The 278,522-nt window shown below is 39.4% G+C and overlaps 6 protein-coding genes across 6 annotated transcripts; 1 reads left to right on the top strand and 5 right to left on the bottom strand.

Annotated features, from left to right (window-relative positions):
* Positions 1-26,294: 26,294 nt before the first annotated feature.
* On the bottom strand, positions 26,295-60,597 carry SDAD1 (SDA1 domain containing 1). Its single transcript, XM_049885956.1, has 22 exons — positions 60,438-60,597; positions 53,695-53,799; positions 53,214-53,312; positions 50,397-50,507; positions 48,589-48,660; positions 48,417-48,517; positions 47,359-47,416; positions 46,526-46,600; positions 45,296-45,397; positions 44,623-44,692; positions 43,567-43,670; positions 41,703-41,760; positions 40,519-40,577; positions 39,818-39,894; positions 38,915-39,012; positions 38,731-38,807; positions 36,893-37,022; positions 35,361-35,455; positions 35,009-35,199; positions 34,817-34,901; positions 33,386-33,547; positions 26,295-29,622 (listed from the first exon to the last, which is right to left on the bottom strand). The coding sequence occupies exons 1-22, from the start codon at positions 60,525-60,527 to the stop codon at positions 29,575-29,577; spliced, it is 2,067 nt and encodes a 688-aa protein (XP_049741913.1). The 5' UTR covers positions 60,528-60,597; the 3' UTR covers positions 26,295-29,574.
* Positions 60,598-76,324: 15,727 nt separating this feature from the next.
* CXCL9 (C-X-C motif chemokine ligand 9) lies at positions 76,325-83,799 on the bottom strand. The gene is made up of 4 exons (XM_049885982.1): positions 83,692-83,799; positions 82,041-82,167; positions 80,740-80,824; positions 76,325-78,748 (listed from the first exon to the last, which is right to left on the bottom strand). Exons 1-4 carry the CDS (start codon positions 83,753-83,755, stop codon positions 78,644-78,646), a joined length of 381 nt encoding a protein of 126 aa, XP_049741939.1. The 5' UTR covers positions 83,756-83,799; the 3' UTR covers positions 76,325-78,643.
* Positions 83,800-106,815: 23,016 nt separating this feature from the next.
* On the bottom strand, positions 106,816-109,211 carry CXCL10 (C-X-C motif chemokine ligand 10). The gene is made up of 4 exons (XM_049885981.1): positions 109,074-109,211; positions 108,381-108,507; positions 108,058-108,147; positions 106,816-107,616 (listed from the first exon to the last, which is right to left on the bottom strand). The coding sequence occupies exons 1-4, from the start codon at positions 109,132-109,134 to the stop codon at positions 107,580-107,582; spliced, it is 315 nt and encodes a 104-aa protein (XP_049741938.1). The 5' UTR covers positions 109,135-109,211; the 3' UTR covers positions 106,816-107,579.
* Positions 109,212-133,788: 24,577 nt separating this feature from the next.
* CXCL11 (C-X-C motif chemokine ligand 11) lies at positions 133,789-136,012 on the bottom strand. The gene is made up of 4 exons (XM_049885985.1): positions 135,842-136,012; positions 134,917-135,043; positions 134,747-134,819; positions 133,789-134,507 (listed from the first exon to the last, which is right to left on the bottom strand). The coding sequence occupies exons 1-4, from the start codon at positions 135,900-135,902 to the stop codon at positions 134,487-134,489; spliced, it is 282 nt and encodes a 93-aa protein (XP_049741942.1). The 5' UTR covers positions 135,903-136,012; the 3' UTR covers positions 133,789-134,486.
* Positions 136,013-143,712: 7,700 nt separating this feature from the next.
* On the top strand, positions 143,713-234,194 carry ART3 (ADP-ribosyltransferase 3 (inactive)). Its single transcript, XM_049885979.1, has 6 exons — positions 143,713-143,831; positions 181,804-181,881; positions 202,574-203,285; positions 222,623-222,655; positions 223,641-223,673; positions 234,061-234,194. The coding sequence occupies exons 2-6, from the start codon at positions 181,813-181,815 to the stop codon at positions 234,192-234,194; spliced, it is 981 nt and encodes a 326-aa protein (XP_049741936.1). The 5' UTR covers positions 143,713-143,831; positions 181,804-181,812.
* Positions 234,195-236,934: 2,740 nt separating this feature from the next.
* On the bottom strand, positions 236,935-275,901 carry NUP54 (nucleoporin 54). The gene is made up of 12 exons (XM_049885960.1): positions 275,773-275,901; positions 271,599-271,682; positions 271,354-271,500; positions 264,404-264,630; positions 262,624-262,811; positions 261,598-261,794; positions 259,665-259,719; positions 259,153-259,246; positions 247,207-247,314; positions 239,674-239,793; positions 239,259-239,369; positions 236,935-237,692 (listed from the first exon to the last, which is right to left on the bottom strand). Exons 1-12 carry the CDS (start codon positions 275,837-275,839, stop codon positions 237,564-237,566), a joined length of 1,527 nt encoding a protein of 508 aa, XP_049741917.1. The 5' UTR covers positions 275,840-275,901; the 3' UTR covers positions 236,935-237,563.
* Between the last annotated feature and the right edge of the window lie 2,621 nt (positions 275,902-278,522).

Here is a 278,522-nt window from a genome sequence, read left to right as displayed (position 1 = left end):
TCCTGTCCCCTCCTCCCTTCTCATCCTTGCCCTTGGGCTGGTGTGCCCATTCAGTCCTGTTTTGTTTGTGGGCCTGTCTAATCTTTGGTTTAAGGGTGAACCTCAGGAGTGACTTCATTACTGAGCTTTAATGATGTCTCCATACTCTTGGAGTTTCTCCAGTCTCTGTCAGACCAGCAAGTCTGGTCTTTTGTGTGAGTGTGTGTGGGTTAGAATTTTGTTCTACATTTTTCTCCAGCTCAGTCCATGACCCTCTATTGTGATCCCTGTCAGAGCAGTCAGTGGTGGCAACTGGGCACCATCTAATTGTGCTGGACTCAGTCTGGTGGAGGCTGAGGTAGTTGTGGTCCATTAGTCCTTTGGACTAATCTTTCCCTTGTGTCTTTGGTTTTCTTCATTCTGCCTTACTCCAGACACTGTGAGACCAGTGGAATCTTAGATGGCTGCTCACCAGCTTTTGAGACAGCAGATGCTACTCGCCATTCATTTCATTTTTGACGATTTCACGTGTTAGGTTGTTATACTGTTGGGGCTTGCATGTTACTGTGATACTGGAAGCTATGCCACCAGTATTCAAACACCAGCAAGGTCACCCACGGCGGACAGATTTTAGCTGAGCTTTTAGACTAAGACACACTAGGAAGGACCTGGTGTCCTACTTTTGAAAAGAATTAGCCAGTGAAAACCTTATGAATAGCAGTAGAACATTGTCTGATATAGGGCCAGAAGATGAGTCCCTCATGTTGGAATGCACTCAGAAGATGACTGGGGAAGAGCTGCCTCCTCAAAGTAGAGTCAACCTTAATGATGTGGATGGAGTCAAGCTTTGGGACCTTCATTTGCTGATGTGGCACGACTCAAAACGAGAAAAAATTGCTGCAAACATCCATTAATAATTGGAACACGGAATGTACACAGTATGAATCTAGGAAAATTGGAAATTCTTCCTTCCGTACTTAAAAAAAAAAGAGGCTATTTTAAGAATCAACTCTACATCCCCTATACAAATACCTTAGGCCAAGCTACATTTGTTTCTTATCTGTTTTACTACAATGTCACCTTAACTGATTTTCACCTTTCCATTACTGGCTCCCTCCAAGGCACTCTCCATACCATACACAGAGTGAACACTGAAACTACAAATCACCTCACCAACTCTTTCATTTCTGGATACTTTGGAGGGATACATATCCTGAAAGAAAATTTTCTACTACAAAACTGCTGAAAATGGTAGATAAACATTTCTCTTAAATGAATAATATTTAGCTGAACTTGCAAGAAGAAAAATCAGAGAGACAAAAGCAAAGAGAATAGGAAACCAGAAAGGTAAGCAGGCACTGAAGTCATGGTTGCTGTACAGGCGTTTGCTGGTGCCAATAACTTAGAACCTTGGGTTTTTAACAACTGGCACTTGGGAAAGTACATTGAGGTGGGAGATACAGGGACAAGAACTTGAGTTCATGTAAGATGAGGAGTTAAAATATATAAAGCTGGGATCCTCAAGGATAGACTAGGAAAAAAAAAAATCTGCTTGCCAGCAAAAGGAGACAAACGATAATAAAACACGTCTGTCTCAGCCTGTGTAGGGGTGAGAAGGAGGATTTTCTTTATGAATTTATAACTGCAGGCCTTCCCTTATAGAGGCTTGAGGCATCAATTTACACTATGTGTGTATGGTCTAACTTGTAGTCTAAGAAACCACAAACTAAGAAATTAATAAACATACATTCTCTCTGGAGAATATAACAACAGGTCAGGCCTTCGGGGTTTCTAGAGATAAAGCCCAGTAGAACAAGAGTTCACAATCCAAAGTTACAAAACACTACTGGAAACCACTATAAGCCAGGGCCAGCACAAACAGCAAAATCTGGATTCGATAATGAAATTAGAAGCAAATTATAAAATAAGTATGGTTAAAAGGATTAAAAAAACAAAAGAGGAAATCAAAGCATGGAACAAGATACTATCAAACAAGATCCTCGGAGATTTGAAAAAGTACCAAATAAAACATTAAAAAGTATTATACATTTAGTATTAAAAACCCAATAAATCCACTGAGGAAATAATTCTGAACTGAGAGAAAGCTAAAGAAATTATCTAAAATGCAGCACTGAGAGAAAAATCCATCCCTCTCTCTCCCTCCCCCTCAAAAAAAAAAAAAAATACCAGAGGGGCTAAGAGACACAGAGGATAGAAAGTATAACATACGTACACTTAGAGTTCAGAAGAAAAGACACAAGACAATGTAGGGAAGTGTCATGGATTGAACTGTGTCCCCTAAAAAATATCTGGCAGCTTGGTTAGGCCATGATTCCCAGCATTGTGTGGTTGCCCTCTATTCTGTGATTGTAATTTTATGTTAAAAACGGTTAGGGTGAGATTGTAACACCACCCTCATTCAGGTTACCTCCCTGATCCAAGGTAAAGGGAGTTTCCCTGGAGTGTGGCCTGTGCCACTTTTGATCTCACAAGAGATAAAAGGAAAGGGAAGCAAGCACAGGGTTGGGGACCTCATACCACCAAGAAAGCAGCACCAGGAGCAGGGCGCATCCTTTGGACACAGGGTCCCTGCGCCTGAGAAGCTCCTCGACCAGGGGAAGATTGAGGACAAGGACCTTCCTCCAGAGCCAACAGAGACAGAAAGCCTTCCCCTGGAGTCAACACACTGAATTTGGACTTGCAACCTACTACACTGTAAGAAAATAAATTTCTCTTTGTTAAAGACATCCATTTGTGGTACTTCTGTTATGGCAACACTAGATGACTAAGACAGAGAGCAATTCTTAAATGATAACTGAGGATTTTCAAAATTGAAATAAAGATATAAATTTAGAGAGCATTTGAGATTGGGGAGCAGAACAAGCCCCAAGCAGGCTAAAAAAAAAAAAAAAAGAAAGAAATCTACATGTGGATATATTGCAGCCAAACCACACCGCATAAAGGACAAAGAACAACAATCAGAGATTTAGATTATTTAAATCACTTTTCTGCTCAAAAACCCTTGGCTTCCTTTTGCCTTGTTAAAACGACAGTATTTTCCAAATTTCCATCCAAAGATCATGGTGTATTTTCAAGGAAAATAGAATGGGATGTAATTAATGAATAGAAATTTCTCAATTGTAGTGCCGTATGTCTGGCATGAGTAAGCTACTTTTGACACTTGATTTTAAAAGGACATTGGGTGATGGGAATTTATCATTGTTTATCCAACACGATCCAAGAAGAAGCCTGAATAACCTGGGCTCCAAGGTGGTATATAGTATGGTGTGTAAGAGATGAGCTGTACCTCCATAACATTTCACTGTAGACAGCGCAGTTTCCTTTGTTCTGCTGGTACACTAAACAAGAACATCCAATCAAAACTCCTTTGTTCATGCTTTTAACCTTTTCTGACTTCATCCTCAAAGAAGTTTCTTTCACGTACAGGTGAAAAAAAGGAAATCCTACAAAGCAGCTGTGCACTCACTGGAATTCTAGTCCTTAACATCTAAGAAAGCTGCTTTCTCACACAGCTGTTCAGATCTACAAGGCTGTAGGTATAAGAAAGTAGGGAGAACACACCTCTAACTATCTTAGAAAAAGGTCTTTATTCTCTTTGCCAGCATCTCTTCCAACATTTCACTAACCAATGATGTATGACAACTAAAAATACTTTGCTTTCCAAAACCGGTAAGAAAAACAGCTACTTAGAAAAAAGGCAGTCCATTATTTTTTAAGAAAACATTAGCAACATTATAAAAAATGAAAATTCCATACATGATCAAAGGTCAGACTAACAAGCATTGAAACAAGGCTCTATTCAAGCTAGAAATCTTTTTTAAAAAGTCTTTTTTCTTTGGCTCTTCCAGAAGGACTTCACAATCAAAAAAGACGTCTTGCCAGCTCACTTCCTCAGCTGGTAAACTGAAGTCTGATAACATACTACGTTACTGGGAGAAAAAAAAAAAAAAAAACAAACCCAATGCCGTCGAGTCGATTCTCATAGTGACCCCATAAAACAGAGTAGAACTGCCCCATAGAGTTTCCAAGGAGCGCCTGGCAGATACAAACTGCTGACCCTTTGGTTAGCAACTGTAGCTACGCCACCAGGGTTTCCATTGGGAGAAAAGCTGGGAATAAAGTCTAAGGGTGACCTCTAAGACCACTTAACTTTGATTGTTCAAGCTAGCACGGAAGAAGCTTGTTACTGTGTTGTTAGGTATCATCGGGTTGATTCCCACTCATAGCAACCCTTCAGGACAGAGTAGAACCGCCCCACAGGGTTTCCAAGGAGCGGCTGGTGGATTTGAATTGCCGACCTTTTGGTTAACAGACGAGCTCTTAATCACTATGCTAGCAGGGCTCCAGAAGAAGCTTAGGGAGGGCCAAGGCAAATGAGAATGCAAGACAACGCTTATTACCCACTTTACTAAAACGGACTCCAAAGTGATCTCCCACTCCCACTGAAAAGTTTAATGGGGAAGGAGCCGGTACTTCTCATAAAATAATACAAGACTTTGCTTTTTTTATTTTTTAAAGTGCAGCTCTTCAAGAATCTCATTTAAAAAAAAAAAAAAATCTGTAAGGGGGAAAAAAACATTTAATGCAAACACTGATTTTTAACCCTCCACTAGTAAGTGAGCCAAAACATCAGGTCAAGTTTATAAACCCCAGAATATGCTTGCAACAGGGATGCGTGGCTGCCCATAAGATTTGATTTCACAGACAGCAGAAAGGACTCCTGCTTTCCCCGTACGTCCTTCCTCTCTCCTGTGGGCTCACTGGTATCTGAAATAAATTCTGTAAGTGTCCTTTGCTGAAAGAATCTGTCTTCCCCTGCTGCAAAGGTTCTGGATTTCACTGTTAACTCTGGGAACACAGGAAACCCTGGTGGTGCAGTGGTTAAGAGCTACAGCTGCTTACCAAAAGGTTGGCAGTTTGAATTCACCGGGCGCTCCTTGGAAACCCTATGGAGCAGTTCTACTGTCTTATAGGGTCGCTATGAGTCGGAATCAACTACAAAGCAACAGGTTTTTTGAGAGCCTCCGGAAAAGGGAGTCCTATTGCAGGTGAGTGTAATTTTGTAGCACAGCACAAGGGGGCAGCATAGAGCTGTTAATGTTCAAATTCCTTTCTACTAACCTCACGGTCTGAACTGCCTTAAAACCAAAAAACCAAACACATCCTCGTTTTCTAGCTGATTCCAACTCACAGAGACCCTATAGGACAAAGTAGAACTGCCCCAAAGGGTTTCCAAGGAGCGCCTGGTGGATTCGAACTGCTGACATTTTGGTTAGCAGCCATAAACATAGACAGCTCTTAACCACTAAGTCACCAGGGCTTCCTGAACTGACTTAGTGGATATTAATCATTATATGTAAAGGGCCTGAGGCGGGAGGCGGGGGGCGGGGGGGGGGGGAGGTGGGAGATCTGTGTTAATCCTGGCTCAGTGATGACTGTTATTTAAATGCAGTTCCTCTTGGGTTTTCAATTATAAACTAGAGATAAACGCTACTCAGTAAGCTGTTTATAATGTTATAACAACTTTAGCCTTGATTTTGAAAAAAACATTTCAGGAGTTGTTTAAACTCTCATACCCTTTAACTCAGTAAGCCTATTTCTAGGAATTCATCCAAGGGAAATAATCTAAAAGCAGGAAAAAATGTACAAATACATTTATTTCAGAGTTTTAATAGAGGAAAAACTAACAGTTGGAGAATTGTTAAGTCGGTATAACCCACTGCTATCGCATTGATTCTGACTCATAGTGAACCTATAGGACAAAGTAGAACTGCCCCCTAGGGTTTCCAGGGAGCAGCTGGTGGATTCAAACTGCCGACCTTTTGGTTGCCAGCTAAATACTTAACCACTGCACCATCAGGGTTCCACTAACTCAATATAATACATCCTGCTGGCCATCGTGCTTGGTAGAGGGTCAGCAAAAAAGAGGAAGGCCCTCACTCAATAAGATGGGTTGACACAGTGACTTCAAGAATGGGCTCAAACAAAGCAACAATTGTGAGGATGGCACTGGACTGGGCAGTGTTTTCATTCTGTTGTACACAGAGTCACTATGAGTTGGAACCAACTTGACGGCACCTAACAACAACATTGGCCACTATATAGTTATTTTAAAATATACTTACAAGGGCTGATCAATAACATGGAAAAAAGGTATAATTATTTTATTACGATACTAATTTCTAAAAGACATCATATAATCATAAAAAAAGATAAGACAAATACAGGTTTTTAACCCTAATTTGAAATGAATACTGAAAGGACTAAATTGCTCCTCCGCTGTGCTATGTAAGAGTCTGCTTCTTGCTGGGAAAAGCGCCATCAGCGGTGTGCTGAAGCTGACGCCTCAGGCTGGCGAGCATCAACTGTTAACTACGCAGGAATTTAAGAGCCAACTGTGCTTGAAATTGACCATGGTGAAAGTATTTACACCATGAAAATTGGCAAATGCTATAAATCAGGGTTTGTGAGTGTGTGTTTTTTGGCTTTGGTGTTTGTGTTTTGAGTTAGGACAAACACATCACTGCCCTCCTCCTTCCTGTTACTCTAGTCTTCTTACCTTTGTTTTTCTTCACAGAACTTCTCACTTGACTTGTATCTGTTTACCTGCTGCCCCATCTCACTAGAATGTTAGTGCCATGAGAGCAGGGACTTAGTTTTGTTCAGTTGTATACACAGTACCTCGAAAGCCTGGTCCATGGGAGCCCTCGTATCATTGCTGAGCAGAAGAGTGTGTGTGTGAATGAATTCACCATCCTCAGGGACTTATGAACAGGTATGTGTAACATGTCACTTACTTGTTATAAACTGGAACTACTGACAAAATCTGCATGGAAAAAAATTACAAAGAATATTAAAGGCTAGAAGAAAAAAAAAATTTTTTTTTTTTTAGAAGAAATATATGGAGAATATCTATAGAAAGAATATACCCCCTTAGCGCAACAGTGAATCTTGGGGTAGTAGAAGTTTTTGCTTTCAAACAATGAACATACATTACAATTATGCCAGTTTTTTAAAAATATGAACAAAAACTTAGGTGAGATGGATTCTTTAACCCAATATATAAACAGGTTCGGAAAATGTTATCTGACTTTTTTTTTAATATTTGCAGCTGGCTAAACATTCACCAGCTTGGCTGCTAACCAAAAGGTCAGCAGTCTGAATTCATCGGCCGCTTCCTTGGAAGCCTTATGGGGCAGTTCTACCCTGTCCTATAGGGTTGCTATGAGTCAGAATCAACTTGATGAGAACAGGTTTGGTTTTTTGGTTTTAAACATTCACTCTAACATTTCCATCTATCACACTTGTTTTTTTAACGCATGTGATTTCAGAGGAGAATTTTATTATTATTGTTATTACTATTAACGAAGACACCCAGCACCCTGGGTAAAAGCCAGACATGACAACATAAGTTACCTGGAAAAGTATCTCCAGGCTGAGGTTTGCCTGGCTAGGTGCATTAAGGGCTTTGATGGCAGGTGTTCTGTAAAAACAGAGGTCAAATGTCACTTAGCAACTCAGAAAACCCTGAATCCCAACAGATCTTTTGGGAGGCACAACACAAGGCATACCCTCATTATCGGCCTTTCCCCAAAACGGGTTCTGGCCCCCAAGCATCGTTCCTGTCTAGGCTCAGCCCTCCATGGTAGAATCAATTCAACAGCTGGGCCACTGATTCCATCTGCTCAAGAGAGTCAAGAGGGTGAAAATGTGTTGCTGCAGAATTGAACAGCTGCCACAACACTCCCGGGGCAGTGAAGATAAAACTACCTGCTATATGGGGATGTACTGACTTATGTTGTTGCTGTTGTTGTTTTGCCACTGAGTCGATTCCAACTCATGGCGGCCCTATGTGTTACAGAGCAGAACTGCTCCATAGGGCTTTCTTGGCTTTAGCTTTATGGAAGCAGTTCAACCGGACTTTCTTCCAAGGAGTCACTAAAAAAACCAAAAGCCACCCATTGCGGTTGAGTTGATTCCAACTCATAGTGACCCTATAGAACAGAGTAGAACTGCCCCATATGGTTTCCAAGGTGTACCTGGTGGATTTGAACTGCTGACCTTTTTGGTTAGCAGCCATAGCTCTTAACCACCATGCCAGGAGTCACTAGGTAGGTTCAAAACACCAACATTTAGGTTAGCAGCTGATCATAAACTGCTTGTGCCACCTAGGCTCCTTGTTTTATAATTACAGAATTTTCAAAATTAGAAGGGACAATGAAAACCCCTGGACTGGTTTATTTATTGAAGTAAGGGAAACGTTATCCCTCCAAACAAAGTCCTATACAGAAGACCATGAATCTGGTCCTATCTCTTTGGTGAAGAGAGGCCCACAGATGTCAGCCAGTGAGTCACTAGCAGGGCTGGTGGTAGAATCTATGGTTCCTGACTCTGAGACCAGGGCCAACCTCACTCTGCCAACACCAAACAACTGCTAAAGAGGCTTCCCCCAGTGCACTCCACCATGTACTACTCTCTCCCAGTGTGGCCAAAGCACTGGCGAGGGAGCCCAGTTACATTTTCTGGGAAGGAATAGCACCTGCAGTCCTCTTCAGTTCCTGTAATAGGAGGGGCACCTCCTCCTGACCACAAGAAAGCACTTTAAACTAGTAAGTGTAGAGAGGTCTACCTTCAGTCATCATCCTCAGGCACTGGCTTCCAGTGGTCATAATTCGTCTCAATTTGAAACCACCTACAAAAGAGCACACCTTGCCTTATCCAAAGTCATTTAGCACATAGATTAAAAAAAGAGACATATAAAATTACCTCTAGTTTCACCAATTAGAAAAATATTCTATTTGAAACAGAATGACCATGCAAAGGATCTAGTTTCCAAACTTCTACTGGGCCACTTCTGTTCCTTGTGATGACAGCACCCTCCAGAGGGAACACGCCACCAACGATGTAATAAACATCAGCAATCAGGGGAGTCTTCGCCAATTTGGAAACAGCTGCTAAAAAGCTTTTTGACTCATTCAGGGTCTGAACAAAAGGATAAATGTGCATTAGTGGTCCACACCAATAGATGGATAAATGGTCCAAAGAACATTCTCCTGACACATTAATCCATGACTACACCTCAAAATTGCTCTGACCTCATCCTTTTGACATTAGGGCTCCTGAGATGGAAGAAATTTCAACTTCAGAGGGGCTCCCACAGAAGCAGAATTTTTCTCACAAAAGTAGAGAACTGGAAGTTGATAAGTTCTAGGTCTGGCTCATCAAACACAGATTGTGTGCTTTCTAGGCAGGTCATCCTCACAAAAGACCCCCCACATTTCTTCAATAATCTGTTCTTTCAGTAAGTTTTTTTCCCCCACCTCCAATACTTTATTGTTTTTATTATGCATAAGCACTACGTACTAAACATAAGCAAAGCTTTGGAATAACCACGGTATTCTCAACAGGTATTTCTTGAACACCTGCTATGTGCTGGGCATTGTGCTGGTACAGGGATAGAGCAGCGACTACAACAGAACCAGAGCTTATTCTTCCAGAACTTTCAAGGAAGACAGAAAAGTTAACAGGCAATGGTGGCACAGTTACAATGAGTGTTAGCAAAGGAAAAAGAGCTGCAGTGGAAGTCATAGCAGTCACCCTCGTCTAGGACATCAGAGAAGGCATCCCAGGGAAGTATCACATGAGCTGAAGCCAACTGGATGAACAGAAGTTAGTCTGCTGAAAATGGTGGCTAGGGGGTTGGGGTGGAAGTGGGGAAGGAAGTTCTAGCTCTATGGAATAACCTCATAAAGGCTTGCAGATAAAAGTGAGTATGCTACATTAGAACGGTGACCTTAAACTGGTATTTAGACAACTCTCAGCTGCTAACCAAAAGGTCGGCAGATGGAATTCACCAGCCACTCCTTGGAAACGCTTTCAGGCAGTTCTACTCTGTTCTATAGGTTTGCTATGAGTCAGAATTAACTCAAAGGGAATGGGTTTGGTTCTTTTGTTTGTTTGTTTTTGGAGGTTCATGAAGACTTTCCAGAGATCTGTGGGCAGGGATAGTTAAGGGGTCCCTTTCCAAATCTTCATCTTCCCTATGTGCTCCTTCCTAAAACCGATCGGCTCAAAAACATCCTGGGAAGACGTCCTGCTCTTTCCACATCCACCTTCACAGTCACTCTTATACTTTTTTTTTTTTATTGTGCTTTAAGTGAAAGTTCACAAACCAAGTCAGTCTCTCATACAAAAATTTGTATAACCTTGCTATATACTCCTATGAAACCCCTGGTGGAGTACTGGTTAAGTGCTACGGCTACTAACCAAGAGGTCGACAGTTCAAATCTGCCAGGCACTCCTTGGGAACTCTATGGGCAGTTCTACCCTGTTCTATAGAGTCGCTATGAGTTGGAATTGACTCAACAGTGGTGGATTTGGTTTTTGGTTTTATGTACTCCTAATTGCTCTCCCTCTAATGAGACAGCACACTCCTTCCCTCTACTCTCTCTATGTGTGTCCATTCGGCCAGCTTCTGACCCCCTCTGCCCTCCCATCTCCCCTCCAGACAGGAGAGGCCAACATAGTCTTATGTGTCTACTTGATCCAAGAAGCTCACTCTTCACCAGTATCATTTTCTATCCCATTGTCCAGTCCAATCCCTGTCTCAACAGTTGCCTTTGGAAATGGTTCCTGTCTTGGGCTGTTAGCCCTTTATTATGTTGGGGAATTTTAAATAAAATTTTAAATAAAATGCCCTTTATTATGTTGGGGAATTTTCCTTCTATTCCTATTTTGCTGAGAGTTTTTATCACGAATGGGTGTTGGACTTTGTCAAATGCCTTTTCTGCATCAATTGATAAAATCATGTGATTCTTATCTTTTGTTTTATTTATGTGATGGATTACATTAATTGTTTTTCTAATGTTGAACCATCCCCGCACACCTGGTATGAATCCACTTGATATGTTGTTGAATTCTATTGGCTAGAATTTTGTTGAGGAGTTTTGCATCTAAGTTCATGGGGGATGTAGGTGTGTAATTTTCTTTTTTTGTGGTGTCTTTACCTGGTTTTGGTATCAGGAATACGCTGGGTTCATAGAATGATGAGTTTGGGAGTATTCCATCCTTTTCTGTGCTCTGAAATACCATTAGTAGTAGTGGTGTTAAGTCTTCTCTGAAAGTTTGGTAGAACTCTCCAGTGAAGCTGTCAGGGCCAGGGATTTTTTTTGTTGGTAGTTTAATTTCTTTTTCAATTTTTTCTTTTTTATGAGTCTACCTAGTTGTTCTACCTCTGTTTGTGTTAGTTTAGGTAGGTAGTATGTTTCTAGGAAATCATCCATTTCCTCTAGGTTTTCACATTTGTTAAAGTACAATTTTTCATACTAATCTGATATGATTCTTTTAATTTAGGTTGGGTCTGTTGTAATATCACCCATCTCATTTCTTATTTGGGTTATTTGCTTCCTCTCCTGTTATTTCTTTTGTCAGTTTGGCCAATGATTTATCAATTTTGTTAAATTTTTCAAAGAACCAACTTTTGGTCTTGTTAATTCTTTCATTTATTGATATAAATTGACCTCTGAGCACTGCTTTCACTGTGTCCCAAAGGTTCTGATAGGAAGTGTTTTCATTCTCATTGGATTCTATGAATTTCTTTATTCCATCCTTAATGTCTTCTACAACCCAGTCTTCTTTGAGCAGGGCATTGTTCAGTTTCCAAGTGTTTGATTTCTTTTCCCTGCTTTTTCTGTTATTGACTTCTACTTTTATGGCCTTATGGTCAGAGAAGATGCTTTGTAATGTTTCAATGTTTTGGATTCTGCTAAGGCTTACTTTATGACCTAATATGTTGTCTATTCTCGAGAATGTTCCATGTGCACTAGAAAAGAAAGTATAATTGGCTGCTGTTGGGTGGAGTGTTCTGTATATGTCTATAAGGTCAAGTTGGTTGAAAGTGGCATTTAGATTTTCTGTGTCTTTATTGAGCTTCTTCCTGGATGTCCTGTCCTTCACTGAAAACGCTGTGTTGAAGTCTCCTACTATTATTGTGGAGCTGTTTATCTCACTTTTCAATGCTGATAGAGTTTGTTTTATGTATCTTGCAGCCCTGTCATTGGGTGCATAAATATTTAATATGGTTATATCCTCCTGGTATATTGTCCCTTTAATCATTATACAGTGTTCTTCCTTATCCTTTGTGGTGGATTTAACTTTAAAGTCTGTTTCATCAGAAATTAATATTGCCACTCCTGCAGTTTTTTGATTGTTGTTTGTTTGGCATATTTTTTTCCATCCTTTGAGCTTTAGTTTGTGTCTCTAAGTCTAAGGTGTGTCTCTTGTAGGCAGCATATAGATGGATCGTGTTTTTTAATCCATTCTGCCACTCTGTGTCTCTTTATTGGTGCATTTAGTCCATTTATATTCAGTGTAATTATGGATAGGTATGAGGTTAATGCTGTCATTTTGATGTCTTTTTTTGTGTGTTTTTGAAGTTTCTTTTTCCCACTTATTTTCTGTGCTGAGTAGTTCATCTTTATATATTGTCTTTTCCTCTTATTCGTTGTTTTTTACCTGTGTTTTATTTTGATGAGTAGGATAGTTAGTCTCCTTTGTGGTTACCTTAATATGTACCCCTATTGTTCTCAGTTTAAACCTAACTTTTATTTCTTCGTATTGCCTTGTCTTCCTCTCCATTTGCAAGATATATGACTACATTTTTTAGTACTTCTTTCTTGTTTTAATGCTGTCTTCTTTTACATAATAACATCACTGTTTCCCTGTTTTGAGCATTTTTTTATCTTGATTTATTTTTGTGTTTTCCCTGTCTGGGTTGACCTCTGATTGCTCTATCCAGTGTTCTAGTCTTGGGTTGACACCTGATATTATTGATTATCTAACCAAACAATCCCTTTTGTATTTCTTGTAGTTTTGGTTTGGTTTTTACAAATTCCCTAAACTTCTGTTTATCTGGAAATGTCTTAATTTCACCTTCATATTTGAGAGACAGTTTTGCTGAATATATGATTCTCGGCTGCCAATTTTTTTCCTTCAATGCTTTATGTAAGTCATCCCATTTCCTTCTTGCCTGCATGGTTTCTGCCAAGTAATCCGAGCTTATTCTTATTGGCTCTCCTTTGGAGGTGAGTTTTCATTTATTCCTAGCTGCTCTTAAAATTCTCTGTTTATCTTTGGTTTTGGCAAGTTTGATTATAATATGTCTCGGTGACTTTCTTTTCAAATCTACCTTATGTGGAGTTTGATGAGCATCTTGGATAGATATCATCTCATCTTTCACTTTATCAGGGAAATTTCCTGCCAAAAAATCTGCAACAACTCTCTCTGTATTTTCTGTTATCCCTCCCTGTTCTGGTACTGCAATTGCTTGTAGTTTATTTCTCTTGTTAGAGTCCCACATGATTCTTAAGGTTTCTTCATTTTTTTTTTTTAATTCTTTTATCTGATTTTTCTTTAAATATATTGGTGCCAAGTGCTTTATCTTCAAGCTTACCAATTCTGTCTTCCACTTGCTCAATTCTGCTCCTCTGACTTTCTACTGAGTTGTCTAATTCTGTAATTTTATTGTTAATCTTCTGAATTTCTGATTGCTGTCTCTCTATGGATTCTTGCAGCTTATTAAATTTTTCATTATGTTCTTGAAGAACCTTTTTAATTTCTTCAACTGCATTATCTGTGTGTTTCTTGGCTTGTTCTGCATATTTCATGATCTCTTTCCTGATGTCTTGAAGGGTTCTGTATATTAGTCTTCTGTATTCTGCATCCAGTAATTCCAGGAAGGTGCTTTCATCTAGAAGATCCCTTGGTTCTTTGTTTTGAGAGCTTGTTGAAGCCATCATGGTCTTTTTCTTTATGTGATTTGATATTGACTGTTGTCTCCAAGCCATCTACAAGTTATTGTATTTTTTTATGTTATGTTTGTTTACTGTATCCTAGTTTCTTGCTTTGTTTTGTTTTGATATGCCCAAATGGGTTGCTTGAGTGAGCTAGCTTTATTATTTTTGCCTTTGAAGCTCTGATGTCCTGTCACCAGAGCTGTTATCAGGTATATCAGTCTAGGAGTCCATTCACTTTTCTTGTATGGATTCAGCTCAGGTGTCCAGGTAGCTGGTCATCAAGTGTGTGCTACAGGTTCTGTCCTACAGTCTTAGGGAGGAAGGGGTGATTGGTGTAGGTACCGGTATCTGATTACAGCAGAGGGTCACACTCTGAACAAGGTGGGGGGCTGAGAATCATCCCCCAAGTGACTCTGAGGAAAGCACATCCCTCTTCCCTAGATCATACAGATGGGTGGGTCCTGCAGATGGACCATGAGCACCCAATGCTTTTGGTTTTTAGGACCGGGAGGTACCAGTTATCCTTGGACTCCTGTCATGGTTGACTGGGTAACCTGAGGGGAGCTACCAGTCTTTAGGCCCCTGATGTGGGTAGGTGAGGACCCTGTTTAATAGGCAAAGTGGTGTCAATCACCACCCACCCACCTCTCCATCGCACAGCTGAAACAGTTGCAGTCTGCCAACAAGGGCCTATTCTCATGAAATAAGTCCACACAGGTCCATGTAGGGTAGAAAGGCACTCAAAGTCCACGGACTTTTTATGCCTGAACAGGAGACACTTCTTTCTGGAGCTCCCTAGGTTAGTGGAGCTGGCAAGTTCTTTTCCCCCAATTGCAAGTTTATTCTTTCTCCAAGGCCAGGAGAATGGCTCCAGGCACTCAACAGGGCCTATCTTAGGCCCAGGGAAATCAACAACCTCTGAAGCCAGCTTTGGGGTGGGAGGCGTGGTAAAATATACACAAATACTTAGCTTTTGCCAAGCGTGCTGTTCTTCTCTGGTTCTGGAGGTGTGAGTAGGCTGTGTGGCTGGCTGCTTCTCCCTGAGGAAACTGCAGCTGAACACTACTACCAGCCTGCCGAAGCCACTCCTGGGAATGGTGCTTGAGGGATCTTGGCAATTCAGGTCCGGCAATTCCTCTCTGCTTCTGAACCATCTCTTCCTCCCCTCGCCACTCAGTCCATTTTCTAACTTTGCCTTTGATGTGCAGGGCCCATAGGTTGTCATAAGTATAATTGTTTGACTTGTTTTTTTGGTCTTTGTTATAAGAGGGATTGCCGGAAGCATCTGGCTATTCCACCATCTTGGCCCCGCCTCTCCTCTACCATGTTTTGAAAGAAGGACGTTTTATGCTCTTCTATTTTTTATCTTGAATATTGCCAAGGTACATTGTCAAGTGTAGGGATGGGGATAGGGTCAATCAAAGGAACAATTCCAATATCAGTGTTTACAAAGGCTCCAGCATTCAAGGCACTGTTAACTATAAATCCATGGCAGAGCTTCCTATGCTTTTTCTTGCCTTATCCATATTGCTGCTAGGGTAAGGAATTTTGGTGAGTTGATTTGTTTTGGGAAATTATAAAGAGAGGAAGTAGGAGTTCTGGAATATTTGTTTGATCATATCACCTATACTATTCCCCAACTACTGTCAAAGAATTCATCACCCCTAACAGAGATTTCTATGAGAACACATAAAAAAAAAATCAGTTGAACCTTGTGTCTTAGTTATCTAGCACTGCTGTAACAAAAATACCACAAGTGGACAGCTTTAACTAACAGAAGTTTATTCTCTCACAGTCTAGGAGGCTAGAAGTCCAAATTCAGGGTGTCAGCTCCAGGGGAAGTCTTTCTCTTTGTTAGTTTTGGGAGAAGTTCTTTGGCATCAATCTTTCCCCAGTCTAGGAGTTTCTTAGCAAAGGGACCCCAAGTCCAGAGGACACGTTCTGCTCCTGGCAGTTCTTACTCAGTAGAATGAGGTCCTTCTCTACTTTCTTCTCTCTTTTATATCTCAAAAGAAATTGACTCAAGATACAACCTAATCCTGTAGTTTGAGTCCTGCCTCATTAAATAACTGCCTCTAATCCTGCCTCATTAACATCATAGAGGTAGAATTTACAACACATAGGATAATCACATCAAATCACAAAATGGAGGATGACCACACAATAATGGGAATCATGGCCTAGCCAAGTTGACACATTTTTGGGGGACACACAATTCAATCCATAACACTGAGGTAAATATAATTTTATATAATTTAGTCCCCCACTATTAAAAGATTATGCTTGTTATAGGGCAATTTAAAACAAAGATTAAAAAAGAGATCTGAAATTACAAAAGTACAACCCTTCTTTTTCTCTGCTGCTTCTATGCTACAGAGCTGGGATTCTCAAGTTTTTTGTATTGCTAAAACTCCTTGTGTAGGTACATTTTACATTGCAGCCCAGCACGTATGCACATGTGAACGCATGCACACGCACACAGACACATGCAAATTGAAACAATTATTTCACTAAAGATTACTTGGCCTTACTGTGGTGCAATGCCCCTGTTTTTTTTTTTTTTTTTTTTAATTGTTGGTCACAGCCCTCTGAACTGATTTCATGGCCTACCTACAGATTAGAACCCACAGTTTAAAAAACATTTCCATGCCGAATGAAAGAAGGTACATAATGGAATGAAAAACGTGGGGTGGAATGTTTCCATACCTGGCATCTTATTTTGTTCAGCTTAAACGGCAGTGTGATGTTTTTACAATCTATCCACAGTCTTCAATAGACCTCTCTTCAAAAGGCGGAGCCTACTTCCCCCAACCCCAGCCCCTTCACTGAGGGCTGTACTTAGTGAATTGCTTTCTAACAAATAGACTATGGCTGAAATGATGGTGTGTGCCTTCCAAGGCTAAACGGAAAAAGACATTGCATTCTATTCCTCTTCCTTGGAATGCTTGCTTTGGAGGAAGCCAGCTGTCATGTCCTGAGGATACTCAACAAGCTCTAAGAAGAGGTCCATGTGTTGAGAAATTGAGACCTTCTACCAGCAGCCAGAGAGGAACTGAGGCCTCTTGCCAACAGGCATGTGAATGAGCCATCTTTGAAGTGGATTCTCCAGCCCCAGCTAGAACCAAAAAACCTCGTTGTTATCAATTCGATTTTGACTCACAGTGACCCTATAGGACACAGAAGAACTGCCCCTATAGTGTTTTCAAGGAGCAACTGGTAGATTTGAACTGCCAACATTTTGGTAGCAGCGGAGCTCTTAACCACTGTGCCACCAGGGCTAAGCCACCCCCAAAATCATGACTCACACAAAGTGTAAAATAATCCTTATTGCTTTATGCTGCTAAGTTTTGGGGTAACTTGTTATGGAGCAATAGATAACTCATACAGATTTGGGCAACAAGCATAGAGCGTTACCTTGTTGCTGTTACTAAGTGCTATCGAGTCGGTTCTGATTCAGTAACCCTATGCACAACAGAACGAAACACTGCCCCATCTTGCACCATCCGCACAATCTTTGCTATGCTTGAGTCCATTGTTGCAGCCGCTGTGTCAGTCCATCTCGTTGAGGGTTTTCCTCTACTTTACCAAGCATAACGTCCTTCTCCAGTAACTGATCCCTCCTGATAACATGTCCAAAGTATGTGAGGCGTAGTTCGCCATCCTTGCTTCTAAGAGCATTCTGGTTGTACTTCTTCCAAAACAGATTTGTTCATTGTTTTAGCAGTCCATGGTATATTCAATATTCTTCACCAACATTCCAATTCAAAAACGCCACTTGTGTGTTGCTGTGATGCTGGAAGCTATGCCACCAGTATTCACAGGGTCACGCATAGTGGAAAGGTTTCAGCTGAGCTTCCTGACTAAGACAGACTAGGAAGAAGGACCCAGAAGTCTACTTCTGAAAAGAATCATCCAGTGAAAACCTTATGAATAGCAGGGTGTTACCTTAAATACCTAAAAATGTGGACGTGGCTTTGGAACAAGACAATGGATAGAAGATGGAAGGATTTTGAGCAGAGTGTTAGTGAAAGCCTAAAGTTCCTTGAACAGACTGTTAGCAGAAGCCCGATGGTCTTTAAGAAGACTACCAATAGTAGCTTCAAGGGAAGTGAGAAAAACGTTATTGGAAACTGCAAGAAAGGAGATTCCTGTATGTTGTGGCAGAGGTTTAATGACACTGTTGCCTACAGTAATGTGGAAAGTAAAAGATGTAACTAAGGAACTGGATAATGTAGCCAGATTTCCAGACAGAATGTTGGAGGTGCCACCTGACTTCTTGTTGCTTTTTGTAAAATGCAAGAGGAGAAATATCAGCTAAAGCTGTTAAATGAAAAGGATGCCGGACTAACTGATTTTGAAAATTTCCAGACTCCAAGGTATATATGGGAACTTAGTTTATCACAGAGATGGCATTTACCTATCTGCAGAGATAACTGCAACATAGGTAATGGACAAATAATTAGTATCCAGAATATCTAAAGGCCTCTCCAAATCAGTAAGAAAAAAAAGAAACACAAAAGGCTGTAAATAGGCAATTTGCAAAAGAAGAAATCGTTTGAATTTCCAAAAGCCATATGAAGCAACTTCAACCTCACTAGTAATCAATGAAATGCAAACTAAAAGAATGATCCCATTTCATAAACAATAGATTATCTAAAATTTTAAAGTCTAATTTAAACACCGAGTGTTGATATAAAAAAAAAAAAAGTTGATATGGATATGGTAAAATAGAAACTCATGGGCATTGTTGGTGGGAATACAGTAGATTGGTGTGACTATTCTAGAGAGCAATTCAACAATGCCTAGTACAGTGGAAGAATCACAGACCCCACAACCCAGCAATTCCATTTCTAAATTTCTATCTAAACTTTGAATAAAAACATTCTAAGACATGTGCTCAAGGATGTTTATTGCAGCAAGGTTTTTAATGTTTCCCAATAGGGAAATGATAAATAAATTGTGGATTTATGAATAAGGAATGGATAACTCTAAAATCATTAAAATGAAAGAATCTTCATTTATCAGAAATCTAATGTTGAGTGACATACTCAGCAAAAGAATATATACAATATCATTTACTAAAACTTAAAAATATACTAAACAATACTGTGTACTACATACACACATAACCAACAACTACAAAAAACCCATTGCCATCAAATCAATTTCAACTCATAGAGATCCTACAGGAGAGAGCAGAACTGCTCCATAGGGTTTCCAAGGCTGTAAATCTTTCTGGAAGCAGATTGCCACATCTTTCTCCTGCAGAGCAGCTAGTAGGTTCCAACTGCCAAACTTTTGGTTTAGCAGCCGAGTACTTAACCACTGCACCACTAGGGCTCCTCACATACACACATAGTAAAAGAAAAAATAACTACATTAATAATAGGCATCAATGTCAAGGTAGTGGTTATCCCTGAGGGTGGAGGAATGAGTAGGGCTTTAGTTACATTCTCAATGTTCTATTTTAAAAAAAAGAAAAAGAAAGTAATGTGGTGTTATGCATTATGTCCCCCCAAAATATGTGTTTAAATGAAAGGGATGGGGCCATAGTCCAAAGCTGACGGGGCAGGGCTGCCATATCCAAGAAGCAGCACAGGGCCTGCCAGGACCAAGAGGGTGGGGTCTCCACTCAGAATGGACAGGGAGAACGAAGCCATAAAAAGCAGAGGGAGCAGAGTTGCCATCCCAGTGGGGCTGGTAGACGGAGCTGATGCCCAGGGCCAAGGGGTTTCCCTCAGAATCCTAAGGACATGGAGAGCAGCGTCTGGAGCACAGGGCCATTGCCCAGATGGTCTCAGAGAAGAGAGGATTATTTTCAAGTCTTGAGAGCTCATTTTTTCTGCTGGATTTTGGACTTGCTTGGTGCCTGATATCCCTTCTTTCCTTCCAATTTCTCCCGTTTGCAATGGAAATGTCTACCTTGTGCCTGTTCCTCCATTGTCCTTTGAAACAGATAACTTGTAGTCTATATTTCACAGGTTCACAGATGAAGAGGAATTTTGTCCCAGGATGGGATATGCCTAAAGTCTCACCCACATTTGATTTAGATGGTTCAGAAGATGAGATTTTGGACTTGGAGTTGGTTTAAGACTTTTACGATGATGGGACAGGGTGAATGTGTTTTGGATGCGGCAAGGACATGATTTTCTGGGGGCCAAAGGGTGGAGTATTGTGGATTGAACTGTGTCCCCTTAAAATATGTGCTGTAAATCCCAACTGCTATACCCGTGATTGGAAACCCTGGTGGCGTAATGGTTAAGAGCTATGGCTGCTAACCAAAAGGTTGGCAGTTTGAATTCACATGCTGCTCCTTGGAAGCCCTATGGGGCAATTCTACTCTGTCCTATAGGGTTGCTATGAGTTGGAATGGAGTTGGTTTGGTTTTTATAACTGTGGTTATAACCCCATTTGGAAATGGGTTGTCTTTGTTATGTTGATGAGGAAGGATTAGTGTAGGAGGTTTACTGAATCAATCTCTTGAGATATAAAAGTGATTAAATAAGCAAGCAGAGCAGATATGGGGGAAGAGAGATGCCACGTTAAAGGAAGATTGCCCAGGAGTAGAAGCTCAGAAGAGACAAGGACTTTCCTCCAGAGCCGACAGAGAAAGCCTTCTCCTACAGCTGGCACACAGAATTTGGACTTCCACCCTCTTAAACTGTGAGAAGAAGAAAGGAACGGGGCATCAGGATTAGAGGAAGACTAATTAACAACGTGTGTTATGCAGATGATACAACCTTACTTGCTGAAAGTGAAAAGGACTTGAAGCACTTACTATGAAGATCAAAGACCACACTCTTCAGTATGGATTGCACCTCAACATAAAGAAAACAAAAATCCTCACAACTGGACCAATAAGCAACATCATGATAATCGGAGAAAAGATTGAAGTTGTCAAGGATTTCATTTTACTTGGATCCACAATCAACAGCCATGGAAGCAGCAGTCAAGAAATCAAATGATGCATTGCATTGGGTAAATCTGCTGCAAAGGACCTCTTTAAAGCGTTGAAAAGCAAAGAAGACTAAACTTGAAAGACTAAGGCATGCCTGACCCAAGTCATGGTATTTTCCAACACATCATATGCATGTGAAAGCTGGACAATGAACAAGGAAGAAGAATTGACGCCTTTGAACTGTGGTGTTGGCGAAGAATATTGAATATATCATGGACTGCCAAAAGAGCGAACAAATCTGTCTTGGAAGAAGTACAACCAGAATGCTCCTGAGTAGCAAGGATGGCGAGACTGCATCAACATTCTTTGGACATGTTGTCAGGAGGGATCAGTCACTGGAGAAGGACATCACGCTTGGCAAAGTACAGGGCCAGCAGAAAAGAGGAAGATCCTCAACGAGGTGGATTGACACAGTGGCAGCAACAATGAGCTCAGGCATAACAATGACTGTAAGGATGGTGCAGGACCAGGGAGTGTTTCATTCTGTTGTGCATAGGGTTGCTATGAGTCGGAACTGACTTGACGGCACCTAACAACAATAAAAACTGTGAGAAAATAAATTTCTGTTTTGTTAAAGTCCTCCACTTGTAGTATTTCTGTTACAGCAGCACTAGATAACTAAGATAACTAAGACGTGGCAAAATATTAAAAAAAAAAAATTTTTTTTTACACTGAATAAATCTGGGATATAGATATGTTTTATTATTTTGTATATTTTGTCTACTGCTATTCATAAAAGCTTTCACTGGCCAATTTTTTCAGAAGTAAACAGCCAGGTCCTTCTCCCTAGTCTGTCTTAGTGTGGAAGCTCAGATGAAACCTGTCCACCAAGGTTGACCCTGCTGGTATTTGAAATACCAGTGGCAGAGCTTCCAATATCACAGCAACACACAAGCCACCACAGTATGGCAAACTGACAGACACATGGTGGATTGGTAGTTAGAAAATATGGCCTTGGTGAAAGAAACGATGACAGAGATCACGTGATAGAATTTTACAAGACCAATGACCTCTTCATCGCAAATACCTTTTTTTCAACAACATAAATGGTGACTATACACGTTGATATTGCCAGATTGAATACACAAGAATCTAATCAACTACATCTGTGGAAAGAGATGATGGAAAAGCTCAACACCATCAGTCAGAACAAAGCCAGTGGCTGACTGTGAAACAGACCATCAATTGCTCATATACAAATTCAAGCTGAAGCTGAAGAAAAGTAGAACAAGTCCACAAGAGCCAAAGTAACAACCTTCAGTAAAACCCACCTGTATTTAGAGACCATTTCAATAGATTTGATACACTGAGCACTAATAACTGAAGACTAGACGAGTTGTGGAATGACATGAAAGACATCGTCCACGAAGAAAGCAAGAGGTCACTAAACAGACAGGAAAGACCAAAATGGATGTCAGAAGAGACTCTGAAACTTGCTCTTGAATGTAGAGTAGCTAAAGCAAAAAGAAGAAATGAAGTAAAATAGCTGAACAGAAGATTTCAAAGGGTGCCTCAGAAGACACAGTAAAGTATTATAATGACATGCAAAGAGCTGGAGATAGAAAAACCAAAAGGGGAGAACACGCTTGGCATTTCTCAAGCTGAAAGAACTGAAGAAAAATTTCAAGTCTCAAATTGCAATTCTGAAAGATTCTATGGGGGAAATATTAAAGGGTGCAGGAAGCATCAAAAGAAGATGGAAGGAATACACAGTCACTGTACAAAAAAGAATTGGTCGACATTCAACCATTTCTGGAGGTAGCAGATGATCAAGAACCGATGGTGCTGAAGGAAGAAATCCAAGCTACGTTGAAGCATTGGTGAAAATTAAGACTCTAGGAATTAATGGAATACCAATTGAGATGTGTCAGCAAATGGATGCATTACTGCAAGTGCTCACTCATCTATGCCAAGAAATTTGGAAGGCAGTTACCTGGCCGACCTACTGGAAGACACCCATATTTATGCCATTCCAAAGAAAAGTGATCCAACTGAATGGGGAAATTATAGAACAATGTCATTAATATCACACCCAAGTAAAATTTTGCCCAAGATCATTTCTAAGGGGTTGTGGCAGTATATCGACAGGGGACTGCCAGAAATTCAAGCTGGATTCAGAAAATGGAGTGGAACAAGGGATATCATTGCTGATGTCAGGTGGATCTTGGCTGAAAGCAGAGAATACCAGAAAGATATTTACCTATGTTTTACTGACTATGCAAAGGCATTAGACTGTGTGGATCATAACAAATTATGGATAACATTTCGAGAATGGGAATTCCATAACGCTTAATTGTGCTCATGAGGAACCTGTACATAGATCAAGAGACAGTTGTTTGAACAGAGCATGAGGATACTGCATGGTTTAAAACCAAGAAAGGTGTGTCTCATGGTTGCATCCTTTCCCCATACTTATTCAACCTGTACACTGAGCAAGTAATCTGAGAAACTGGACTATAAGAAGAAGAATGTAGCATCAGGATTGGTGGAAAACTCATCAGCAACCTTGAATATGCAGATGACACAACCTTGCTTGCTGAAAGTGAAGAGGACTTGAAGCACTTGCTGGTGAAGATCAAAGACTATAGTTTTCTGTGTGAATTACACCTCAACATAAAGACAATAAAAATTCTCACAACTGGACCAATAAACAACATTAAAATACATGGAAAAAAGATTGATGCTATCAAGGATTTTATTTTTCTTGGATCCACAATCAACACCCATGGAAGCAGCAGTCAAATCAAACTATTTCATTGGGCAGATCTGCTGTAAGCTCTTTAAAGTGTTAAAGAGCAAAGATGTCACCTTGAGGACTAAAGTGGGCCTAATCAAGACCATGATATTTTCAATCACCTCACTGCATGTGAAAGCTGGACAATGAAGAATGAAGACTGAAGAATTGACAACTTCGAATTTTAGTGTTGGCAAATACTATTAAATACACCATGGACTGCAGAAGGAACAAGTCTGTCTTGGAAGAAATCACCCAGGGTGCTCCTTGGAAGCCAGGATGGGGAGACTCCATCTCACGTACTTTGGACATTTTATCAGAAGGGATCAGTTCCTGGAGATCATGCTTGGTAGACAGAGGGTCAGTGAAAAAGAGGAAGACCCTCAATGAGATGGATTGACACAGCTGCTGCAACAATGGGCTCAAACATAACGATTGTGAGGATGGCACAGGACTGGGCGATGTTTCGTTCTGTTGTACACTGGGTCGCTGAGTTGGAACCAACTCGGAAGCACCTAACAACATATTTTGTCTGTGTGTTTCAAAAGTATCAGAATTTAAATGATGTTTAAATTTTTTTAAAAAAGAGAAAGGTTTGACATCAAAATTGAGTTGTCAAATATATTCTTACTATAGCTTCCATGTAATTCTTTTAAACTATCCCTTTTGTAGTATTTCCCAGAAAGAAGGTTCCATTTTGTCTTTAATTTTCCTTTCCCTCTTGCCCAAATTTCCTTTAAAGGACTCCTAGTTCTGTTGTTAATTTAGATATTAAGAATACTGGGTATACCAAAATTAGATCTTTCTAAGAATGGAACTTGTAGTGTTTTAGATTAAAAAAAGTTTAGTATATTTTGTTAACAATATAACAAAATGTAGAGAAAAAGAACACCTATTTTCCCACTACCCAAAACCAGCAACTGTTCTCATTTGCATATTTTTTAAATAAAATTTTACATTATAAACACCATTATTTTATATGCCTCAAAGAATCACTGTCATTTAAACTCTAATATGATGCTCTTACTAGAATTTTTAAATGTGTTTAAAGAATTCTTTTAGTCTTTTGTAATAGGTTTTTTTTTTTTTTAATCACGTCTACTGTGTATATACATTTTAAAAAGTGGAATAAATTGTATACGGTATTGCTCAAACTTCTTTGCAAAGTTAGACACTCCTGAATCCCTTTTCGATTCAGTATCACAGGTGACCGTATTGTTCCAAATTATCACTCTTTGTGCCATCAAAATGTGGCATTTTTAAGAGCTTTTAACTAAGAGGTAGAGGTTATTCTAAGGTGTTAGTTTTCTGTTTCTTGATCTTGGTGCTGGTTATAGGATGTGTACAGCTCACAGTACTTGTACTTTTCTTTATGCATACATTAGTAAAAAGTTAAAAAAAAATTTTAACGTTCTACTATTTTTTTTCTGGATTTTTTTAATGAGCGCTGACTCCCATTCTGCATGTTTTGATGATGGCCCTCGCCTCACCTGAGCAGATGCCAACTGAGATTTTTGCACCAACTTCATGAGTGTACAGGTCACGGCAATGTCAAGACTGCTGTCTGGCTGCAACAATTTTAAGGCACATTCCAACTTCAGAGGCAAAAATACGAAAAATGTATCTTAAAAATCAATGAAAAAATCTCATTTTAGGCTTTGCTTTTTAAAAAGATAGCATAACATTTTTTCATACTATACAGTTTATATCTTGTTTGAATAATTTTTCTTATCGGTGATTGTCTAATGGTTGCATATTCCACCTAATACCTATATTCCAAATTGCTTAACTACTGCCATATTTTAGGCACTTCCTTGCATGTTTTTGCCATTATATATTAAATTGCAATGGATATTTCCCTACAGATACCTTGTGGTAGACATTGCTATTTGCCTACCCCAAATCCAGTTCCTCCTTCTTCCTTGCTAACAGAAGCCCTGATTTGTTGGGATGGTTATAGTTCATCTGATAGATCAACAATCCTGTTTCCTGCTTTTCCAGCTTCCCGTGTTGGTAGGGTGGTCTCAGTAACCCAGTCTGGCTAACCAGACCTAAGGGAAGGCTGCTGCAGGAATTCTGGGAAAGCTTTTGCTTTCCTAGTAAAAGGGATGGATGTGACGCCACCACTTGCATCCCTTCTTTCTGCCTTAAACACAGAGAGATGTTTATGAAGGTAAGGTATCATCATTGCCCATTTTACACACAAGGAAACCAAGGCAGAGAAATATTAACTTACCCATGGTGATACAGCATGTCAGTCAGCATTGTGAATCAAGAGAATCTACCTCCAACAAACTAAGGATGACAAGGCAGGAAAGGACCCAAGATCCTGATGGCCATCACTGAACAGCTGAACCTAGGTCAGCAACTGCCCATCTCCAGATTTCTTATTACAGACAAATTCCAATTGGGTTAGGATATTTTTGGATGGACATTTAGCCAAACACAGCTCTGGATTGTCTTCTTTGACTAGACTCTCAGAAGTGGTTTTGAATCAAAGGATATGATTACTTTATAGGTTCTTGGTATATATTACAAATTTCTTTCTCAAAGAATTGTTCTAATTTACCACTTTCGCTAATATTTGGTATTGCTCGTTAGAGTCAAAGAGAATCCCAAACTAAGGATGACTCTAGCACCCAATCAGTAAGCTGGTGGAAGAGAGTAATTAAGAAGGCAAGACTGTAACTCCTCTTCTGGGTTATTTTCAAAGTAATCCTTGCCTTGGTTAAAGGTACATTCCTCTTCTGATTTTAGAGAAAATTCACAAGATGAGTTTCAAGGTATCTTTATTCTCTATCTCAAATGAGGTTATTTTTTCTTTCACAATGACTTAAAACATACACACTGTAAAAGATCCAGAAAGCAAAGTAGAAAGAACAACAAAAAACTCACACATGATCCCAACACCCAAAGAAAACCATATTTAATATTTTGGCATATCTCCTCTTGGAATTTTACTATTCTCCATTTTCTTACACGTGTGGTCGGATTATACTATCAATACCTTTGTATTTTATTCTTTTCATTTATAATAAACACTCCCATTGTAAACATTTTAATGGCTATATAATATTCTATCACTGGATAGGTTACAGTTTATTGAACTACTTCCATATTGAGATTGGATTGAAAAAACAATGAGAAAGAATCTGCAAAAGGAAATAATTACCCTGTAAGAAATGCCCTCTGTAAAATATGAGTATGCTGTTTAAATAGCATACAATTAGCTGTGCTCACTGCTTCTACTTGCATTTTTAAGTTATTAGGAGAGAAAAGGTTATTTCCAGAGCTTTGAACTTGTAAAAAAAAAACCTTGTGTTCACAACCCACATAGCATCTAGCAGAGGGCTTCGCACATGAGGACATTCAATACAGATTTTTATATTTTGAGCTTAAAAAAAAAATGGATTTGAGGTACAAAACATTTGTAGCAACCGTAGTTGCTACAAATGTTTTTTGTACAACATTTTAATTTGCTACAAATTAAGGAATAAAAGCTTAATAGGTACCTAACCTTTGATGAGAAACTTACTGAATGCTCACTTTGCGGCACATACCATGCTAAGTGTTTGTAACCATTAGCTCTCACAACTCTTAAAACAATCAGTGAGGTAGCTGGTATTATATTTACAGAGAGAAAGTCGAGATTAAATCATGTATTCAAATATTTATCAGGCACTGAACCAGGCATTGGCAATATAGCAGTAAACATACAAAACTCTCTGCCTTGAGTGGAGTTTATTTTATAGGCGAACTTGCATTATACATAAGCTTGGACAATGTGAGTGCATCCCTAAATCGATCCATTCTCTGTGTTGATAAAATTTGAGACTGAAAAGCTGAAGCTCAGATCCTGTTGACTTCTTCAAGGTAAAGGTCACCCTGCTGGCAACATCCAACCCTGTGAGGATGTAATCTTCAAATTTATATAGTAAACTGAAAATATTACCAAGAAATTGATAATATAATAAAATGGATCAAATAGAGATAAGATATTATGGAATTACAGAAATAAAATAAAGTCAAGAATTTACCTTCTTAAACTGGGTGGTTATCTTTCTATCTTGCATATAAACCTCAGACTAGTTAAACACTAGTTAAACGGGGTGAGGCCTTCATAGAACAGAAGTCAGAGCACAGACTGGACTTTGGCCTCTTGGTATCTAAGTGGGAGGTGGAAATCTAGGAGAAGGACAAAACTTTCAAGCACTATCACAATTCATACAGCAAAGCTATGGACTCTAGCTACTATGCCATTTTGAATTTTATTCACCCACCTCTGGATTAGAAGCATGAGGAGACGCTCAGTTCAAACATGCAAAAAGAAAAGGCAGCAGTTTTAGGTCTGAAATAATCAAATTTGCACTGGACACTTCCTCTAAAGCACTGAAATTGCTGGAGGCTGACAGTTCTTCCCACTAAAAAAAAAAGCCAAACCAGATTCTGACTCATAGCAACCCTACAGGACAGAGTAGAACTGCTCCACAGGGTTTCCAAGGCTATAATCTATACGGAAGCAGACTGCCACATCTTTCTCCCTCAGAACTTATGGTGGTTCAAAGTGCTGACCTTCCAAGTTAGCAGCTGAGTGCTTAACCACTGCACCACAGGAGTAGTGCAATTTAATCACTAAATTTCAAGGTCTTCACAGTTATTCCTCAAACAGTGATCTGGGGCATCTCAGGCAAAGTCACAAAGTTTCATTCAAACGAAGCTGAAGCTGAACTCAAAAAGTGGACAAAGAAACTGGAAAAGGAATAAGAATTAATTTCATAAACACATGGCAGAGATAAAACCACTATTACAAAACTTCTGAAAAAAAAATTGGCAAAGAAGCTGCTGTCTAATTCTGATTGGGCAAAAAACTGCCTTTTAATCTAATGTGAAGTAACATACAAGCAATTTCCTCTTCTCCAGTCCCTGGAGAAGGACATCATGCTTGGTAGAGAGTCTGTGAAAAAGAGGAAGACCCTCAGCAAGATGGACTGACACAGCGGTTGCAACAATGGGCTCAAGTGTAACAATAGTCATGAGGATGGTGCAGGACCGGGCACTGTTTTGTTCTGTTGTACATAGGGTTGCTATGAGTCAGCACTGACTTGACGGCATCTAACAACCACCGCCACAATGTTACCTAGGAAATCAGAGGCAAAAGACACCGAACTATTTCCAAATGCAACAACTTGCATGCAGGGAGAGACTGAAAATGGCCCCCAGGTCCCCTAAAATCCATTCAAGAATGTCTACAGAAGGAAGAACAACACACAAAGTACCCATCTGACATTAGAAACCATTTTATTGAAACAAGGCTAGTTGTGGACTAAAAATATTTTAGGGTAAAAGGAGGCTGTGGAAACCAATCAGATTTTTTTGTCCTCTTTATGAAAGAGGGGGTAGTGCAAATGATGAAGTAAAGACGTTCCAAGGTTACTATTTATAGTTAAGGCAATTCAAAAAGCAAGGGCTTAACCAAAAAGTCTCTACGTGGCATTGAAAAATATTTAGATCTTTGAGATGGACTAAAAGAGCTAAAATTGTTCACCCAAAGTCTGTACAGCAGGGACCTGTTTTCAGCAGGTAAGCCTATTTACAAGTAAGAACCTCTTACTCTTGTAACGTTGTCCGTTTTTGTTTTAAGAGAATATACAACCCCATTCCTTGCAGAATTAGTCCATAAGGCGTCTGTGACCCCACAGAAACATGTCCCTATCTCTACCAGAAAACTCCTTACACTGCACTATAAACACACACACACACCTGCCTCCCCATCAGGCTGAGAGTGCCTTGCGTAAAGGGGTTATGGCTCATTCATTTTGTGTCTACAGAGATGCTCGGTAGGCACTCAGTAATGTTTTTACATGAATGCTAAATGGAAACGATTTTACACCAACACTACTGTTTACGTCTCAAACATTCCTGCCCTTACTGATCTTCAAAATAGCAACACCAAGCTGCTACCAAGTGTACTGTGGTTTTCAAAACACAGTGCTTCTGGACTTTTTAATATAAACAAACATTCCTGATTTACTAATTTTTAGAGTAATGACCCACAGCATTCTCCTTGAAATGGAAAACTTGCTTGGAAGTTACTTCATTCTTTTTCTCTTTTTCAAAAGGGCATCTCGTAGCGCCAGCTGGAAGAAAAAAAAAATTAAACATGATAACCTTTAGCTATACCCTATTATGCTATTTTGGTTACCAGAAGTTTATCAAAATGGAACCATTACGTCGATAAATCATCCTGAAAAATTACAAATAGTGATATTTGCCGTGACAGACCAAATCTGTATCCAGGCTGGGAACCTCCTCATTGGTTGGAAATACGCGAAAAGCTCTTCACGGCTTTTCCCACCCCTTGCGGACAACAGCTCAAAACAGCAGCAGCTACGGAGTGCACGAACTGAACATCACCTGTCTCCGGGGATAATGTTTGGTACTTCTCCAGCTTATACAACTCTTGATATTCGGGGACTGTGGGTAGGACGCACTGTCTAAATCAATCCAAGAGGAAAACAGATTTTCCTTCATGAATAACTTCTCCAAATCACATATATTCTACTAAGTATGGGCACATACGGACCATTTGAAGATGTTTTTAAGCATTCAGCATTTGTGCATATTTGCGGTAACTCTAATCCTAATAATCATACATAATCTGGAACAAAGAAAAATGCTCCCCTATTTGTAGATTTTCAAATGTTTGTTTAATACAGTTAATGAACTCAGAAAATCTTACAATAAGTGCTAACACTCACCTTCTATAACGCCTCAAATATGAAGAAATTAACTTAAATACTGAAATCCTGACAAGTGTTGCTTAACACAAAAATATTTATTCTAGTTAATATGAGCTCTAGATTGTAACTTGTTTAGTTATTTTGTGTTGGAAATATGTACGAGAAAACGAAATCTAATTCAACTGGATCCAACCTTTAATCCCCTGTAGTCTTTTCTTTCTAACCACAGGAGCCGGGATTCCCAGGGTACAATTAGAAGGTGAGGATAACCTAGAGAAAAAGAAACTGAGGATCCAATGTTCAGAGTGAACCTATGAAAGCCGTTATAAAGTTTTACATTTCCCAAAAGAAAATAAATAGAATATTAAAGATTATAAAGAATAAACTCAAATTAAAAAAAAAAATAACCAAAATCAAAGTATACATCTTACATGAGTGATGGATATTATCCCATTAATTAGCAAACATCACTGTTTAATTCCTGGAAACATGTTAAGATTTCTAGCTTTTGTAGTTTAATAAAATGTGTAAAAATAATTTTTTTCTTTTTTGTTATAATTAGAGGCATTTTGGAGTGAAAGCTGTATAGATCTAGATCTAAATGTTCAACCTTTTTGGGTTTTATGACTTCAAGTTATTGACTTCTTACTTTTGGCTCACACCTAATCTTGGTATGTCTTTGTAGTTATGTGGAATAGCTGGGATACTTAAGGTAAGGGGGAAAAAAAAACACGAAGCTCATTCTATCCTAATTTGCATGGCTAACGAGGTATCTCTCAAACCCATCTGTCTCAGTTTTCTCATCTGTAAAATGAGTTTAAACCAGTACCTACTCATATTGTTGTGTATCAATTAAACAAATAAATGGAAAGTTCTGGAATAGTCAAGACACATAGTAAGAACTACATAAATGTTAGCTAATATTGTTATGGAGTCCCTGGGTGGTGCAAATGGTTAACACGGTTCATTGCTAACTGAAAGGCTGAAGGTTCCAGTCCATCCCTCAAAAGTATGTATTGTCTAACCCCATATATGGGAAACCCTGGTGGTATAGTGGTTAAAAGCTACAGCTGCTAACCAAAAGGTCAGCAGTTCAAATCTACCAGGCACTCGCTGGAAACCCTAAGAGGCAGTTCTACTCTGTCCTATAGGGTCACTATGAGCCAGAATTGACTTGACCACGAGTTTTTTAAACCCCATACACATTGCTGAGATTCGTAGAGACCCTAAACCCATACCTGTGGTTATAATCCCATTTGGGAATAGGTTTCCTTTGTCATGTTAATGAGACAGTACCAGTATAGGGTGTGTCTTGAGTCAATTTCTTTTGAGATATAAAAGGAGCAGATTAAGCAAGGAAGAGAGGAAGCAGAAATGGGGGAAGACAGATGCCATGCCACATGAAGATCACCAGAGAACCAAGGAATAAGCTGAGGGAGCTGAGCTCCCCCAGAGCTTAGAGAAAGACTACCCCAAGAGCTGGCGCCCTGACTTACAGCCTCCTATACTGTGACAAGATAAATTTGTTAAAGCCACCCACTTGTGGTATTTCTGGTATAGCAGCACTAGATAATACAGGTATCTTGAAAGAAAGGTCTGGCAATGTACTTCTAAAAAATCAGTTGCTAGAACCTCTACAGAGCACAGTTCTACTCTGACATACACGGGGTCAGCTTGAGTAGGAATCATTAAAAGGCAACTGGTGATGTTGCTGTAACCCAAGGTTACGTGGATTAAATTTTGCTCATTAAACTTTGTAACAAAGCATAGGCTACTCTCACACCTATCTCAGTTCCCCTCCCCCTTAAATGCCACTATGCCAACATACTTTCTCCCTTTCCTTTATCTTTCTAAAAGCTTCACTGTAATAAGAGCCTTATGTATGTACACTTCCACAGCAGTTAAAACTCTTTTATTTAAGACAGTAAAACATCACTGAAGATTACAGAAAGTATGAAATGTTATATTCCTTTCCCACAGGGTGCTTGGGATCACACCTGCCCAGACTGCCTCTGGAATTACAGTTAGTTTTAGGGATGCTCTATAGTTGTGTTGTCCAATATGGTAGCCACTAGCCACATGTAGCTTTTGGGTGTCTGAAATGTGGCTACCTGAATTGAGATGCACTGTAAGTATATACACACTGGATTTCAAAGAATTACTTAAAGAAAAAAAATGTAAAATATCTAATAATTTTTTATACTGATTACATGTGAAATGATACTATCTTGGATGTATTGGGTTAAATAAAACATATTATTAAGATTAATTTCATTTGTTTCTTTTTACTTTTTAAAATATGGCTACTAGAAATTTTACCATTACAAACGTGGTGCATATTACATTTCTACTGGACAGTGTTGGTCTAGAGTGAAAGAGAAAACAGGAAAAAATCAGGAACCTAGAGTTAAGTTTTATGATGCAAAGATCTTGAAGAAAACCCAGGGCAAGGAAATATACATAGAAATTCTGATTAATTTCAGATTCCAAATGGCAAGAAAACTGGAGAACAAGGAAAAAGCATTTCTGAACCACTGAGTATATATGTCCAATGAACTGTTAATTTACTGGAATGAAAAATTCCTTAATCTTTAAGGAGACCGATGTTTTATGACTCAAGAGTTGCCGACAATGAACAAAGCAGGGCTTTGTCCAAAAATTGTTATTCCATTAATTTTTATATTTCGCAAATCAAACATCAGAGAATTTTAGCATGGGAAGGAACCTTCTAGATCATCCAGCTTGATTCCCTTCCCTCTACAAGATGGACTTCCCTTTGGTCATACAGCCGGGTCTCAACTAAGTCAGATCTGGAATTTACATGCTGACTACTTCCTCCTCTCCATGCTCTCCAGAAAATACTCCCCATGGATCCCAAGGTGAGGAGCTCTGGTAGCGCAGTGGTTAAGTGTTTGGCTGCTGAAAGGTAAGTGGTTTGAACCTACCGGCTGCTCTGCAGGAGAAAGATGTGTACAGCCTTGGAACTCCTATGGGCCACTTCTATTCTGTCCTGTTGGGTGGCTATGAGTCTCAATCGACTGAACAGCAATAGGGAATCCTAAGACACCCACATAATACAAGGTCTTCAGAAGCCATGACTCCATCTCAAATGTAAAGCAGTTTTAGAATTCTAGCCATTCACGCTTCAAACTGAACTCACCTGCTTGTCTCTAAAGGAACGTTTATTTTTTGACCGCACATTCTGGCTATACCGCATCATCATAAAGTTCTTCTGTTTTTTCTTCTCTTTATTTGTGGAGCTTGAAAATGGATTTATTTTGGTCTTCTTCCTCACAAATTCTTTTCGGTCTGTCTTTCCAGCCTATCAACACAAAAAGAAAAAAGACTGGTATCTCTTCTAAAACAACACACCTTAGAAAGCTGTCTAATCAGTGTATCGGTCTACTCTGTGCCAGACACTCTACTGGATGCCAAGGACACAAAGATGGATAGAATACAGTCCTTGTTCCCCAGTAACTCAGTACTATACTGGGCAGAAATGACTATGATGTATTACAGTGGAGCCAGAGGAGATCAACAGAAGATCAGATCATAACTCAGCCTGGTGAGGCAAGTCAGATGATGTTCCCAGAGGGGGACAGGTGAGCTGTGTTTTCACAGGATGAAGGTGACCGTGGTGGGGGAAAACAAGGGGAAAGGTAGAACATTCCAGGAAGTAGGGACAGTATATGCAAAGATGTGGAAAAGAAAAAGCACAGGGTTTTAAACATATCTAAACAGTATCAGTATAAATGGAATGCAAAGGGTGTTGTGAAGCCAGTATGGGGTGGTGCCTAAAACAAGTAAAGATATAGAAAATGAAGTTGGAAAAGCAAGCGGGGCGTGATTAGGAACAGCCACAGCACTTGCCAGAGGTAGATTCCAACTGTCTGTCTGGCTTTTCATTAATGAAGGTAAACGTTCTCGGTTTTCTACTAGCTTTGATAAATATACACCTACTCCTCACTTAATGACTATCTCTTTATCTGACATTTCACACTTACAACAACGGTAAAAAATCTACTATCCACTGTGCACACTAATGACATATGTCTGTCAGTAACAAACTCTGAGGTTCGAGGTGACAGTAACGCTGGCAGCGATGGTTAAGGTTGTGTGCACTTGGCGGGGCCGAGATTCTCAGTCAGTTGTCACTTATGTAATGATACAGTCATCCTTCCTTTTGTAATCTAATGCAGTCATCCTCCATTTTCACAAAACGACCTGGTCTTTGGAACCTAACCAAGTTCATAAGCGAGGAATGGGTATACAAGGCCGCCCTGATACCATGAACACTTAACACTGCCCTTTTGTGCTCCGTACCTTGTTTGGGTGGTGATTACATGGGTATATACAGTTGTCAAAACTCACCTAAGTGAACACTTAATATCTGTGTGTTATAAGGATCTTATAATTGTGATTACATTATTATAATATTCATAATATAATTATATTATATACAAATACAATTACACATTGATTAAAAGATTTTGTTTTAAATAATGCCAGTCTGTGCTGTACAAATTCTATGTCATTTTTCATCTTATTTGCTTTCTTCTTAAAAAACTAGGGACCGATATGCCTAACTCACCATTGCAGTTGCTAGCCTTGTCTCCTTGTCGGACTTTGGCTTTTTATGAAGGCGTTCAATGTCTCGGAGTGAAAGTAACTCGCCTCTGGGGTTGAGGAAAAAAATATAATATGACACAACTGTGGAATTTCTTTCCCCAATACTTTCATTACCACGAGAGCAGAGGGAAGACCTGATGTATGTGCCACTTACCTGGGCTCCTCATCACTGTCTATTTCAATATATTTCCTCTTTTCTGCTTTCCCAGGGGCAGCACTGAGTTCTTTCCTCAGTTGGGCCATGCGGATTTTCTGGAAATCTTCCTGAGTTAAAACCCGACTTGTGCTGATGGCTGCAGCTTTGGCTTTCCGCTCCTCCATGGGCATGCTGTTTAGCTTCTTGGACTTGAAAGCAAAAAAAAAGAAAAAGAAAAAAAGGCTTAAGTGGCTACTAGCTCAAGTGAGAGCTTAGCCATTCAAATTCTACCCCCTACAAGGCCCAGCAAAAACGAAGACCTAGTAAACATGTGAGTGGCGCATATATCAAAGGAGATATTGAAACCTACAATTTCTTGCTGCTCTTCATCTGAAGAGTGGGACACGTCAACCCATTCGCCATCAGCATCCTCCTCCTCACTGAGACTGGCACTTTCCCAACCATCTGTGTGAAAAAGAGCATCTTGTTACTGCTACCACTTTCTGTTGGGTACTCACAGTATGTTGAGAAAAATCAAGCCAAAGAAAATTAAGTCAATGAACCCTGAATAACTTTCTACTGATCAAGAACTAAGCAACATCAACTTAATTAATTTAAGGGATGGGAAATATGCACAGACCAAGTACCTACCACATGCCCAAACCTTTAAATCAGTTTCTCTGACTCTCACAACTCAACAGAAGAGGAAAACAGGCTCTCAGAATTAAGCAACTCGTCCTGAGTCACACTGCTAGGAAATACAGCCTACATCAAAATCACGAAGATCACTTCTGACTCCAGAGCCACTGTTCTTCCCAGCGAATCAACAAGATCTATCGGATCTGCACTTGGACATTTAATGGTCGCATAGCAAGTATTTAACTCCTCCAATCATGCCTATGCATTTTCTGTATGAGAAGCCAGTTGGAAATAGTCATTCTGAGCCGAATATTTTTTTATAAGAACCCTACAGAAGTCTCAATAAAAAGGTACTAGTGTTCTTAATGGAGTCACCAAAGTAAGCTTTCTAAATCACAGATACTTATAATCCCTCAGTGGTTTTCCATGATCTACAAGATATTTTCCAATTACATACACAACCCCTCATGGTAAGGCCTCCAACTCTGTCTCTAGTCTCATACCTCGTTATATCCCACCTTGAACCTATATTCTAATAGCTCCCTGAACACTTCAAGACTTTGCTTACATTTTGTCCGGAAAGTCTCCACTAGTCTACCATTCTTTCCCAAATGTCTGCCTCATCATTCAAGATATAGCTTATGGCTCACCAACTCTTTGAAGTTTTTGAAACTGATTTCTCTCCTGAGCTTATGCCATGAATCCAGTCATACAACCTGCTAGCATTCTGTCACTCAGTTGTTTATGGAATGGCCCCAAGGCCCGGGACCATATCATTAATTTTTGTATTGAGTGTGGCTCGCACACAGCTAATGCTTAAGAAAGTTATGTTGAAATAATGAATGCATGACCAGGAATAACAAAGGACTCTGACAAATGCTGCTAAACCTGAAAATCAGAATGGAGTTCCTCAAGCATTCTTCAACAGGAAGAATTTGGGATGACTGCTCCTAGAACTAACTCTCCTCACTTTTCAGGCAACAAACACAAAACCATTATCTTTCCCAAGTACCAAAGAGCATGCCTTTGGTTAGATGCATCAACACCGAAGGACATAAAAGGCATCGCCTACACTTGAAGGTAAGCACCGTTAAAAGTAGAAATCACGACCATTTGATCCCCAATTTACAATGCTGCTAGGCATGTGGTCATTGTTCAATAAATATCTACTGAGTGAATGATTTTTCAAACAGCATTAAGATTTAAAGGTCAACAGAAATACAGGAGTGACTTTGCCTGGAGTAATAGGAAATATAAATGAACCTTCATCATTTTCAGCATTCTCTTCCTCTTTCTCAACCTCTAGAACTTCTGCTCCTGGAATGTAATCTTTAGCATCTAATTCTCCATATTCTTGTACTCTTGCTTCTATTGAGGCTTCAGTAGGCTTACCCTAAAGGAAAGAAAATTGTTTATAACAAGGTGCTTATATTGCAAAACAATCATGAAAAGGAATTCTCTAGGATTATGAGTTGAGAAGGGAGAATCATAAAAAAATGGAGAAAATTAACTGACAAAAACAATTCGCTTATCTCTTAGATCAAAGTAAATTCCCATAGCCACAACTCTCCTCCCTAATTTCCAGTTCTGTTCTGATCCAGATCAAGAAATTGGCCATTGTCAGAGAATAAATGCTCCATTTTTGTGTGTATGTGTGTTTTAGGTGAAAGTTTACAGTGCAAATTAGTTTCTCATTTAAAAATCCGTAAACTGTTCTGTGACATTGGCTGCAATCCCTGCAATGTGTTAGCACTCTTCCCCTTTCCACCCTGGGTTCCCCGTGTCCATTTGTCCAGTTTTCCTGTTCCTTTCTGTCTTCTTGTCTTTGCTTTTGGGCAGGTGTTGTCCATTTGGTCTTGTATACTGAGAAGCACATTCCTCACGTGTATCAGTGTTTGTTTTATAGGCCTGCCTAATCTCTAGCTGAAAGGTGGACTTCAGGAGTGGCTTCAGTTCTGAATTAACAGGGTGTCCGGGTGCCACAGTCTTGGAGGTTCCTTTAGTCTCTTTAAGACCAGTAAGTCTGTTCTTTTTGTGTGTGTGTATGAATTTGACTTTTGTTCTACTTTTGTCTCCCACTCTGTCCAGGACCCTTTATTGTGATCCCTGTCAGTGTGGTTGGTGTTGGTAGCCAAGCACCATCTAGTTGTTCTGGGCTCAGGCTGATGGAGGCTATGGTTCACGTGGTCCATTAGTCCTTTGGATTATTATTTTCCTTGCATTTTTTCATTATCCTTTGCTCCAGATGGGATGGGACCAATAGGTCTATCTTAGTTGGCTGCTCACAAGCTTTTAAGACCCCAGACGCTACTTACCAAAGTAGGATGCAGAAGATTTTCTCTATGAACTATGTTATGCCAATTGACCTAGATGTCTCCCAAGACTATAGTCCCCAGACCTCAGCCCTAACAACTCGGCCCTTCAAGGTGTTTGGGTGTGTCTAGGAAGCTTCTATGACTTTGCCTTGGTCAAGCTGTGCTGACTTGCCCTACATTGTGCTTTGTCTTTCCCTTCATCTAGTTAACACTTTGTTAGTCTACTACCTAGTTCCTGATTTTCCCTCATTGCTTGGATTTTTACATCTCTCTATTATCATCTCTCTATTGTATATACACATTGCTTCTTCCTCCCAATTAGACCTGTTCAACACTGTCATCAGCTACTGACTGATTCCAATCTGTTAATAGTAACAAAGGCTTTCAATAGGACAAGTCTCAGTCATCATTAAAGGGCACATGCCAACTACAACTGGAGCAGTGGTTAAGAGCTTGGCTGTTAACCAAAATATCAGGAGTTCGAATCTACCAGCCACTCCTTGAAAACCCTGTGGAGCAGTTCTACTCTGTTCTCTAGGGTCACTATGAGTCAGAATCGACTCGATGCCAACAGGTTTTTTTTTTTTTTTTTCGCCAAATACAAAACATTTAAAGCAGAGGCATTATACCAATCAGTTGTCTCTTGAGCTTAAAGAATAAAACTGTGTGCGTCACTGGCACTCATAATGGAAGCACCACAAATACTCTGGTAATTCAAATCATAGGAAATTACTCTTACCTCCTGAGACCACAACCTGTAGATCCACATAAACATACTTCGCTTACCCGGAATTTCTTGTGCAACATCTGAGGATTCAGTGTCCGGAAGAGCTGAATCAAAGTTCTGGCAGACATCATCACATCTGTAAAATTAACGCCATAAATTAGAAACTCCAGAGCAAAGAGTATACCAAAGCAAAAATGGGCCACTCTGAACTCTGTGGAATACAGAGAGTAACATGCAACTTACTTTTATCTTTGTGTGTTTTATACTGGGCCAGGTCTTGGAGAAGTTCTTCGGTCATGGCCAGAGGACATCGAGCGGTAATCTCTTTTATAGCATTGATACTGAAAATGGAAAATGAATTAAAAAAAAAAACCAGCAATTTCATGTGGCTCAACCTAAAAAGGTTTCCTAAAAAGACTAAATCAAAAGGAACATGAGTTGGGTTTAATATGGCTTACATTTCTAGAATTGCAATGTGGTAGAGAATGTGTGTGGGGGGGGGGGGGGTGGGGAGCCTTAGAGGGCTTTTATTCCAGTCAGTTCACTGTCATTTAGTGCCCAGGACACTAAATTGTGGCACCATTTAGTCTCTATTTCTAAGAGAGAAGGGACCAGGCCAAATAAGAAAGGTTAAAGGGCTGTTTGGCTCTTTAGGGCTGTCATGTCAACAATATTTCCCAAGGGAGGAAAAAAAACACAACTGTTCAGCATATTACTTAGTTATCAGGACAGCCGAGACAAATCTTAAACCAGTGAACTAATAAAAAGGACTGCTGAACCACCCTGATATTAAAAAGAGATTCAACAACAAATCACTTGTTCGGTGGAAGATATGAATTCAGGGTAGCAAACAGGAGAAAAACATCTAGATTGCCAAATAATCATTCACTTGAAAGAGTAAAGCTAGTAAAAAGACCAAGTATCGTTTCTCCTGCTCCTTTCTTCAAAATTCTGACCAATAAAACAAAAATACCAAGCCTCCTGAGAAGACAGCAGCATATTTTAAATTACTGTTTTTCTAGAGGCCACACTGCCAGGTGAAAATCTCACATCTTGGTAAGTGAGCTCCACTTAAAGCAAATCTAGTACATTAAAAAAAAAAAAAAAAACCACACACACCCAAACTTCCAACCACGTTCTACATACCCTACTGTCATAACTTCACCAGAGTTCTTGTCAGTAACAAAATTATTGGCCACAGTCATGAGCAATGACTGAATGATCTGAATTGGGGATAAAAGCAATGAGTGCTGATAAAATGTCTGTAGCTATTCAAACATCTGAGTACATATTATTTGACAAAATACTTGAATACATATTATTTGACAAAATACTTGACATTACTCACTGCAGATAAACAGCCCCCAACCTTCAGTTTGGGAGTTGGAAGGAATCAACTGAGAAAGACAGACGAAAAATACTCCACTGAAGACTCAGCCTTCTTCTTAGCTATCCTCAGACTAAATTTTATTCCCATTTAACATTATTTTTCAATATGGATGAAAAAAGAAAAAAAGCTTTGACCTAGGATAATCCAACACTACATTAATCAAAGAAATCAATCCCTGGCTTTGAGAAATAATTACTATAAACTACTATTCTTCACTTCCCCTAGTCATAAAATTTGCTTATTAAAATCAGAACTCTCAACAAGCTGCCGAAAACAAACTTTACTTTCTATGGGCTACAGAAATGAACTTCTATATACATCCCCTTAAGTTAGTTCACTTCCATTCACATAAGAAAAAAGTGAGGAGTAATCTCTGTAGGGAAGGTCACCTCGCTCTATCTCATAGTGGCACCATTATTCAGGTACTAGATCCAGAAAAAAGTTTAAGGATGCTTACCTCTGGGGGGACCAGATGATGAGATGCTTGTGCAGCAAACAGGAGAATCTTTGTCACTTCTGAAAGTGTAAGAGATCAGAAAGGTCAAAGTCAGTTTATCACTTTGCCTATTAGGACTATAGCAAGCACGGCGAGCATGTTCTGCCTCAATGCTATTTCTCCTTGCTCCGCCTCCAACACTTAACCCTCAGATATCTGCGTGGCTCACCCCCTCACTTCCTTCAGGCCTCTTCTCAATTGTTGCCCTATCGGAAAGGTCTTTCCTGACCACACAATCTGAAACAGAACCTGCCCCAGCACTCCTTGTTATACTCCCTATTATTCCCTTACCCTGCTGCCTTTTTCTTCAAAATGTTTCTTTTACCTGGATATATATATATATATATATATATATATATATATATAGCTAGCACTGTCTGTATTCTCCTTCTAGAATGTAAGCTCCATGAGGGCTAAGGACATTTAGGCTCACTGTGGAATTTCTAGTGTCTAAACCAATGATCAACACAGAAAGCACTACGTATTTGTCAAATGAATAAATACAAATGTATATACACCCATACACCCACTCTCCCATCAAAGAGGCAGCATAGTATATATAACAAACAAGGCCTTTGGCAACAGAAAGAAATGAGGGCTTGCCACTTATTTGTTGAGTGACTCTGGTCTTTTTCTTTTTACATCTCACGGGACTGATGTGAGGAATAGATGAGATGATGTATGTAATGCACCTAGCACAATGCTTAGCTCATGTTAGGCACTCACTAAACATTAGTTTCCTTCCTACCTTGGTTCAAGTTCAAAGGCAAAAACAACCATCTCTCCTTTCCTGCTTGTGTGTTGTTTTTAGTTAAGAATAAACATGAAGGCAATGAGAGCAGTAAGATAAAATCCAGATATCTGTTACTTAGTTACAGTAAAAGGCCAAACTTTTTTAGAATTTTTTACCTGGGTATTTATGTTATTACAAAAAGACTTGATTTGAGGAACCAACTTATTTTATTGATTCTTTTAAACAACTAACATGGCAGGCACTGGAAAGAGACTATAACACTTTCTCTCCCTTTCTCTAATACAGAACACATGTCACTGTTAACTCTGTCTTTTGTGATTCCAGAACAAGAGGCATTTGATAGTTATTTTGACACCAAGACAAAAAAGGAATGTGGCAAGCAGTGGCTTACCTCTTTGGTGGGGCTGCAGAAACCTCTGAATGAAGGGATAGAAGTTAAAGAGGAAAAGCTGTGGAGAGAATAATATACTGCCTTTATTTATGTACTAGAAGCTGTGGAATTTCATTTCTCCCCAGTGTAATTATACTACCAAGCTTAACTAACTGGGAATCATTCTGTGTTTTCTCCATAAGCTATCTTGCCCAGAATGATTCAATATGCCATATTAACCAAGGAAAGGAATTCTCTCTGAGGTGAGGCCACATTGCTGTACCCATGATATAAAAAAGAAAGTATAAACAGAATAAACTAGGGGGAAGAAAGGCAACCAAAGCGTAATATTCTCCTACTTCTACAATTGGTATGGCTGCAGAACTGAGTTCTTCATGTTCAAAGACAGGGGATTACAGGATACAACAGCACTGATATTAAGGCTCGAGAGCAAGGGACAAGAGTTAATTCACATCTCAGTAGTGTGGAGTGATGCCCAGGATCATGAAAAAGCCCACAGTCCCGGTTTTATTACCACATACGAGTCCATCCAAATCAGGAGAACTACTCTGCACTCCATAATTTAGAAAAAACGCCACTGCTCTGGAGTCTACCTAGGTAAAGGTGACAGGGGTCCACCAATCAAGGAACTGGCAATGTTTAACTTCCGGAAGAGAAACTTCAGAGACGGATGGCCTTTTTCAAGAGTTGTCATGTGGGAATAAATTATTGTCTTTTAACCACAGAGCAGAACTAGGATGGACCACGGAGAAGTGACAATGAAAACTGTGGTTCAATATAAAGATGTTCCCTTGCAGTCAGTTGTGAAACTCCAGTATCACTGCCATCAAACTAGGCTTAAACTGCAAACTGCTTCTGCCTTCCTATCACGCTCAGATTCAGGTCTGAAATGAAATTACCGTACAAATGAAACAAGAACTGACCTGGTGATCCTACTTTGGGACTACAGGTATTTTTCTTAGAGAAATGGAATGAGTGCTTTCACTCGTGTGTGCTTTTACTTTTAACTTTGCATATGTCTATATCATTTGATTTTCAATAAACGAGCCTGTTTTACTTATTTTTTAAAAATTTAAAGGAGTGTGATGCACTCCATGATGTTCAAAGCTGTACCAATCACAAGGGCAAAGTGAAGGGAAACACCTTCAACGGTCATGTTTTTATGACCTAAATTTGTAGGTATCTCTCTTTTTTCTACAATAGCAGTTAGCCTAAAAGTATGTGTGATCCTCCCGTATGTGTGCACGTATACATAATACATACACACACATGCACTACCAAGGAGCTGTTGCCATCTGGTTTAATGTTAAATAAATCACAGAAAATTCAGCTCTGCAGACATGACAATGTCTAACTAGAAAGTTCTAGAAGACAGGAAAGCCATGAAAGGTTAAACAAACTGTGAAATGTAATGTTGCTGTGAAGTCGATTCCAACTCATAGTGACCCTACGACAGACTAGAACTGTCCCCATAGTTGTCTAGGCGTTCACCAGGGTTTTTCTCCACCAAAGCAGCTGGTGGGTTCAAACTGCTGACCTACTGGTTAGAAGCCAAGCACTTAACCATTGTGCTTGTGGGTTCCTTGTGAAATGTTAATAATAGTTAATAAAGATACATGGGTTATGCTGGTTCAGGAAAATGTATATATGAAACAAAGTTAAATAAAATAAAATAAAAAATACTTATTGGAAAGAAAATAAAGTGATAAAAGTTATTTTTAGGATGAGATTTTATTTTCTGTAAATTATATGGATTTAAAAGGTTGAGGGATAAAATTAAGCCATTGCTCTACCTAATGGCTTTCCTTTTACCAAGAATAACTTTATGTCTGATATTCACAAAGGAGTATAATGTAAATCACACCTGGTGAATTCCCACCAATCTGGAGGTAAGGTTCATGAGCATCATCTTCACTTCGAATCTCTCCTTAGAGCTCTCTAGTTGTTTTAGTAGTTTCTCTGCAAAATCTGGAAAGGAAAGGGTCAGAGAAGGGTACTGTGGGTCCATGGTACATACACCCTTATCTAACAGGTGTAGAGAAAGATGTAGTCAGATAGTGACTCTGGTATGGCTGTGCCTGAAATCACCATGCTGAACCAGGGTGGTAAAAACAGCAACGTGACAGGAGATGCAAAAATTCACACACCGGTAGATATACCTTCAATAGTGTCCAAAAGGTAAGTCTTATGGACTTCCGAAATTTCCAACATTAATACGTAGAGTGATTGCTGACAGGTGCTCCACTTTAGCAGTTCTCTAAAGCCTCAGGAGCTTGTTAGATATACAGAATCTCAGGCTCCATCCCAGATCTACAGTATCGGAATTTATACTTTAACATGATTTCAGGCGATCTGTATGGGTATTAAAATTTAACACTGACTTAGAGCAAGGGTCAGCAAGCTTTACTGTACATTAGAGTACAGACAGCTTTTTAAAATCCTAATAACCAGCCACATCCCATACCAACTAAGTCAGAATCTTTGGAGATAACAGAATCCAAACATCAGTATATTTTTATAAATCACTTAGGTGATTCCAGTGTGCAGCCTAGTTTGAGAGCTGGTGTTATACATCAGCGTTTCCCAGACTTTTGATTTCCACAGACCAGTTTAAAAAAAAGGACCAACAAAAGAATGTCAACTTTTTATGTGGTCAGGTAAAATGTCCTACCACTATTGTGTTGTTATAAACATGGATCTCAAATAGAGCTGTTCTACATTTTTCTTATTTTGCCGTGGACTGGGAATCACTGCCTTAGGACATAATTCTCCAGGCTGCAACCAACTACTAAAAAGTGAGCATTTATTGATTACATACTATGTGCCAGGGGTATTACACTCTTTGGCAACACTGAAGGTAGGAAACTAAACAGGCAGACATATGGCCAACAAGGAGCTTACAAAGTCATGATCATAGTACCTTGGGGATCATGAATCAAGTGAATAGCTGAAAAGTTAAACACCTCTGGTTTTTTCTTCTTCTTTTGTTTCTGAAAGAAAGGGAGAGGAAAAACATGTATACTCTAAATTAGTGATAACAGCCCTCATGGGATTACCGAAAGTGTGCTGAAGGCTGTCCTCAAGTCCACCACACTATTCAAAAAAGGAAAACAAATCTTGTGCCTAAAACCTTTCTTTCATTACAAGAACTGAAGATGGTTTTTTGTCTTTTAAGCTTAAATCTCGAGAATGTTCCAGTTATTAGTACCTGTGAGACTGAAGGGGATATGAAAATAGACATTAAAAAAAAGCATACAGGGGCCAAATTAGAGATTTTCAGAATAATCATTATAAAATACCAAATCTACCTCATTTATGCACTCTTCTGACAAAGATATACTAATACAGGCCATCCTGGTCAGAACAAGTGAAATCTAAATTCAGTCGGATTCATTTATTCAAGTCACAGATTTTGCTAGAGCTGAATAAATGTATTCATCTAAAAAATTAGTGCTTAAAAATTTATCACACATTTCTAAGCTTTCAAAAATGCTATTTCAAATTTTTAAAAGCTTTTGCTAAAAGCCACATACTCTGCATTCTAATGATCCCCACCTCATTCCCCAAGTACAAGTCTCAAGTACAAGTTTCACCTTGAGCACTTTCATAGCCTTTTCTAATTTTTTCTTGTGTTTGGAGCTTTTCTTCCCTGTGGCATATTGCACAAGAAGGTCTCTCGCTGTTGGTCCTTCATCCTGAAGAAGAAACTACTTTGTAAAATCATAAACAAATCTGTTTAGAGGCAAAGGTAATCTTTTCAACCACTTTTTAAAAATGAACATTACTTTTAAAATCAAATAAAAAACTACACACACATGTGTACAAACAGGTATATACAAAGGTTTTTACCACAGCGTAGATTTTTGTCTTTGTTTTGCTTTTTACTGAAATATACAGACAGAATGCAGCCTTGTATTTAATTAAAAAAAGAACCTGGAATCAAATATTTATTAACATGAAAATGTTTAAATTATAGCACACATTCTAAAATGTTAAAGAATAAGGTACATCTACATGTACAAACATATAAAGATCTAAATCTTTTTATAACTATATATAAATCTTTATATCTATATATAGATTGACATGAAAAAAGCAAGTTGCATAATAATACACGTATTACACAGTTTTTAAAAACCTACTCCATACATAACATTACATGTACACACACCATGTAAATACATAGGAAACAAAGTGGTTACCTCTGAGGGAAGAGGAAATTAGAGCCAAGAAAAATTTTACCTATATTATCTGAAATACTTCATAATAAGAATGTATTGTTCATACATTATTTAATACAATAATAGTAAAACAATAATAAAACTAATTTTAAAATGTTATCATATATCCCAGTATCCTTGTTATCAAAATGTTAAGATGGGGAGGAAAATTTTTTTTCCAAATTTCTACCTTTTAATACTTCTAAGAAATTATCGTATTGTAAGTTTTGATTTTTTTCTTTCTTTTAAAGTTGTCGTGGCATTATTCCCCTCCTGTCCCCCACCCTAAACTTCTATGATGTCAACAGGCTACCTCAAAAATATGTTGGCAATTTTTGTTCTAAATTTACATAGTGAGATAAAAGCATAACATTAGAACTAAGAACAAGACTGAATGAATCTATGTTTTATTAGCTATTCAACTAACCTTACTGAATACAAGTGACAAATTCTAAACGGAATAAAATCTTGCAACATGAGAGAACTCAATAAAGGATAATTGTGACATATAAGCTTCTTTTTAACTCAAGCAATCATAGATTTTACAATTTGTAATAAAATCTAATAAACTATAAAGTTCAGATGCAATAATGGTTAACCAACCTCGGATTCTGAGTCGCTGTCCTGTTTTTCCTCTTCATCCTTCCCTAGGAAGAACGTTAGAGCAGCCACTAATATCTAAAGAGCAATCAGGAAAACGTCAATTACTTAACCCAGCTTACAACAAACACTGTTGTCTATATGCACGAGTATGAACTAGGATCCGGAAAAAAAAGCAAAGTGTAGTCAAATTCTAACTCATTTTTCTTAATTAAAAGAAAATGTTTTTCTGCTATTCGTTCCATAAATATTAATTAAAAAAAAATTTAACTAGATGAAAATAATGAAGCTTTACCTAAGTATCCTTCAAGGTAGAATGTTAGGAATTTCTACATCCCTGACAAGAAAAGTGACATTATAGCCCTTCTAACAGAAAGGAAAGCATAGCCCTTAAATTTTGTCCGTTGTGTCCTATAGGGTCGCTATGAGTCAGAATCGACTCAAACACACAAGTTAGGTTTTTTGGTTGCCTGAGTTTACATTCCTAAAAGAAGAAAAGTCAAGGGTTATAGAGAAATTAATGAGAAACTAATCTGCTCTGTAAACTTTCACCTAAAGCACAATTAAAAACAAATTATGGGGAAAACACAAAATCTAAACATTAAGGGTATTATTTAATACACAGCATTTTAAAAACCCTTGAGGATAATTTTGTTTGGCTCCTGTAAAGCACAAATGAAATCAGGGAAGTGGTCTAAGCACAATACAGCATTTCTAAGCACAAACTGCACGTCCATACACCGCTTCATCACATATCCCTCTCCTTCACCTTCTATCCCTAGAAGACTGTGACACAGAAGGACCAGCACCTCTCACAGAGTCCTACATGAGCTCACCTTGGTGACCTTAGAGAAACATGCAGTTGTGATAACATTGACAGTTTTGGCATCGTTCCTGGGGAAAGACAATGATTGTTTTTAAACAAATCTCCATTTTACTGTATTTCGTAGCATATGCAATGGTATAAAATAGACAACATAATAATTATCTCTAACATTTTAGAATTCAGAGTTGTAATTTTTTAAAAGTCATGGGTTGTTAAATAGTCAACCACTGGCTGTTTTATTTAAATTTCAGCCCAGTCTTATATATGTCAGAAAATTATGCAGCCACGAAGAGAAAATTTTTTAAGAATTTTTAATGACATAGGAACTACTGAAGATAACTGGGGGAGGGAGGGAAGCAGAATAAGAAGTTCTAATGCAGTATAGCAAAATTCCAACTGTATTTTAAAATGCACATTACGAAGACCAGAAGGAAATGCTGTAAAAAAATTTACAGTGATCATCCCTATGTGGTGGGACTATCAATAATTAAAAGCAAAAACAAACAAACAAAAAAAAACCTTTTCTAGTTTCTCCAAGTTTTCTGCTGCAATGAATAAACATTATTTTACGGTAAAAAAAAAAAAATTAATTAGTTAATAAGAAAAACAAAAGACATGAGTTGGTGGTACTATACCAACAAATGAAAGTTTATAAAACATGGTATTGTACGTACATAAGACAAACGGACTTGCAAATCTTGGGAGTGACGGAGTAGAAAGAGCGCAGACTTTGGAGTCAGAGAGAACTGGGTTTGAATTTCAGACCTGTCCCTTACTAGCTACTAAACTTAAAATCTATGAACTTCATTTTGTTACTTACAAATACTTTTACATAAGCTGCAGTAAGCTGTTTTGAAGGCTGAATGAGGTAATATACAGTCCCTGGCCTCAGGAAATGGTAGCCACTGTGGTTATTAGTCACTTGGGTTACGATATTTTTATTTCCAACTTAGTCTATGACAGAGATATTACAGAGACTGAGATCAAGAAAAGTATTTTTGTATGTGTTCTGTATTAATTATAAATGAATAAAATGATCTGCTTAAGAGGCAAATACATGTACTCTACCAGATGTTTCTTCTGTAGAGTTCAATCATCACATCCAAAGACATCTTGGCTGCAATTGCATTGCTGTCTCTTAACATGGTGTACATGAAATTTTGCAATACCTGAAGAAAAAGAGAAGCTTAATACACTGATGGTGCAATGCTACAAACGTGCAAAACAAAAGGATACTTACTACATTCACTTTATTGTTCTTGTGTTTTGCATTTATGTTCTTGATATCAGTCACAATATGAGTGTATAAAGTCTGAGGAAAAGAAAAGCATATACACATTAAGTCTAACCAATATGTCTAACCTTGTTCAATTTGGAGAAATATACAAATATTCAGGATGATTTAATTTTACCTACTTTTCATTATACCACAAAAGGGACCAGAGAAATCCCAAAAAACAACAACAAAAAAGGCAGTTAAAAAGCAAAAGGAAAGCTGACCTCGAATGGTTAAACATTAGGGGCACCAAGTTCCCATTAAGGGTAATGGAAAAATTAGGAAACTGTGATGATGGTCGGATGACAGGGTGAATGTAATTAATGTCCCTGAGTTGTACACGTGAAAATGGTTTAGAGGTGGCAAATGTTTTATTATACACATTTTACAGCAACAAAAAGGTTAAGCATAAAGTTACCATCTAGCCCAGCTATTCTACTCATAGGTATATATCCAAGAGAACTGAAAATATATGTTCATCTAAAAACTTGTATGCAAATGTTCACAGCACCATCATTCATAATACCCATAAAGTGGAAACAATCCAAATGCCTACTAACTGATGAGTGGAAAAATAAAATGTAGCACATTCATACAATGAAATAATATTCAGCAACAAAAGGAATGAACTACCATACTGATGAATGCAACAACATGGACGAACCTTAAAAACATTACACTAAGTTAAAGAGGCCAATCGCAAAAGACCATATATAATTCCATTTATATGAAATATCCAGAATAGGCAAATCTACAGACACCAAAAGCAGATTCATGACTGTGCAGGGCTCGAGGAGATGGAGGGTTGGGGGCTGACTGCTAATGAACATAAGGTTTCTTTATTTTGGGTGGTGGGGGGTGGAAAGGTTCTAAAATGGATTGTCGTGATGGTTGCAAAACTCTGTGAAAATACTGAAAACCATTATACACTTTAAATGGGTGAACTGTATGTAAATTATATCTCAATAAAGCTATTAAGGAAAAAAAAGGAAAGTTGTTTCATTTACCTATCGCATGCAAGATCATTCTGTGAATACAAGTATCAGTGATGCCCAAATTATGTACCTACGGATCACTTTTATTCCACAACATGGACCAAGAAATACAACTGCTAAAATTGAATGGTGATAGTCCTCTCAATACTTTCAAAAAAAACTTTTAAGCTACTGAATGTAAAATTAAGCTTTTCTTTCTTAAGTTTCTTTTATAAACCTTCAGTTTCTGGTCTTACTTGTATAAAGAAAAACAAACCAATAGAGAAATATTAACAAAAAAGTTAGTTTTATTTGAGGGGAGGGGAGGCATAGCTACGAGTGTCCATGCTCTTGATTTAGCCAGTCAGTACAGTGCAGTGGCAAAGGGCTTCAGTTCTAGAGCCAGGCTGCCTGGGTTTACAGCCCAGTCCCACCACTTAGAAGTTGTATGACCTTGGGCAAGTAACACTATCTCTCTCTGCCTCAGCCTTTTCATCTGTAAAGTGAGAGTAATAATAGTAATAATACCACCACCTATCACCTAGGGTTTTGTGAGGAGTAAATGAGTTAATACTCGAAAGCTCTTAGAATGGTGTTCGACACAAAGTAAACACTCGGTAAATGTTAGCTATTCTTACCACATTGCATGCACAATGGTAAATTCTTTTCCTATTAAAATTATTCTTAATTATATCCAATAATATAAAGCATCAAGAAATCAAGGGACTCCCAAACTCTGCAAGTTTTAATGTCACTACAAGAATGAGACATACGAAAAAAAGTAATTTTGCTCTTTACCTTTCGCAGAAGCTTATCATGGCAACGTAGAAGTTCAAAGAAGAGCTCTAGCAAACTTGATGGATTGATGAGATTCTTATTTCTCAGCAAGATCAAAGCTTTGCAAAATGTCTCAGGAAGAAAAAGAAAATATACTATAACATAATGACAAAGTTAAGACGAGACAATGGAGTGCATGTATCCCAAAAGAGTTTTCTATTTGCTAGGCATTATTCCAGACATCGAGCAAAATACCCTGCACTCATGGAGCTTACCCTGGTGGTGGAGCAGAAGAGAGGACAGATGAGCATGTAAACACATAAACAAGACTATTTCAGATAATGATTAAGCGTCATAAAGGACGTAAAACAAGGTAATATGATCGTTAAACAGTGACTTTATACAGGCAGGACAAAGAATCCCTCTCTGGGAAGTGTCAACATAGGACAAAACCCCAGTGAGCAATGAATCCACAAAGACAAGAACGGTGGGGCACCAACCATATAATACACTAAATTGCAATAATCAGTGTGAATTTGTGACCCTAAAAGGTGTTAATTTGAAGTACTCTCAGTACTAGGAGTGGCCCAACAGGGATTGTAGCACTTTGCTTACCACCAACTTTCACATCTACACCTATTACCCAAAACACTATTTTGGCCTCTAGTAATTATTCTTCATTAAAGGGAACAAGTAATCCTTGAAGAACAGTTAACTCCATATCTTGGGGCAGAAAAAACAGTAAGAAAGTATTTTTGCCAGAGGGCAAGAATGCTTTCAAAAACATCAGGGACATTGCTAAAAGGACTAAGAAGTACCAACTGCTCAAGGTGCGACAATTTGAACACAAAAATAATAAAAATAACAATGCTCAAAAACAAGCTAACAAAAGCTACATAAATAGTTGCGTTGTCAAAGAAATATAAATACTAGTTCAATTTCTGCTGATCTTATTAAGTAGATAAGAGTTAACATGCATGGATATTTTGTTTCTTCCTCTAATAAATACAATCTGTCCCTAGCTGTGTAAGTAAGAAAGAATGAACAAAAACCTGGAATGAATCAAAAAGTCCTAGAAAAAAAAGCAACTATCCTATTGAGAAAGAAAGCCCAGCAGTTAAGGACTGGTGGTTATTGTAACAGCCAATTTTAAGGAGGGCCCATCAGTGTGTTTCAAGTGATTCCTCTAAAGGGCAATGCTAATTACACAGCCTCATTCCTTTTCTCTTAGCAAAGAAAATCTCTGTTCACTTTTTTGTTTGTTTTAAATACACTAATCATCATATTGGAGCCCTGGTGGTGTCGTGGTTAAGAGCTCGGCTGCTAACAAAAAGGTTGGCAGTTGAAATCCACCAGCCGCTCTTCGGAAACCCTGTGGGACAGTTCTACTCTGTCCTATAGGGCCTCTATGAGTTGGAACCAACTTGACGGCATCTAACAACAGCACGACAAATCATCATAAAACACTAAAAAGACAGACACACACATATTTACTTAGCCAGTTGGGTTAGGTGCTGCCAGGCAAGCAAAACTTAAAAAAAAAAAAAACAAAAAACTAATTACTCTGAAATAATTTTAAAAATTTAATTTTTCATCTGTATGGCCTAAAAGGATTTCAAGAGTTACATGACAGATAAAAGCCTTCTGACCAATGGCTCAATTTTGAATTCCCCTGGGCTGTGCAGCCCAGTCCCATGTCCCAACTGAGAGTCAATCAGATGACAGCCCAGAGCCTGCAACTTTGGCTTGTCTGAGATTGCCATTTCTTTTACTTTTGGACCTAATCAAATTAACAAAATCCTAGAGAAGTGTAAAGTGGTAGAATAATCAAAAGACTGGGAAAACATAAGTAGAAAAAACAAAGTTGAATCTATTTTACAAGTTTTGGTATAGGGTATTAACATGTTTTGTAATTATATTTGTATTAAGTTCTACCTGCTGTGAAAGTGTTTGAAAAGCAGAAGTATCAAACTTGAAAATGCCTTAGGTCAGGTTCCCTAGTACAGCCTGATTCATATACCAGTGATTTGTTACGGGTGTGCTATCAGAGAGAAGCGAAAGAAGCAGGATAGAGCAGAAAAAAGAAAAGCTCCACTGGAGATTAGCTTTAGTGAGATTCCACAGGGAAGCCATGAAGCGCAAACTGCACCAGAGAACAAGTTCCATTGGCAAAGACTGGGCTTTCATACCTCCCAGTTGGTCAGTCATTGCCCGTAGGCTGTGCAAGCAACTTCCCAGGTGGTAGGACTCTCATTTGGTTGAGAGCAATTCTTCAGAGAAGGACAGTGGGCCATTTGCAGCCAACATTCATAGCAGGAGAGGGAAATGGGTACAGGGGCCTGGTAAAGGGGAATTAGACCAGAGCCCAACATCAACCACAGACGTAATAAATATTTAAGCACTCAGACTGTTTAATGGATAAGTTTATTAAATTAGGCATTATAAAAACTATTAAGTTGTAATTATGATCTTCATGCAGATGAATCTGAATGACTACTGGAAGGAATCACCTATTCAAAAGACAGGGAACAGCCTCCCTGCAGGGTTAACATGCTGGAAGCACAGAAAGATCAGGGACAGGACAGTGTAGCGGAAAAGGGGGAGACGGAAGGAGATGAGATCAGAAACACAGGCAGGAAGCAGATCATGTAGGGACTTACAGGCCATGACAGTAAGTTTGAGTTTTATTCTAAGTATGAGAAGCCATGGGAGGATTTCAATTTACATTTTGATTTACATTTTTAAAAGTTATCTGGCTAAGAGGCTATTCTCATTTAAACACATATTGCACACACACATGAACACAGTAGAATTTACTAACTCAAATACTGGTCTTACCATTCGAAGATCAGGGTCCAAGACAGTGTGATTATAGGACAGCAGATCTTTCAGTTCCTGAGGGAAGTTACTTAGATGTTCTGGGTAGCAGTGACCGATCTGTAAAAAAACAAAGGCTCTTCTGAAGTGTCTAAGTTATTCAGATGTAACTTTTTCTTCTAAATTCTAGTTTTTCCAACTCCTCTCATATTTCCTCTACTCTTAGTCAAACACTCATGACATGATTTAGAAACTGCTTTTATGATGAATTTGAAGAAAACAAAGAGTTTAAAAGTTTTGCTCTGCCTGGCTCTGTGAACGACTCTAGTGAAATCCTCTTAACTTACCACAGGAAGAAAACAAAAGTCACAAAAAAGGAAGGTTAATAAATTTTTTCTTTACTTAAGTTTCCACTCGACTGGAATGAAGGTATTACAGAAAAAATATTCTGCAGATTGTATGCAACAAATTGGTCTTTGTTTATTCAGAAATTTCTTCTTACCTGTGCCATAAACATCACCAGCTCCGCCAGTTCTTTGCTGGGTTTATTTGGTTGTAATTTGAAAATCTCCACATTGGATTTGTAGTGATTATACTGCTGTAGAAACTGTGGAAAAATAGAATTTAAGTGTGTCACATTCTCTTATGTGACCTTCTCAATACAGAATGAAAAATTACTTATAAGTCTTTGACTGTGGGATGGAAAAAAATATGGCAAAAGAATACAGAACCACTACCTTTTCCTTATCTGCATTCTTCAAAATGAGCTTTGAAAAATCAAAGCACATCATAGATAAACTAAAGATCCTTTCCTTAGAACTATCATTAGATATTTAGGTGGTGTGATGCAAACGAAAGTGTTTAGTATATTCACAAAGTTGTCCAACTATTTCCACTAATTCCAGAACATTTCCATTACTAACCCCCACCCCCACAAAAAAAAACCCCTACCCATTAGCAGTCACTCCCTAGTCTCCTCTCCCTCCAGCCCTGGCAACCACTAATTTACTTTCTGTTTCTATGGACTTGCCTATTCTAGACATTTCATATAAATGGAGTCATACCCCAATTGCTTTTAAGCCTACTGTACCCACTTCTCTACCTAACCTACTCATATTAGGGTAACCAATAACATTCATATTGCTAAATTTAATGGTCAGTTTTCAGAATTTATTTAATATGTCTCATCAGCACTTGACATGGTCTCTTCTTCTCCCTGGAAACACCTTACTTGGCCTCCAGGACACCACCTGGTTTTCCTCATGCTTCACTAGCTACTTTCTTAGTCCCTTTGGCCAGTTACTCAGAAGATCACTAAAGTCTAAACACTGGGCTTCCCCAGAGTTTTCTCTATCTACCATATGCAGAATCTTATCATTTCTCATCACCTCCACTTTACCATCCTGGTCCAAGGTACCATCATCTCTTGCTTGGATAGTTGTAGTTGCCTCCTAACCGATGTCTCTGCTTATATCTTTGTCCTCCTACATAGTGTCTCAAAACAGCCATCTAGAGTGATCCTGTTTTCTTTTAAGATGGATCATATATTCTATTCCTTTGTTCAAAACCTTCTAAAAGCTACTCACCTCATTCGGTAAAACCCAAAGCTCTTAAAAATAGCCTGGTTCTACAAGATGGGACCCCATCTCACGTTCTATTACATTCCGCTTTCCTGATCCCCCATTTCCAGCCACACTGCCTTCTTTAATGTTTCAGAAATCTACTAGGCATATTCCTGTCCCAGGGACATTGCATCTGCTATTCCTTTGGCCTAGATTGCTCTACCCAGTTATCAGCATAGCTCTCCCTCACTTCCTTCAGGTTTTTACTCAAAGGCTGCCATCTCAAGGTCTCCACTGACTACCCCATTTAAAATTGTAAGACACTCCTTCCCTACGTACACACCAGCACTTCCTTACTCTATTTTTTTTCCATAGCACTTAATATCATTTGACATACTCTGTATTACCTTATGACTACATCTGTGGAAAGAGACAATAGAAAAGGTCAATACTGTCGGTCAGAACAAGGCCAGGGGCCAACTGCAGAACAGATCATCAATTGCTCAAATGCCAGTTCAAGTTGAAGCAGAGAAAAATTAAAACAAGTCCACAAGACCCAAAATACAACCTTCAGTATATCCCATCTGAATTTGGAGACCATCTCAAGAATAGATTTGACACACTGATCACTAATGACTGAAGACCAGACAAGTTGCGGGAAGACATCACACATGAAAAGAGTAGAAGGTCATTAAAAAGACAGGAAAGAAAGAAAAGACCAAAATAGACATCAAAAGAGACTCCGAAACTTTCTCTCAAATGTACAGCAGCTACAGCAAAAGGAAGAAATGATGAAGCAAAAGAGCTGAACGGATTTCAAACGGCAGCTTGAGAAGACAAAGTAAAATATTACAATGAAATGTGCAAAGACCTGGAGTTTGAAAACCAACAGGGAAGAACATGCTTGGCATTTCTCAAGCTGAAAGAACTAAAGAAAAAACTCAAGCCTTGTGGTGCAATTTTGAAGAATTCTACGGGCAAAATATTGAATGACACATGAACCATCAAAAAGCAGATGAAAGGAATAAACAGAGTCACTATGTGAAAAAGAATTGGTCGACTTCAACCATTTCAGGAGGTAGCATGTGATCAGGAACTGATGGTGCTAAAGGAAGAAGTCCAAGTTGCACTGAAGGCATTGATGAAAAACAAGCCTCCAGGAATTGACAAAATACCAATTGAGCTGTTCAAAAAAAATCAGATATGGCACTGGAGGTGCTCACTTGTCTACGCCAAGAAATTTGGAAGACAACTACCGGGCCAACCAACCGGAAGAGATCCATATTTATGCCTATTCCAATGAAAGGTGATCCAACCAAATGCAGAAATTATCAAACAATATCATTAATATCACACACAAGTAAAATTTTTCCATAGATCATTCAAAAGCAGTTGCAGCAGTATATCAACAGGGAACTGCCAGAAATTCAAGCCAGATTCAGAAGAGGACATGGAATGAGGGATATCACTGCTGACGTCAGGTGGATCCAGGCTGAAGGCAGAGAATACCAGAAAGACGTTTACCTGTGTTTTATTGACCATGCAAAATCATTCGACTGTGGGAATCATAACAAATTATGGACAATATCGTGAAGAATGGGAATTCCAGAACACTTAATTGTACTCATGAGAAAACTGTACATAGATCAAGAGGCAGTCATTCAAATAGAACAAGGGGATACTTTGTGGTTTAAAGTCAGAAAATGTGTGAGTCAGGGTTGTATTCTTTCACCACACTTATTCAACCTGTATGCTGAGCAAATAACCTGAGAAGCTGGACTATATGGAGAACGGACATCAGGGTTAGAGGATTAACAACTTGCGTTACGCAGATGACACAACTTTCTTGGTGAAAGTGAAGAGAACTTGAAGCTCTTACCAATTAAGGTCAAAGACTACAGCCTTCAGTATGAATTACACCTCAACATAAAGAAAACAAAAATCCTCACAACTGGACCAGTAAACAACATCATGATAAACGGAGAAAAGGTTGAAGTTGTCAAGGATTTCATTTTACTTGGATCCACAATCAATGACCATGGAAGCAGCAGTCAATAAATCAACCACATCGCATTGGGCAAATCTGCTGTACAAGACGTCTTTAAAGTGTTAAAAAACAAAGATGTCATTTTGAAGACTAAGGTGCACCTCACCCAATCCATGATGTTTTCAATCGTCTCATATGCACACAAAAGCTGGACAATGAATGAAGAAGCCGGAAAAAGAACTGACGCCTTTGAGTTATGGTGCTGGAGAAGAATACTACATATATACCGTGGACTGCCAAAATAAGGAACAAATCTGTTTTGGAAGAAGTATGGCCAGAATGCTCCTGGGCAGCAAGCATGGCGAGACATGTTATCAGGAGGCACCAATCCCTGGAGAAGGGTATCATGCTTGGTAAAGTACGGGGTCGGCGAAAAAGAGCGAGACTCTCAATGAGATGGACTGACACAGCGGCTGCAACAATGGGCTCAAGCATGACAACAATTTTGAGGATGGCACTTGATCGGGCAAGTGTTTCGTTCTGTTGTACACAGGGTTCCTATGAGTCGGCATCGACTCAGTGGCACCTAAAAACTAACAACCAATAGCACTGTCATCTACCCAGCTGCTGAAATAAAATGCCTGATTCAGTCTTCATTCCTTTTTTTCTCTCATCCCCCACATTCACTCCACCAGGAAGTCCTAGTTTTAGCTCCATGTACAGCTAGTCCCAATCTGTCCGCTTCTTTCCACTTCCACTGATTAAATTTTAGTAGTACCACCATCTGTTGCCTGGACTATTCTGACAGCCATTATTTAATTATCATGCTTCCTGTCTTGCTCCCCCACAATCCACTCTATATAGAGCCCCCAGAGTAAATTTTTAAAAAATCAGATCATATCACACCTGTATTAAAAGCTCCAATGGCTCCCCAATGCACTCAGAGTAGAATCTAAACTACTTACATGGTCTCAAAGGCTTTGAATGACCTGACCCCTACTTGTATTCTCCACATTATCTCCCACTACCCTTTTATACTCACTAAGTTTTAGTAACACTGGCTGCCTCTCTATTTCTTTTCCACCATGAGTGTCTGTGCTTCCTTATTCCCTCTATCAAAATGCTCTTGACCTGTCTGGCTCAATATTGTCATCACAGAGAAGGGTTCCCTATTCATAGGATTTAAATCAGCAGCCTCCCTGTAGGGACCATGGTCTCGGGGAACATCTAGCTCAAGTGGCATAACACAGTTTACAAAGAAAGTGTTCTATATTCTACTTTCATGAGTAGCATCTGGGGTCTTAAAAGCCTGTGAGCAGCCATCTAAGATGCTCCACTGGTCTCATCCCTTTGGGAGCAAGAGACAATGCAGAAAACTAAAGATTCAAGGGAAAGACCACAACTACCATGGCCTCCACCAGACTGAGTCCCGTACAACTAGGTAGTGCCCAACTACTACCACTGACTGCTCTGATAGGGAATACAATAGAGGGTCCCAGACAGAACCAGATAAAAATTTAGAACAGAATTCTAACTCAAAAAAATGACCAGACTTACCTAACAGAGACTGGATAAATGCTGAGAGTATGGCCCATAAACACCCTTAAGCTCAGTAATGAAGTCACTCCTGAGGTTCACCTTTCAGCCAAAGACTAGACAGGCCCATAAAACAAAATGTCTAAAGGGGCACACTAGCCCAGGGGCAAGGACGAAAAGGCAGGAGGAAACAGGAAAGCTAGTAACAGGGAACCCAAGGTTGAGAAGCAAGTGTTGACACGTCACGCGGTTGTTAACCAGTGTCTTAAAATGTGTACTAGCTTTAATGAGAAGCTACTTTATTCCATAAACCTTCATCTACAGTACAATAAACAAAAAGGCTCCCAATCTAACATATTCCCATCCAGTTTTTTTTCTTCATACTCATTAGTACTGTAAGTCTACCCCCACTAGAATGTAAGTCCAAGAGAATAAGGCTCTCATATCTGTCTTACTGTTTTATCACTGTATCCGCAGTGCCTAGAATTATATTGACACACAGTGAGTGCTATATATGTGTATTTGTATATATATTTGTTAAGTGAATAAAAGAGCAACCCTCTGAGGTAGGTATTACCTCCTTCTTTTACATATTAAAATAGACACACAGGCTCGGTGATTAACCTACCTAGGTTACACAACTGTTGAATAGAGATTCAGGATTTTAGGGTTATTCTGAAGCCAGTGCTCTTAAATACAGCACTATACGACCTCTCAACTTATTACTTTATTTGTCAACGCTTATATAATGCTTTACACATCTCAAAGACTTGCCTACATTGCTTAATTTCTTGTGTTTGTTCCTTACTCTCTATTTCCAATGCCTTGATCCTTAATAAGGCTCTCTCTACTGAGGACCTAAACCACTGCAATCCTATTTGTTAAAAAGCATTCACAGAAAATTTTCTGTGTGAAAAATCTGGGGGAGAGGGAAAGTGAGAAGACAATCAAAGGATGGGTAAGAGTGTTAGCCACTGAAGAAATCACAATCTAGTGAGGGAAAAACACAAACAAGTAATGCAGCAAAAGGTTAGTAGGGATCTCTGTCTTAAGGCTACAAATGGGTATCTGAAGAAAGCACCTGCCAGATTTATCTATCAAAACCAACACTTTCATTTTGTCACCGTCAATGACCTTTCACGATTTGTATTAGGTCAGAAGATAAAGTCTCTCACAATCTGGGACTAATCTCATTTTTAAAACTTGTTTTTTCCCCAATCAAAGTCTGGCATCCAGGCCCTGCAAGCTTCCAATGAGTTTGAATCTGGCCTAATTGGATACGCTCAGTTCCTGCGTCTGTCTCTTGTACTTGAGGATAGTCCCTCACCAGCACAGTGGGCACAGAGCAGGCTCTTGAAAACAGACGTCGAAAGCATTCTAATATGAGCTTCACGAAATATTAATAATTCAAGGTAGGAGTTTCTAATACGAAAAAGTAGAGAAACCTGCAAGAAAGTTGGAGGTGGAGGGCGGGCCATTTATCCTTCTATTTCTCCGCTTCTGTAAGGTCGGAGAGAAGCCCTAAAACAGAGTGAGGCTTTTAAAGGTGTTTTGCGGTAGCTTTGCTGGGGTCTCCAGAAATTATAATAGGAGCCCTGGAGGTGCAATAGTTAAGGGCTTGGCTGCTAACCCGAAGACTGGCGGTTGGAACCACCCAGCAGCTCCGTGAGAGAAAGACCTGGTGATCTGCTCCTGTAAAGGCTGTTATTGTTAACGCTATGTGCCCTGAAGTCGATTCCGACTCATCGCGACCCTATATGACAGTAGAGCTGCCCCACAGGGTCTCTAGGCTGTAACCTTTAAAGGAGCAGATCGCCAGGTCTTTTCTCCCAACAACGTTTCGAACCGTCGACCGCTCGGTTACAGCCTAGAAAACGGACGGGGCAGTTCTACTCTGTCACTTGGGGTCGCTGAATCGAAATGGACTCGATGGCACACAACAACGACACAGAAGCTACGAAAATTTTTGGTATAAAATCAAAAGAGGCCTCAGATTTCCAAGTGGTGGGGGAAGGTTCCCCTTCCCTCCTCCCTAAGGACCCCTGAACTGAACGGGAGGAGCCGCGGCGAGCTAGGACCCGTGCTCCACTCCACGTTTTCCCCCGCGTGTGTCTCAACCACTAACGCCAGGGCCTCTAGAATTTGCCGCTCCGCTCCCACCTCTTCAATGTACGCCGGCGGGTCCCGCTTGATCAGATTCTGTAACTGCGGGAGGTTGCTGGGCAGCTTGTTGTTGTTTCTGCTGGACATGTTGGCTTAGAAAAGCCACACGGCAGACAGCCCCTGGCGAATTCTGGCCACGGTTTAGAATCGTACTTCCGAGCGTCACCGGAAATAGTACAAGGGACACTAGACAGAAGACGCCGTCTTGATTTTTAAAGCGAGATAAACTACGGCAGCCTCAGAGTGTCAAGTTTACTGTCACTGTCGACTGCTCTGTAATGGTTTGTCAGCGATGTTTTTTTTTTTTCTTTTTTCCTTCCTAAGTCACCGCTACGACTACCTAGCGTTTCTACAACTCTCTGAAGGGCAAGGTTTTTTTTGTTGTTGTTGTTTGTTTGTTTTTTATTATTGTGCTTTAGGTGAAAGTTTACAGCTCAAGTTAATTTCTCATACAAAAATTTATACACATATTGTTTTGTGACATTAGTTGAAATCCCCACAATATGACAGCGCACTCCCCCTTTCTGCCACTGGTTCCCTATGTCTGTTTAATCAGTAAGGGCAAACTTTTTTCTTCCACGTACACTAGTTTATTTAATTGTCACAACAACCTCATGAAACAGATGAGAATTAATAGTGTATTTTAACCGCCACGACCTTAAAGATAGCACTCTCCCTTAACCGCCACGACCTTAAAGATAGAGATGGGGAAAAAAAGAGCATTGAGGAGCATAAGTTAGTTTTTCTGTATAGTTTCAAGTATTTTGGTTTGTTTTCTTCTGGGTTGGTTCGACATACTGACTCAGACAAAGGAAAACGATGTGGACTGGATAACGTGATTATATTCATCTCCTAAAAATGCAAATTAATTTGTGTTTAAAACTTAACTATTGTTATAACCTCTTGTAAGCAATGCTCAGACCGAGATTTTAATACAAATACTGGTAATTTGAAGAGAATAAATTTCTACAATCTCAACATGTCGTTGGTTTCTTTTGTCAGGTGCCATCAAGTCGGTTCGACTCACAGGGACCCTATACACAATAGAAAGAAACACTGCCCAGTCCTGTGCCATCCCCACTTTTGTTGTGCATGAGCCCGTTGTTGCAACCATTGTGTCAATCTGTCTCATTCAGGGTCTTCTTTTTCTCTGACCCTCTTTTGTACCAAGCATGATGTCCTTCTCCAGGGACTGATTCCTCCAGAGAACATATCCAAAGTATGTGAGACGGAGTATTGCCATCTTTGCTTCTAAGGAGCATTCTGGCTGTATTTCTTCCAAGACAGATTTGTTTGTTCTTCTGGCAATCCATTGTATGTTGGGTATTCTTTGCCAACACCATAGTTTAAAGGCATTGATTTTTCTTCAGTCTTCCTTGTTCATTGCCCAGCTTTCACACGCGTTATGAGGCAATTGAAAACACCGTGGCTTGGGTCAGGTTCACCTAGTTCTTAAAGTGACATCTTTGGTTTTTAAAACAAACAGATCTTTTGCAGCAAATTTGCCCAATGCAATGTGTTGTTTGATTTCTTGACTCCTGCTTCCATGGGTGTTGATTGTGGATCCAAGTAAAATAGAATCTTTGACAACTTCAATCTTTTCTCCATTTATCATGATGTTGCTTATTGGTACAGATGTGAGGATTTTTTGTTTTCTTTATGTTGAGGTGTAATCTGTACTGAAGTCTGTGGTCTTTGACCTTCATCAGTAAGTGCTTCAAGTCCTCTTCACTTTCAGCAAGCAAGGTTGTATCATCTGCATATTGCAAATTGTTAATGAGACTTCCTCTGACCCTGATGCCCCATTCTTCATATAGTCCAGCTTCTGAGATTATTTGCTCAGCATACCAATTGAGTAAGTGTGGTGAGAGGATACAACCCTGACGTGCACCTTTTCTGATTTTAAACCATTCAGTATCCCCTTGTTCTGTTCAAATGACTGCCTCTTGGTCTATGTATGGTTTCCCATGAACACAGTTAAGTGTTCTGGAATTCCTGTTCTTCACAATGTTACCCATCATTTGCTATGATCCACACAATCAAATGCCTTTGCATAGTCAAAAAAGCACAGGTAAACATCTTTCTGGTATTCTCTGCTTTCAGCCAAGATCCATCTCACGTCTATGATGATATCCCTCATTCCATGTCCTCTTCTGAATCTGGCTTGAGTTTCTGGCAGTTCCCTGTTGATGTACTGTTACAACTGCTTTTGAATGATCTTCTGCAAAATTTTTCTTGTGTGTGATATTAATGATATTGTTTGATGATTTTCCACGTTTTGTTGGATCATCTTTCTTTGGAATGGTCACAAATATGGATGTCATCCAGTCGGTTGGCTAGGTAGTTATCTTCCAAATTTCTTGGCATAAACAAGTGAGTACCTCCAGTGCTGTATCCATTTGTAGAAACATCTCAGTTGGTATTCTGTCAATTTCTGGAACCTGGGTTTTTGCTCATATGCTACCTCCTGAAATGATTGAACGTTGACCAATTCTTTTTGGTACAGTTACTCTGTGTATTCCTTCCATCTTCTGGTGCTTCCTTCATCATTTAATATTTTCTCTGTCAAATCCTTCAATATTGCAACCGGAGGCTTGATTTTTTTCTTTAGTTTTTTCATCTTGAGAAATGCTGAGCATGTTCTTCCCTTTTGGTTTTCCAACTCTAGGTCTTTGCACATTTCATTATAATACTTTACTTTGTCTTCTTGAGCCATCTTTTCAAATCCTCTGTTCAGTGCCTCTTACTTCACTATTTCTCCCTTTCACTTTAGCTATTCCATGTTCAAGAGCAAGCTTCAGAGTCTCCTCTGACATCTGTTTTGGTCTTTTCTTTCTTTCCTGGCTTTTCACTGACCTCTTGTTTTCTTCATGTATGATGTCCTTGATGTGATTCCAAAACTCATCTGGTCTTTAGTCATTAGTGTTCAATGTGTCAAGTCTATTCTCGAGATGGTCTCTAAATTCAGGTCGGGTATACTCAAGACCATACTTTGGCTCTCATAGACATGGTTTAATTTTCTTCAACTTCAACTTGGATGTGCATATGAGCAGTTGACAGTTTGTTCCTCGGTCTGCCCTGGCCTTGTTCTGACTGATGATGTTGAGCTTTTCCATCATCTCTTTCCACAGATGCAGTCGATTTGATTCCTGTGTATTCCGTCTGGCGAGGTCCACATGTATAGTTACCATTTACGTTATTGAAAAAAGTATTTGCAGTGAAGAAGTTGCTGGTTTTGCAAAATTCTATCATGCTATCTCTGGCATCATTTCTATCACCAAGACCATATTTTCCAACCACTGTTCCCTCTTCTTTGTTTCCAACTTTCACATTCCAATCACCGGTAATTATCAATGCATCTCGATTGCATGTTTAATCAATTTCAGACTGCAGAAGTTGGTAAAAGTCTTCAATTTCTTCATCTTTGGCCTTGGTGGATGGTGTGTAAATCTGAATAATAGTTGTATTAACTGGTCATTCTTGTAGGTGTATGGATATTATCCTATCACCGACAGTCTTGTACTAAAGGGTAGCTCTTGAAATATTCTTTTTCGTGATGAATGCAATGCCATTCCTCTTCAATTTGTCCTTCCTGGCGTAGTAGACCATATGATTGTCCAGTTCAAAATGGCCAATACCAGTCCATTTCAGCTCACTAATGCTATTGGTTGCTAGTGGATTCCAACTCATTGTGAACCCAGGTGTTACAGAATAGAACTGCTCCATAGGGTTTTCTTGGCTGTAATTTTAAGGAAAGCTGATCACCAGGCCCTTTCTTCCATGTTAAGGCTGGGTAGGTTCAAACCATCAACCTTTAGGTTAGCAGCCTAGCACGAACTGTTTGCGACACAGGGGAACCTTCTCAATGTGTTAAAGCCAAAAACCAGACCCACTGCCGTGGAGTCAATTTCAACTGACAGCGACCCTATAGGACAGAGTAGAACTACCCCATAGGGTTTTTAAGGCTGTCAATCTTTAGGGAAGCAGAGTGCCACATCTTTCTCCCACATAGCCTCTAGTAGATTCGGACTACCAACCTTTTAGTTAGCAACTGAGTTCTTTAACCCCTGCACTGCCAGGGCTCCTTCTCAATGTGTTAGAGTGTTGTTAATACAAAAAATACACTTACTAATCACTCGCCCTGTTTCAGGAGTTGTTTTAAGGCTTGGCTTGTATTTAACTCATTTAATCCTCAATACGACCCTCTAAAATAAGTGCTATGATTGTCTCCATTTTATTGACGAGGAAACAAGCTTGGGGAGGTTGACTGCCCAAGTTCATAGCTCATGAAGGAGTTGGGATTTGAATCCAGGCAGTCCTGGTTTTAACTATATGAGAAGGAAAAAAGTAGCTGACAGCTGTCAGCTGATATCTGGTTTGGCACTAACAGCTGGACAGTGGTGTTCTCCTGCTGAACATAATCCATTTCAAAGAATATAAACATCAGTTGAAATCATCTGTGATGGTGATAAAATGAGCCCAAAACAAGACCTCCCTGTACTCATGTCCCAACACAAAATAAAAAAACGGCATAAACCACAATTATTAGCTTTCTAGTTGCATTTGAAGAATGACTATTTTATTTATTAATTATTGAAGCAGGTACTTGTGAAGTTATTAAGAAGTCAATGTAGGCAATAAGTCCTTTTTTTTTAACCCAATCATAGATTTAAATTAAAATTTTTTTTCTTTAAGTTGTATTAATGAAGGAGAAAAGTACTCTCAAAACAAATATATTGAAATTATTTCATTTTATTCCTGTCAAAACCATAAGTTTATGCTCTGCAAATATTTATCTTCTGTCACAAAAATGTAATTTGTGAATAAAACCTTCAGGCCATGTCACAAGCTTTCATTGAGTACAATCTACGTGCCAAGCACTGGGGTGTTGTTGTTGTGTACTGTTGAGTAAACTCCAAAGCATGGAGACCCTATAGGACAGAGTAGAATTGCCCAGTAGAGTTTCTTAGGCTGAAATCTTTAAAGGAACAGATTACCAGATCTTTTCTCCCTTGAAGCTGTTGGGAGGGGTTAAAACTGCAGACCTTTCAGTTAGCAGCTGAGTGCTTAAACGTTGTGCCATCAGGGTTCCTTAAGCACTGGGGTAAGTGCTGGAAATACAAAAATAAATTAGGCATGGGCATTTGTCCTCAGGGAACTTACAATCTAATAAAGGAAGTAAGTAGATAAACACATCTAAAATGAGTAGAAGTATATTTTATTCTTAAAATGAATAAAAGTATAATAGAGCACTGAAAGCAATAGAGCAGACCTAACCCTACTCTGGGGAAACCTTGGTGGTGTAGTGGTTAAGAGCTACGGCTGCTAACCAAAAGATCAGCGGTTCGAATCCATCAGCCACTCCTTGGAAACTATATGGGGCAGTTCTACTCTGTCCTGTAGGGTCACTATGAGTCAGAATCAACTTGATGGCAACAAGTTTGGCTTTTTTGAAACACTGTCTTAGAGAATCATAAAATTTCATTGTTGTGGTTCCATCCAATGAAATTCGAAAAGATGAGTTTTTCTGGAGGAAGGAAAGGGCTTCCCCACATAAAGGAAATATCCCTTGTAAAGGCAAAAAGCCTTGGAAAAGTCTTGTAGGTTTAAGGAATGGCCAAAAGTTTGGTGTGACTAAGGTGGGAGGGGGGCATGCAGCAGGGAAGGAGCTGAGGAAAATGAGATGGAGGGGGTTATGCCGTTCTGATGGTAAAAGGCTTTACATACCAGTTCACAGAGATCATATATGGTCAGCTTGTTTTACCCCACATAACCCTGAAGGCAGAATTCTCTTTTTTTTTTTTTTGATAGATGAAAAAACTAAGGCTGAAAGTGGCTAACTGGGTATATGTTTTAAAAAATGTTAATTAATTGGCTATATTACGTGTAAGGTACATTAGCCAGATCAATACCCAAACCAGAAGAGATTGGATTATAAAATTTCATATTTATTTCTATACTCTTAGATTAGAAAAAGAAACTTTCTTTCTTTTTCTAATTCCTAAATGATTTTCAACCCGAAGTGAATTATTCTAGAGAGAAAAATTCTCCTTTATACTTTTGCAAAAAGAGACCCTATTGTAATTATAAAATGGGTCATAATATCTTGTGAGTGGTGGGGGGGCCTAGACTAGAGGGCTATTTTAAATTTGATTTGCATGAGGAACACACTCTTTTTAATTAGATCATATGTTTATTTGGGGTCCCTTTTTGGGGGAGGTGATAGTCCAAGGCAGCTGCTGGAGCACCAGCCATTAAGTCCCTATTACAAGTAGTAGGAAGGATGGAAGGCAAAAGGATGCACCTTCCAGTTGTATCAGCCCCCAAAGATTCGCAAATGATATAATAGTTCTGCATGTATCTCATTGGTCAGAACTTAGTGAGATGGCCAGTCTTACAAAGGAGGTTGAACAATAAAGTCTTTTGGCTGGTCACAGTCAAGGTTTGAATAAAGAGGTTACATTTGGTTTGAGGCATAAGGAAAGGTTTCATGAAGAAGGTTGTATTTGAGATAGGCTTTGAAGGATGTGTAGGGCTTTGACATGAAGGGCTACATAGAAGAAAATTGGAACAGTGGTAATCTCCATAAGAACTTTTCAGTATCCTTTATTTAAAAGACCTTTGTGGTATTACTTAGGAAATTACTTCCTTCTTTATAAATGAGGGTGTTGAACAAGGTCAGTTCTCACACAACCCTCATGGCATTGCTGTACATACTTGCCATATAGAGCTACCATTCTTATGTTGACCAATTGAATTTTTTCTTTAAATTGATGTTAAATTGTGGAAGGGGGCAGTCCAAGCACAGCTTGCTGCCTTTGCCTGTGAACCATGAATAAACTTAGGACCAGATGTGTCAGTGTGGCTTCTTGGCCGTGATGAGAGTGTGGGCTGATTTCCTTTCTGGGACATCTTGACCCAAAACACCTTCCAGAGCAGATAGTACCCTATCAGCACATCCTACCCTTGTTCTCTGAGCACGTCAACTTTCTCAAGAATGTATGTGCATTATACGGCACCTGGTCCGACCCCACATTTATATCTGTTCCTGGTGGGAATGGAACGGGTTTCTGCGGCGCAAGAGGGGCACGTGCAGACCATCACCCTGTATCAGTGGTGGAGCAAGATCCGCTGGCCATGGGTGACTGTCACCCACTACTGAAGCTGACCTTGTTCTGTATCTTCTCTAGGTGGGTAAAGTGTTATTCCCTCCAATGCCTGTGTGTGAGTCATGTCTTTCTTGGTGACCCTAACGTCTGCAACACATAGAGTACGTTACTATCGTCCATGTGATGGGACTCCTCCCCTGGAGGTGGTGCCACGTGTAACTTGCCCGACATAAATCTACTCTCTTTATTCATATTCATCTTCATCCTAATGATGGGTTTGTTGTGCTAATTATATCTTTTGAATTATATCTTTTGAATAAACATCAAAATAGGATGAAACATTCCTGAGCCTATCTAATACCATTTCTTCTGCCTCTGCATGAGATGCCATCCTTTATTTTTTATGATAATGTACTGTTTATTTATTTTACAGCTTTACTGAAGTATAATTGATGTATAAGAAATTGCCCATAAACTGTATAATCTAATGGGTTTTAACGTACATGCATTCACCCATGAAACCATCATTACAATCAAGACGATAAACATATCCATCCTCCTCAAACATTTCCTTGAGCCCCACCGTCCCCAGAAAAAACATTATCTGCTTTTTCTCACCATAAATGCATTTGCATAAGAAAGCAACGTATTGACTGTGTTCAGAAAAGCCAGGCAAGCGTCATCTTTTCTCAACTGAAATAATGTAAACATAGATTAGCCACTGGAGGGAGCTCATGCTTTTCTCAAAATTAGACCCTTTGACAAAATGGCCACATAAAAACTCAACAGGGAACTGGCATCAGAAGCAACTTTAGTTCTTTTCAAACCTGGTTTAATTTTGCATTGATCTTTCTTTCTTTCTTCCCACCTTTATTGTGTTTTGCTCACAAGTCCCACCCCTCTCTTCCCCTTTGTGGACTGTAAGAACCAGACAGAAACAGGCTCATAGGCCCCTTGGAAGGAGCCCTCGTGGTACAGTGGTTAAGTGCTCAGCTGCTACCTGAAAGGTTGGGGTTTGAGCCCATTAGCCACTCCATGAGAGAAAAATGCCGCAGTCTGCTTCCGTAAAGATTTACAGCCTTGGAAACCATACTGGGTAGTTCTTCTCTGTCCTATAGGGTTGCTATGAGTTGGAATCAACTTGATGGCAACAGGTTTGGTTTTTTGCTTTTGTTTTTAAAACTATGGGGTCTGCCACTGGACAAAGTTATCAACCCCAAGCTCAGTAGGTACTAGTTGCACCATCTTCCTTAGATTTTTCTCTTAAACCACCACAGCCAAATTCTTAAAGTCAAAATGTTTCTCAAGAACCATCTAATGATTTTTATTTTCTTTTTTTACACTTAAAACCTCAAAGGGTGATAGCCTTTCAGTTGTCTTTGAAGGGTCTTTAGTGATTTTGTGAACCAAACCTCATTGCCGTTGAGTTGATTCCAACTCATAGCGACCCTATAAGACAGAGTACAACTGCCCCACAGGGTTTTCAAGAGCGGCTGGTGGATTCAAACGGCCGACCTTTTGGCTAGCAACCTGAGCTCTTAACCACTGCTCTGCCAGGGCTTTGATTTTGCAAACAGAGAGGGGAAAACTAGCTTCTTTATAGGTAGACCACTGCACCTTATGCCATTATTTAACCTCAATGAGTAACAGACACAAAGGCTTGCCCTTATCTTTTTGCCAGATTTCTTGGGTGTGCCAGATGAACCTGATGCTGTCCATTGCCTTATTCTATAAGATCCACTGTCACTGCTGGATAATTTAGACCATGAAAGGACTATTCATGTGGTTGGTTTTGGATGTTCCTGATCTCCATTGTTATGAGAACCTACTAGGAAAATTCCCACCATACGATCCAAGATCCTGTCATAATTCTATAAGATTTGTCCATCTCATGAGAAATATAACAGACTGTGACTAGTTTTTTGGTAAGATATGCAAGGATCTGTGGATCTCTTTTCAGAAGACCACTTATATATCTACAATAAGTGGAGATAACGTGCAAAGTCCATAAATTCCCTGTTAAAAGTCTTGCTTTGCTTGTAATTCATACCTGCTTGCTTTTTTTCTATAAAATATTAGGAAGAAACCTGTTCCTCTGTATCTCAAATGACATGAGAGTTTAGTAAGATGTCCTCATGGATCCACAGCTTTTTCTATCAGGAAATAAATAAAAATAGTGAGAATACCTCTCTCCTGCCCTGGAATGTTCTCCTGGTTGTATCCTCAGGGACTAAACTGCAAAAGGAATAGCACCCCTTCTATTGTCTGCCCCCAATCTGAGGGACCCACAGGAATAAATGGAACATTGGAGAAACCCACCCTCAGGCAGAGGACTGGAGCAGTGTAGGAAATACCTTGACATCCCATTTGACAGGAGATTAAAAAAAATAATTAAATCCTTTTCGAATCTTCTAATTTTCATCTCATTACTATCAACATGAATCTAAAGACCAGAGAGGTAGCCTTCCCAAATTTTGGCAGTCCTAAAATTGTTCTCTATGGAAATTTATTTTAAAATATAAACATATTTAAAAGAGTACAGAAACCCTCACTGTAAAAGGTGGATATGTTAAGTTAATAGGCATTCATTAAGCAACAATTATAGTGTACTGGACAGAAAACTGAAATGGGGAAAAAGCTTTGGAAGAAACCGTAGATCTCATAGTCTCTTACTTTTCACTTTGCTGATGAGGAAACTGCTACCCAGAGAGGTATGTGACCTGCTCAAGGCTATTTAGCCAATGAGTGGCAGGACCTGGAACATCTTCTAGTCTCTTGATTTCCAGATCCTTGCTTGTACTTCCACCTCTAAGGCCCCTCCCAGTGTTAAAATTTCTGTGTTAAAGGCTATAAGCCAGTTGCTGTCAAGTTGATTCTGACTCATGGCAACCCCATGTGTGTCAGCAAAGAACTGTGCTCGATAGGATTTTCAGTGGTTATGATTGTCTGAAGTAGATCTCTAGGTCTTACTTCTGAGGTGCCTGTGGGTGAATTTGTACCACCAACCTTTCAGTTAGCAGCCAAGTGCTTAATTGTTTGTACCACCAGGGACTCTGTTAGGAGCTATAAAAGAGCTATAGGAGATGATAATAAAGATAATAGTAACTAATATTTATTGATCAAAATAAAATGAACGTTATGCGTAAACTGCATCATTTGGATCTCCTGAGAAATAAGCACTGAGACAGAATCAGTCATGCAAGGAGTTTATTGGGAATAAAACAGATAAAAATAAACACAGAAGGAAACAGGTTGGGCAGACAGATACAGTTTGACAAAGTCTCAGTCAACCAATGGGGAGTTCCTGATTAAAGATTGCCCATCAGAGGAGTCCTGCATGGGCAGAAATGGCCAGACCCTGGAAGTCCTTCTATACTCATTCATTGGCTGGAGGCTGCCCAGTAAGAGCCTGGATTCAGTTGGAAAGCTGAGGTGAATCCTGAAGGTGCTACCACGGAGACTGTCAGCTAACTTCCCTCCCCACAGCCAAACAGCAAGTTCTTCGTTGAAGGGAGATCCCAGAGCCGCCTTCATGGCTGCCACATAACCCAAGTTCTCTGGCATTCTGGAGTTACCTTCAATACCCAAATAAAGTAATTTAAACCCCTAATTTACCAATTATGAGATCTCTTAAGCTTTTCACAATTTTGAAAGAGTCCCAGGGAGCCTTATATCTTAAAACTGAACACGACACAGCATTGTTTTAAAGTTGGTCATTCCCACCACAAGAAATTTCTTACTAGTCCTCTTTACCTTGAAGCCCCAGCTTGCTGCCATTTTTATAGGCTCCCTCCTCCTCCCTGTCCTCTATCCTTGTTACTGTTCTGGAATCTCTAACACCCTCCCTATTTCCGGTTTCCTAATTATTCAGAGAAATTTAGCTCACTTCAATTTCCATACCATAAAAACTCTTGGCTAGTCTGGCCCTAATCAAAGTCCCCAAACTGAAGACACATCTGACGTGAGGTAAATTCTGCTCAGTTCAATATTGTAGGTGTGGTTGCTTACATTTCTTTGTTTAAGCAACAATTTTTTTTTCCCTCTCTGTTATATGATTCGACTCGACGGCACTGGGTTTTCTGGGGGTTATATGATTTAGTTTCACTGCTCTCTTCTCACCTTACAGGTTTTCATTCCTCCTTCTAGAGGCTTTTTGAGCGCAGCTTGCCTACTCTGATGTTTAAGGGAAGCTGACAGTAAATGGCTATATCTAAGTGGTCCTATGCACCACCCAGAAGGCAGGGGACGAGGTCAAATTCCTAGAAGATGGAGATACCAGCAATCCTTTCTTTTCTTTTTTTTTCCTTTAAGGTAAAACAAATTACCTAATAAAATATTTGACTTGAAACAGCATAATTAAATGCTAGATTTAAAGGATGAATTTTTTTTATCTGCATAGCAAACCAGTTTTGCACTCTTTGACATCTTTGCTCTAATCTGTTGTCAGTTTGCTCCAGTTCATAATCTTATTCACAGATGTAGACTAGTCTTTCTGTAATTTACTCACTTCCTTAAAGAGTAGGGTCAAACACTCTCCTGGAAACTCTAAACCAACTACCTATCAAAATGCCTCAAATTACTGTTTAGCCACTAATTAACTTGCTATCAGTATGGAAGGTTGCCTGTTTTTCCTTCTCGATGTCATCCTCTGTCTACGCAGGGCAAAAAAAGAAAATGACAGTGTTCTAAAGCATCTGTGATCGCAGGCTCTCTCTTTATTACCCTTTCCGATAAGAAAACAACTTTCTGCTTTCCCAGGAGGGATAAAGAAACCACACACAGCTTTCTCTCAGTTAACCAACTGAGAGATCATTGACATTTAAGTTCAAAAGTACAGTTTACAGATGACACACATTTTTTACTGAATCTTTTATCGATTCCTCTAATGTATAAACTTTGTTAAGGTTCAAGCTACTTTCTGGCATAAGCAAAATGTAACTGCAAGTTTTAATCTAAACAATTCTAAATATTTAAATCCCTTATGACAGACAGTCACAGGGGGAGGATTTCAGAGTGGCCAGAAGCACTCTGGAATGGAGTTATGGAGAAGTGAGACTAGAATCATGTACAGGTGGGAGTCAGAAGATGGGAGTGGGGCAGGTAAATAAGAGTATTAGCAAAGCTGAAAGCAAAAATGCGATGGGTGTAGATGACTGTGGTAAGAGTAGTTGAGATTGATTAGAAAAGGACCTGCAAGAAAAATTAGGATGAAGTATATGTCAGTCAACTAAAACATAGGTATTGAGTGCCTCCTGTGTGCCAGGTACTGCTGTGAGCACTGGGGAATGACACAGTGAACAGGACCATATTTCTGTAGTCAAGAAACTTACATTTGTGTATGTGGTGGGGTGGGGGTTGGGGGCGGGGGGGCAGGAAATAACCTCCTAAAAAGAAAGGAGATAATTTCAGATCTTGATGAAGTTTAAAAGACTATGAAACAGGTTATAGCCACCAGACTTTTAACACTGACACAGGCGGTGGCCATGAGTCAGAATCAACTTGATGGCAACTAACAACTCTTGTAGGTACCCTTTTTAAAATTGTGTCCCTAGGGCATCCTTCTTCAAGTTATGTTTTGCTATACCAGAAAGCAGTTTGTGCCTTAGCAAAGACCAGGCATCTCATATATATATATATCCTTATCTTTATTCTTATTGCTAGTTTATGTTTGCACTATCAGTCTTATCTTTCACACGAATTTCTTAGTGGGCATCTTTAAAAGCTACTTGCCCATTTTGTAAGGTCAGCTTAGTTAGCACTACATTTTATAATTTTTAAGTCCACTTAACTGTGTACACATAAATGACAGCCCACTGTTGCAATGGATAGGAAGGGAATGACTGAGTAAGGGCACGTGTCAACCCTTCCCAGTTGTGGAAGTCTCACTTTTCCTTCAGGAAATCAGCAGGTGACACATGGCTACCTGACACAGGCATTGAGTAAAGCTGCCAGTGTCAATTGTGGGTTAACATTGATAGTAAATCTTCAGCTTGCTCTTATTTTTTAGACAAAGATACGTTTTTAATATTTTCATTTCATCCACCCCATAGGGTACACACTTTCCATCCACTTTGGAAACCACTACAATAGAAAGGGTCTGAGGAGAAGACAGCTATATGACCAATAGTGATAACGGAAGGAGGCTCTGTGGGGTGACATTTAAGCTGAAACTCAAACGAGGAGGAGGGAACAGCCATGCAAAGAAGAGTGCTTTAGGTATAGCTGTATCAGTCAGGGAAGCACAGCCACTATGAATATTATGGGAATAAAAGATTTATTATAAGAATCAATCTTACACAACAAGGGAGGATCTGGGGAAGTGAAATTCCAGAAAGGAGAGTCAGAGAATCTGAGAATCACTGACCAGTCCACTAGCAGCACTGGTCACTGGTACAGTTGGAAAATTCAACAATCAGAACTCGTAAGAAAATCCAAGATGCCAAGCCTACCCACATGTCAAATTGGGACTGGTAAGGGGTCTACAGGAATCTTGGTGGTACAGTGTTTAAGTGCTCAGCTATAAACTGAAAGGTCAGCAGTTGGAGTCCACCAGCCACTCCCTGGGAGAAAGGTGTGTCAGTCCGCTTCTATAAGGATTTACACCCTTGGGAACACTATGGGGCAGTCCTATTATAGCACTGTTGCTATAGGGTCTCTAGGAGTTGGAATCAGCTCCATGGCAATCAGTTTTAGGCAGAGGTCTACGGGGAAGAGCCCTGGTGGCAAAATAGTTAAGTGCTTGGCTGCTAACTGAAAGGTTGGCAATTCAAACCTACTGAGTGGCTCCGTGGAAGAAAGACCTGACGATCTGCTCTCGTAATCATGACAGCCTGGAAAACCCTGTGGGGCAGTTCTACTCTATCACACGGGGTCGCTAGGAGTTGAAATCAATTCAAGGATGTCCAACGACAGCAACAACAGGGATCTATGGGAAGCTGTTGTTTTTGTTATGTGCTGTGAAGTCAGTTCCGACTCACAGCAACTGCATGTATAACAGAATGAAACATTGCTCAGTTCTGTGCCATTCTCACAACGGTGGGTATATTTGAGCCCATTGGTGCAGCCATTGTGGCAATCCAACTCACAGAGGGTCTTCCTTTTTTCAAACTGACCCTCTATTTTACCAAACATGATGGCAAGCTGTTGCCTCTATAACTACCTCATCTGTGGGTCCACAGCTAAGTATCTGGTGGAGGGCCTGGGACCACTGTTAGTCAGAAGGCAGCAGTTGGGAAGAGGAACTAAATGCAGAGGAGGAAGCTGGACAAGCTGGGGTCCACCGGGTACCACTGCCACCATCTGTCATTTACTCAAGAGTAATGGCCCTGCTTCCTTTCTGTTTTCCAAATCTCACACAAGTTCCACTTTTGGCTAACTCTAATCCAAAACCACATAGGGAAGGGGATTGTGGGCAAATGGTTCTCAGTTTAACTAAATTGATATAACACAAGCCAGCACAGCAGGGAATAGCATACGCAAAGATCCTGAGAAGGAAATGAGCTTGGTGTGCAAAAAGACAGAAAGAAGGCAAGGCTGAAGCTTAACAGATAAGAGGGAGGCTGAAGGAAGATACAGTTAGAGGGGTAGAAAGCGTCCAGTTCAAGTAAGACCTGGTAAGAAGGCCTGGTAGACCATCATAAATTTTGAGTTAATTCTAATTGCAGAATTTTAAGCAAGGACGTAATATTCTGTGAGTTATGCTTTATAAAGACCATCCTGGCTGTCATGTAGAGAATGGATGGTAGGGAGCAAGAGAAAAGTTGAGAAACAGGAGCAGCAGGGAAAATGGAAGGCTACTGAAATAGTTTAAGAAAGGGATGATGGTGACCTGGACTAGGATCATAAAAACATAGTTCTGAGAACTGGTTAAGGAGGCTTTTGGTCTCATTTCTCCAGAGTATTTTTTCAGTTCTGGAAACATTTTTGTGTGTATGAGATGTGGAAAACCCTCTGTTGTGAGGACGGCACGGCTGAGGTAAGTGATTGGGGAGGGTTGGGACTATCCTTGAGTACTTTCTATGTTCCAAGGTCTAGGTTGGGACTATTCCTCACAACAATCCTGAATGAGAAAACTGGTGCACAGGGAGGTTAAACAATGTACTTGAACCAAGGTCATGCAGCTAATAAGGGGTGGGCCTGTAATCCTAACGCAGATATCTCATAGTCCAGAATTTAAGCTCTTTCCACAGCACCCTCCTGCCTCTCAGGTTAAGGACTTTATTCATGTCCACCATCAGTGGCGGTTACCTGCCCAAACATCACAGCTACTGGCCTAATATCAAGTGTAGAAGGGTAATATTCTCTGTCCACGCCCAACCTCTTAGAGACTCCACGTGGGATATGATCTCTGGCCCAAATTTTATAGATTCTTAAATAACTTATATTTAGGTCTCCACAATAACTACTTGAAGCTTTTTATAATATTTAAACACATAATTTTAGGAGATGGAAAACAGTTAGGGCATTTTTGGTTTCCTGAATATATATCTCATTTCAATAGTATGACTCTTGAGGATTAGAAAATAAAGTGCATTACATATAACTCTTATAAGTCAATGTTGCTATAAAGCGGTGTTGTAATATTTTTCATAGAAAGGTCTTTCTTTCCCCAGAAAGCTCTTTACAGGGCTTCCTTGTATTTATTTCAATTAATATTGCACCTTATTTGAAAAGAAAGCTAAAAAGCAAATGAATAAGGTCACCTGAAAGTTACTGTTAAGCATGCAAGAGTTGAGGGGAATGTTAAAGGCATTAAGAAAATCAAGATTTGTTTTCTGAACAATTGTCTATTTATTGATATCACTTTTTTAACAAAGAAAATATTTCAAAGTACAAAGTATATATGTCAGTGCTGCTTTAAACACAATTATTTGCTTGGAAAATATTCATGTACATGTAAATGACCAGTGATTATAATGTTATTGTTGTTGTGTGCCACTGAGTCAATTCTGACTTATGGTGACTCTGTAGGACAGAGTAGAACTGCCCCATAGAGTTTCCAAGGCTGTAATCTTTACAGAAGCAGACTGCCACGTCTTTCTCCCTCAGAGTAGCTGGTGGGTCCAAACCGATGACTTTTTTGGTTGGCACCTGGGTGCTTAACTACTGTACCACCAGGGCTCCTTGTTATAGTGTGTATAATGTGTATATGTGTGTATAATAGCTTTTTAGTAAAACAAGACCTTTAGTTACTAGCTATATGCTGCCCACTTCACTTGTGAGTTTCATAATAATTGTGCCACAGATTCTCAAATTATGCAACATTTAGATTTTTCAGGGAAGTTACATGGGATTAGCTGGAGCCTTATAATTAGATAAGGGGCTTGGATGGGATCTCCACTGGGAAACTCAAAATCACCTGCAGCTTGAGTGAGGAGTGATAAAATTTGGGAAAGTAGGTACAGATTTAAATTCTGGCCAATAACACCCTCTTCTCAAGCAATTCACTGAAAGCCTTCTTTAAGGAGGTTTCCAAGCCCCGTAGGGGCTCACTGGGCATCCGCCATGCTTTTGAATCTTGGCATCTTACTGCCCACTGGCTTCATGAGAGTTGCTGCGGTGACTGATAATCACAATTCTTTATAAATCTTGAAACAAGTTAAATTGACAATGAAATTCATATTTGCCTAAATTGAGCTTTCAAAAGGATCTTGGTGCTTATCTTGTAAGATCACACGAAACGAAGACTTGTCAAGAATGGTATTGAAGGGAATTTTGTATTGGGTAGGGAGAGGTCAGATGCTGGATGATCTCGAAATCCCCTTCCCATTGTAAGATGCTATGATTTTAGGTGTCCTCAATATTCTATGAAAATAGCCCAGAATAGCCACATGTATTTTAAACATGTGTTTCTTATTTGGTGGAGAGGCCAAGTGAACATCCTGTCATAATAAGATGAGGATGTTACATCACCCCTGGTCCCTGCAGTGACACTGGCCTGAAGATACAAGTAAAAGAGGTCACCAGGGGCTAGAGAGTAGGAAGTAGCCAGTAAATAACCAGCCCCTGCTCTGAAGAGATGGTCTGGTTGCCCTCCTACCTGGAACAACTGCAATTAAGAAATTATTCAAAACCTAGTTACTCAATATATTTGGCATTGGGCAGATTCAGGGAAATATAGAGTGTGGCCCCTGAGCTCGAGGAGCTGACAATATGGTTGGGAAGATAGAATAAACACACAAAAATCAATTAGTTAAAAATTAAGTGCTCATCAAGTGGTACTGAACACAAGTGAAATAGAAATTTTAATATAATTCAAGAGTCCAGAAAGGTTTTATTTAAGAGTCAGGACTTGAACTGAGCCTTGAAGACTACATGAAGTGAGGATGAGTAGGGAGAAGAAGGCATTCCTATGGGGTTGTTGGGGGAAGAGCAAGAAAGAAAGGAGTAGACCCAGGTGAATGAGAGAGCATGGGGCATGTGCGGTGGACAGGACGCAGGCATTGAATTGTGGTGGGATGATGGAGAACTGGCCTTACTGAAGCAAAAGGGAACAGTAAGAAAAAGTGGTCAGCCTGGACAGGCAAGATGGAGTCACATTATGGCCCTCCATCAAAGGCCAGATAAAAGGTTCTGAAAGAGAAGTGCTGTTGATCTTCAGTGGGGGTCCTCAGAAACAGCAGCTCTCTCAGACACATTGTGTGTGAGGCCTGGAGGCTGATTCATGCACAGTTGCTGCTGGCTACAGCAGCTTGATGAGGTCCAGCTCAATCCCAAACAGTGTAGCGGCTCACTGGCATGCTGACAGGCCTGGGGCTTGCTGAGGTCTGCCTGAGGATACTCTCTGGAGGCTGCAGTTTGTGGCCCAGGAAGCCGAGGCTGCTCTCCCAGGCAGCTGTTGTGTGTGGGTGTGATTATGTGGGCATATGTTCATGTGTGGGTGTTACTAAAAGTGTGGTCGTAAGCATGATAAAAAATTTAGTTGGTTTGGGGTAAAAGAACAAAAACAAGCTATAGCTACTCACAATTCCTAACATGTGGATTTTAAAAGCAACTTTCTACCTATGTTGCAATATCACAATAATGGTTTAAGTTTTCTAGTCAAACTAACAAGCTTATGCATTAGATGCCTTCCCGTCTTGGTAAAGTGTTGTCTTATGCAGTCTTCTTTTGACGAGGACGTTGAAATTTTCCAACTGTTTTACCTTTCTTGATTTTCCAACGTTTTCCCAATTTCTTTTGCTTTTTCTTTTGGCCGGTCTGTGAGGAAAGAAAAAAAAAAAAAAAAAAGGGTAATGTTTATCTTAACATTTTGCATTCTTTATATTAGATTTGAACTCTCCTGACTGTGGTCTTTATCCTCGGAACTGGTTTAAAATTGTTTCATTCTCAGAGAGGCTCCTTTTGATTCTATTTTGATCACTTTGAGGAGGAGGTAGCAACCTCCCTGGTCTTGTGTCTATTATTATTACCCAACCTTTCTTTCTACTTCCTTGCTCCAACTACAACCCTCTGCAATTGGTACTTTTATCATTCGCTTTTTATATCTGAGGAGACTGAGGCTTAGAGACAGTGACTTTCCCAAAGTTGCATAGTTAGTATGTGGCAGAAACACTAGTCTGTCAAATTCCATAACCCAAGCTCCTAATGACATACTTCATGACCCTCTTTGTGACAGCTCCTTAGCATGTCATACAGGATTCTTTCCACTTTGGTTCCTAGTCTACTTTTCTACTTTGTTGTGGGTTGAATTGTGCCCCTCAAAAAGATATGTTGAAGTCCTAACCCCTGGTACCTGTAACTAAACTTTGTTTGGAAATAGGGTCTTGAAGACGTTATCAGTTAAGTTAATATGAGGTCATACGGAGTAGGCGAGTCCTAATCTTATCTGACTGGTGTTCTTATAAAATAAGTGAAGAGACACAGAGACAGAAACAGGGAGAAGATGGCAATATGAAGACTCATCTATAAGCCAAGGAATGCTAAGAAAACCCTGGGCCTGAGGGAGCAGAAGAGCAGTGGGATGCAGACCCCATATTCTCATAAAAAGACCAGACTTAATGGTCTGACAGACTAGAAGGACCTTGGTGGTCATGGGCCCCAGACCTTCTGTTGGCCCAGGACCTGAACCATTCCCAAAGCCAACTCTTCAGAAGGGATTGGACTGGACTACAGGATAGAAAATGATACTGGTGAGGAGTGAGCTTCTTGGCTCAAGTAGACACATGAGACTATGTAAGCAGCTCCTGTCTGGAAGGGAGATGAGAACACAGAGGGGAACAGAAGCTGGCAAAATGGACATGAAAAGAGAGAGTGGAGGGAGGGAGCGGGCTGTCTCATTAGGGGGAGAGCAATTGGGAGTGTGTAGCAAGGAGTATATAAGTTTTTGTGTTAGAGACTGACTTGATTTGTAAACTTTCACTTAAAGCACAATAAAAATTAAAACAAAAAAACACCTGGGGCGACTAGAAGCTGGAAAAGCCAAGGATGGATCTTCCCCTAGCTCAAAAAGAGAAAGCATGGCCCTGCTAAGTCCTGAATTTGGACTTCCAGCCTCCAGAACTGTAAAACAATAAATTTCTCTTCTTTAAAGCCATTTACTTTGCAGAATTTTGTTACAGCAGCCCTAGGAAACTAGTACATCCCTTCAATCCCTTTACTCCCTCCACACAAACTCCAGCCAAATTACTTGAGCCTCCCTGAACACAGCAAGCTCTTTCATGAAGCTACACTTTTATTCATGCTATCATTACCCTCCCGGTGAACTATTTATCCTTCAAGACCCAAATCAAATGTCACCAGATCTAGGAAGCCTTCCTTAATACTTTCTCCCTGCCTCCCAGGCAAATTATTCCTTCCTCAGTAATCTTCAAGATTCTCGTACATATCCTTATGCTTCTCACATAGTACCATAATTAATTGTTGGCATATTTGCTACAGAGGGAAGGGACCAGATCTCAGTCCCTTTGTATCCTCAGTGTCTACTAATCAATTCGATATGTATTAATTGTATTGAATAAGAATGACAAGCTCCCTGCCCTCACGGAACACACATTCCATTGGGGAAGATAAACAAGTGATAATATACGCAAGCATACAATTATATTACAAAGTGATGGCATCATTCCAGGAAAAAATAGGAGCACAATAATGTGAACGAAAAAATGTATCCTTAAAGGAGCTGTACAGATGCTTTGTCTTTCAAGTTAATTTCTAGAAGAAAGAAATTTTTGTGCCTCTTTTTTACCAACCTGTTTCTCCCAGGCTTTCACCAATTTTTTCACATCTTTTAAGTCTGGGTTTAGGCACGTTTGATCTCCATTCTTCAGTGTAGCACTGCCAAGGAAATTATCAATGTGATTTTTTTTCTGTTAATAATTTAAATGTTTCATGTCACCCCTAGAATTCAGCTCCCCAGTTAGAAAGTATTTGTATCAACATTCTAAGTGAAACTTCTAGTCTTCTTCCTGCCTTTTCATTTTTGAAGCAAGTGAGTGGGTTAAGATGAATTGCTAGGATAGTATATAACCCTAAAGGAAAAAAATCCAACAGGTATATAGATTGGGAGGGACTTACATATACAGGGTAACATTAATTCTATTCTGTTGGGAATAGTCATTTACATTCAAATGAAGAAGAAAAATAGATAAGTTATCGATATGTCTATGTTTTTATAGAAATAAAGAAGATCAGCATGAATTTTGTTGAACAATCCAAGGAAAACGATTAAAATTATAATCAAATATTTTCCCAAGACAAGATAAAGATACTAGTTGAATTTTAAAAGTTACTTACAGCCCACCTCCCAGGACTAATTTAAAGATTTGGAAAAAAAAAAAAAAGCTCTCTATACAATCTGAGAATAAGAGCAGCCAATCTATTGTCATCCTTGATTCAGGCATCAAAAGACTTAAAATATGCACATCCTTTAACCTAGCAATTCTGTCTCTAGAAAGGTATTAATAGGAAGGAATTAAAGATACAACATTGTAACAATAACAGGTTGATTTCAACAGCAAAAAATTGGAAATAACCTACATTTCCAACAATAATACATTTGGTCATAGAAATTATGGTACATCCGTACAATGGAATGTAAACTGGCCACTAACAATGATATTATTAAGAAAAAGTGGCATTATTAGAGAAAATGCACTGATACAAGAAAATGTTCATAACAGTGTTAGTGAAAAAGCAGACTGCAAAATGGTATACAGCATATGATTATATATATATATATATATATCAAGGGAGATTTGGAAGTTTATATACCAAAGGGTTAACAGTATTTCCCACAGGGTGTAGGATTCTAACTGATTTTTATCTTCTTTTGGTTTATCTGCATTAAACATTTTCCTTGGTTCCTGATTTCTACTGGAAAAATTCCTTGTTTTTTAAGCAAAGAAAGAGAAGACACAGACTAAATTCGTGGAGGAGCTCAGCATCTGAATTTTAAGTGTGTATATGGGCAAGCACTGTAAATTCAATATTCATACTAAATTTAACACCCCTTCCAATGTGGCCCATGCATGTTAGATGGGTTTTTACTTACATGATTTCAGCTTTCCCACAGGAAGAGCTTGGGGCAAATTGTTGGAGGTCTTTCAAGGATTGTAATTGGATCTTCTCTTGGTTAATGTTAATGCAGAAGCAGCGTCCATTCTTCATTGTAGGGATTCCTAAGGGAAAGAGAAGGATGGCTAATAACCAAAAGGTTGGTGGTTCAAACCCACCCAGCAGCACCACAGAAGGAAGACCTGGAGATCTGCTTTCATAAAGATTGCAGCCAAGAAAACCCTATGGAACAGTTCTAACTCTGTAACACATAGGTTACGGTGAGCTGGAATCAACTTGACAGCGATGGATTTTTGAAGGAAAAGGGAAAAGGTTTAGGGCAATGTCTCAATTAGGAGATCCATCAAAATGATGCACTGGACGTAATAGTGATTATGGGTATCATTTACTGAGTGTCTGTAAATCATCTCCAAGAACTTTCAAGGTAAGTATTACCTCCACTTTTTAGATAAGGAAGCTAAGGTTCAGAGAGGTTAAGTAATGAACAAAATCGTACAGCTTTGAGAGGGCAGAGTCAGGCTTTCAGTTCCAATCTCTCTGAGTGCAAGAGCCTTGCTCTTAACTACCATACTTTAAACCTTAGGAGGAAAAAAAGACTTTTATAATATTTAATAAATGCCTATCACAGGTCAGACACACAGATATCTAATGTGCAAATTCATGTGTACTGTGCAGACCATGGTGTCTTAAGCAACTCCCAAAGCCCTGAGTATTCATTTATTATCTGAATTCAATAGAATAGGCTTGATATTGGCTTGAGCAGAAATCTCTATTTATACTAACGAATCACTTCCAGTGTGCATGGGCCACCTTGGAAGGGACGTTAAATTTATTGTGAATATTACATTCAGAGTGCTTGCCCATATATACACTTAAAATTCAGATGCTGAACCCCTCCACAAATCGGATCTGTGCCTTCCTTTTCTTCTCTTAAAAAACAAGGAATTTTTCTGGTAGAGATCAGGAACCAGGAACCCTCCTCATCCTTTCTGTGTTCTACTGCCTTGCTTTTGTATAGTGCTCTAAACTTCAGAAAACCTTTGAAAATACATTACCTTCATTCCCTCACTCATTCAATGCACATTTAATATTTACTTGCGCTTGCTATATGCCATAGTTTGTAGACAGCAAACATAGTTTGGTAGACAGAAAAGGTATAACTGCAAAATCTCCATTTTAAAGATGAGAAAACTGAGGCCTAGAAAGATTAAGTAATTTTCCCAAGATAACCAAACTGTTAGTAGGCAGATTAGGGACAAACTCCCTGATTACTGGATCCTTAATCAGCTAACACAGACATACCTATCAAGAAACAATATCAGGGTGATAAAATAAATATAGGAGACAGGGTCTTTCGTCTCATTACCACCCAGTCCAACAAATACTTACTGAACACTTTCTAAATGCCAGGGATTTATACACCTGGACTGAGAAGACTTGTGTTTGATTCGGCAGGTTGAAGTTATGAACTTTAGATAATGGACCACATCACCAAGAAGCTTTTGAGAGTGACCCACATCCCTTTCCAACGCATGCAGAACATTCACCTTTATCGAGTGAACCAAGAAGCTTATACAACAATTCACATCCCTGACTTTACTCATCTAATAGACCTCAGAAGCCCTTACCTTGAACTTCAATCAGAACCAGGAAGATGATGCCCAAGACGAGAGGAACACCACTTTTCTTCATAGTGGTGGGATGGAGGTTTACTGAGTCACCCCTGTATTGGACTTCAAGCTTCAGAAATTCTTTAGAGAACATGCTTTTGGGAATCATATATATTTTGGGAACTCATTTCCCTCCTCAATTCTGATTGGCTGATATTCTTAGCTGGGGTAGCTAAACTGACCACTAACTTGTTTGTGCTGGGGGAAATCCTACTCTCAGATCCAAGGGAATTTCTGCATGCTTATTTCCATTTCACATAAATGGGTGGTTTATAGTAAGAGATGTGAAACCAACATCACTAGCAGCCTTTAGTACACTCACAGAGGCTCACCTAGGTGAAGAATAGGTTATATAACAAATAAATTAATGCCATAACACAAGGGTTGGAAATGTGGTTCTCAGACAGGAAATATTAAGGTCCAGATAAATAATACAGCTTTCAAATCCTCTAAATATTTGTTGCATATCCTTCTGTATAATAAAACCCTCGAGTTGATTCTGACTCAGAGCAACCCGATAAGACAGAGTAGAACGGCCCCATAGAGTTTCCAAGAAGTGCCTGGTAGATTCAAACTGCCGACCCTTTGGTTAGCAGCCATAGCACTTAACCACTACACCACCAGGGTCTCCTTCTATATAATACATGGCTACATTTATCCTTTCTTATGTTGCCTCCCCCCAAAAAAAAAAATTTTTTTTTTTTTTTTATGTTGCCCATTTAACAACTTAAAGCATATTAAATCTCTCATGGACCACATCATTTTCTACTTTCTAGTGCTAAAAGCTCTTTTTTTTTTTTTTTTTTTAAGTAATTGCTGCTACAGTTTATTGCTTAGTTATTTTAGTTAGAATAAGGCTCTTTTTTTTTTTTTTTTTTAAGTAATTGCTGCTACAGTTTATTGCTTAGTTATTTTAGTTAGAATAAGGGTACAGTTGCATATAACAGAGACTCAAATTGTGTTGCTGTTGTCAGGTGCCATCCGGTTGGTTCTGACTTATAGTGGCCATACAACAAAAAAACACTTTCTGGTCCTGCACCATTCTCCCAACTGTTGCTATGTTTGAGGCTTTTGTTGCAGCCACTGTGTCAATTCATCTCCTTGAGGGTCTTCTTTTTCGCTGATCCTCTATTTTACCAAGCATGATGTCCTTCTCCAGAGACTAGTCCCTCCTGCTCAGGGACAGATTACCCAATAAGTAAGGTACTCACGGGCTTACTTGTGCTTGCATACTAATCTGTAGTGCATAATTTGTGGTGCACTTCATCTTTGATGTGGTGAAAAACAGATGAAGTTAAGAACTACGGATTAGTAAGTAGACACAATTAAACCCATGCATATCTTGCTTACTAGTTACTTCGCCCCTGCTCTTGATAGCATGTCAAAAGTACCTGAGACAAAGTCTCACCATCCTTGCTTCTAAGGAAGCATTCTGGCTGTACTTCTTCCAAGATAGTTTTGTTCATTCTCCTGGCAGTCCACTGTATATTCACTATTCTTCACCAACACCATAACTCAAAGGCATCAATTTTTCTTTGCTTTTGCTTATTTACTGTCCAGCTTTCACATGCATATGAGGCGATTGAAAATACCATGGCTTGGGTCAGGCACACCTTAGCCCTTAAAGTGACATCTTTGCTTTTTAACACTTTAAAGAGGGCTTTAGCCCCTGATTTGCCCAATGCAATGTGTCTTTTGATTTCTTGACTGCTGCTTCTATGGGCGTTGATTGTGGGTCCGAGTAAAATGAAATCCTTGACAACTTCAACCTTTTCTCCGTTTATCATGATGTTGCTTATTGGTCCAGTTGTGAGGATTTTTGTTTTCTTTATGTTGAGGTGTAATCCACACTGAAGGCTGCAGTCTTTGATCTTCGTCAGTAAGTGCTTCAAGTCCTCATCACTTTCAGCTAGCAAGATCGTGTCATCTGTGTATCGTAGGTTGTTAATGAGTCTTCCCCAATCCTGATGCCCTGTTCTTCTACATATAGTCCAGTTTATCGGATTATTTGGTCAGCATACAGATTGAATAAGTATGGAGAAAGATCCAACTCTGACGTACCCCTTTCCTGATTTTAAACCTTGTGGTATCCCCTTGTTGCATTCAAACAACTGCCTCTTGATCTGCATACAAGCTCCACATGAGCAAAATTAAGTGTTCCCATTCTTTGCAAATTTGTAGTGGATAAATAAGATAGGAGCACATTTCTCCCTGATAGAGGTAGCTGGACCAGGCTTGTATGGTGGTTCTGTTCCATGAGGTCTCCCAGGTTGTTTCTAGCTTTTTTTTTTTTTTCCCCACCATCTCTAGATTGCTGCTTTCATCCGTGTAGTCCAAGGTGGCTTACCATCATGTCCATATTCCAAGCACAGAATGGTTGCACCCATCACTTTCCATCATCTCCCATTGACCAAAACATCTTCATATGGTCACACCTAGCTGTAAGAGAAATTAAGAAATACGGTCTTTATTCTAGTTGACCAGCTAAAAATTGGAGGTTCCATTACTGTAGGACAATGTTTCTCAATGTTTTTTTCATTATTGGTCCCTCTGGAGAAAAATTTAACTTAATCAATTAAATTTCTACCTATGAAAAGAAATTAAGCACGAACAAGTAAGATTTTGTTGTGTAGGGTTGAACTTTGGTGGATCACTAGTCCCCTCAAGAAGAAATTTTTGTCCCCTTGAGGGTGATATCTGCCCCCATCGAGAACACTCTCTTGGGAATCATATTTATATGTTAGCAGTTTCTGCCACCTGAAAAAAAAAAATGTTGCAATTAATTCTGACTCATAGTGACCTCATGTGTTACAGAGTATAACTGCCCCTCGGGGTGTTCTTGGCCAGAATCTTTACAGAAGCAGATGACCAGGTCTTTCTTCTGTGGCACCACTGGGCGGGTTAAAACCGCCAACCTTTAGGTTAGTAAACCAAAACCAAACCCGTTGCCTTTGAGGTGATTCTGACTCATAGTGACCCTATAGGACAGAGTAGAAGTGCCCAACAGGGTTTCCAAGGGGTGGCTGGTGAATTCAAACCGCTGACCTTTTGATTGGCAGCCAAGCTCTTAACCACTGCTAGTAATCGAGTGCAAACCATTTATACCACCCAGGGACCTGTTTCTGCCACATAGTCCACACTTTTTAACTGGTTCCTGTATGGATTATTAATGCCTAAATAAAAAATTATGGATTTGTGTGTGTGTGTATGCTTTAAGTGAAAGTTTACAGTTCAAGTTAGTTTCTCATACAAAAACTTATACACACATTGTTATGTGACCGTAGTTGCTCTCCCTATAACGTGACAGCACACTACTCCTTTCTACCCTGGATTTCCCATGTCCATTCAACCAGCTTCTGTCTCTTTTTCCCTTCTCATCTCACCTCCGGGCAGGAGCTGCCCATTTAGTTTCACGTATCTACTTGAGCTAAGAAGCACTCTCTTCACAAGTATCATTTTATTTCTTGTAGTTCAGGCTAATCTTTGTCTGAAGAGTTGACTTAGGGAATGGTTTCAGTTCTGGGCTAACAAGGCGCCGGGAGCTATGCCTTCTGGGGTGCCCCCAGTCTCAGTCAGACCATTAAGTCTGATCTTTTTACTGGAATTTCAGCTCCTCATCCCACTTTTCCCTGCTCCATCAGGGACTCTCTGTTGCGCTTCCTGTCCGGGCGTCATTGGTGGTAGCCGGGCACCATCTAGTTCTTCTGGTCTCAAGCTGATGGAGTCTCTGGTTTATGTGGCCCTTTTTATTTCTTGGGCTAGTATTTTCCCTGTGTCTTTGGTGTTCTTCATTCTCCTTTGCACCAGGTGGGTTGGGACCAATTAATGCATCTTAGATGGCCGTTTGCTAGCGTTTAATACCCCAGATGTCACTCACCACAGTGGGATGCAGAGCATTTTCTTAATAAACTGTTATGCCAATTGACCTAGATGTCCCCTGAAACCATGGTCCCCAGACCCTGGCCTCTGCTCTGTCCCTCAAAGTGTTTGGTTGTATTCAGGAAACTTCTTAGCTTTTGGTTTAGTCCGGTTGTGCTGATTTCCCCTGTATTGTGTGTCGTTCTTCCCTTCACGTGAGATACTTCTTGTCTACTATCTAGTTAGTGAATACCCCTCTCCCTCCCTCCCCACCCACGTAACCATCAAAGAATGTTTTCTTCTGTGTTTAAATCTTTTCTTGAGTTCTTATAATAGTGGTCTCATACAATAGTTGTCCTTTTGTGACTGATTAATTTCACTCAGCATAATGCCTTCCAGATTCATCTATGTTATGGGAAGTTTCTAGGATTCACTGTTGTTCTTTATTGTTGCTTAGTGTTCCATTGTGTGAATATACCATAATTTGTTTATCTATTTGTCTGTTGATAGGAACCTAGGTTGTTTCCGTCTTTTTGCTATTGTGAACAGTGCTGCAATGAACATGGGTGTGCATATATCTATTCCTGTGACAGCTCTTATTTCTCTATGGTATATTCCAAGGAGTTTTATTTCTAGCTTTTTAAGGATGCACCAAATTGATTTCCAAAGTGATTGTACCATTTTACATTCTCACCAGCAGTGTATAAGAGTTCCAGTCTCTCCACAACCTCTCCAACATTTATTATTTTGTATTTTTTGCATTAATGCCAGCCTTGTTGGGGTGAAATGGTATCTAATTCTAGTTTTGATTTGCATTTCCCTGACGGCTAATGATTGTGAGCATTTTCTCTTGTATCGGTTAGCCACCTGAATGTCTTCTTTGGTGAAGTGCCTGTTCATATCCTTTGCCCATTTTTTAATTGGGTTATTTGTCTTTTTGTTGTTGAGGTTTTGCAGTACCTTGTAGATTTTAGAGATTAGACACTAATCAGATTTGCCGTAGCTAAAAATTTTTTCCCAGTCTGTGGGTTGTCATTTTACTCTTTTGGTGAAGTCTTTGGATGAACATAAGAGTTTGATTTTTAGGAGCTTCTAGTTATCTGGTTTCTCTTCTGGTGTTTGTGCATCTTTAGTAATGTTTTGTACATTATTTATGCCACATATTAGGGCTCCTAGGGCTGGCCCTATTTTTTCTTCCATGATCTTTATCGTTTTAGATTTTATGTTTAGGCCGTTGATCCATTTTTGAGTTAGTTTTTGTGCATGGTGTGAGGTATGGATCTTGTTTCATTTTCTTGCAGATGGATATCCAGTTACAGCAGCACCATTTAAGAGACTGTCTTTTCCCCATTTAATGTACTTTTGGGCCTTTGTCAAATATCAGCTGCTCATAGGTGGATGAATTTAGGTCTTGTTCTCAATTCTGTCCCTTTGGTCTATCTATCTGTGTATCTATGTATCTGTTGTTGTACTAGTACCATGCTGTTTTGACTACCATGGTGATATAATAGGTGCTAAAATCAGGTAATGTGAGGCCTCCCACTTCGTTCTTCTTCTTCAGGAATGCTTTACTTATCCAGGGACTCCTCCCTTTTAAAAATCATGGAATTCTTTTTGACAATAAATTCCTTTGATGCAATTTATTAATTTGGCTTTCCTTAATCGTGGTAAAGACTGTGGCTATGCACATGGTGGGGATGAGCTCAGGTCATAGCTTTGCTACTGAAGAACTGACTGTGTGCAAAGTACTTCTGTGACCCTCAGTTCGCTCATCAGAGAAAACTATTACAGACCTCACAGGATGTTGTTTAGATTACTGTATGTCAGCAATGCACTGTCAACAGCAAAGCACCATAGAGCTAGTGGATATTCTTTGCAGCAAAGAAAGGAAGATAAAAACTTCTTAGCATAAAGACTAAGGCCCAGCATGGTTGGCCTCTGCCCACCTTTCCAGCCTCATCTTGAATAACTGTCTGCTTCCTATCACCCTATCTTCTCTTAGTTCCTCAAAACGACAATGCTTCTTCCCATCAGGTGGTTCTTGCTCCTGCCATTTCCCTGCCAGGAATGCTGTGCTCCCTCCTCACTCTTATCCTGTTGATTCCTAATCTCACCCACGTAAGATTTCCGCTTAAGCATCATTTCCTGAAAAGACTTGCCAGATTCCCAGGCTTGGTCAGGTCCCCCACTATATGCTCTCAAGGTACTATGGGCCTCTTTTCATTGAGCCTACATCCATGGCAATGTTCTCTTATCCGTGATCATATCGTTACCATCTCCCTACCCCACTAGACTAGGGAGGCTCATGAGGATGCTTGTCTGAGCACAGTGTTAAGCACAGTGACCGGTACACAGTAAGTGCTCAGTAAACATGTGTAGTTGAGTGAGTAACGGAGCAAGGGAATAAAAGCACTGAGCCAGACACGTTCGGTCTGACTATCAGCCAGGAGCTTGAAGTGCTGTGTGGCTCCACCAACCACAGACCGGATGCCCTCGCTCTGGGCTGAGGCCCGCACATTGCGCATGCCCAGTCGGCTGGCCTTCCGGAACATTCGGTGGAGAGGTTGAAGCCGCCGCTAGTGCCGCCCAGCAGGTGGGTGTACCTGTTGTATGGGCTGATCTGCTTCGTAGAGAGGAGAGGCCCGTCGGGGAAAGGTAGTGGTTTGCCCCTCAGGATCTCTCCTCTCTGCCCCAGAACATCCCAGAGCTTCCCTATCGTGGAGGCTGCTCTTTCTCCGGGGAGTCACGGAGGCTGGTTTTTGCAGGCTCCGCAGAGGCCGAGGTTGAGGCCGGCAGGGAACGATGGCCCCAGAAGGGCGGGGTGACCGGGGGGAAGGCCTCAAAGGAAGGCTTGGGAGAAACCGTTGATCGTGGGTTGTGGCCAGTGGGACAAAGACTCTTTGGACAAGAGAAGGACCTCATGTTGGGGTCAGTTAGCAGTCGCTCAAGGTCGGATCTTATTTATTAACTGGAAGTAGCTAATCTTCTGTGATAACAAGCAGAGTCTGAGGGGTCCGCTGGACTTGGTCCAGCTGAGTGGTACAACTGTTTCCCCATATTAAGGCACCTCCGAGCAGGCTTGGTCCGCGGGCATTGAGGCCAGGGCCATCGCCCATGGTTTAGACGTGTTCAGACACTTGTTTTCCGGGCCTCCTTTTGGCACTTGTTATGCAGACTCAGAGACAAAACACATTTCTGACTGGGCAGAAGGAAGAAAATCCCACTGATGTCCAGTTTATGGCGAGAAACAGGAACCTGGTAAGAGGGTATTGTAGACATTTCTCACAGTCCCAGGAAAAGGAGCCAAGGATTATGAAAACTGTTGAAATCAACAGATAATTCTCATTTTCCCTTTGGTCCAGAGTTTTAACCTCTTTTGCCTCAAAAAATTCCAGTTCTGTGTCCCAGAGGAACCATGTGCTGATGTAACCCTCAAGAGCTGACCTTCCCCTTGTGTCTTTTTAGTTATGGAATCAGTGTGGTCTGTTTCATTATTTACACAGCGTGACTGACTGTCACAGTGAAAATAAGATCCTTCCTTTTCACTGAGAGGAAGTTTCTGTCATAGTGAAAGCCCATGTTTGAATTTCTTATAGTGTGGACTTCCCCTCCTCTCAGCAGCTATTGCTGGTGTAAAGGATACTGAATTGAAAAAGGGTTCATTCCTTGAATGTCTTAGAAAGAAGCTCCTGCTTAAAATTCTGGTTTTTCTTTTTTCCTCTTCTCTCACTCACGCGGGGAGCCATTCCTTCCTTCCAAAGTGTTGTAATATGCAGTGAAATCTGTGAGAGCTGGAACTCAATGAGACTGCCTTGTTTCTCCAGGTCGCCAAAGGAACGTTTTCCACCTTTGGCAGACTGCAGTCTTAGCAGATCCCTATCGGCCCTGGTGGTGTAGTGGTTAGTGTTGGGGCTGCTAACCAAAAGGTCCGCAGTTTAAATCCACCAGGCGCTCCTTGGAAACTATGGGGCAGTTCTACTCTGTTACTATGAGTTGGAATAGGCTCTACGGCAATGTGTTTGGTTTTTTTTTTTAATCGATTGTTTTAGTGGAAGATATTTGAGTTTTCCTTCTCTGCCTTACACAGATTCTGTCTTACAGGTTTCTGCCTTACACAGATTCTGGCTTTCCACAGGCTTTACTATGGTAAACTGCTTGCAAGTAAATCATAGTTGTGGGAGGTTTCATGGGTGCATCTCAGATAAATAAGAGAAAGGAACAGGGTCTTCCTTTGCTGATTAGCCTATGACCTCCTGGTTTGTATTTCCTGTCTAAAGCTTAAGGTCTGTGTTAAATCTATGAATAAGCTATCATGAGGGGGAATGTCAGGACATCATTTAGAGGACAGCTGTTTGTAAGTGCTGGCAGTAACACAACATTTTTGCTCGGTGACTTTTGGCAAATTGGCTTGTAGTCGGATGACATGGAACCATAGTCATTACGAAGCTGCGGCATAGCTTAAAGAAAAATCCATAAGAGGGAGAAAAGATAAGTAGAGAGTAATTATTTTGTTTAGCACGTGCATATTTATTTAAAATTATTTACTTTAAAGTTATTTATCTAAGGTTACAAGAAAAAAAACTCATGTTTTTTCAAACCTTACTTACAATTTATTCAGTTCATTCCTCAAACTTTTTCTTATTATTCTAGATTCTAAAGAGACAAATACGAATAATAATCTCGGCCCTCAAGGAGCTCACAGTTTAATGGAAGAAAACAGCATGTCAGTTAACATTTACTGTAGGAGAAATGTTATGATAAACAATTGTACAGAGTTGTTGGAGGCACACAGAGGAGCCCACAACTCTGGCCAATTGGCTGGGAGGCAGTGAGGGCTTCCTGGAGGAGCTGTTTGAATTAGGTTTGGAAGGGTTTGGACTGTGTTAGCAGAAGAAGGTGGGGGGAAGGGGCTTTGGAAAGTATGCCACATTTGGGAAACTGGAAGTACTTTGGTCAGGGTGGAAGGTAGGGTGATAACAGGGGTGTGGTGAGAGATGAGGCTAGAAATGTAGCAGGAACTAGAGGATGAAAGGGCCTTCTAAATCCATATGTGGTGAGGAGACGTTGAAGGACTTTAATCAGTCGAGTAACAGGAGATTTATACATACATATTTATTGTGTACATGTGACTTTTGTCATTAAAAATCTCTTTTAACTAATTTTATGCCTTTCCTTGTGTTTATGTAGTTTAAAAACGGTTCTAGACATGTGTAGTCTTTTTAACTATTCTCTGAGCCCTGGCATTTGTGTTCTTTCTAATATTTCAGTAATACAGCAGTGTTATTATTTTTAAAGATTTTACTTTCTTAGGAGCCCTGGTGGCACAGTGGTTAAGTGCTTGGCGGCTAACTGAAAGGTTAGCAGTTGGAATCCACCAGCTGGTCCGACGGAGAAAGATGTAGCAGTCTGCTCCTGTAAAAATTTACAGCTTTGGAAACTCCATGGGACGGTTCTGCTTTGTCCCATAGGGTCGCTATGAGTTGGTTGATGCCAGGGGGTTTGGGTTTATTTGAGTTTTTACTTTCTTGGAATATTTTCCTTTGTTGCAAGTGTAGGTACAAAGGTTAAAAACATTTTTATATCTTCTGTAGCATTTTTTTATTGAGGTGAAATTCACATAGCATAAATTTAAACCATTTCGAAGCATAGAATTCAGTGGCATTTACTACATTCACCATCTTGTACAACCACCACCTCTTATCAAGTCCCAAAATATTTTCAGTACCCCAAAAGAGAACCCCATACCCATTAAACTGTTGCTTCTCTTTTCTCCCTCCCCCCAGCCCCTGATCGCAACCAGTCTGCTTTCTGTCTCTATGAATTTATGTATTCTAGATATTTCATACAAATGGAATCATACAATATGTGACTTTTTGTCTGGCTTCTTTCACTTAGCACAATGTTTTCAAGTTTCATCCATGCCGTAGCATGTATCAGAACTTCATTTCTCTTTTTGAATGAATAACATTCTGTTCTGTGTATATACCACATTTCATTTATCCATTCATCGATTGACGGACATTTGGGTCATTTGCACCTTTTGGATATTGTGAATAGTGCTCTTATGAACATTCTTGTACAGCTATCTGTTTGAGTACCTGTTTCTAATTCTTTTGGGTATATGCTTGAGAGTAGAATTGCTGGATAGTGTGTTAACCACATGCGTTTGCTGTTTAACTGTTTGCACCGCCCGGGGACTCCAAAAAGTATAAGAGGACACTTCAATATCTAAGGATCTGTGACTTTGGATTTTGGTATTTTGGTTATTTTCTATGGGAGTCTCTGCATCCTCTCTAAGCTAAATAATTTTTTTACTTAGCGCCAAAGATATATTGAGCTATTTGTAGAGATTTGGATATGTGTACTGTATTTTTATGTAAATAACGTGCATATTATACATTTTTTGGCAACCTTGCAACCCCTTTGTGCAGTATTTTTCTAGGTGTGCTGTGCACGTTATATGTGTGGACGTGTTATTTGTGGAAAATATTATATGTCTCTGGGTGTGTATATGTTCTGATTAACATGCTCGGAAGGTTAGAGGTTCAAGTCCACTCAGAGGCACTTCGGAAGAAAGACCTGGCAATGTACTTCCGAGAAATCAGCCACTGAAAACCTTATGGAGTACTATTTTACTCTGACACGCCATGAATTGGAATCGATTTGAAAGCAACTGTTTTTTTGTTTCCTGATATGGATGGTGTATGGCTGCAGTGCTGATTCTGTGATTTTGCTCTTTGGCCAAGGTGAACTTTGTTTTCGCATGCTCCTCAATAAGAGTTTTACTTAGAGTTAATTTACTTTGAACAGATAAAACTGTTTCAAATTCTGCTTCCTTTGTCAAATCTTCCCTGAACACATTCACCTGCCCCTTTTCCGAATAATTGTTACATTTATTATTATGAATAATTCTTACAAATGTAATTCTTATGTTTACATTATTTTTTACCTTCATTTGCATTTATAATGTTGACTCTTACCCTACTTGGTGTTCCTTCAGTGTAATGATAACATCAATAAAAATATCTGAGACACAAAATCATAGGATCTTTATAAAACTTGAATACTTTTGTTCATTGAAGGACTTTGTCAACAAAGTGAAAAGCCTACAGATTGGGAAAATATTTTCAGGCATCATCTACCCAATGAGTGTAATATCCAAAATATATGAAGAACTCCTATAGCTTAACAACAGAAAGACAAACAACCCAGTCAAAAAATGGGCAAAAGACTTGAATGGACATTTTACCAAAGATAATGTCCAGATGGCCAACAAGCACACAAAAAGATGTGCAATGTCGTTAGCCATAACTACAAAACCAGATCCATTGACAGTGATTTATTTAGGGAGACGCAATTCAAAACCACAATGAGATACCGCTCTACCACCATTAGACTGAGAAAACATCTGAAGAAAACAGATGTTGCCAAGGTTATAGAGCAACTGGAACCCTCATCCATTGCTGACAGAAATGTAAAATGGTATAACTTCTGTGGAAAACAGTTTGACAGTTCCTCAAAAAGTTGAAGCTAGAACTACTATATGACCCAGCACTCCCAATCGTAAGTACATACTATATACGCAGAAGTGAAAGCAGGGACGTAAACAAAAACTTGTACACCAATGCTCATTGCAGCACTTTTCACAATAGCCAAAAGGTGGAAACAGCGGAAACATCCATCATCAGATGAATGGACAAACAAAATGTATGTACATACAATGGAGTATTTCTCAGCCATAAAGACAAATGAAACCCTGATACGTGCGACAACATGGAAAACATTATGCTGAGTGAAATAAGTTAGGCACAAAAGGACAAATGCTGTATGATCTTACTTATGTGAAATAAACAAATATATAGAAACCAGAGATTGTTAGTAGTTACTAGGGGTGGAAGGAAGGGGGAAAAGAGTTTTTGGTTAGGATGAATTGAATTTATGTTAATGGTGATGGAATAATTCGGAAAAAGATAAGCGATAATGGTTGCACAACATGAAGAATGCAATCATGTCACTGAATTATGTAGGAATTGTTGAATTGGTGAATATTTTGTTGTGTATCTTTTCACCACACACACAACATGGAAATAAAAAAGAAAAAGAGGTGAGGAAACATGGATCCACATGCATTTCATTTGCATTGGGCTACTAACCAAAAGGTTGCAGGTTCATATTCACTCAGGGGCGTGCCTTGGAAGAAAGGCCTGGCTATCTCTGGAACAGTCACAGCCATTGAAGACCCTATTGAGCACAGTTCTATTCTGCAATACATCAGGTCTCCATAAGCCAGAATCAACTCAACAGCAACTGATTTTGGTACCAGTGATCAAGAGATATAACTGCTCTGCAAGATCTATATTCACTACCATATGTGCTTAATATAATTCCTTATGACTGTAATCTAAGATTCCTTTATGGTATTATCCTTGTTCATTGTACAGATGCCTTCCAAACTCCTGCCTAGAATTTCTCCTAGGAACAAGCTAGACCATACGTTGTTCTGTCCCCAGTTATGGTTTCCTTAATTAGTATGTGGGCTTTTCTTAGTAGAACATCATTAACAGGATGAAAGGTCCTATTATGTAGGCAATTTAGAGTGGTGCATTTATGGCTTAGTCTCAGTTTTATCCTTTATTTCAGTTAGTCAGTTCATAATGATGACCTCTGTTCATCCCTTTCTTCTTTTGTAATATTTTATTGTGTTTAGGTGAAAGTTTACAGAGCAAATTAGTTTCCCATCCAACAAATTGTACACAAAGTATTCCATGACATTGGTTGCAGTCCCCACACTGTGTCAATACTCTCCCCGTTTCTGCCCTGGGTTCCCCATTTCCTTTCATCTGGTTTTCCTACCACATCTGCCTTCTCATCTATGCTTTTGGGCAAGTGTTGCCTTTTGGTTTTGTATAATTGTTTGTTCTTTGGAGCATGTTTTTTTTTGGGTGTTATTGTTTATTTTGTAGGTCTGTTGCCTGGTTGGGGGGTGGTTTCTGGGGTTGGCTGCAGTTCCAAGTCAGAGAGGTGTCATAGAGCCATAGACTAGGGGGCTCTTCCAGTGTCATTCGGCCAGTAAGTCTGGCCTTTTTTTTTTTTTTATGGATTTGATTTTTCTTCTACATTTTTCTCTCCCTCTGTTCAGGAGCCTCTACTGTGATCCCAGAGTGGTCAGTAGGTGGTAGCCGGGCACCATCTAGTTCTTCTGGTCTTGGAGTAGTGTAGGCTGTGGTGCATGTGGTCCACTGGTCTTTCGGATTAACTGTACTCTTGAGTCTTTGGTTTTCTTCACTCTTCTTTACTCTGGACAGGAAGAAACCACTAGTTGCAGGGCCAGATTAAGGCATGTGAGGGCCCTAAGCACCAATAACCTGTGGTGCCCCCTCCTTTGCTTACTTACACATTTAAATGGGGTGTGTGAGTTATATATATATGCATGTGTGTATGTATGTATACATGTGTGTGTTAGTCTTAGCTATCCATGATGTAACTCCTTTTTAAATGTGGCTGTAATATTAGCAATTGAATGCAAAAGTGGCATATGCCATTGCATTCACATGCAGTGGAGCTTGTATCAGTTTTATTTAGAGCCCTGCCAGTCACCTTCTACTGTGGTGCCTGCTTTTCCTTGTGTCCTGTCTACTTGGCATCTGTGGGTCTTTGCTTTGGACAGCTGGTGCCCCTGTTTTGTTGATGCCCTGAGCACATGCTTACCTTGCTTACTGGGTAATCTGTCCCTGACTAATTGTATCTTAGATGGCTGCTCGCAAGCTTTTAAGATCACAGATGCTACTCACCAAAGTAGGATGTAGAATATTGTTTTTATGCACTGTTATGCCAATTGACATAGATGTCCCTGAGTCTATGGTCCTTAGGCCTCAAGCCTAGTATCTTTGTCCCAGGATGTGTTTGGTTATGCATAAGAAGTTTCCGCAACCGTGTCACTTGTGTGTTCTATTGTCTGTATTAGCATACATGCAACATCTACAAATATGTATGTAGAGGCATCCACAACCTAACCTATATCTGCAGGTGGGTGTACGTCCTTACATCCTCCCATGCTTCTTTAGCATGCAGATTGTCTTAGTTATCTAGTGCGGCTATAACAGAAATACCACAAGTGAATGGTTTCAACAAACAGAAGCTTATTCTCTTACAGTCTAGTAGGTTAGAAGTTCGAATTCAGGTTTCAGCTCCAGGGGAAGGCTTTCTTTCTGCCGGCCCTGGAGAAGGGTCCTTGTCATCAATCTTCTCCTGGAGGAGGAGCTTCTCCATGCGGAACCTTGGGTCCAAAGGATGCGCTCTGCTCCCAGCGCTGCTTTCTTGGTGGTATGAAGTCCTCCATGTCTCTCTGCTCACTTCTTTCTTTTATATCTCAAAAGAGATTGGCTTAAGACACAATCTAATCTTGTAGATCTCATCAACATAACTGCCATTAATCCATCTCGTTAATATCATAGTGATAGGATTTACAACACATAGGGAAATCATATCAGATGACAAAATGATGGACAATCACACAATACTGGGAATCGTGGGCTAGCCAAATTGATACACATATTTTTGGGTGACATGATTCAATCCATGACACCTATCTACGTGTGTATCCCTTTGTAAATTATTGTTAATACCGTTTTTGAAGAAATGTCTATATTATAGTAATTGCCATAGCTATCCTTTGTTCTTGTGTTCCTCTCAGTGTCTTCCTTTGCCTTTGTCACGTTGTGCTGACTTTCCCCATGTTATGGATTGAATTGTGCCCCCCAAAAATGTGTGTCAACTTGGCTAGGCCATGATTTCCAGTGTTGTGTGATTGTCCACCATTTTGTCATTTGATGCCATTTTCCTGTGTGTTGTAATTTATCCTATCTCTATGATGTTAATGGAAGCCCTGGTGGTGCGGTGGTTAAGAGCTCAGCTGCTAATCAAAACTTCAGCAGTATGAATCCACCAGCTGCTCCTTGGAAACCCTATGGGGCAGTTCTACTCTATCCTACAGGGTTGTTATGAGTTGGAATTGACTGGACGGCAGCGGGTTTATGTTGTTAATGAGGCAGAATTAGATGCAGTTACTTCGGTAAGGCAGGACTCAATCTACAAGATTAGATTGTATCTTTGAGTCAATCTCCTTTGAGATATAAAAGAGAAAAATGAACAGAGGGATGGGGGACCTCATAACACTGAGAATGAAGAACCAGGAGGGGAGCATGTCCTTTGGACCTGGGGTCCCTCTGCTCCTAGACCAGGGGAAGATTGATGACAAGGACCTTCCCACAGAGCCGACAGAGAGAGAAAGCCTTCCCCTGGAGCTGGCACCCTGAATTCAGAATTCTAGCCTCCTAATTTTTTTTTTTTTTAGACTGTGAGAGAATAAATTTCTCTTTGTTAAAGCCATCCACTTATAGTATTTCTGTTACAGCAGCACAAGATAACTAAGACATCCCATATGGTGCATTGCCTTTCTCTTCAACAATACTACCACCTGCCTTCTATTTATTTAGTAATTTACCCTTCCTTTCCTTCTGTTGGAAACCCTGGTGGCATAGTGGTTAAGTGCTATGGCTGCTAACCAAGAGGTCAGCAGTTTGAATCTGCCAGGTACTCCTTGGAAACTCTATCGGGCAGTTCTACTCTGTCCTATAGGGTCGCTATGAGTTGGAATCGACTTGTTGGCAGTGGGTTTTGGTTATCCCTCCCTTACCTGGTAACCATCAAAGAATGTTTTTTATCTGTGTATAAACCTTTTCTTATTTGTATAATAGCGGTCTCTTGCAATATTTGTCCTTTTGTGATTGGCTTATTTCACTCAGTGTAATGTCCTCCAAATTCATCCTTGTCATGAGGTGATCAGTGGGTTTGTTGTTATTCTTTGTTGTTGTTTAGTATTCCACTGGGTATATACCACAGTTTGTTTATCCATTCATGCATCGATGGACACTTAGGTGTTTCCATCTTTTTGCTATTGTGAATAATGCTGCAGTGAACATTGGTGTGTATATATCTTATTTATGTTATGACTTGTATCTCTCTAGGGTATATACCTAGAAGTGGAATTGCTGTCATCTCATTCTTTATTTTTATCTTATCTTGTTTTGCATCTGTGTAGTGTCTTAGTGATATTCCCATGTTCCCCTGATTTATTATATTGTATTTCTACTAACTGTGGTTAAGATATCCAGGTCTTCCAATGTAATGGATTTATTTTTTTGATCAGCAATATCTTACAAATACTACTTAACTGAAGATTAGTATGTGCTACTTTTTATTGTTGGTGACCTTTGTTTATATATACACCATATTATTACACATACAACATGCACATTCTACCTTTGTTTGCCAACATGCCCTCCCCCCTTGAGGTGTTTTCATAAGCATGCTATGCTAATTTTTTACACCAATACGTAAAAATAATTGGCATAGTGCTCTTATGACAATGCCTGGGAGTGAGCATGTGCTTCGGTTCCTCTGCTAAAAATTCCTCTGCTAGATTATAATAATTTTGAGGTTAGGTACCATATCTTGATTATCCTTGTTTAATCCAAGTGGATCTTGAATGTAGTAAACAGTAAATATTTATTAAGTTGAATTTGATTGAATTGGAATACTCAAAAAATCTTTTAAGTTCCACAATACAGTAATTTGAAAGAGGACTTTAATTTCTAGTGAAAGGTCAGGTTTATGACTCAGTGGGTCTAGTTTTTTTTTTTTTTTTAAACGACTTTGTTATCATGTTTAATAAAATAGTTCAGATAGTCTTGGAAAGTTTAGGAATACTCTGGAAATAAGAGCCATTAGTGTGTCTTCTAGGGCCTAGACCTTTGAAGTCAGACCTCGTTTCTTAAATAAATCCCCAAACCAGCCAAATTATTTATGTGTAAGATTACCTAGACGTGGGGTTTATATATAGGTGTCCCTATGGCTTGAAGTGAGTGCCCTGGAAACTATGACTGTGATAAAATTAGAACAGACTGTCATGGTTTTTAACCTCTTTGAGATTATAGAATTTGGTGAGACTCTGATAAAAAGCTATGGCTATATGTATATATATACAACATATTGCATGTAATTTTAGGAAAGTCATTGAGCCCCAAGAACCATCCATCCCAAGATAAAACTCTTCTGCTGTGGTGGTGGTGGCATTGCAAAGACTCTTCAACCCTCTGTAAGTTCAGAGAGGAGCCCTAATGGTGTAGTGGTTAAGAGTTTAGCTGCTAACCAAAAGGTCAGCGGTTTGAATTCACCAGCTGCTCCTTGAAAACTCCGTGAGGCAGTTCTAGTCTGTCCTATAGGGTTGCTATAAGTTGAAATCGACTTGATGGCAATTTTTTTTTTTTTTAAGTTCAGAGGGGAGTCTCTGGATGGTGCCAACAGGTAATGTGCTTGGCTGCCAACTAAAAGGTTGGTGATTCGAACCCACCAGCTGCTCTGCAGGAGAAACGAATTGGTGATTTGCTCCCATAAAGATTACAACCTAGGAAACCCTATGGGACAGTTCTACGCTATCACAGAGGGTCACTATGAGTCGGAATCGACTTGATGGCCCACAACAACAGAAAGTTCAGACAGGAATCCCGTGGAAGTGCCAGTGGTTCATAATGCACTCTGCTACTAACAGAAAGATTGGAGGTTCGAGTTCACTCATAGGCGCCTTGGAAGAAAGGCCTGGTGATCCACTTCCAAAAGGTCATTAAAAAAAAAAAAAGGTCATAGACATTGAAAACCCTAAGAAGCACAGTTCTACTCTGACACACTGACACACATGCAGTCATAATGAGTCAGAGTCAACTTGATGGCAACTGGTTTAAGTTCAGATAAATCTCTTTTTTTTTAACTTTTCCTTTTCTTTTCTCCCTCTTTCCCTTTGCAAAGTTAACTAAGGGAGTTTCTCTCTTGCATCTGAGCCTAAGAAATGAATTTGCCATGCTATTCCAGCTCTGATTAGATTTGAATGTCCTGGGAAAATGTTCTATAATATGTAAACAACGTGTTTGCTTCTATCAGAAGTGAAAATAAGACAAGTTATTTTTTATTTTAAAAGAAATGTGTCTTAGAGCGAAACTCTGGGGGTATGGATTTCCCCTTCTCTTAACAGCTTTTGCTGCCGTTGAAGTATAAAACTTGGTTTTGAAACATTTTTATTTTTGGAAAGTCATATAAATTTTGAAAGCCCTTGTTTAAAACCTTAATTCTCTTCCCACATAGGTGCTCACATGTTCTAATAAATGATTCGCCAGTAGGCATGTTGGATAGTGTAATGGGAGAAAGTCTTAAGTCCTTCTGTGCCTCTCTGGTGACTCAAAAAAACTAACCACCTCCTCTTATTTCTGAGTTTACTTTCTTCTAAGATTTAAAAACTAGTTAAGGTCTTTGGAAAGTTGGCCTGTAGTTGGAGGGAACATGAATTTCTAAAGGATTCTAGTGTGGCAAGTGTCAGTGATGTATTTATTCTTTTATTGAACAACTACTGTTTGCCTCGTGTTATTGTAGGTATTGGAGATATAGTGGTAAATAAGACAGCTGTAGTCCCTTCCCCCATAGAACTTTGACCTTGTTGGGATAGAGAATAAAATAAATATATAATATAGTAATTTTTTTTTTTTTATAGCTAGTGAAAAGAGCTATAAACAAAATTAAAGGGGGATACAGAGATCAGGTTTTCGGGTAAAGAGATCAGGAGTGATGGAAATGGTGCTCTTTTCAATAGAGTCATGAGGAAAGCCCTGGATGAGAAGGTGGCATTTGAGCAGAGACCTGAATAAAGTGAGGGAGCGTGGTTTGGAAATGATAATATATTTGCTGCATTTGAGAAGCAACAGGAGGCCAGTGTGGCTGGAGTACAGACATGGAGGGGAAGAATGGTAGGAATGAGGTGGGAGATTTATGTAAAACTTTATAGTCTATGGTGAAGGGTTTTTGGGTTTCAGTGTGTGATGGGATGCTATGGGAAAGATGAGAGCTGGAAGACCCAAAGTCTGTGATACGTTTTAAAAGCATCACTCTGGTAGTTGTGTAGAAAGTAGACTTTAGAAGGTAAAAAGGGAAACAGGGAGATTACTAATGACAAAGACACTATTATCTGGGGACCTGAGATATGTACAGTAATAGTTCAGCAATTTTTAAAACAAGTTGTTAAGTTTTAGCCCAACATGGACAAAGAAATTTTGGTACATGTATAACTCTGCTTTCAGTTCAGATCTTTCTCAGAGATGAATAATTTCAAGAAGGCCACTGAGAACATAAATCCAGCCATTAAAATTAGCATTTATTCCTGTCTGGAGGAGCGATGAGAAGGCAGGAGGGGGTCAGAAGCTGGCTGAATGGATACGAAATAGAGGGTGGAGAGAAGGAATGTGCTGTCTCATTAGGGGGAGAGCAACTAGCAGTATATATAGCAAGGTGTCTATAAATTTTTGTATGAGAGACTGGCTTGATTTGTAAACTTTCACTTAAAGCACAATAAAAATTAAAAATAAATAACATTTATAATCTAGGGTCTTTGAAAAATTGTTTCATTTTGCTGAAATGTTTTCTCCTTCTGATTAAAGAGTAACAAATGTTCTTTGTAGAAAACTGGATACAGTTCTATTGCAGTATGGTCATGTTATGAGGCTGTGATGGAGAACCTCTTTTTCTGGAAAAATACACTGTCTACAGTCATAAAGGTGCGCATTTTGAAAAATATAGGGTCCACAGTCATCAAAATGTGCGTTTTGATGACTGTGGACTGTATGTTTTTCCAGAAAAAGAGGTTCTGTATCAGAGACTTATAACATGACCATACACCAATAGGAGTGTGTCAGTCAGTTCACCATGCCCATCAAATTTTATTTGTATCAAACATGGTAACTCTCTCCCCACAAAAGAAATTCTCCACCTCTGATCTAACATCCCTAAGATTCTGCATGAGATTGTTTTTGGGCTTAAGTTATTTTTTAAAAAATTCTCATTCTTTAAAGTTTCTATTTGTGACAGACAAGTTCACTTTCCCTACAGTTTCTAGCTCGATTGCGATTAGATATGGCAATGTGATGTATGCTGGACGATATAATTGGACTTTGGATTGGGGCATTTAAAGTCGGTATGCCACTTCCGTCCTTGTCTTTTCCTGTCGTGGTAACTCTGGGTTGAGATAGAAGGAGACTATGTTTCTGAGTCAGCAGATAGAGGAGGGGCCCTATCAAGCTACATAGCTCTTAGTATGAGCAAGAAATAAACTTTCATTGTGTTAAGTTTATAATATTTTGGGAGTTTTGGGGATTCACTCGTTTAGGTGTGTATAGCTGTACTCCCTTTGCTTTCACTGCTTTTTAATATTCCATTGAATAACCACCATTATCACCAGTTGTGAATGAGTCAATTCTAACTCATAGTGACTCCATGTGCGTCAAGTAGAACTGTGCTCTGTAAGGTTGTCAGGGGCTGATTTTTTGGAAGTAGATTGCCAGGCCTTTCTTCAGAGGCTGTGACCTTTCTGAAGCAGATAATCAGGCCTGTCTTCTGAGTTACCTCTGGGTGGGTTCAAACCACAAACTTTGGCTAGTAGTTGAACACTTAACTACTGGCACCACCCAGGGATTCCTAGGTAGCAGCGTCACTAGAAGGGTGCGTGGATGGTGTGGACCATACCACGTGATGCTGTCAGAGGGGGCGACACCAAAATGACTGTCTATAAAATTTTCATGCAGCGTTTCTGTAGAAATTTATTATTTTTTATAAAAATATCTCTGTAGTTAGTTAAAACAACAAAAACACTTTTCATAAGCCCAGCTTACATGTGTCAACACACCTACAAGGTTAAACCCCTATGCAAGTTTACTCTTTGAACCTTCTAATGCACTCCGGTCAGAGCTGTCATTATTACCCAGTTACAATGATGCTTCGAATCATGTGATTTCGTCTACATGTGCTACAGGCATGCACCGTTGTTTTTGTTGCTGCTAGAGTTTTTATAGTTACTGATTTTATCAAATTTTCTGGTCTTCTAGCTACGATATTGTGGTAATTAGTATTTGTGAACCTATGTCAACTTTTTTGAGAATGAAGTAGTAATTAAATGAAAAGAAGGTGAAAAAAATTCATTTACTAGTACTGTTGTAGCTAATAATGTCGTGATTCAATGCAGAAAGTTTTAACAAAACAATTTTGTTAATGGTACAACCACTTTGGAAATCGATTTGGCACTTCCTTAAAAAGCTAGAAATAGAACTACCATACGATCCAGCAATCCCACTCCTTGGAATATACCGTAGAGAAATAAGAGCCATTACACGAACAGATATATGCACTCTCATGTTTATTGCAGCACTGTTTATAATAGCAAAAAGATGGAAGCAACCAAGGTGCCCATCAACGGATGAGTGGATAATTATGGTATATTCACACAATGGAATACTATGCATTGATAAAGAACAGTGAGGAATCTGTGAAACATTTTATAACATGGAGGAACCTGGAAGGCATTATGCTGAGTGAAATTAGTCAGTTGCAAAAGGACAAATATTGCATAAGACCACTATTATAAGAACTTGAGAAGTAGTTTAAACTGAGAAGAAAACATTCTTTTGTGGCTACAAGCGGGGGGAGGGAGGGAGGGTCGGAGAGGGGCATTCACTAATTAGATAGTAGATAAGAACTACTGTAGGTGAAGGGAAAGACAGCACACAATACAGGCGAGGTCAGCACAGTTGGACTAAACCAAAAGCAGTTTCCTGAATAAACTGAATGCTTCGAAGGCCAGCGTAGCAGGGGCAGGGGTCTGGGGACCATGGCTTCAGGGGACATCTAAGTCAATTGGCATAATAAAATCTATTAAGAAAACATTCTGCATCCCACTTTGAAGAGTGGTGTCTGGGGTCTTAAACGCTAGCAAGCAGCCATCTAAGATGCATCAATTGGTCTCAACCCACCTGGATCAAAGGAGAATGAAGAGAACACCAAGGACACAAGGCAATTACAAGCCCAAGAGACAGAAAGGGCCACATGAACCAGAGACTACATCATCCTGAGACCAGAAGAACTAGATGGTGCCTGGCTACAACTGATGACTGCCCTGACAGGGAACACAACAGAGAACCCCTAAGGGAGCAGGAGAGCAGTGGGATGCAGACCCCAAATTCTCGTAAGAAGACCAGACTTAATGGTCTGACTGAGACTAGAAGGACCCCGATGGTCACGGCCCCCAGACCTTCTGTTGGCCCAGGACAGGAACCATTCCCAAAGCCAACTCTTCAGACATGGATTGGACTGGACAATGGGCTGGAGAGGGATGCTGGTGAGGAGTGAGCTTCTTGGATCAGGTGGACACTTGAGACTATGTTGGCATCTCCTGCCTGGAGGGGAGATGAGAGGATGGAGGGGGTTAGAAGCTGGCGAAATGGACACGAAAAGAGAGAGTGGAGGGAGAGAGCGGGCTGTCTCATTGGGGGAGAGTAATTGGGAGTGTGTAGCAAGGTGTATGTGGGTTTTTGTGTGAGAGACTGACTTGATTTGTAAACTTTCACTTAAAGTACAATGAAAATCATAAAAAATTTTTTGTAAGTATTCTTATAATCTGAGAAATACTACATTTAAGCAACTTAAAACTGTATTTATCACACACTATTCTATGACTAAAATTGGAAATAAACATTACTAAAGATTCTGTATGGTCTGGTATGGGATGAGGTCCATGGCAGGGGTGACACCAGGGGTTACTGCAATGGGTGACACCAGCCCTAGTGATGCCGTTGCTCTTAGGATTTCTTTATGTATTCTAGATACTAATTATTTGTTAAGTAAATGTATGCAAATATATTCTTAGTGACTAATTGGATGTGGGAGGTGAGGTAGGAGTATAGAGTTACTTCCAGGTTTCTGGTCTGGGGAATTGAGGGAATGATGGTGCTATTAACTAGGATTAGAATAGAGAAGGAGAAATAGATGTGGGGGAGAGGGGAATTAATTTAAAATATTTTGGAGTTTAAAGTTCCTGTGGGATATCCATGTGGAAATGTCTCAGAGGAAGTTGACTGTAGGGATCTGAAGCTCAGGCCATGCTTTGTTAAGCCACGTTAGTTCTGTAAGACTCCTATGTGATGGTCCTTTCAGGAGACTACTGTTGGAAGATATGTGATAATTCTCAAACTCATTTGTCTTCTACCCATCCCAAATTTTACTCTAGCCCATGGATTCTCTAATCTCACCTTCTTATGAAATAAATGCCCCAGTCAGATCACCGCAAGACACTTCATCTTAGTTACAGTTACTTTATTATGGTTTTGGCCTCTCAGCAGTCAGATAATCTTTCTTAATATTCTCAGGCAAGCACATCGTTTTTATTTGAAAACCTTCCAGCACATACTTTTCCCACTATTCATTCATGTGTAGTACATAGTATACAAGTTAGTCCATAAACACTGAAAAAATATGAAAAACATATACATCTAAAAATTCTACTGTTTTGTATAGTTTTTCATTAAATAGTATTTACATATACATTTCCAGACAATTCTAGCTTCCTGTATATATTTAGAATTGTGTGTATACAACCAATGTCAAAATGTGACCCCTGAGAGAATGGCAGTAGAAGTCCATGGAGTTAAGTTTCTGAAAGAAGCAGGTTATATCATTGCTTTGATTGCATACCTCTTTGTTATTTGAGATTCTGAGAACTCTGATAAGCCAAGAGACTGAAAAATAACCCTTAGAAGATAGGAAAGTGAGAAAGTGTCGGTAGAAGAGCTAGGACTTGGTACATTCACTAAAAAATGTAGCACCTCGGCATAGCTTACAGTATAATGCCAGAGCAGAGTCATTACTGAAAGAGTTCAGGATGATGAACCATCCATCTTCATACATACATCAGTAGGAAGTAGCAGCTTATCTGGTGACTATGGTTGGTCACGTTTTCAGAGAACTGTAAACCAGGGACAATTAGGGCTTGACATACACCCTACATAGGGAAGTGATGGCAGAGGCAGCCTCTGTCTGGTCCATCCTTGTCAGCAGTACAGTTATCATGCTTCTCTCTGCTTCCGAGGAGACATTGTAGACCTGTAAGAAGAGAAAGAGGATGTGGAAGTGTCATACTCTCAACTCTGGCTTCAGCCTGAGTTCTGCTTTGGAACATACAGAGTTCATATACAACCCAAAAGGTCCCAGGTAAAGGGCATGTTGAGCTTTTCTGTTGTACACAGCCATCCTATGGATTCCAGGGACTGCTTTTTTTAGGCCAGGGAAGGCTTGGGGGGAAATATGGAAGCTCTTCTTGGATAGTTATACCTCTGTCTCAAGATTGAAGTGACCTACTGACATCTCTAGACAGGTAATCAGGACAACTTCAGATGCCACACAAGATGGCACCTCGCTATGGAGATGAGGTAGAGGAGGGCATGGTGGTAATACATTTAAACCAAGGATCCCAAAGCAAAACCCAATGCAAATATTTCTAACATCTCAAGATTGCAGTTCTTCTGCAAGCAACAGCAAACCTACCTTTCCTTTCTGATGGCTTTCAATATATTCTTGACGTTCTTAGACTCTGGATTGAGACATCTCTTCTCCCCACTTTTTTTCATTGTGACACTGTAGAAGTAAATAGGAGAGAGAAATATTTAAAACAAGATTGGGCCAATAAAACATATACAGTTGAATGGAATATACAGTTCTGAAGTCAGGAGCTTGAGTCTAGCTTTTTCCCCTTGCTATATATGTAAGTCTTTGAATCATCACAAACTCTTTACTCATGTTTTAAGATTATCACATACTTAATAATGATTACAACCAGAGAGGTGATCACAAGATGGGATTTTACTCACATGATCTCAACATGAGGGCAAGATAGACTTGCAGGAATCATTTCAAGTTTTTCTAAGAACTTCGGATTAACAGGTTGATTACTAATTTTGATGCAGGTACAGCGTGTAGTTCTAGAGAGAGGTATTCCTGTGGGAAAAGAGACAGGTACAGCAGGGCAGGTTAGCGCAGGGTTTCATTTTAGGTATTTAATCTGGGTATAGGTATTTACTGGAACCTATTTTTTTTATATCCCCATGTCATTGCATAGTCACTTAATCTGAGAAAGAATATATCCCATTATAACACAGCTCTGAATGACTAATCAATTTATTATCTGGGAGAATGAAATTGTAACTTGTTCAGTATAAAATCATATCCTTGAGCACAATTCATGTGGTTATTTAAACTGAGTTAACTAAGCAGTAACCTGTGTCTCACTCCCTCTCTTATTAACTCAAATTTTCTCTTTCTGTACTTCGTTTTCCCTTTCCCCTTCTGCTTTGCCTCTCTTCTTCCTTCTTTCTTTTATTCTACTTGCTTCTCTGACTTCAGCCATTCATATAAACTATGTGGCCAGAGGGGATCTCTGCTCATTTACCTCTCGTTTATAGGCAGACTATGAAACTTGCAAATACGCTGTTTCTGTATTTATAGAATTTATACCCAGTCCTATTTCGGACTTTACAAATTAAATATCTCTTGATGTTCCTTACCTTGAGTCCCACTCAGAGTCAGAAAGATAAGGCAGAGAAGAAGAATGGCACGTTGGTCCATGGTGCTGAGACTGGAGGTCCCTCTGTGGCAGGCTCGGAATGTGGGCACACAGCTGAGGAGTGTCTCGGAAAACGTGGGGCTGGGACAGAGCATTTATCTGCAGCGGCACTTTCCCTCCCTAACTCTGATTGGATAGTGTTACAGTTGACTCAGCAGAATCTTCTGTCTGATCCTTGGGGAAGTCCCACGTTGCATAATTGAAGGTATCGTTTATATTTATTGTGACTTCCTAGTTATGGAATTTCCCTCCACCCCCTTTTTTTCTGTGGGAGTAAATTAGGTTTCACTTTCCAAAACATGAACTATTTCTTGAAAACATCTTTATTGTATATAGAAATGATTTTTTCTTAAAAAATGGAACTATGATTCTCATCTTTCACCCCCTCCAAAATAAAAATATCAACTTAATCCTGAAGTCAGAGTCCTAAATACAGGTTTTAAATGCACAGGCCTTAACGTTGTGCTTTGCGTCTATTTTAATCTGCAGCAGTAAGGCATGAATAGAAGTATCTTCAATTTATTTACTTTTTGGATTTCAGAGGTGGCATATACTTTCCGATTTGGTCCCCACAATAACTCTGTGAAGAAGATAGGGAAGTTGTTGTTATCTTTATCTTACATACAGAATAATCTTAGATGTTAGGTTATGGTTTTAGATCACAAAAAAAGTTGCCATCCATTTATTCTCATTCTCATGCTTTTTTTCAACATTTATTTTAAATTTTTATAATTACTTTCAGAGGCTAAGTATTTTCTTCTGGATATCTTTAGTAATACCAATTTTTCATCCTTTGTCATAAGTCTAATTTTTGGAAATAGCAAGTTGTATCTGATGATTAAGACAAACTATCCAGGTGAGCAATGGTGTTATCATAAAGTAATAAGATTGGTCTTCTTAGACAAGGTCAAATATATAGAACTGGCAAGTTTAAAAAAATTCCAAAATGCTTGGATCATTCGTAATAGCATTAGAATAAGTGAGTGCCTTCCCAGGTAACTATTTTGAGGGAAAACACTACTCATGTGGCTGTCTGATTTCTGGTGTGTTAGTAAACAAGTCTCATATTTTATAGTCAGTCCCTGAATGAAAGTATAATAAGAAGATGACATCCAGAATTGGAGGAGAAAACGATTCTTAGCAATATCAGGGTTATTGCAAAAAAAATAAAGGATGCTTTTTGAGGAAATAAATTTATAAGGGGAACATGATGGAAACAGACTTTGGGAGAACAGTCTGACTTAGGAGGAAAACAAAGACTGATTTACGAAGGAGTAGACCTCCAAGGAGACTGTCAAATACAAAGCAAAGGGAAAAAAATGAATCAGCCATTGAGCTGATAACAGTGATAACTGAAATTACCACAATTTCAGCTAGGTGACAAACTTGGTTTCTTATCTTAGCATTCAGTAGTGCTTGACTGATTATCATAACAGATAGCAACAGCAGGGAGCAGATGACACCCATATAGTGGAATATGTATTGCGTCTAGCTGTGGACAATCAGTAATGTCCAAGGGATATAGTGGCTTTTGGTTGTTTCTTTGCAAGTGGTTGCTAACAGGGGATCCCTGATGAAATATTGTTCCAAATGCAGGTATCACTGCGGTGGGAAATCAGAGGCAGGTGATACGTGGAACCTGTGGAACAATCTGGGAGGTCTTTTCATAGTTAGCTAGGCCTCAACAGTCTGGAAGTAGGCCAAGGAAAGGCAGGGCTTCCATCCTAGGATCTGGCTAGTGTACTTGGCAGGTACTAGCTCAAAACTTGGCCTCAGAGGCCTATGTAAAAGCCCGTACCTGCAGACTGGGCACATATAAGACTTGAAACCTCAAATGCAGGAGCACTGTCATCAGAACAGGGAAGGACTTGTTGCATGGAACAGGCAGGAATTGCTGGAGTGCTGAATCCCAGGTCAGTCTGTTACAGTTCCTGAAGTTTAGCTTTCTAGTGGGTAGGTCAGTGACTTAGCTATGGGAAACTGGAAGCGCAAGAGGAAGCAAAAGATTCAGGGACTGACATTGGAACTTGTCATGGATTGAATTGTGTCCTCCCAAAATATGTGTCAACTTGGCTAGGCCTTGATTCCCAATATTGTGTGATTGTCCACCATTTTGTCACCTGATGTGATTTTCCTATGTGTTGTAAATCCTACCTCTATGATGTTAATGAGGTGGGACTAGTGGCAGGTATGTTAATGTGGCAGGAATTAATCTCCAAGATTAGGTTGTGTCTTAAATCAATCTCTTTTGAGATATAAAAGAGAGAAGTGAGCGTAGAGACACAGGCACCACATAGCACCAAGAAAGGAGAGCCAGAGAACAGTGTGTTCTTTGGGCTTGAGGTCTCTGTGCTGAGAACTCCTCTACCGGGGAAGATTGATGGCAAAGACCTTACCCCAGAGCCAACAGAGAGAGAAAGCCTTCCTCTGGAGCTGGCACCCTGAATTTGGACTTCTAGCCTCCTAGAGTGTGAGAGAATAAAATTTTCTTTGTTAAAGCCATCCACTTGTGTGTGGTATTTCTGTTCCAGCCACACTAGATAACTAAGACAGAATTCAAAAGAGTTTCAGCAAAGACTCTTTGCTCCTGATGAGGGAAAGGCGTATGAGAGATGGTGACATGGAAGGGCCCTCCCATTGCTATTAGTAAAGAATAAAAATTGTAATGTGAATAAAAATACCAAAAATTTCCAGAGAAACTTCTTAAATCATGGATAGAAGAGGCTCTGAACAGTTCAAATTTAAACAAACAAAATGCTGCAGAGTTTGTTGAGCTTCTTGGATGTACAGATTTTTTTCATCAAATTTTTTTTCATATATTTTTTCTCTATATTCATTATTTTTTCATATATTCTTTCTCTCCCTTTCTCTCTCTGCTCTTCTACTGGAACTCCTGTTGTGTGTATGGGCATATGTGCATATGCTCCATGGGCTCTGTTCATTTTTCTTCACTCTTTTTTCTTTCTGTTCCTCAGAGTAGATACTCTCAATTAACCTAGCTTCAAGTTTGCTAATTCTTTCTTCTCCAGTTCAAATCTGCTGTTAAACTTCTCTAGTGAATTTCTTATTTCAATTATTGTACTTTTCAGTGCCAGAGGTTCTTTTTTTAAAAAAAATTTTTAAATATAACTTCTCTCTATTGATATTCTCTATTTGTTGAGATGTCGTTCTCATACTTTAGCTCTTTAGACATGGTTTCTTTTAGTTTTTTGAATATATTTATAATAGCTGATTTAAAGCCATTGTCTAGTAAGTCCAATAAAAAGTCCCTGGGCTTCCTCAGGGACAATTTCTATTGATTGCTTTTTTATGTGTATGATCGATTCTTATGTGTATTACCTGTTTTTTTGCCTGGCTTGAAATTTTCTTTGAAAGCAGGATATGTTAAATAATATAATGTGACAACTCTGGAAATCAGGTTTCTCCCCTCCTTAGGATTTGTTGTTGTTACTGTTTATTGTTGTTGTCATTGTTTGTTTGCTTGGTGACTTTCATGAATTAATTCTTTAAAATCTCTATTATTTGTTGTGTGTAGCAAGAGCCTCTGCTTACTTAACATAGAGGTCAGCTAATTGATTGGTCAAATAAAGGCAACCTCTGAGAATGGAGCTTTCCTCACATGTCTTAAACTCTGGTAAGTCTCCTAGCCTTTACTCTGGGACTTTGGCTATATGTTTGGGTATACTTTCAGTACTCCAGCAGGGAGTTTACAACTCAACTTTAGCCTTTACTTTCTGTTTGTACAGAAAGTCAAGGTCATCTTGGGTCTTTCCAGGCTATGCACACAGCCCTGTTCACATACGTAGCCATCTAGATACCCAGAAATATGTGAGAGCTTTTCAAAGCCCCCTACAGACATCCCATTCTCCAGTTTTTTCTTTTGAATTTTTGGTCAACCTATTGTTCGACCCAACTAGTATTGCCGTCTCAGGCAGTTGCAGTGTTAAGCAATCGCCACTGATTATCTTGTACAAACATTCTAGGAATATGGCTGTTTGTACCAAGTGAGCTCTGAGTCAGGTCACAAAGACAAGGCCTGAGAGTAGAGCTTCTAAGGGAGCTTCCAGATAAGTCAAATAGTAAATAATTACCTGAGGATGGAGCTTTTGGGGAGCTCCAAATCCATTCTGCCCCTTCCATTGGCTGTGAGGCTGCTGCTTTTTAGAGCTATGTAGTTGTGAGACTTAGTTTTCAAGGCTGCCACAGTGCTGGGGAGAGAGGAATGGAGATAAGACAAGTTAAAAAAGGCCACAAAGTTATCTGTATTTACTGAGGTTCGGTTGTGTTTCTTGGAATAAGCTCTCCCCAGATTACCGCAAAATGTTTACTAATTTCCAGCTTTCTGAAAAAATTAGTTTTGATATTTTAGCCACTCTTCTTGTTGCTTTTACAGAGGAGCAAATTTTTGAAGGTGATTACTCCACTGTTCCAAAAGTGCTTTCTTTAGAGTCATTTTTGTTCGTTCATTTTTAGGTAAAATTTACATATAGTGAAATGTACAGATCTTACGTGTACCATAGGATGAACTTTCACAAATGCATACACTTATAACACCCAAACTCCTCTATCAAGCTGTAGTACATTGTTACCATTCCAGAAAGTTCCTTCATGCCGCTTGCCAGTCAGTGCTAATCCTACCTTCTCTACCCCTGATGCAACCATTGTTTGTTTTTTTTTTTTTAACCATAGATTGGTTTTCCCTGTTCTAGAATTTTGTATAAATGGAACCATTTCATTATGTACCCTTTTGTGCAAAGTCTTTTTCCGTCAGCATAATCATAATGTTTTTAGATTCATCTAGGTAGTTTCATGACTTAATAATTTGTTCTTTTTTCTTGCTGAGTAGTATTATATTTCAAGAATATACTATAGCTTGTTTATCCATTCTCTTATTGATGGGTACCTGGACTGTTTCCGGATTTTAGTTATTATGAATAAAGCTATGAAATGTTTTTTTATTAAGCTTTTTGTGGATATATGTTTTCCTTCCTTTGGGGGCATATACTATGTCACTTCTCTGCTTAGGACTCTCTCACAACTCTCAGTTTACTTAGAATAAAATCCAAAACTTGAATTAACCTGTGGTTCTAAGTCTTCTGTGATCTGACTACGTATCTCGCTAACTTTATCTCACATCATTCCCTCTCAACCACTACATCCCAGTCACAGTGGCTTTTATCCTATTTCCTCTATCTAGAATACTTTCCCCCTGTTCTTTGCATAGTTGGTTCCTTCTGCACATTTGGATTCTAGCTAAATAATACTTTCTCTTACCATGCGGTCTAAAGCAGCCAGGATCTTATTTTAATTCTCTGCATGCCATTTCTCACTATCTGATATTTTGTTTATTTTTATTTATTTATTGTCTTCTTTATTTTCAATATCTTTTGCTCTGTGCTAGAATGTAAGCCCCAAGACCTTATTAGTCTAATTCACAGCTGTATTCCAGTTCCTAGAACATCACCAGGCTCATGGTAGGTATTCAGAATATATTGGATGGATGAATGGATTGACGGATGAATCATTCCAGATTTTAAGAAACAGCCTAAATAAGAGTTGTACATCTTCAAAAAGAATTTCAGTGGCTCATCATATTTCTATATTAGGACATGGTATTATTGCTTTCCTTAGGAACCAGATTTAACTTAAGAAGACTATAATTCCCCCAGAAGTTAATATAGATTCAGGTAGGTGAAATTAATACCGTTATTTTCAGCTGACTATAGGCCAGAATCTTTGTTCCATTGTATTATGGGGTACTTACACAAAGAGTGGTGTCCTTGAAAGCTTCTTCATTATTCATTGGAGGTTCTCTGTAATTGTGTGTTGAATGAATGAAGGAATGCACATCTCGTCAGTGAATATTGTGTATATGGCCATGGATGGTGTTGGAAGAAGAATGAGGAAAACTGGACTATGGAGACTTCTCATTATTGTCCTTGTATTTACTTTTTGTAGGGCACCAGGCTTATCTTCGGATACTAGGATGGATAAGATCCAATGTCTCTCCTTGATGGGCTTGCATTGTAATTGGGAAAACCAGCAAATATAAACAATATCAATAAAAAGCTATAGAGCCCCTGAAGGAGCAGAAGAGCAGTGGGATGCAGACCCCAAATTCTCGTAAAGAGACCAGACTTAATGGTCTGATTGAGACTAGAAGGACCCTGGAGGTCATGGTCCCCAGACCTCCTGTTAGCCCAAGACAGGAGCCATTCCCAAAGCTAACTCATTAGACAGGGATTGGACTGGACTATGGGATAGAAAATGATACTGCTGAAGAATGAGCTTCTTGGATCAAGTAAACACATGAGACTATGTTGGCATCTCCTGTCTGGAGGGGAGGTGAGAGGGTAGAGAGTGTCAGAAGCTGGCTGAATGGACACGAAAATAGAGAGTGGAGGGAAGGAGTGTGCTCTGTCTCATTAGGGGGAGAGCAATTAGGAGTATATCAAATTAGGAGTATATAGCAAGGTGTATATAAATTTTTGTATGAGATACTGGCTTGATTTGCAAACTTTCACTTAAAGCACAATAAAAATTAAAAAAAAAACTATATAATCAGTGTCAAATGAGTAGTATAGACAATAAATAGTATAGGGGTTCATAGGAGAGTTTGCTCATTAAGGCCACGAGTGCCCAGAAGAGTCTTCAGAAAAAAAGGTTAGGCCTAAGCTGGGACTTGAAGTGTGCATCGTACTTAGACAAGTGGCCAGGAGGGAAAAGCATATGAAATTAGAGGAATGTCACAAAAATGGTATAGAGGGAGGCCAACCAATCAGTTAGTTAGGTTGGTCAAGTCTGCGGGAGATATAATACATTGTTTTAGATTCAGTAGGATCTGGTCCTCAGTTTTACAGGTGCAGAAACTCCCAGGTTTTCTTATCATCCATAGTGAGTATCTTCTCGGGGATTTAATTCTGCTAAGCCAATCTACAAGAGACTAAGATACAAATCAGAGTCACGTTTTACTCTTTTATAATGAGGACCTTCCCAGTGACTGGAACGATTGGGTCTGATATCCAAGTAACCTCTTTCCCAGGATCAGAGTAACTGGGGAGTTGAATTAGTAATCAGATTGTTGTCTGGTGGACATAGAATCAAAACAAAAGGCCGTTCTCTTTTTGCTTTGAGTAAGAGTCTGCTCAAGGAGAAACCTTGTAAATGTAATCAGTGTGGAAAAAATTTCAGAAAGAAATCAAACTTTGAGAGATTTTAGCAAGCCCACTATTACTTGTTTGATCCATGGCCAGTCCTGCATTTGACTAAAAATCTAAATGTTAACTCCTTTTGAATTCATATTTCTTTCAATTTTTGCAAGTTTTTTTTGACATATTCACTTTTTCAATGGCCCAAGTCTAGTTTTCAAAGAAAATGAGAGTTAAGGAAATATCCATGTTTAGTTTCTGTTTCAAGTGCCGTTGGTTTATCTTTAAGCTTCTAATTATGGCGTCAAGCCAAAAAAAAAAAAAGTCTGCCCTGAGAGATTTGTGAATACAGATGCAGAAAATAAAATGGTTTCCGAGAAACGAATAATGCTTAGAAGAAATCTGCTAAAAAGTGAACAGGAGGACTTCAGTGCTTTCTGTACACTGGGGATCCCCTTCAGTTGGTGTAGAACACTCCTTGGAAAATATGGGAAAGGAGGACAGAGCTGACCTTTCCATAGTTTTGACTCTGAGTCCTTGCAAGTTTTCCTTAGCTGACAGAGTCTGGCATACTAGTTACATACCTTCACGTACTTACGTGTCTCATCATTCACAGCCAGCCTAAGCAGAGAGCAAAGGCTGAGGCTGAGGTATGGGTGGTAGACCCTTACAATCATCATGCTTGGGAGGGTTTGGCATAGCTTCGGTCTGGGTGCATTTTAGACCTTGCAATGTTTTGCTTTCCTCACACTTGTCGGTGTGATGGGCTAGGCTGGGAATCTAGAGATACATAGTTCTGTCCCTCGCTGGCTCTCTGATCTTGGACAAATTAGATGTATCTGTGAGTCAGTTTTTGTATCTTCAAATGCAGAGTATAATACCTAATCCATCTACCTTTCAGGGTATTTTAAAGTTGACAGGATATAAAAAGGTACTGTAATAAGATATTTACCAATGAGTTTTTCACCAGCCATCTTTTCAGAAATACAGCCAGCTCTCCGGCCACGTTTCACCTTATCTCCTAGTACCATGAATAGAGCTCTCTCTCTGTATTACGCAGTTACCTTTTGGTCAGATGTATCTGTTAGTCTACAGAATTCATAAGCATGACTCTCCTGGTAGCACTGAGGGTTGGAATCATGCAACATCTAGTCATAGGAAAGAGCTTATTGGGTAACCTGGTTTACCTACAGATAAATAAAAATACATAGTATATTTACAAAACAAGAGAAGGATACCCACTTCACTGCTTCTTTTCACTGTACTCAGGATCCTATGAATAATAAAATGAAAAAAAAAAATAAAGCCATAAGGATTTGAAGAGAAGAAATAAAAATTTGCAAGTGATAAGATTGTCTGCATAGAAAATCCAAAAGAACTTACAAAGTTTTAGAAATAGTTTATCAGAGTTGTTGGATGAAAGATCAACATACATACTCAATTGCATTTTTTAATGCCAGAAACAGACAAGTTAAAATGTTATTTAAAAAGAAATAATTTATAGTAGCAACAACATGTATGAAATACATAGGAATAAAACAAAAGGCATTTAGGACTTGTTTGCAGAAAATGTAGATTTATCTTTCTAAAATAATGTTGAGTAAAATAATGCTGAGATTGCATACAGCATGATTACCCATTTGATAAAAGTTTAGAAAAATTAAAACTAAATGATATTTTGTTTAGCTATGTGTATATAAATGATAAAACTATTTTTAAAAAGCAAGTGGATAATAAAGACAGTGATTATATTGGAGTTGGAGGAGGCAAGAGAATGGGTTAGGGAAGGAGCACATAGCTATATATTTAAATTATTGTTAATGTTCTGGTTCTTAACTTGGCTGGTGTGAGTTTATGAGTTTTCATTATGTGACAAGTGAATAAATATGTGAAAAAGAGCCATGCATGGATCAGGAATGAAAGTGTGTGTATCACTAACACAAATTTGTGCACCTAAAGCTCACTAAAAATTAATTTACCACAAAGTCCTCATTTCCAGGAAATAGCTAGAGCAAGTTTTAGATCCTTGGTTCCTTAGGGAGAGGAGCCAAAGAAATGTGACATAATTATGCCGGTACTTTTCTGAGTCATTTGTATCTCAGATATTGGAAAGTTTCCAAGATTTTCTACCCTATTAAAATGTAGCAGTATTTTGGCTTAACAGACTGAGGGGTTTAAATCAGCATACTATTTAGAAAAGGTCATTGAGTTGTTAATTGAGAGATCAAAGAACTCCAGGGGGAGAGCTGGAAGAAGGACTGTGTTTAGTCAATTAAATTGAATAGATGAGATGTTAGGAGATAAAACCAGAGGGTAGACAGAGACGAGCAAGAGGTGAGAATGGGTTGGTCCTTCCTTTTTTTTTTTTTTCACAAGGCTCCAATAGGACAGGAAAACTGTAGATTAAGGTGCATTGACAAATCTCAACCCAGGGAGTCTTAAAACATGTATGGTTCTTAATATAAAGGGTCTGAAGGTTTGCTGGTTCCCATGTTAACTGTCTATGTCACCTGCTTAGTATTAGAAATTACTATATTAAAATAGCGTATTAAAATTAATGCCTTCCTTTGTGCTAAATGTTTTATTTAAATTATCTCCTTTAATCTTAATGACCACCCTATGATGTGTACCTGTTTTATAATAAGGTAAAATGGGATTTCATAGCAAGATTTGCATTCAGGTGGCCTTACTCCAGAGCCTCGTAACCACACTGCTATAGTGCCTTCGTGAGTTACTTTTATCATCAGCCTCTGTTGGTTTTGGTCACTCACAGAGCCATTCTTGATCCTTCACATAGGTCTGTTGCTTTTGAGACACTAAGAGAACCCAGAATAGAGCCTTCCAGGGTCATTTTGGGGGATACCTGTACACCCAATACAAATTATTAAAAATACGTGACATCAATCTACAAATCGAGGCAGCTGGTCATTTAAATTAGAAGTATCTGCTGTGCCATAGGAAGGAGCAGGTTCTCCATAACCATCCTTGTACCATGTGCTGGAGCCTGCCCAGAATCAAGAGGAATGTGTATCAGCTGGACCTGGAAGGAACCAGAGGGTACACGCAGATGAGATTTTAAAAAAGAATTTAAAGAAGATTCTACTTACAGAAATATGGGCAGGATTAAAGGAACCAACAAAGGATATGAAGCACTCAAGGGTCCGGCAGCAGTGGGAAGCAGTTACCACCTCTTAGTCAAAAAGAGGCAATACAAGGAAAGGGTGTTACTGAAGCTCAGTAATAAGCTCATTATGTGTTAACATACTTTTTTTTAATGAAAAATAACTAGTTCTCAAACCAAACCAAACAACAAGAAAATAGTGAAAAGAGTGGCATTGTTCACATTTTTGCAAACTCTTTAATGTCTGGCTCAATAGAAGACAGGAGTCACTGGTTGGTGCAAATGTTTAAACACTTAGCTACTATCTGAAAGGGTGGCAGTTCAAATCCACCTAGAGGCATTCCACTTCCACATGATTGCAGCCATTGAAAATCTTGTGGAGCACAGTTCTACTCTGAAACACATGGGGTTCCTTTGGAGCAGCGTTGGAGGGTGGGAGACTAAAGCAGGGAGATTAATAAGAAAGCTCTTAACAGTAGTCTGACAATAAGTAATTAGAGGCTGAACTAAAGCTATAACCATGGAGATAGGAGAGAAGGGGATGAATTGAAGAAATTTAATGTGACATAGATTGCACTTGTAGGTGATGTCACTTAGACAGATGCCGAATACAAATGGCAAGAAGTTGTTAACCCTTTCTTTCCTTCCTAGTATCATCTTTAAAGTGCTGAATGGAATGTGTGTGCATGGGTGTGTTTGTGTGTGCATGTGTGTTTGTGTGCGTGTGTATGTATTGAGATGTATATTAAAGGCAATTCAGATGATTTTGTTTTCAGTATCTTGTGACAACTTAAGGTGTAATGAAACCAGAACTTGTGATCATAGGCATATGTCCTTTGCCTTGTTGTAATGAGCTCCAGTCAAGGTCGGGGTGAAGATGGAAGTACCCTGGTCCTTTTTTTAATTGTAATATGTATATAATCTGTTGCCATCGAGTCGATTCCAACTCAGAGCGACCCTATAGGACAGTAGAAGTGCTCCATAGAGTTTCCAAGGAGCGCCTGGTGGACTTGAACTGCTGACCTTTTGGTTAGCAGCCATAGCTCTTAACGACTATGCCACCAGGGTTTCCAGATATATAGAGAACCTATAGGAAGAAGGATGTTAAAGCATGGTTTATGGGAAATTATGAAAGTATATAATCCCCTTCAGGGGATTTTCAATAGAGTAGCAGCTTATTAAGTAACACTGAACAACTGCATCTGCATTTGTGGTGCGAAGATTTCTAGGAAGTAGTTAACCTTCTTTGGTACTTAAGTGAAACTATAATTATAATGTACATGATGATCTCGAACTTGCTCAAATTCATTACCAATATTTGGTAAATGGAGTCCCTGGGTGGTGCAAAGGGTTAAGTGCTTTGCTACTAGCTGAAAGGTTGGTGGTTTAAATCTGCCCGGGGCACCTCTGAAGAAAGGCCTAGCGACCTACTTCCAGAAGATCACAGCCATTGAAAACTCTATGGTGTGCAGTTCTGCTCTGACACACGTGAGTTGGAATTGACTTAAAGGCAACTGGTTTATATTAAGTACTGTACTTAATAGAAGAAATAAATACAATCTTCACTTTTCTAGCAATATTATCCAAAACTACTCCACTTTTTGAAAGCTCCTCTTGATTAATCAGAGAAAATAGCGCTGAATTTCTAAATCACTATGGATATTTAGCATCTCAAGTTTCCTGCAATCATAACTCAATCTGCAGCCTTTTCTGCTAAACTATATCTTCCTCTTATCTCTCAATTCTTGTTAGTGGCAGTATCTTTCTTTTAAACCGGAACACTTCATCTTTTTTTTCTGAATTCCTGTCTTCTGCCTCAACCTCAGACTCAAATCCTAGCATTTTCCTTGACGTCTTTGTTCAGCTGCAGCCTTCACAGCCAATCCATCGCTAAGTCTCGTCTATTCTTTCTCTACAGTGTACTTGTCGTTGTATTTCCGTTCTCACCATTACAACTTTAGTTTAGCCCTTTTCACACCAGTATATCCCAGAGGGTGGGACAGTACCAGGTGACTCACTAATAATGATATTATAATATCAATGAATTTATCCTCTTTAACTTGTAGTTCAATCCCTCTAATTAAATCAGGAAGGATCTCAATTTGGTATTAATCTGACTTTCACATACCTCACCAACTATGCTAATCTCCGTTTTAACAGTTACAGAGCAAGTAGGAGGCTTAGAACCTTTGGCATACATTAGTATCTGGTTAGAATTTAGTATTTTTTCATTGTATTTCTATTTATTGTTAAATTTTATTTCTGTAGCAAGTGACAGTGATTTCACATACACAGTAGTGAAAGTTTGCTTTTCATGTGACTAAAATGTAAGTGTATGTTTAAAAAAGTGGTATACAGATTTTGCAAGATACAATGAGGATTGGACAGAGATAGGGTAAAAAAATTATGAAGATGATATGAGACTAACTTGAATTTTGGAAATTTGAGATACTGCAACATATTCCTAACTTATTTTTCCTTCCTCGGTCCTTACCAGTCAATCCTCTCTGCCAAAGTATAACTTGGATTGTGTCACTCTCTTGCAGACTTTATTTTTTAGAATAGTTTTTTGTTTATGGAAAAGTCGAATACAAGGTACAGTGTTTCTATATGCCCCCACCACATTTCCGCCATTATTAATATCTTGCATCAGTGTAGTACACTTGTTACAATTATTGAATCAATATTGATATTAACTAAGGTCCATAGTTTACATTAGGGTTCACTCTTTGTGTTGTACAGTTCTGCAGACTTTGACAAATGCATAATGTTATGTATCCAACATTACAGTATCGATACAGACTAGTTTCACTGTCCCAAATATCCCCTGTGCTCCACCTATTCATCGCTTCTCACTCTCTCATTCCTCTCCCAAACCCCTGACTTCCACTTATCTTTTTACTGCCTCTATAATTTTACCTTTTCTAGAATACCATATAGTTGGGATCATATAGTATGTAGCCTTTTCAGACTAGCTTCTTTGACTTAGCGGTATGCATTTTAAGATTCTTCCATGTCTTTTCATGCCTTGCTAGCTCATTTCTTTTTATCGCCAAATATTGCATAGATGTACCACAATTTGTTCATTCACCTGTTGAAGGATGTTTTGGTTGCTTCCTGTTTTTGGTAATCGTGAATAAATTACTGTAAACATTTGTGTGCAGATTTTTGTGTGGACATAAATTTTTAACTCATTTGAGTGAATCCCTAGAGGGCAATTGGTGGATCATATGGTAAAAGTATGTTTAGCTTTGCAAGAAACTGCAAAACTGCCCTCCAAAGTGGCTCTACCATTTTACATACCCATCAGCAATGAATGAGAGTTCCTGTTAATCCACATCCTCGCCAGCATTTTGTGTTGTTAAGGTTTTGGATTTTAGCCATTCTAATAGATACATGGAGCCCTGGTGGTACAGTGGTTAAGTGTTTGACTGCTAACCAAAAGCACAGCAGTTTGAATCCACCAGCTGGTCTTTGGAAACCCTATGGGACAGTTCTACTCTGTCATGTAGGGTCAGTATGAGTAAAAATCAACTTGACAGCAGTCGGTTTGGTTTTTGGTTTTACGAGGTGTGTAGTGGTGTCTCGTTTTAATTTGCAACTCACTAATGACGTGATGTTGACCATCTTTTCGTATCCTTATTTGCCATCTGTACATTTTTCTTGTTGAAGTGTCTGTTCGGATCTTTTGCCAATTTTTTAATTGGATTGTTTCTTAATGCTGAGTTTTAATATTTCTTTATATATTTTGGATACAAATCCTTCATCATATATGTGTTTTTTTTTTTTGAAGGGATGCCATCCATTATTCTGTCATTTATTATTTTTTTAATAACTTTTATTAAGCTTCAAGTGAACGTTTACAAATCCAATCAGTCTGTCACATATAAGTTTACATACATCTCACTCCCTACTCCCACTTACTCTCCCCCTCTTGAGTCAGCCCTTTCAGTCTCTCCTTTCTTGACAATTTTGCCTCCTTCCTTCTCTCTCTATCCTCCCATCTCCCCTCCAGACAAGAGTTGCCAACACAATCTCAAGTGTCCACCTGATATAATTAGCTCACTCTTCATCAGCGTCTCTCTCCCACCCGCTGACCAGTCCCTTTCATTTTTGATGAGTTGTCTTCGGGGATGGTTCCTGTTCTATGTCAACAGAAGGTCTGGGGAGCATGGCCGCCGGGATTCCTCCAGTCTCAGTCAGACCATTAAGTTTGGTCTTTTTATGAGAATTTGGGGTCTGCATCCCACTGATCTCCTGCTCCCTCAGGGGTCCTCTGCTGTGCTCCCTGTCAGGGCAGTCATCGATTGTGGCCGGGCACCAACTAGTTCTTCTGGTCTCAGGATGATGTAGGTCTCTGGTTCATGTGGCCCTTTCTGTCTCTTGGGCTCTTAGTTGTCGTGTGGCCTTGGTGTTCTTCATTTTTCTTTGCTCCAGGTGGGTTGAGACCAATTGATGCATCTTAGATGGCCGCTTGTTAGCATTTAAGACCCCAGACGCCACATTTCAAAGTGGGATGCAGAATGATTTCATAATAGAATTATTTTGCCTATTGACTTAGAAGTCCCCTCAAACCATGTTCCCCAGACCCCCGCGCTTGCTCCGCTGAGCTTTGAAGCATTCATTTTATCCCGGAAACTTATTTGCTTTTGGTCCAGTCCAATTGAGCTGACCTTCCATGTATTGAGTGTTGTCTTTCCCTTCACCTAAAGCAGTTCTTATCTACTGATTAATCAATAAAAAACCCTCTCCCACCCTCCCTCCCTCCCCCCCTCGTAACCACAAAAGTATGTGCTCTTCTCAGGTTTACTATTTCTCAAGATCTTATAATAGTGGTCTTATACAATATTTGTCCTTTTGCCTCTGACTAATTTCGCTCAGCATAATGCCTTCCAGGTTCCTCCATGTTATGAAATGTTTCGGAGATTCGTCACTGTTCTTTATCGATGCGTAGTATTCCATTGTGTGAATATACCACAATTTATTTACCCATTCATCCGTTGATGGACACCTTGGTTGCTTCCAACTTTTTGCTATTGTAAACAGAGCTGCAATAAACATGGGTGTGCATATATCTGTTTGTATGAAGGCTCTTGTATCTCTAGGGTATATTCCCAGGAGTGGGATTTCTGGGTTGTATGGTAGTTCTATTTCAAACTGTTTAAGATAACGCCAGATAGATTTCCAAAGTGGTTGTACCATTTTACAATCCCACCAGCAGTGTATGAGAGTTCCAATCTCTCCGCAGCCTCTCCAACATTTATTATTTTGTGTTTTTTGGATTAATGCCAGCCTTGCTGGTGTGAGATGGAATCTCATGGTAGTTTTAATTTGCATTTCTCTAATGACTAATGATCGGGAGCATTTTCTCATGTATCTGTTGGCTGCCTGAATATCTTCTTCAGTGAAATGTGTGTTCATATCCTTTGCCCACTTCTTGATTGGGTTGTTTGTCTTTTTGTGGTTGAGTTTTGACAGAATCATGTAGATTTTAGAGATCAGGCGCTGGTCGGAGATGTCATAGCTGAAAATTCTTTCCCAATCTGTAGGTGGTCTTTTTACTCTTTTGGTGAAGTCTTTAGATGAGCATAGGTGTTTGATTTTTAGGAGCTCCCAGTTATCGGGTTTCTCTTCATCATTTTTGGTAATGTTTTGTATTCTGTTTATACCTTGTATTAGGGCTCCTAGGGTTGTCCCAATTTTTTCTTTCATGATCTTTATCGTTTTAGTCTTTATGTTTAGGTCTTTGATCCACTTGGAGTTAGTTTTTGTGCATGGTGTGAGGTATGGGTCCTGTTTCATTTTTTTGCAAATGGATATCCAGTTATGCCAGCACCATTTGTTAAAAAGGCTATCTTTTCCCCAGTTAATTGACACTGGTCCTTTGTCAAATATCAGCTGCTCATACGTGGATGGATCTATGTCTGGGTTCTCAATTCTGTTCCATTGGTCTATGTGTCTGTTGTTGTACCAATACCAGGCTGTTTTGACTACTGTGGCTGTATAATAGGTTCTGAAGTCAGGTAAGGTGAGGCCTCCCACTTTCTTCTTCTTTTTCAGTAGTGCTTTGCTTATCCGGGGCTTCTTTCCCTTCCATATGAAATTGGTGATTTGTTTCTCTATCCCCTTAAAATACGACATCGGAATTTGGATCGGAAGTGCATTAAATGTATAGATGGCTTTTGGTAGAATAGACATTTTTACTATGTTAAGTCTTCCTATCCATGAGCAAGGTATGTTTTTCCACTTAAGTATGTCCTTTTGAATTTCTTGTAGTAGAGCTTTGTATTTTTCTTTGTATAGGTCTTTTACATCCTTGGTAAGATTTATTCCTAAGTATCTTATCTTCTTGGGGGCTACTGTGAATGGTATTGATTTGGTTATTTCCTCTTCGGTGTTCTTTTTGTTGATGTAGAGGAATCCAAGTGATTTTTGTATGTTTATTTTATAACCTGAGACTCTGCCAAACTCTTCGGTTAGTTTCAGTAGTTTTCTGGAGGATTCCTTAGGGTTTTCTGTGTATATAATCATGTCATCTGCAAATAGTGATAACTTTACTTCTTCCTTGCCAATCCGGATACCTTTTATTTCTTTGTCTAGCCTAATTGCCCTGGCTAAGACTTCCAACACGATGTTGAATAAGAGCGGTGATAAAGGGCATCCTTTTCTGGTTCCCGTTCTCAAGGGAAATGCTTTCAGGTTCTCTCCATTTAGAATGATGTTGGCTGTTGGCTTTGTATAGATGCCCTTTATTATGTTGAGGAATTTTCCTTCAATTCCTATTTTGGTAAGAGTTTTTATCATGAATGGGTGTTGGACTTTGTCAAATGCCTTTTCTGTATCAATTGATAAGATCATGTGGTTTTTGTCTTTTGTTTTATTTATGTGATGGATTACATTAATGGTTTTTCTGATATTAAACCAGCCTTGCATACCTGGTATAAATCCCACTTGATCAGGGTGAATTATTTTTTTGATGTGTTGTTGGATTCTATTGGCTAGAATTTTGTTGAGGATTTTTGCATCAATGTTCATGAGGGATATAGGTCTATAATTTTCTTTTTTTGTAATGTCTTTACCTGGTTTTGGTATCAGGGAGATGGTGGCTTCATAGAATGAGTTGGGTAGTATTCCGTCATTTTTTATGCTTTGGAATACCTTTAGTAGTAGTGGTGTTAACTCTTCTCTGAAAGTTTGGTAGAACTCTGCAGTGAAGCCGTCCGGGCCAGGGCTTTTTTTTGTTGGGAGTTTTTTGATTACCGTTTCAATCTCTTTTTTTGTTATGGGTCTATTTAGTTGTTCTACTTCTGAATGTGTTAGTTTAGGTAGGTAGTGTTTTTCCAGGAATTCATCCATTTCTTCTAGGTTTTCGAATTTGTTAGAGTACAATTTTTCATAATAATCTGAAATGATTCTTTTAATTTCATTTAGTTCTGTTGTGATGTGGTCCTTCTCATTTCTTACTCGGGTTATTTGTTTCCTTTCCTGTATTTCTTTAGTCAGTCTAGCCAATGGTTTATCAATTTTGTTAATTTTTTCAAAGAACCAGCTTTTGGCTTTGTTAATTCTTTCGATTGTTTTTCTGTTCTCTAATTCATTTAGTTCAGCTCTAATTTTTATTATTTGTTTTCTTCTGGTGCCTGATGGATTCTTTTGTTGCTCAGTTTCTATTTGTTCAAGTTGTAGGGACAGTTCTCTGATTTTGGCTCTTTCTTCTTTTTGTATGTGTGCATTTATTGATATAAATTGGCCTCTGAGCACTGCTTTTGCTGTGTCCCAGAGGTTTTGATAGGAAGTATTTTCATTCTCGTTGCTTTCTAAGAATTTCCTTATTCCCTCCTTGATGTCTTCTATAACCCAGTCTTTTTTCAGGAGGGTATTGTTCATTTTCCAAGTATTTGATTTCTTTTCCCTAGTTTTTCTGTTATTGATCTCTAGTTTTATTGCCTTGTGGTCTGAGAAGATGCTTTGTAATATTTCGATGTTTTGGACTCTGCAAAGGTTTGTTTTATGACCTAATATGTGGTCTATTCTAGAGAATCTTCCATGTGTGCTAGAAAAAAAAGTGTATTTTGCAGCAGTTGGGTGGAGAGTTCTGTATAAGTCAATGAGGTCAAGTTGGTTGATTGTTGTAATTAGATCTTCCGTGTCTCTGTTGAGCTTCTTACTGGATGTCCTGTCCTTCTCCGAAAGTGGTGTGTTGAAGTCTCCTACTATAATTGTGGAGGTATCTATCTCGCTTTTCAATTCTGTTAAAATTTGATTTATGTATCTTGCAGCCCTGTCATTGGGTGCGTAAATATTTAATATGGTTATGTCTTCCTGATCAATTGTCCCTTTTATCATTATATAGTGTCCTTCTTTATCCTTTGTGGTGGATTTAAGTCTAAAGTCTATTTTGTCAGAAATTAATATTGCTACTCCTCTTCTTTTTTGCTTATTGTTTGCTTGATATACTTTTTTCCATCCTTTGAGTTTTAGTTTGTTTGTGTCTCTAAGTCTAAGGTGTGTCTCTTGTAGGCAGCATATTGATGGATCGTGTTTCTTTATCCAGTCTGTGACTCTCTGTCTCTTTATTGGTGCATTTAGTCCATTTACATTCAGGGTAATTATAGATAAATAAGTTTTTAGTGCTGTCATTTTGATGCCTTTTTATGTGTGTTGTTGACAATTTCATTTTTCCACATACTTTTTTGTGCTGAGGCGTTTTTCTTAGTAAATTGTGAGATCCTCATTTTCATAGTGCTTGACTTTATGTTAGTTGAGTCGTTACGTTTTTCTTGGTTTTTATCTTGAGTTATAGAGTTGTTATACCTTTTTGTGGTTACCTTATTATTTACCCCTATTTTTCTAAGTAAAAACCTAACTTGTATTGTTCTATATCGCCTTGTATCACTCTCCATATGGCAGTTCAATGCCTCCTGTATTTAGTCCCTCTTTTTGATTATTGTGATCTTTTACCTATTGACTTCCATGATTCCCTGTTATGTGTATTTATTTTTTTTTAATTAATCTTAATTTGTTTGTTTTTGTGATTTGCCTATTTGAGTTGATATCAGGACGTTCTGTTTTGTGACCTTGTGTTGTGCTGATATCTGATATTATTGGTTCTCTGACCAAACAATATCCTTTAGTATTTCTTGTAGCTTTGGTTTGGTTTTTGCAAATTCTCTAAACTTGTGTTTGTAAATATCTTAATTTCGCCTTCATATTTCAGAGAGAGTTTTGCTGGATATATGATCCTTGGCTGGCAGTTTTTCTCCTTCAGTGTTCTGTATATGTCGTCCCATTCCCTTCTTGCCTGCATGGTTTCTGCTGAGTAGTCAGAACATATTCTTATTCATTCTCCCTTGAAGGAAACCTTTCTTTTCTCCCTGGCTGCTTTTAAAATTTTCTGTTTATCTTTGGTTTTGGTGAGTTTGATGATAATATGTCTTGGTGTTTTTCTTTTTGTATCAATCTTAAATGGGGTTCGATGAGCATCTTGGATAGCTATCCTTTTGTCTTTCATGATGTCAGGGAAGTTTTCTGTCAGGAGTTCTTCAACTATTTTCTCTGTGTTTTCTGTCCCCGCTCCCTGTTCTGGGACTCCAATCACCCGCAGGTTATCCTTCTTGATAGAGTCCCACATAATTCTTAGGGTTTCTTCATTTTTTTTAATTCTTTTCTCTGATTTTTTTTCAGCTATGTTGGTGTCGATTCCCTGGTCCTCCAGATGTCCCAGTCTGCATTCTAATTGCTCGAGTCTGCTCGTCTGACTTCCTAGTGCGTTGTCTAATTCTGTTATTTTATTGTTAATCTTTTGGATTTCTACATGTTGTCTCTCTATGGATTCTTGCAACTTATTAATTTTTCCAGTATGTTCTTGAATAATCTTTTTGAGTTCTTCAACAGTTTTATCAGTGTGTTCCTTGGCTTTTTCTGCAGTTATCCTAATTTCATTTGTGATATCATTAAGCATTCTGTAAATTAGTTTTTTATATTCTGTATCTGATAATTCCAAGATTGTATCTTCATTTGGGAAAGGTTTTGATTCTTTTTTTTGGGGGGTTGGAGAAGCTGTCCCGGTCTGCTTCTTTAAGTGGTTTGATATGGATTGTTGTCTCTGAGCCATCACTGGGAAACTAGTTTTTCCAGAAAATCCACTAAAAAAAAAATGCAGTCAGATCCCTATCAGAGTTCTCCCTCTGGCTCAGGCTATTCAGATGTTAATGAAGCCGCCTGGGGAGGGTGGGGGAGGGAACAGAGAGATAGGAGAGTAGCACCTCAGAATATAGCCAGAGTTGCTTGTCTTGCTTGGAATGACTATTATATCTGAGATTCCCGCGGGCGCGTCGCCTATGTGTGCTGGCTGTGTGGAGATTGCCCCCAGGGGGTATGGCCCGCTGGAGTCACGGTCAGATCCTCCGCTTCCAGCCCCACGCCCAGCGTCAAGGCTCCCCTACTGGGACGGTGCACTCTCGACTCCAAAATCAGTCGCTGCCTCCCGGGGGCTTCTCGTCCCTCCAGCTGCGTGGCCGTGCTGCCCCCGAGAACCAGTTGGGCCTCCTCCCGGGGTTGGTTCAGATGGGTGGAACAGCTCCCCGTGCTTGTGCCGTGACCGAGTGTCCCGGCTGGGACGCTGTTCTCCCCGCTCCAATACCAGTTGCTGCCTCCCGGGGACTTCTCCTACCGGCTGCGTCCCACGTCACCCGCGCGACCCGGCTGGTCCCCTTCCCGGGGTTAGTTCAGGGGGGTGGAGCAACTCTCCGTGTTTATGGCGTACCTGCGTCCAGTCCAAATCCCTGCGGGATGGTTCCCCGGCTCGGATGCTGCTCTTTCTGCTCCAAGACCAGTCACTGCCTCCCGGGGACTTCTCCTACCGGCTGTGTCCCACGCCGCCCGTGGAACTGGCTGGTCCCCCTCCCGGGGTTAGTTCAGGGGGGTGGAGCAGGTCTCTGTGCTTGTGCCGTACCTGACTGGTACGCTGGCTCCAGGCTCTGGAAACAATCGCTGCTTCCCCGTATTAGTTCGTTCTCCGTCTCTAAATCTGTGTTTGTTGTTCAGGGTTCGTAGATTGTTATGTATGTGATCGATTCACTTGTTTTTCCGTGTCTTTGTTGTAAGAGGGATCCAAGGTAGCATCTGCCTAGTCCGCCATCTTGGCTCCGCCCCCCCATATATGTGTTTTTATTATTTTTATTATTTATAAACTTTTAATAACTCCCCAGTGTAAATGTAGTAAAATTCAAGGTTGTTTAGCTAGGTGTTGGATACTCTTCCTTCTTTATTCCAACCAAACAACTCCAATTATATATGTTGTTGTTTAGTGCTGTCGAGTCAGCTCTGACCCATAGCGACCCTGTGCACCACAGAATGAAACACTGCCCGGTCCTGCGCCAGCCTCACAATTCTTGCCATGCATGAGCCCATAGTTGCAGCCACTGTGTCGTCCGTCCCATTAAGAGTCTTTCTCTTTTTTGCTGACCCTCCACTTTACCAAGCATGATGTCCTTCTCCAGGAACTGGTCCCTCCTGATAATGTGTTCAAGGTACGTGAGACAAAGTCTTGCCATCCTCACTTCTAAGGAAAATTTTGGCTGTACTTCCAAGACAGATTTTGTTCATTCTGGCAGTCCATGGTATATTCAGTTTTCTTCACCAACACCATAATTCAAATGCATCAGTTCTTTGGTCTTCCTTATTCATTGTCCAGCTTTTGCATGCGTATGAGCCAATTGAAAATACCATGGTTTGGGACAGGCACACCTTAGTCCAAAAAGTGACATCTTTGCTTTTTAACACTATATATATATATATATATATATATATATATATATATAATGTATATGTATATATATATGTATATATCTCACCTTATACTTTCCTGCCACTGTACATTTGCATGTCATTCCTCTGCCTTGAGTTTCTTTACCCTTTATTTCTATCACAAATCATTCATTTCATTCACAGGTATTTATTGAGTGTCTGATATGTGCCAGACACTGTACTGTGAGCTGGGGCTACTACAGTTAACAAAGGGAGCATGGAATTCTCATCAAGCTTACAGTCATGGAAGAGCAGACATTAAGCACAGGAATAATTTTTTAGTTACAATTGCAGTAAGTAGTGTGATGGAAAAGTACAGGGTATTATGAAAACTGATAAATAGGAAACCTTATCTGGTTGAGATTGGAGATGGTTTCAAAGATGACCTCTTGAAGGAAATGTCATTTAAGCTGAGACCTAATTAGTAAGTGTTAACTTGGCAAAGAAACGAGCAGAGGAAACAGTATGTGCAAAAGCACTGAGGTGGGAAGAACCTTGGCTGGAGTATGTTCATTCTTCAGATGTAATTTGCCATAAAGAAATTTAGGTATATGTTGTCTTCTAAATAATAACCTACTTATCTGTAACCCTTAATCTACTTTTCAAATTTATAATGCAGCTAACTCAATGAATTTTATTTTTAATAATTTTTTTTAAATCACTGTAAATAGCCAAAAATTAGATTCAGGTCTTAAAACTATCCAGGGCATTTATATAGAAATCCTATTTTTAGATAAAAATTTATACAGATTTATATAATATTGATTTACCATATACCTACATGGAAACCCTGGTGGTGTAGTGGTTAAAAGCTACAACTGCTGACCAAAAGGTAGGCAGTTTGAATCCACCAGGCGCTCCTTGGAAACCCTATGAGGCAGTTCTCCTCTGTCCTATAGGGTCGCTATGAGTCGGAATCTACTTGGCGGCAATGGGTATGTAACTATGTTATGTTTAGCATATATAATAAAGATTACGTAGATTTATATAGGATTATGTAGAAATCCTCTGGATAGCATTTTGACTTCTCATTATTGCTTGTAGGCACCAGTCAAAAAAAACAATCATTAAGAAGGCCTGTTATGCTCCAGGAACCTTCCCCTATTTACTTTCTGTCCATTTGTTGATCTGCTTTATGGTTGACTCTTTGATATCAATGGGAAGGATACACAAAAGATACATTAAAATTGTTCTTTTGTTTTCAGATAAACAGAAATACCTGATCATATTTTTGGTAATTCTGTGGCAAATATTTTCATTTTTCAAATGTATTGGTACCTATACAAAGAGTGTTGTATCAGCCAAGGTTTTTGGTTACATGCAGAGAAACCAGTTCTGGCTAATTTGAGGAGAAAGGGAGTTTAATCAGAAATATATTCGGTAATCGAAGAATTCGCAGGAAGACTGGATAATCAGGCTTGGAAAATGAGTAAGAACCTAAGAGAGCTAGGTGGTAGGAAGTCCTAGCCAATGTCACACTGCTGGAACATGTACTGGATATCCAGTGCTGTCATACTTTCACTCCTGCTGCTCTAAACAATGTTTTTCTGATAGCATCTTTGTGGTGCTAGCTGAAGGTCAGAGTCTGTGGTAGGTGCGGCTTGGCTGAGTCTTGTTCCGGCTGCTAGGGAAGACCTTCTCCCTTTGGCTTCTCCCTTTTGGCCTCCCAAGACTCATATACTAGCGGATTTGCCCCAAGTACAAAGGGGGTTTGGACCTAGAAGGATCCACTAATGAAAGACAGCTTCTTTCTACAACTACCCACTAAAATACATTTCTAAACAATACTGTGTGATGACAAATAGCTGTTTGCTTTTTTTTTATTCATGAAACATAAGGTGAAATTGTTTTAGGCATTGCAGATTTCTGGAAAGCATATGGATATTTCTATTTTAAGAAGAGTTGTGATGGCTTCTTAGAGACCAGTGATCTTTATTCTCCTTAAAGTTGTGTGCCATTGAGTTGATTCTGATTCATAAAAAAACTCAGTGCCATTGATTCATAGCGACCCTATATGACAGAGTAGACCTGCCCTGTATGGTTTCCTAGGCTGTAATCTTTACCAGAGCAGATCACCAGGTCTTTTCTCTTGTGGAGCAGCTGGTGGGTTGAAACTGCTGACCTTTCGGTTAGCAGCCCAGCACTTAACCAGGACTCCTTAAACCAATCTTAAACCAAAAAACCAAACCCAGTGCCGTCGAGTTGATCCCAACTCCTAGCGACCCTATAGGACAGAGTAGAACTGCCCCATAGAGTTGCCAAGGAGCGCCTGGCGGATTTGAACTGCCGACCCTTTGGTTAGCAGCAGTAGCACTTTAACCACTACGCCACCAGGGTTTCCAAACCAATCTTAGGTATCCCTAAATTTTATAGCATAGCCATGACTAAATAAATGAATTAGATTATGTATATAAAAAAAAAAAGAATCACAAAAGGTAAAAACAGTCCTCAGATGTGCATATATATTTATTTCCCAACATTTTTCTTTGGTAGAAAAAAAGCATTTCATACTTAAAATGTGTCCATGATGTTCGTATGTATTATTTATATGAAAAGATAAAGCGAAAATGTACAGTATACATATCCTAATTGCTTAAAAAAATCTCAATTAAAAAAAAAGCTATAGAAAAATCAAATTAAGACCAGAGCTGTTAATTCAATTATGATATATTTGGGCTCTTACCAGTTTCCCTTAGCTTATAATTTTTTATAGTAGTTTTCGTAAGAGTCTTTTTATAAGAAGAAGCAAAACTGTGTATAAGAACATTTTCCATATATGTGTGTGTTTATGCGCATGTGCTACATGATTTTTGGGAAAGGAAATGTGGATTTGCATGAAAAATTAATTTGGGAATGTTCTATACATGAATGGTTTTGACTCAGAATCTCTACTGCAGTGAAAATGTCTCCATTGTAACTGTCGACGTAACGACCTTATAAGACAGAGTAGAACTGCCCCATAGGGTTTCCAAGGAGCAGCTGGTGGATTCGAACTGCTGACCTTTTGGTTAGCAGCCCATCTCTTAACCCCTGCGCCACCAGGGCTCCAAAGATCAAAGTACAGACATGTAATTTCTAGAGAAAGAAGTGTTTTCATAGTCATAACAGAGTAGATGTAAGCATCAAATCCCCTAGAAATGCATGAGTGCGTATTGCAGCAGACAGGAGAAAGTCAGTTTCCTGTTGCGGAATGCTTATATTTTCAGTCGTCACCATAAAACTTGACAGGTTCAGGTTTTCACATCCTCTTTTCCAGGATCTCATATGTTTTGGTGTCTTAATTCATTCTTTGAACTTTCTGTAATGAAAAAAAGAATTTTATTTACCTCAACTGTTCTTGTTTCCCCAGTGGAGTGATTTGGAGTGGGTATGTAAAAACATATCGGAAAGGGAAACTGATTATAACCAAGGACCCCTTATCAAAACATTTCACACAGGATCATAGCAGAATCTTTATGCAGTTATCTACTTGATTTTCTTTTTTCAAAAGCTCTGTCTTGGATAAAACTGATATAACATGGCAGTCTGATAACCTACCTTGATTATAAGGTTTGCTTGCTTGGATCTAGGATTTAGGCATCGTTGTCCTTTATTTGCTTTCAGGATGATACTGTTAAGGAAAGACCCAAGATCCTTAAAATGTGGATGAAAAATGTAAACAAAAGATGTACCCTACTGTCATCATCTTTGGCAGATCCGTTACTTACATTACTTCAAGTTTGTCACAGTTGTAACTTGGGTAAATTATGGAGGCTTTCTCAATATCTGCCACTCTGACTGCTTTTACTCCAGGACCTATGCAAAGACACCGTCCCGCTTTGAACATGGGGAAGCCTAGAACAAATTATAACATCAGTTATTAATGCACCTGATTGCAGTGGGTGAACATGCTTTGTAATACTGGTGATGAGTGTGAGCTGAGTTCTCATTAATGATAACCCCTTGCCATTGAGTTGATTCTGACTCATAGCTACCCTATAGGACAGAGTTGAACTGCCCCATAGGGTTTCCAAGCCTGTAATCTTTACAGGAGCAGACTGTCACATTTTTCTTCTGCAGAGAGCTGATGAGTTTTGGTTAGCAGTCAAATGCTTTAACCACTGTGCCACCAGGGCTCCTTTCATTAATGATAAAAATAGTAATTTATCAAATAGCACTGGACACCTTTGTTACTGGAAAAGGAACTTAAGTGAGATGTTGATGATTTTCTCTCTAAATCTGTAAACCTTAAAGAATAGAGAGAAGCGTAAAGGAAATTTGTGCATTATTTTTTCGCTTTATGTTGAAGGTGAAGCGTATTTGCCTTCTTTATGCTCAAGAATTTTTCCAGGAAACTAATACCATCGTCCCATATAACATCTTCTTAACAAACATTTAAAACTATTGCTAAAGGCACTTGCCAGATATTGCAGCCACGTAGAAAATTCCATGAAGTTTATTATCTTTGGTCTGGATAATTATTCCTAGTGCCTTAAATATTTCCTGTGCTCTGAGAAAGCTGTAATTTCTAATGTGCAAAGTTAAAAAAATAAATAAAGCTTTATCACATTTTTTTGGATAAAAGTGGAAAAAAAGATATGTGAAACACTACAAAAGAAAATTTTAAACTGAGGATTAAAAAGTACCACATACCTTGAACAATTGTAGCACAGAATAGTACAGCCAAGGCTATAGCCATGCCCTTCACATTCATGTTTGTCTGTTGCTGCTGCTGCTGCTGCTGCTGCTTTGATATTCTAGGAGGGAGTAGAAGTACTGAACATGAAAGGAAATTCTTAATTGGTATATATAGGGCATTTTATATACCAGTGATCTTATGGCAACAGGAGTTTCCCTTCTTGAGTCATGCTCCTTTCTTGCTTCCGTGAGTTTCTGTTTTCCTCTAAATGTCACTGCCCCTTTGTGTTTGTTGCAGTATTGAAAGTGATACGATGGGAAAGTACTTTGTAAACAGTAAAGTGCTGTATAAATATAGAATAGGTTACATCCAGATGGGAACCGACCTTAAGGCTGCTTTTCCTAGAAATACATTTCATTGTTGCCCTACTCAGGGCTTTGGGATTCTGATGGCTGTTCACTCATCTATTCACAAATATTGTCTTCCTGTCTGCAGTCCTTTCATCCTCCATCCTTCACATAACTATACAAATGAACAGTCTAAACAATTTTGATCATCTCATTTTTGCTTTTAAGTCTAATCTCTTATCATATATAAGGCCTACATTATTTGATGCCTGATGGCCTTTTTTTAATCTTGTTTATATTTTTCCTACTGTAATTGCATATCTAAAAAGTCTTCCTGTACCTCTATGCTTACATCCGTTTTTGCATTTTTAACAATTCATACATACACACATATATATGTATATAGTTTTATTTAACGTGTAAAGTTGTATGAGTTATGTTGTGGATTATAAAAAAAAAGATCATCTTTTCGTGATGTTTCTATTTCTTGGATTCTAATTTTATGTAATCTATTTTGTTTTTATTTGTCTTTACCTTTTTGTGTTAAGCATTATGTTTAAGTGCATCACATGTGAACATTTAAAAAACTCATATCCAAAGGACTTTTTAATGGATGAATTTATTTACCTTATAACTGGTAATCTGTAATCCTTTATTTTTATACTTCCTTGCCCTTTCTTCTGTCTTTAACTAGGTTTTCTTTAATTTTTTAATTTTTATTTTTTGATTTGAAAGAAATACATTCTTTTACACTTTGCTAGCAATCTTAAAATTTTTTTTACCTGAATTTTTCTCATTATTTACATCAACCATAGTATCTTCTGGCTCCTCCCTTTGTAAGATGAGAAGAATCACTGTAATTTTTTTTCAAACATTTCCTCCTATTTCCTAGTTTTATAGCTAGTTTTTTTATTTTCAGATTATTTTATATTATTTTCTTTTTTGAGAGTTATTTACATTTTCTCCTGAAATTGTATATTTAATCCTACATTTAAATTCTTTTAACAACTACGGCCAGTCTTTATGACCTCTTAAAATCTTTATTTTAATTAATCTCTCATTAGCTGGAACATTTTTCTGTTTTTCTCATTTGTTCATTCATTCATCCAACATGTATAATTCAAGACTAACTTTCTCATAGGCATACAGGTAAAGTAAACAGAATGTGTTCTTGGAGTTCATAAATCCTTACCCATTATTATTATTTTTTTAATGTTGCTTTTCGTTTTCTCAGCATTAGGAATGCAGTAGAATGTGGTTGTTAACAGGGAAGCCTCTGGAGTCAGACTATGTTCAAATTCGTGTTTTATTATTATCTGTATGATCCTAAGAAAGTTACTTCAACATCTTGAGCTCAGTTTTCTCATCTATAGGATAGGAAAACTAATTCTTCATAGGGCTGTCATAAACTAAGCATTAAAAGAGATAATGCATGCAAATAATTTAGAAGAGTTCCCAGGATATAGTAAGTAACTCAAGAAGTGTAAACTGCTGTTTTTATGATCTCTAATATTTTACAGTGTTCTTTCCTAAATTGACACATGGCATCTAACTTATTTTAAGGTGTTTTTCAGCATTAGCACAAGCACAGCCACTTAATAAAAGATTGGATGACATTGTTATAGGGTATGAAAAATATTTTAAATTAAAATAACTGTGAACATTAAAATAACAGACTTATCATGAAAATCACTTGTAGAAGAAGTCCAGTGTACAAAACACAAAACACAACAGTATGGTTCATAAAATATAGATATAGATAAAGCTAAAGTTGTGCTGTTATGTAGCTTTGGTGTAAAACAATCTCTTAAATAGTGATTCTCAATATACAAAAGAGAAAGGAACACCTGGAAATTGACATTATTTAAAATTTTATGTATAAATCAGAACTTGATTAATATTTACATAGTATTTCAAATTGGCATAGTTCAAATTTACATAAATTTATGTAAAACAGGACCAAACTCTCTTCCTTTAGCCTTCATGTGCGAATTAGTCCTTAAGCGGGTAGAAAACTTGTGGGTCCCAAGTTTCCCCTTCAGGATTCTGTGGGTGTTGTTTTATTGTCTTCCATTATTGCAAAAGTAATACTATGGACAATCAAGAAGAATAATACCACCAGAGATAACCATATTTTAGCTTTTTCCCGCTTTGGACATGCACACACACACATTTTTCTACCTAACAATTTCCATATCAAACTATGGTGGATCCCTAATTCTTCTGTGTGTCAGGCTGAATTTCTAGATACTCTAGGAGGAGGAGAGAAGACAAGGAGAAAGAGAAAAAAATATCCTTCCTCTTCCTCTGTGTTGAGAGCATCTAGTAGTCTATAGGGAGGGTGCTGCTGCTGCTTACATACAATCCTGGAAGAGGGGTGTTGTCCCTAACCACTAAATACAGCCTTGCCTGCTTTTCCTCAGAGCTAAATCACATTTTGGGTAGATGAGGAAGTTTTATTTAGTTCTTCACTTCAAGTCTTCAGTTAATAGATCCAAAATTATGCAGAGCTGGGAGAAGGGATTGGTTTTGTGCTCTAACCTTGTCCCCTTATTTCCTTGAAGCATACAAAAAGTAAACCTAATTAGACCCTGGCAGGTGCTAATAGATGCTCTCTCCACTAACACCCTTGATCTCTCTCCCTCTGCCCTCCTTCCTTCCAGTGTCCCTGCCTTACAGTTTCCTGGAAAGTGCCACCTTTTCTACAGAAGTTCATTTACTCATTTATTTACTCAACAAATATTTATTTTAAGTGCCTGTCACATCCCTGAAAACCCTGGTGGCATAGTGGTTAAGAGCTACAGCTGCTAACCAAAAGATTGGCAGTTTGAATCCACCAGGCGCTCCTTGGAAACTATATGGGGCGGTTCTACTCTCCCTTGTAGGGTTGCTATGAGATGGAAATTGACTTGACAGCAACGGGTTTGGTTTTTTTAATCACACCCCTAAGGAGCCCTGGTGGTGCAGTAGTTAAGTACTTGGCTGCTAACCAAAAGGTCAGCGGTTTGAACCCACCAGCTATGCCGCTGGAGAAAGGTGTGTCAGTCAGCTTCTAAGATTACAGCCTTGGAAATGCTATGGGACAGTTCTCCGTCCTACAGAGTCACTGTGAGTTGGAATCAACTTGATGGCAATGGATATTTTGGGATTTATCATATCCCTGGCACTCTTCTGAGTACTGGATTCAGCAGTGAACAAAACCAGCCGAGTTCTTTTTTGTGTCTTGCAAATTTTGCAGTCTTCCAGATAATTGCAGAAGCCAGTCTGCCTGGTTTCTGCTGGCTTTGTAGACGTGTGGGGTCAGATGTGTCTTTCACTCAGGACTATGGCTTGTTCTGACCTAAATACTCTCCGATATCATGTCAAGAGGATTAATTTCTTTCAGAAGATCCCCTCATCTATTTATATAATGGGGTTCCTGTAATGTGGAGTGTAGTTTCCTCTTTTTTTGAATCCTTCCCTTCCTTTAAGTCTTGATATCTCATGGAGTCTTTTTCATTACACAGTGATTTCTTCCTTTACTGGCTTTGTGCACTTACTGTTTTGCCTTGCTTTGTCTGTTAGAAATACAACGTGAGCCACACATATCATTTTACATATTCTATAGCTCCATTTAAGGAGCCCCAGTGGTGCAGTAAAGTGCTCTGTTGCTAACTGAAAGGTTGGTGGTTCGAGCCCACCAGCTGCTCCTCAGAAGGCAGATGTGACAGCCTGCTTCTGGAAAAGATGTACAGCCTTGGAAACCCTGTGGGGCAATTCTACTCTGATAGGGTTGCTGTGAGTTGGAATTGACTTGATGGCAGTGGGTTTGGTTTTTTGGCTATAGCTACATAAAAGAAGCAGTAAAACTAATTTTATTTTTTAATGTATTTATTTAATCTAATATATCAAAAATATCATTTCAACATGTAATCAGTATAGAAATATTAAATGAGATTTTTTTTTTTTAGTACTAAGTCTTCAAACTGGATTAGTCATGTGGCTATTGGAACAGGTATAGTTATTCATTTGACATTTGGCATTTGTCTTGATATTATACTTCATTTTTAACTAAAGCTGAAGATGGGGAAGAGGAGAGATACGGCATTTTTTTCCTTTAGAAACTTCTCTAAATCCTCCTAGTCCTTTTCTTCTTTCTCTCTCTTCACAAAATCATTATATCTCAGAGTGCTTTCTCTTTGATGAAGCAAGAGAAAGATTAAACTGCATTCTGGCTTCTTAGTGGTGTTGGCCTTTTCTCTTGTTTGTGGAGCTGGACTATTTCCTGTTTCCAGCTTTACCCACTCAAACAAGTTTCCCCTTGAGTTTAAAGAAGTACCCCAGATCTTAAATGCTAATAAGCGGCCATCTAAGATGCATCAATTGGTCTCAACCCACCTGGATCAAAGGAGAATGAAGAACACCAAGGTCACACGATAACTATGAGCCCAAGAGACAGAAAGGGCCAGATGAACCAGAGACTTACATCATCCTGAGACCAGAAGAACTAGATGGTGCCCGGCCACAACCGATGACTGCCCTGACAGGGAGCACAACAGAGAACCCCTGAGGGAGCAGGAGAACAGTGGGATGCAGACCCCAAATTCTCATAAAAAGACCAGACTTAATGGTCTGACTGAGACTAGAAGAATCCCGGCGGTCATGGTCCCCAAACCTTCTGTTGGCCCAGGACAGGAACCATTCCCGAAGACAACTCATCAGACATGGAAGGGACTGGACAATGGGTTGGAGAGAGATGCTGATGAGGAGCGAGCTACTTGTATCAGGTGGACACTTGAGACTGTGTTGGCATCTCCTGTCTGGAGGGGAGATGGGAGGGTAGAGAAGGTTAGAAACTGGCAAAACGGTCATGAAAGTGAGACTGGAAGGAGGGAACAGCCTGGCTCATTAGGGGGAGAGTAAATGGGAGTATGTAGTAAGGTGTATGTAAGTTTATATGTGAGAGACTGACTCGATTTGTAAACTTTCACTTAAAGCACAATAAAAATTACTAAAAAAAAAAAAAAGAAGTACCCCAGAAACAAATCTAGTTTCCATAAGAAATCACCAAAGTTTCTTCTAGCTTAAAAATTCCATAATCCTTGTTTCACCTGAAGTTTAATAATACTTCTCCAACTTATGCAATTAATATAGAATTTAAAAACATTTTCAAGTCAAAAGAGATTAATGTCAGGGATTTATTGAAAGGTAATTTCCAACCTACCATTCACTAAGTCTCTGAATATTACCTGCAAAAAAAAAATAAAAAAACACAGATGCACATACGTATGTATGGTAATATCAAGGATATTTTGTTTAGTTAAATAAGTGATAAGTGGTTAGAAACGCAAACTAGCATTTCCATTTATTAGAAGTCAGCGTGGCTTAATAGAATCCTGTTAGAGTTTATAGAAGGCTGATGACTCATTCTTAGGGAAGAGGCTGCCAGGTTAATATAGAATCCTAACTCCTAAAAAGTACAGCAACTGATGCTTTTTTGTAAAAAGATTAAGACATTTAAGGAGCTGCTCTTGAATTTTTTCAGGCACGCTTAATGGAATACTAGTTTTGTGATTTCTTTATAATATTATTAAAATAATCTTTCCAGAAATGAGACAAATCCGGCAGGCTATAATCAAGGCAGAGTCCCTGGGTGGTGCAAACGGTTAACACACTTGGTTGTGAACTGAAAGGTTGGAGGTTCAAACCCACTCAGAGGTGCCTTGGGAGAAAGGCCTAGAAATCTACTTCCAAAAATCAGCCACTGAAAACCCTATGAAGCACAGTTCTACTCCCACACATAGGGGGTGACTGTGAGTCAGAATTGACTTGGTGGCAACTGGTTATTCAAGGCACCAGTTAGGCACTGGGCAAGGTTATATTCTTTCCCAAAAAGCTTAGGAAAAGTTGCATATATGGACAGGATTTCCTGGAACAGCTGGGGGGAAAAAAATCAGTAAGGCATTAAGGAGTGGTACATATTTTATTGTTATGAGAAAGAGCTCTAAAGTGACAATGAATTTAGAATAAGAATGATTCTGAGCCTGTATTTGCTCTTTCTGGTGACTTTGAAGTAAGAAAACATTTCACAATGAAATATGGTCAGCAAGTTAGTTTTAAAAGTGTTACTCTGCTAATGCAATCTGGTATCTGAGAATGAGGTATACCAGAACTCCCATTTCAGAAGGATGACTTCATCCTTGATATGGGCTACCCCACACATTGCAAACTCCAGTGCATGCACAAAGGAAGGGTGATTTTTCAGTGGCCCCTGTGTCCATACTGCCCTTTCCATGCTGGAGAGAGCCACTGCTAGCCATCTACCTTTCCTCTCCTTGTCAGCATGCCAGAAGGAATGAATCAGAACCTTGGCACACCTTCTATGAAAGATTATGAACTGTGTACGAAATTCTAATGTTAAAGGAAAGGCAGCTATTTGTACTCTGAAAGATGAGTACAGAAAGAAGAAACATGCTTTCAGCTTCCAGTGATTGAAGATTTGGAAAATAGTTACTGACAGTTCAACTACTTTGCCTTTTAATCATGCCTGTTCATGTAGCTCAAATACAGGCTATCTATCCTGTTCCTAGAGTTGGATGGTTTTCCAGTGACTTAATTAAATTTATTGTACAGGAGAGGATTTCCTGGAACAGCTAAGTTATAGGTGATTTATTAAGCTATAACACTTGCCTTTTCTTGGAAATCAGTTGATTAAGAATAGAATCTACCATTCTACTTCTGACAAAGAAAACGTGATTTTTTTTTTTTTGCCTATTTGGAAGTAGAGCTGCCAAATAAATATTATTTGCTTTTCTTAGCTTAGTAAAAGTAAGGTATATAAATGTTGATTGTTTTATCAAGGACTAGTTACTTGCCTTAGACTATTAAAAAAAAAAAAAAAAATTTCCCTAATTCAGGAAGAGGAATTTCAAGTCCACTGCCATGTTGATTTTATTAGACTATAACTAACAAGTGTCAAAGAGAAGCTACTTGATTTGTTTTCACAATAATTCAGAAGGAAAAAAGAACATGGATTTGAAAGACAATCATTTTCTCTTAGAATTTGAGGTAAAATTTTTAAAAACTTCATTTATTAAAATTTAGAACAAAGAAGAGGAAACAATCAAGTTCAGTTACCTCATTGAACAGACTGGCCCTCATTTCCATGTCTTCCATACTTCTCACAGAATGTGTGCTTCTGTGTGCATGTATTTGAGCCAGGAGCAGTGGGTTGTATAAAACATCTTCAACATCACCATAAACTTCAGAGAAACCGTTTTTCTCATAACAAAAGCAGCTCTGTGCACAGCCTTCAGTTGGCTGCCTGGAAAATGACTGTAGTCAACAACTGCCAGGTCAATATGGATGTTCATGTTAATTTTCCAAGTTGGGGAAACAACATGCCTATTGTTAGGGGAGAGAAACATGTGAGAGATTAGCAGTGAGCAGCTTCACAGACAGCTAACTCAAAGAAGCTTCGTTCAATAAGAGGGAAAACTGTAGTAGCTTCACTTACCGTTAGTTTATTGCTTCTGCTACTCAGAGAAGCTGGAGGGGAGGGGAAAATAGGTCTGGCTGATATTCTTTCAGGCTAGTTGGAAGGAGAGTATTGCACAAAAGGATCTAGCCTGGAGGGATGAGCCCAGCCTGTGAATGTTAGAGGAGCTATGTCTGCAAGGTATGGAGCTGCACTGGATTTATTTGTATTTTTTTTTTTTCAAACAAGATATAAGTAAAATAGCCATTTATAAGGAGTGTTTCGGTACACATGGCCTGCCAGTTTGAACTAAGGATTAACTAAAAATAATGCTTTAAATAGGTGATATGGTGAGGAACGTTAAGAAAAAGGACTGGAAGGCATATTCAGTTGCTCATAATAATAACGATGCTGCTGTTTTCTTAATATTTTATTTCTTATGTTATTTTGACACTTAAATGACTTTCTTTTGAATTCAAAACAAGAACATCTTTTATGTGTTTTATTTTGTGCATTATGCTAAATAGTTTTTCATAAAGAGCCAACAAAACACTTCTGTCATTTTCCTGCTTCTCAGATTTTCCTGGCTTCCTGATTATACCTTAGAAACATCCCAAAACCTAGCTTACTTTTTGTTTCTCGCTTCCCTACTCTTACTCTTCATGTGTGGGTGCACAAGCAGTCAGAGGTGTGGTCTAAGAAGTGTGGCTCTGCTCTCAGCTGTGGTTTCCCACTTTGCAGTTAAGTCATCAGCACCAGTTGGTGGCCAGGTATATGGTGTAACAGAATGGGTGCTGAGACCATAATAATGGCCATCATTTGTTGAATGTCTGCCACGTGCCAGACATTGTACTAGTGTCTCACTAGTCTTCCCAATAATCCTGTAAAAAAACAGCATCCTCTTTTTAAAGAAGAAAAGGAGGCTTAAAGAGATTATGTAACTCTCTCCAAGATCATTTAACACATTTAGTAAGTGGCAGTGTCAGGCAACAGCAGCGGTGACAAAGCGTGCTCAAGTTCTCGTCTTCTGCAGTGAAACAGGGGAGTAAAAGGTAACTTCAGAGGTCTGGCTGTGTAATTCCCAGACCCAGGCCTCCCAGGAAAACAGAAAATGCAGAAGAAAATTGGAGCAGAAGAGTAGTATGGAACAATTTAGGATAAACAGAACTGGAGGGTCCTGGTGAGGAGGCGTTTACTTGCTCGAGAAAGTCTAGAACCCCGTTTAATTTATATTTCATTGAATACTAGGGGGATGGTTATTGTGTGACTTTTTAAAACTTGCCGTTGATTAGTAATATTTTCCTATATTTCTCCATCATATCAGCAGTAATAACCTTAGAAAACCTCAGAACAGCCGATGCTTATTCCAGAGAGGGGAAAAGAGGAAGAAGTCAGTGTTCTTTTCTATAGTTGGTGGAGGTGGACAGAAACTCTGGGCCGAGGCGGTAGCTGATGTCAGTGAAATAGGCAGCTGGCAGGTCAGCCCCTGTCCTTAGAGATTTACCCCAGATGAGATCCTTGTGTCCTTGCAGGGGAAACAGGGAAGGATAGAGAAGTAGGCAGGGAAACTGCTTTAGGACTTCAGTAACGGTGCTGCTCCACATGCTGCTCCCTCAGTCTCAGCTCTCCATCCCATAACCTTTCTTCCAATGGCTTTGCTTGTATGCTTTAAAACTGAAGAACGATTGTGATATGGTTTACTGTAGATCCAGCCTTTGGGAGTGTGAATGAATTACTTCAGTCTGGTTAACAGCTAATGTAGAGACTTAGCCTGGGCTCCCTTTAAACTGCCAGAGGTAGAGTCATCCACAGGGTACATGTTGCTTTGAAGGAGGGCCCACTGTCTGAGTCAGATAGGAAGTTGCAAAATGCATATATTAACAGTTACTGCCTCAGTAAGCTTCATTATTCTAGGAATCAATCACTGCCAATTCATATGTTTAGAGAAATTCATTTCTATCTTTCTGTTTTCTAGGGGAAAAAAAAGAACTTATTATTTAAAAGGTGAGAAAAGGAACAGGAATTTTTCTGCCTATTTATACACATATACAAGCACAGCACAGCAAGCTGGTAGTCTTTGCTGCAGAAGCAAGTTATGTTTGTCTTTCTTTCTGTGGTTGGGCATTTTTTTCTGTGTATTGAGTTAAAATTTGAAAAAAGCGGTAATAATGATTTGTTTTCTGTTGCATTTGAATTCGTGGTGCAGATGGTGCAGGGAAAGAATCTAATGGATACTTGCTTTGGAAGATCCAAAGGCCAAACAAAGCTCTCAGATTTTTTTTTTAAACTGTCTTTCCTTCCCTCTTGCTTTTTTTTTTTTCTATCTTTATTCACATACCCAATCCTTTTCTCCCTCTATCTCCATTCTTACTTTTTAATTGGCTATAACATGGAATTGAAGTTTTAAAAATATCTATCAGGTTTATTTTTAAAAGGTTAATTCTTGGTCTTAAATTTAAATTTTTGTGAGTTGGGCTTTCTTATTTCTCTGACTAAAAAACTGAAATTAAGTGGGTTTTTTGCTTTCATATGAGTCCCTGGGTGGTGGAAATGGTTAACACATTTGATTGGTAACCAAAAGTTTGGTGATTCAGTTCCACCCAGAGGTGCCTCAGAAGAAAAACCTAGTAATCTACTTCCCAAAATATCAGTCATTGAAAACCCTATGGAGCACAGTTCTCTACTCTACACACATGGGGTTACGATAGTCAGAGCTGACTTGATGGCAACTGGTTTTTTTTTTGCTTGTGTGTGTTCTCAATTGATTTCTCCCCTTACAGGTACCTGAAAGGAAAATTAATTTTTTTGTAACCAGCCATTCGGTTCTCTCATTACATAGTCAGGTAATCTCAAATTGTGTGGACAGCTAATTTGTTTGTACCCTTTAAAACTGAAGAATGATAATGATATGGTTTAGTGTAGATTGGGCCTTTGGGAGTGTGAATGATTTACTTGAGTCTGTGTGGACAACTAAATTAAATTACCAGTGACTTTGGCAACTTAGAGATATGAGTTAGTGAAGTTTAGTGGCATTAAGGACAGAGGAATTTACTTAAGTGAAAAAAGCCAGCAAACTACATATACTGTATATGAGTTAGAGGACTACCAAGTTTGTACATATTTGACAAAGAGAGATGTGGGTACAGAATAAGTCATTAGTCAAATATGAATTAGATGTATAGCACTAACACAAAACTAGGAAAAGGAGTGGTGGTAGCGTGATAGTCAAGAAATCTGTTTGTAGACTCCATGAGCCTGAGACCAGAAGAACTAGATGGTACCCAGCTACCACCAGTGACCGCCCTGACAGAGAACACCACAGAGAGTCCCTTACGAAGTGGGAGAAAAGTGTGGAGCAGAACTCAAATTCACATAAAAAGACCGACTTAATGGTTTGAGACTGAAGGAACACCCAAAGCCATGGCCCGCAGACGCCCTGTTAACCTGCAACTAAAACCATCCCCAAAGCCCACTCTTCAGACAAAGATTAGACTGGACTATAAAACATAAAATAATACTCATAAAGAATGTACTTCTTAGTTCAAGCAGATACACGAGACCAAAAGGGCGGCTCCTGTCCGGAGGCAGGATGAGAAGGCTGGAAGGGACAAGAGCTGGTTGGATAGACACAGGAAACCCAGGTAGACAGGGGGAGTGTGCTGTCACATGACAGGGATTGCAACTACTGTCACATAACAATATGTGTATAAATTTTTGTATGAGAAGTTAACTTGAGCTGTAAACTTTCACCTGAAGCACAATTAAAAAAAAAATCTGTGAGTCATAGGTTAGGAGATAAGAACATACTTTTCTATAGAGATTAAAATGGTGATAGTGATTGTTAAATTTAGGGGGCCCTTTCAGGGCAGAAACTATGCTTGATTTATTTTCTATCTCCTCCTATTTGCATTGCATTAAGTCTTAATAAATATGTCGTATAGTTCTTGGCCAATAAAATCTATATAACTTACAAGGTACCTAAAGTTCAAACCCAATAGTACTATAGAACCTAACCATTACATAAGGAGGGCTTCTGATTAGTGAGAATAGAAATGGTAAAAATGACCTTTGAAGACAAGTTGGGCAAATACATAACTATTATTTCCTCCATTTCCTCACCAAAAAATGAGAATAAAATTAGTGTCTTTCGGAGTTATTGTAAGGAGTTGCCCAACTTCCCTTTCTCCTTCCTTCCTCTTTCTGGTCACCAGCCACTGCAGACTTGTTCTTGAATTTATCCTAGGGCATGGAAGAGTAGATTAGGACACGTATGATCTCAGGAAAATCTGACATTTGCAATGGAGAAGGAAAGGGAGACATGAAGAAATGGGAATTCATGCAGTGCCTCTGGACTGGAAAAGGGAGCCTCAGTGCTTGCTGAACCAGTCTGCTGAGCTGAGATCGTTTCGAAAGGCTCTATAATACTTATGCTAAATGGTACTTAAGGATTGGACTGTGAAGGAATCCTCAATTATAGAATCAAATATCTATTTCCAAATTTTATTAGCATTGTTTTATATACTGAGTCTTTCATTGATAACATGCAAGGTCTTCATTCATTCTAACCTTGGCAGAAGCTCAGGAAGGAAGGCTCTAAAATAAAAATCTTCATTAACCATCCACCCCTGAAATTAGTGTGGGTGATGTCCATAAATGTAAAAAACAGAAATGGTAGCTGTGCTAAAACAATGTGTCAGTCTGAAAAGTGATGCTGTTCATTGGGAGCATGGAGTGAGGAACAGGGGAAGGGACAGAGACCACAGAGACCTTTGCAGCTTATCTTGAGATACGTCTTGACAGAGCCGTCGTTCTTTATCTTTGAAGCATTGTGACTTCCTAGATCATCAGTCCTAAGCCAAATTCAGATTTTAAGGTTATTATCAAAGCATCCCTACCACCCCAACAATTACAAATAAGATACAGTACAGGCATACTTAAGATATACTGTGGGTTCAGTTCCAGACCACTACAATAAAACGAGCAATCCAATAAAGCAAGTCACAGTTTTTTTGGTTTCCCAGTGCATATGAAAGTTAAGTTTACACTCTACTGAAGTCTAAGTGTGCAATATCACTATGTCTAAAAAACAATGTACATACCTTAATTAAAAAATACTTTTTTGCTAAAAAATGCTAACAATCATCTGAGCCTTCAGCAAGTTGTAATCTTTTTGCTGGTGAAGGGACTTGCCTTGATGTTGACGGCTGCTGTCTAATTGGGGTGGTGGTTGCTGAAGCTGGGGTGGCTGTGGCAGTTTCTTAAAATAAGACAGCAATGAAGTTTGCCACATCAATTGATTCTTCCTGTCATGAAAGATTTATCTGTAGCATGCGATGCTGTTTGATAACATTTTAGCCACAGTAGAACTTCTTCCAAAATTGGAGTAAGTCCTCTCAAACTCTGCTGCTGTTTTATCAACTAAATTTATGTAATATCCTAAATCCTTTGTTGTCGTTTCAGCAATGTTCACAGCATCTTCACCAGGAGTAGATTCTATCTCAAGAAACCACTTTCTAAGCAACTACTCATCCCTTAAAGTTTTATCGTGAAATTGCAACAATTCAGTCACATTTTCAGGCTCCACTTCTAGTTCTCTTGCTGTTTCCATCACATCTGCAGTTACTTCCTCCACTGAAGTCTTGAACCCCTCAAAGTCATCCATGAGGGTTGGAGTCAGCTTCTTCCAAACTCCTGTTAATGTTGATATTTGACCTCGTCCCATGAATCACAAATGTTTTTAATGGCATCTAGAATGGTGACTCCTTTGCTCGAGATTTTCAATTTACTTTGCCCAGATCCATCAGAGAATTATATTCTATGGCAGCAATAGCCTTTGAAATGTATTTTTTAAATAATAAGACTTGAAACTCAAAATTACTCTTTGATCCATGGGCTGCAGAATGGATGTTGTGTTGGCAGGCACGAAAACAACATTAATCTCCTTGTACATCACCATCACAGCTCTTGGGTGACCAGGTACATTGTCAATGAGCAGTAATATTTTGAAAGGAATCTTTTTTTCTGAGCACTAGGTCTCAACAGAGGGTTTACAATATTCAGTAAACCATATCATAAATAGATGTGCTGTCATCCAGGCTTTGTTGTTCCATTTATAGAGCACAGGCAGAGTAGATTTAGCATAATTCTTAAAGGTCCTATGATTTTTGAAATGGCATATGAGCACTGGCTTCAACTTAATGTCACGAGTTGCACTAGCCCCTAACAAGAGAGTCAGCCTGTTCTTTGAAGCTTTGAAGTCAGGCATTGACTTCTCTCTAGTTATGAAGTCCTAGATGGCATCTTCCATTTTAAGTCTGTTTTGTCTGCATCGAAAATCTGTTGTTTAGTGTCGCCACCTTCATCAGTCATCTCAGCTAGATCTTCTGGGTAATTTGCTGCAGCTTCTACATTAGCACCTGCTGCTTCACTTGGCACTTTCATGTCGTAGAGATGTCTTCTTTCCCTAAACCTCATGGACCAGCCTCTGCTAGCTCTGAACTTTTCTTCTGTAGCTTCTTTACCTCTCTCAGCCTTCATAGAATTGAAGAGAATTAGGGCGTTGCTCTGGATTAGGTTTTGTCTTAAGGGAATGTTGTGGCTGGTTTGTTCTTCTGTCCAGACCACTAAAACTTTCTCCATATCAGCAATAAGGCTGTTTCACTTTATCACTCGTGGTTCACCGGAGGAGCACTTTTAATTTCCTTGAAGAACTTTTCCTTTACATTCACAACTTGGCTAACTCTTTGGTGCAAGAGGCCTAGTTTTGGCCTATCTCAGCTTTCAATATGCCTTCCTCACTAAGCTTTATTATTTCTAGCTTTTGATTTAAAGTGAGAGACTTGCGACTCTTCCTTTCACCTGAACACTTAGAGGCCATTGTAGGGTTATTAATTGACCTAATTTCCGTATTGTCACATCGTAGGGAATAGGGAGACCTGAGGAGAGGGAGAGAGATAGGAAAGCAGCTGGTCAGTGGAGCAGTCAGAACACACACAGCATTTATCAAGTTTACTGTCTTATATGGGCGCGGTTCATGGTGCCCCAAAACAGTTATAATAGTAGTATCAAAGATCACTGATCACAGATCACCATAACAGATATAATGAAAAGATTTGAAAGGTTGAGAGAACTGCCAAAATGTAACATAGAGACTCAAAGTGAGTGGGTGTTGTTGGAAAAATGGTGCCGATAGACTTGATTGACACAGGGTTGCCACACACCTTCAATTTGTAAAAAATGTAGTACCTGCAAAGCTCAGTAAAACAAGGTATGCCTGTATATTCCAAAAACAGATGAGTTGTGAATTACTCACCATTGGATTAATTATCTGGGGAATGTATTTTTCTGCATTTACAAAGATAGCTAAGAATCGATTAAGGTGTACTTTTTTTTTTTTTTATAATTACCTTGGTTGTCCCTGTTATGTAAAATCACTGACTAAAATGAAGCAGAAGGATACTATGTCTTGTGTTCCTACCTTCTTACCACCTGTCCCTTCTTTAGTTTCTTCCTCCCTTTGTTTCTCTCTGAGGGTAAATTTTCTTCCTGGCAAGGGAGGGTGACTGAATATGCCAACCTGACAGCCAAAGAGCTACGCTGCAGGTCTCTCTTCCAGTTGTTTCCCAGTTAAGTGTTCTTTCCTATCAATACAAAGAGTGTAGGATGCTGTCTTAGGCTGGGTTCTCTAGAGAAGCAAAACCAGGGAAGTGTATAAATACATACATAGGAAGAGATTTATATCGAGGAAATGGTTCACGTAGCTGTAGAGACTGGAATGTCCCAAGTTTGTGGGTCAGGATAGATACTTCTCCTGATTCACATAGCTGCAGGGGCTGGCGAACCCAAGATCGGCAAGTCAGAGAGCAGAGCTCTTCCTCACAGGCTGCTAAGATCAATGAATCCCAAGACCTGTAGGCAAGACAGCAGGTAAGCTGCTAGCTCAAGTCCTAAGAACTGGAGGTCAGATGAAGAGGAGCCAGCTGTAGGATCCAGCACAAACAGAAAGCACCCCCTGCCCCCACCACAAGCCTTGCAAGAATGTCCGCTTATATTTGATGCAGGCCACATGCCCAAGGAAATTCTGTTTCAACTGATTACCTGCTCACAGCAGATCCCATCATGGAGGTGATCACATATGAAGTCTCAACAGGGAAGTGATCACAACATTATACGACTGCAAAATCACTGAGAATTCATGGCTCAGCCAAGTTGACACACAGTCTTAATCATCACAGATGCTATTCTGAGAAACCCTGATGTGTAACAGCTGGAAATCTTTAGTTAGGAATGACGGGAGTGGGCAAGGGTGGTGAATGGGTGGCAGCTTATTTTCTGGCTTGCAGTTCCAGATCAGTCAGCAGCCTAATTTGGAGTTTGGTGAAGGCTTCTCTTAGAATGAATTATGACTTACAGAAGCTTCAGTAGTATGACACTAAAGTAGCCAGAGGTTTGGGGAAGGACTGTGAAAAGGCTCAAGGAGCAGAAGTGATTTAAGAAGAAAAGGCTGAGGCTAGTACTAGTCTTTAGGCAAGTGAGTGTTTGGAAACAGTATTGGCGTGTGCATTAGGAAACATGGGTTTAATCTACAATCTAGTAGCCAGCTAGGTTAGTCCCTGAATCTTAATTCTGTAATTTGTGAAATAAGGGTCACTGGATCAAATTATTTCTGAGGTCTTTTAAACTCTAATAGCTTATGCATAGACATCTATCAGCAGTGTTTGATACTGCTAATAGTATCTTTCTTCTTAAAACTCTCTTGCTTTGGCTTCCTTAATACTATACTCATGGTTTTTCTCCTACCTCTCTGGCTATTTATTCTTTGCAGGCCCATCTTTTCCCACCTTGTCATTAAATGTCATACATTTTCAAGGTTCAGTCCTAGGCAGGTTTTTATCACTTCCAAGTATATCCTAGGCCGTGTAGCCAAATATCATACTTCAGTGACTACGTATACATCAACCATTCCTAAATTTTATTTCTAATCTAGATCTTTTCTCTGAGCTCTATGCCTGTATATACAACCACCTTAATTAACATCACCTTTTGGATATTTAACAGGCATCTGAAAATTTTGGATATGTTCAAAAATTCAGTCTCCTTCTTGAACTCTTTTCTCTCCATCTGCACCTAAATGCCAGTTTTCGCCAGGGCACTAGCCTCTGCATTCAAGCGTGTCACATCTACTGGCTAATACGTGAGCAGAATAATGGCTCCCAAAGATGTCCATAGCCTAGTCCCTGGAACCTGTGAGTGTGTTATATTACATGGCAAAAGGAACCTTGCAAATGGAGTTAGAGTTAATGGACCTTAACGTAGGGAGATTATCCTGTATTATCTGGGTGGGCCCAGTGTAATCACGTGGGCACTTAAAGTGGAATAGGAGGGCAGAACAGTCAGTCAGATGTGACAGAAAAAAAGGCAGCAGAGATTCAAACGTGAGAGGTTCTCTACCCACCATTGCTGGCTTTAAAGATGGAGGATGGGGAACGCCTCTAGAATCTAGGAGTGGCTGTCAGCTGACCATCAACAGGGAGACAGACCTCAGTGCTACATCCTTAAGGAACTGAATTCTGCCAACAACCTGAATGAGTAAAGAAATAGGTTCTCCCTTAGAGTTTCTAGAAAGGAACCCAGCACTGCCGACACCTTGGTTTTAGCCTTGGGAAACCTGTATCAGACTTCTGGCTTAGGAACTCAAAGATAATAAATTGGTGTTATTTTATGCCACTAAATTTGTGGTAATTTCCTGCAGCAATACTAGAAAACTAATATAGCTAATGACTTTCAAATTTGATTTACTATCTCAGATCTCTCTCTGAATTAAAAATTTAACTGTCTATTGGATATCTTCTTTTTGGTATCTTTCAGGGACTTCAAACTTATTACTTTGAAACAGAACTTCTCTTTCCCCTAAAATCTGTTCCTTTTGCTTATCTTGATTGATGTTGCTCCTGTCCGCCTTGTCCAGAAATCTAGGAATTGGCTTAAACACCTTCCTTGCTTTTACATCACTCTCTATATATCCTTACCAGATACAATTTGTTAACAAGTCTTTTTGTTTCTAGCTAGGTCTGTTGCTTTAGGTCAGGCTCCCACCACTTCTTCTTTGGATTTCTCAAATAATCTGTCAGCACCTCTCCCTGCCTCTAGTTAAAACTTCTTGCTAATTCATCCTTCTATTCTATGGAAGTGACCTTTTAAAAACTGGATCATATTTCTCCCCTACTTCATGGTTTTCCATTGTCATTTCAGTTAACTTCCAACGTACAAGCATGGCATACATGGTTTCCTCCCCAGCCTTAGTTCTTAGTCCTTAACACACTTCGTGCTGTCCAGCTATACTGAACCTCTTGCATTTTCTTGACTATGTGCTACCCTTTTATGCCGTTAGTGCCCTTGTACATACTTTACATCTGTCTGGAATGCACTCCCTTCCTTTTTTCCCTAACTTCTGTTTCTTCTTCAATCTTTAACTGAGTTATCTCTTTCTTTCAGCACTCCCAGCATCCCAGACTAAGGTAGGTACTCTCCTTTGTGGACCCTAGCACCCTGCACGTATTTCCCACCTAGTACTTACCTCACAGTATTACTGTATAATACAAAGTATTTTAACTTTTTGTTTATAGATAGCCTCTTTCCATAAACTCCTAACTCCCTTGAGGAGGGAGGACTGTTTTTTTCCATTTTTGAGTCCCTCATATCTATTATGCAGTCCCTGGGTTGTACAAATGGTTAAGCACTAGACTACTAACCAAAAGGTTGGCAGTTCAGACTAACCCAGAGATACCTTGGAAGGCCTGGCGATCTTCTTCCAAAAGGTCACAGCCCTGAAAACCCTATAGAGTGCAGCTGTATTCTGCATTTATGGAGTTGCAATCAACTTGACGGCAACTAACAACAACTACAAAGTACCTATTATAGTGTCCGACACTGAGTAGGGGCTCAATAAACGTTGGTTTAAAATAAGAAGAATGCCAAAATATAAGGGTTGTGAACCAGAGAAGTGGGTTTCCGCATAAATTTTTAGAGTTACTTTCCCTGCGTATTTTAAGAACATTAGACAGCGATGTTTCTGTGATAGTTTAAGTATTATCCATTTTAGGCTAACAAGAGAGCATTTGAATTTGATATTTGGTGTAGGAGTAGACAGGAGCTCAATGACGAGTTACTTCAGAAGAGAAAGCCGTTATTGGTGATGAGACACATATAAGGAAGATACCAGACTTGCTTGTGTAATCATCCACTTCTTTCATCTGTCAAAGGGATTATCCCTTTTAGTTTTGCTTCACTTTTTTTTTAAAAGATAAGACTTCCTGTTCCAGAAGAGAGTTAGCTTAACTAAAAAACAATTATCTTCAGTTTTCTTTTAAGTCTGAATGATGTTACAGCAACACTTACTTCATGGGGGTTTCCAACCTGGGGAAAAGAGTTAATAACTCTTGATTACAACATTAGCTAAGTTCAGAGAGAGTTCTGTTCTATTCTTCATGTTATTTAAAATGCTTACCTTTTTAATAGTTCCCCTTCCATGCATTTAAGAAGGAAATGCATAGTACTAAAAGTAAAAATTATTCTTCCTTTTCCCCTCTTAGGAAGGCATAACTTCCGTAGAACCTTTCTAATCAGTAAATAAGATCCTGTTTACTCTTGTTTTGTGTCCTCAATCCACAAGGTCCTATGTGATTTTGGACACTTTGACAAATGAATAAATGACAACTGCTTATTTTTCATGTCATTTAAAATATTTCTTTTCTTCCCAAATCTATATTACTCAGTTGATTTTTGTATTCTATGGGAAGAGATGCAGATAAAAATATTGCATAGATGATAACGACAATGATTAAATTATCTGTGGTGTAAGAAATGAAATCCAGAGAGTTTTTTTCTTACTACTTTAAAAGAAACAGCCTTGGGTGGGAGGGAGTCATAGAAAGGAGGAATGTGGAGAATAAATGAGTGAAAATGGACTGGATCTGACTTGACACTACTAGAATCTCTTTGGGCCAGCAGCATGGGAATGGGTTAGCCTGCTCTCTGGAGGCTGTTGAATACTGCTCATTGATGAGGTAATGAGACTTACCTGTAACCCTTTTCTTGCCACCATCATACCTAGTGGCCTGTTACAGTGCATCAGCATGGTAGGGGCACAATTACAGAACCAAATGATATCCTAGAAATTTCTGACAACAGAGGTAGTGATTTCAGATCTTAATCCCATCCCTAATTAGCTAATTATCATTGTGATCATCACATAAAGATATAAGAAGGCATACGAGGACCTTCATGACACAGACTCTCTACCTTTCTGGCCTTATCTCTTACTATCCCCTTCCTTCACTCAGCTCCAGCCCCACTCAGCTCCAGCCCCACTCAGCTCCAGCCCCACTCACCTCCACCCCATCCTGGTTTTCCTGAGATATTACAGATAGGCTCTGTGGGTTAGCATTGTCCAAAAGAAGTATAATATGAGCCACATATGTAATCTAAAAATTTCTAGTAGCAGTGTATTGCATTAGGCAAATTCGCTGCAGAAAGACCTATTTAAAGTTTTAAAAAGCAAAGATGTCACTTTGATGACTGAGGTGTGTCTGACCCAAGCCATGGTCTTTTCAATTGCCTTGTGTGTATGAAAATTGGACGGTGAAAAAGGAGAACTGATGTGTTCCAACTGTTATGCTGGCAAAGAATATTGATTTTACTGTGGACTGCCAAAAGAACGAACAAATTAGTCTTAGAAGAAGTACAGCCAGAATGCTCCGTAGAAGCAAGGATGGTGAGACTTTGTCTCACATACTTTGGACATGTCCTCATGAGGAAAACCCTATGGGACAGTTCTACTCTGTCCTAGAGGGTCACTGTGAGTCACAATCGACACCAACAGATTATTTTAGAGCACAACTATTAGAACCATTAGAGCATGCTGGTCTGGCATATAGTAGACAACTCAAATATTTTTTTGAGTGAGTATTTGAGTGAATGAATGAATGACTACTACCTCTGCAGGCTTATGTGGATACACAGAATCCCACAAATGCCTGACTCCAGAGTTGTCTATTGTAGTATGATGGATTGCTTTCGTATGGCTTTCTAGCCATGGTCTTGTAATAACCACCCAAGTGATTAAGCGGGACTGTTCAGATAGGGTAGTTGTAGCCTACTAAAGGAATTGGTCGGTTTTGCCATCCCACTGGGTTTGAAATGACCAACCCCAGAGACGGGAAAGAGAGGATCCCACCACCATGAAGGAAGAATAGCCAGGAAGAGAGAGCACGTCTTTTGGACCAGGGATCCCTGTGCTGAGAAGCTCCTGGACCCAGGACACAGACAGGAAACTGTAACCCTGAAGATGGTGAGAAGCAGTAGCAGACAAACAATGGCAGGAGAGGTCGGCCTGAGAGACCATGCAGTGGGCTTCCCAGCCCACAGAGTGAGAAAGCTGAGTGCCTTTGAGCAGCGGCTGAGGGCTAGGGAGAGGTGTGCCTGTGAGCATGGCTGGGAAGAGGTTGTCCTGATGGAAGAACTGTATCCTGAGTGTTCCTGAACCTGAATTGTAACCTGTTAGTTCCCTGATAAACCCCATAAAATCATTACTGTGTGTGGGTATTGCAATGAATTATCGAGCCCAGTGGAGAAGTAGAGCACTGTGGGAGGAACAGTTGGTGTCAGAATTGGTAAAGATGGCAGAGAGGGGAGGCATGTTTGACCTGCACCTCATAGGAATCAGCCTTGGGCTATTGATCTTGATTCTCCTTACCCCTTGTGAAGTTAGAGGAGGCCTGACACTGCCTTCATGCCATTTTTACACCCATGTAGTAAGTCAGTCACTAGAAAATGAGCCCTTACCTATAAAAGTCTTCTGAGTGCTCTGCCCTTGGATCTCCTTTTTCTATGGAGATACTCAAGTGTCTTCTACTTAACTGATACCTTCTCTCATTTTTTAAAACTACTTTGTGAGCACAAGGGAATCTCTTATTTCACTAATGTCATTTAATTTCTTGGTTTTTTACTTCAGTTATCATCATCATTGTTCTCAGAGAAAAATTTCATTTACAATGATTATAACACAAAACAAAGGGGGAATAAATGGTGCAGGTATAGAACTTTCAAATGGAGAGGAAGACAAGGTGATATTAAGTAATGAAAGATAGGTTCAAATTTAGGAAGATAGGGTAAATTTCAAGGTAACCACAAAGGAAGTTAAACTTATTCATTAGACTAAAGAAGAAGAAAAACAGAGCCTCAGCAAACACAAAATCTATAATAAAGAAAAGAAAATCCACAAACAAAAGGAATTTAGCACAGGAAAGTAAGAGGAACAAAGAAAACATCAGCACCACAAAAAAAAGGAAAACAATATGACAGCAATAAATTCACACCTATTGATAATCACATGGAATTTAAATGCCTTAAATGCACCTGTGAAGGGACAGTGATAGAATGGATTAAAAAGCGTGTCCCATCAATATACTGTCTACAAGAGAAACACCTTATACACACAGACATAAATATATTTAAAAAGGATGGAAAAAATATATCAAGCAAGCAGTAACCAAAAAAGGGCAGGAGTAGCAACACTAATCTCAGATAAAATAGACTGTAAGGCCAAGTCAACCATAAAAGACAAAGGAGGACATTATATAATGATGAAAGAGACAATCCACGAAGAAGACATAACCTTAATAAAAATCTGTGTACCCAACAAGAGGGCTCCAGAATACATAAAACAAACTCTAACAGCACTGGAAAGAGAAATAGACGGTTCCACAATAATAGTAGGAGACTTCAGCATATCACTCGTGGTAAAGGACAGAATACCTAGAAAGAAACTCAACAAATATACAGAAGATCGAAAGGCAAAATCAACCAATTGACCTCATAGACATATATAGAACATTCAACAACAGCAAAGTACACATTCTTTTCCAACTTGCAAAAAAAACATTCTCTAGAATAGACGACATATTAGGCCACAAAGCAACCCTCAATAAAATCCAAAGCATTGAAATAATACAAAGCATCCTGTCTGATCTCAATGCCATAAAAGGAGAAATGAATAACAGGAAGAGTAAGGGAAAAAAAATCAATTACATGGAAACTGTATAACACCTTGATTGAAAACAGCTGATAATAGAAGAAATCAAAGAGGGAATCAAAAAATTCCTGGAATCAAATGAGAATGAAAACACATAATATCAAAATCTTTGGGACACAGCAAAGGCAGTGCTCTGAGGTCAGTTTATAGCAATAAATGCACACATCAAAAAAGAAGAATGGGAGAGGCAGGGCCAAGATGGTGGAATAGTCAGACGCTTCCTGTGGTCCCTCTTACCACAAAGATTCAAAAAAACAAGTACATAGATTATATATGACAACCTAGGAGCCCTGGTCATCAAAGAAAAAGTTGAAGAATTGGACTGAGCAGCAGGGGGAAGGAAAGACAATTCAAAAGCAGTGGAGAAGTGCCAGTTGCGAGGTTGCTGGCGCCCAGTTGACTGGTTCAATGCACGTAGGCTGAGGTTAGCATTAGCGTTTGAGAATGTCTCACCATGCGGGGTGAGGCCAGGCAGCGCAAGTCTGCACACGCCCGGAGCTAGGTGGAAGCGGAGGTGCTGGACCTGCAAAAGTTAAATGCAAGTATCTGACCTACCAAGCCAAAAAAAAAAAAAAAAAAAAACCCAGTGCTGTCGAGTCAATTCCGACTCATAGCGACCCTAACCTACCAAGTGGGGGCAAAATAACCCCTCCCTCACAAAGTTTCACAGCAGAGAAGTGTTTCCATCCCCTCACCCACTCCCCACCCCACTCTGCTCTGACACCAGTCCAGCAGTATTCAACAACTGCCATGCCCATAAGCCGGAACTCAGGGCTATCCATGCCTGCACCAGTCTTGTGGCTTTAAAAAACACCACGCCTCGTAAGCCAGGAACTCAGGGTGAGTCAGGAGACCCTGCCCTTTTGTCCAGCCACTGGCATAGGGGTCCACAGATGTGCAGCATCCTTCACCCCTGCCTAGACCTCTGTGGGCCAATTCAACACTGCATCCCTTCCTTAGCATAAAACAGGAGGACATACGCCTGAAGCCCATTTTCAACTGCAGCAGCCAAGGGGGAGCTGCTGATTTGTGACATTTGACAATGCCCTGCCCCTAAAGCAGGTACCTCACCCACCCACATCAGGGGCCTGAGGGCTGGTGGTACCACCCACTCTGTCCAGCCACCCATGACAGGGGTCTGAGAATAAGTGGTGCCCCCCAGTCCCTCCAGCCAACAGCACCAAGTCCCCAGGACCAGCTGCATTACCAACCCATTATACACTGTAGGGGACAGGGACATGCTTTCCACCCAGGCACCCTGGTGCAGCTGTGAGCCCCCTATCTCGCTCTGCACATAGCCCCATATGTCAGCCATATACCTGTGCCTATTCCAAACACCCCTATGCAGCCCTCTCATCTAGGACTGTAGGTGAGAGTCTGCACCACACACTTGGTGACTGATGGCCTGGACACATGTGCCGCAGCTGCACAAGAAAAGCGAACAGACTCCTGGGCTCACATGCCTAGTAGCAGCTCTAACCATCTGGAGACAGAATGTGAGAGCTTCAAAGACACCAATAACCAAAGTAGCTCACATGCCCAGCCTAGTTGGGCATTCAAAACAAAACAAAAAGTTAGGACACAGTAAAAAAAAATACAATAAATAAGTATAGTAACTTACTGTTGCCTCAGAGACAACAGTCAATATCAAATCACATAAGAAGCAGATCAAGATGGCTTCAGCAAGTGACCAAAATAAAGAACCAGGAAACCTTCTAGAGGAAGATAAGGTAATGGAATTACCTGAGAGAATTCGAAAGACTAATTTTTGGAGCTCTCCAAGAGTTCAGGAAGGAGATCAGGCAAAACTCATACCAAGCTAAGGAACACACAGACAAAACAATAGAGGAAAACAATACAAGACCAGTACAACAAGTATAGTAGGCTGCTAGAAACCACAGAGAGACAGCAACTAGAAATCCAAAAGATTAACAATAAAATTACAGAATTAGACTGCTCAATAGAAGGAGGTGATAGGAGCAAAACTGAGGCAATGGAAGTCAGAATTAGTGAGAGTGAAGATAAATCCCTTGACACCAATTTACTTGAGGAAAAATCAGAAAAAAGAATTTAAAAAATGAAGAAAGCCAAAGAATTGTGTGGGACACTGTCAAGAGGAAAGACCTCAAGTGATAAAGAGTACCAGAACAGGGTGGAGAGTGGGGAGGGATAACAAAACACAGAATTTTTGAAGATTTGCTGGCAGAAAACTTCCCTAATACCATGGAAGACAAGAAGCTCAGTGAACCACACACAGAGTAGATCCCAAAATAAAGTTACTAAGATATATCATAATCAAAGTTGTCAAAACCAAACACAAAGATAGAATCTTAAGAGCAGCTAGGGATACACGAAAAGTCACCTGTAAAGGAGAACCAATAAGACTAAACTCTGACTACTCAGCAGAAACCATGCTGGCAAGAAGGCAATGGGATGACATATGTAAAGCCTTGAAGGAAAGAAATTGCCAGCCAAGAATTATATATCCACCAAAACTGTCTCTCAAATATGATGACAAAACTAGTTCATTTCCAGATGAACAGACGTTAAGGGAATTTTTAATAACCAAACCAGAATTACAAGAAATATTAAAGGAAGTCCTTTGGTTAGAGAGCCAACAATATCAGACAACAATCCAAGACTAGAACAAAGGACAGATCAACCAGTTATCAACCCAGAAAGAGGAGTCACAAAAACAAGTCAAAGCTAAAAACTGAAAATAGGGAACCAGAGATGTCAATATGTAAATGATGACATCAAAAAAAAAAAAAGAATGAACAGTGTAATCATGGAATTTTCATATGGAGAGGAAGTTAAGGCGATATGAAGAAATAAAAGATCGATTTAAACTTACAAATATAAAGGTAAATTTTAGGGTAACCACAAAGGAAGCTAACAAGCCTACCCATCAAAATAAAAAAGAAGAAAAACAAAGACTCAGCAAACACAAAATCAACAATAATGAAAAAGATGAAAATAATAAAGAAAAATGACAGCACAGAAAATGAAGTGGAACAAAGAAACTGTCAACACCACACACACACACACACACAAGTACATCAAAATGACAGTAGTAAACTCATATACCTATCAATAATTACACTGAAAATAAATAGACTAAATGCATGAATAAAGAGGCGAAGAGTGGCAGAATGGATTACAAAAAAAAGAGACGCATCTCTCTGCTGCCTGCAAAAGACACACTTAGACTCAAAGACAAACTAAAACTCAAAGGATGGAAAAATATATCAAGCAAACAATAACCAAAAAAGAGCAGGAACGGCAGCGTTAATCTCTGACAAAATAGGCTTTAAGGCAAAACTCACCACAAATGATAAGGAAGGGCAATATCAAAGGGTCAGTATACCAGGAGGACATAACCATAATAGGTATATACACACCCAATAACAAGGCTCCAAAATACATAAAACAAACTCATAACAGCCTTGAAAAGAGAAATAGACAGCGCCACAATAATAGTAGGAGACTTCAAAACACCCCTTTCAGTAAAGGACAGAATATCTAGAAAGAAAATTAAAGATACAGAAGATCTAAATGCCACAGTCAATGAACTTGACCTCATAGACATATACAGAACACTGCACCCAACAGCAGCCAAGAATACATTTCTTCTCCAATGTACGTGGAACATTCTCCAGAATAGACCACATTTTAAGCCATAAAGCAAGACTTAACAGAATCCAAAACACTGAAATATGACAAAGCATTTCTGACCATAAAGCCATAAAAGTAGAAATCAGTAACACAAATAGCAAGGGGAGAAAAAAAATCAAATACATGGACACTGAACAACACCTTGCTCAAAAAACTACTGGGTTATAGATGAAATGAAGGATGGAAAAAAATTCATACAATCTAATGAGAATGAAAACACATCTTACCAGAACCTCTGGGACATAGCAAAAGCAGTGCTTAGAAGTCAGTTTATAGCAATACGTGCACACATCCAAATAGAAGAAAGGGCCAAAATCGAACATTAACCCTACAACTCAAACAAAACAAGCAACAAAGGAAGTCCTCAAGCACCAGAAGAAGGGAAATAATAAAGATTAGAGCAGAAATAAATGAAATAGAGAAGAGAAAAACAGTTGAAAGAGTCAACAAGACCAAAAGTTGGCTCTTTGAAAAGATCAACAAAATCAACAAACCATCAGCCAAACTGACAAAAGAGAAACAGGAGAGGAAGCAAACAACCCAAATAAAAAATGAGATGGGCGATATCACAATAGACTCAACTGAAATAAAAAGGATCATAACAGAATACTGTGAAAAATTGTGCTCCAACAAGTTTGAAAACCTAGAGGAAGTGAACAAATTTCGAGAAACACACCACCTACCTAAACTAAAACAAACCGAGGCAGAAAAACTAAATAAACATATAACAATAGAATAGATAAAAAAAAAAAAAAAGACGCCCAACAAAAAGAAGCCCTGGCCTGGACAGCTTCACTGGAGAATTCTACCAAACTTTCAGAGAAGAGTTAACGCCGGTACTGCTAAAGGTATTTCAGAGCACAGAAAAGGAAGGAATACTCCCCAAACTCATTCTATGAAGCCAGCGTAACCAAAGCCAGATAACGACACCACAAAAAAAGAAAATTACAGACCAATATCCCTCATAAACATAGACACAAAAATGGTCAACAAAATTCTAGCCAACAGAATTCAACAGCATATCAAAAAAATAATTCATCATGACCAAGTGGAATTCATACCAGTTATACAGAGATGGTTCAACTTTAGAAAATCAATCAACGTAATCCATCACATAAATAAAACAAAACATAAGAACCATAATTGATGAAGAAAAGGCATTTGACAAAGTCCAACACCCATTTTTGGTAAAAACTCTCAGCAAAATATGAATAGAAGGGAAATTCCTCGACATAATAAAGGGCATTTATACAAAGCCAACAGCCAACATCACCCTAAATGGAGAGAGCCTGAAAGCATTCCCACTGAGATCAGGAGCCAGACAAGTGTGCCCTTAATCACCACTCTGATTCAATATTGTGCTGGAGGTCCTAGCCAGAGCAATAAGTCAAGAAGAAGAAGTAAAGAGCATCCAAATTGGTAAGGAAAAAGTAAAATTACCCTACTGGCAGATGAAATGACCTTATACACAGAAAACTACTAGACTAATAGAAGATTTCAGCAAAGTATCAGGATGCTAGCTAAACATACAAAAATCAGTTGGATTCCTCTACACCAACAAAGAGAACTTTGAAAAGGAATTCACCAAATCAATACCCTTTACAGTACCCCCCCAAGAAGATAAAGTACTTGGAAATAAATCTAACCAGAGATGTAAAAGACTTATACAAAAACAAAACAAAAAAACTACCAAACACTACTGCAAGAAACCAAAAGACACCTACATAAGTGGAAAAACGTACCATATTCATGGATAGGAAGACTCAACATTGTGAAAATGTCAGTTCTACTCAAAGAGATCTGCAGATACAATGCAATCCCAGTTCAGATTCCAATGACTTTTTTTTAATGAGATGGAGAAACAAATTACCAACTTCCTATGGAAGGGAAAGAGGCCCCGGATAAATACGGCATTACTGAAAAAGAAGAACAAAGTGGGAGGCCTTACTTTACCTGATTTTAGAACCTATTATACCGCCGCAGTAGTCAAAACAGCCTGGTACTGGTACAACAACAGATACATGGACCAATGGAACAGAATTGAGAATCCAGACATAAATCCATCCACATATGAGCAGCTGATATTTGACAAAGGCCCAAAGTACATTAAATCTGGAGAAGACAGTCTCTTTAACAAACAGTGCTGGCATAACTGGATATCCATATGCAAAAAAGTGGAGCAAGACACATACCTCACACCATACACAAAAACTAACTCAAAATGGATCAAAGACCTAAATATAAAATTTAAAACGATAAAGATCATGGGATTAAAAATAGGGACAATGCTAGGAGCCCTAATACATGGCATAAATAGTATACAGATCATAGCTAACAATGCACAAACACCAGAAAAGAAACTAGATAACTGGGAGTTCCTAAAAATCAAACACTTATTCTCATCAAAAGACTTTACCAAAGGAATAAAAAGAGAACCTACAGGCTGGGAAAAAAAATTGGCTATGACGTATATGGTAATGGTCTAATCTCTAAAATCTACAAAGTACTGCAACACCTCAACGATAAAAAGATAAATAATCCGATTGAAAAATACGCAAAGTATATGGACAGACAGTTCACCAAAGAAGACATTCAGGTGCCTAACAGACACATGAGGAAATGCTTATAATCGTTAGCCATTAGAGAAATGCAAATCAAAACTACAAGATACCATCTCACCCCAACAAGGCTGGCACTAAGCAAAAAACACAAAATAATAAATGTTGGAGAGGTTGTGGAGAGATTGGAACACTTATGCACTGCTGGTGGGAATGTAAAAAATGGTACAACCATTTTGGAAAACAATTTGGAGCTACCTTAAAAAGCTAGAAATAGAAATACCATATGATCTAGCAATCCCACTCCTTGGAATATATTCTAGAGAAATAAGAGCCATCACATAAATAGACATAGGCACACCCATGTTCATTGTAGCACTCCACAATAGCAAAAAGATGGGAACAACCTAGGTGCACATCAACAGACGAATGGATAAATAAATTGTACATAGACACAATGGAATACTATGTCCGATAAAGAACAGTGATGAATCTGCACTGATAATCACTGGTGACTGGAATGTGAAAAGAAGGAACAGTACTTGGAAAATATGCCCTTGGTGAAAGAAACAATACCAGAGATCACAGGATAGAATTTTGCAAGACTGTCAACCTCGTCACTGCAAATACCTTTTTTCACCAACATAAATGATGACTGTACATGTGGACCTCACCAAATGGAATACACAGGAATAAAGTCGACTACATCTGTGGAAAGAGATGATGAAGCTCAATGTCATCAGTCAGAAAAGGCCAGGGGCAGCTTCGGAACAGACCATCAATTGCTCATATACAAGTTCAAGTTCAAGCTGAAGAAAATGAGAACAAGTCCACGACAGTGAAAGTACTACCTTGAGTGTATATCACCTGAATTTAGAGACCGTGTAAGAATAGATCTGACACGTTGAACACTAATGACCAAAGACCAGGCGAGTTGTGGAATTGCAACAAGGACATCATACATGAAGAAAACAAGAAGTCATTAAAGAGACGGGAAAGAAAGAAAAGACCAAAATGGATGTCAGAAGCGACTCTGAAACTTGCTCTTGAATGTAGAATAGCTATAGTGAAAGGAAGAAATGATGAAGTAAAAGCTGAACAGAAGATTTCAAAGGGGGCTTGAGAAGAGAGAGTAAAGTATTATAATGACATATGCAAAGACCTGGAGTTAGAAAACCAAAAGGAAAGATAACTCTTGGCATTTCTCAAAGAACTGAAGAAAAAATTCAAGCCTTGAGTTGCAGTAACGAAGAATTCTATGGCCAAAATACTGAACAACGCAAGAAGCATCAAAAGAAGAAGGAAGGAATACACAGAATCACTGTACCAAAAAGAATTGGTCGACGTTCAGTCATTTCAGGAGATGGCATATGATCAAGAACCGATGGTGTTGAAGGAAGAAGTCCAAGATGCACTGAAGACATTGACCAAAGACAAGCCTACAAGGAATTGACAGAATAGCAGTCGAGATGTTTCAGCAAACGGATGCAGTACTGAAGTGCTCACTCATCTATGCTAAGAAATTTGGAAGATGGCTTCTGGCCAACCGACTGGAAGAGATCCATATTTAGGACTATTCCAAAGAAAGATGATCCAGCAGAATGTGGAAATTATCGAACAATATCATTAATATTACACACAAGTAAAATTTTGCTGAAGATCATTCAAAAGCGGCTGCAGCAGTACATTAACAGGAACTACCAGAAATTCAAGTTGGATTCAGAAGAGGATGTGGAATGAGGATGGATCTTGGCTAAAAGTAGAGAATACAAAAAAAAATGTTTGACTCTGTTTTACTGACTATGCAAAGGCATTCGACTGTGTGAATTATAACAAATCATGGATAACATTGCAAAGAATGAGAATTCCAAAACAATTGTGCTCATGAGGAACCTGTACATAGATCAAGAGGCAGTCATTGGAACAAAACAAGGGGATATTGCATGGTTTAAAGTTAGTAAAGGTGTGCATCAGGGTTGTGTCCCTTCACCATCCTTATTCAGTCTGTATACTGAGCAAATAATCTGAGAAGCTGGACTATATGAAGAACAAGGCATCAGAATTGGAAGAAGACTCATTAACAACCTGCATTGTGCAGATGACACAACCTTGCTTGCTGAAAGTGAAGAGGATTTGAAGTACTTACTGAAGAAGATCAAAGACCATAGCCCTCAGTATGGATTACACCTCAACATCAAGAAAACAAAAATCCTCACAACTGACCAATTAGCAACATCATAATAAATGGAGAAAAAATTGAAGTTGTCAAGAATTTCATTTTACTTGGATCCACAATCAACACCCATTGAAGCAGCAGTCAGGAAATCGAAGGATGAGTTGCACTGGGCAAATCTGCTGCAAAAGGTCTCTTTGAAGTTGTCAAAAGCAGAGATGTCACTTTAAGGACTAAGGTGTGCCTGATCCAAGCCATGGTGTTTTTAATTGCCGTATATGCATGTGAAAGCTGGGCAATGAGTAAGGAAGACCAAGGAAGAATTGATACCTTTGAATTATGCTATCGAGGAAGGATACTGAATATTTCATGGACTGCCAAAACAGTGAACAAATCTGTCTTGGAATAAGTACAGCCAGAATGATGCTTAGAAGCGAGGATGGCGAGACTTCGTCTCACGTAATTTGGACGTGTTATCAGGAAGGACCAGTCCCTGGAGAAGGACATCATGCTTGGTAGAGAGTCAGCAAAAAAGAGGAAGACCGTCAATGAGATGGATTGACACAGTAGCTGTAACAATGGGCTTAAGCATAACAAGGATTGTGAGGATGTTGCAGGACCAGGCAGTGTTTAGTTCTGTTGTACATAGGGTTGCTATGAGTTGGAACTGACTCGATGGCATGTAACAGCAACAACAACAATAAAAAGACTCAGCAGAGTAGCAGGATACAAGATCAACATGCAAAAATCAGTTGGATTCCTATACACCAATGAAGAGAACTTTGAAAAGTAAATCAGAAAACAATACCAATTTTGTTGTTAGGTGCTGTCGGGTTGGTTCCAGCTCATAGTGAAAAAGATCTAATATATAAAATCTAAATGATACTTCAGTACCTGAACAACAAAAAGAAAAATAATCCAGTCAAAATATAGACAAAGTATATAAACAAACATTTCACCAAAGAAGACATTTAGGCGGCTAACAGACATATGAGGAAATGCTCTCAATCATTAACTGTTAGAGAAATGCGAATCAAAACCACGATGAGGTATCATCTCACCCTGACACCACTGGCACTAATCAAAAAAACAAAAAATAAAAATGTTGGAGAGGTTGCCGGGATAGTGGAATTCTTATGCACTGCTCATGGGAATGTAAAATGGTACAACCACTATGGAAAACGATATGACACCTCCTTAGAAAGCTAAAAGCTAGCAATAGAAATACCGTATGATCCAGCAATCCCACTCCTAGGAATAGATCCTAGAGAAATAAGAGCCATCACTCAGATAGACATATGCACATACTCATTGTCTTAGTCATCTAGTGCTGCTATAAGAGAAGTACAAGTGGATGGCTTTAACAAACAAAAGTTTATTCTCTCACAGCCTAGGAGGCTAGAATTCCAAATTCAGGGTGGCAGCTCCAGGGGAAGGCTTTCTCTCTCTGTTGGCTCAGGGGGAAGGTCCTTGTCATCAGCCATCACCTGGTCTAGGGACCCCGAGTCCAAAGGACACACTCCCCTCCTGGTTCTTCATTCTTGGTGGCATGAGGTCCCCCTCTCTCTCTGCTTGCTTCTCTCTTTTATATCTCAAAAGAGGTTGACTCAAGATACAACCTAATTTTGTAGATTGGGTCCAGCCTCATTAACATAATTGCCTCTAATCCTGCCTCCTTAACATCATAGAGGTAGGATTTACAACACATTGGAAAATCACATCAGATGACAAAATGGTAGACAACCACACATTTGGGAGGCATGGCCTAGCCAAGTAGACACACATTTTTGGGGGACACAGTTTAATCCATGACACCCATGTTCATTACAGCATTATTCATAATAGCAAAAAGATGGAAACAACTTAAGTGCCAGTCAACAAATGAATGGATAAACAAATTATGGTACTTATATACAACAGAATACCACACAATGATAAAGAGCAATGATGAATCTGAGAAACATAACATGGATGAATCTGGAGGGCATTATGCTGAGTGAAATAAGTCAGTCAGAAAGGACAAATATTGTATGAGACCCATGTTATACAAACTCAAGAAAAAGTTTACACACAGAAAAAAACAATCTTTGATAGTTACAAGCAAAGGGAGAGGTGGGGAGGGGAAATCACTAACTAAAGAGTAGCCAAGTGTTAACTTTGGTAAAGGGAAAGACAACACACAATATAGGGGAAATCAGAACAGCTTGATCAAGGCAAAGTCATAGAAGCTTTCTAGACATCCAGACACCTTGAGGGACTGAGTTATTGGGGCTGAGGGCTGGGGACTGTGGTCTCAGGGGACATCTAGGTCAACTGGCATATCATAGTTCATGAAGAACATGTTCTGCATCCTACTTCAGTGAGTAATGCCTGGGGTCTTAAAAGATTTCGAGTGACCATCTGAAATACATCAATTGGTCCCATCCCGTTCAAAGCAAAGGAAAATGAAGATAACTAAAGACACAAAGAATATTAATCCAAGTACTGATGGACCACATGAACTACAGCCTCCATCAGCCTGAGCACAGAAGTAATAAATGGTACCCAGCTACCACCACCGACTGTTCTGACAGGGACCACCATAGAGTATCCTGGACAGAGCAGGAGAAAAACATAGAACAAAATTCAAATTCACAAAAAAACACCAAACTTATTGATCTGAGAGAAACTGGAGGAACCCTCAAGACTATGGCCCCTGACACCTTGCTAACTCAGAAGTGAAGCCGCTCCCAAAGTCCACCTTCCAGCCAAAGATTAGACAGGCCTATAAAACAAACGGTGACACACATGAGGAACATGCTTCTTAATCAAGTATATGAGAGCAAATGGCCAACGCTTGCCCAAAAGCAAAGATGAGAAGGCAGAAAGCTACAGGAAAACTGGACGAATAGACACAGAGAACTCAGTGTGGAAAGAGAAAGGTGGAGAGCGTTGACACTTTGTGGGGATTGCAGCCAATGTGACAAAACAATTTGTGTATAAATTTTTGAATGAGAAGCTAATTTGCATTGTGACCTTTCATCTAAAACACACAAAGTTTCATTTATGCTAGCACCTGGTGGAGCCCCGGTGGAACCCTGGTGGGTACAGTAGTTAAGAGCTCGCCTGCTAACCAAAAAGTTCAGCGATTCGAATCCACCCGCTGCTCCTTGGAAACTCTGTGGGGCAGTTCTACTCTGTCCTGTAGGGTGGGTATGAGTCAGAATCAACTGAAGAGCAATGGGTTTGTTTTTTGTTTTTTTTTTTTATGCCAACACCTAGTTTGCAAGATTTGGGAGGCTACTTCCGAAAGAATGCAAAGCAAGGGAGAGTTGTCGTGTGCTCTTATTTCTTTTGAGTTTCCTCCAAACCAGTTGTCACGGAGTCACTCTGACTCATAGCAACCCCATGTGTGTCGGAGTAGAACTGTGCTCCAGAGGGTTTTCAGTGGCTGATCTTTCGAAGTAGATCTCTAGACCTTTCTCCTGAGGGGCTTCTGGGTGGAGTTGAGCCTCCAGCCTTTCGGTTAGCAGCTGAGCACATTAACTGTTTACACCACCCATTGACACCTTCCCTCAAAGGTGGTTGATTTATTATCCAGTTCAGTGATAAGTATATGCGAAACCGAGTCATCCGTACTTGATTGATGTCCATGGAACATTTTGGTTGTCAATAAGATGATTCTCTCAGTGGTTTTCTTTGAGTTACGCCACAGTCTCTATTGCCATGGTAAATGCTTGTGGGGTGGAAGCTGGAGCTTTACCCTACAGGGGAAAAAAAAATTGCTAACTTTATGGTCTTTGTCTATATTTCTTGACAACCAACCAGATTATCTGATTCAGATAATAAAATGAAGGCTGCCTGGATTTCAATGAAGTAAAAAATTGCCAAGATGTAGCCTAGAGCTGCAAAAAGAGATTTGTAAGCAACTATAACGGGTTGGATAAGAACAGGTAAAGTGTTTGTATGTGAACTTGTGACCATTTGTGTATATGTGTGTCACACGGTCCAATAGTACAAGGTTCCTGGGCCCCAGGGATTTACAGTTTCAAGTCACAGTTATCAAAGTGTTCAACAAGGCCAAAAGTTTAAGGCCAAGTGACCAAAAACAGGACAGCTTACTGCCACTGTGATCTCACTGGAAAGTCCCTGTCAGTAAATCTCCTTCCGAAGGAAGCAGACACATTAGGTCTGGTAGGAAAGCTGAATTGTTGCCCTTAGTGAGTGAGGATGCTGATGCTTTCCTGCTAGTGTGGATTTTGGACTTCTTAAGGCTAGTAAGACTCCTTCCTTTCCTCCCTCTCTCCGTTCCTCCTTTTTCCTAGTCAATAATGCTCATGACGGGAAGGACATATAGTAAGCATTCTAGGAGATGCGAAGATGACATATAATGGTGGATGACATATGAGAAATTTCTGAGGGAGTTTCTTTTGAAATAAAATCTCTCCTCACTCTGATATACCACCACAGTCCTCCCGCCCCACACACACACAAATACATTTTGAAATAATTACCATCGTCCCTAATAAGAATATGTGTCCTCATTTGTACTGGAGTAGAAAAACCAATCTGAGAACTAATGCCTGGAGGCTTACAAGCTATCAACAGAGACATGTCTACAAATATAATGACAGATACATATATTAATCAATGTATACATAATATGTTAATATATAATATTATTAAATATGGTGATATATTATAATTATTATATACTGAATGATATAGGGATATAATCTGCATCATTTTGAAAATACTAAGTGGATATGCTTTTCATTCCCTCTATAAATTCTATTCTGTGTGCATTCCAGTTACCCCCAAGATTAAGTCCTTAGTGGTTCATGGGAGAAGAAAGTAGATACTGCCAAAGCAAAGAGGTTCATAGGATAGAGGAGGAGGAAATAGCATATGGAAAGTTCCTGTAGCAGGAATTGGAAGTAGAAGACTTGATGCTACAACAGAAAGAAAAGGAGAAGGGAAAAAGAGCAGATTCCTGTGCCCTGGCTCCTCTGGACTAAAACCCTGGAAAGGGTTGATGCAGGGAGTTTAGAAACAACCTGATAAATTTCAGGGAATCATTCAGCAGTAGAGATTTTTGTATTGCCTCTCCTTGGGCAAACTGGGACAATTTCTAGGGCTTTTAGAGGAGGCGTCTTAGAGAAGCACCGTGTCTGACATCACTCAAGCAATAAGTCGGAAATGACAACATAGCAGAGTGGGTTGGGAGAGGATAGAGATTCTTGTCCAGTTTTCTACAAAATGCAGACTGTTGTAATAAAATTCCTAGGCTTCCCTTTGGGGCTGGTGAAGGTAGCAGGGGCACAGACACACTTACCAGCCTAGTAAAATGTCCATCAGGGCCAAGGGACCTTATCCAAAGTTTGTGAGAGGACCGCGCGGTGGGGTGAGAGGACATAGAAATTGTTCCTCTTTAGAATACTTGATGCCAGGAGACTATGATGGGGAAATTTGCCAGCTCGGCACCCAAAATCCATAGAATATACCATGTTATTAGTCAGTTCTGTGGTACATAGGGTCACTGTGAGTCAAAACTGACTTGACAGCACCTAACAGTAACAGCAACACTGAGCCAGCAATTAAGTGTCACCATTGCCAGAGATCAGACTAGTAGCTAGAGGCAGCAGACAATAGACTACATTTTTCCCCATTAGCCGAGTGCCATAAAGGGAAACCATGTGTAAAAAGGAAACTATTTACGGTATATTGAAAATCAGCTTAGTTCACTAGTGGTTGAAATGTTAATCTTGCCAATAAAAATTTAGTCAGTTCTGGATTGAAACAAACTCCTTTGAGTAAATAGATTTTCTCCCTTTCTCATCTCCTTCCTAAAAGCAACCTAGAGTCTGGCCACCGGAGGAGAGGTATCTTGTTCTGGTGCTGACCTCTAGTGGTTGCTAGCCTCCACTGAGATGTCTGCTCCTGCTTGGTATTTGGGTGTTGGTTATTTGCAGTCATTGCTGTAATGTCCTCCCTTGGTCTCTAAGTCTCTAAGATACATGTACTCTGCACTCACCTTATCACAATCCTCAGATCCTACCAGCTGTCTCTCAGCCTCTTCTACAGGCCATTGCAACATTACAGGTGCTCCCCTGTAGTAATCTTCAAATTAGGGTATATACTGTATATACTGTATATACCTCTGGGGTACACAAAGGCATTCTAAGGAGTATGTGGGCAAGATACTTGTTTCTGGTTTTTATTTTTTTAAATAAGCTGCACTGAGGTATGATTTACATAAATAAAATTCATCAATCTAAAGTATACAATTCTGTAAGTTTTGGGAAATGTACATTATCATGTAACCATCATTACCAAACATTTTCATCAAAAAAAGTTCATGGCCTTTGCAGTCAATCTCTGCCTCCACAGGGCTCTGACAGTCACCGATCTTTTTGTGCCACTATTGTTATTGTTGTTGTTAGGTGCCGTCGAGTTGGTTCCGGCTCACAGTGACACAGTGTACAACAGAACAAAACACAGCCCCGTCCTGCGCCATCCTCACTATTGTTATGATTGAGCTCATTGTTGCTGCCACTGTGTCAATCCATATCATTGAGGGTCTTCCTCTTCTTCACTGACCCTCCACTGTACCGAACATTATGTCCTTCTCCAGGGACTAATCCCTTCTGACAACATGTCCAAAGTATGTGAGACATCGTCTCGCCGTCTTTGTTTCTAAGGAGCGTTCTGGTTGTACTTCTGGTTGTACTGTGTGTACTATGTGTCCCTATAGTTTTGCCTTTTCTAGAATGCTATTTAAATATCGTACAGTATGTAACCTCTTGTCATTAGCTTCTTAGAATAATATTTTTGAGATTCAACCATGTTGTTGCCTTCATCAGTAGTTCATTCATTATTTTTTAACAACTTTATGCTGGAAACCCCGGTGGCATAGTGGCTAAGAGCTCAGCTGCTAGCCAAAAAGTCGGAGGTTCAAATCCACCAGGTGCTCCTTGGAAACCCTAGGGGGCAGTTCTACCCTGTCCTGTAGGGTCACTATGAGTCAGAATTGACTCAATGGTAATGGGTTTTATGGAGATTTAATTCATATTCCATATAATTCACCCATTTAAAGTATACAATTCAATGACTTTTAATATATTCATAAAGTTGTGCAGCCATCACTGCATTCATTTTTAGAACATTTTCATCACTCCAGAAAGAACCCATACCCATTATCAGTTAGTCCCCATTTCCCTCCTCTACCTCTTTGAATTGTGGTGTTGGCGAAGAATATCGAATGTACCATGGACTGCCAGAAGAATGAATAAATCTGTCTTGGAAGAAGTACAACCAGAATGCTCCTTAGGAGCAAGGATGGCGAGACTGCATCTTACATATTTTGGGCATGTTGTCAGGAGGGATCAGCCCCTGGAGAAGGACCTCATGCTTTGCAGAGTGCAAGGTCAGCGGAAAAGAGGAAGACCCTCAACGAGATGGACTGACACAGTGGCTGCAACAATGGGCTCAAGCATAACAACGATTGTAAGGATGGTGCAGGACCAGGCAGTGTTTCGTTCTGTTGTGCATGGGGTCGCTATGAATCAGAAACAACTCGACGGCACCTAACAACTACAACAACAACAATCTCTAGCCCAAGGCAACCATTAATCTACCTTCCATTTGTGTATTTACCTATTATGGATGTCATGGATTGAATTACATCCCCCCCAAAATGTGTGTATCAATTTGGCTAGGCCATGATTCCTGGTATTTTGTGGTTTTCCTATATGTTGTAAATCCTGCCTCTGTGATGTTAATGAGGGAGGATGGGCAGCAGTTGTGTTAGTGAGGCAGGACTCAATCTACAAGATTAGATCGTGTCTTGAAGCAGTCTCTTGAGATACAAAAGAAAGAAGCGAGCAGAGAGACAGAGGACCTCATACCACCAAGAAAGCAGCACTGGAAGCAGATCGCATCCTTTGGACCAGGGGTCTCTGTGCAGAGAAGCTCCTAGTCTGGGGGAAGATTGATGAGAAGGCCAACAGAGAGACAAAGCCTTCCCCTGGAGCTGATGCCCTGAATTTGGAATTTTAGCCTATTTTACTGTGAGGAAATAAATTTGTCTTTGTTAAAGCCATCCACTTGTGGTATTTCTGTTGTAGCAGCACTAGAAGACTGAGACAATGGACATGTCATATAAATGTAGATGTATCAGTACTTTGTTCCTTTTTATGGCTGAATAATTTTCCATTATATGAATATACCATGATTTGCTTATCCATTCTTCAGTTGGTGGACATTTGAGTTGGTTCCACTTTTTGGCTATTATGAATAATGCTGCAAGGATCATTCATGTACAGGTTTTTGTGTAGACATATGTTTTCATTTCTCTTGGGTATATACCTAGGAGTGGAGTTGCTGGGTCATGTAATAATTCTATGTGTAACATTTTGAGGAAGTTTGTTCCTTTTTATTGCTGAGTATTTTTTTTAGTATTCTGTTCATTTATCCATTTACCAGTTCATGGACATTTGAATTGTTTCTAGTTTTTGGCTATTACGAACCAAGCTGCTATGACCATTTGAGTACTAGTCTATGTGTGAGGAATATATGCTTTAATTTCTCTTGGGTAGATACCTAGGTTAGATACCTAGGAGTTGGATTACTGGACCTTACAGTAAGTATGGAAGCCCTGGTGGCGTAGTGGTTAAAAGCTATGGCTGCTAACCAAAAGGTCAGCAGTTCGAATCCACCAGGCACTCCTTGGAAACCCTACGGGGCAGTTCTGCTCTGTCCGATAGCATCGCTGTAGGTTGAAATTGACTTGATGGTAACGGGTTTGGTTTTGGTTGGTTTTATAGTAAGTATATATTTAACTTAAAAATTGCCAAATTGTTGTCAAAAGCATCTGTACGATTTTGCATTCCCTCTAGCAGTGTATGAGATTTTCAGTTGCTCTACATCCTTGTCAACATTTGATGTTGTCATTCTTTTTACTTTTAGCCATTCTAGTGGTTGTACAATGGTTTTAAGTTGTATTTCCCTGTTGTCTACTGATGTTGAGCATCTTTTCCCACTTGTTTGGCATTCATATATCCTCCTTGGTGAAATGTAAATTCGAATCTTTTGCCTACAGTCTGTCATTATAATCAAGGCTTTCCTTGCTTGGAAAAACTACAGCCTTGGTTGAATCCAGTTTTACCTACTCCATATCTACTCATGGAACTGAGTGTAGCTGGAGAAAAACACAACCATCTTAGGTGGTTTCATTTAAACTCAAGTGGATCCTTAATGCTGCCCAGCAATCATATTCCCTTCGCTCTTCTGTCTTTCTAGATGACTATTTTCTATCCTGTCCAACCTCTTCAACTCTCTACCACCTCAGCCTTCACCTTTTCTTACTACTTTTTTGAGAAAATTGAAGCAATTAGAAAAGAATTCCCACTATCACATCTGTGACTTTCCAGCATTTGCCAATATACTGTTCCTTCCCTCTTGTTAAATATTAGATGAATTATTCTTGCTTTTATCCACTTGTCCACTCAAGGAAATTGCTCCAGTAGTCTTCCTCTCTCTCTTCTGTATTATCAGCTTTCCCCTTCTTGTTGTTTTTAGGTCCTGTCGAGTTGGTTCTGACTCATAGTGTCCCTGTGTACAACAGAATAAAACACTGCCCGGTCCTGCACCATCCTCAAAATTGTTGCTATGTTTGAGCCCATTGTTGCACCCACTATGTCAATCCATCTCATCGAGGGTCCTTCTCTTTTTTGCTGACCCTCTACCAAGCATGATGCCGTTCTCCAGGGACTGGTCTCTCCTGATTAACATATCCAAAGTGAGTGAGATGAAGTCTGGACATCCTCAACTCTGAGGAGCATTCTGGTTGTATTTCTTCTAAGACAGATTTGTTTATTCTTCTGGTTCGCTTGTTTCCCTCTCAACTGGATCAGCAAGAAGTTATTTTTTCCATCTTAAAAAAAAAAAAATCTTCTCTTGAACTCTCTTCTTTATTTTTCTCCAACCTCAACATCAAGCTACTGCCTCATTTTTTTGCTCCTTTTACAGAAGAACTTTTGGAAAAAGTTGAATATATTGGCTGTCTCCAATTCTTCTTCTTATCATTCTGTCTTAGACCATTCCAATCAGGCTTTCATGCCCACTACTCCATCAGAATTGCTCTTATCATGGTTATCAGCATCCTCCCACCGCTAAATCTAATGGTCAGTTCTCAGTCCTCATCTTACGTGACCTATCAGAAGCATTTGATACTTTTGATCTTTCCGTCCTCCCGAAAATATTTTCTTCATCTGACTTCCAAGATACTTGTTCCATACACAGGTTTCCCATTTCAGCTAATGACAAGTCCATCCTTCCAGTTACTCAGGCTAAAAATTTGGAATTATCTTTTAGTCCTCTCTTTCTCTTGCAGCCTACATCCAATTTGTCAGTGTATCCTATTGTCTCAACCTTCAGAATATATCCTGAATTTAAGCCCATACATTTTTATTACATTATAAATTGGTATCTCTCTAGATCACCCCCATTTACTTCTTTGTGATCCACTACATTTTAAAAAATAAAATAGATTTTTAGAACCTTTTCATATCATATCTTGTCTTTAATCTTCAGAAGTAGGATTTTTAACAAACTTAGATAAAGATGGCCTATTTCTAACAACACAACAACAACCGAACAACCAAATATATTCACATATATATTTACTTCTCATAGTTTTACTGCTGTCTCCCTACTTCAAACCAACTATAATCACTGCCTGGATTATTATAAAACCTGGATAATTATAAAAAACTGCCTTGGAGACAGTTCTGACTCATGGCAACCTCATGTCTATCAGAGTAGAACTGTGCCCCATAGGGTTTTCAGTGGCTGATTTTTTGGAAGTAGATCACCAAGCCTTTCTTCTGAGGCACCCCTGGGTAGGCTTGAACCTCCATCCTTTCAGTTAGCAGCTGAGTGCTTTAACTGCACCACCCAGGGATGAGCCTCCTTGCTTTCATCCCACACACCATTCTCAGTATTAACAACCATGATCCTCTAAAAACGTAAGTCATGTAATGTCATTCCTCTGCTCAAAACTTTGTGGTTTGTTCCCTTTCTCTTAGGGTAAAAGCCAGCAGACTTACATGACCTTTCCACCTCTCTGACCTACTACTCTTCCCTTCTTTATTCTGCTCCAGCCATATTGGCCTGCTTGCCGTTCCTCAAACAAAACTAGGCTCTTTCTTGCCTCAGGGCTTTAGCACTTGCAATTCCCTTTGCCTGATTACTTTTTCACCAGATATCCATGGCTGATAGCCCTCATTTCCTTCAAGTCTTTGCCCTTTAGTGAGTCCCCGCTAATCATCTAATATAAATTGCAAACTCTCCACTACTCTCAATCTCTTTTCTACTTTTTTTAAAAACCGTATGTAGAGCTTCCTATATTATAATATACTAGTACAATTTATCTCTTTTAGTAATTGTTTGACTGCCTCCTCCCACTAGAATATAAACTTCACAAAGGCGTGGTTTTTATCCATTTTTTCGATGATATACCAACAGTACCTAAAATAGTGCCTGATATACTTAAGTGCTCAAATATTTGTTGAATGAATGAATGGAATCAAGAGTTCAGAACTGGGACAAAACAGTAATAGAGCAAAAGCACACAGGGAATAAACAAGGCCAAACTTGCCTTGAACTTTAGTTAATGTTTGTTATGTTCTTTTTGGTGGACTCAATCTCTTATGTAATGCATATATGAATCTAGCAGGCTTTAATCAAGGGCCAGGGACAGGAGAACCTCATTCTCTGTAGCCTCACATGCCTGAGACCTAAAAGCAGGTCAGTGTGAGCCTAAGTCCTGAAAAATGTACAAAGCCTCTTTCTCCTTTCTAACCATTTTTAATTATTATTATACTATTTCTGAGAGTCTACTCAGTGCATTTAATCTTAGTCTGATGGCTTAGTCAGTGTGTGGGAAGAGGTTAGAACAAGCTTTCGAAGGATTTGAATAATAGAGGTGGGTTTTATAAACGTGGGTATATCTCATGATAATTTAAAACATTTTCTTGAAGCATAGTAGGCACACATGCATGCACATATCATAAGTATATAGCTTGATAAATTTTCACAAACTGAATATATCAATGTAACTAACATCCACGACCAAAGAACAGAACCTAAATAGCATCTCAGATGCTCACCTTGTACCCCTTCGATTCAGTACTCCCCTCAGGGTGACTACTATTCTGACTTCTAATGCCATAGATTTGTTTTGCCTAATTTTGTGCTCTATATAAATTGAATCATACAGTATATTTCTGGCTTCTTTTGCTCAAAATTTTGTTGGTGAGATTTATCCACATCGTTATATATGGCTATAGTTTGTTCGTTTTCAATGCTGTATGAAATTCCATTACATGTGAGTATACCACAGTTTATTCTAGTGTTAATGGGCTTTTGGATGGTTTCCAGTTTTTTTACTTTTATAAATGGTGCTACAGTAATGTATTTTGAAAAACCTAGAACATTTCAAGGTTTTTTATCCATAGTCATTGAACCGTAAGTGTACTTCAGCATTGGTAACCAATATATTTACTATGTGTACCTTTCTCAAATGAGAGAGATAGTGGCTGGTGTTACCAAATCCTTCCCTCTTTAACGTTCTCACTGGACTTTGTCTGTATTGGGTGTCTTCATCATCTAGTACTGCTATAACAGAAATACCACAAGTGGATGGCTTTAACAAAGAGAAATTTATTTTCTCACAGCCTAGTCGGCTAGAAGTCCAAATTCTCTTTCTGTTGGCTCTGGAGAAAGATCCTTCTCATCAGTCTTCCCCTGGTCTAGGAACTTCTCCTCACAGGAACCCCAGGTCCAAAGGATGGGCTCTGCTCATGGTGCTGCTTTCTTGGTGGTATGAGGCCCCCCATCTCTCTGCTCGCTTCTCTCTTTTATATCTCAAAAGAGATTGGCTTAAGACACTATCTAACCTTGTATATCTCATCAATATAACTGCCGTTAATCCATCTCATTACATCATAAAAAACCGTAACCATTGCCATCGAGTTGATTCCTCATAGTGACCCTACATAGTGATAGGATTTATAACACATAGGGAAATCACATCAGATGACAAAATGGTAGACAGTCATACAATACTGGGAATCATGACCTAGCCAAGTTAACGGATATTTTGGGGGGACACAATTCAATCGATGACGTTGGGATTCTTAATATATTGTATTCTGACAAAGTATGCATATCCATGTCTTTTATTAGATTGTGAGTGCCTTTCAGTACTTTGTTTTACTTGCTTGTGTATCCCTGTACCTGGCACAGTACCTGAAATACAGTAAGCTTATTGAGTGAATGGTGATAGTCATTACCACTGCCAGTGATTAACATAGCAAGTCCTCTTAGTTATGTGAACCATCTAGCTAGAGTAGAGTCCATGCTTTAGCTTGACATGTCAGAGTCAAAGGGTTAGGAATGGGAAGTGATTTCCCTTTGAGAGAAGCCCTGAACTGAGGACCTCTAAATGAACATGCAGTGTAGTCAGAGGGAATTGCTGTGGCTTTAAAAGCCTCTTAGAGATTTAATGTGTTAACAGCAGTGATTCCAAGGGATAGTGTGGGGGGCAGATATAAATAGCAGAACACAAGTGGGGTAATGTGCCACTGCCAGGCTAGTGCTGGGGGTGTTTATAAAAAGAAAAGTATTCCCTTCTCAGCTCTCACTGTCAACAGCGTCCCATCCGGAAGACACACTCACAGCTCAGAGTGGAGAATCAGTTTGAGACATAGCATCATTTAAAACTCTTCCAAAGGCAGAAAAGCCAGGTAAACATTTTGACTTATTTACACACAGACTACAGAAGTGAAGAATGTTCAGAAAAACCCTGATGCAGACATTGCTTGGCACATAGTCCCTTTTAACAGGTATTTATCAAGTCTTATATTCCAAATCCTTTCTGGAAAAGGGAAGTTTAAAAACAAAAGTGACATTTTGATATTGTATTTTAATAACTTTAGTGAAAGAAACTGCTTCTGAAAAAAGATGGGAATCTGGGACTAAACTCATCTATAAAAGGGAAGGCTATCTCCCTTCCCCTGTGTAGTTTGTTCCCATTTTCAGAAGCCAGAGTATGGTGATTGGTAGGATAAAATAGAGATTTTGTGGTAGTTCCAGTGATGTGTGCTTTGTTGGAGGTATGTGGAAAGAACTGTAGCCCAACCTGCTGTAGCCTTTAATGAATTGGTTAATGGCTGTGGGGCAGCTTCAGCCCTTAGCTTTCTGTTTACCGCCTTCAGTCTCATAAACATTGAGATGAATATTGGTCATTTGTTCAGTAGAGTTGTATAATCTTGTTAAAATTGCTGCTTACCCTGTTCCTTCTTATTCTCATATTCCTGCCTTCAGAAAGTTATGCAAGACAGTTGTTTTACCCTTGGGCTTCTCTAGATTGTGACTATTTGGGGGAAGGAGTTCCCTCAGATAACCTACTGCTTCATACTGCTACAGGCCATAATATCTCTCCATCCCAACCAAAAGGCCATGACTTGGTTTGCAAAAAAAAAAAAAAAAATGTGTACAGACACTGTGACTCCTGGCAAATTCTTGGAATCTGGGAGTTAGGGGACCAATCTGAGGTGGCAGTGCCATCCTGCTCTGCTCCTCTAAACCTTTTTTTGAAGTCCACTAAATTGAAATTTCTTCATTTTAATTTAGAAGAGAAAAATGAAGACAGGACAGTTTGAAATGGTCACCATGCTGCTGGCAGCTGTGATCCTAATGGACAACTTCCAGGTAATGTTGGGAATGAGAAGCATGTGGTCACTGGAATGGGAACTCGATATAACATTGCCTGAGGCTTCTGTGTGGATTGATGGTAGAAATGATAGCAGGTAGGATAGGTCAGAAGGAGCCCTGGTGGTACAGTGGTTAAAGCTCTCCACTCTTAACCAAAAGGTTGGCAGTTCAAACTCACCAACCACTCCACAGGAGAAAGATGTGGCAGTCTGCTTTCATAAAGATTACAGCCTTGGAAATCCTATGGGGCAGTCCTTCTGTGCCCTAAGGAGTCATTACGAGTTAGAATCAACTGAACGGCATGGGTCAATGAATTTTTTACAAGTAGCTTTTTCTTCATCTTACAGATGTGATATATGTTAACTGTAGAAAATTGAAAAATTAAAATTAAGTAAACAGAAAGTAAAAATTATGCATAATCCCTTCACACTGAGGAAAAGATTCTTAACCTGTTGGCATGTAGTCCCCTTGCCTTTTTTCTGTGTGTGTGTATTTAATTTACAAAAACAGATTCACACTATACATACTATTATTTACTTTGATTTCTAAGTTAATATTGTGCTACGGATGTCTCTTCATGTCATTAAATACTCCAAAAATATCGTATATTTTTCTTTGAAATAAGGCCACACTGCATTCATTGTTCCGTTACATGTTTTTTATTAAATTATATCATCATTTTCTCATATTAAATACATTTTTTCTGATAGAACTGTTATGATTTAGTTTTTGAAGTTAACCTTTAAACATCCTATAATACATTTTTATGTAAAATATGAGATAGGTATCTCATTTGATTTTTTTCCTATATCATTTTCATATCACTACTGGATAAATATTTGTCCACTAATCTGAAATGCCTTCTTTAAAATATGTAGAATTTGTAAAATTTTACTCATTTTTTAATTTAATATTCTGATCCATTTTCTATAGAATCACTGTATATCCTGTTGCCAGTATTGCAGTGTTTTTTTACTAGGATAAAATTCACACAACATAAAATGCAACATTTTAAAGTGTACAATTCAATAAGTTTTAGTATATTTGTTATATTGTGCAACTATCGCCTCTGTCTAATTGTAGGACATTTCCATCACCCCAAAAAGAAACCCTATACCTATTACCAGTCTCATTTCCTCCTTTCCTCCATCTCTTGGCAACCACTAATCTACTTTCTATTTCTATGGCTTTGTCTCTCGTGGACATTTCATTTGATTGAATTGGAATCATACAGCTTGTGGCCTTTTGTGTCAGGTTTCTTTCACTTAGCATAATGTTTTCAAGGTTCATCCATGTTGTAGCATGTTAGAGTACTTCATTCTTTTTTATGGCTAGATAATATTGCGTCATATGGATATACCACATTGGGTTTATCCATTCTTAAATTGATAGACATTTTTATGAATAATGCTGCTATGAATATTTGTGTACAGGTTTTTGAGAAACTGTTTTCAATATTCTTTTGCAATATAATTTTTTTCTAAATTTTATTTATTTTGTTGTGTTGTTGAGAATATATACAGCAAAACATACACCAGTTCAACAGTTTCTACATGTACCATTTAGTGACACTGATTACATTCTTTGAGTTGTGCAATCATTCTCACCTTCCTCTTCTGAGCTGTTCCTCCCTCAATAACATAGAATCACTGCCACCTAAAGTTCGGAGACACGAGGTTGTAGAGGCAGGAAAGTCCTAAGTCTGTGGGTCATACTGGAGACTTCTCCTGGCTCACAGCCTGTGAATCCCAAAATTGGCAGGCAAGATGGCAGGTAAGCCCCTGGCTAAAGTCCCAAGAACTAGAGGCTATACAAACAGGAGCTAGGTACAGGATCCAGAGCAAGCAAAAACCCATGAGCCTTGCCAGAAAGTCCACCTGTACTGGATGCAGGCCATACTCCCAAGGAAACTCCCTTTCAACTGATAGGTTACTCACAGCAGAGCCCATCAAGGAGGTGATAACATTGTATCAGATCTCATTGTGGAGGTGATTATATCATTATACAACCACCTAACTACATCATAACTGCCAAACCACTGAGAATAATGGCCCAGCCAAGTTGACACACGCTTAATGATCACAATTCACCCCTTGTCAACTTGACACCTGTACACATCTCGTTAAACCATAATCTCTGAATAAAGACAATTATAAAGTCATACTTGCGCCTGATATGATACAACTAACACGCATACAATCGAAAATGCACTAGCCCTGTTTACATCTTGTATTTTATAATTGAAGAAAACAAAAATATTTGTTGTGCACATTCAAGGAAAAAATACTCATAACAATTACAATCATTTCTGCAACTGGCCACATGGTCATAACTGGTATTTAGTACTACCTTCTTCTACCATCCATTCAGCAAGCACCTCACCTGGTCATGATTCTTTACCTGGTGGGATGACGCAAGCCTTCATTCCTGAAGGGTCTGGGCCACTAGTAGTCATGTTGGAATTGGGTTGCTGTAGTTTTCCATTGATTTTAATCACAGGACATGGTAGTGTGAAGAGACGCCCTAAGAGATCTCTTGCAATCCAGACATACTCTTCTGGAATATGTAATATCAATCTGATTTCCCCTGGATAATCAGGATCAATCACACCAGCCAATATGGTAACTCTCTTCTTTGCCTATTGCTCCAGAGCCATAGGGAGCCCAAAGTGGCCAGGTGGCATTCTTAACTTCCAGCTCAAAGGAATCAGCAATGTGTCCCCATGACTAAGTAACCAATGCCATAAGTCCATATGTGTCAGACTACTCTGATTACTGCTTTGATTCTACTGTCCATTATGGTCACCATGCCCACCTTGTCTTTGTCACTTGAGTACTGCCACTTGGCCCCTACTACCATGGGGTTCAATCAGCCCCATTGTAGTTAGGTGTCTTAATTCAGTTAGGGCAGTTCCCACTGTCAAATCTGACTTATAAAAATAGCAACTACAGCAGTCTTCAAGGATGTTGGGGCTCCCTTCATAAATTTGCTCCTCACCATTGTGGTAAAAGGTGTGTCCTCTGGGTGCACTCCATGTGTGGGTCTTTGGGTCTAACCTGATAAATCCACTCTAACATGCCAGTTTCCCTAAGCCTTTGGATAACTTCTTCTGCAGTATACCAAGGCAGGTATTTCGGGTGGGTTCTCTAGAGAAGCAAAACCAGTAAAGGGTATAATATACGTAGAGAGATGAGTTATATCAAGGAAATGGTTCACACAGTTGCAGAGGCTGGAATGTTCCAAGTCCGTTGGTCAGGCTGGAAGCTTCTCCTGGTTCATATAGCCATAGGAACTCGTGAATCCAAGATCAGTGAATGAGACAGCAGGGCTCTTGCTCACAGGCTGTGAAGGCCAATGAATTCCAAGATTGACAGACAAGGCAGCAGGTAAACTGCTAGCTCTAGTCCCAAGAACCAGACATCAGATGAACAGGAGCCAGCTGCAGGATCCAGAGTGAGCAAAAGCCCTCGAGCCTTGCCAGGAAATCCACCTATATTGAATGCAGGCCACACCACAACTCCCTTTCAACTAATTGGCTACTCACAGTGATCCCATCGTGGAAGTGATCACATCATTACACTACATCATAACAGCCAAACCACTGAGAATCATGGGCCAGCCAAGTTGACACACAACCTTAATGATCAGAGCAGGTTTGGTACTTTAACTTGACTTAGTGTAGGCTACCACGTAATCCATGCTTCAGTGACTTGGCAAAATAAACTATTAGATCCTCTCCTAACCTCTTGAGCTGAGATTAACCAAAACCCAAAACTGAACCCATTGCCATTGAGTCAATTCCGACTCATAAGTGACCCTATAGGACAGTGTAGAACTGCCCCATAGGGTTTCCAGGGAGTGGCTGGTGGATTCGAACTGCTGACCTTTTGATTAGCAGCTGAATGCTTAACCACCGTGCCGCCTGGCCTCCGAACGTGTGCTTACTGGGCCCATATCAATAAACCCAGACTGATCCATCTTTGTGTTTCTCGCACCATTATCCCATGCCCTTAATAGCCATTCCCACGCATATTCCCCAGGATTTACAACATACAGGAAAATCACACAATACTGGGAATCCTGGCCCAGCCCAATTGATAAACATACTTTTGGAGGGACATAATTCAATCCGTGACAGTGTGTATGTACCACATTTTGTTTATCCATTCATCTGATGATAGGCATTTAGCTTGTTTCTATCTTTTGGCTATTGTGAATAGTGCTGCAATGGACATTGGTATACAAGTCTCTTTTTGAGTCTCTGCTTTCAGGTCTTTTGGGTATGTACCTAGGAGTGAAATTTCTGGGTTGCAGTATAATTTTATGGGGCCCTGGTGGTGCAGCAGTTAAAAATTTGGCTGCTAACCAAAAAGCTGTCAGTTCGAATCCACCAGCCGCTCCTGAGAAACCCTGTGGGCAATTCTGCTCTGTCCTATAGGGTCACTGAATCAGAATCAACTCAACAGCAATGGGTTTTGTTCTGTTCTTTAATGTAATTTTCATGTGCTCGTTCTCTGAATGTTTCATAGAGAAATTTAACCAATTTTTCCTCTTGATCATTGAGGCCATTTCCACATTTTTTTATAATAAGTTTTTGGTAATTAAATTTCCTCAGCATGGATTTTTGTTTCAGTAGATAAATCAGAGGAAGAAAATAAATAATCAGCTTGTTCACCTAGCCTTTTGTACCTGTTTGTTAGCGTCGATTGAGTTTTTATCCCTGAATGGTAGTGGCACTTGTGAGCTTTGTCACTGGTCAAGTCACTCACTGTACAGAACACACAATCAGCTGTGGCTTCTAGCCAGAAAGGCTTGATGACTAAAATTAGACATGTAGAGACTGGTTGGAGGCATTGGGAAAAGACAAGAACATATGAGATCAACTCTGATATGATGTGAGGAATGTGGGAGGTGATTTTAGGATATGATGTCTTACACCATGTTGAAGCCTTGAAGATAAATCAAATATTGGTGTCCAGGCTGCAGTCTGGAATGTTCTGTGCTGCAGAGGAAAGTGTATTTCTTGGCTAGGAGCCAGCAGTGATTTGATCTCCTGAAGCTCAAATTCCCATATCAAAGAACTGACCCACAGACCCAGGAGTGCAGAAGTCTCAATGACTTCTCTAGCATAATATTCTGTGGCTGGTAATCAACACAGTTTCTGATGCTGGCACAGTTTTCTGATTTGTAAAATTGTGCCAATGATTGTCTGGCCAATCTTGCATAAGGGTTGTTATGAAGACCAAATTAAGCTCTTTGAAAAGTTAAAAGTGCTACATAAATGTCAGTGGTCTTCATCAGTGCAAACAGTATCATTCTTAGGAGTAACATAACATATTAGTTAGGAGGACAGACTCTGGACCCATACTGCCTGGGTTCAAATCACAGTCCCAGCCAAGTTACTCAAACTCTCTGTCTTAGTTTCCTCATCCATAAAAAGGGGATAATAATAGTTTCTACCTCACAGGAGTTGCCATGAGAATTAGATGAATTAATACATGTAAAGCACTTAGTGCCTGGCATGTAGAAAGCACTCTAGAGAAGTGTGTTAGGCTTTAGTGATGGATTGACTACAGGGGGTGACTGAGAAGAAGGGATCTAGGAAAACTTCACAAGTGGATACCCATTAAACGAAACCCATTGCCATCAAGTCGATTCCAACTCATAGTGACCCTACAGGACAGAGTAGAACTGCCCCAAAGGGCCTCTAAGGAATGGCTGCTAGATTCAAATTGCCAACCTTTTGGTTAGCAGCCACGTCTTTTAACCACTGAGCCATCAGGGCTCCTCACAAATGGTTAGAGAGTCTTAAATAAAGGTCAGAGTGTTAGTGGTGGTGGTTGTAGGTAGTAAGATCACGAGTTTGGTCTTGGACGTGTTACATTTGGAAGTTCTTTGAGAAATTCAAGTGGAGGTATTAAGCTAGGTAGTTGATATATAGATCTGGCACCTACAGGAGAGGTTAGAGGCATTTAGATGATAACTGAAACTGTGGGCATGTATGTACTTGCCTAGGGGTAGCGTTGAGAGTTAGAGAAAATAAGCAGCCCAAGGAACTCCAACATTAAATGGCTAGCTAGAATATGGTATATCTGTAAAGGAGTCTATGAAGAAATATCCCCTTAGTGAAAGTGAAACCTGTTTTGGCAGAGGAATAGGGGTGGGAAAGTAGATTGGAGAGAGTTGAAATGAATGGCAAATAAAACGGAAGTGGCAAGAATAGACATCTCTTTTAGGAAGTTTGTGACGGGGAGAAAAGAAAGAGTGGGAAGGAGATACCTAGAGTAGGATATGGGATCAAGTTTTTGTTCTGTTTTTTTTCCCTCTGTCTCTTACACACACACACTTTAAGGATTACTCATGTGGAACCTGTAGTTTTAACAGCTCCTGGATAAGTGTCTCTATAAAGCCTCCAGCTGAGGTCCCTAAGCAGACTTATGCAACTGTGAACCATGCAAGTATAGACTAGTGGGAAGAGAGGATGGGGTGGGGGACTGTAAAAAGGTGGTAGTAACATTAGAACCTGTTTTTTTTTTTTAACTTCAGGGGGGGATAATGACGAAGGTCAGCCCAAGGCTGATCCCCATGAGGTGGAGGTCAGGCATACCTCCACTCTTCAACGTTTTTACCAGTTCTGACACCAGCTGCCCCTCCCATGGCACCCTTTACTTCTCTTCTGGGTTTGATAATCCATTGCAGTGGCCACAGAGAACTCCCAGAACAATACTTACAGTTAAGTGGTTTATTAAGGAAGTAATAGGATACAACTCCAGATCAGGTTCACCAGGTTATAACTTGGGATCAGGATCAGGAAGCACGTAGGAAAAGTCTCCCTTCTTAAAATTCTCTAAGTTCGTCTCAGCTGTGCAGGCAAGCGAGCAGGCCCCTGTCTCTGCCATGCAGGCCCCATCTCAGCCATGCAGGCCTCCTCTAGACCCCTTCAGGACAAGCTCTTCTAGGCCCCCTCAGGATAGGCTCCTCTTGGCCCTGCCATTTGTCACCATTGACTCTGCCGCAGGGCCCCTTTCAGGCCTGTTGCCACCAGCTCTGCTGCAGGGGCTCTTCCAGGCCTGTCGCTTTCTTCAGTATTATAGCCCTTGACCCATGTTACAGCTCTTTTAGGAAGTTCCTTGCCTCCTTTCGCTCTACTTCTTCTGTCCTGCCTTTCTCCTTTCTGCTTCTTCCTCCTTCCTGTCTGAGGCCATGGGGTTGCCTGCATATGTACACAAACTCCTCATCAGTTTTAAGGCATGGCCCTGCCACCCGGGCCATGAACTGACAATCCCCTTTTGGAAGGCCACAGATACTTCATTTGCGTAGTAGTAGGCTATAGTAACTTCATTTGCATAGTAGTCACTTAATTTGCAAAGTCTATTGAGCAATTCCTGCAAGGTGCATACCACTCACAGGGCAGGCTGCAGCCCAGGACCAGACAAAAAGTATCAAACCAAGTTGTTTACAGTTTACCTAGGAAATGTAACAAACCCTCTGGGGTAGAAAACTAGTGCAAAGTTTAGGGAAAAAAATCTCTCAAGCTGTTTTTCCAAAGAACCAAGGCATAAAGGAACTCATTTCAACACAGGCACATTGTCCTTTTACTTGAAGAAACCCATAAAGTGTGTCTTTGTGCAGTGTTGCTCATCCTATTTCTTTGATCCGTAGGCTAGAGCACAGGATTTTTGGATTTTTTAAAATTTTTATTGTGCTTTAAGTGAAAGTTTACAAATCAAGTCAGCCTCTCATACAAAAATTTATGTACACCTTCCTATATACTCCTAATTGCTCTCTCCCTAATGAGACAGCACATTTCTTCCCTCCACTCTCTATTTTCGTGTCCATTCCACCTGCTTCTGACCCCCTCTGCCCTCTCATCTCCCATCCAGACAGGAGCTGTCCATGTAGTCTCACATATCTACTTGATTCAAGAAGCTTACTCTTCACCAGTATCGTTTTCTACCCCAGAGTCCAGTCCAATCCTGGACTGTCTGAAGAGTTGGCTTTGGGAATGGTTCCTGTCTTGGGCTGGCAGAAGGTCTGGGGACCATGGCCTCCGGGGTCCTTCTAGTCTCAGTCAGACCATTAAGTCTGGTCTTCTTACGAGAATTTGGGGTCTGTATCCCACTGCTTTCCTGCTCCCTCAGGGGTTCTCTATTGTGTTCCCTGTCAGGGCAGTCATGGGTTATAGACGGGCACCATGTAGTTCTTCTGGTCTCAGGCTGATGTAGTCTCTGGTTTATGTGGCCCTTTCTGTCTCTTGGGCTCATAATTACCTTATGTCTTTGGTATTCTTCATTCTCCTTTGCTCCAGGTGGGTTGAGACCAATTGATGCATCTTAGATGGCCACTTGCTAGCGTTCAATACCCCAGACACCACTCTCCAAACTGGGATGCAGAATGTTTTCTTAATAGATTTTATTATGGCGATTGACTTAGATGTCCCCTGAAACCATGATACCCAAACCCCTGCCAGTGCTACACTGGCCTTCGAAGCATTCAGTTTATTCAGGAGACTTCTTTGCTTTTGGTTTAGTCCAGTTGTAGAGCACAGGATTTTGAATAGTTAATTTACTTAAATATCTTGCCAGGTGCTATGTAAGTGCTTGGGATGCAAAGATAAATATGATTCAAGTCCTGCCCTTAAAGAACTTACAGTATAACAGATATTTCTCTCATGAATTAATAAAAAATAACCACAATTTGTTGAAGGCTTGATATGTGCTAGCCATGGGGCTACAGGCTTTGCATATATTCATTATATAATTTAATTCTCACAGAAATCTGCAATGTAGGTATTGTTTCCCCCCTTATTCTCATTCCTAGTTGAGAAAAATTGAGGCTTAGAGAGGACAGAGAACTGTCCCATATGTAATTAGGACCTAATTAGTAATGGATATGGGATTTGAACCTGTTGCTGTTCCTGTTAGGTGCCGTCGAGTCGATTCCAACTCATAGCGACCATATGCACAACAGAACGAAACACTGCCCGGTCCTGTGCCATCCTTACAATCGTTGTTATGCTTGAGCTCATTGTTGCAGCCACTGTGTCAGTCCACCTCTTTGAGGGTCTTCCTCTTTTCCGCTGACCCTGTACTTTGCCAAGCATGATGTCCTTCTCCAGGGACTGATCCCCCCGACAACATGTCCAAAGTATGTAAGATGCAGTCTCGCCATCCTTTCCTCCAAGGAGCATTCTGGTTGTACTTCTTCCAAGACAGATTTGTTCGGTCTTTTGGCAGTCCATGGTATATTCAATATTCTTTGCCAACACCACAATTCAAAGGCGTCAATTCTTCTTCGTCTTCCTTATTCATTGTCCAGCTTTCATATGCATATGATGCAATTGAAAATACCATGGCTTGGGTCAGGTGCACCTTAGTCTTCAAGGTGACATTTTTGCTCTTCAACACTTCTAAGAGGTCCTTTGCAGCAGATTTACCCAATGCAATGCGTCTTTTGATTTCTTGACTGCTGCTTCCATGGCTGTTGATTGTGGATCCAAGTAAAATGAAATCCTTGACAACTTCAATCTTTTCTCCGTTTATCATGATGTTGCTCATTGGTCCAGTTGTGAGGATTTTTGTTTTCTTTATGTTGAGGTGCAATCCATACTGAAGGCTGTGGTCTTTGATCTTCATTAGTAAGTGCTTCAAGTCCTCCTCACTTTCAGCAAGCAAGATTGTGTTATCTGCATAACGCAGGCTGTTAAGGAGTCTTCCTCCAATCCTGATGCTCCGTTCTTCTTTATATAGTCCAGCTTCTTGTATTAATTTGCTCACCTTACAGATTGAATAGGTATGGTGAAAGAATACAACCCTGATGCACACCTTTCATGACTTTCATCCAATCAGTATCCCCTTGTTCTGTCCGAACAACTGCCTCTTGATCTGTGTAAAGGCTCCTCATGAGCACAGTTAAGTGTTCTGGAATTCCCATTCTTCGCACTGTTATCCATAATTTGTTATGATCCACACAGCTGAATGCCTTTGCATAGTCAATAAAACACAGGTAGACACCCTTCTGGTATTCTCTGCTTTCAGCCAAGATCCATCTGACATCAGCAATGATATCTCTGGTTCCACGTCCTCTTCTAAAACCGGCCTGAATTTCTGCCAGTTCCCTGTCGATATACTGCTGCATCCATTTTTGAATGATCTTCAGCAAAATTTTGCTTGCGTGTGATATTAATGATATTGTTCTATAATGTCCACATTCGGTTGGATCACCTTTCTTGGGAATAGGCATAAATATGCATCTCTTCCAGTCAGTTGGCCAGGAAGCTGCCTTCCATATTTCTTGGCATAGATGAGTGCGCACCTGCAGCACTGTATCTGTTTGTTGAAACATCTGAATTGATATTCCATCAATTCCTGGAGCCTTTTTTTTTTTGGCAGTGCCTTCAGAGCAGCTTGGACTTTATCCTTCAGTACCATCAGTTCCTGATCATATGCCACCTCTTGAAATAGCTGAACATTGACTAATTCTTTTTGGTATAATGGCTCTGTGTATTCCTTCCATCTTCTTTTGTTGCTTCCTGCATCGTTTAATATTTTCCTCATAGAATCTTTCACTGTTGCAACTCAAGGCTTGAATTTTTTCTTCAGTTCCTTCAGCTTGAGAAACGCTGAGTGTGTTCTTCCCTTTTGGTTTTCCTTCTCCAGCTCTTTGCATGTGTCATTATAATACTTTGTCTTCTTGAGACGCCCTTTGAAATCTTCTGTTCAGTTCTTTTACTTCATCAATTCTTCTTTTGCTTTAGCTGCTCGATGTTCGAGAGCAAGTTTCAGAGTCTCCTCTGACATTCACCATGGTCTTTTCTTTCTTATCTGTCTTTTCAGTGACTTCTTGGTTTCTTCATGGATGATGTCCCTGATGTCATTCCACAACTTGTCTGGTCTTCAGTCACTAGTGTTCAATGCATCAAATCTTCCTTGAGATAGTCTCTAAATTCAGGTGGGATGTACTCAAGGTCATATTTTGGCTCTCGTGGACTTGCTCTGATTTTCTTCGCTTTCAGCTTGAACTTGCATATGAGCAATTGATGGTCTGTTCCACAGTCGGCCCCTGGCCTTCTTCTGACTGATGACATTGAGCTTTTCCATTGTCTCTTTCCACAGATGTAGTCAATTTGATTTCTGTGTGTTCCATCTGGCGAGGTCCCTGTGTATAGTCGCTGTTTATGTTGGTGAAAGAAGGTATTTGCAATGAAGAAGTCGTTGGTCTTGTAAAATGCTATCATTCGATCTCCAGCATTGTTTCTATCACCAAGGCCATATTTTCCAACTACTGATCCTTCTTTGTTTCCAACGTTCGCATTCCAATCGCCAGTAATTATCAACGCATCTTGATTCCATGTTCAATCAATTTCAGACTGTAGCAGCTGATAAAAATCTATTTCTTCATCTCTGGCCCTAGTGGTTGGTGCGTAAATTTCAATAATAGTCGTATTAACTGGTCTTCCTTGTAGGCGTATGGATATTATCCTATCACGGACAGCGTTGTACTTCAGGATAGATCTTGAAACGTTCTTTTTGACGATGAATGCAGCACCATTCCTCTTCAAGTTGTCATTCCCAGCAGGTAGACTATATGATTGTCCAATTCACAATGGCCAATACCAGTCCATTTCAGCTCACTAATGCCTAGGATATCGATGTTTATGCGTTCCATTTCATTATTGACAAGTTCCAATTTTCCTAGATTCATACTTCATACATTCCAGGTTCTGATTATTAATGAATGTTTGCAGCTGTTTCTTCTCATCTCGAGTCGTGCCACATCAGCGAATGAAGGTCCCGAAGGCTTTACTCCATCCACGTCATTCAGGTTGACTCTACTTTGAGGAGGCAGCTCTTCTCCAGTCATCTTTTGAGTGCCTTCCAACCTGGGGGGCTCATCTTCCAGCACTATATCAGACAGTGTTCTGCCGCTCTTCATAAGGTTTTCACTGGCTAATTCTTTTCAGGAGTAGACTGCCAGGTCCTTCATCCTAGTCTGTCTTAGTCTGGAAGCTCAGCTGAAACTGTCCTCCATGGGTGACCCTGCTGGTATGTGAATACAGGTGGCATAGCTTCCAGCATCACAGCAACACACAAGCCCCCGCAGTACGACAAACTGACAGGCATGTCCAACTTCAAGCCAATGTTAATTACATTATATCACCTTGCTTCTTATGGTATATGTATATGTATCATTTAGAGATATGTTAGGCCTTTTTCAGTTTATATGACAGAAATACAGTTCAAACTAGCTTGAGCAAATAGCGTATTTATTAATTCTTTTTTTTTTAATTAATTTTTATTAAGCTTCAAGTGAACATTTACCATTCCAATCAGTCTGTCACATGTAAGTTTACATACATCTTACTCCCTTCTCCCACTTGCTCTCCCCCTATTGAGTCAGCCCTTTCAGTCTCTCGTTTCGTGCCAGTTTTGCCATCTTCCCTCTTTCTCTATCTTCCCATCCCCCCTCCAGTCAAGAGTTGCCAACACACTCTCCAGTGTCCACCTGAGTTAATTAGCTCACTCTTCATCAGCATCTCTCTTCCCCCTGGTGACCAGTCCTTTTCATGCCTGATGAGTTGTCTTCGGGGATGGTTCCTGTCCTGTGCCATCAGAAGGTCTGGGGAGCATTGTCTCCGGGATTCCTCTAGTCGCAGTCATACCATTAAGTATGGTCTTTTTATGAGAATTTGGGGTCTGCATCCCATTAGTCTCCTGCTCCCTCAGGAGTTGTCTGTTGTGTTCCCTGCCAGGGCAGACATCGATTGTGGCCGGGCACCAACCAGTTCCTCTGGTCTCAGGATAATGTAGGTCTCTGGTTCATGTGGCCCTTTCTGTCTCTTGGGTTCTTAGTTGTCGTGTGACCTTGGTGTTCTTCCTTTGCCTTTGCTCCAGGTGGGTTGAGACCAATTGATGTATCTTAGATGGCCGCTTGTTGGCATTTAGGACCCCAGACGCCACATTTCAAAGTGGGATGCAGAATGTTTTCATAATAGAATTATTTTGCCCATTGACTTAGAAGTCCCTTCAAACCATGTTCCCCAGACCCCAGCCCCTGCTCTGCTGACCTTTGAAGCTTTCATTTTATCCCGGAAACCTCTTTGCTTTTAGTCCAGTCCAATTAGACTGACCTTCCTTGTATTGAGTGTTGTCTTTCCCTTCACCCAAAGCAATTCTTATCTACTGATTGATCAATAAAAAACCCTCTCCCTCCCTCCCTCCCTCTCCCCTTTGTAAACACAAAAGTATGTGTTCTTCTCCTTTTTTTCTATTTCTCAAGATCTTGTAATAGAGGTCTTATACAATATTTGTCCTTTTGCCTCTGACTCATTTCACTCAGCATAATGCCTTCCAGATTCCTCCATGTTATGAAATGTTTCAGAGATTCGTCACTGTTCTTTATCGATGCGTAGTATTCCATTGTGTGAATATACCACAATTTATTTACCCATTCATCCGTTGACGGACACCTTGGTTGCTTCCAGCTTTTTGCTATTGTAAACAGAGCTGCAATACACATGGGTGTGCATATATCTGTTTGTGTGAAGGCTCTTGTATCTCTAGGGTATATTCCGAGGAGTGGGATTTCTGGGTTGTATGGTAGTTCTATTTCTAACTGTTTAAGATAATGCCAGATGGATTTCCAAAGGGGTTGTACCATTTTACAATCCCACCAGCAGTGTATGAGAGTTCCAATCTCTCCGCAGCCTCTCCAACATTTACTATTTTGTGTTTTTGGTATGAGATGGAATCTCATCGTAGTTTTAATTTGCATTTCTCTAATGGCTAATGATCGAGAGCATTTTCTCATGTGTCTGTTGGCTGCCTGAATATCTTCTTTAGTGAAATGTGTGTTCATATCCTTTGCCCACTTCTTGATTGGGTTGTTTGTCTTTTTGTGGTTGAGTTTTGACAGAATCATGTAGATTTTAGAGATCAGGCGCTGGTCTGAGATGTCATAGCTGAATATTCTTTCCCAGTCTGTAGGTGGTCTTTTTACTCTTTTGGTGAAGTCTTTAGATGAGCATAGGTGTTTGATTTTTAGGAGCTCCCAGTTACCTGGTTTCCCTTCATCGTTTTTGGTAATGTTTTGTATTCTGTTTATGCCCTGTATTAGGGCTCCTAGGGTTGTCCCTATTTTTTCTTCCATGATCTTTATCATTTTAGTCTTTATGTTTAGGTCTTTGATCCACTTGGAGTTAGTTTTTGTGCATGGTGTGAGGTATGGATCCTGTTTCATTCTTTTGCAAATGCATATCCAGTTACGCCAGCACCATTTGTTAAAAAGACTATCATTTCCCCAATTGACTGACACTGGTCCTTTGTCAAATATCAGCTGCTCATACATGGATGGATTTATATCTGGGTTCTCAATTCTGTTCCATTGGTCTATGTGCCTGTTGTTGTACCAGTACCAGGCTGTTTTGACTACTGTAGCTGTATAATAGGTTCTGAAATCAGGTAGAGTGAGGCCTCCCACTTTCTTCTTCTTTTTCAGTAATGCTTTACTTATCCGGGGGTTCTTTCCCTTCCATATGAAATTAGTGATTTGTTTCTCTATCCCCTTAAAATATGACATTGGTATTTGGATTGGAAGTGCGTTATATGTATAGATGGCTTTTGGTAGAATAGACATTTTTACTATGTTAAGTCTTCCTATCCATGTGCAGAGTATGTTTTTCCACTTAAGTATGTCCTTTTGAATTTCTTGTAGCAGAGTTTTATAGTTTTCTTTGTATAGGTCTTTTACATCCTTGGTAAGATTTATTCCTAAGTATTTTATCTTCTTGGGGGCTACTGTGAATGGTATTGATTTGGTTATTTCCTCTTCGGTGTTCTTTTTGTTGATGTAGAGGAATCCAAGTGATTTTTGTATGTTTATTTTATAACCAGAGACTCTTCCAAACTCTTCTATTAGTTTCAGTAGTTTTCTGGAGGATTCCTTAGGGTTTTACATGTATACGATCATGTCATCTGCAAATAGTGATAGCTTTACTTCCTCCTTGCCAATCTGGATACCCTTTATCTCTTTGTCTAGCCTAATTGCCCTGGCTAGGACTTTAAGTACGATGTTGAATAAGAGCGGTGATAAAGGGCATCCTTGTCTGGTTCCTGTTCTCAAGGGAAATGCTTTCAGGTTCTCTCCATTTAGAGTGATATTGGCTGTTGGCTTTGCATAGATGCCCTTTATTATGTTGAGGAATTTTCCTTCAATTCCTATTTTGGTAAGAGTTTTTATCATAAGTCGGTGTTGAACTTTGTCAAATGCCTTTTCTGCATCTATTGATAAGATCATGTGGTTTTTATCTTTTGTTTTATTTATGGGATGGATTACATTAATGGTTTTTCTGATATTAAACCAGCCTTGCATACCTGGTATAAATCCCACTTGATCAGGGTGGATTATTTTTTCGATGTGTTGTTGGATTCTATTGGCTAGAATTTTGTTGAGGATTTTTGCATCTATGTTCATGAGGGATATAGGTCTATAATTTTCTTTTTTTGTAATGTCTTTACCTGGTTTTGGTATCAGGGAGATGGTAGCTTCATAGAATGAGTTGGGTAGTATTCCGTCTTTTTCTATGTTTTGAAATACCTTCAGTAGTAGTGGTGTTAAGTCTTCTCTGAAGGTTTGGTAGAACTCTGCAGTGAAGCCGTCTGGGCCAGGACTTTTTTTTGTTGGAAGTTTTTTGATTACCGTTTCAATCTCTTTTTTTGTTATGGGTCTATTTAGTTGTTCTACTTCTGAATGTGTTAGTTTAGGTAGGTAGTATTTTTCCAAGAATTTATCCATTTCTTCTAGGTTTTCAAATTTGTTAGAGTACAATTTTTCGTAGTAATCTGAAATGATTCTTTTAATTTCATTTGGCTCTGTTGTGATGTGGTCCTTCTCGTTTCTTATTCGGGTTATTTGTTTCCTTTCCTGTATTTCTTTAGTCAGTCTAGCCAATGGTTTATCAATTTTGTTAATTTTTTCAAAGAACCAGCTTTTGGCCTTGTTAATTCTTTCAGTTGTTTTTCTGTTCTCTAATTCATTTAGTTCAGCTCTAATTTTTATTATTTGTTTTCTTCTGGTGCCTGGTGGGTTCTTTTGTTGCTCACTTTCTATTTGTTCAAGTTGTCGGGACAGTTCTCTGATTTTGGCTCTTTCTTCTTTTTGTATGTGTGCATTTATCGATATAAATTGGCCTCTGAGCAGTGCTTTTGCTGTGTCCCAGAGGTTTTGATAGGAAGTATTTTCATTCTCGTTGCTTTCTAAGAATTTCCTTATTCCCTCCTTGATGTCTTCTATAACCCAGTCTTTTTTCAGGAGGGTATTGTTCATTTTCCAAGTATTTGATTTCTTTTCCCTAGTTTTTCTGTTATTGATTTCTAGCTTCATTGCCTTGTGGTCTGAGAAGATGCTTTGTAATATTTCGATGTTTTGGATTCTGCAAAGATTTGTTTTATGACCTAATATGTGGTCTATTCTAGAGAATGTTCCATGTGCACTAGAAAAAAAAGTATATTTTTCAGCAGTTGGGTGGAGAGTTCTGTATAAGTCAATGAGGTCAAGTTGGTTGATTGTTGTAAGTAGGTCTTCCGTGTCTCTGTTGAGCTTCTTACTGGATGTCCTGTCCTTCTCCGAAAGTGGTGTGTTGAAGTCTCCTACTATAAATGTGGAGGTGTCTATCTCACTTTTCAATTCTGTTAAAGTTTGATTTATGTATCTTGCAGCCCTGTCATTGGGTGCATAAATATTTAATACGGTTATGTCTTCCTGATCAATTGTCCCTTTTATCACTGTATAGTGTCCTTCTTTATCCTTTGTGGCGGATTTAAGTCTAAAGTCTATTTTGTCAGAAATTAATATTGCTACTCCTCTTCTTTTTTGCTTATTATTTGCTTGATATATTTTTTTCCATCCTTTGAGTTTTAGTTTGTTTGTGTCTCTAAGTCTAAGGTGTGTCTCTTGTAGGCAGCATATAGATGGATCGTGTTTCTTTATCCAGTCCGTGACTCTCTGTCTCTTTATTGGTACATTTAGTCCATTTACATTCAGCGTAATTATAGATAAATAAGTTTTTAGTGCTGTCATTTTGATGCCTTTTCATGTGAGTTGTTGGCCATTTCACTGTTCCATATACTTTTTTGTGCTGAGACGTTTTTCTTAGTAGATTGTGAGATCCTCATTTTCATAATGTTTAACTTTATGTTAGTTGAGTCGTTACGTTTTTCTTGGCTTTTTTCTTGAGTTATGGAATTGATATTCCTTTTTGAGGTTATCTTATTATTTACCCCTATTTTTCTAAGTAAAAACCTAACTTGTATCGTTCTATATCGCCTTGTATCACTCTCCATCTGGCAGTTCAATGCCTCCTGTATTTAGTCCCTCTTTTTGATTATTGTGATCGTTTATCTATTGGTTTCCATGATTCCCTGTTATGTGTATTATTTTGTTTATTTATTTATTTTTTAGAATTAATCGTAATTTGTTTGTTTTTGTGCTTTCCCTATTTGAGTTGCGTTGATATCAGGACGTTCTGTTTTGTGACCTTGTACTGTGCTGGTACCTGATATTATTGGTCATCAGGCCGAACCATCTCCTTTAGCATTTCTTGCAGTCTTGGTTTAGTTTTTGCAAATTCTCTAAACTTGTGTTTATCTGTAAATATCTTAATTTCTCCTTCATATTTCAGAGAGAGTTTTGCTGGTATATGATCCTTGGTTGGCAGTTTTTCTCCTTCAGTGCTCTGTATACGTCGTCCCATTCCCTTCTTGCCTGCATGGTTTCTGTTGAGTAGTCTGAACTTATTCTTATTGATTCTCCCTTGAAGAAAACCTTTCTTTTCTCCCTGGCTGCCTTTAAAATTTTCTGTTTGTCTTTGTTTTTGGCAAGTGTGATGATAATATGTCTTGGTGTTTTTCTTTTTGGATCAATCTTAAATGGGGTTCGATGAGCATCTTGGATGGATATCCTTTCGTCTTTCATGATGTCAGGGAAGTTTTGTGTCAGGAGTTCTTCAACTATTTTCTCTGTGTTTTCTGTCCCCCCTCCCTGTTCTGGGACTCCAATCACTCGCAAGTTATCCTTCTTGATAGAGTCCCACATGATTCTTAGGGTTTCTTCATTTTTTTTAATTCTTTTATCTGATTTTTTTTCAGCTATGTTGGTGTCGATTCCCTGGTCCTCCAGAAGTCCCAGTCTACATTCTAATTGCTCGAGTCTGCTCCTCTGACTTCCTATTGCGTTGTCAAATTCTGTAATTTTATTGTTAATCTTTTGGATTTCTACATGCTGTCTCTCTATGGATTCTTGCAACTTATTAATTTTTCCAGTATGTTCTTGAATAATCTTTTTGAGTTCTTCAACAGTTTTATCAGTGTGTTCCTTGGCTTTTTCTGCCGTTAGCCTAATTTCATTTGTGATGTCTTTAAGCATTCTGTAAATTAGTTTTTTATATTCTGTATCTGATAATTCCAGGATTGTATCTTCATATGGGAAAGATTCTGATTCTTTCGTTTGGGGGGTTGGAGAAGCTGTCATGGTCTGTTTCTTTATGTGGTTTGACATGGACTGCTGTCTCCGAGCCATCACTGGGAAACTAGTTTTTCCAGGTAATCAGCTAAAAAAAATGCAGTTAGATCCCTATCTGAATTCTCCCTCTGGCTTAGGGTATTCAGATGTTAATGGAGCCGCCTGGGGAGGGTGGGGGAGGGATCAGAGAGCTAGGAGTGTAGCACCTCAGAGTATAGAGCTGATCCCCGCTTTCACGCTCCGCCCCTGTCCGCCAAAATCCTGGCGGGACGGCTCCCCGGCTGGAATGCTGCTCTCCCCACTCCAAGACCCGTCACTTCCTCTCGGGGACTTCTCCCTCCGGCGTGCCGCTCCGTTCGCGCGAACTGGGTGGGCATCACCCTCACGAACAGCTGGGCCTGCCCCCGGGGTCTATTCAGGGGAACGCGCTCACGCCCCGCCCGTGCTCATCAAAATCCCAGCGGAACGGCTCCCCGGCTGGGACGCTGCTCTCCCCACTCCGATACCTGTCACTTCCTCCCGGGGACTTCTCCCTCCGGTGTACCGCACCGCTCCCGCGAACTGGGTGGGCGTCGCCCTCACGAACAGCTGGGCCCGTCCCCGGGGTCTATTCACGGGAACGCTCTCACGCCCCGCCCGCTCTCGCCAAAATCCCAGCGGGACGGCTCGCCGGCTGGGACGCTGCTCTCCCCGCTCCGAGACCAGTCACTTCCTCCCGGGGACTTCTCCCTCCGGTGCGCCACACTGCTCGCGCAAACTAGGTGGACGTCACCCGCACGAACGGCTGGGCCCGTCCCCGGGGTCGCCTTAGGGAAATATAGCTGATCCCCACGCTCGCGCAACGCCCGCTTCGTGCCAAACTCCCGGCGGGACGGCTCCCCGGCTGGGACGCTGCTTTCCCTGCTCCAAGATCAGTCACCGCCTCCTGGGTGCTTCTCCCACTGCCTGCGCCGCTACGCCGCCCGCGCCAACCAGCTAGGCTCTCTCCCGGGGTGAGTTCGGGGGGTAGGGCTGGGCCCCTTGTCTGTGCCGTCTGCCCCCCTGGGCTCTGCCCCGGCCCGGGCTCCGAAGGTCACCTGCCTGGTACGCTGGCTCCTGGTTCTGAAAACGATCGCTGTCTGCCCGTATTTGTTCGTTCTCCATCTCTAAGTCTGTGTTTGTTGTTCAGAGTTCGTAGATTGTTACGGTTGTGATCGATTCACTTGTTTTTCCGAGTCTTTGTTGCAAGAGGGATTCGCGGTAGCGTCCACCTAGTCCGCCATCTTGGCCCCGCCTCTCCGTTATTTATTAATTCTTATGACTGTGGAAAAAATTCCAGGGTAAAATGAGGTCTTCAGGTAATGTTATTGAGGCCTTATCTGCAACCCTTTCTCTGTTGGCTTCATTTTCAGATAGGATTCTCCATGGGACCAAAAGGGTAAATGTTGGCATCCCTAAGCCAGTATCCTCCTTACAGCTTAAGATTTTAGAAGAAGATTTTTTTCTGAGAGTGGTCTAATTACTAGGCCTGGATCACCTGCTTATTTTGGGGGCTGAAAATGCAGAATCAGTTCTGCCTAAACCACACGGACAAGAGAGGTAGTGTCCTCAAAGGAAAGGGGGTGATACTTGTCAGTGTGTATTTATTTATCACTTACAGTATTTTTCACATAACTAAACACTCATTGCCATCAAGTCGGTTCTGACTTATAGTGACCCTATAAAACAAAGTCAAACTGCCCTGTAGAGTTTCCGAGGAGTGGCTGGTGGATTTTAATTGCTGACCTTTTGGTTAGCAGCCCAGCTCTTTACCACTGCGATTCTCCCAAGAGTCTGAAGGGGTTGAAGAGCTATAGCTAAGAATGTTGTTCAGAACCAGGACAGTTACCCAGTTCTTCAGTTTCACACTCATTGTTCATTCCTCTGCACCACAGTGTTCAATGTGAGTTACAGGCACAAGTCTACTCATACACCTCATCCACTAACATTTACTCTTTCATACAATTATGTACAACTGAGTAAAGTTATTAATAGCAACAAAGTATACTTCCTATGTAAAAACATATCCAAAGTTAGTTATAAATAAGGAAAGGTTCTTGGCTGGTGATAAAAGAGTGGGGGAAATTAATGTGAGAGAAAATTATATACACCAAATATCTCATTTCAGGAGTATTAATTTCCTTTCTTTTTAAAGGTGAAGGCTGAAATATTAGACATGGCAGATAATGCATTTGATGATGAATACCTGGAATGCACTGACAGGATGGAGATCAAATATGTTCCCCAACTACTCAAGGAGGAAATGGCAAGCCATCAGCTCTTGGAGACTGTGTGGGAAAATGCAAAAGCCAAATGGGAAGCTCAGAAGACTCAGCTCTTTCTCCCTATGAATTTTAAGGATAACCATGGAATAGCCCTGACGGCGTATATTTCTCAAGCTCAAGAGCAAACTCCCTTTTATCACACGTTCAATGAAGCTGTAAAGATGGCTGGCCAATCTCGAGAAGATTATATCTATAGTTTCCAGTTCAAAGCTTTTCATTTTTACCTGACAAGAGCCCTGCAGCTGCTGAGACAACCTTGTGAGGATACCTACAAAAATGTGGTGTATAGTACAAGCCAGGGTACTTCATTTCTGTTTGGAGGACTAAACCAAGCCAGGTTTGGCCGTTTCACCTTGGCGTATTCAGCTGTACCTGAGGCTGTGAATGACCAGCATAGCCTGCTAACCATCAACACATGCTTTGGAGTTTCCATTGAAATTTTTTTGGATAAAGAAAATGAAAGAATTGTTTTAATACCTCTGAATGAGGTATTTCACATTTCACAGGAAGAGGCTGGCAATAGCCTTATCCTTCAAAGCACAAACAAGACCTGCAGCCATTATGAGTGTGCATTTCTAGGTGGTAAGTGTCTCTGTTCTCTTCATGCTTATTTGGGAGTGAAGGGATGGGATTCGTAGGCACAGAGGGTGCAGTCAGGTAAGGAGAGTGAGAGATATTTGAAAGGACTAATAACATTGGTGGTTTCCAGTCTTACTCCTTTCACATTGCCAGTTTCTTTTTCACTAATTTCGTTTTATCAAAATAATGCATTTACAGAGTAAAAAAATAGTACTGTAAAACCAAAACCAAACCAGTTGCTGTCAAGTCGACTCCAACTCATGAAGCCCCAATGTGTGTCACATAGAACTGTGCTCCACAGAGTTTTCAAAGGCTGATGTTTTTTTTAATTGTGCTTTACATAAAGGTTTACAGAGCAAATTAGTTTCTTATTAAACAATTAATACACATATTGTTTTGTGACACTGGTTGCGAACCCCATGACATGTCAATGCTTTCACCTTCTGTACCTTGGTTTCCCCATAACCAGCTTTCTTCTCCCCCCGCTGCCTTCTTGCCTTTGTCCCTGGGTTGATGTACCCATTTAGTGTTGTTTCGTTTTATGGGCCTGTCTAAACTGTGGCAGAAGGGTGAACCTCAGAGTGACTTCAGTACTGAGCTAAAGTGGTGTCTAGGGGCCATATTCTTGGGGTTTCTCCAGCCTGTCAGATCAGTAAGTCTGGTCTTTTTTTGTGAGTTAGAATTTTGTTCTACATTTATGTCCAGCTCTGTCTGGAACCCTGTATTGTGATCCCTGTCAGAGCAGTTGGTGGTGGTAACCAGGCACCATCTGGTTGTTCTGGGCTCAGTCTGGTGGACACTGTGTTAGTTGTGGTCCATTCGTCTTTTGAACTAGTCATTCCCTTGTGTCTTTGCTTTTCTTGATTCCCCTTTGCTCCAGCTGGGATGGGAACAGTAGGTGTATCTTAGATGACAGCTCACAGGCTTTTAAGACCCCAGATGCTACTCACCACAGTCAGATGTAGAACAGCTTCTTTATAAACTGTGTTATGCCAATTGAGCTAGATGTCCCCTGAGACCATGGGCCCCAGCCTTCAGCTCAGTAATTTGGTCCCTCAGGGAGTTTGGCTGTGTCTATGAGGCCTCCATGACCTTACCTTGGACAAGTTGTGCTGGTTTCCCCAGTATTCTGTACTCTTACCCTTCACCAAAGTTACCACTTATCTATTGTCTGTTTAGTGTTTTTTCCTCCCCACCCCTCCCCTCCCTTGTAACCACCAAAAGTTGTTTCTTTTTGTGTATAAACCTTTTCATGAGTTTATGTAGTAGTGGCCTCATACAGTATTTGTCCTTCTGTAATTGACTAATTTCACTCAGCATAATGCCTCCAGATTCATCCATGTTGTGAGATGTTTCGCAGATTCATCTTTGTTCTTTATTGTTGTGTAATGTTCCATTGTATGTATGTACTGTAGTTTGTTTATTCATTCATCTGTTGATGGGCAGTTAGGTTGTTTCCATCTTTTTGTTATTGTGACTAATGCTGCAGTGAACATGGGTGTGCATATGTCTGTTCATGTGACGGCTCTTATTTCTCTAGGGTATATTCCTAGGAGTGAGATTGCTGGATTGTATGGTATTCCTATTTCTAGGTTTTTAAGTAAGTGCAATATCGTTTTCTAAAATGGTTGTATCATTTTGCATTCCCACCAGCAGAGCATAAGAGTTCCAGTCTCCCCACAGCCTCTCCAACATTTGTTATTTCCTGTTTTTTTGATTTGTGCCAGTAATGCCGGGGTGAGATGATATCTCATTATGGTTTTGATTTGCATTTCACTAATGGCTAGTGATCACGAGCGTTTTCTCATGTGTCTTAGCCACTTGAATGTCTTCTTTGGTGAAGTGTCTGTTTGTTTCCTTTGCCCATTTTTAAAATGGATTATTTGTCTTTTTGTTGTAGAGGTGTTAGATTTTCCTGTAGATTTTAGTGATTAGACCTTTGTTGGATTTGTCATAGTCAAAAATTTTTTCCCAGTCTGTAGGTTCTTTTTTTACTTTTTTGGTGAAGTCTTCTGATGAGCATAAGTGTTTAATTTTTAGAAGCGCCCACTTATCTAGCTTATCTTCTGATGCTTGTGTATTGGTAGTTATGGTTTGTATCCTGTTAATGTGGTATATTAGGGCCTCTATTTTTTCTTCTATGATCTTTATAGTTTTTGGTTTTATATTTATATTTTTAATTAGTTTTTGTGTATGGTGTGAGGTATGGGTCCTGTTTCATTTTTTTTTGCAGATGGACATCCAGTTTTGCCAGCACTATTTGTTAAAAAGACTGTTTTTTCCCCACGTGATGGACTTTGGGACCTTGTTGAAGATCAGGTGTCTGTAGGTAAATGAATCTACATCTGGGCTCTCAATTCTGTTCCATTGATCAATGTATCTATTGTCGTACCAGTACCGGGCTTTTTTGACTACCATAGCTTTGCAGTAGGCTCTGAGGTCAAATAGTGCGAGTCCTCCTACTTTATTCTTCTTCAGTGGTGCTTTACTATCCGGGGCTTCTTCCCTTTCTGTATAAAGTTAAGAATTAGTTTTTCCATCTCATTAAAGAATACCATTGGTATTTGGATCGGGTTGCATAGTATTTGTGAATTGCTTTGGGTAGAGTTATCATATTCACAATGTTAAGTCTATCTATCCATGAGCATGGTATGTTTTTCCATTTATGCAGGTCTCTTGTGGTTTCTTGCAGAAGTATTTTGTAGCTGTCTTTGTATAGGTCTTTTACATCCTTGGTTAGATTTATTCCTAGGTATTTTACTCTTTTTTTAGGGGCTATTATAAATGGTATTGTTTTCCTGATATCCTTTTCATCATTCTGTTTGTTGGTGTATAGGAATCCAACTGATTTTTGTATGTTTTTCTTATATCCTGTTACTCTGCTGAATCTTTCTATTAGTTTCAGTAGGTTTTTCATGGAGTCTTTTGTGTTTTCTGTATATAGTATCATATCATCTGCAGATAGGGACAGCTTTACTTCTTCATTACCAGTTTGCATGCCCTTTGTTTATTTTTCTTTTTTTATTTGTCTAAATAGGACAGTGTTATATACCAGTGGTTATAAAGGGCATCCTTGTCTTGTTCTGTTCTCAAAGGGAATGTTTTCAGTTTCTATCCTTTAATAATGATGCTGGCTGTTGGTTTTCTATAGATGCCCTTTATTATGTTGAGGAGTTTCCCTTCTATACCTATTTTATTAAGAGTGTTTATCAGGAATGGGTGTTGGACTTTGTCGAATGTCTTTTCTGAATCGATTGAGATGATTATGGTATTCTTTTATTTGTGTGGTGGATTACATTGATTGATTTTCTAATGTTGAACCATCCTTGTATACCTGGTATGAATCCCCATTGGTCACGGTGTATTATTTTTTTAATATGATGCTGAATTCTCTTGGTTAGAATTTTGCTGAGAATTTGCATACATATTCACAAGAGATATTGGTCTGTAATTTTCTGTTTTTTTGTGGTGTCTTTGCCTGGTTTCGGTATCAGGATTATGCTGGCTTCATAGAATGAATTTGGTAGTATCCCTTCATTTTCTGTGTTCTGAAATAGTTTGAGTAGTACTGGTGTAAGCTCGTCTCTGAATGTTTGGTAGAATTCTCCAGTGAAGCAATCTGGGCCAGGGCTTTTTTTTGTTGGGAGTTTTTTTTTTTTTTTTTTTTTTTAACCTTTTCAATCTCTTCTCTTGTTAATGGGTCTGTTCAGATTTTCAACTTCAGTTTGTGTTAGTTTGGGTAGGTAGTGTGTTTCTAGAAATTTGTACATTTCCTCTAGGATTTCAAATTTGTTGGGGTATAGTTTTTCATAGTAGTCTGCTATGATCCTTTTTATTTCTGTTGGGTCTGTTGTTAATGTCCCCCATTTCATTTCTTATTTGGGTTATGTGCATCCTCTCCTGTTTTTTCTTTTGTCAGTTTGGTCAGTGATTTGTTGATTTTGTTGATCTTTTGAAAGAACCAGCTTTTGATTCTTTTTATTGTTTTTCTATTCTTTATTTTATTCTATTGTTTTTCTAGTCTCTGTCTCATTTATTTCTGCTCTGATTTTTATTATTTCCTTTCTTCTGGTGGCTGTGAGCTTCTTTTGCAGTTTTCTTTCTATTCTAGCTGTGTAGCTAATGTTTTGATTTTGTCCCATTCTTCTTTTTTGATGTATGTATCGATTGCTATAAATTGACCTCTGAGCACTGCCTTTGCTGTGTCCCATAGGTTTTGGTATGATATGTTTTCATTCTCATTTGATTCTGGGAATTTTTTTATTCCATCTCTGATTTCTTCTGTTACCCAGTGGATTTTTAGCAGGGTGTTATTCAGTTTCCATATACTTGATTTTTTTTTCTTGCTGTTCCTGTTATTAATTTCTGTTTCGATGACGTTGTGATCAGAGAAGACACTTTGTATTATCTCAGTGTTTTGGATTTTGTTGAGGGTTACTTTGTGACCTTAGGTGTGGTCTCTTCTGGAAAACGTTGCATGTGTGTTGGAAGAGAATGTGCGATTTGCTGCTGTTGGGTGGACAGTTCTATATATTTCTGTGAGATCAAGTTGGTTGATTGTGGCCTTTAGATCTTCTGCGTCTTTTCTTTCTAGATGTCTGTCCTTTACCAAGAGTGGTGTGTTGAAGACTCCTACTATTCTTGTGGAACTGTCAGTTTCTGTTTTCAGTGCTGAGTTTGTTTTATGTATTTTTGAGCCCTGTCATTGGGTGCGTAGATGTGTTATGATTATGTCTTCATGATGGGTCGTCCCTTTAATCATTATATAGTGCCTTTTTTTTGTCTTTTATGATGGATTTTGTTGTAAAGTCTGTTTTATCTGAGATTAATATTGACACTAATGATGTTTTTTGGTAGCTGTTTGATGTATTTTTTCATCCTTTGATTTTTAATAAATTTATGTCTTTGTTTCTAAAGTGTGTCCTTGTAGACAGCACATTGATGGGTTCTGTTTTTTTTTTTTTTTTTTTTTATCCATTCCATCACTCTCTGTCTCTTTATGGATGCATTTAGGCCATTTATGTTCAGTGTGATTGTTGATAGGCGTGAGTTTATTGCTGTCATTTTGTAGTGCTTTTTTTGTGGTGCTGACGTTTTCATTGTTCCTCTTACTCTCCTGTGTTGAATTCCTTTTGTTTGTGGGTTTTTTTCCCCCCATTTCTTTCATTTTTGTAGATTTTATGTTTCTGAGACTTTGTTTTTCTTTATTTTGATGAGTAGGTTTGTTCTCTTTCTTTGAGGTTACCTTGAAATACACCCCTGTCTTCCTAAGTTTAAAGCAACCCTTTATTACTTGGTATCTCCTTGCCTTCCCCTCCATTCGAAAGTTCTATACCTACACTGTTTATTTTCTCTTTTATTGTTCTGATGGTGCCATCCTTTACAGATTAACATCTCTGGTTCCCTGTTGTAAATCTTTTAATTTTGTTTTATCCTTGAGAGTTCGTTACCTAGGTTGGTATCTGGCTGATGTGGTCTCGTGTTCTAGATTTAGGCTGTTGTCTGATGTTGTTGGTTCTCTAACCAAAGGACTCCCTTTAATAATTCTTGTAAGTTTGGTTTGCTTTTTACGTGTTCCCTTAATACCTGTTTATGTGGAAATGTCCTAATTTTGCCATCATATTTGAGTGAGAGTTTTGCAGGATATATTATTCTTGGTTGGCAATTTTCTTCTTTCAAGGTTTTATATATGTCATCTTATTGTCTTCTTGCCTGCATGGCTTCTGTCAAGTAATCAGAGCTTAGTCTTATTGTTTCCCTGCTGTATGTGGCTTTTTGTTTTCCTTGAGCAGCTCTCAGGATTGTTTCTTTGTCCTTGGTTTTAGCTATGTCTTGGTGATTTTCTTTTTGGGTCTATCCAGTATGGGGTTCAGGGAGCTTCTTGGATGGTCAGCTTTTCATCTTTCATGATATTATGGAAGTTTTCCATCAGCAATTCTTCAGTGATTCTCTCTGGTTTTCATTTTCTCCCCCTGTTCTGGAACTCCAATCACTCACAGATTTTTGCTTTTGATTGTGTCCCACATCATTCTCAGGTTTTCTTCATTTTTCTTTGTTCTTTTGTCTGATTTTTCCTCAAAGTGGTATCTAAGGATTTGTCTTCAATTTCTTTTCTTTATTTTATTGTACTTTAGATGAAGATTTACAGAACAAACTAGTTTCTGTTCAAACAGTTAGTACATACATTGTTCTGTGATATTGGTTAACAACCCCACAGCATGTCAACACTCTCCCATCTTACCCTGGGTTTCCTGTTCCCTCCTGCCTTCCAGTCTCTGCCCCAGGGCTGGTGTGCCCCTTTAGTCTTGTTTTATGCCATGAGCCTGTTCAATCTATAGTTGAAGAGTGAACCTCAGGAGTGACCTCATTACTGAGCTGAAATGGTGTCCAGAGGCCATACTCTCAGGGTTTTTCCAGTCTCTGTCAGACCAGCAAGTCTGGTCTTTTTGAGTTAGAATTTCGTTCTACATTTTTCTCCAGCTCTGTCTAGGACCCTCTATTGTGATCCCTGTCAGAGCAGTTAGTGGTGGTAGCTGGGCACCATCTAGTTTTACTGGACTTAGTTTGGTGGAGGCCGTGGTAGATATGGTCCATTAGTCTTTTGGACTAATCTTTCCCTTGTATCTTTAGTTATTTTCATTCTTTCTTGCACCCAAAGGGGTGAGACCAGTGGAGTATCCTAGATGGCTGCTCATAGGCTTTTAAGACCCCAGATGCTACTCGCCAAAGTAGAATGTAGAACATATTCTTCATAAACTATGTTATGCCAGTTGAGCTAGATGTTCCCTGAGATCATGGCCCCCACAGCCCTCAGCCCAGCAATTCAGTCCCTCAGGAAGTTTGAATGTGTCTATGGAGCTACCATGACCTTGCTTTGTATAGGTTGTGCTGGCTTCCCCAGTAGGATTTGTCTTCAATTTTACTGACCCTGTCTTCCATTGTTTCCAACTTGCTCCTCAAACCTGCTTTGACACTGTCCATTTCTGAAACCTTGTTTATCTTTTAGATTTCTAACTGCCATTTTTGTATGATTTCTAGTTGTGTGTTTATTTTGACATTCTGTCCCTGTATTATTTTCCTGAATTCTTCCATTGTTTTGTCTGTCTTTTCCATGATTTTGTCTGTCTTTTCCATGATTGTGTCTATTTTTTCCTTATTTTTATCTGCTTTTTCCTTCCATCTCTTGGATAGCCCTGGATATTAGAGTTTTGAATTTCCTATCAGGTAATTCCAGTGCCTTTTCTTCTACTGGAAGATCATCTGGTGTTTTTATTTTGGACACCTACTAGAACCATCCTATCTTTTTTTTTTTAAGTATGTTTTGATATCTGCTGTCTTTGGGGCCTTCAGTAATTATTTTCTTCATTTATTGTTTGTAGATTTGTTTCGTGTTGATTTTTTGTTTTATTTGGTTACGTCTGGGCAGGCGGGCTGGGCATTCTTTATATTGTTTGCCTGTCTGTGGGCACAGTACTTCTCACCACTTGCCCAATGGGCAGGGACAGTCACTCAGCTATGGTGCAGTAGGGCAGGTCCAGCAGAGGGGGTGGGATAGGGATGGGTCATTCATGGCATGTACTGGAGCAAACAGGGCAGAGCCATGAGGCAGTGCAGGGCAAGGTCTGGTGGTCCATGCCTGTGCCACTCTGGGGTGCAATGCTCAGCATGTGGTGCAGATAGGCAGGAGAGAAGGGGGAGGATGTGATGTGTGGGGAAAAAAGAGAGAGAAGCAGAAGCCCCCAAAGTTAAAAAGGTATTGGGGGAGCCTACCGCTGGAGTGACGCAAACCTAGGGAAGCCATGTGCTGGTGGCTTTCTAGCCAGGTGGTGTGACACAGCCTATCAAGAAGGGGCAGAGTCAGCACATACGGCTGTGTGGTTGGGAGAAAGGAAAAGAAGGACGGGAGAGAGAGATAAAAAACTGGAAGACAAAAAGAGAAAGGAATACGTGGCCAGGTGAAGGGAAAGGAAGGAAGGTAGAGAGAGACAAGAAACTGAAAAAAAAAAGGAAAGAAAGATAGAAATACCCCCAAGAGAGCCCACCAAAAGCCACTCCCCAGCCATTTAGTACTGCACAGCCCATCAAGAAGGAGAAGAGATGTCACGCAGTGCCAGGTGTTCGGGACAAAGGAAAGGAAAGAAGGTAGAGAGAGACAAGAAACCAAGCAAAGAAAAAAAATGACCCAAGGGAGCCCACTGGCATGGTGGCACGGGTTCCCCAGCTGAACAGCACTGCACAGCCCATCTAGAAGGAGTGGAGATGGCACACAGGGCCAGGTATTCTGGAGAAAGGAAAGGAAGGGAGGCAGAGAGAAATAAGAAACTGAGAAACAAAGGAAAAGCATTGCCCCCAGCGAGTCCACCAGCATGGCAGCGCATACTGGGGACGGGGCTACCCAGTCGAGCAGCACTGCACAGCCTGTCAAGAAGGGGTGGAGATGGCACATGACACCAGGTGTTTGGGAGAAAGGAAAGGAGGAAGGTGTGAGAGAGAGAAGAAACCAAAAAAGCAGCAACAACAATGAAAAAATGGCACTGAAGGAGCCAGCTAGTGAGGTCAAGGTAAATCTAAGTAGCAAGGATCCAGTGCCTCCCCAGCCGAGGGACCATGGCCCACTGGAATGCGATGGAGGCCATACAAAGGAAAGAAGGATGGGAAGTGGGAAAGCATGTATCCCTGGTTGCCAGGTGCTATGTCTCCTGCTGGGAGCCGTGTGAAGCAACCTCCCCATATTCCCTGTCCACTGTTCTTGGTGGCTGAAGGAGTCCAAGATGGTGAATCTGTGCCACCTTGGTTGATAGGGAACTTCCATTCTGTAGCTCTCCTTGTTCTCTGTTCTGTCAGTTTCTTATGCCATTCTGTGATTGGTTGAGTTCTTTATCCTTTCATTTGATGCTTAGGGTTCCAGGAGTGAAGTTTGTATCTGTTTTACTTAGTTTTTCGGGTGTTTGCTGTGGAGGGGTGGCATGATGCTTCTGTCTATAGCACCATGTTGGCTCCGCCTCCTTGGATTATCTTTTTCTAACATCAGCAGTTTCTAACCACAGACTCTTCCTTTAGCAGAGTTGTTGTTGTTAGGTGCTGTCGAGTCGATTCTGACTCATAGTGACTCTATGTACAACAGAATGAAACATTGCCTGGCCCTGCGCCATCCTGACAGTTGTTTTTGTGCTTGAGCCCATTGTTGCAGCCACTGTGTCAGTCGATCTTGTTGAGGGTCTACCTCTTTTTTCGGTAACCCTCTTTTACGAAGCATGATGACCTTCTCCAGGGACTGATCCCTCCTGATAGCACAGTAGGGTAGGTAAAACCACATTTATCTAGATTAGGGTACATGGAAAATTTCACAGAAGTGAAACCTACATTGTATGACAGAAACTACATTTAGAAATCTAAGATGGCATTGCTTAGGACAAGAAAGATTTTGGCACAGACCCCAGCTAGAAGTCTCAGTCACACCAAGAGTTTTAGCTTTGGAGTGTTCTACCTCAGTCCCAAATATCCTGAAATGTTGTAATGATGTGCCTTTGTGTATGTGAGTAAAGGGTTAAGAAAACCCTTTGTCCTTCCTCCTGAGAAAGACAGCCTCCTGTTGAATTTCTTCCAGCACTATTTCTTCGTAATTGACTAAAGGTGGGATGACAGCTGTGCAACACTGCCTATGGTAAACATAACCCCTGACTGGCAAAGTGCATCTGAGCTGGGAGGATTGTGAATGAATTATACATACCTGAGGGGAGACCATAACTCCGAGTTACCCTGAATTGATATGACTTATACTCAGGTGTTCGTCCTCTTGGATTGCTGAGGGTATACACATGGACTGGTACAAGAGTACTGGTCTATATATGTGGCAGGCATGAGACTACTAAGTCATGTGGCTCCTGTACCCACCTGTGTAATCTTATTTCCTTATTCCTGAGCTGTCATTTGGGGAGCTAAAGAACAACCCTGGACTGCTGTGAAAACATATGCTGAAAGGACGTTTCTAATGCTGCCCTGTCCCTAAACAGTATACTAAGCCTTGCATTCATCTTCAGAAGTAAAATGAAGAGGGGGTGAGCTTTTTGGGTCTTGTGAGTGTGGTTTCTGTTGAATACAAACCATGGCTGCTGGTCACGCAAAGTGATTATTGTGATGGGGCCTCAGAAATGAGGTAGACGTTCAGACCCTTGACTCAAGGTGGCTAAGGCACTAATGAGATAAAAAGGATGAGTAGGGAAGTGCTGTTGAGAGATCGACACCTGGGTGGGAACTAATCAATTTATGACTTGATGGCAGAAACTATGTGGCACGGGAACTGGACTAGAGTGAGGCCTCCTGGAGACCAGTGAGGTATTTGGGGTGCAAGATTTAAGGAGGCTCTTACTCTCAGGGTCTTAACACTTGTCACACCCTGTTCTTGCATAATCCTGAGAGTGCTTCCTTAAAATTTGCATCATAGACACTTCACTTAGGAGCCTTGGTGGTACAGTGGTTAAGCGCTTAGCTGCGAACTAAAAGGTCAGCAGTTTAAACCTACCCAGCGGGTCTCCAGGGGAAAGACCTGGCAATCTGCTCCCATAAAAATGGCAGCCAAGAAAACCCTACGAGGCAGTTTCTACTCTGTCTTACAGGGTCACCATGAGTCAGAATCGACTCGACGGCACACAACAAAAACAACAGGCATTTCACTTGCCTCCCTCTTGATCCAGCCATGCGTAGTAGTGTGTGAATGGGACTAATGATTCTCCTTAAAGGGGCAGATTAGGGCTGGAGTGAGCAAATTTGTGCCAAGGGAAAAACTGCCCGTTCTCCTCACCAGCCACACATTGCAGCTTACCCAAAACCGAACTGGCTGGAGCTGGCTCATAGGAGCTGATGTTCGTGGGAGCTGATGCCTCTGTCAGTGATGTCACGTCAGTAGCTTGAAATTGGCCGTGGTTGAGAATATTTATACCATGGTTATAAGCAAACACTACAAATGAGGGCTTTTAATTTAATTTTGTCAGGAGAGCCTGTTAAACTTTACCAGCACATCACCACCAGAATCCCAGTGCAGTTGGACTGTCTAAAATGATACTGCTTTGATGCTCCCGATGCATTAGGCCAAATGCCATTTGTCGAGTCATTCTGGCTGCAGTGGCTACTGCAGTGGCCAAATTAAGCTCTCGTGTTCGCTTGATGGGCACAGGAGCCCACAGGCTCCATGTTTATGATTGGAATTGTCATAGAGCAAAAAGGGTAGAGCCATCAGGTTGATTCTGAATGAGCCAGAGCTCCCGGGTGAAGCTCAAATGAGCCTCTGTGTGAAGAAAGGGTGTAGGGAAATGGGCAAACTGCTGTGTGTCTGCGGACAAGGTCAGAGGTATATAGCAGCTTAATGTTCAAACTAGCCACAGGGAGACAGGTCTTTGTGGAGGCTCACATGTACCCTTTGTTTGGAAGTCTCTGACAAAGACTGTATGTCTTGTGTAGTTAACCCTAGATTGCCATCTAACCAATATCCTCTGCTGCCATCTAAAGATGACTAATGGGAATGCAGGGTCATAAACTCCCTAAAGTAATGATTTAGAACAGTATGAAGGCCCATGACCAGGGTTTTTAAAAGGCCAAGCCAGAAGAATATAATCAGAATTTTGTTTCTTTGTGACTGAAATATGACCTGGCCTCTGAGTGAAAAAGATAATATTGCTAAGAGGGATACAAAAATTATACCAAACAATATTTAGTGTGCTAAACACTGTCTTGTATTGTTATAAGCTTGTGTAGTGAAATGAGTTCCTTTATTAGCTTTTTGTCATGGTTCTTTGGAAAAATAGCTTGGGAGATTTTTTTTCCCCTAAGCCCTGAGGAGTTCCTTTGCCCTAGTTGTTTTTTTTTTTTTTTACCTCAGAGGGCTTGTTACCTTCGTCCAGGTTGATAGACATTTCCTGGGTAAGCTAGAAACAATGTGATGGTTTGATACTTTTTATTTAGCCCTGGGTTGCAGTCTACCCTGTGATTGGTCTGTTTTATGCACCTTGCAGGCATTGGTTGGTTTACTGTGCAAATAGACCAATCCACGTTGGGGATTGGTCTGTTTGTTGTCCTGCTGGGAGGGCCATGCCTTAAAATTGACAAGGAATTTGCTTATATAAGCAGCCAACCTCACAGAGGTTTTAAAAAGGCAAGAAGAGAGACAAAGCAGAGAAGAGGTGAAGAACCTCCTGAGACAGCTGTAACACTGAAGACAGCAAGAGGCCTGGAAGAGGCCCTGTGGCAGAGCCAGTGACCCCAGGCCCAGAAGGGACCCTGTGGCAGAGTCAGTGGTTATGGCAGAAACCTGCTGCTTAGAATCCAGCTGAGAGCTGAGCAAGCTGCTACACTGTGACCTGGGTTATTTAGCAGTGGAGAGGTCGATGGCGGAGAGACCAAAGGCAGAGAGGCCTGCACAGCTGGGAGGGGGCATGAATGACCAAGAGGAGGTCTGCATGGCAGAGAGGGGTAATACACAGCCAAAAGGAGGCATGCATGGCCAAGAGGAGCTGAGAGAGCTGTCCTGCACTGAAGAAGGGAGGGCTGTGCTCTATACTTTGGGAGAGCTTTGTAGACTTTGCCTACATGTTTCCTCATCCTGTTCCTGAGTTGTACCCTGTTACTTCCTTAATAAACCAGTCAGCTGTGATATGGTCTGTGAATTCTGTGTGGCCGTTGCAATGAACTTTCAAACCCATCAGAGAAATAGAAGAGTGCTGTGGTGTTGGGGAGGTGGACGGCTGGTGTCAGAAATGGTGAAGAAGTTGGAGAATGGAGGTATGCCTGACCTCTGCCTTATAAGAATCAGGTTTGTGCTAATCCAGATTCTTATCCCTCGGGAGTCTAGATGAGTCCTGATGGCTTAATACAACTTGCCTATGATTTTAAAGATAAAAAAAAAAAAACGTATTGTGGGCCTTACAGAAACTAGTTAGCTAAAAAAAAAATAGTCCAGTTGGTTAGAAAGTGACAGGAATATAAATACCTCATTACCAAAATCCTGGTGGTCATAGATATTGATCTTGGTATTAACCCAAAATCATGGGAGTGGAAACAAAATGCTTTTCCCTCCTCATGGAAAAATTACCTCAGATTTATCTTTTTCTATACTGTTTTCCTAAAAAACTTGATAAAGGTGGAATGTTATTTTGTATAATCAGGCCACATTCCTTATGGTTAAAAATGACTCCTGATTGGAAAACTGCACCTGGATTGGGAGAATTGTATATGAATTCAAAGTACCTGGTGGGAAGTCGTATCTTTGGACTTCCCTGAGTAATGTGTGACTTGTATCCAGATGTTCCCCTTGATGTCATGGCCATGGGCTGTTACAAGAGGTGCTAGTTCTTATTTGATTCTTACTAAAAAAAAAAAAAAATTTTTTAATTTTTTTTTAGCCAGAATGGCTCCCACACCCAAACCTGAGCTGCCACTTGCGGGGTTTGGGCTGCTATGAGAACTCCCACTGAAGAAAGACACCTGAAGCTGCCCTGAAAGCATACTGTATTCCCTGGCCTTTTTCGTCCTAAATGATTCAGACACCTTTTGTGGTTGGATGAGTTTAACTGTCTAGCTCTAGCTGAACTCAAGACTTAGGATCCTTACTGTGTGTGGGCAGTGGAGTGGGTGTGGTGTGGGTCTCTTATCATTCATTATGCAGGGCACACCATGGTCCCATTCAATCTGAAAATTCGTGTTTTCAGTTCTGGGAAAGCTTTCTATGTGTCTGCATTATGTCTTTGATGATTAGTATTGATCCTGATCCTGAGTTGTACCCTGTTAGTTCCTTAATAAACCTCTTAACTGTGAATATGATCTGAGTTTATTTTCTCTTTCTAAAAGAGTGAGCTGAATGATGGACTTCTGTTAACTCGATTTCTTAAATGTTCTGTCCTATTTTTCTTCTCTTTGTATTTTTATTCTACTTTCTGAGAAATCTCCTTATTTTATCTTCCAACCCATCAATTGAATTTTTAAAAAACATGCTTATGTATTTGATTTTAATATTCATTCTTGTTATCTGAAAGTTCCCTTTTTATTTATTTATTTTTTTTGCTCTTGTTTCATAGCGACCCCATGTGTTCAGAGTAGAACTGCACTCCAGGGTCTTTAATCCTGTGACCTTTTGGAAGTAGGTGGGTTCCAGGTGTTTTTTTCATGTTTTTGGTTAGTATCTAAATGCTTCACCAGGTGTGCCACCCAGGGACTGTGAGTTGGAATTGGCTTAGTGGTGACTGGCTTGGTTTTTTTTTTTTTTTGGGGGGGGGGGTTATTCTTGTTTTGTGTACAAGCTATTTTATCTTTCTCATGATATTAGTTATGGTTTAGATGTTCAGTGTGTGTGTGTGTAAGTTTTTTTCTGCTCCTTGCATTGTCTTTGTTTATACTGAATTCCTTTTTAAAAAATTTTTTTATTGTGCTTTAGGTGAAAGTTTACAGCGCAGATTAGTTTCTCATTCAAAATTTATACACAAATTGTTTTGTGACACTGGTTGCAATCCCTGCAATGTGTCAGCACTCTTCCCTTTCACCTTTACATTCCTGGTTACCCGTGATTATTATTCCATTTTCGTGTCCTTTCCTGCCTTCTCGTCTTTGCTTTTGGACAGTTGTTGCCCATTTGGTCTCATATACTTGACTGAACTAAGAAGCGTATTCCTCATGTGTGTTATTGTTTGTTTTATAGCCTGGCTAACCTTTGACTGAAAGGTGGGCTTTGGGAGTGGCTTCAGTTCTGAGTTAGCAGGGTATCTGGGGGTCATAGTCTAGGGAATTCCTCCAGTCTCTGTCAGACCAGTAAGTTTGGTCTTTTTTTGTGAATTTGAATTTTGTTCTGTATTTTAATCCTGCTCTGACCAGAACCCTCCATCATGATCCCTGTCAGAGCAGTAGGTGGTAGTAGCCGGGCACCATCTAGTCCTTTCTGGTGGAGGCTATGGTTCATGTGGTCCATTAGTCCTCTGGACTAATATTTTCCTTGTGTCTTTGATGAATTCTTTTTTTGTTTTCTGGCTTTAATCTCTGTTTTTCATATTAGAGATTTTCCCCAAATGTCTGATAAATCTTGGCTGTCAGTTCAGATTCAGCTTGATAGAAACTGTGGAAAGGGAACAGGGAGAGAGGAAGTGGATTTGTTGACTGCTTTGTTGGGGTACTTACTAGCGTCATCATCTGTAGTCGTCGTCTTTTAGGCTGACCGGTTGTCTCACAGAGAATGCTTTTGGTTTTTTTCTGGTTGGAGAGTGTGGGGGCGGAAATAATAAGTCTGGCCTCCAATATTCTGGGAGCTTGGAGGAAGAAGGACCTGGGACTTTATGTGGACTCTCATTTTTTTTCCTTCTGTTTTTCATTTTGTGCTTCTCCTCTACCTTCAGCTATGCCGAAGTTCCTGAGTCCACAATTTTGTGTGCATGACCTCCCAAGAATAAACTTTATTACGGTCTTCTGCCAGGGTCATGAAAAAAAGTTCTAAGACCTTATTCCTTATACAGAATTTCAACCAATCCTTGTATTTCCAACCCCAGCCCACCAAGTGCCTCCAATTCCTGAGCCTTTCTGGAATTCTGTGGCAGGAATCTGCTTCCTTATTGTTGACTTCCTCCCTGGAAGGCTCCATTAAGTCAGTTATTCACTCTTCTGTCTGCTTTCCATCTTTCAAAATTAGTTTGACATTTTTGTCAGCTGTGGTTTCCTCACTCATTCTCTTTGTCCTTGTGGGTTCATATCATATTTATTCCTTTGTGGTAGTTTAGTATTGTTTCCGGAGGAAGCAGAAATAAAACACAAATATTTAGACTGCCATGTTCACTAGGTGGAAACCCTGGTAGCATAGTGGTTAAGTGCTATGGCTGCTAACCAAAGGGCCGGCAGTTTGAATCTGCCAGGTGCTCCTTGGAAACTGTGGGGCAGTTCTACTCTGTTTTGGGGTTTTATGTTCACTAGAATTCCCTGTTGGTATGTTTTTTGTTTTGTTTTGTTTTAATCTCTGGTGTATTTAACCATTTCTGATTCTTCTAACTTCTGGCCACAATGGCTTCAGCAGCTTCTGAACTCAGATTTCCGAGAATCTAAGACCTTCCAATTACTTGCTGTTTTGGTCTGATTTCCTTTGCTGATGAATCGGTGTTTTTTTAGGGATTCAGCTCTTTAGGTGCTATACCTGCTACTCAGGGAAATCCTGAGATGGAGTACACAAGAAAACTTTTGGCCTGAACCTTTTCAAGGCATTCTGTGTAGGATATAGCCTCGGCTCTGTACTCTAAAGGAATGGACTTAGGGGCATGGAAATAGTGTGGGGGGGTATGAAAAAAAAAAAAAAAAGAGGATGTCATGTCCTCTATATTACCTTTTCTTATCTATGTGACCTTAAATGGTAACTTAGACTTCTTTTCTCTAAAAAAAAAAAAAAAATTTTTTTTTTAAGGGAGTTGAACCAGATGATCTTTAGAGTTCTTTCTACCTCTGAAATTGTATGACCTTGTCTAATGTATTTTTAAAAGGTTTTTATGTAATGTGTGATTATAGAAAATAATATAAATAATATATGTACATTTACAAACATAATAGAATGAACAGTGATGAATCTACTATCCAACTTAAGAGCAAAAATATTAACAATTCTGTTGTGTGTAGTTGTAGTTCAGTCATTTTAACACTGTATGATATTCCATTGTTTGAACACAACAAAGGTCCATGGACATTTGGGTTGATTCTAATTTTTTGTTATTATCAACAATGTTCCTATGCACATTCTAGTCCATAACCACCTGTGCAGGTATGTAAGAGTTTTTTTAGGGTATGTACTTAGAATTTGGACTCATAGAGGTGGTAGGTGTTAAGTTCTATCAGATAGTGAAAAATTCTTTCCTGAAGTTGCACCAATTTACCTTCCTACTAACAGTGTAAAAGTTCCCATTAATCCACATTCTCACCAATACTTGGTATTATTGGACTTCTTCATTTTTGCCATTCCAGTGGACTGTAAAATAGTATCTCACTTTGCAGTCTTGAACTACTTATAAAATTGAACTTTTTAAATACATTTATGAGCCATCTGTGTTTTCTTCTTCGTAAAACTGCTGTCCTTGTCCTTTGCCATTTTTGGTGGGGGGTGGGGGGGGTTGTTCCCTTTTTCATTTCCTATATATTATATTTGTGCCTTCTCTCTTTTATTTCTGCATCAATCTCTTACCTGTTTTTACCCTGCAGCTTCTTTAGACACCTAAAATAGTTTGATTACTTTCCTGCTGCTGAAAATGCTAATGGAAAATTAGATCCAGATAGGAAGGAGAAATGGAGCTTTTGATTGACAAAATGGATATGTGTTAAACATTAAATATACTCATTCTCTACACCAGAATGCTCCTTAGAAGCAAAGATGGCGAGATTCCTTCCACGTATTTTGGACATGTTGTCAGGAGAGGTCAGTCCCTGGAGAAGGACATCATGCTTGGTAAAGTAGAGGGTCAGCAAAAAAGAGGAAGACCCTCAATGAGATGAAATGACATGGTGGCTGCAACAGTGGGCTCAAGCATAACAACTATTGTGAGGATGGTGCAGGACCGGCCAGTGTTTAATTTCGTTGTACGTAGGGTTGCTATGAGTCGGAACTGACTCGACAGTACCTAACAACATCCTCTACTATTGAGGAGGTTCTAACCCAGTGGTTTGCAAAAACTTTATGCTTATAATCACTTGGAGTTCTTGTTAAAAATGCAGGTTACAAGGTATCATCCCCAGAAATTCCATATGATAGACCTCTGTTAGGGTCCTGGAGTTAGCAATTTTAACAAGCACCACAGGTGATTCTGAGGTTTGCTCTAATTTGGACAAAGACTTTTAAAAATTCCCCTAGTGCCCAGTCCCCAGCTGAATCTCTCTACTATATCTGTAGCTGTCCTGTGAACAGTTCCCTTAACCTTTCAACTTACCCTCAACTAGGCTGTCTGTTTTGCTTGAGATGGCACCCCCTCACCTCCTGCTGGGGCAAATTTTGTAATAGTTTCTAGAACTGTATTTTGTTCTTGCATTTCTAGTCTGGCCAAACTCTTGGATTTAGTCTAAGAGCATCATCCAGATTCTAACAGATGTATACCATTTCCTAGAGCAGTAGAAACTGATCAAGCCACCTGGATTCTTGGTTTAAACTCCACAAATGGAGCAGAATTTGGGAACAGGTTGTAGAAGAGTGGACCTCACTGGGTGGTGGAAACAATTAAGCTCGCAGCTGCTAACTGAAAGGTTGGTGGTTCAAGCCCACCCATGGGGGCTTCAAAAGAAAGGCCTGACGTCCAAAAAATCAGCCACTGAAACCCTATGGAGCATAGTTCTACTCTAACACACATGGGGTTGCCTTGAGTCCACATCTACTCAACGGCAACTGGTTTGGTTTTGATTTGGTTGTAGAAGAGTATATCTCTCATAATAGAGCCATGCCTCTCAGAGACTTCCTGCAATTCAGGTGCAGAGGCTTTTCCTCAGGTAGTTGAACTTTCAGATTAGATCAGTGAGTTAGATATGGAGAAGAGGTCATAGGAAGCATGGACCTTCATGTGAGGGCCAGGGCAGCCCTCCAGTACTAAGGTTGGCACCAGATCTGAACTCTTTCTCACTTACTTCCTTGTCTTACTGCTGCTGAGTAGACTAGCAGATTCCCCTCTGTATCACGTCTCAGGGATAGTGCTGCAGCACAGATAACTTCTCGTAGGCATCACCAGTGAGAGGGTCTGGGATCTTATAGAAGTACTGTTGGATGCCATGTTGCTAGTCTCCAAAAATTGTGGATTTCCTTACATCCAGATGAATGTTCTGGGTTAGACTAACTCTGTTTCTCTGAAGACCTACATGAATGTGAAGGATCTTTGTTCACATTTTAAAGGATTTTGAAGATCTGATTTAGATTCTTTTTTCTCAAAGAATAGGAATTGTCATGGTAGAGAGGTAGATTTCGCTGTTGAGAAAGTTTAGTAGCTAAAAAGAAGAATCGAGTGGACACCAGGCTAATTTTCTCCTAACTTTTGCAAACTAATCATGGAATAAAATCATAAAATGTTAGCTTTGGGTGGTTCCTTGCATGTCATTTCAAGTAATCTCCTAGTAAAAGATGTAAATAAGGAAACTGAATTCCTGGAAGGTTAGATGTTTGTCAAAGGTCATAAAGCTGTCTGATGGCTGACTCCTTTGAATACAAAAATGTAATTATTCTGCGACTTGCATCTCATTAGGTTGTGTCTAGGTTCTAGACTAAGAGCTGACAGATTAGATTACCAGTAAACACAGGCCAATGTGAAATCTTACTAGGGTAGGTTATATCTAACTAATAAAATGTTATCTTTGTTTTTCAGGACTAAAAACTGAAAATTGTGTTGAGAACATGGGTAAGATATGCTTTAAAGTATTGTCTCTGTAATGGGAATTTTATCAGCGTTATTTCTCACGGGTATGGGTCAGAGCCACCCTACCACACTATAAAGCTATCATTTTCTCAAGGCTAAATTGCGCTATTGCGACTGCCTTTTCAGGTGGAGAGCCCAGCAGCCTGTGCTGCTTGCCATCTGCCCCCTTAGTTCTCCCCCCTCCCAGCCCACCTACCCACACCCTGTGGCTGTTTTCTCAAACACTGCATTGCCCTGGGCATGCAGGGACCATGCTACTCTCAGCCTAGCCTATCCTTACAGGAGCCAAAGGACTCCTGAAGGCCTGTATGTCCTCACCCATTTCCCACATGATTTCTGCAGAGAGCTAAACTCTTAATCTTACATTTGATGTCTTACCCAGTAACCCAGCGCCGTTGAGTCGATTCTGATTCATAGCGACCCTATAGGAGATAGCATTTGGAAGACTAATAAAGGCCTGTGGTTCTCTGGGGGAGGATAGGGTGACAGAATGGTAATATGGTCAGTCTCAGCATCCTCAGGGAAAAATAGGAGGATGTAACAAGAAGAATTTTTTCTCAGAGGACTATAGGAAAGATTTGGAAAGGTAGACAGGGGATACTAAAAGTATTCAGGAAACGGCATTATCAAATAGGCCCAACAAATTTGAACCAAAATGCCTTGAGCTGATGCATGCTTACGGTGCATCCTTTTGAGGATTTCCTTATTAAAAAGTTTGAAAATGAGGGTCCATTTCTCCATGTTTTCCTGCTTGCTTTTCTATGAATTCTTCTTCATGTAGTTCAAACAAATCTACACCCATTTGTGTTTGAGATTGAAATGTTAAACTTTCCCTAATAACCGTATTTTGTATGTATCTTAAATGTAAGCCAGCTCAAATCTTTATTAGTAATAAGTATATAAAAATAGATTGAACCTGATACATCTGAGTATGGTACAATATAATGAAAATATGTTTGTATTTCAGTGTATTTTCAACCCACTTATGTCTACAGCCCTGGTGAGTATGCCAATTAAAAAAATGAGTAATTAAAAAAAAAGAATCCTTATTTAAAAAAAATAACTTTTCCTTGTTTAAATAGTTCAGTTTTTAGCTGAAGAAAAAAACATACTTTCGGATACGGCAGATATGAGAGGGGAAAAAAAAAAAGAGCCTGTTGCGGGGAAAATTACCTCCCTGCAAATGAGAGGGTTGGCTCCCTGGAGACTTGAGCAATATGGAAACTTTCTGGAGAATAAGGAGGTGGGACCTGAAGAGCTAGTCCCTCTTGGCATGGTCTGTGGACCTTTTAGGTACAGCTCTCTATTCAGTCATTGAGATGAGCCTCTGTGACACCAAACATCCAGATGAAAATAGAAAACTTTTTTTCTATGAGTCATTCGCATCTCTCAGATATCCTGATGTTTGATATAATTTAATTGAAATATCTGGGTAATAAGATCCATTTTTTCCTTCAGGTTCCACTTATGGATATAGCTCAAATCTTTGTATTTTAAGTCCCTTATTATGTGTTTGGCTCATGTGGCTACAATTTTTATCTTTGCTCAAGAGAAAAAAATATGTGGTGTTTCCTTAAATATGCAGTTTGATACTTGATGTTTAGAGAGATGTTTCCTGTCCTGATAGAAGTGACACATTTCTTGTCCCTAAGAACTTTCATGGCAACCGCTCTTCTTATTGGCCGATTGTGCCAAGTTCTCCTGGCTCCTTCATGGGGACCTCAGCTAACTCTTCAAGACAGACAGTTTTCTGGCTCCTTGAGATCCCCAGGAGGCTGCCTGTATGTGATTTTTTTTTTTTTTTTTTCAAAGTAAAGGGGATCAGAGGAAGGTTTCAACCTGTTAGCCAAGGTAGCATTTAGACCCTGGCTGACACTTGAATTCGGTAACAGTAGTTTGCTGGACGTACCGAGCAGTTCTTTATGGCCATATTACCTGAAAATAGTTTTTCCGCATCTGTAGTAACTTCCAGTTCTTTTGCTCCAACATTAAAACTGCTGTGTTTCTTTTGTAACTTAGATGAGAAAAACCAGAAGCTTGAAGACCCAGGTAAAAAATTTTCACAAACTCTGGAGCCTTACATTTTCAAGACAGCTTCTCTTAGGGGTGGGAGTAGGTGGGACTGGCCTGGTAAGGAAAAATTGAAAGAAGGCAGAGCCCACCTTAGCTTACTAGTATATCAGAGATGCTCCGGGGTTTCAGAGAGAATTCTTTAAAGAATGACAGAGTAGCTCTGGGTCTCCTGTCAAACAACACTTAGGTCATTCCAGCATAGCAGTTAGAGGAAGTACATAAGGAACTTGTTCTAGAGAACATCTTTTCTGCTTTAAGGCAGCTATTACATGGATAGAGGAAGGTGTGACCATTTATTCCCCAAAGCCTTGTAGCCCAAGGTGTGGGGAAGTGGCATACAAATGACATTGCTTCTTTCTAAATTATTTATTTCTAAACACAATTATTTATATATTTATTTCTGCCTCCAGCAGTCTAACAGATGCTGTTAGCTATATCCATTTGATTATCTAGTACATTCAAAATACAACTCATCTCCAAGGTTTTTTTGTTTTTAATGATTTTACTCAAATGTCTTCAGGGGTACTGACTGAGACAGGAACACTCACATAAATCACTGGGAACATTATAAATTGAAACTTTTCTGAAGGACAGTTTCATAATATATATTATTAGCCTTAAAAATGTTCATACCTTTTGATGCAGTTATATCATTTTTAGATATTTGTCCTAAGAAAATTAGAGATGAACACAAAGATTTGTGTAACAAAAATGTTATCACAGTCACCATAGCAAATATTTAGAAATAACCTTAGTGTCCAACAGTTGGGTATTGTTAAGTGAGTTAAATTATATCCATACTATGACACACTGAACAACTTAAAAATCATGTTTCTGAAAAATATTTAATGATATGAGAAAGTACTCATAATATAATGGTAAATAAAAATAGGATATAAAACAGTATATTGACTATTATATTAACTTTATAAAAGTATATATGCACATATATGTATGCATAGCAAAAAGATTGCAAGGAAATATACCAAAAAAAGTTAAGAATAGTCATCTCTGAGATACGAGATTGATTTTAATTTTTAATTATTTCCTGTATTTTTCCAAATGGTCTATAATCATATTACTTTTATAATCAGAAAATGTTATTATTTTCTAATACACCACAATGACTTTGGATCCAGGTTTGGATGGAATAGTAAAAAAAAAAAAAAATCAAATCAAGAGCTATTTGTTTAATCTGGAAGAGATCCTAGGTTACTAACCATACCTGCCACCATAAGTTATTCAGGCTCCACTGGATTAAATTTTCTCCTCTTCTCCGCTTTCTTTCTCACTCCTGCTGTCTTACAAAGCTTTCAAAGTTTTCCACTGTGAATAGTCAAGTATAAGGTTAAATTAATTTTCAAGCTGATTGCATTTTTCGTTAAATAGTTCTTATTTTCATCCTTAGGAGTGGAAAGCCAGGAGCCTACTCTCCTAACGGGTAAGTCATCTTTTTACTTACTTTCTAGACTACCACTTGTCTGTCATTAATATCACACGCAAGTAACATTTTGCTGAAGATAATTCAAAAGTGGTTGCAGCAGTACATCAACAGGGGACTGCCAGAAATTCAAGCCAGACTCAGAAGAGGGCGTGGAATGAGGAATATCATTGCTGATGTCAGATGGATCTTGGCTGAAAGCAGAGAATACCAGAAAGATGTTTACCTATGTTTTATTGACTAAGTGGATCATAACAAATCATGGATAATATTTCGAAGAATGGGAATTCCAGAACACTTACTGCTCATGCAGAACCTGTACATAGACCAAGAGGCAGCCGTTCCAACCGAACAAGGGGATACTGCGTGGTTTTAAATCAGGAAAGGTGTGCATCAGAGTTGTATCCTTTCACCATACTTATTCAACCTGTATGCTGAACAAGTAAACCGAGAAGCTGGACTATATGAAGAAGAATATATGCAGAGGACTATATGAAGAGGACTTGAAACACATACTGATGAACATCAAAGACTACAGCCTTCAATATGGATTACAGCTCAACATAAAGAAAACAAAAATCCTCACAACTGGGCCAATAAGCAACACCATGATAAACACAGAAAAGATGGAAAATGTCAAGGATTTTGTTTTACTTGGGTCCACAATCAACGCCCATGGAAGCAGCAGTGAGGAAATCAAGTGATGTATTGCATTGGGCAAATCTGCTGCAAAAGGCCTCTTTCAAGTGTTAAAAAGCAAAGATGTCACTTTGAGGACTAAGGTGCACCTGACCCAAGCCATGGTGTTTTCAGTCGCCTCTCGTGCATGTGATGCCTTTGAATCATGGTGTTGGTGAAGAGCATTGACTATAGCATGGGCTGCCAGAAGAGCAAACAAATCTGTCTTGGAAGAAGTACAGCCAGAATGCTCATTAGAAGCGAGGATAGTGAGACTTCGTCTCACATACTTTGGACATGTTTTCGGGAGAAACCAGTCCTTGAAGATGGACATCATGCTTGGTAAGGTAGAGGGTCAGCGAAAAAGAGGAAGACCTTCAATGAACTGTATTGACACAGTGGCTGCAACGATGGGCTCAAGCAGAGCAACAATTGTGAGGATGGCACAGGACTGGGAAGTGTTTCGTTCTGTTGTACATTGGGTCACTATGAGTCAAAACCAACACGATGGTACCTAACAATAACAGACTAGCTACAAGGTTAGGAGACACGAAGGGGAAGCCTAGGACTAAGAACAGTACTGGGCATAGAGAGTTTGAGGAATGAGTTAAGCCAGAACAGTGAGACTCCATTCAACAATGGACTCAAACATACAAATGATCATGATCGTAAAGGTGGCCAGGACCGGCAACAGTTTATTCTGTTATTTGGAAGTTTGCCATGAGTTGGAGCCAACTCAGCAGTAACTAACAACAGTTACGTTCCAGGTGGTGTACCAAGCACTTTTATGTACTCACTACACTCACCTCACTCACCACAAACCTTCAAGGTAAGTATTTCTTTTGCCTAAATAAAGAATTGAAGCTCAAAGGGATTAAGTAGCCTGGTCAAAGGCATAGAGCTACTAGGTAACCAACCAAGCAGATACTTAAACCCTGTAATGTCTCATCAAAAACCCTATGTACTAGACTGCCTTGTGGAGATGAGGTTGGAGAGATAGGGGCTAGATCATGGGAGTTCTTGAATTCTAGGCTAAGAAGTTTAGACTTTGTGCAGTTAGAGAACAAAGAGCCATTGAAAGGCGTTTTTCTTGTTTTTTTCTTTCTTTGAGGAGATGGGGCGGTATAGACAAAAGGGGCGTTAACAATGCAAGATAACTGATTAGCATTAACCCATATTTATTTCTGCCTTCAGATATGAAAAACCATGAACCCACCCAAATACCTGGTAAGATGTCTTTCTATTTACTCTCTGGGCCCACGTTTGAAGTGAGAAGGATTCCCAGGGCATTCAAGAGACTATTGTCATGAGGCTATTGTTCATGAGTATTTCCCTCACAGCTGCCTGCCAGTCATTCAACAAAGACTTAGATGGGGAAGAAAAGAGAGAAAATGCCTTTCCTTCCTAGCATCCATGTGTCCCTGGAGCAGGAAAGTTAGTTCTGCTGGGGACATGACTGAGGGGCAGGCTGTGGGACCAGGATGCATGCAGTCTAGCACCTTCCAGGTTCCACAGATAAAGCATCTGCTTGGGGAGTTCCTCAATAGAAATCTCAAGTTCCTGAGCAAGCTGTTAGCTTTGGCTAACAAACATCTCAGTATCTGGGTTCTCCCACTAACAAAACAGTGTTCTCCTGGTATAGACACTAACTTAGTGAGATGCCGTGGCAGAAGGCTTCTTTAAGCTTGGTCTGGATTTTTACAATGAAGGTCCTTGTAGACAGAGCTTTTTAATACAAATCTGGTGAAAATACAGTGCAGGGGTCACCTTTGGTGCTGGTATTTCTTGAGCTCTTCAGATAAAGAGTTTGAAAATTGTGCTCACTAGAGCAAACTGCACGTCACTGAAAACTTCTTTCTCATTTAGGAATGAAAATCCCAGAACCTTTTTCATTACCTGGTAAGCAATGGTAGCGTTAACACAGGGGAGGCTTCCAGTTTGGGGAATGTAGACGTAACTGTCACCACTCGTCATTTAGGAGACCTTGAGCCTAAGTATTTTTTGCACAAGATTCCATCAGTGAGTGAAGGATCCAGGTGTTGTAACTTATGACCAAGCATCCTTCCCTCAACACTGATGGTTTCTCAAGTGTTTTTCTAGTGTACTTACTATGACAGGTGTAATCTACCTTTAAGATATAACCTTGAAAATGGATATTAGAAAATATAAGACTGTAGCTGAGGGCAAGGTCATTCAGGGGCCTTGAGCTTCTATGGCCAGAGAAACCACGCAGTGATTCTAGTCAGGCTCCTCAGAAGAACCTCAGAACTTAGGTTTACAGGGGAGGGGAAAAAATGAAAAGCCCTCAAATTTAATTTTTTCCTGGGACAAGGAGAAATAAAAATCTGTATATATATGTGTGGATATAACTTGATATCTTTTACTGGAGAACTCAGAGATGGGAAAGTCTAAGGATCCCTGCCCCAGCCCAGCATCTTGCCATTCCATGGGGAGCAGTGTCACTTCTCTGTGCTTCCTCTTTCTCATGTGGCTAACACTTGTGCATGCTTGCCTCACAGGATATCTGTAAGGACTATAAAAGCACAAAATCTCAGGGTCAAAGCCTCTATGCAGTGGTTTAAATCCTTTCTCCTGAGGTCATGTAGGGCTTTGAAAATAATTTTTTTTTGCAAGTTTTGTTATTATGGGAATGACCGTCTATTAAATAAATTAAGACTTTTAGCATTTCCTAAATTATACCCTGGGTGGTACAAGCAGTTAACATAGTTGGGTGCTAACTGAAAGGTTGGAGGTTTGAGTCTACCTTGGAATGTTCCAGAGGTGCCTCAGAAGAAAGGCCTGGTGATCTACATCTGAAAAATCATCCACTGAAAACCCTGTGGAGTTACACTCTGGCACACATTAGGTTGCTATGAATCAATATTGACTCCATGGGAAATTGTACCCATCCACACAGTGCTGAGCTTTGGCTAACCTTGTTGTCTGTGCAAACTGTGTGCCATGTAGAGATGGCATCTTCACAGTTAGTTACACAAAGCACTGATACAGGCTGAGAGAGAAGTTCCATAAGCAACTGTTCTGTACTGATCCGGGTTGGCACTGTTGAATTTATTTGGCCACAACTTTGAGGCGAACCTCCAGCAACACTGACGACACGTGTGCCTCTACAGCTCATCGGCTTGCTGCTCCAGAGTTTGCAGAGTCATCTCACTGGGGACTTACTAGGCACAGTGTGGTTGTCTGAAAGGTGGCTGCTGAAAAGGATGTGGGGGATGAGTATGGGCTGTGTGGTCAGACAGAACCCATACCTTCCTTCATGAGGTCTCTCTTCCACTACTTTCCTCTGGGTGACTTTGTATAAGATACTTTACTTTTCCAAGCCTTTGCTTCCACATCTGTAAAATGTGGAAAAGTTCTGTTTTGTAGTTCTGATTAAAGACCCAAATAAAATCCGTTGTCATCGAGTCGATTCTGACTCATAGCAACCCTATAGGCCATAGGGTTCCCAAGGCTGTAATCTTTGCAAAAGCAGACTACTACATCTTTATTTCATCGTGTGGCTAGTGGGTTCAAACTGTGGACCTTTCAGTTAGCAGCCAAGCGCTTAACCACTGCACCACCAGGGCACCTTCAGGTAAATGGCAGCTATCCTTATTAGTATCTGAAAATCTCTAATTTAGGAATAAAAGTAGTACAAATGGATGAAAAACCTGGTAATAAATTCTTTTATTATTGGGGGTGGAGGCATCATGGGGTTCTGAGTCCTTTACCATAATCATTTGGTTAGCTCAGTCTTAAGAGGTCTGGGGAGAACACCCGCACGTACAGCTTCATACACCCCCGTTTGCAAGCCAGAGGGGGGAAATGTGGACAAGCCCTTTCCTAATAGTCCCTGCTATTATGGCTTTCATGGCCAAGCCAAGAAGTCTCTTTACCCGAAACTGAAACAGTTGGCCTCCCAGCTGCACCTGTCCGTTCCAGAATGAGGCAGGAAGCTTCCCAGGGTGAGCTAGCTACTGTGAGGAAATCTGTAGTCTCGGAAATAGCGTCATTAAAGAGGTATAAATGAGAACCGTATAGCACGCTAAAATCAGGCCAGCCAATCAGTGCTCCTTACTTGGACTCTGCATACTCTCCAACAAATGAGCCACTAGGTTTTGGTGGAACTGTGTTGTACTGTGGAGCTCTGGTGGCACAGTGGTTAAGAGCTTGGCTGTTGACCAAAAAGTCGGCAGTTCAAATCCATCAGTCAGTCTTTGGAAACCCTATGGGGGAGTTCTACTCTGTCATATAGGGTGGCTGTGACTTGGAATCAACTCAATGGCAATGGTTTTTTTTTATGTTGTGCCCTTTCCTGGAGGGCGCTGTGTAGTACACGCTTTTTAAAATGCAGTAACAAAACATATTTGCACAGGATCTCATTTGGTCCATTGACATAGATACTGTTACTGCCACTTCAGGGATGAGGACCTGAAACATAGGAAGGTTAAAGTATATACTTTATACTTTAGAAAGTATGAAAAATGAGAAATTTATTTTCCTTCAATAAAAGGAACAAAGTAACATGTAAGAGGTTAGAAAGAGACAGAACTATGACTAGAACTTTTCACGTTTTTTCACTGTCTTCTAGCCAGTGTAGTTACAGGAAATACACCTCTATCCTGGACTTCTAGACTTGGCATTAGGTTTCAAAGTTGTCAAAATGTGGTAATATTGTAGTATTTGCATGCCAGGCACACACTTGAAGGTAGTATAGCATAGTAATTAGGAGCACAGGCTTCGAAATCAGGTATTGCTACTGCTGATTACCTATGTGAGGTGTAAGTCACACCTCAAAACATTTCACAGGTGACTTGAGGGACACCTGTGAAATAGGGATAACTCTACCTACCTAACAAGATTGTAAGAAATAAAGGCTACAGTACACATACAGCACTCACTCGCACAATGCCTGGCACGTAATAATTAGTAAATGGTAAGACTTAATATTGTACTTGAGCGTCTGAGTTCAATATGGAGGAAAAAGTGCATTTTTTGTAAACAAAATTTTAACTTTTATTTTAATGGAAACACCCATGTAAAAAAAAAAATCAAAAGGAGCAAATGGGTAAAAATTAAACCTCTTCTCCCAACCCCAGACTTACTTCTAAACCTACTACCCTGCCCCATTGACCCTTAGCCAGCCCCTGAGATTTACCCCCAGAGATAACCAAGTTTGCATAATCTCCTTAATTAGGTTATTTTTTCTCTTCTGGATGAATATATGTACAATGCAGTTAACTCATAATTTGTTTATATTTTAGAAGACAGAAGGGAAGGAAATAGCGCCAATCCTAGTAAGAACCATCTCATTTCCTCAGCTGATAAATGTGTTTCTGCAATATAGAAAAAATTATAAATTTATTTTCTCTCAATAAAAGGAACAAACTTGCAAGGGTTTAAGGCACCATAATAATAGAATATATCCAAATGCTTATACATGTGTGTGGTGAAGGCAATTTGATTTTGTTTCTTAAGCAATCATTTTCACCTATATCTAGAGACTGTGCTATCTAGAGCAGTGGTTCTCACCCTTATTCACACAGTGCTCCCTTTTTCTAACAAATATTTTATGAATTTCTTACACTGTTCTGAAATAAGTCACAGATAAGACCTACCTGCACCATAAAAAATCAATATAATGTCTGTAACTTATAATAAAATTATTTATATTTCAATATGCAAATGTTTAGACTATACTAGAAGACTTAATGAATTAGGCAGATGATTGTATTTATTTATATGAGTAACTTGGATTTGAGAGAATATCAGAAGCTATTTCATATAAGAAGGCAAACAAAGCAATATTGTGGACCCTAGGTAAAACTAGTATGTTCAAAATATATTAAAATTGTCCAAAAATACTTTACTAAATGTAAAACTGAGTTAGGTTCTGGATTTGATCATTATAAATAGGTTTTTCACTTACATGTGTCTAGTAGTGCATTTGAAAGTTGTGTGGAAAGTGGGTCAGTTTTTCATTGTGCAAGACTGCCCTGAACATTGAAGGATATCTAGCCCTCTACCTCTGCGCCTTTGTTGAGACAATCAAAAAATAACCTTACAACCTTCCAAACTACCTCTTAGAGGCTAGTACTGCCCCTTGAGAACCACTGGTCTAGAGTCAAATATTGATGCATGAGCGCATCTGCCTGTTTCCCCATCAGTGTGCATGTAACTGCATGTATATAACTATGACATTTTATAAAGTTTACTATGTAATATTTATAAAATTTACTGGGTATTTTCTCTTGCTTCAGCCATGAAATCTAAATGATGATCCCATTTGAGTACTCTGTTATTAGTCTATTTAAACAAAAACACAGCTGTCGGTTATCTGACCTAAGGGCAGTGAGAAACGTCATTCTGAGATGAATGTACCCCACTGCTTCTCTCCACTAGTTCAGATGGAAGGGAAACAGTTTCTCAAACCAGTGTATGTATAACCGAACCAAACCGAAGCCAGTGCCATCGATTTGATTCTGACTCATAGCGACCCTATAGAGAGGGAAAAAAAAAATACATATATACATGGAAACCCTGGTGGTGTACTGGTTAAGTGCTACGGCTGCTAACCAAAGGGTTGGCAGTTCAAATCCGCCAGGCGCTCCTTGGAAACTCTGGGGCAGTTCTACTCTGTCCTATAGGGTCGCTATGAGTCAGAATCGACTCGATGGCACTGGGTTTGGTTTTGGTTTATGTATATATGTATGTTTGCAGGATTTAGTGTTTAAAAATACAGCTATATCCAATGCATTTGGTAGATATTCAGATACATGTAGGAAATACACTTTGTCTTACTTGAATTAGAAGAGACACAGGATTATACTTTGCATAAACAGAAAATGGAAGTAGAAAATTGGCAAGGAACCCTAGAGAACTTGTGTAACAACAAAAATAATTCTCTGCTATATAGATATTAAATAAAAGCATGCTACCTAAGGAACTTCATTAGTCACATGCATTGTTCCAGCTGAAAAATACTAGATCACCATGCCCTGATCATATGTAAGGCTACACAGCCTGAAATCTATAACGAACTACATTTATTTGAAAATTGTTCCTGCTCGGAAATATTTCAGGTTAGTTTCTAACTCCACTTGAATGTCTTCGTTTAAGTATTCAGGATATATGGTACAGGTGGATACCTGATATTCAAAATGACTCTGCCAATGACTGTGTGTTCTCATTACAGCTCCGGGACCCCTTCCAGTTCCAGGCCCCAAATCCCATCCCTCCGCATCCTCTGGTGAAATGCTCCTTCCACCGTTTGGGACAGTCGTCATTTTAATCTGTGCTTCTGCTATAAATCTCTTTGTTGCTCTATAGTGTGATATATTCTTTATTACCTGAAATATACTACAGGGATCCTACAGGAAATTTTAAAAAATGATGTATTTTTCATTTGTTGGCCAAAGTCTCCTGATAAAATGAGAATTGTATATTTGTTAGTCATTTTGCAAGTTCATAAAGTTGGTCCAGATAGGAATTGTAATAGAATTAACTTTTCACTTATTTCTGTATTAATCTTATGATTGCAAAAAAAAAAAACAAAAACAAAAAACTGTATACTTCTGTTCAGATTCAATAAAAGACTTCGATTATTTAAATATAATTTCATTCAGATTGCCAGATATTAAAATGTCTAATAGTAATGATAATGATAGTGGTTTTAATACCTGAATTAGAATTTTATTCTACCCATCTCTTTGAAGGCTTAAACTTCAAATAGTACCATCCCTCAATCTCATCTTGCCTCAATATATGAACACTTTATATTTCCGTAAACACAACAGAAATTCTGGTGGCGTAGCAGTTAACTGTTACGGCTGCTAACCAAAAGGTCAGCAGTTTGAAACCACCAGGCGCTCCTTGAAAACTACGGGACAGTTCTACTCTGTCATAGGGTCATTATGAGTCAGAATCGACTGGATGGCAATGGTTTGGTTTTTTGGTTTTGCTAGAAACACAGCAGCTTACAGTATTTCACATGCATAGTCTCTAACTTGAGTCTTGGAAGTTATCCAGTACTTTTTTTTTTTCCTGAGGTATTACAGTGGTTGAACAGAAACTGAATAAGTCATGGACTTTGTAATCAGCATTTTACACTTTGCCAGTATTTCAAACAGGATTTAAGGCCATTTTTAAAGATACCAAGAAACTAAATAAAATCTAAATTAGGTGTCAGGAGTTCAATGTGCTTGAATCCTACTTACCTTTCTTCACATTCAGAATTCCGAGTAATGGCAATCCACAAGCACTGTTAGCCAGTTGAGGACTAAATACAGAACTTCTGGTAAACTGTACTGGAGAATATAACTTGGTCCTAAGGCCAAAGTGGGTCTTTCTGACACCCAAATCTAGAACTTGGTTATCACTTGCTTGGAACATACATGTGATACAGCCTGAATCCAGTTATCTAACCAGCTACATCAGCAAGGACCAACTGCCCGCCTTACACTTGCAGTTACCAGTGAGATGGAAACCTAGGAGGCTAACTGGGCCTGTCTTTAAAAGGCAGACCCTGGGCCCTGTCAGTCTCTGGGTGCTGCAAACAGTTAATGACACTCAGCTGCTAACCAGAAGGTTGGAGGTTGCAGTCCACCCAGAGGCACATCTGAAGAAAGGCCTGGAGATCTACTTTGGAAAATCAGCCATCGAAAACCCTATGGAGCAGTTCTGCTGACACATGTGGGGTCACCATGAGTCAGAATTGACGCCACAGCAACAGGTATGTATGTGGGGTAGGGCTGGGGGCTGTCTAGGTGTATTTACTTCATAGAACTGGGAAGTGCAGGGATCTTAACAATATCAGAACACAAAAAATTAAAGTCTAAAGGAATGCGCATTGTATGCATGATTAATGATCTGCCCACCAGAGAACGTGGCCCAATGAGTAATTCTTATCAGTTAGCTCAACAACTCTTCCTGCTGTAGGAGCGTGTACGGAGGAAAGAAACACCTCCTTCCATATTCTGCTACGTGGATGAGGATGGACGTTCCTATCACCTGAGCCAAAGACAAAACGTGAACCAAGAGAGAACTTCCTCTCTCAACGCTGATGGAATTACAGCAGTGGGTAGGAAAATATGATGGAAGGGGGCAATGTGGAAGGTTGTATAACAAATTGCATGCCATGAATGTGGTAAAAGTGGTCATAAACTCCTAGCAGCTAAATTGGAAAAAAAAATCATCTTTAAGGTTCCCAGGCTCCTATACTGCTACCTAGTCTGCAGTGGGGGAAAAATTTCTTCAGCAGGTTCCTAAGAGGATGGACTCTGTAAATACAGTGAATCACACTCATCACTGTCTCCACAGTAAAATGGCAAGATTCATGGGGCTGTCTTTCTCATAACACTCTTCAATATAAGCCAAAGGATCAAACAGAAGTATGAAGTTAAAGTATTTCAAGAGGGGCCAGCTCATGCAGTTTATAGTAAAAACTGTTTAAGATAATTCGGTTGTTAAAGGATCACCATGTTACATTGTTTAAAAAAAAAAAAAAAACTCATTCCCACCAAGTCAATTCCAGCCCTAACTCATAGCCACCCTATGGGATAGAGTAGAACTGTCCCATAGGGTTTCTAAGAAGCAGCTGGTGGAGCTGAACTGCCGACCTTACGGTCAGCAGCTGAGCTCTCTCTTAACCATAATGTTGTCTAATTTAGATTTTTCTAGTGTTTTCAGATACTAATGATATATTAGAGAGTTCTTTTTTTTTTTGTATAGAGACCAAAGTTTATTAACTGTTACCAGGGGTGGGAGGGAATGGGAAAAGGAGGTTATTGCTTACGGAGTACTGAGTTTCAGTTTGCAGTGGTGGATAGAGAATTCTTCCTCCTAGATATCTGAAATAAGTTTTATATCAGCATTGACAAATATCCTTGGGAGGGAAAAATCTGGTTTAAAACAAGGAAAGACTAAGGTTCCTGAATTGTGATTATGACTTAGCGCTTGTGCAGATATAAATGGTCATTCTCCAGAAGCCAAATAAGCAAAACACCACACAGAACTTTATAAAATTAAAATCAAGAATTTATAAGGTTTCATCTTTAGAAATAAAAACATTTAAAAAAACAAAAAAGTTGCAAAAATGATAATTTTGTTATATCCTAATGTCTGTAAGTTCCAAATAAGTAAAATAATATAAAAATATATTTACACATCTTTATAGAACCGAAGAAAACCACATTAATCATTAAAGATTCTTGGATTTTCTTTACTCCTCCCACAGATGAATTCACAAATATAAAAACTGATGTACATTTACCCTCTGAAGTACAAGTCTCCAGCAGCCGAGTCATTATTTTGTATGTGCAAAGTAGACATTTTATATTTACTTGCTATGGAAAGCAGAGTACAGGCTCAATGGAGAATAATCTTTAAACACTGATTATTTTTAAAGAACAATGCTGTTGTAAAAATGTACAATAGTACATATACTTCTGGGAATTTTGTACTTTTTTTTTTAAAGTAAATACAGCTTTTAGGTATAAATCTTTCAAAGGCTATCTTTGAACAGCTGTGAGATGACAATGTTATTTCAGATTTGATGAAAAAAAATCTGTCAGTAACCTTCTCAGAAACCAAGCCAGGAGAGGGTTGTTTTCTTTTTTCTCCACATAGGCAGTTCTCAAGGAGGACCTGAGGCAGTCAGAGGATGCACTTCATAAACCTCTAATACAAGGTAGTGAACTGTCAACTGAAGATACCACCTCTGATGTGGATGGTTTCATTCAGTCCATGTTCCACCAACTTTATATCTTCTAGATCATCTTTTATGATGCTAATCAGGTGGCTAAGGCCTTCCTGCTGTTGTTTCAAATGCTGGAATGAATGAAAGGAAAACATCTTTAATGTACTGAACTGTAAGCTACCCACAGGAAAGGACTTTTTCATTATTTTACTAGCAGTACATTACCTAGTAACTGTGCTCTGTATATAGTGGACACACATATGTATTTAAACATTTATACTATGTCTTTTGCTAATAAAACCTTTACGAGACCTATAGTAAAAGACAGACTCTGAAGAGCAAATATATAATGAACAATAGTTTCAACTGCAGTTTTATAGATGACGCAGATTTTTTTAGACAGCCATCCTGATAACCTTTGATTAAAAACAAGGGTATGATAATAAAACAATTCAAAAGGTATTCAAAATAATCACTTGAAAGTAACAAAATAATCACCTGAAAACTAACAATTTTCATGTTCTGAAGTACAAAGTATGTAGTGATGGCAATGTTGATGACAACAACAGTTGCTAACATTTGTAACAGTCCTTTCCATGTGTTAGGGCCCTGTTTTACCAGCTTCACAGGTGATTAACTCATTAAAATCCTTCTAAGCACCCTTTGGGGTATATTATCATCTCCACTTTACAGATAAGGAAACTGAGACACAAGTAAGTCACCTGCCCAAGGTTACAAACTAGTAGGTGGTGAGCCAGGATTCAATCCCAAAGCCATATACTGCTTTTCATCACTTTAGAAAGGTAGGTATTCATACTACTGCCAAATTTACTACAGTTTTCACACAAACTCTTCAATATAGCTCTTTCTTATATTTTGCTAGATTCTTTTGTTAATTTTTCTGAAAATGTTTAAAATGGCATATAATCAAGTGTATGTATGCTTTCTAAGAACCTGAGAGCCAAATTTGTTTATGAGACATTAAACAGCAATATCCATCCTAAAGCATGCAATAAAATTGGATTTGTAGATGTAGCATTTATAATGAAAAGGCTGGCAGTTTAAGCCCTTCTCACCCCACCCCACCCGTCAGCTTTTCTGGAGAAAACCTGTTGGTCTGCTCCTGTAAAGATTATAGCCTAGAAACCTTATGGGGCAGTTCTATTCTGTCACAGGGGGGTTACTACGAGTCAAAAATCAACTCAGAGGCACCGAACAAAATCCTCAGGGCTATGCTGACAATCCTAACATGTTCCACAGAGTTTACTATCTTAGTATATTTTCTTTCAACACAATCAATGGTTAGACAGCTTTCACTTAAACAATATGTATTTATACCAATAAACATAAATTAGAACAGTGCTTCCCAACCCTTTTCATATGAAGTTGCCTTAGAGACAAGTGGTTAGGGGTTCTGGCCACCCCATACTCCCACCCAGCTGCCCGGAGGGCCGAGGGGATCAAAGTCTCAACATATTTATAACCCCCATATTGCATACACACCACTCTCTGATCCTGACATCCGCAGGTTCTGTAATTTGACGGAGGTCCTGAGATTTTGCATTTCTAATGAGCTCCCAGGTGATGCTACTGCTGCTGTCATGGGCTACACTGAGTAGTAGAGGTCTAGAGAACTTTGGTGCCTTTGCTACCTCTAATTTCACCTTTTAAAATGTGCACCTTGGTACAACATTTACCTGCTTGATTTCTCGTAGCAGATCTGCATCTACGTAATACCTTTCTTCAGATTTGACTGCTCCAAAATGATTCTGCATCCTGATTTGGGACATCAATTCATTTAGTCGGCCCTAAAAACAAGACTGAGTTAAATCACAACTGCTAACAACAGCAACCAAGCCTGCAAGAAAATGTTTTCTCTTCTAAAAGGACAGTTGCTATATTAAAAAAACTCACATCTCCCTCTGTACATTATTTGAAACATCTACAGACTGAAAACACCCTGATTAAAAGTTTAGAAAGGAAATTTTGATCAAAGAGAACAAATACTTAATAAAAACAATTATGCAAAATTTCTTTCTGAAGGCTACTCAACATTTTTATGCCAATCCACCTGAAACATATTCTAGCTTTATGGTCTTATTGAGCGCTCACCTTGAACTGAGTAGGGGCATTTAGTTCACATTGAATTGTATCTAATTGAACTCGCAACTGCTCTTCATCTGCCTGGATGGCATAACCACTCTTCCTCTGAATTTCCTGTTTTATTAGGACCTATGCAAAGAAAAAAAAAAAAATTTTTTTTTTAATGCAAAGAAAATCCAGTAATATCAATTATCATCTCTTTTCAATTACGTAATTTTTTTTACAATCAGTTGTTGAAAGAAATCAGCTGGATATTACATGAACACTCAATACAGTAGGGCTTATTAACAGTTCAACATTTGAATTGTCAATTTTAATTAGACAAGTTACTGAGTGACACTTTTTTAAATTATGGTATTTTTATAGCTTAAAAAATAGGCAACATAATACCAGTTTTAGACATTTACAGCTTTTCAAAATTAAACGTTCTTTATATATAAACATGACCTATAATTTTTAATTTTTTTTTAATTGATTTTCTTTGATTTTTTTCAAATTACAAAAGCAGTATGTGCTTGTGGAGAAACAATACAATATGACCATATGTAAAGACACAGCAAATTCTCCCACCCTACTGAGACAGTGTTAACACACTGTTGCGCGTTCTTCTGTACTTTTTTCCTTGCTCGTACAAACCCGCCAGGCGCTCCTCGGAAACTCTATGGGGCAGTTCTACTCCGTCCTATAGGGTCGCTAGGAGTCGGAATCGACTCGACGGCACTGGGTTTTCTGGGTCATACAAATATATGGAAGCATATACACACATATGATCCAAAAGTGGCTTTTTTCCTATACTACTAAAATAATACTGTGCACATTATTCTACAGCTTTTTTTTTTTTTTTAACAATACATCAGGTGAGGTCAGCACAATGATCAATAAAGGCACGCTTGGCTCTGCTTCTCCCCAACTCCAGGCAACCCCTTGTTAGAAATCTAGTATAAATCCCTGTATACTTTTATTCATGGTTCTATAATCATATATTTTTTTCATGAACAAATACACATAACAAAGGTTTTTAGTCATCTAATTTTCAAAAAAATGGGATATACATTTCTCACTCAACAGTATGGTAATCTTTAAGATATTTTGCTCTAATTTTAATATGGCTGCATAATTTTTCATGCATTAACAGTTAATTTATTCAATCATTCCTCTATTGATGGGCATCCATTTTGTTTCTAGTTTAGGTACTATGAAAACTGCTGTAATAAACATCTTTGTATATGTATCTATTTTTACTTACTGGTAGAGATACCCAAGAATGAGACTTCTAGGCTTAAAAGTTTGTATGTGTTTTCAGTTCTAAAAGAAGCTGTTAGATTGCTTTCCCAAGAAATCCTAATGATTTAGGTTCACAAGCCACATGAGAAAGTCCTTTCTCCCACATTCCTGTCAGCAATGAGGTAGCTGCTTGTTTAAATTTTTGCCAATCTAATGAGTATAACAGGGTCTCACATTTTCCTGATTCTAAGTAAGTTAAAGGAGCATCTTTTTATGGTTAAGAACTCCTTGACATCTGGTCTTCTATAAACTGCCTTTACACATCCTTTGACCCTATTTCAATTAGGTTCTTGTCAAATTATAGGCTCTCTTTGTATACAATAAATATTGATGAACTGTGTTGTTCACAAATTTTTTCCTCCTGAAATCTTATCGCCTGACTATTGACAAACTTTTGCTACACAAAAACTTCTGTTTCTTATGTAACCAATTTCATTTTAGTTTCTAGTTTTCTGGTCTAAGGTCTCGCCAGCCCCTAGGTAATACATGTAGCCTTATAAATTTCCTGAGACTTAAGTCTTTAATCTACTCTATTTTTTGTATATGGTGTGATATCAGTACCAGTTTCTGCTGAGTTCATGGCAACCACATGTGTATCATAGAAGAACTCTGTTCACAGGGTTTTCAAGGGCTGATTTTCTGGAAGTAGATTGCCAGGCCTTTCTTCTGAGGCACCTCTGGTTGGACTCAAACCTTCAAACTTTTGATTTGTAGGCGAGGGCATTAACCCGATACAGTGGTCCAATTTTATTACAAATGGATAGCCAATTACCCCAGCATTATTTATTAAATAAACCCACTGAACTGAATACATTAAGTAACACTTTTGTCACATATTACATTTTTCTATTTCTGGATTTTTTATTCTATTCCAGGAATTTTTATGTCCAACCCTATGCCAGTACCACTTTGACTTGGTTACAGAAGCTTTTAAATAGGTTCTAAACTCTGGTAAAAGGCAGGTCTCTCTCTCTCTCTTTCTTTTTCACCCCATAAACTAGTCTCAAATACCTATATCCTTCTTATATAAACTTAAAAACTGTTTTACGCAATTAAAAAAAAAAAACTGGAATTTGTTTTTAACTTTCAGAAAATGGATATTTTTATATTAAGTCTTCTCATCTAAGAATACAGTTTGTGGTTCATCTGTCTTTGTATTTGAAAAGGCCTTATATCAGATTTTGTACTTTCCTCATCAATTTACTCCTAAGTATCTTAGTTTTGTCATAATAGTGAATCAAATTGTTTTACTATTTCCACTGATAACATAAAGTTGATTTTTGTAGATTTATCTTATATCCATTTACCTACATTGTCTTACTAATTCTATTAGTTTATTCCCTTTGTTTCCTAAGTACGTGATCATGTTATCAGCAAAAAAGAGAACCTTTAATCTCCTTTCCAATGTTTATTTAATTTCCTTGCCCATTATATTCATGAAAACCTCTAAGATTAACATTAATAATGATGATATTGGGTATCAGTAGTCTAGTTCTTGGCTGGATCCACTTTGCTAATGTTTCATTTAGAATTTCTGCATTTGTTGTGCTTTTTTTTTTTTTTGGTCAGATTTATTAAGGTATAATCCATATATAACAAAATTCACCCTTTTAGGTGTACAGTTCAATGTCTTGACAAATGCATTCAGTTATGTAACCACCACCACAATCAAAAAACAGAACATTTTTATCACCACAAAAAGTTAGTTCCCTAGTGTCTCTCATAGGTACTCACCCCTCTCTCCTCACTCCCATCTCCCGGCAACTACAGATATTGTCTGTATCTAACGTTTTGACTTTTCCAGACTGTCATATAAATGGAATCATGCCATATGTATGTGGTTCTTTTCAGTCTAGCTTCTTTAACTTAGCAAAATTTGCATCTCTAGCAGAGAATACCAGAAAGATGTTTACTTGTGTTATTACTGACTATGCAAAGGCATCCGCCTACATGGATCTTAACAAATTATGGATAACATTGTGAAGAATGGGAATTCCAGAACAGTTAATTGTGCTCATGCAGAACCTGTACATAGACCAAGAGGTAGTCATTTGAACAGAACAAGGTGATACTGCATGGTTTAAGATCAGGAAAGGTGTGCATCATGGTTGGATCCTTTTTACCATACTTATTCAATCTGTATGCAGAGCAAATAATTCAAGAAGCAGGACTAAAAGAGCAACAAAGGGCAGCATCAGGATTGGAGAAAGACTTATTAACAACCTGCGATATGCAGATAACACACCTTGCTTGCAGAAAGTGAAGAGGACTTGAAGCACTCACTGATGAAGATCAATGACTACAGCCTTCAGTATGGATTACACCTCAACATAAAGAAAACAAAAATTCTCACAACTAGACCAACAAGCTATATCATGATAAATGGAGAACAGACTGAAGTTGTCAAGGATTTCAGTTTACTTGGATCCACAATCAACACCCATGGAAGCAGCACTCAAAAAGTCAAACGACATATTGCATTGGGCAAATCTGCTGCAGTAAGACCTCTTTCAAGTGTTGAAAAGCAAAGATGTTGCTTTAAGGGCTAAGGTGCACCTGACCCAAGCCATGGTGTTTTCAGTCCCCTGATATGTATGCAAAAGCTGGACAATGAATATGGAAGACCAAAGAAAAACTGATGCCTTTGAATTACGGTGTTGGTGAAGAATACTGTATATACACCATGGACTGCCAGAAGAACAAACAAATCTGTCTTGGAAGAAGTACAGCCAGAATCCTCCTTAGAGGTGAGGATGGCAAGACTCAGTCTCACACACTTTGAACATGTATCATGAGGGACCAGTCCCTGGAGGACATCACGCTTGGTAAACTAGAGGGTCAGTGAAAAAGTGGAAGACCCTCAATGAAATGAATGGATTGACACAGTGGCTGCAACGACGGGATGCAGCAATGACTGTGAGGATGGTGCCGAACCGGACAGTGTTTTGTTGTACGTATGGTTGACAAGAGTTGGAACCAACTCAATGGCACCTAACGACAAGAACATATTTACTAGAAACATCTGTCTATAAATTTCTGGGAGGGTACTAAAAACAAATGGAGAAGTGAAATGGTGTAGCTTTTGGAGAATACTTTGGCAGTTCCTCAAAAAGTGAAACATAGAGTTACCATATGATGCACGAATTTCACTCCTAGGATTACATCCAAGAGAAATGAAAGCATACATCCACACAAAGACTTGTACACAAATGTTCATACCTGCAGCTTTTTTTATAATAACCAAAAACAGGAAACAACCAAAATTCCCATCAACTGAATAAATAAATTGTGGTACATCCATACAATGGAATATTTTTTCTCAATAAAAAAGAATGAAGTATTAAAACAAGGTAAAATATGGATGGCCTTGAAAACATGCTAAGTGAAAGAAACCAGTCACAAAAGACCATATATTGTATAATTCCATTCATATAAAATGTCCAGAATAGACAAATCCATAGAAACAAACCGGTTGTCTAGGGCTGGAGGGGTTTGAGTGAATTGGGGAGTGGCTGTTAATGGGTACAAGGTTTCTTCTTGGAGTAAGGAAAACGTTCTAAAATTGAGTGGTAATGGTTGCACAACTCTGTGAATATACTAAAATGACTGAATTATGCATTTTAAATAAATAAATTTTATGGTATGTGAATGGTATCTTAGTAAGGCTGTTCAAAAAAAAACAAATGGAGCCTTCTATATTTTTCCTTTCGTCTGGAATAATTAAAATAACATTGGAATTAGTTCTCTTAAGAGGTTACACAGAATTCAGCAATGAAACCATCCGGCCTCGGTGCCTTTTTCCATGTTGGTATCTTATGTTTCTATGGTACCTGTCTATTTAAATTTTTTCTTCTTCTCAGATTAGTTTTGGTAATTTTTATTTCACTAGAACATCATCCATTTCCTCTAGGTTCCATATTTGTTGCCATGAATTGCATATAGCATTCTCTTCTGTACATCTGTGGTAATGTCTCCTTTCTCATTAATTTTTCATATTTTGCTCTTTTTCGTTAATCAGGCTTATTTGGTATTTAGCCATTTTAATGGTCTTTTTAAAAAAATGGCCTTTACAATTTATTCTCTTAGGTTTTTTTTTTTTTTTTTTCTGCTTCATTCATTTCACTTTTATCTTTATTTCTCATTAGTTTCTTTTGGCTTATCTTGAGAGTCTTTCCCTAATTTCTTAGGATAAGTACTAAGTTCCTTTATGTTTTGCCTTTCCATTTTAAAAATGAAGACTTTTTAAGACTGTACAATTTCCTCTCAGTATAGCTTTTGTTGTGTCCCATTGGTTCTGATATGTAATGTTCCTATTTTCAGCACAGTCTAATTTCAGTTTTGGTTGGTATTCATTCTTTTATTTTCTCTTTTTAGTATGGAAGTTCTAGTGTCTTTTTTCATCCATTAATGGTTACCCTCTCTTTTCTGGCACTCAAAATCAGGTATCAATTTTTTCTACTATTTTACGAAAATCAGGCATCAGTGATCTCATATATGCTTTCCTTACACCAAGATGTTTTATTTCTTCACTGCTTCCCTCCACCCCCTCAATAAGAACTTTATTTTTATGTTTCTCACTCAACCTTGTGAGACCTCTCTTACAACCTGTAGGTTTTGTTGGCAAAGTACTTTTAGTTTCAGATTATTGTTTTCCTTTAAAAAAGATAAAAAAATAAAAAAGATTATTGTTTTCCTGTATCTTCTATTATAAAAGCTCATATTTAACACTTCCATTACACATGTAGTTTAATCATTATCCATTCAGATTTAAATACAGACAGCAAGGTGAACTGCTTACCATTTTCTCTCCTCTTCAACCTGCCCTAGCCTGAAGTCTCTAACTGATTTGTCCTTTGTCTGCAGTCCTTTCTTAGCATTTTCCTCAGAAAACATGGGTGATATAAACTTTGAACCTCTATATATCCACAAATATCTTCCTTTCACCTTAACAGATGAATGATCGCTCAATTTTGGTTTGGAATTCTTGGATTACAGCACTTATAGATGTATTCCATTATCTTCTCATCTTCAACACCAGGATACAGAAGTCTGATGCAGATCTGATTATTCCTAACATATAAGTTGATCTTCCTGCCTGAAAACTCTATTTTCAGAGTTCAGCAATTTCTTTTACCAGAATATAACTACATGTCTTTTCTCATTAATGCCACCTAGAACTCAATAAGCCCTTTCAATATACAGACTTGGGCTTTTCTTTGGCTTGGGGAAATCATGTTTAATACATTTTTAATTATGTTCCATTTTCTCCTTCTGGAACTCCTGTTATTCACATACTAGATCTCCTTGATCTAAACTCCGTATCAGAGATCTGTTCCCTTATTTCTTTGTATCTATTCTTCCACTTGATCTTCCCAGTCACTTATTTAATTCATAAGAGTAACCACCCTCTTCAATTTCTACCAATTTTTGTTTGAAAAATCTGTTTTAAGTTCCACAAAGTATTTTTCATTGTTGTACAGTAGCTCCAATTATTATTTTTTTGTTCAAGACATTAACTGACTTTTGCAGCAGCTCCACTTTGTTAGGAGCCTGTTTCAACTGTTCCTCTTTCTGGTCAAAGAGAATACTTGCAGATTACTTACTAATTACAAGGGGAAAAATACACCTTTACAAAGAAGAGATCTGGCAATTATTGCTCTAATCAAGTCATCAAACTGAGCACTCTTGATAGTGGAATATCCTAAAATTATGTGCCTTCTGATGTGATGCAATATAAAATATATATTACTACTCGTGAAGTATTCCTGCCAAAAATGTTTCATCTGAATCTTTCATACCTGTAAACTTCATTTCTAGTTTATGGAAAAATGTTCCCCACTTACAGGGTATGGAGGAAAAAACTTAAAAGACACCTTGAAGAAAGAATCAGACAAATCGACACTGTGTAAGAAAACTGGCCTAGACTCTTGAAAATGTGAGTGACATTAAAAAAAAGGGGGGGATGGGGGGGCTGGACTATTCTAGCTTTAAAAATACTAAATAACATAAAACCCAATGAACCTTGGTTAGATTATTAGAAAAAAAAACAAGAAAATTATAAAAGACAATTTGAGACAACTGGGAAAATCTGAATAAGGACTGGATATCAGATATTCAATTATGAGGTGTCAACAATGTTTGAAACTTAACTTTCAAAAGATATAGCAAAAAGAGGAAAAAACAATGTGGCAAAATGTTAACTCTCTAGATCTGAAAATTTTTAAAATAAACTTTGAGGAAAAAAATCCAAATTATTACCTGTAAAGTTCTGTGGGAAAGATCCATGAGTTTCCTTTTGTACTGTGCAATTTTGGCCATAGTTGTAGTTTGATTCTTCTGTAACTCACTAATATCTTCTGATATGATCTGTTAAAAAAAATTTTCTGAGGTAAATCAAATACAGAGATCATAAGTATTTATCGCATACGCCAATATACAAATTACCTATATACAAATAAACCTTTCCTAGCTCTGTTGTTGTGAGGTGCCATTGAGTAGATCCTGACTCATGGCAACCCCATGTGACAGAGCAGAACTGCCCCCACAGGGCTTTCTTGGCTGTATATATTTACAGAAGCAGATCGCCAGGTCTTTCTCCTGTGGAGCTGCTGGGTAAGTCTGAACTGCCAGCCTTTCAGTTAGCAGTCTAGCACTTAACTGTTTGCGCCACCATGTCTCCTTTTACCTAATTCTAAGGTAAGGTAATGCTACAGTTCATATATCTGAAAATATAAACTCTTCTCTCTATATTTCTTCCCCTTTTATATATCCAAAAATTAGAAAAGTACCAATTAAAGATGTCTTTAGAGCTCCAGGAAATTTAGTGATAAGGCAAATGTATAGAAAAATAAGGCATATATTTCAGAAATAATTAAGAAGTTTGAAAAAATGTATTATGGAATAGAGCACCAATCAGGCTGTGAAGGGAAAAAAATTAAAATCTGTAAGATGATATCCAGGAGGGGTCTTAACAATTAGCCTTGAATCTAACTACTGCCACAAGTATGGTTCAACATTAACTGCTATAAAATACTTGGAAGGAATGACCAAAGTGAAGAGGGAAGGGAAGGATATTAATTACACAACCCAATACATTATTATGCCTCTGGATCCTTGCTTATGCTCTTTGCTTGGCCTGAAATCTCACTTATAGTCTGAACATTAAAGGGTCAGTTAAAACACTACCATTTCATTAAGGCGTCCCAATCAGAATTGATTGCATAATTGTCCCTATAATAATTAATCATTCTATGCCATTGGCTTATATGGAGATGCTGTAAGAAAGGGGATAAAGATTGTGCAAGGCATTTTAGCATGTCTGTCTGCCCATATCACCTTTTTTTTATTTTTATTGCGCTTTAAGTGAAAGTTCACAAACCAAGTCAGTCTCTCACACAAAAACTTACATACACCTTGCTACATACTCCCAACTGCTCTCCCTCCAGTGAGACAGCCTGCTACCTCCCTCCAACTCTCTATTCGTGTCCATTTGGCCAGCTTCTAACCCCCTCTACCCTCTCACCTCCCCTCCAGGGAGGAGATGCCAACATAGTCTCAAGTGTCCACCTGATCCAAGAAGCTCACTCCTCACCAGCATCCCTCTCCATCCCATTGTCCAGTCCAATCCATGTCTGAAGAGTTGGCTTTGGGAATGGTTCTGTTCTGGGGCAGCAGAAGGTCTGGGGGCCATGACCACCGGGGTCCTTCTAGTCTCAGTCAGACCATTAAGTCTGGTCTTATGAGAATTTGGGATCTGCATTCCACTGCTCTCCTGCTCCCTCAGGGGTTCTCTGTTGTGTTCCCTGTCAGGGCAGTCATCAGTTGTAGCCGGGCACCATCTAGTTCTTCCGGTCTCAGGATGATGTAGTCTCTGGTTCATGTGGCCCCTTCTGTATCTTGGGCTCGTAATTACCTTGTGTCCTTGGTGTTCTTCATTCTCCTTTGGTCCAGGTGGGTTGAGACCAACTGATGCATCTTAGATGGCTGCTTGCTAGCATTTAAGACCCCAGATGCCATTCTCCAAAGTGGGATGCAGAATGTTTTCTTAATAGAGTTTATTATGTCAATTGACTTAGATGTCCCCTGAAACCATGGTCCCCAAACCGCTGACCCTGCTATGCTGGCCTTCAAAGCATTCAGTTTATTCAGGAAACTTCTTTGCTTTTGGTTTCTGTATCACCTTTTAAGGAAACTTTCCCACTCCAGGCCATGCTGAAGTGACAAAATTAGGTGGTCCTGTTTTATATACCCTTTCCTATCCTGGTTTTGAAAATTCTGCAGGACTTCCAAACACAAGATTAATTATAATGCCATCCTATATCAGGAATAATTTAAAAATAGAAATGTTACCATTCACAGTATTGAGAAACACAATCTAAAAATGTACCCAAGAAAGAATGCACAGGATTTTTATACAGAATATTTTTAAACTATTTCAAAAGACAAAAGACTCAAATGATTGAAGAGGTATACCATGCTCATGGATGAAATGATTTAACATAATTAAAATTCAATTCTCCACAAATTATATATTTAATGGAATTTCAACTATACTTCAAGCATTTAGACAAATGGACTCTAAAACTGCAGTGGAAGAATAAAGATCCACGAAGAGCTAAGAAAACTTTGAAAATAACAGGAAAGGTTAGAGAGTCACTCTACGAGATATTAAGATATGTTACCAAGGACATCAGAGTAAATAGAAAAAACAACAACAAAAAACCAATGTGGAACTGGTATAAAAACAGACCAATCTGCCAATGACACATAAGAGCGTGTCTAGAAACAGACCATGCATTTATGGAAAAGTGTTATACAATACAAATGCTTTGATAAGTCAGTAGGAAAAATATAAAATTTTTATGAATGATATTGGGAAAAATAAAGTTGGACTGATATCACATATAACAGACTAAGGTGAAAAGTGACTGATATCACATATAATAGACTAAGAACAAAAGACCTAAATGTGAAAGGCTGGGCTTTAAAACATTAGAAATAAATGTAGGATAGTATGTTTTAGACTTTGAGGGTGAAGGGTGATTTCTCAATAACATTAAATGTACAGCAAGATACAGCAAAGCAGCGTAAATAAAGCCCCCAGCCTTCTAGTTAGAAAACCAACAAGGAAAGCCCAGGAAATGGAAGGTACTGGGGAGACTGCAAAGAGGGAGGAGCTCTAGAAAGTGACCTCATAAAATTGACTATGAACCTGTGGCCTCAGGACCTGCTCATGGGTAGGTCTGACCCTAAACAGCACAGCAAAACTTTGAGCACTGCACTACTCGATAGACCAATGCCCAGGTCTCAGACTGGCCACTGGGTGGTACATACATAGTACAGATCTGAACAGACTGCAAAGGCTTTGAACGGATATTGAAATCACCAACCATCGAAAGCTAGATGGAACCTGGGGACTAAACCCAAAATCTCAGCAAAGAAATGGAATTAAAAAAAAGGAACCTGGGGACTAAACCCAAAATCTCAGCAAAGAAATGGAATATAGATGGGGTAATATAAATGCAGGGATAGATATGTAGATCAGTGGAACAGAAGGCAGTCCAGAAATAGACCCACATGAATATGGCCAATCGATTTTTTTTTTTTACTATGGTAAATATATATGTAACAAAACATATATTGATTTTTGACAAAGGTTCAAAGGCAATTCAATGGAGTAAAGACAGTCTTCTCAATAAATGGTGTTGGAACAATAAAAGAAAATGAACCTTCACCTAATCTCATAACACATATAAAAAGTAACTCAAAATGGATTATAGAACTAAATTTAAATGTACAACTATGAAACTTCTAGAAGAAAAACAGGATAAAATCTTTGTGACCTTAGGTTATACAAAGAATTCTTGGCCATGACACCATAAAAGAAAATAGTGATAAACTGGACTTCATCAAAACTTAAAACTTTTGCTCTGAGAAAGCCACTGTTAAGAGAATGAAAGATAAGCTACCGAGTAGGAGGAAATATTTGAAAAGTAGGTATGGACAAAGAACTTGTTTCCAGAATATACAAAGAACTCTTAAAACCTAACACTAAGAAAACAAAAAAAATCAATTAAAAAGTGAGCAAAAGAACTGAACAGACACTTCACCAAAGATAAATGGATGACAAATATACACATGAAAAGATGTTCAACTTCATTGGCCATGAGAGAAATGCAAATTAAAACCAAAGAAGGCTAGTACTACACAGCTATTAGAATGACTAAAATAATATTGATAATACCAAGGGCTGGCAAGGATGCAGAGTAAAAGTAACTCTCATATAATGCCAGTGGGAATTCAAAATAGAACAGCCACTCTAGAAAATATTTTGGCAGTTTCTTAGAAAGTTAAACATATATTTACCATATAACCCAGCAGTCCTACTCCTAGAAATTTACCCAAGTGAACTGAAAGTCTATGTTCACACAAAAACCTGTACAAGAATGTTTATAGTAGTTCTATTCATAATGCCAATAACTGGAAACAATCTTACTGCCTATCAATGAGTGAACAGATAAAACTGTGGTAAATCCATACAATGGAATACTCAACAAGTCTGAATCAACTGAATGGGCAAAGGGTTTGGTTTTTTTGGTTCAATCTGGATACACAAAACAATTTTGACGAATATCAAAGGCATTATGTTGAGGGAAAGAAGCCAGTTTCAAAAAGGTTACAAATGGTTTAATTCTATTTAAATGACATTCTCAAAAAGACAAAAGAATAGTGAGGGAGAACAGATCAGTGGTTGACAGGGATTGGAGTAGGATGAGAGTATGACTACAAAGGGATAGAGACAGCGTGAGGGAATTTTGGGGTAATGGAACTGCTCTGTATCTGACTGTGGTAGTCATGAATGTATACATGTGTTAAAATTGATAGAACTGCATATCAAAAAAAATAAATTTTTTTGTATGTATGTTTTATAAAATAAAAGCCTTACAGAAAAGTTATGAGCAGGAGATGCAATAAAGGATAAATTCCAGTGTCTAACAAGTATCATGAAGAAATGCTCAATCTTATCAGTAATCAGAAAAATCATTTACAAATTTAAGCAAAATAAACAAGGTACTTCTTTATATTAATAAGGTAAAAATTAGAGAGTTGGACAACACTAAGTGTTGGTAAAGATAATAGGAAAACAGGAACAGTCAGGCACTGCTGACAAGTAAAAATTGGTAGAGCCATTCCAGAGAGCAATCTTGAAGGACTCTGTGAATTGGAGTGTGCATATGCCTCATTAACAACCTGTCATATGCAAGATGACATAACCTTGCTTTTTGAAAGTGAAGAGGACTTGAAGTACTTACTGATGCAGATCAAAGACTATAGCCTTCAGTATGGATTACACCTCAACACAAAGAAAAAAAATTCTCAAAACTAGACCAATATGCAACGACATCATGATAAACAAAACATTTAAGTTGTCAAAGATTGCATTTAACTTGGACCCACAATCAATGCCCATGGAAGCAGCAGACAAAAAATCAAAGGACATATTGCACTGGGCAAATATACTATAAAAGACCTCTGCAAAGTGTTAAAAAGCAAAGATGTCACTGACCCAAGCCATGGTGTTTTCAAGTGCCTCATATGCATGGGAAAACTGGACAATGAAAAAGGAAGACCTTTTGAATTATGGTATTGATGAAGAATACAGAATATACTACGGACTGCCAGAAGAACAAACAAATCTGTCTTGGAGGAAGCACAGGCAGAATGCTCCTTATACGCAACGGTGGCAAGATTTTGTCTCACGTACTTTGGACATATTATCGGGAGGGACCAATCCCTGCTCGGTAAAGTAGACAGTCAGCGAAAAAGAGCAAGACCCTCAATGAGATGGGCTGGCACAGTGGCTGCAATAATGGATTCAAACACACCTACTATTGTGAGGATGGTACAAGACTGGGAAACATTTTGTTCTTTATATATAACGTCACTACGCGTCAGAGCCGACTTGACAGCACCTAACAACAACATGCCCTCTAACCAAACAATCCCAATCTAAAGTACACACCCCAGCAAAACTCTCCCATGGGTCCATAAGGGGACAGAGATAAGAAAATTCATTCTAGAATTATTTGTGGTAAGGATGTTTGATGTAATGCAAATGCCCTTTACAAGGATAACAAAACGTGGTAGATGCAAATGATGGACTACCACTCAGCCATCAGAAGCAACATGGATACATCTTTCAAAAACATACCGTTATTGGACACTCCCCCAGAACCGATAGAGAGAAAAAGCTTTCTCCTAGAGCTGGCACCCTGAATTCAGACTTTGAGCCTCTAACACTGCAAGAGAATAAATTTCTGTTTGTTAAAGCCATCCACGTGTGGTATTTCTGTTATAGCAGCACTAGTAACTAAGGTAGCAACTTCCTATGAATTTACAATTATTTCAAAATAAAAAGTTAAAAAAAGATAAAAGTTAAAGAAAAACAAACTATTGATTATGAAGTCATGGTTTTTAATGTATACAGGAAGATTTAGAAATAATATAGATGCACACTTGTGTGTTTCCTAGCTTTGGTCCAGTGGGAGGGCCTAGCAGCAATGACATCCCAGTAGCAAGAAGCACACCAAGCACCCAGATCTTGTATTCTAAATACTCTTCTCCACAAAAAAGAGTCACAGAGTAAAGGCATGTTTTAGCAAGCCTAAGAGGCTTTCTATAATCTGGCTTCTGCCTATTTCACTGACTTTATCTCCTGTTCTATCCCATCATTCCCTGTTCTCCAATTCTAAGTATTTGCAGCTTCCCAAAACTCACCCTACTCTTTTATGCATATATACCTTTGTAACTGCTGATATTTTCCAGAAATGATGTATAAAAACCTCCCCACCTCCCACCGTCATATCGGCCAAACTACTGAGTCAACATCAAGATCCTTATTAAGCATCTCCTCGAAATCTTTCCCAGACACAATCCCTCCTTTAGGTTTTGTATTTACTTACCCAATACCTATAATTAATTATCTGAACTCTAACTAATCTCTTTACACAATTGTTTTTCCTACTAGACTATTAGCTAAAGAGTCTGTTTCATTCATCCCTGTATTTACAACATACTTAGGAAAATAAACCAAACCTACAGCCATCCAGTCAATTCTCACAGCGACCCTACAGGACAGAGTAGAACTGCCCACAGGGTTTCCAAGGCTGTAAATCCTTATGAAAGCAGACTGCCACATCTATCTCCAAGGAGCAGCTGGTGGGTTCGGACCATCAACCCTTTGGTTCACAGCTGAGCACTTTAACCACTATACCACCAGGGTTCCTTCCTACATACAATAGTTAAATATTTTCAGATGAATGAATAAACCAATAAATAGTATTGAATGTTCCAGAGAAAACAGGAAAAAATAACCAAAAGAAAAGGCTACTGAAATGCCAATTAGATCAAGTCACACAAAAAACAAGTTCACCAGCAATCAACGGTATACTAAAGAAGATAATAAAATCTTAACCTGCAGAAACAGAAGTATGGTATTAGGATAAAGAGAAGTAATAGCACAATTGAAGAAATTTGGTTGTACCCCATTTATATAGTACCGTGATGCTGACAAGTGCCTATGAACAGATGAATGGATAATACACACATACAACATAAACTATGTAACTATAAAGAATAATGAGTCCGTGAAACATAACATGGATGAAACTGGAGGACATTCTGCCGAATGAAATAAGCCAATCACAAAAAGACAACTACTGTATGGTCCCACTATTATAAAAAGTCAAGAATAGATATACACATGGAAACCGTGGTGGTGTAGTGGTTAGGTGCTACCACTGCTAACCAAAAGGTCAGCAGTTCAAACACACCAGGCACTCCTTGGAAACTTTATGGGGTGGTTCTACTCTGTCCTACAGGGTTGCTATGAGTCAGAATCAGCTCAATGGCAATGAGTTTGGTTTAAAGGGTTTAGTTATCTAGTGCTGCTATAACAGAAGTATCACAAATGGGTGGCTTTAACAAATTTATTTTCTCTGTTTAGCAGCCTAGAAGTCCAAATTCAGGGTGCCAATTCTAGAGGAAGGCTTTCTCTCTGTTGGCTCTAGAGGAAGGTCCATATTCCTTGGCTCCTCGGTGATCTTCATGTGGCACAGCATCTTATCTAATCCCCTCCCTCTCTGCTTCTTGCTTGCTTGTTTAATCTTTTACATGGTAAAAGAGATTGACTCAAGAAACACCTTACACTAATCCTGTCTCCTTAACATAACAAAGACATCCCATTCCAAATGGGATTATAACCACAGGCATAGAGGTTAAGATTTACAACACATAATTTTAGGTGACGCAATTCAACCCATAACACACACAGAAAACAAAGTTCTTTAATGGTTACCGGGAATAAAAGGGAGAGGCAGAGAGAATCACTTTCTAGATAGTAGAGGCTTATTACTTTTGGTGATGGGAAAGGCAATCCCAAATATGGGTGAAGTCAGCACAACCTGACCAAGGTAAATAAACACACTAAGAAGTACAGGAGAAAAAAGGGACAACTTGGTAAATGCTGTAACATACACATTTTTGAACAGTAAAAACAACCAAAACATATGTGTGTATAGGAAGGCATATGTGAGTAAAGGTACATGCATGTACAGGTGTCTATCTGCAGGCGTATGTATACACGTTTGTGTGTGCTGCATATATATATTCACATATATAACAAACCACATGGGGGCACAGTTACGGAAGCTTCCTAGACATATCCAAACAACTTGCAGGATTGGTTTACCGGGTCAAAAGGCTTGGGACCATAGTCTTGGGGGACAACTTCGTCAATTGGCATAACACAGTTCACGAAGATAATGTTCTACATCCTAGTTTGGTGAGTAGTATCTGAGGTGTTAAAAGTTTGGGAGCAGCCACCTAAGATACAACTATTGGCCTCTATTCATATGGAGCAAATGAGAAGGAAACTGTCATGGATTGAATTGTGTCCCCCCAGAATATGTGTCAACTTGGATAGGCCATTATTCCCAGTACTGTGTGATTGTCCACCATTTTGTCATCTCATGTAATTTTTCTATGTGTTGTAAATCCTACCTCTATGATGTTAATGAGGCAGTTATGCTAATGAGGCAGGACTCAATCCACAAGATTAGGTTGTGTTTTAAGTCAATCTCTTTTGAGGTATAAAAGAGAGAAGTGAGCAGAGACAGGGGGACCTCATATCACCAAGAAACATGGGCCAGTAGAACAACGTGTCCTTTGGACCTGGGGTCCCTGTGCTGAGAAGCTCCTAGACCAAGGGAAGATTGATGACAAGGACATTTGTCCAGAGCCAACAGAGACAGAAAGCCTTCCCCTGGAGCTGGCGCCCTGAATTCAGACTTCTAGCCTCTAAGAGCGTGAGAGAGTAGATTTCTGTTTGTTACAGCCATCCACTTGTGGTATTTGTTATAGCAGCACTAGATAACTAAGAATTCAAAGGCTCAAAGAAGAAACTAGTCCATGGAACTAGGAGCCCACATGGAACACAACCTCTTCTAACCTGAGACCAGAAGAACTAGATGGTGCCCAGCTACCACTAACCACCATTCTGACCAGGGACACAATAGAAGATCCTGGATAGAATAGGAGAAAAATATAGAACAAAACTCAAATTTCTAAAAAAGGCCAGACCTTCTGGACTGATACAGATTACAGGAACCCCTGAGACTATCACCATAAGATACCCTTTGAACTTGGAATTGAAGCTATTTCTGCAGGTCACCTTTCAGGCAAGTAATAGATTGGTATATAAAATAAAACAATAACACCTGTGAGTAATATGCTCCCTTAAACAATTAACTGTGTGAGACCAAATGGTCAACAGTTACTGAAAAGCAAAGGTGAGAAGGCAAGGAGGGGAAGGGAAGCGAGATCAAGGGAAACAGAACCAACAGAATGCAAATTATGAGAACGCTGACACATTGTAAAAATCGTAACCAATGGCACGAAAACAATCTGTATAAAAACTGTTAAAGTGAAACCTAATTTGCTGTGCAAACTTTCACCTAAAACAATAAATTATTATAAAAAAAAAAAGTGACATGGAGGAACCTGGAAGGCATTATGCTGAGCGAAATTAGTCAGAGGCAAAAGGACAAATATTGTATAAGACCACTATTATAAGATCTTGAGAAACAGCATAAACTGAGAACACATACTTTTGTGGTTATGAGAAGGGGAGGGAGGGAAGGAGAGGGTTTTTTACTGATTAGTTAGTAGATAAGAACTGCTTTAGGTGAAGGGAAGGACAATACTCAATACATGGAAGGTCAGCTCAACTGGACCGGACCAAAAGCAAAGAAGGTTCCGGGATAAAACGAATGCTTCAAAGGTCAGCGAAGCATGGACAGGGGTTTGGGGACCATGGTTTAAGGGGACTTCTAAGTCAATTGGCAAAATAATTCTATTATGAAAACATTCTGCATCCCACTTTGAAATGTGGCATCTGGGGTCTTAAATGCTAACAAGAGGCCATCTAAGATGCATCAATTGGTCTCAACCCACCTGGATCAAAGGAGAATGAAGAACACCAAGGTCACACAATAACTATGAGCCCAAGAGACAGAAAGGGCCACAGGAACCAGAGACTTACATCATCCCGAGACCAGAAGAACTAGTTGGTGCCCGGCCACAACCAATGACTGCCCTGACAGGGAGCACAACAGAGAACCCCTGAGGGAGCAGGAGATCAGTGGGATGCAGACCCCAAATTCTCACAAAAAGACCATACTTAATGGTCTGACTGAGACTAGAGGAATCCTGGTGGTCATGGTCCCCAAACCTTCTGTTGGCACAGGACAGGAACCATGCCCGAAGACAAGTCATCAGACATGGAAGGGACTGGACAGTGGGTAGGAGAGAGATGCTGATGAAGAGTGAGCTACTTGTATCAGGTGGACACTTGAGACTGTACTGGCATCTCCTGTCTGGAGGGGGGATGGGAGGACAGAGAAAGTTGGAAGCTGGCAAAATTGTCACGAAAGGAGAGACTGCAAGGGCTGACTCATTAGGGGGAGAGCAAGTGGGAGTATGGAGTAAGGTGTATATAAACTTATATGTGACAGTCTGACTTGATTGGTAAATGTTCACTTGAAGCTCAATGAAAATTAAAAAAAAAAAAAAAGTGATGCTGATAAATTTAACATGTCCAGCCTAAGATAATGAAGGATCCGGAAATCACGTCACATGAGATCTGTGCTAGGAATTATTAGACAGAGAAGAATAATATTAAAAAGAAAGAATAATGATGATGTTCAAATATATGCAGGGCTGTTTTTATCATAGAAAGCACAGTGATTATCCACAATTTATCAGAGAAAATGGGTGTAAATGATAGTAAGTCAGATACCGGATCAATGGAAGAAAAGATAATTTATATCAAATTAGAGCTGGTCAACAATGAAATGGATTGCTCCATAAAATAGTAAGCTTTTCATTACTCAAACAGAATCTGAATCAATATCTCATCTGGAATTCCATATAAGAGAATTTAGAGGTGACTTTTAAGAACCTTTAAATACCTAAAAATAAAATTCTGCTTTATGAAATGACCAAAAAATTAAGTAGACTTAAGCATGCAATAATTTAAATTTGCTTCATCAATTTCCAGTGAGTAGGAATAATTATGACAACATAAAGAATGACAATTGTAGTCTTTATTTTCATAAAAACCAAAAACCCTACTGCCTTCAAATTGTTTCTGACTCATGGCAACCCCATGTGTTACAGAGTAGAACTTCTCTGTAGAGTGTTCTTGGCTGTACTATTTATGAAACAATTTGCCAGGTCTTTCTTCTGTGGAGCCACTTTATGTGTTCACACCACCAACCTGGCTGATCTCAAACTGCCTGCATTACCCAGGCTCACTTTCATTTTCATAGGCTCCATAAATAAAAGTGTTTAACAAAGGAAACAACACATGCATTCTATTGTTGGAACTGGAAATGACAATCTAATTAATTTGCTACACCAACAATTTTAAACCATAAATTCACTATTAGAATATGTCAGATCAGATTTATATGATTTGAGGGGCTTTGCCAAAAAGAAGGTAGCTGTACAAAACTATAATTTCTAATTTGCAGTGTACACTGTATTGTTTCGCCATTAGAAAGAATAGCACACATGGTAAAAAGAATCAAATGTCTACTTCTTTTACTACTGCCAGGCCCAGAGAATGAAAAGCTAAATGCTTACATCTAGTCTGGTCTGATGCTGCTTAGTCATCTGATCTTGAACCTTCAGTCTTCGCAGAAGTTCTTTGAAACCCACCATTGGTACAGGAATTAATCTGAAGAAATGCAAGTGGTTAATTTTCAGATCTTAAACCTATTATTACAAAATACAAGAAGTTAAGATTTTCATAAATAATAACATTTGTGTAATTTTACATTAAATTTCTAAGATTCTAAGGCAAATCTATGATCATGAAATCAGTAATGTCACAAGACAGAGATTTTATTCAACCTTTCCATTCTATAGATGTAGAGCCCAGTAAAAAAACTGCATTGTTAAATGCAAACGCACTTAAGGGACTGATACTCAGATTCATTTCTGGCAATGTTTTCAGAATATGTGGTCTCCCTGCAGTCAACATTTTCTAAAAAGAAAGAAACTCACCTCAAATCTAAGACTAATAATGAATAACTTGCGTTTGTTTGCTTTCCTAGTTTTCATATTGAATTGCTATAAGATCAAGATATACTCACTTTTCAGAATCAGGGTTATCCACCTTGGCTTGTTCCCATATAATAGGATCGACTCCTATCATAAAGAAGAAATATGTTTTATAAATTAAATTACTTTCCATATTTGTATTTGTACGAAAAAGGGCTTTCTAAAGCAAGACAAAAAAAAACCCAGAAACCGTAACAAAAAATGACTGTCAAATACGAACACTACAAGAATAAATATTAAGCTATTCTGAAAAAGCTACATACTGTATGATTCCAACTATATGACATTCTGAAAAAGGTAAAAATAAAAATTTCATAAGATTAAGAAAGCTAAAAAAAAGTGCAGACTGAAAGGAAATATCTACAACCTACAGAATAGATTAACCTCCAGAATATAAAAAGAGCTCTATGGCACAGCGGTTAAGAGCTACGGCTGCTAACCAAAAGGTCGGTAGTTGGAATCCACCAGCGGCTCCTTGGAAGCCCTACAGGGCAGTCTGTCCTACACGGCTGCTATGAGTCAGAATCGACTCAATGGCAATGGGTTTGGTTTTTTTTTAAATAAATTAATATGGAAAAGATAAAAACTTTAACAGAAAAAATGGACAAAGGGTATGAATAGGTAAGTCACAAAAATATACAAACATGGCTAATCAACATAAAGATATGCTAACTTTACTAGTAATCAGAAAAATGGAAATTAAAATTAGTATTAATTTCTTGTCCTAAGAGTGGCAAAAATTAAACACTGATAATCTCCACTGTTGCCAAAAATGCAGTAAAACGAGTTCTCGCATACATTGCTGGTATGAATGCAACTGTGGAACTTTCGATGTAGAGTAATTAGGCAGTGTCTAACAATACCTAGTGGCATGGTGGTTAAGACCTTGGCTGTTAACCAAAGGGTCAGCAGTTCAAATCCACCAGCAGCTCCTTGGAAGCCCTAGAGGCACTTTCACTCTGTCCTTCAGGGTCACCATGAGTGGGAGTTGACTAGACAGCAATGAGTTTGGATTTTGGTTTTATACTAAAGAAATATGTGCCCATGTGTTCTAAGATATATTTATAAGGATGTTAACATCATATATTGTAATAGTGAAAAGCTGCAAACAACCTAGTGGTTAGATAAAATAAGTACATCCATGGAATATTACTACTATGACGATGTAATATTTTTTTTTAAGACTTACCTTCATGTAGTGACATGGAAAATACTAAGAATTACTGTTAAGTGAAAAGGCAAGTTGCAGTAAATGTACACTGCAGAGTCATCTTTTAAAGGACCTACATGTATACATAAGGAACGCTGGTGGCACAATGGTTAAAGTGTTCGGCTGCCAAACAAAAGGTCAGTGGTTCGAACACACCAGCAGCTCCGGGAGAAAAGACTTGTCAATCTGCTCCTCTAAAGATTACAGTCTAGGAAACCCTGTGGGGCAGTTCTGCTCTGTCCTATAAGGTCACTGAATTGGAATCAACTCGATGGCAAACAACCATAACACATGCATATACGCTTGTATTTAAAATGTCAGATAAAGAACTGATAAACTCTCAGATAGAACACAATAAATTACTGATAGTATCAAAGGAAGAGAGGAGATCTGTCACACAATCTACTTACGCCATCCAGAATCTTTTACAATGAGAACACATTCAAGTTTTACCTAAATAGTTAAAACAAGAGATAAACTAGAAAAAAAAATCAAAATATTAAGAGTGATTACCTTTGGGTAGCCAGATTTTTCTTTAGTTCATCACTTTCCAAAATTTCTAACAACCATATTAGTTATATAATAAAAACTAAATGAATGAATACAATAAAAATATCCAGAACTATGCCCCAAATAAGCTGACATGATAAGCTGACAGTGGTTTTATTAACACTGGTAACCAATCAACACCTCCCAAAATGGGTGGAGATTTATAAATCTTTAATTTTCTCAATTCCATGACCCTAGAAACATACCAGCAGGAGGATTCTGTAAAAGCTGTTTGATCTGTGCAGGAGAAAGTTCTGTTCTAGTCATAGAAAGGGTTACACCAAGTTGCTGCAATTGTGTTTTTATATTGGCTTGTTCAAAATGGGCATACAGCGTTGTAGCTGGGACTCTTCTTGAGGTACCATTTGGAGAACGTTCAACAACGTAAATGACAACTTCTGTCCTAGGGGAAAAATATCCGAATTACAAAATATCAAGCATTTAACTCACAGCCACAAATATCAACACAGAATGTGATTTTCGAACAGCATGAAGCTGAATTTCAGAAACGGCTGTTTTAGGTAAAGGAAATTAAAATGCTTTTTCCTTAAATCTTGGATAAGAAACATATACTTAATGTTATGTTCACTTATAAATCAACTTAAATGATACAGTTAAAATGAAATAGGCAAATAATCTAATATTCGTAAAACAGCTAGCTTAACTGCAAAGTTCTCTTTAAATGTGACTTATTGTTAATTTTTTCCAGAATCAACGATTATCTTGGAGATTCTGTTAAAACTTTTGAATTGCTTCACTGCAATTAAGGCCAAGTAAAATTTGATTTCAGTTATTACACCTCATTAAGAACAATTCTTCTACTGCTGAGTATCCTAAGATAACGCCTTACCACTAAGACTGAAAATTATACACAGGTCAAGGGATGAACATGAATAGTAATCAACTGATCCGGCTCCTAAAACTTTCCAATAACAACTTTGTGTCCCTTCATTTGCACACAATTATGATAAATGTTTCCTCCCGTTCCTGAATAGAAAATCTAAGAAATTACTGACGTCTAAGCTAAGAAATCTAAAATTAAGACAAAAAAAAAAAAGCTTTTAAATAAATGTTTCTATAAATACGGAATAATCACTAGCTCAGCAATATAACATCTGCTGAGATTTAATCTGGGCTTCAGCAACAAAAACACTGATCATTCTCCAAGGACCAATGTTTGCAAAAGTAAATATTTAATATTTATATATAATAAATAATATCAGTATACTTACTGATCATCTGGCAACGTTTTAATCCCCTCTACATTTACAGTAAGGGTCTGGTTTCCTCCCAAAACTTTATGCAATGATTCTACCAACTGTTGTTGCTGGCCTCGAATATCTGCTTCTTTTTTGTTGAAAACTAAAACCACTAGCCCATCTTCATCTTTATTATTGGGCATACAACTGTAACCTACTGCCTGTGGAATGACAAAAAAAAAAAAAGACAATATAAAATATATAGAGAGATCTTAATTCAAGGGTTTAATATTAATAGCTTAATGTCTGTTAAAACAGGGCAAGGAGCTTAATGTCTGATAATGAAAGGAATAATGATACTTCCCACCACTCTGTGCGTTACGAAGTGACATAATTACAAAGAGAAATGATTCTACTCAAGGATAACATAAAACTATACAGTGAAATTAATAGTCCCTCTCCTACAGAGAGTAACTAAAGAGCTTCCTCACCCAAGAAACTTTGATATACATTGTTGTTGGGTGCTTCACACTGTTGAGACAACTCTGCATGTTATTATAATAATGACTGCAAAAGTCACAGACTAAATGTAATTTATTTTGCTAGATATCTAACCCCTGGAATCTTAAATTAAATTTTAGATATATAAAGAAGCGCTTTACAAATAAGTACTTTTAAAGTACAATAATAACATCAACATTTTACAAATACTATAAAAATATCTAATGACTTTATAATTTCATGGAACAGATTAGTTTATTGCATAATATTAAACATGGCCAACGGTACCTAAAGAATAACGGTTCTAGACAGAAGCCTTTTCTCTTATCACTGCTTACATGCAACTCAAAATTTTTTTAATTCACTCTAGATTAGTGTACATGATACATTTTACTGTATGTTACACCACAATTTAAAAAAAAAATTTAAGTTGTTAGTCAACCTATATCTACTATTTTATTCCTTAGTCACTAAATAAAAAATATTAAAATTTCAACTATACGCACTCAGAAGATACACTGTTCATTTTTGTTTGTTTTGTTAGAGTGATAAAATGTGACAAAGAGTGATAAAGGGATGTGCTCTAACAATGCAGCTGGACACTTTTTGTTATTTAACCACGCTCAGGGATCTGATCCTCGGCTTTGCAGCTGCAGAGACAGGATTATATACACAATGATTAGGCTCAAGATACTGACGTAAGTCAACAAACTCACAAGAGGCTGAAGTATAAACTGGAATTCCAATTAACTTATTATGAAAAATATACTGCCAAGTTGACTTCAATCAATACTGTCACCGGCTGATGAATGGATTCTCTGAGAAGTCAAATTTAAGGAGTTTGAAAAGCAAGGAATCAGAGCAAAGAAAATGGACGTATATTGTTTTAATGGCCTTGGTATTCAGCTACTACAGGGACAATGTTTTTATACCTTCCAAGCAGAAAAGATACTTCTATCTGCTGACTGCGGTGCATTTTCTGGACAATGTTAAATGAATACCACTAAATTCTAGTTTCAGGTCTCCCCTTATAGGTGTTAACCAGACCATCACCCTCCCTCAACACTTCTTCCTCAGTTATAAATCATATTCTAGTCACATCTTCCTGAGGTCGTATTCTGGTCACCTTCAATCATACATACCTAGGAAATCGCTTCAATTTTATAATTTTTTTTTTTAAATCAAAGCATAATTATATCATGTTCAAGGAGTACTGAAGAACTAAGCAATCATTTTCTTGATATTATTTTAATCTAAATATATTCTCTTTCACATATCATTCTTCAAAACAAGATCAAAAGCAGTATAATACCTTAAATCGGCAAAAGGGATTTTCTTGAGTGAATTCCACTGGTGCAATGTTGTTGTTAAAATATCCTTTTCCTGTTCCCCAAAAGGCCTGCAGTTGATTCCATTTTGCCAAAATAGCATCTCTCTCATCTCCCAATAGCGTTGGAGCAGAAAGAGCACTTGCTGTATGTATCAGCTGGTTGGATTGGGCAGGAGCTTGTGCAGGCTGACCAAAGAGACCACCTAATGCTAAAAATGTACCCAAAAATTTAGTATTTCAAAAAACAAAACTTAAATCAATTCAGATCCTAGGTGTGGTAGGCAGAATAATGGTCCTATTTCTAAGAACCTGAGAATATGTTACCTTACGTGCCAAAAGACCTCGCAGATGTGATTAAGACACAGCTCTGGCTGCTAGAAAGGAGCAAGTAAGTATAATGAGGAACTTTTAAGACAGAGATGCACTGTCACCACCTAAACCCACTGATCAACCTTAGCATCACTAAAACTGGAGCAGCCTCCTAATGCGATGTGATACACACAGCACCACCTACAAAGTACTCTTGACAAAAACGAAAATCTATATATATCAAATGTGATCCTAATCAAGTCCCTAAAGCAAACTGCCACTTACCAAAAATATAGGGACTAAAGTAAAATGATACCACAGGAAGCAAACAGACAAATACAGAATGCGGGACATTTCACGAGACAACTGACTCAGTTTCATAAGAGGAAAAAAAAAAAAAAACCAGGAAAGTGGGGAATTCTCTACATTAAAAAGAAATTTAGGAGACGTAACATCCAAATATACACCTTGTTTGAATCGTGATTTGAACAAACCAAGTGCAATGAACATTTTTTACATGTATGAGGAAATCTGATTATAGACTGGGTATTAAATGATACCAAGGAATTATTGTTAATTATGGGTTGGAATAATATTCACATTTTAATATGAAGTATAATAAGGTAGGGGTGAAATGACATAATGTTTGGGATTTGCTTTGAGGTACTTCGGCAATAAAATAGATGAAGGGAAAGGAGATAAAGCTAATGTGGCAAATTCTGACTTCTTGACTAGTCAGTGGACATAAATAAGGGTTCATTTTACTATTTCATTTTTGTGTGTATGTTGCAATTTTCCATAATCAAAAAATAGTAAGCACTCATAGGATGATTAAATGACCTTTCACTATTTGGTAAGAGCGAAGAGAGGAAAAACCAGATTAGTGTCGCCTAAGAGAGACAGCAAGAGGAGAACTCTTTTTTAACAGTTATTTCAATAGTGTGACTATGATAGGGAGAAGACAGAGTCATAGCTAACGTGAGATAACATTACAGTTAAGTTTCTTTTCTTTTCTTGGTTACTGTTTCAATAAAAAAGGAATTTCACATTGCAGATGAGAAAGACCCTTGGGAAGAGAAGTTGAAGATGCTGAGGAACAGAGGGGAGGGCTGGGCTCTGAGACTGTAGGAGGGTATGAGATCCAGGATGGGTAGAGGGGGAGGTAGGTAAATAGAATTGGTGGTGGGAAACTGAAGGAAATTGCAACCAAGGATTCTATTTTCTCTATGAAGTAGGGGTAAAAGCCATCAACTAGAAGTGAGAACAGAGAAATTTGAGATTTGAAAAGAACAAGGGTTTAAAACAGCTGTCAAAGCAAGTGAGAGAATAAGTTGAAAACTGAAACTCTGCAGGATTACCAGGCAATGTTGAGGCCCTGAGGTTGGTGACCAAGAATTTATTAAAGGTACCACTCATTGTCTATAGTGTGATCTTCTTAAGCAGCATCTGGGTACACAGTTGGGCTTGGGTTCCACCCCCTCCCCCAGGCAACTGTGATAAAAGAACAAGTTAGTTTTAGCATACTGGCAAAAGTGCCTGAAATGAAAGGCCATGGAATCTAAGCTCGTTAGGAAGAGGAGGAAAGACAGGAAGATGCTGAGAGAAAGAAGAGAAGATGTAAGTGGCCTGAAGATCCCGATGATGTTTAAGAAGAGCCATAATGGAAGTAGTTGAAAGGGCAAGCTAAAGGGTAGTATACTATGGGATGTTTAAATTAGTGAATTTGGAATTCAAATGGTTTCAGAAGTTGTCAAGGTCCAAGGTAAAAAAGGGTGGCTAAAGTGAAACAGAGAGGGTCTTTGGAATAAAAGGTAGAGGGAATGATTGTTTGGGCACATAGCCAATAAGATGCTAACTCAGACTGATGGCAGCAGTTCGGAAAAAAAAAAAACACTAAGCACTGGTGTCAGTTTTCAGTGAATAAGAGGTACTGTCTAGGAAATCAGCAGGTAATTGAGATTAGATGTATCAGAGATGGTTTGGCCAGACAGCAAGCACCTCAAACAAGCAGGGGATTTTAAAAATAGTGAATGGCTCCACAATCTGGCAGATTAAAGTCCTTACAACAACAAAGATCTGGCATTTGCCTGAGTGAGCTACAGAGAATTATTGAGGAATGACCAGGTTTCAGACAAAAAAAGAGGACACAGAGAATACTCAGGAGAGACTAAGAACAGAGGCGAGTTTGTTAACCATGGAGCAGGAATTCCAGTAGGGAGAATGGAAGGGAAGAGAGGGGAGTGAAATGGGGGAGGAGGAGGAGGGGAAGATGGTCAGGAACAATGAAGTCCAGAGTGCTAGAGAAATAATCATACTAGAAGATGGACTATACTGAGGGGCTTCCCTTGAACATTGTCAGAGGACTATCAAGAGAAGAACAGATGACTGAAAGCCAACAATCTTTTGGAGGATACTGGCCATTCGGTGGTTTTGCTCAGAAGGGAGATCTGGTAGTTGTATGGAAAGCTGAAATTGTTTTTTCCTCTTGATTCATAGGCATTGCCAACTGAGACAGGTATAACTGTGGCTAGCGTTGTCAGGTACCATCAAGTCGGTTCTGACTCCTAGCGACCCTGCGTACAACAGAACGAAACACTGACTGGTCCTACATCATCCTCAAAATCGTTACTATGTTTGAGCCCATTTCTGCAGCCACTGTCAATCCATCCCGTTGAAGGTCTTCCTCTTTTTCACCAACCCTCTACTGTATCAAGCATGATGTCCTTCTCCAGGGACTGGTCCCTCTTGATAACATGCCCAAAGTATGTGAGACAAAGTCTCGCCATCCTCACTTCTAAGGAGCATTCTGGCTGTACTTCTTCCAAGACAGCTTTGTTCATTCTTCTGGCAGTTCATGATATAGTCAATATTCCTCGCCAACACCGTAACTCAAAGGCGTCAATTCTTCTTTGGTATTCCTTATGCATCGTCCAGCTTTAGCATGCACGTGAAGCAAATGAAAATACTATGGCTTGGGTCCAGTTTACCTGAGTCTTCAGAATGACGTCTTTGCTTTCTAACACTTTAAAGAGGTCTTTGCAGCAGATTCGCCCAATGCAATATCTTGTTTGATTTTTTGACTGCTGCTTCCATGGACTTTGATTGTGGATCCAAGTAAAATGAAATCCTTGAAAACTCCAGTATTTTCTCTGTTTATCATGGTGTTGTTATTGGTCCAGTTGTGAGGAATTTTGTTTTCTTTATGTTGAGGTGTAATCCATACTGAAGGCTGTGGTCCTTGATCTTTATCAGTAAGTGCTGTGGCTAGTAGATGGAAGAAAATAAGTATGAGGCGCACATGTCCCTTCATGGATGCAGGTGCGTGTTGGGGGAAGACAGTGGTCCTAAGCATGGCATTTAGCATTTTGGGGTCAATATCCTACTTGGCTTGGGAGGTAGGAAACAGTAGCAAGAGATGAGCTTCTCTTCCTCTGCCTACTTATTTAAAAATGTTAGTGCTTCCAAGAGTTCTGTTCTACTCCTCTGTTTACTCTGGGATTGCATTTCCTAAATAATGCCATCTAAATCTACCGCTTCAAATATCACCTACGTTCTGATGGCTTTCAAATGTTTCTCCTGAGCTCATGCCCACATATACATCTACCTAGGGGACATTTCAAACTCACCATCTGCGTATTAACATCTGTTCTTGCTTTGCTATTCTGTATCTTAATGAACAGCAAAGGACTCAGTCAGTCATGCTATCCAAGAGCCCACTATACCTGACTCCTTCTTCTTGCTTATCTAGTCATTAAGTTTTATTGATTCTACAATTTAAATCTCTCTCAAATCCATATCTGATTTCTGTCTTCACTCCTGACTGCCACTACCTTAACTACTACCTTAACTCAGGTCTTCAGTATTTCTTGCTGAGGTTATGACAACAGCTTCAAAACCAGTTTCCCTGCCTCTGTTCCAGCCCACCTGTAATCCATCCTTCTACTGCTCTCTAAGATACTTCTAAAAATCTGATAATTTCCTTGTCTACCTTAAGGCCTGCAATGCCTAAGAACTGCTTAAAGGACAAAATTAAAACTCCTTAGTAAAATATACAAGGCCTCTTATGATCCAATTTACATCCTTCTCTCCAACCGTGACTCTTACCACTTACTTTGAGGTCATTTATGCATTGAAACTATGTTGACCTAGTTGCAGGTTCCAACTTTATGATGGCTTGTCATGCATCCATGCCTTTGTCAATGCTGCTCCCTCTGTCTGGAATGCTCTTTTCTGACTTTACCCAACTTTACCCACTTATTCTCCAAGATTCAGCTCTTCCGCTACATTCCACAGCACCTTGTATGTGGCTCTATTTTAGTGCTTTCACTTTTTTTTAATTGGATGTTTATCATTCTATCTTCTTTTAGACCATGAGGAGGCATTTTTCCACTTCATATATCAAACACCTGACATACAGTAGACACTAAATGGTGGCTACATAACTAAATGAACTTCTTTCATTTTGAAAATGAGTAGCACTGGATACAAATTTCCATTTTTCCTAACAAAGTAAGTGCAATTACAATTACATACAGTTAAAGAGACTTAATTTCAAGAAGCAAAGAAAATACCTCACAGTTGCTTTCCTTTCCTTAACTACTTGGACGTTGCATCAAACTTTGTCTCTTTGCAGGAGGAAAGTAGAAAAGATGAGATTGAGACACCAGAAAGAATATAATTCCAAGACTATTATTGATAATTTTAGTCCTCTTGCTTAGGGAATCCTTGAAACTAATGTTTAATAAACTACTAATTTTAGTCAATCAAGTTACCAAAGAAAAATGAAAACAGATTTTAAGAGATAGTAAACTGTAGACAATTAAAAAGAACATTTACACAGGGAGTCAAGGAATTTAAGTTTATGTTCTGTACTTGTTCTTGGTAGGTATATGGATAAGTCACAATCCCTCAGTTTTTTTCTCTTCATTTTTAACATGGGGATAACAACAGTACTACTTCGTAAGATTGCTGCGAGAAGTATACAGTTAATCCATAAAAGATAAGCCTGGAACAACTTGCTATACCAGCTAGTAAGAAAGCTATCAAAGATTAATTCTAAGCTTGTGTCAAAAGGACTGATGAGGCTCGCACTGGCCAAAGGACAACTTAAGCACCAGTGAGGATCGTTAACTGCAATGGATTAAAAATATCAACAAGCTTAAATACTTGAGTTCATAACGACATTAAAAAACAAACCAACAACTAATTGACACCTTGGGAGGATGATGGAGAACCAATTCTTTATTTTAAAAACTAGTAATAAAGGGAAAGAAATCATCCAGATAGATGAAATGAAGTTTTTCTATACAGAAGTATTTTAACAAATAAAAGGAAAACAAAAGGTATAGTTGGAAGGGTACCATTTGCAACCCCCAATAAATTAATAAATCTAGGAAATAATCATCAATAGCTGCTAATATCACAAAAAAGACGACAGCCAGATAAAAGTGCTTCTTAATGAAGAACACTACCACCTGTCTGCCAGTCTGTTGTGCTGTGGTGGCTTGTGCGTTGCTGTGATGCTGGATACTATGCCACCAGTATTTCAAATACCAGCATGGTCTCCCACGATTGACGGGTTTCGATGAAGCTTCCAGACTAAGACAGAATAAGAAGAAAAGCCTGGCGATCTACATCTATAAATTAGCCAGTGAAAAATCCAGTGGATCATAACAGAATATTGTGCGATATAATGATAGAAGATGAGCCCCCTATGCTGGAAGGCACTCCACAACAGCCACAACCATGGACTCAAACATACCATGGGCAAGAAGATGGTGCAAGGCCAAGCAACTTTTTATGCTGTTATACATAAGGCTGCCATGAGTCAGAAACAAGTCAACAGTAACTAATAACAATGAAGAACACAACACCATCTATAAAGTAATCTTGCCAAAAAAAAAAAAATTTTTTTTTTTTACAAATGCAGAGGACAAAAGAATATGTTAAACTATACCATAGGAATACAATCAACAAAGTCCTGACTGAAAAACTCTATAGGACAAATGATGAGACTTTGATTTCAATTTCAACAAATTGAAAAAAATGAAAAAGAAACAAAGCTAAAAGGGGAATGTACAGGGACATAAGACAGGCAAACTTACTGTACTATTTAGGGATATATACTTGAGTGATATAACTATAAATCAGAGTAAAGAAGTGACCGCCATAAAAGACAGCAATTCCTCTGAAGGGCAAGGAGAGAACTGTGATTGGGAGGGGAATGTGCTGGGCTTCACAGGTAGCTGGCCAGGGCATCTCCCAGTGTGGGCAGTGGTAACAAGAGTGTTCACCTTGTATGTATTTCATTAAGTCATACTTTTGTGCAGTTTCCCATATTTGTGTTATTTTTAACAAAAAATTTTAACTACAATGATACTAAACACAGAAGCCCTATAACCCTAATCATGACAATCAGTGTTCTTCCCCATTCACATACAGGCATGAAAAGTAGCTTCTGGAATCCTCTGGAACATAATATTTATATTCTTAAAAAAGAAAAAAAAGATCCACTGAAATATTTCAAACAGTGCTTTATACATAGAAAGCACTCACAATGTTAGATAGCATTGTTATACTTTTATATTTGAAGTACTGTTTTTTAAAAAAACTCTTATACTTACTCGTTTGCTGCTGCTGTTGCTGTTGTGCATTAAATCCTCCAAATCCCAGTCCAGTTCCCAAACCAGTACCTAAACCAGTACTAGTTCCTGTTGTGCCAAAACCAGTACCAAATCCAAAACCTTTGTTCTGAGTACCACCGAAGAGTCCTTTCAATGAAAAATTGGAATTGCATAATTAAAAAAAAAAAAAAAATTCTGGCCTCTACCTCATTTACTTCTAAAAATGACTCAGGATGGCCTCTTACCAGTAGTGCCTGTGTTAGTTGGAGCAGAAAAGCTGAATGCAGAACCTGCTGTTGTAGATGTTGTCCCAAATCCTCCAAACCCACCTGATAAAAAAAGGATAAATAAAATAGAAAGGAAGGCTCTTTTGTATACATAAGAGATAATTTCTGTTTCAAATTGTTTTATGAGTAAATGTTACATATAAAGCCAAAGAATTTGGATCTAATTTTTCCTTTCTCTACTTTCAACATGGATTTTTTAAAAAGTCTACTACTTATCAAGAAGTCAATATGTTGCAAGAAATAAGAGACTAAGTATTTAAAGTAGAAATACCACAATGCAAAATATACCTTTCAACTAAAGAAGTGGTTAACAGTTACAGCTGGGAAGCACAGTTAAGCCTGTTGCGATAACCTTTAGTAAACTTTAAAATGACTATGTACGTCCTTTTAAAGTAGGGGTACAAATTCAAACACCTACAAGACTCAGGCTGATAATATTACTGAGTGAAGAGATTGGATTGGATTGGACCGGACTGGACTAGACTGGATTGGACGGAGTGGTGGTGCTATTCGAAGTGAACAGCCTAAGCTCTGTTTTAAAAAATGGCTGTAGCTCTTAATTTCCTGCAGATTACTACTGCAAGGGAATGCCAGTTTAGTAGTGTCATATATTCCCATTTTAACCCCAAGAAAGATAGGTAATCTGGGTCTTCTATGTGAAATTTCCTGACTTTAAAATCCTAGCAATGAATTCAAATGCTTTTAAAATTGTTTTCCAACAAACAGTAAGGCAAGCCTATCACATTGGCCTACTGCATTGTTAGTTTGCAATCTTAGTTTTGGTGAATTAATTTATATCTACTTAACATATATTTTTTACTCTCCATCAAAACTCAGCAATTTTTCAAGGAAACGTATCAGTATACTGACCCCTATACAACAAGAATGTGTTTCTTGAAGAAAGAGAACAGAAAAACTACACAAGTGGAAACCAGTGGCAGGGAAGGTGAGAAGAGCTACAGTTGGCCACTGAAACATTTTGGCAACTCTGACAGATACACGAATTTCATTTTTAGAGAAATCTAGAGACAAACTTAACATTAACCATATCTAACTTGACAGCTACACATGAATAGAATGCTAGCTAATCTAGAATTATTTTATATATACATATTCCACCCCTGCCCCCCTGTGGTCAGTTTTGAACCCATTACCAATGCGGTGTCCAAAACTTTGAAGACATATGTTTGAACCATTAATGCTGAGTTATGGAAGAGGTTTTCTGAGACTGAATCTATCACGGGGCCCTGGTGGCGCCGTGGTTAAGAACTTGGTAACCAAAGTCGGCAGTTGAAATCCACCAGCCACTCTTTGGAAACCCTACAGGACAGTTCTACTCTGCCCTATAGGGTCTCTATGAGTCGAAATCAACTCAACGGCAATGGGTTTGGTTTTTGGTTAACTTGAATTGCATATATTTCTGGTACGCAGGACAAAGATGTATCAATACAGTAACATAAATCTCTTTGATAGTAGATCATATAATTCTGATGTGTAAAATTAATCAAAAGTAAACTGCATGTTGTATGCTGCAGTTGTTGTCAGTTGCTGTCGAGTCAATTCCAACTCATAGCAACCCCATGTGTGCAGGGTACAACTGTTCCATAGGGTTTCCAAGGCTGCAGCCTTTTGGAAGCAGATTGCCAGGACTTACTTCTGAGGTGCCTCTGTGTGGGTTTGAACTGCTAACCTTTCTGCTAACAGTCCAGTGCTTAACCATTCGTGCCACCCAGGAACACCTATATTGTATGCAAGCATAGCCAAACACTCTCTTTACTTGTAGGTTCTACTGCAGTACAGCAAACTGTAAATATTTTAATAAAAATCACCTAAAGTACTAAACACTGATCTTAGTCTTTTTCATTACTCCTCACACCCATTTAATAACTACGATATACTCTGAATTGGCTCCACAAAAAAAACTAGTCAATATCTTATCATGCTCCACAATACCAAGAATATTTATTAGTAACAATGACTCTGCAATGATACAAAATAAAAAAAGCAAACAAGAATTTCTATCAGCCCTTTGCTGAAGGCTACGTTAACTAACATAAATGTAGTTAAAACAGTTACATTATCAGAACTCAAAACTTAACAGTGATAACACTAAATAAACAATGAAATCAAACAAATACAAACACGTTTATTATTGCTGAATTATGAGCTGGGTGGCTTTATTTGGAAACAAAATAATGTGTTACCCAGTGCCAATTTTAAGCAAACAAAGAAAAGTAAACATACCAAGACAATAACATGTAATGATGTCAAATATATCTTAGATAATGGATTCTTTTATCTTTAGAATTTTCAAATATTCTTCAAACTGTTTTCAGATGCTAAGGTGATATTTACAGTGCAGTAATAAGTAAATGCTCAAAATACCAGACTTCCCAAATAAGTTTTAGGGAATAAATAATGCTTACCAGATGCATATAATTGGCACGGGCCTAAGCGGCATAATGTAACAGATACAGACACTAAATTCATATACGAGCAGCTGAAAAAGAAGATTTTTCTATAGGGTCATTTTATGTAAAGTACACATAAGCCTATTCTAAATTTATATATATATATCCATTACAGTCAGTGTTTTGCAAAATTTTTAACTAGCTTCGAATAATTCATTTAAATACCAAAATCTTCAAAACTATGACAGAATGCAAAAATGTCTATCCTACCTTTTAGAAATCGATGCTGTCTGACAATAAAGAAAATTGCTCTCTCAGGTCATTTCCCAAAAAACCAGTAAAGAATTGGGGTTCTTTCTACAATTGTGTATTTTATAGAAATCATGTACCCTAATCTGCTGAGTTGACCAAAGAAATACATTATTTACCAGTTAAAAAACAAGAGAGTTACTGCTGTTCGTATAAGACTTGTTTCTCTTGGGAAACACAAGGACGATCAAATAAAATCTCAATGAAAGATGTAGGGAAAATGAAAAATGAGTGCAGGAGTCCAAGAACCCCAAGAAAATGGGCCTGATCAGTGAGGTTACATTTTTGGAAGGGAAAGCTAATAATCTGGAAGATATATTCTATTCAAAATAATATCCCATTCCAAAGTCTTATCATTTGGAAGCTGTATTTTGTTCAATTAAATGCAAATTTAGCAAGGGAACATTATGATTTGCAAGACTTCCGAGAACCACATCTTTTAGGACAGTCAAAACCTGAAACGAATGTTTTTAATTCAACATTGGGAAATGAATTTCCTTTCCTTATTAGACAACTCACTATTCTTTCTCACACTCTAGGAATCCCGAAATATTATTCTTGGACTCCGGCTTCCAACACTCATTACACATACGGCCCGCAGTATCTACCTGCACTCGCCAGACTGTTACCAAAATTGAACGGAGTTGCCGAGGTTGTGGAAACACCGAAATTCCCAATATTAAAGTTCACTGCAGGATTAGCAGTTAATCCGAAACCCCCAAAATTAAACCCACTGGCGGTGGAGTTGGCAGTCTCAAGCCCACCAAATCCTGATAGGCGTGTAGGCAAAGAAACAAAAAATTAAATTAAAAAAGGGGGAGAGGAGAGAAAAAGAAAAGAAAGCAAGATAAGGATTAGAAGAATCAGCAAGAAGTTTTACAGACAAACCTGACTTTCTCCAAACAAGAAAGCAGAATAGGTAGGAACAGGTGAAAGGAGGAGCCAGTAACCAGGGTCCACGGGGCCAGGAGGAAGGGTCCCGCCCCTGCAGGGCGCGGACGGAGCGAGCTGCGGGGCAGCGCCTTGGTCTCCCCAGGCCCTATCCTCCCGCCAGGCGCCTGGGCTGAGGCGGGAGGAGAAGGCGTGTCCCGGGCAAGGGGGTAAGCGAGCCCCTCGAGTGTCCGCGAGGCCGTTTCCCCGGCGGCGGGAAACCAACCCCGGGAAGACAGGGCCCGGCGGGGCCCACGCGTGGCGCGCGAGCTCTGGGTTGAGCCTCTGGCCCCCGAGCCCTCCTCTGGAGCCTTCCTGGCCCGCTCCGCCGCCGCCGCCCGCCCTCTTCCGATGTCCATAAAGTCTCCGCGCCGGCCGGAGATCCCAGAGTCTCCAGGCCGGGGACCGGCGGACTTAGAGGGCACAGGAAGGCCCAGAGGCCGACCCTTCTCCCGGACGGAAGGTCTGGGAGGATCACTCACCCGAGGGGGCCGCGGGGGCTGCAGCGGTGCCAGACGTGCCCGAGGGAGCCCCAAAGTTGAAGGCCATGTCGCGGAAGCAGTGGACCAAGGCGCCGCTCCTGGGACGCTCCGTGTGCTTGGCTTTTCCGTCCGGCAGGGAAACTGCGGCCCCGATAACCCAGTTCCGCTTCCTTTTTGGCCCAGCCTAAACCTAAAACCAAACTCGCTGCCCTTGAGTCAATTCCGACACATAGTGACGCTAGAGGACAGAGTAGAGCTGCCCCACAGGGTTTCCAAGGAGCACCTGGTGGATTCAAACTGAGGACCTTTTGGTTAGTAGCTGTGGCTCTTAACCACTACACCACCAGCGTAGAAGGTGGGAACGTGCCAAGGACCTGCGTAGAGGGTGAAGAGGAAACTCCGTGAGTCCAGCTTGCTTCCTGAGCGTTTTGTGTCATTGCGGGGCGCGGGTAGTCACAACAAAGGTAATACGCTAGGAAGCTTGAGAGGGAATGCTGCCTGAGAGCCCTTCAGATGTGCCTTAAGGACTTATCTTGGAAAGGTGTGCAGGGCCTGAAGTCATTATTGTAGAGGTAGGCAGTAGACACCTTGAATATACATGCCTTGGTGTTATCGTTGAAGATGTAGCCTTTTCGAAGAGCAGTCCTAGGAGGACCCAGGTTGGGGTTTAGGAGGTCCCCCCAACCCCGAGAAATGCTATTTGAACCCAGTCCTGAAAAATGAGTGGGCGAAGTAGAAGTAGGAAAGAGGTGACATGTAGGAAGAACAAAAGATAACAGTAATATTAACTGTAGGGTAATGCTATTCAGCGATATGCATCCCCTCCCTAATGGAGTCAGCTTTGCTCTTCCCTGAAGCATGCTGGGGATGAATTCGGGATGGACCTGGACTAAGGTAAAAGGCCAGGAGTGGCATGACTGGGCCAGCGGCCAAGGCCGAAGAATGCCTTAGCAACAAGAAGGAAAACATCTGGGCCTGGACGCTAAGTCCCTGGGAGCACTGACTGCACAAGGACGTGGTAGAAAACGATGAGACTTTGTCCCAGCTGGAATGGTATATAAGCTTGGGTCCCTTGCTAGGTGGTTGCAGAAAATATTCCATCCAGGCGCCACTGGAGAGAGCAGCTGCTTGCCTGTGTGAGTAAGTTTCCCTGAACATATGAATCTGGAAAGGGCTATGTGTCAGTTCTTCAGATTATCTGCCAGGATGCACAGTGAGGGTCTTTCCTTGCTGGGGCCATCCCCCGACATTAACAAACACTTATCTTGTGTTTCCTATGTGCCAGACACTCTTCTAATCATTTTACATCTTTTTAGTTTACTCCTCAATTACCCTGTGAAGTAAATTACTATTATCACCCCCATTTTATGGAAGAGGAAACAGCCACAAAGGGACACGCTGAATCCAGTCCGTGATGTTAATCAACAAGCTGTACCATGAGCACTGAACAGTGAAGGGTATATAACCTGCCCCTGTGAATGCTAGTAAATTTCTATTAGTCCTTAAACTAATGCAAGCCAGATTTGGTCTTCCCCACATGACCAGAAGGACCAGCTGTGACCACATAACTTCAGTAGAGGATGCAGCAACATGAGGAAAATCATCGCCTGGACCCTATTCTGAAGCCAGAGGTCCGACAAGAGTCACATCACCTGTTTCATGGCCACCTTCTAGAATTTTCCCTCTCTAGTACGCCCGTGCAGCTACCATCTTGCTGCCCAAATCACATATAAGCCCTGCTTCTCCGTAGCTTGGGGAGCTGGATCTAAGGAACTTCCTCTTGGCGCCTTGCTCTGCACATTGCAATAAAGTTACTTTCTCAAAGACCAGTGTGCAGATAATTCGCAAGTCTGAGCACAGCAGACAAGGCCCACCTTCTAGGGTTCAGAAATGGGGAGAATGTCCCCCAGATGAGACAATGAGCTTTCTAAATGCTAAAATCCGTGCCTTCAAATTTTATTTGCGGTAACATTTAATCCTGCTAATAACCCCGTAAGGAAGCTCTGTTATTAACCACATTTTGCAGGTAAAATGAGAGGACCGAGGTTTAGAGTTGCTTAGTGAAAGGAGGTGGAACCAACAGAATGCTATAGACAGAAGCACCATGCATCCCTCTGCAGCAAAGACCTGAAAAACTAAGTAAAGCAGATACAAATGTCAATCTTGGAGCCCCTAAGTACAAAATGAAGGAATAAAGAACTCGATCAAGCACCATATGGAATAAAAAACTGAGAGAGAACAGAATAGCAAGAGCTACGGAGTGGAGGTCCCATACCAGCTAATGTGGCGTGATTGACCATCTTGGGATATAGCTGCCAAAGGACTCAGACAGGAGTATGGGAAAGTAACTCCATGGAGCTCCCAGCAGGAGACAGAGCACCCAATAACCAGGGATACACGCTTTCCCACTCTCCATCCTTCCCAGTGTGGCATTCAGTGCTTTCCATCGGGCCATGGTTTCTCGGCAGGAGAGACACTAGCACACTGCTGCTGGGGTCCGTCCTGCCCCCACCAGCCGGCCCCTTCAGTGCCATTTTTTTTGTTGTTCATTTGTTTGTTTTTTGGTTTGTATTTTTGTTTTTTTATTTTGGGGGGGGCTTTTTTGTTATTTATTTGTTTTTAATATTGTTTGTGGGGGCTTTTTTTTTAATTGCTTTTCTCCCTCCCTTCCTTCCTTTCCTTTCTCCTGCCCAGCTAGCCCTGTGTGCCATCCCCTCCCCTTCTTGATGGGCTGTGGTTTGTCTGCTTTG

Source organism: Elephas maximus, chromosome 5 (genome assembly GCF_024166365.1).
Source record: "Elephas maximus indicus isolate mEleMax1 chromosome 5, mEleMax1 primary haplotype, whole genome shotgun sequence".
Lineage (NCBI taxonomy): Eukaryota > Metazoa > Chordata > Mammalia > Proboscidea > Elephantidae > Elephas > Elephas maximus.
Note: the sequence above shows the minus strand (reverse complement) of the source record. Positions and strands in the feature narration are given on the sequence as shown.

What these genes read in the sequence shown, in the direction of transcription:
- SDAD1 (XM_049885956.1), bottom strand. Translation starts at nt 60,527, where the DNA reads ATGTCCAGCAGAAACAACAACAAGCTGCCCAGCAACCTCCCGCAGTTA. An exon ending in AGAACAATAAAGTGAATGTA is followed by an intron (nt 48,518 to 48,588) that starts GTAAGTATCCTT and finishes CTTTTTCTTCAG; the next exon opens with GTATTGCAAAATTTCATGTA. An exon ending in GATTGGTGGGAATTCACCAG is followed by an intron (nt 41,761 to 43,566) that starts GTGTGATTTACA and finishes TTCTCTCCACAG; the next exon opens with CTTTTCCTCTTTAACTTCTA.
- CXCL9 (XM_049885982.1), bottom strand. Translation starts at nt 83,755, where the DNA reads ATGAAGAAAAGTGGTGTTCCTCTCGTCTTGGGCATCATCTTCCTGGTT. An exon ending in GGTTCTGATTGAAGTTCAAG is followed by an intron (nt 82,168 to 83,691) that starts GTAAGGGCTTCT and finishes TCTTTCCCTTAG; the next exon opens with GAATCCCTACAATGAAGAAT. An exon ending in TGAAAGCCTGGGAGAAACAG is followed by an intron (nt 78,749 to 80,739) that starts GTTGGTAAAAAA and finishes CTTTCCTCACAG; the next exon opens with ACCGGCCAAAAGAAAAAGCA.
- CXCL10 (XM_049885981.1), bottom strand. Translation starts at nt 109,134, where the DNA reads ATGGACCAACGTGCCATTCTTCTTCTCTGCCTTATCTTTCTGACTCTG. An exon ending in GACTCTGAGTGGGACTCAAG is followed by an intron (nt 108,508 to 109,073) that starts GTAAGGAACATC and finishes CTTTTCCCACAG; the next exon opens with GAATACCTCTCTCTAGAACT. An exon ending in AAAGCCATCAGAAAGGAAAG is followed by an intron (nt 107,617 to 108,057) that starts GTAGGTTTGCTG and finishes CTCTTCTTACAG; the next exon opens with GTCTACAATGTCTCCTCGGA.
- CXCL11 (XM_049885985.1), bottom strand. Translation starts at nt 135,902, where the DNA reads ATGAATGTGAAGGGCATGGCTATAGCCTTGGCTGTACTATTCTGTGCT. An exon ending in CTGTGCTACAATTGTTCAAG is followed by an intron (nt 135,044 to 135,841) that starts GTATGTGGTACT and finishes AATTTGTTCTAG; the next exon opens with GCTTCCCCATGTTCAAAGCG. An exon ending in AAGCAAACCTTATAATCAAG is followed by an intron (nt 134,508 to 134,746) that starts GTAGGTTATCAG and finishes TTTTCATTACAG; the next exon opens with AAAGTTCAAAGAATGAATTA.
- ART3 (XM_049885979.1), top strand. Translation starts at nt 181,813, where the DNA reads ATGAAGACAGGACAGTTTGAAATGGTCACCATGCTGCTGGCAGCTGTG. An exon ending in TCCTAATGGACAACTTCCAG is followed by an intron (nt 181,882 to 202,573) that starts GTAATGTTGGGA and finishes TTCTTTTTAAAG; the next exon opens with GTGAAGGCTGAAATATTAGA. An exon ending in AAATTGTGTTGAGAACATGG is followed by an intron (nt 222,656 to 223,640) that starts GTAAGATATGCT and finishes TTTGTATTTCAG; the next exon opens with TGTATTTTCAACCCACTTAT.
- NUP54 (XM_049885960.1), bottom strand. Translation starts at nt 275,839, where the DNA reads ATGGCCTTCAACTTTGGGGCTCCCTCGGGCACGTCTGGCACCGCTGCA. An exon ending in ATCCCTTTTGCCGATTTAAG is followed by an intron (nt 262,812 to 264,403) that starts GTATTATACTGC and finishes GTCATTCCACAG; the next exon opens with GCAGTAGGTTACAGTTGTAT. An exon ending in ATGCCCCTACTCAGTTCAAG is followed by an intron (nt 239,370 to 239,673) that starts GTGAGCGCTCAA and finishes TCTTGTTTTTAG; the next exon opens with GGCCGACTAAATGAATTGAT.